Below are 281724 nucleotides of genomic sequence, written 5' to 3'. Positions count from 1 at the left end.
GTGCGGGTGAACAGAGAAAGAACCCTACCAAACAACTGACCTACAAAGCAACCAAAAAACAGACCAACAATCCACCTAAACCACACAATAAACCAAGAACCAAACCGATCCACCCAAGTCTACCCAACAAACCAATGAACTGACCCACCGACCAAAAACAATCGGCCAACCAACTCACCGGTCCATCAAACAGCTGATCAACAAACTAACTGACTGACTAACCAAAAAGAATTCAGTTTAGGATGGGATTTAAAAGGGAGTCCCCTTTCAATCCAATGAGGTGTGGTCTCTTTGTGAGGACCAAGTGGTCTCATTCAGCTGCATGGGGTGTCATGATCCGTCACTTCAGCCTGGGAGACTGCTGATTGTTGACCACATGGCCTGCAGTGAAGCACAAAGAGGGCGGCCCGCGATCACCCGACAGCTAATCAGGGATCACTCCGCTGGAAGGGAATCCGTTGGCTTTCGAGAGGTCCCTGTGAAGTGTCCATCAAAGGCTCAAGACACCTGCATTTTCCTAAAGGCAATACCCTGATTATGGTCACATTTGCAATTCAGCCATCATTTCAAAGACATCGATACACTAATTGGGAGCTGAGTGTCGTAGCGAGTGGTTAGCATATTAGCCTCACACGAGCTGGCGGTTCTGGTTTGGGAGTTTGGTCCCTTTCTTCACTGTAATGGCTGTAAACATTAACAACTGTTGAAGGCAGCCCTGAAGCAAAAACTAAACCATTCCTAAATTTAACCTCTCCAGGTTGGTTTAGAACTAATTAAATATGTTTCTATTTTAGCAACAACATCGACCGACAGCTGATGACTGTGCAGCGCCGTGGTGTGTGCGGGCTCATGAGGGAGACCTCTGCAAACACATTTGTAACCATTAGTTGAGTGTCGGGTTTCAGGTGCAGCCTTCGTCACAGTCGCTGCGAGGCTCTGCAACAGCCTCTCTGGGCGGGCCGAGAAGGGACGGTGTCCTCTGGAGCCCGGGCGTCCCACCGACTATGCATCACGGCAGGCACGGGAGTAACTTAAGCTGCCCCTCCGGCCTGCCCAGATGCTTTTAGAGGGATTTGGCTCAGCGAGAAAGCGTCTCTTCAAAAAGAGTCGTCGTCACATTAGAAAGTAATTAGCTGCGCCAGAGGCCGAGGATTCCCTGACCGGACTAATTTGGAGTCCCTTCGCAATCCGTCTTGGCGTGAGGCGGGTGGTCAGGCACAGGGGAGGGGGTTCCGTTTTTTTGGAGGGAAGGGGATTCCCAAGGAAGTGCAGGTGGACCAACCTGAGGAGGTCATCAGGAAAGGTTAGCAGGTAATCCATCTGAGGAGACATCATACACTCCGAGAAAATGGTATAGGTTAGCGTGAGTCAAATCACGTTTTCCTAATGACTTGCACTGAAATGCTTTTAATCTGTGACAGCATCATAAAAACAAGCGTAGGTTCTGTTTGTGCACAGCAGGCCCAGAGAAGCCATTTCAGCGCACGGCCACCTGCTCTCGCGTAGCCTGCAGGGCCTCACTTGCATCAAGCCTTGCTCTCGCTATTAGACTAACTAATCTGATTGGGAGAAAGATGGTGGTGGAGGTGGGAGAGGTTGCAGGGAGGTTTGGGAGGCAGGTGGTGGGGCGATGGGTAGGTTCAGTGTCTTACAAACAGCATGCTGCAGGGTGGGACTCGACACCGCCAGGCCTCCGTTCTGATCTAGTCTCTGATGGATTAAAAGCTGCAGTAGCCTTCAGCATGATGACGAGAGAACACGGGAGACTCCCCAAGGAATACAGAGAGGACACATTTACAAAGTAACAGTGTCCATTAAAACTGCCAGAACCAGAACCCCTAAAATCATCCATCCATTCATCCAGCCAGTCAGGATCACACAAGTATTCATGCTGCTTTGGCAACCGACTCAGACCCAGAAGGAAAAGGTGCACTTGTTCAAGCAGAAAGACCAGCAGGCCAATTGGCCAATTAGGAAGTGGCCCGTCATGTCAAACTCATTTGCAAAGGCGCAGCTTAACCCTCGGGGGCGGGAAGGTTTAGATCAAAGGGTGTCCCCCACGGGAGAGCCCACCGGGAGCGGGTCACTGAAGAAACGCTGATCCCTTTGGCTTTTGTGAAGGAATCTTCTAATTACAATAAATCCTCCACTGCGAGCTAAAGACATGATACAGTGGCCATACGATAGCCACTTCGCCCAAGGCCTCGTAGCTGCCCTACACAAGTCCGCCATATAAGACTGATAACGGCAAATGGCCGCCACCACGCTGGCTGCCTTTCATTTGCTGTGCAGGTCAGAACCTCCGCGAGGGATCTGAGCCTGACCAGCACCCGTGGGCTAAAGTAGCCTCTGGTGTCTAACTGGCTCTTTGACCTTGCCCCCACCTCCGACCTCCCAGATTAGTATCACTATCAGGGTTAGTGTTGGATTGAACTTTTCCATTCTCGATGCTCTTTTCTTTTTTCGTCTTGTTGTTCCTGCTTGGTTTACTCTCAATGGAACACTTGAAGCTCCACAAGTAGTTGATGAATGGCATGTATTTACTACCAATAAGAAATCTTTGTCCATTTAGCTATGGCGGCCATGTTGGATGAGAGGCAAAACAACGTAACAGAATACCATGAACAGTTATCGGTATAAATGTGTGATCCAGAAAGACTGGACCTTTTTATTTTTCCATGGCTAGCGTTAGCCCTTCCACATGCTTGAAACACATTTAAATTGTATCAAAATCTAACTACTGAAAATAAAAACTCTCCTTTGGAAATATTCCTTAGTGCTCGTTCTCACTCTTGCGAAAGCAACAACCAATTCATGTTTACTAACTTAGCATAGATGCTACGGTAATAATGACTGCTACTTTAACATAACGGAGCAGTAACACCTACAAACTGTCTTTTCAAACGTTCTCAAAGATACTGTGATGTACAGAATCAAGATTTGGCAACTTCTCAATGATCGCACAATAGCTGAATGCTACTGGTGAAAGCGTCTAATTGTTTAGCTGACACTTTAGCACCTGTGCGTGTGGTGAGAATGGCCGCGTTATGTCACTTAAGACTCATGAGATCATCGGAATGCCATCCCATTATGGTGACACGGTGAGCTCGTATGCGGGATTGAAAGGAAGTCATGAGCTCATTTGCTTTGACCCGCAAAGAACTAAAGCGAAAGAAAAGTAAAAGCAAAGAACGTACCCACGAATGATTATTTGAAGAAGGTTGTGAAATCTACACACGCATATGCTAGCATTGAGGGCGCTACTTTAACGTGAAGCCGCTCACTTAAAACCGGGTCGCCGCCGGGAGTTCTGACGACTGAGCGACAATGGCGGCTCCGTTTGTTTGCTATAGTACAGTATCAGTGGCACATGACCCACGCCCTAACAGCGCCATCTTGTTTAGAAGCCACGGCCATTGAAAGGGAATTACCAATAACACAGCTCTTAATAAAAGGCTTGTAATTGATACACAAGGCGGGCGGGGGATTGGGGGGGGTGAGGTTGTCATCTCGCTACAGTTTAATCTGGCCCGCAGCTACGAGCACAAGTAAGGCGACACTCAAAGATTCACTGCATTAGTTCTGCTTAGCTAACCGTGAATGCTAATTGCAGGAAGAACAAACTCCTTTTTCCTCTCCGCTACGCCTCCTTTCTCCGTCTTTTGGTAGAGGCACGGTCGAGCACAGGTTTGCTCTGAGCTAATATAACAAAGAGTGCTGTCTTGCGAGGGATACACCTCCAATGCAATCCTCCCCTGCTGAAAGGGGACCTCATATTGAACAAGGAAATTTTTTTTAACCTGGATACAAATAGTTGATTCTCTGGAGTGCTTGTTTACCCGTTGTAAAATAAAAATAAACACTCTACAACGTGGGTGTCAAACCCAAGGCCCGGGGGCTAGATACGGCCCTTCATGTCATTGTATGGGGCCCGCAAAGCATCAACTTTGTGTCAATACAAAAATTTAAAATTGTCTTCATTTTTAAAAAAATAGTTATGTTGCAATTAAATTTTGATTGCCATTCATCTATTTAAAAATCGGACATTTTTTTTACTATTTTGAAACTAGTTATTCATCAGTTTGTGGTGTCACCAATAATGTATATAAGTTCGAGTCCGCCCCAACATGTTTTAGATGTTTCTATACTCCAAGTCACCACTATGATGTGCACTCACTTCTGTTTCCACCAATTTAGACCCAATTTAGACGCCGTGTTGAGTTATTCAAAGGAGGCGACTCAATCGCCATTGTGTAAAGACTTCCTCTGCCATGCAGTGTTGATTCCAGTGAATCATTAGCAGTTCTCTCAAGTCACAAGTCTTATCAGTTACAAACAGGTACAAGTGGCCCAAGTGCTACCGATTGATCCGCGCTAAAGACTGTCCCCGACCCCCCCCCCCCCCCCCCCTCGCCCACTCATTCTCTCCCCTTCCTTCTAAGTGTGGAGGCCACCGTCTAGCCACACCGATACTCCAGGAGACGTCGCTCTCCGGATCGATCGGCCTTCCTCTGACTCGGTTCCTGCTAAACGACGGCAGTCTCGGCCCATTTGAGGGAGCCAACTAGTGCATTAATAATGTTGATAGCAAATTATTTACATGCTCAATAATGAGCCAATCGTGACGCCACGTTTACATGCGGCGGCTTCAAATCAAACGCGAGGGGCCCGGTGGGCGTCCCCTCCCACGTTCCTGTTTACATCACCCCGTCTCCTTGTTGAACCGCGGCTACTTCACGTCCAATTCGAATCGACAAGATTGCCGTATAATAAAGGACCCGCGGTCCTCGGCGAGCTCGAGATTTAGATTCGTATAACTCGGCGGCAGGGAGCAGAGGCGGCCAGGAGGAGCGTTTTCTCCGTGATTGCGGAGGGGGTTTAAGGTTACCGACTAATTTCGCGGTTGTTACCTGCCGAAAGTACCACATCCGGTTCCTCCCCCCTCTCCCTCACTGTTTTCCGACAGGGAACAGTACAAGCTGTTATACTGTAGTGATCATCAGCTCTTCCCCGACGAGTGATTACCAGTAATTACCCGTTTTTCGGGGGGGAGGGGTTCTCCTCCTCGCGCCGCCTCGCCCCCTTTCTCCCACCAGCTATTAGCCTAACTGGCTGTTGTGGAGCAAAGAGGAGGTGTGCTGAGAACAAGGCTGGCTTTTATGGACCAGCGCCACTCCATTTGGATATGATCAGGTCTCCCCCTCCTTTGCTTTTTGAAGTCGGCGTAAGCGCACCCTCTTATTTGCGAGATGCACCGCGTATTTACAGGGTCGCGCCGATGATCAAGAGGTCCTAAAGATAGCCTTCTCGCCGACGCTGTGTGCAAATAAAATGTAACGCTACGCCAAAGTCGGACATTTATTGACTTTGATGCGCAATTCCGATTACACCGATTGAGTGCGGCATTCACTGTAAACATTTTTTTTTCAACAAACATTTGACTATAGTTACATCATTCTGTGCTATTTAAAGGTTTTGAAGACATTGGTGACATTGCTATGGACCACTGGCAGTCGCAATTCTAAAAAAATCATTAATATATCAATAACATTAATAAAAGGAATATAATTTGATATACGTAATATATAATATTGATAGAACTGTTGTTTACATTAATGAGGTATTTTTAATCTCTGCATTTTCGCTGAATTGCAAAATCTGAAATATGGAGAAATTCAGATTTCACAAATTGAAGAGGCTCGATCTAAAGGATTTTGAGGCAAATACAAATTGCACCACTTGAGATTTAAAAAACAAAACGTCAATTGTGATGCTGGCAGTGCAAATCCGGCCGAGTGAGTTTTATACAGTCTGCGAGGCTCCAACGTCTAAAAGTGATACAGTTGGATATTTGTGTAATCCGCCAAGTGCTCGCTCAACGTGTCAGCAGAAGCAAACAAAGTCGACTAAAATCACCTTCATCACACCATTTATTAATATTATTATTATTAATGGTTATCGCCTGCGGCCGTCTGCGGCATTTACTACCACGCGGCGGGGACGAATGGAATGGGACAGCGCACGCACACGCGCTCGCACGAAGCCATCGCTCAGCGTGCGACATTGAGATTTTATTGATTGCGTCACTCGCCGATAATATGATGTGCGTCACAGCCGACAACGTTGCAAGAGAGGCGCCTAATGAAAGCGTTTAGGGGCGAGATGGATGTTGTTTTCTACTACATTAACCTTGCAAATGGCTGGCGGCCACACACACACACGCACGCAACTTCTTGATGTTTGACATTAAGCCAAAAATCCCTCAAACCATTAAAAATACTCACGCAGGAAAGCTGGAATATGAAATATGAAAATCTTCTTAGCGTCAAAACAGCGCTTGTGGCAAAACATGAGGTCATTTAAAAAGTGTCCGCCGCAGCCGCCCGCTGGTGCCGATGACGGATGAGGCCGGGAACGAGTGAGGGATCGGTAGCGAGAAGAGGGGGCGGTGGGGGGTTCTCTTGACGGAGTCAAACCCCTCCGAAATGAGTAATCTTACATAATAATATCCTCATGTGTCTTGATAAGAGCAAAGCCGGAACAAGCAGGCGGCCTACCAACGCCACAATGGATATTGAAGGCCCGCCTGCTCAAAATATCAACCGCTATTTCTTCTTTAACAAGGCAATTACCTCCCCGGCTAGTGGTTAGCACGTTTGCCCGGCAGTCGAGAGTTCCTGGGTTCGAACCTCAGCTCAGGTCTTGTCAACAAATCAACAACTTACATCTGCTGTCAAGTTTGGAACCTAATCTGCTCAAAATCCACAGTTAGCCCAAAAGCTAACAGACCCCGATCTCGGTGATCAGTCGCGGGTATAATCCGCTACTCGTCAATGTCAACCAGAATCGTCACCAAATCAGGGAAAATGTCACGTTGCAATAAACCTTCTCCAAGTCCATCATCTCTCTTGCAATTGTTTGAACCCAGAAGTAATTAAAGCTTAGAGGCCCGTTCGCAAGGTGTTTTACGGGTCCCCGGAGTTGCGGCTTTTGGTAAGAGAGGGCGCCATGGCGGCCATCCATCCCAAGTCAATGACCTGACAGAGCCCGCGCTTAATTATTGATAAGACAAAAAGAGCTGTGGCGTTGTCTGCTTGAAGAGATACTTAAGTGGGTTTTAATCAGACGGCAAGATGCTCGGCGTCTCGGTTCTTTGTGTGGATGTCACTCACTTCTTGGCTAAGCCTAATCAAAAGGCAGAGATAAATGTTGAGTGGAGAGGTCTCGCGACACCTGAAAGAAGTGAGCCCGGCTAGACTTTAAAGGAAGACGAAAGAAAAGGAAAACGGTGGCTCTTCTCTGGGCCTCGGCGCTAATGTAAGGGAGAGGGGGAGAGGAGGAGAGAGAGAGAGAGAGAGAGAGAGAGAGAGAGAGAGAGAGAGAGAGAGAGGAGGGAGGGGGGGGAGATGCAAAAGCAAAAAAAGGAAAGCGGGAGAACTGGTGCTAGAGAGGACAAAGAGCTCCTAGGTGTGCACTCGGCATTCGGTAATTGGCAAAAGAAGCTTCATTTCTTGCCGTGATTTCCTGTCTTTTTACCGTGGCTGACAATCCCGCCCGCGCTTTTAATAGGCCGGCGAGGGAGAGCCTATTCTTCGCCGGCCGCCCCCGCCCGCCCGACACCAACCTGTCCGTCTGCGCCCGCCCCTCCCGGCTCCTTGCCAAATGGGGGAAAGCATTAAGCATGTTCCCTTCACTCATTCTCTTTCTTTGAATACCTCAAAGTCCTTTAGCTTTAATCATTTCAGGATCAGACTCAGTCTAAATAAGCCAAGCCATTTTCTGCACTCAATTACTCCCTTAACAGCATCAAAAAGAGAAAGGATTCAGCTACAGAGAGGGTGAGAGGGAGAACATTGTGAAGCGTCTTCACACCGCCCCCAACCCAGCAAATGCTTTGAATGCTTCCAAAAGGATTCTTTTTCTAATGAAAAACCAGTAATAAGAGATGCTTGCGACTATAACAAAATGTTTACGGCCTGCCTGCCTGCCTGCCTGCCGCCGAGCTCTTCACTCTTGCCGCATAAATTGTTGAATAAAGAAGATAGGGAGGGAGGGAGGTAGGGGGGTTGATTCCACACTAATTCTGCTTTCATCAGCCAAGAAAAAGACATCACAAGGTGCTTCCCTACAAAAGGTATTTTAATAATACATTACTTTTGTCGTAACTACTCTTAACCTTTACATACAATGCATTCCAGATGAATAAAGCGGCCATTGCTCGGCGGCGGGATAATGAGACGGCCTTATTTACGGCCGCCTGCTTGCGATTTCGCACTCGTGTCGTCATATACCGTCTCCTTTTTTATCATTTAGATTTAAAAACAAAAAAAAATAATACAGAGCGGACTCATCTCTGCGTTAGTTTGAAGGTGCCCCAACATAAAAAAAATCACGCGACGGGCCAAAACGAGGACACGGCTCCATCCGCTGGCGCTTGAGGCTACTTCATAAAATATATGCAGGAAGTGCATCTAAATAGGCTTGCTCTTTTTTTTTTTTCTTTTTCTAAATAGCACTCAATCCATAAGCATGAGCTCCGGGCTTGATAAAAAGCTGGCCCCGTTTTTCCATATTTGCCCAAATTGGCCGCATTGTTCTAAACGGCCGCCAGTAGATACAAATCAAGTCTGAAATGCGGCAACACCAACAGAGGTCAATAAAGCACATCCACACTCATATAATGTGATTGATTTCCATCCGCAGCGCTGTCCGTCCGCGTTGGACCGCACGCTGGTGATTACACAAAAACTGCTGATGGTTAATCATAATGGCTCAGGGCGAGCACTTTATTTGGGCCTGCTCGCCTCCCCCTCCCCTCTTATGGTCAGCCGGGTCAACGTGACACGCATGATGGGAAGAGGGTTACCCTGGCACCCTGTCGTTTCTCGTATTATATCAGCGGAGTAACGTGTGCCCGGTTGTCTCTAGTCCTCGACGCAAATATAATATCAAAGCATGACATCATCGTCACTTTCCGATAAAAAGCACATTCACAACAAAATGCATCAAACCAGGATGTATAGTTCCAGAGTGGACAAAGAGAAGTGAATAATCATTCCAAAAAAAAAAAGGCCCGGGCATGGTGTCTGCCAAGCACCTTTTTAACAGCCGAGTCAAAGCGATAGCTGTGGTCTTTGCTAAAGATGATCATTTGCAGCACCGGAACAAAGCCGCCAGCTATCTGGGGTGTTAATTAAATCTACAAGCCTTTTATTAATACATTTAAATACCCACTTTATGCGCCCCGCGTTTCAGCACATATATTCCACCGTTGCCTTGTTATGCCTTTGAAAGACGAAAAAGCCAGGCCAAATGAGCTTTGGCTGAAAAGAAGCCGAGCGTTGACTCTTAATGGGCAACCTCGCTAATGGACAACGCTAATTAGCACCAGGCCGAACAAAGGCAACGGATCAATATGCCACGCAAGTGTGTCGCCGCTCGCTCAAAAGATGCCCCGGACGCCGTGGCGAAGTGGGAAGGTGGATAGCGAAAAAAGACGCGTTCAAATGTGGTAGCTAATGCTAGCTAACGAAGCTAGCTTTTTGCATTACTACTGTTCGGACAAATGTTTTGGGGGAGGTATAGAGTAGTTTCTAGTTCGTATTCCGAGCGATAAACGGAGGTTGACTGCTCACTGCACATTCTATTGGGCCGACCGAACCGAGTTGTTGTCCAAGTCTTATTAGATTGCAATCTGAGTTGGTAACTGCAAAGTGGGATGCTTGCTAGGTGTGGTAAGATAACTCCAGCCCAAAAAGACAAGCGGACATTGAAACTCAAACATCTGAACAGGTAACTAGACCCACCGCAGCATCTTTTTTTTTTTTAGGGGGAAATTTGGTAACAGCGCCGTAGCACACTTTTTTGGCCAATATCCTGCCCCCCCCCCTCCCCAGGGAGAGCCACTGATCTGCCGTCAACCGAACACTGTATCCAGTGTCAGGATAATTCCCGGCGGGATTGGTTTTCCCTCGTTACCTTGTATTTGGGGAGCTCTGTTCCTGCCCCCTTTCCTAATTCTCCCCGCCTTGACTTCCACCGGCCGGCGGACAACGGGTCCTTTGTCCCGCTCGCTGGAGGCCGGAAGAGGACCGGTGGAGATGAAGCCGAAAGTCCATCTCTTCGCCAGCTGTGTGCACCTGCCCAGATGAACACAGAAATGAAGGAGGTCACAACAAGAAATTTGATGGTAACAAGAATGCATTTACAGTCACGAGTGAGTAGGCGGAGCCAATACTAGCCGACTTTGAGCCAGAAGACAAGCCATCATCCACGTTCATGCCAATCAATCTACAACTTCAATGTACACACGAGCACAAACGGGAAAGCGCCTTCAAATCAAAAATTCAACTGTCGATACTCCATTTCTCTTCGTCACGAGAGCCTCGACGAAAGGTTTCTTATTTCCCTTCCATTGTCCTTACCGGACGACCCAAACAAGCAAATAAGGCCGGCGAGCGCATCGTTTCATTTCCATATAGATGAAAAGTGTGCCATGAAATAAACAAGTGTCCATTTGTACACAAAGCTTTTCACTCGGATGCTCGGCCGTCGTTGGACAAGCTCCCGCAAATTAACTGAACAAAACCATTGATAGGAGGATTGTAATCCTAAAAGGCCGCTAATAGATTTTGTCCAGTTCACCACACTTGAGACATAGAAGAGGTTAAAGCAACGTGGGAGCTCAGATGATAGCCAAGCCTCTTCAGTCTTATTCACACCAGATGTCATTTCATCTCACACATGCGTCTTTTCGAGCCTCCTGTCTTGCAGTCCACATAAAGCCCAGTCTGGAATTGGATGGACCGACTGGAAGGGTCCAGTGCGAACATTCCTTTGAATAGCTGAATGGTTTGTATTTTTCACTTCCTGGAAGATGTGAGGACAATGCGATTATTTGAACATACTCTCGAGTTGAAAGCAAAAATTTGCGAGAGATGACGTTTGCTACAACCTATTTTGGAAGCAATAAGGTTTTTTTTCTAAGGACGTTATAACACCGATTCCACTTCAACGTTTGATGCACAAAACTTTAATTGGGACGATGACCGCTAACTATAAACTCTTTGATTTGAAACCATCACCATATAGCACCAAATGCTGGCAAGGAGGACATATGCAATGTCAGATTTTTTTTAAATTTTTTTTTTACTTACATTAAGTATCAGTTGGGACCCTAGTAAATCGAAGACTTCCCAAGTACGATTAACTTCCTCGGAAGCGGACAGAGGAAGAGACACGCTGAAAGGCCTCTTTAATGTGAACGGTGAAGCCCCATCCAGAGTTCTTATCGAGACGATGATCAAGGTTTGTATTCTTTTGATGTGAACAAGCAAGACCTCTCAAGACCAGTTTCTGGGTCGCCACCCCACATACACGAACTTCTCTCATCCTGTGATGAAAAAGCGTGTGTGTGGTTTACACACACACATACACACACGGCTAAACAATATTTCACTCCCAGGTTCCTGGTCCCATTTGAAGAGATCACATCAGGACATGAAAGCATTCTATTTTTTTTTTCTTTCCCGTGTATCCGACCCACTCGTGTGCGCCTCAAGCATTGATCCTGTGATGGTGGTAAATGAGTTAGAGACAATCCAAGTCTTGGCCAAATGGAATAGTGAGCTGTTAATGCTGTTCGAGTGCTTGTAACAAAGCAGTGAAGAGGCTTAAAATGCTGAAATAAAAAAATATACTAAAAAAAAACTAGACCGTGTCTAAGACATGTTTGGAGATAAGCGCGGACGACACATGAGCAAGATGCTCACAAGAAACAAAAGGCAGCATCCATTACTGGGCAAAAAAAAGCAGCTACTTGTTGTATTGAACTACCGACATGACAATGTCTAATTAAAGCGTACAAAGCGCCACCGAAGCCGCCGTTGATTCAATTGGGAATTAATAACTATTTGAAAGCACCGTTCCAAAACAAGAGGCAATTAATCAGCATCATTTCTGCTGAAGAAAGTTACAATGAATGTATAATTGAGGAAGAACAGAGGGCTCCGAAGGAAATTGTTTGTTTGGACAATTAATAAACCACCCTGGCACTGAATTGTTTTGTGTTAGTGTGCGAGACGTTGATTAAAAAACGGCAATGAGATCCACCATACCGGACAGCATGTTACCATGTGGTTAGCACGTCTGTTAGCATGTCAATGTGTTAAGATTCTGGTTTTGAATCCCGATTTGTGCCTTTTCCGCTCACTCCGGGTTTCTCCCACATACCCAAAACATGCATGCTAGTTTCATTAAAGGCTAAATTGTTTTTTCCCTAACTTTAATATTATGATTTGACGGATGATTGAAACTAGCCCAAATCCAAATGTCACACTGTTCCCCAGACGCTTCTTACATATCTCAACACAGACTTGTTTACCAAGAAAGGATGCGCGCATTCAATAAAACCCATTGTGAACTATTGAGAAAAAGAAAAAAATACGTATTGGCATGAAAATCATTAAGCAGCTGTTGTACAACGCCAGAACATGGAGTAAATGTATTCGATATATTCTTGTTTTCTCGCGCTGTCATGGCTTCCATTGTTTGTAGTCCTGGACCACATCTGTGAGACGTGTTAGGAATCCCTACAGGTCATCCATCTCCACGTCCCCCAAAGAACTGAAGCCGAGCTAGCAGTGCAGCCACATACTTTTGGGTCATCTGCGTTCCTGACCCTGACTGAGACCTTGTGACCTCAGTCTGGGCCTCCACAGACACTTGCAGCCTTAACCTTTAGCCCTGGACAAGCTGTTGCGTCCAAAAGCATCTCTGAGGAAGGTCAGCTCCTTTCCTGAACCGATCGATACTCAGACGTGACCCTTTTGCAATAGAAAAGAAAAGGAATCTTTTTTTCAGTCTGTTGTAGCTGGGTTTGGTGTTCCACCACAGGTACGTCATCACAGCTAAGGGTCAGAAGCACTCACTGCAGCGGAGAGGCACGGTAGAGCCCCTAGCCTCTGAACCGCTAATTAAAATGGACAACTAGCACGAAACTGCATTAAAATAAAAAGCAACTCTCCTAAAGCCATTTAACTTTGCTGCTAATGTAACCGAGCGACCTCCAGGTCAATGATTGTCACTAATGCTCGAGCCAGTTCTGCTTTTAATTGTCGGGCTGTTCTTAGAATACATCTGGCACTCGGCATATCTTTGCTAAAACTTCCGCGGAAAAAGCTTTTTTTTTTTTTTTTTGAATGACTTCACCTGCCTTCCTTCCTGCGCCATGTTTGTCCGCATTGACAAAAGCTTCATTAGAGCGTCCCCGCCATCACTGTAATTGGGCCCCATTTATTTCAAAGCTACATTTAATGGTCATTTCTTTGTCGGCGGCGTGTGGCGGACTGAAGTAGATCACAATGCCTCTTTTCTTCGCGCCTCTATTTTCCTCATTTTTTTTCCCCCCCAGGCGCTCAATTATTAAATTACATTTCTTTCATCCGCCGTGTTTAATAAATTGCACTGGGCTTTTTAGTTAATGGCGGTGATGGGTGTCCTTGCCGCACGTGCTATTGAAATTGTGGACAGCACAGCTCTGTGCAAAAGTTTGAGTTTTTGTTGCCGTGATTACCTTTATTACAGCAGATTTTGACACGCTTGGAACTTAATTTTGGAAAGTGATCCCTATTTAGCACTGTGACATTCTGATTACAAATCTTTTTTTTTTTTCATTACGTGTGAATATGAATAACAATAAAAATAGCCTCGACTGTACTGTATAAAACAAAAGTGTAAAAAAGTCAACTGTTTTTATGAAATGCAATTAGCAGACATGCTTTTTGATGGCTGTGGCCTATCGGGAAGCTCATATTCGCCCACTGGAGGTTTTCAGTGACTATTTTCACGGCGTGAGAAAGATGCTAAACGTATTTGACTGAGGGCCATTTTGGTTTTATTGTTTTCATTTTGTTTCTAATTTCAGTGTGATATTGTTATGATTTTAAGTGTTGGAGAAAGTCAGGTATGCCACTGCTTTGGCGTAATACACAAAAGTGTTTAGCTTGATGTCAGCCTTAATGTTCAGTTTGAGTGTGTGTTTTCCGGGCGCAGTGGGGGGGGGGGGGGGGGGGTTCAGGAAAGCTAGCCTTTAATCCTTTTATTTCACACCCTGAAACATCAGAAGCCAACTCGGAGAGAAATGACTTTGTGTGCGATTTCTCAAGCTTCAGACGATGCCGGCTCTTCTCTCTTTTATGTTCGTAATTGAGGGTGATTATTTCAACTGGGAAAAGGAGAGCGGGTACTAGAGGCTGATTAAATCCCACGGACAGCGGCCCCAGACGGGCCCTCAAGACAAGGCGGCGTAATAACAACCCCTACTGAAAGAAAAAAAAAAAAAAAACGAGCGTCACCCAGCGCGGCGCATCCACTCACCTTATTTTGCCTGACACCAGGCCAGATGCAATTTAATGCATTTATTGTGCCGTTGGTCCTTTTATTGACAGCTGTAAACAGTTGTGATTAAACTGAAGCCGCTGTGCTCGCTGTTGAAAATAACTGTATCGACACAACAGGGAGATTCTATTCCATCTTTTGGTGACCACAACAGGGATTAGTGTCAGTCCTGCGATATTTCGATAAATAGCAGAAAAACAGAATGAAAATAGCTGCCAAAATGCATCAACTGCTCATTTTTCACGGCTTAAACAAGAGCGCTTGTGTTCTCGACTCCCGGCGCCCAGTGAAAAGGCTCGTGGGAACAAGTGACATGTTCTCATCGTGACTGCCTATCGAGTGCTAATTTGTTTAGCGTATCTCTTAGTAACCGTTCAGACACTGACTGCGCTGAATGTACACTGCGTGCCTCGACGGGTTTTCCGTACACTGAAACTAAATGAGTCACTTAGTTGTGAAACTCTTCTTAGTTTATTTTACGTAAGTCTGTATTATACTGCCCCTAGTGGCAATATTGGAACGAGCACACCATTAATGACTTTAGTCTTGTGCTCCTTTTTATATTGGTATGGCTCTTAAATTTGAACTTTATTCTTGTCAAAATATTAATGTTAATATGAGTTAACTCCAAAATAATTCATACTTAAAATATGCAACTTTTTCCGCCTTGGAAATATTTTCATTTTTGTAATATTTTTCCTGTTTTTGTCAATTTAATTGACTTTAATTAATTTAGTTTTGCAATGTAGCCTTAAGATCAAGTTCAAGTAAATCAACCACATAGCAAAAATAAACTGAAGAAATTTACTATTTAGAAAACAATGAAGCAGAAAAAAAAAAAATCCAATTTAGCTTTACCGGCATGCCACTTTCTGCTCTTTTTTTTTTGCTTGGTGAACATCATAAAAAAGTGTCCCAAAGTTATTCCAAGCTATTTATTTAGGATCTTGGAGTGAATTCCAAATGTGATCTGTATTGATGAGCGTCCCAGCTCCAACAGGCCGTGAGCGCCAATCGGCGGAGCCGTCAGCACTCCGGCCTGGGCTGACATCCATCACGGTTTTTAAAGCAGTGCGCCTATATGGAGCTTTGGAGGGAGCCTGCAACAGGAACATCCCCTGCAGAGAAGCAGCGCTGCTGAATGGGAAGTAAACAAGTCGCCCCGCTCCCCCCCACCCCCCACCTCACTGGCCAGAGGGCAGCACCAACAATAGCCCATCCATTACAAAGAAAAGAGGGTGGGAAACAAGGAGGGGGAAAAAGAAACAACAAACATTTATTTACTGCCGCTGTTGTCACTTTTTTTTCCCCAGCTATTTTTTTCATGATTTACGGTTGGCTTGGAGAAGCTTGAGCTGAATTGATTGGCTTCTTGGCCGAATTTAAGAGAGCGCCATCGGTCCTCAAACAAACCTGGATTACTTTCCCGGCCAGTTGGAAAATACAACAAAGGGAAACTTTCAATCGGAATATTTTTCTATTTTGGGTTGTTTGAATGATTTACCAGATTATTTTTTTTTTTGGGACATGTTTATTAAAAGCGCTCCAAAGCCAAACCATTCAAGTCAAATAAATTCACCTCCATCGAAACACAATATTTTAACAATTCGATTTGGATCGGTTAAATCGTTTGACTGATTCCGATCGGTTTGGGTTCCACTCCTAACATCCAGGGTTTTATCGGAATGCTCAAAGTAAAAAGAGAAGTCTAGCGGGGGGGAATGAAAAGAAGAGGTCCGCTTAGTGATTATTGCGAAGACAAAGACCTCGCTGTCTGCGTGCTGACAGCAACCTCTACATCAGGTGGCCCCCGTCCCTGCCTCCATCCATCGCCGCGCTCGCCATCCAATTCCAGCCAGACGAGGAAATTTTCTCTGGCGCGCCACCCACCCATCATCCATTTATCTGGCTATTCATCCCCCTCAACAATCGGGAATGAGAACACACAAAAACACAGCAAACGACGGCTCATTCCTTCCTTCCAAATTCAGCTTCCTCCGGAACCTTTTTAGTCAACCATCGCGATCTGCCGAAGATCGGCGGAGATGAAAATCCGAGTATTCTGAAAAAAGCCAGTTTCGGGTTACATCCGATTAATCGGCCATTTTGAGATAACCGGATGACTCACAATAGACGTTCGGAAGTGTGAATCAGCCAATTCATCGGTGAGCCGATTTTATCGGCAACTTCTATCCCTCACATCTAGAAATGGTAATCTAACAGCCACTCGCTAGAAAAATAAAAGTACAAAAAAAAAAGCTCTCTCTCCATTTCCCTGCTAAGAGTTGGAGGCCCTCGAGACGCAGACACCAAACAAAAAAGCTTGAGCTCGCACTTGTGACCCGGCGAGCTATTCGCCCTCGGGCGAGCCGACACAAAAGAGAACGGCGTAGGTGAGTCGGTGCATGCTTGGCCGCTGCTTTTTTTTCCAACACTTGCATTCTCTGTTTCTGTCGCCCTTTCGCTGTGCGCTGACATCAACCTTTGGCCCGCCGACAACCAAGTTGCGGTTTCAATTTACCCAGCGACTCAATAGGGTTTGCCTCGCCTTTGAAAAGGCACTTTGGTCATCAGTCAGATAAAGAAGTTGCGATTAATGAGGAGGCTTTTATATTTTAGGGGGTTTTGGATGGGCGGTGTCACTTTCTCCACTGAATGCCGCTCGCTGCAACAATACTGCCGTCCCGGGAGACTGCCGAGAACAGGTCGGCGTCTGAAATGAAATATTCAGTAGGACGGCAAAAGAAATACATACATACTGATAACTTTGATGAGTTTTAGAATTCCCCCAAAATTTTATGGGATTGTTTTAAGAGTGATTTTATTTTTCTCCCATATCCAATTTGTTTGAAAAATGAGATGATCGTAAAATTCAACTCAACTCAACTTTAGTGATGACATTTTCCTGAAGTATGTAAATGTTTGGATACAGGTCTAACCACTCAAAACAACACAAATTCTGTCTAATTCTGAGAAGCCACGCCCTAAATTGAATCTACATTTGGGAATTCCTGGACTATTTACGGCTAGGGTGAGGCGCTAATTTCTGCAATCATACAAGACGCCTTTACAGTAAATCCACTTCTTCCTTCCTAGCGTACTTTTGAGAAATTCACCAACAATAAAAAGAAAAAGGCCTGACATGCTTGCTTTCTATTGAATCGCCACATTTACAAAGTTATGAGTAACCCCCCCGACTTTAAAATAGCTCTGCCCTCAGCCCGACTTGACTAACAGGAAACCATTAAAGCAGCAGCAATTATCATTATTCCCATCCATCCGTGCGCTCCCCCCATTTTATTTTAATCTGTTTAAGTGCATTTTTTACTCAAGGTTCAAATCTGAATCCCTGCAAGGTCCAACGTGAGGATGGCTTTTCCTGCCTTGGTGGAGAGCCCAATTTACAGCTGATTTAATTTGGTCTTCGCAAACATTTCTAATGACATTAGGCCCAGTGCATATACTGACTGCCTCTCCCTCTTATTCCATTAGCTCCTAAATCAGGTTTAAAGAGCGTACTGATGCTGGATGCTATTATGGGTGATTATCAAAACAACAGACAATGGGGCAAAGTGTTTACTAACTGGTTTAGCCGTAATTCGGCGTAACCAGAACAGATGGGAACACCACCAATTACAAATCAATCTTTTCAATGATGAAAGACCTCACGGAGAGCACCGGGCACGGCTACCGTATGGATCGTGGCAGGAAGTGACACGGTTCATGATTGACTATTTCTAACCGGTGATGCACTAAAGTTGATAGAGATTTTTTTTTTTTAAAGGTGATGGCAAAAACATCGAGTTTGACACCTGTGCCTTCTTCTTACTCGAAATGAGTTGGACGTCGTTTGTATAAACGGTTGTGGAGAAAAGCGAAGAGTTCCCGCTTGATTAGCGAGATGACAACGAGGGCTTGAGTGCTCTCACGTCCGTGACAAGGACTAACGGCGGCCGTCCATCTGCATGCATGCTTACAGCTGTCTCCCGTCGCCATCCAGGTAATGATTGTGTTATCAACCCTCAACCCCTTTTTCAAATTATTATTAACTGCGCCGGGAGAGGCTGTCTCCGCTCACCTGTCACCGGGAAGGGCTTTGACACAGCGGGGCTATCAGTCATTGTCAAAGGCAAGGCAGGGCCAGATAAGAATGGAGAGGGTGAGCACCATGCTATACACGCATAATTGTCGTCAAACTGCAATGGGAAGAGAGGAGTCATGAAAGCGAGAACTATTCTGTGATTGTCCCATTTCTAACCCAAAAAAAATAAAAAATGCAGTGATAGCTTGTCTCACAATTTTAATTTGTCTCAAATCAATCTTACGCATTGTAATGAATTGAAATGTTAGTAATCCGTCCCGGCCTACAAATTATGTTGTTGTTTTTTTTGGTTTAATAAAGAAAGACTAACTTTGGCTTGTAACACAAAGTCAAAGAAATAGACCCACCGAATATTTAGTATTTATTTACTTACATTTTCTACAAAATTAGAACAGGATTTTTCTGCAAAATGCAACGTGTAATGTTTTGGGAGCTCAATTTTGTTTTGTCAAAGTCAATCAGCCGTTCGTTTAAAGAGGGTAAAAAAAAATAATAAAATCAATGCGTGCGTCTGGGGGTTAGATAAAGGTGAGCTGAACCACGGCAGGTTGGACAGCGAGACCCCGAGGCCTCTTCCCGCGCGCTGATAGATATGCTAATGTCTCCTATTCACTCGACTTCACTCCCTTTATTTGCTCCAATTAAAGCAAACGCCAGTGAAACTGTAATTAAGCCATGTCCGGGCAAAAGAGTGCCTGCTGTTTTTAATGAAGCCCCATCAATTCTGCCTTTATTCGCTAGCCCTCTCCCTATAACATCCACAGGCCTCAAATGAAAGCAAGTTAAAAGTGCAAGCTCCCATCCAGGTTGTTCTTTGTACTTTTTTTTTTTGCTCGAAGCCCACAACATTAGTTTTTGTTTGCATTCGATGTGCGTGTTAATGTGGCTTCATGGAGCAGCTGGTGTGTGGCCTAATGAGTCCAACTTAGGCTACATAAGAGCTCTACAAGTTTCCAAACAAAAGCAAAAAGCACACTTGGGCTTATTTGCGAGACAGGGATGACCTCGCCCAATCAATAACCCGCAATTAAATAAATGCTGAACGCAATTAGCCAGATTGAACCGCCGCCAAAGGCTAAATTGGCCTGATAGGGGAAGTTCAATGTGAGCGCAATTAAAGATAAAAGGTTCGCTCAGGCAGAAGGCCGCAGTCAAACTGTCTCCGCTTGGCTCAATCGGATTGCCGTAAACACTCCGGCTTCATTTTATATCCATATAGTTTCCGCCACAAACACATTGCCGTTACAATCTACTTGCATCGGGGCCGAGGCGTTTTCGATTATTTAACATATTTGAGGTGCGGCCACGCACGTTGATGTCACAGGTAAGCACGTGGAACATAAACCTCTGGAGACGGCTCAGAAAAACATTTTCAATAACAAGAACCCGAAAAGACCCTTCATTTACCTCATCCAGTTTTTTTTTTGCCTCCTTATAATGGATCTTCCGATAAATTAAATGCTTTTTAGCCCCCCCCCCCCCCCCATTAATCCATATGGGAAGAAGTGCGGTCAAGTTACAGTGAAGAGGAGCGAAGCTGGCAGGTTTTAGCCGCGCAATTAGGAGCCATTAGCCTCGGCTTTAATTAGAAGGCTGCAGCGTTGATATTTGAAGTGCCTGGTTCGCGCCGGTGTTGTGTTTCCCGGCAGCGGAGCTCGTCTCCATCCTGGAGGAACGGGCCCCGTCTGCTTGCTGGGGGATTATTTCATTTTTTTTCTGCCAATCGGGCCGAGTTTGACAAAATGGCCGAATGATGGAAGCGGAGAGGACAGCGTTGAATTTAACGAGGTGAAGGCCCGGCATTCAAATTGATCCGCTTGAGGTGGCACCTTTAATTGTTAGCCAACGGTAGACATGACATCTTAGCTGCTCAGATCCATCCCTTGGCCGCATTAGCTGACCGCACTGTTTCATGTTCGCACGCTGGAGGCAGACAGTCTGGGAGGAGGAGAGCAACAACACCATCGCCATCCCTCTTTCCATCCATCCATCCCCCCCCGCCCCAATCCTGACTCATCAACGCCGCTTCATACTCGCACACCGCAGCAGTGACAACGCGCAAGGTCACGGCTGGTCACATTAAGGCTGAAACGGTATGGACAAAAGTATTAGGACACATATGCAAGAAGGGAAAAGGGAGGAAGAAAAAAAAAAATCGGATCAGTAAATTGCGTTACGAGCTCAGTCACACAATAAGTGAATCTTGGACATTAGAATATCAAGAAAGGGATTACGGGTACACATTTCGGACCAATATTTGATAGCAGCTTTAGGTGAGCGTTGACTACTTCTAATATGCAAGCTCAGAAAGCTGCCAAGATAAGGAAGGCTCAAGCGACTCCGGTGGCACTTTGCCACGTTTTTATCTTTGCTAGCTGGCAGCGCTGCCGAGAGCAGAGCTCCTTCATGTCGCTGTCTGTTTACAGGGCAAGCAAATCAAAGATGCATCTCATTTCAGAGGCTGTAAAAGCGCGCCTGGGGACGCATCGGGTGTCTCCAATACACCCAATCCTCCCCGAGCAGCCTCTACTTACAATGCTTGTACGTATGCTCCCGAGCAACACTGCAAACATGTCTCAAAGCGGCTTTTTGGCTATTATCGTGCGTTGTGGCCCATCAAGGCACTTTTATGTTTTAATCGCCTTCTTTTGGTCATTTTATGTAAACGCCGATCACCCAAATAACGCTTTGATCGGATGTGACATCTTCGACTTTCCCCCGAAACAAAGATCAGTAGATCATATGCAGCTCTATGAATGCATGTCGTGCATGAAGGAAGGTGCCGGTGCTAGAAATCAATGGAGGTACTATTTTGTTTCTTGCGGTGTATTAGTTTCCTGAGCGGTCAGGAATAAAGCCTGTCTAATCGAAACATCAATTTATTATCTGAAAGTGCTTGTGCTGGAAAATCAAGAGGACATTTTTTGACTGGAAATTTCACAGCCTCACTTCCGCTGCGGCATTGCACCAAGCAGCTGTTGGCAAATATATGGGAGAAAATATATGTGGCGAATTTTCCAATTGGATATGATCAATGTCTGACATTTTGGCTTTTTTAATGAGTTTTAAAAAAAGGATTTTATAATACGGTCTTTTGCAAAAAGCTACTTTTTAGGTATTTATGTATTTTTATTTATTATTTTTTATTTTCTTTGCTTTTAAATGTCTTTAAAACTTTTTTGTTCAAATGTTGACCATGTACAAGAAATTTTAATAAATTCATTTTTATTGTTCGCTCAGTTTGCATGGCCACTATGTATTAAATACGAAACCCATCTCAAATGTTAGCAGCATTGTTGTATTGTGACTCCAATCCAAAATTGATGATCGGCCCGGATGATAGCAGCCATACATCTCCTGACATTTGACCCTCCTGCCCCCACATCCAGCCCCGCACTTTCCCATCTTGCTGGACACGAGCAGCATGTCGCGGGGCTCTTTAACGAACAGCCCGTCGGCTTCCATTTACAAATATTTTTTTGTAAATACAATATCGTGTTCTTAACACAGCCGCTCCCCCGGGCCGTGCAAAGAGCCCGGTGAGAGTACGCTCACATGTCACTCATCGAACCGCCGGCATCTGGAGGCTCAAGGTGGGGGGGCGCTAGGTGGACACCATCCTGGGGGATCCCCCTCCCCGCCCCCCTTCTGCCGCTCTCACAAAATAAAGTCCACAACATGCCGTCGTCTTCTTCCATCAAGTACACATCCCGGCCTCACACACGCGCCCCCCTCCCGTCCTGCTGATTAGCTCATAATGGACGACTGATGTCCCCGAGGACCTCCCGGGGGAGCCTTCCAACTCTGACCCCTATCTCCACCCGGCTGAAAACACACTAAATAATCTTTCATTTGACAGCAGCTTGAATGAAATTCAGTTTAGATCCGCATCATTCACCGCGGATAATAAATATTGATAAATGGGATCATTGTCCGGCTAGATATTTCCCCTTTCTCGCATTGTCGGAAAGGGTTAAATTACAGTTTACGGTATCGACTGTGTCTGAATACGTGGTCGAGAATCCCGCTAATTTGTAAAAAAAAAAAAGTGTCCAATTGGAAGCGAGTTCTGGCAAATTCAGCCAGGCCGATTAATTACCATATGCTTAAAACAAACAAAACAAGGGATCCAAAACATGAGGCTATTATATCAGCAAAATGGCTGCTTTTACACCGAACATTTACATGTAATTATCGTCTTATATAGTTGAGTGCGTTCGGTTAACAAGCGGCCGTCTTGCTAACGGGCCCACATGCCAGCGGGCGAGCGAGAAGCCCAGGAAAGCAGAGTGAATGAGTAATTAGAGCACAGTATTACTGTGTTAATGGAAGGGATGTTTAAAAAAAAAAAAAAAGACCCAAAGAGAAAGGGGGGTGGTCGGGGACAATACACGGATTGGTGGAAGAAGGCGCAGCTATAAAAAAAAAAAAAAACTAAAAAGGGGCACAAAAGAGAGCATCCCTCTTTTATAGTATTAATGGAAGGAGGCCGAGGTCCTCATTCAGCCTGACTTTAATGACAACAAATCTCAACATGAGCGAATTTAAGATCACTCACCTTGAAGAAACATTTTAGCAATTAAGTTGTAACATGTCGTGCCGACCACTCCAGACCGCTCAAACAAACCCACCAACCTCAAAATGCCTCATTTGGCGGAACAGTCTGGTAAGTTAAAAAAAAAATCACACGGAGGACATTCTGATTTTCAATTTGTACTCTTTACGACTAAAAGGGTGGAGTGAAATTTTTTCAAGGAGTACTAAGTAACAAGTGGGTATTTCTTTTGTCCCAAGATTTCTATTTATACGGGGAGTCCTCAGATGGTGCCGACCTGAGCTTTCAAGGTTACAAATGGGGCGCAATGAACTAGTTTAGGCAGGGCTGTAAGAATATGTGCTGATGCGGCACAACAAGCTAGTTTACCACCTTACCTGGTGTTTTTTTTTTTAATTATTATTTTATTATATATACATTATTATTAATATTATTATTATTTATTATGTATTATTTTTATTTAGATATTATTCTAATAAGTGTGTTGTTTTTAAGTTCAATTACAGTATGAATTGACTCCTGCGCTAGCGAACTGAACTCGTCTCTTTTAACCCATGAACAAGCATAATTTATTTTTTATTTCTTATAAAGACTCCATATTGTTAGCCGCGATTCCACGTTACGTTCCTAGCCCGCTGACGAAGCGCCCCCCCTTTCAGAGTGTTAAATGACCGCAAAAGGTTGACATCAGTCACTGGAGAGCGTTGATGACTAGCGCTGTGAAAAATGGGTTTTACATTCCATTCAGAAAACAAAAGTGTGTGTGCATGTTTTACTTATGTTACTGACACGGCCAACACTTTCCTTTGATGAGCTCATCCCGCCTAGGGCCGCGGGGAGGCAACTTTGTCACACTCAACTTGCGCTATCGCTTACTGAGCCGTCAGGGAGACGAATGTGCAGATTGCTCGAATTGTATGCAGAAGATGTCACATTTGGGGATGATTTGGGGAACAATGAGCAGGTTGTCCACGTGCCCATCCCCCTTCCAACCGCAACCAAAAAATTTTTTTTTTTTTGCCTTGCGGCACCACATGGTTACAATAGACGCTCACATGACATATTAAACCACAGCCTCTGTCAAGACTGTCACAACCACAGCACGAGCTAAACCGAAAATCCACAAGTCAAATCCTGTTATTGTTCGCCTACCTTAACCTTTGAGTCTAGATATGTTATAATTTATGTCAAGTAAAAAGGAATCTTGCTTAAAACATGAGGTCAATTTCCACACTAACGGTCCTCCGTGAGTTTTTCATGTGCTTCGGTGCTGCTGTTTTGGTTAGCGTAATTTTTTGAAGTTCACTCCTGAATGTGCTAAACATGGGTGACCACTTTGTCGTTAGCGACACCATTCAAGCCCGTTTTAATCGGTTAAGATCCGGAAAAAAATTGCCGATTTCTTTTTTTTTTTTTTTTACTCGGGAATGCATTACAACATAAAATTGTTAAAGGCAAATATTTTTTAAAAAAACTTTAGTTCAACATATACCAAAAGTATCGTAAAACAGACAACTGTTCCGCCTTGCTGTGTTCAAGGAATTATTTGAGCTAAGATAGCAAGTATGCTGCAAAGTGAGTCAACAATATCAGGTGCCTTTGTCCCGAGCGCTTTCTATGGAGTTCAATAAACACTTAGCCCATCTAAAGCTCACACGGGGACAATGGCTCCCTTCAGAACCTGACACCAGCTCTTTAACAATACAAATACTCTCTCTCCGCCCGAGACTAATTGATGTCATTTGCCTGTTGGTCAATCAGAGCTACACAGCCATAATGCTAACATAGACGGTGCACTTTCTGCTTCGGACGCTAATCCGAGCAACTGCAGTACAGATCAAATAAAAAGCTCAGTATTTGGAGGTTCGTCAACACAGCACCGATCGTTTGTGTTTTCTGGCCAACCGGGGTGTCATTTGAATTAGAACCGGGCTCCATAAAAGGCGAATGGCCGCCGCGTGCTCTGAGATACCGGCCGCTGGTCTGTGACCATATTGGTTATTGATATTCCACATCTGGAGAAAAGGCCCTAAAGAGCCACACTGAAACAAATATGTTTGCTCTTTTTTTCCTGCTCTTTGGCAGCAGGTGAAAGTGACGGCTGGGCTTTGACAACTTGGGTGCAGTGCCACCTACTGGTCTTTTGAATATGACATGACACAAGGCTGCCTGGAACTCAAAGTAGACACTTCATTAGGTACACATACACTTTGCTATAATGTGACTTGACTTTGCAGGTGTTCCTTAATTTAAAGTCAGTGAGCGGCGGCGCATGATGTCATCTTATCCTTTTCCTCCAGTCGGGCAACCTGCACAAAATGTACCACTTGTTCAAACACATAGAGGACACATTTCCCTTTCTCACCCACGTCACTGCGGCCTGATAGTGTTAATGGTACGTCTAACATCGAGGAGAGGGATGTGCATGTGCGTTCAAGAGATAGTTCTAACCACAAGACACATGGAAATTTAACACAAAAGCAGCACATTTAAAATGGTGCCTAAAATAACCCTAAAACAGCTCTAAAGGTATAATTTGGCGAAATATTGTGTACTTCTATTTCCATAACTCCAAATCTGCAGTATCCGGGAACGGATTCAATTTCTCCTTGTATTTAGCTAGGCAGTCCGCTTAACTCCTTTTCAAAAGATCCATGGCCCCCGTGTGTCCATTTAATGCCGTTCTTTGGCCATCCATAATCATATGACAAGCCGCGATCTAAGCTGAAGAGTTTCTTTGCGCACAAAAGCCCTGCACTAGATCACGACGGCGCACAATGAAATGGGACGTTAAGGCCATCAAGTGACATCATGCAGCAAGCCCCGGGGACAAATATAGATCATGTTTATCCTTAACAGATGATTCATTTGTGACATGGTAAAGAGATCTGCGCTGACTGCCTTCCGTCCAGATCATCTCCGTGGTGGATGCGGGGCGGGGTGGGGGGTGGGGGGTTCTAATGACCGCACCGTTTAGCGATGTTGTTTTACTTTCTCACATAGATGTTTAATGCATTGATTAGCGATTAAACAAATGAGCTGAGCAAAAGAGATTGTTCCTAAACTACCAAAATAGACGAGGGACAAAAAACAAAGAGGGTAATGCAATCTTTTTTTTCTTTTTTTTTCTCCCCCCTGCCTCGCCACCCTCCCCCTCGCCACAGGAACCCTTGGGATGCAGCACTCCAAGGTCTTTTCATTTGAGCACATTGCATTATGCCCCCGTATCTCTGCTCATTTTTCATCCACATTGCATTAAGTATTGATATTGATTTCTTGTAAATGGCGGCGAAATGGATGGCTCATACTTTTTTTGTGTGTTATTGTTCTGCGGCACTTGTAGGTAATTTATTACGGGCCGAGGGTCCGGCGAGGCCTTGCAGCACAGCGTCTCTACCTTTGGAGAACTAACGACGACACGTTACGCATCCAGGCGACCGCTCGTACGCTAGGAAAAAAACGCACATGAGAGTAAATACATCTCTAAATTTCGCACCACTATGTTACTAATGAAGCATTAAAATCATGGGGGGGAAAAAAACAAGCTGTTGTCTTCACTCTCAAACTGTATGTCAACAATCTGGGAAAATGTACGCCATTTTCTTTAGAATGTTTCTTAGGCATACACATGATACATTTGACTAAGGAACATATTTTGTGGCTGGAATATATCCAACTGATATGTCCGATCACAACGACGAGGCGCTCTAAAGCAGCCACGCAAAGCAAAGCTGGGGGCTGGCTATGAAATTGGACTTAAAATTTAAATAATTCCACTCTTCCACCTCTCTCTGTGCATTGTACGTGCACTCGTAGCCAACAACGAGGCGCTCAAAAGGAGCCATGCAGGCATAAAATGCATGTCAGCATGTTAGCATAGCTAGCTAGCTACTCAACTGCACAATGTAACTGCGCTGGAAAACAAAAATGCAAACAAAGGGGTACAAGTTCTCAGGTGGGTTACTGGTCCGCCTTTTAGCCTTAAGCCATGCCCCAAAAAAAAAGTATTTAGAAATTCACTCTCTAAGAAGCATTTCTTAATCTTAAGGTGGGAGCTCTATTTTTTAGGGAATACGAGTCTGTTTAGCGGTGTAGCAGCACTTGTGCTGAAATCCATTGGCAGTTTTGTGACAAAGCGCGGCCTTCTTGACAAACTGGAGTGGTTTACTTGCATTGTCATCCCGGCCAATTTCTTTTTCGCCGGCTGCCGCAAACCCCGGCACCCCATTTGCATTTCAATGGCCCGCCGCTCTGCCTCTATATTGCCTGATATTATGTCCGCCTTGTACGAGTTCAATGTCTGCATCTGCTGCTCCACTACTAAATGGGTGAAACATAGGAAATAAGGCTTGCGATGATGGCGCACGATGATGTAAACCGAGGCAAACAACATTATAGAGGCTACTATATGGCGTTCTTGCCATAAAAAAAATGTTTACAAGCATGTTGGGCTTTTAAATAAATGCTGCACATAGAACAAAATGATTGCACTGTATGATGATTTCCTCCCAGCTACCGATACGTTTTCACTCCACTCATTTGTGTATACATAAAGTGGAACAGTAAAATTCTACACGAACCCCTTCAGTTGCACAATTTGATAAGTGACACAATGTTATTATTGTTCACTAAAAGAATTGTTTTGGAGACAAAAACAACAGAGGAGAAAACATACAGACTCCACAAAGGAAGAGAGAGATTCAAACCGAGGACATCACTGCAAGTCAGACCTCCGAACCACTACACACCCGTGCTGTCCATATAAATCTGTTTCAATTGTTGATATGATGAAGAAAGAGAAACCGATACGTCCCGTTTACTGTCCGTGTCACCGCAACACCCACGCCGGACCGCAAGCGCTGCCTGGTGCCACGCTGTCGGACAGCACGAGTCACATGACCCCGCAGGAGAGCCCGACACAGATCCCTGCGGTATCCCAGAATGCCCTCCGTAGCCGCGGTAGCGCGTTCGCTCGCTCTTTCCTCGCAGGACAGGATATACGGCGTGTCACGGGGGCCACGGGCAGTTGCTGTTGAGAGTGGGGAGGATTTACTGGAAGTTCCGCGTTTGAAAAGATATAGAGCAGAAAATGTCCGATGAATTTCAAACATGGGATACGAGAGGAGGGCGGGTGGGCAAGCGAGGGCGGCCAACTTTTATACTCAAGCGTCACATTTGATTTTTAGAATGGACAAAGTAATTGTACAATCAATAATTTCATTCGAATAATATATATTTATTTATTCTTTATTTAATTGATAGGGAAAATGCACATTAATGAACAAACGTAAACATGCTGAATTATAGCTACAAAGGTAGCGATCAATACTTTTAGATTTTCTTTGCAAAGGATAAAGAATATATGCCCGCGAGAAACGGTAGTCTGTCTTCATGTGTTGCTCCAAAGTGTGTAACAAACGATGCATTTCATTAGCTCCTCTATGGCCTTTTGCATTGATTACTAGCATTGAGCTGAGCACACGTTCCTAAAACAAAGCTACAATTTGCGAACCACAAAATTCAAACTATTGAAAAAAGTACAAGTGAAATTAAAATGGGGGGGGGGGGGGAGATTCCGCAGCCTCCGCCTCCCCGCAGCCTCCCGCCCCTTTTGTTTTAACCTCTGCCAAATGCGGGCCCCTGTTGGAAAACAATTAATGGCGTGGCAAGCGGGCCGTCTAACAGCTGTGTTTGGGCCACTTGTTGTGCCTCCGGCACGGATAATTACGGTAATCCAAAAGCAGAGCAGTCACTCGGGGAGTTTAATAATGCACAAGTAGTTGCTATCTCTTTATAGATCATGTTACCGCAGCATTCGCCGAAGTGTAATTTAGATCAATCAAAAAATATGGCGGGGCTATCAAACGGGTGCCTTTGATAATAGTTGGCAGGTAGTAGTCACCCCCTGTCGTCCAAGCGTCGGATATAAAAGGCTCTGTGGAGGGGGCCCCGCTGCGCTAGGATGCGTAACCCAGGCAACAGATCCATGAAGCATTATGGGACTTGATTTAATTTGTCTAAATGGGAGCTGGAGTATCTTGATTCTCAGTTCGAATGTCCCTGTTAACCACCACTACAATGTAATGGGCTCCTCAACTTGCTGTGGCTGTGCCGTTTCCGCTCTGGCCTGTTTTCTCATATGTGTGTGTACAAGCATGTTGCAAACACGCCTGTGTGTGCGTAAGTGAGCGTGTGTTAAAAAGTTAGATCTACGTTTGAGATTCTATTTATATATATATCGAATATTATTTATAAACAGTAAGAGCTAGTTCTTAGTTTGCACTTGAAACGATCCTATGATGTCGTTTGTCTTCTCGTCTTCTATTTTGAAGCCATCTTGAAATTAACCGGAAGGTAAAAGCTTTATTCAGCATTATTTAACCTTTTGCATTCAAAGCTTTCGGGTCAGGCTTTGTTCCGAGGCCTGCTCGATTCGCTGTATTGTGTGGAGCGATGAGCTCAACCCATTTTGGGGACAATCTGAAGTCAGGCGCCGGGTATCATTTTCGGCCTCTGCGGGGGGACCCTCCTCGCCTCTGGCTTGTTTGAAACTATCCGAGTCGCTTCATCTCCGCCCTCTCGTCTCTCTCGGCTTTCAATCCACGGATCTTTGTTTTAAATGCCAATTCATCCCGTCTGTCCGCTCGAGCACGTTAAACATCCATTTCCTCACTGAGCACACATTACGATCGGATGGAAGGAATAAAATCTCTGGCGTTTATTGCAAAGCTCCTTCCTGCCTCTCTCTCTCTCTCGCGCTGACTCGCTTTCTTCCTCCCGGGCTGAGACGCCATCCACCGGCGGCCCGCATCCCGCCAACAACCGCCGCCGCTCTTAAGTACTTTTATACTTACTGCAAAACAGTAACGATTTCAAGGGCCTTTGAATTCGTCCAAGAGAGCCGGCGGCTTTATAAAACATGCATGAGGTGTTCAGTAAACAATGCCCAATGGTCTTATTCCTTTTAAATAAAACTATTTCCATGAGACAGAAGACAGACTTTAATATTGCCTTAAATATTAAAAGAGCGAAGTGAGCCTCATCAATTTTTCATTTATTGGGCCCGCGCGTGAAGAGTCATCAATCTCCAAAGAAATTACTGACATTTTCATTTCAAATAAAAAAGGGTACACTTTATCCAGCGGTAATAGGGATTGCCACTCTTACACTGGGAGCATTTAATGGCTTCTGGAGTGCTGAAAATTACTTTTTTGGGGGGGGTGGGGGGCAGGAGGGCTTAAAAAAGATTCTGCTTATAACCTTGTGGTGGAACTTGCCGGATCAAAAATGGATGCTAATGCAATAATGTGCATTGGAAATAGTTCCCAATGAGGACAAACAGAGTTGTTCGCGCCGTTGACGCGCCTCTCTTTTGATCTATTGCCGTAAATGTCCACATCATTACAACGTCGCCATTTTGCCTCAGGGGCGTCAAGCTTTGTAATTACTTCACAATAAACAAATGGTTTGGGGAACGCAGAGGGAGGGGGCGGAGCCGGGGGGGGGGGTCCTAAGGCCCGCGGGCGCCCAGAGAGGATTACCCGATAAGAACACCCACTTTTCACCTTCAAAAAAAAAAAAAGCCCGTCAAAGCCTTCGCGAGCGGGTGTCTTGCCGCGCGGAATCACCCCTCGATGAAATATTAATCGGCGAGCGGTGTTGATGTATCATGTTGTGTTGGAAGGAAAATAAGGCGGGATTTATAACTTGACAAGGTGGCTTCCTGTTCCTGGCTCATAACGGACGGCTATTTGTTTTTAATATCTGTACACAAGTCAGCCACTCAGGCCGCCGTCTAATTTGCATACGTAGATGGAGACGCCGCTGGCGGAATGGCGGACGCGGTGATGGAGGACGCTGATGAATGGACCTCTCTCCCCGCCGTGGCACCTTTGTAAATGTTTGATTAGTTTTGAATGGATTACCGTTAGATGATCGGGTTTGGGGCCCGGGCCTGGACCCAGACGCGGATTTGCCATTTGGACACAGTCCCTCACGGGTGTCCCGCGATGGGATGCCGAACCCCGTGCCATGTTTGCTGACTTGTCAAAATGTTTGGTAATGTCGTTGCTCACCGTCACGTTGGGATTTTATTTTGTAAATGGATATATAACGGAAATATAAACAAAGACAGTTATTAGTAATTCAAGATAGGCAACGGAAAAAGTTCGATCCACTCCTGGACTGCGGTACCATCAACACCTGGTCATGTGACCTGACTGTTGGGCAATATTGAATTTTGCAATGTGACTTTTACAAAATCGTTCTCCATATTTCTCCAGATTTAACGGGTAGCTATAAATTTTCCAAAGGCGGGGGGGCCTCCTATATCGCTTGCAAGACAATCAGACTGGTGACGACGCGGGTGATGAAACACGCGCCTCCTCTCGCCGTCTGCTCTTTTCTCCCCCTTCGTCTCTTTCTCCAACTTTATCTCTGGGCTCGCTGACGGATGTGGCGGAACTAGACGGGTGCAGTAAGCCATCACTTCCGAGGCCTATTACGCACGCTCGAAAGCTGAGGAGGCCACGCGTGGAGCGGTGGTGACACTGCCGCCGGCTTCCTCTCGGGTAAACGCTTGAATTTTAAAAAAGAAGGAAGAAAGAAAAAAAAGACGCCCACCCTGACGCCCCCGCTCCAATTTGTTAGCTTGGCAAATCCTTTGTCGCGTCTTGCCATTGCCGCCACCTCAATCTGTTTAGCTTCCTGTTGTGACCTTTCATACAGTCAAATATATTAGCACTCTCATTAAAGCAGCGCATTAAGCAAAAGACTTGTCGGCGGCTAAATGACAGGCAAAGGAACTGAAAGCTAATAGCTGTGGGCAGTTGGGGAAACTTAAGTCATGAATCAGGATGCTAATGCTCGAAGCCCGCAGCGCCGTGCCGTGCCGGCCGGCGTATGCGGCGCCAGCTCCATTGCAGCGACTCGACTTTGTCTCTCTCACCGTCGTGATTCCCTCAGCTTTTTCATTTTGCCTTTTTCGCCCCCACTCTTCTATAACTGCTACTTCATATTCACTACGGCCGCGCTGTTTATATTTTCTGTTCATATTGCGTGTTTACTCCGTCGCTGGTTTTGGTCCATCCACCGCCATTTTCCGTCCTTCCTTCGTTCCTTTCTTCCTTCTTCCCTCCCTCCCTCGCTCCTGGTCTCCAAAATCCTCATTGTTTTCAAGAGGGCAAAATAATAGACAAGCTTAAGAGAAAGCAAGCGAGTTACTAGCAGACGATCACGAGGGAGGACTAAAAGTTCATTACTTTGCCCCACTGATGAGAGAAAATGAGTGAGGAGGCAATAATAAAGCTTGAATTTTTCAATACTGTTAAAAATGGGGCTGTGACAGCCCAGCGCCGGCGCGAGGGAGGGACAGGCGGCGACAACGCGTGGTGAGCCACCGAATTAGCAATACCATACATCATAAAATCTAATTAAATCAAGGGGCAGAATCAAATTAGTTTTGCAGGACTCAAACCGCCCCGGCTCGATTAAATGAAGCGTAGAGGGAGGATTAAATAATTCACAGTGAGGGATTTCGCATTTATACAAAAATTGTGCACTTAATTGTCCGTGCTATATTACAGATTTGGCCTTATGTTAACAATGAGCCCACAGCACACTTTGTCGCGCGTGTTACAGGCCTACGTGGTCGACGAGGCTTACGACCGAATTAGCGTGCCCGAGAGCTGCCCGTTGCATTCCGACGAGCTGTAATAAGCGCGGTGCGAAGCGGGAGTGTCGCTTTGGATGGCCCCGAAATTGCGTTTGACCCGAGCAGGTGGGCTCGTCGCCAGAGCCGCGGGCTGCCCGTGGCGCCGAGATGAAGTTCTGTCATGAAAATGGAGCACTTTTGTTACAGCGACTATCTTCTCTTCATCCCGTCGCCGGCATCAAACCAGCACGACTTTATTATAGTCGCTGTCAATACGGTAAGAATAAAAGCACGCGGAGGGGTGCGACTACTACATTCCGCTTTTAACGAGAATATCGCAGATGCACATTGAGCCAATATTGAGTTTTAAAACTTGTCGGCGCGTGATTTGTGGCCTTGTCACTGCAAATATTTTTCAATGTCAGCGCCGCACGCCGAGGCTGTCACTCGAGCGGTGCGACGGGACGGGGGGAGGCGACGCGCAATGATCTGGCCCTTAATGGAGAACGGCGGCGACCGGCACGGAGGTGATGAAGCACTGTTTAGTTTGCGGCTGCCATATTTCTGCTCGGGGACGCTATTATCAAACACAGTGTTATTTTGTCAGATTTCAATCATGAGCTGGCCCATTTGTCACCCACTGACACGTTGTCTGGCAAGTCCAGCTGATGGTGAAATATGAGCGGTACCAACCCCCCCCCCCCCCACTCATGCAATAGACAAAACTGAGTTTACTTTAGAGGTAAAACACCATGGTCAAGACTTTCAGTATTTTTCAATCTGGCAAAACGGTTCTGGTTGTTCGGTTCTAACGAGTCCCGTCCAGGTAATTAGTGACAGCATTTCATTAAAGTAATCTTGTAATAGTCATTCTAGGACTCACTGTGTCTTTGTTTGACAGAAGTGATAATGTCATGTATCCTAATGGGAGGAGCCCCGGGGATCCCTAATTTCATTTCCTCCAATAAAAATATTGGAGGGGCTTCACAGACCAAGCCAAAAGTCCCAGGTCGAACATAAGAAATCCTGAATGAGCACCAGGAACAAGCCGGTAGAGGTCAAATTCAAAAGCTCGTTTTTATTTTTTTTATCTAAGCTATTGGCTAGTCCGGGATATTAGTCAGTTAAAAGTTTTACTACATCAACATGTTTTCCAATTTGTCCTTTACAGAGTTTGACTTGGCAAAGAAGAGCCAACTTCCACCTGCGCCGACGCAAACCCCGCCCGCATACATATAAGCCCACAGCATTAGCTTTGGCTGACACCATGGCCATTAGCCCTTCGTTTCTAGCGCCATGGTCGCCTTCCAAAAGAAGAATCATTTACATAATGTGTGTGTCCCCCCCCCCAAGCAAGCGGCACTCTATGTAGGTTTCCTGCTGGCAAATGTTTCAAACTGACCTCGGGGAAACGGTCCATCGGCAAAACGCTTTGCGGTTCCATCCATAATGGGCCTTTTACTTGTTTTTGTGTATATACGTGTGCGTCCGTGGAGCCAGACGGCTTTTACACGTATTAATATTAATACGCGCCCGAGCCTGCTCCCGCCCTGTGTCCGAGGGCGAGCATTATCATCTTTTTCTGACTGCCGGTGAACCTGGACGAGAAGTAAGATGATAACGCCGGGGTCAAACATCCCGGTTAATGTCGCTCGAACTAGCAGGAGCATCAAAAAAAAAAAAAAAAAAGGATGATCTTAAATATCATAAAAAGTTACACTGAATTTATTTTCAAATCCCTTCATACTGGTGTTATCTCGAATCGATGTCAACCACGATTCTTTCCCGTAGCTCCCAAGGGCGGTATTGACGATCATGTTAGTCGTGTCCCATAAATCTAATCAATCGATGGTATATTAAATGCAGAAGTCTGGCATGTTGCCTCTCAAGGGGCGAATCACAAGCACGTCTTTTTATTGTTTCCATGGAAATGCGTGTGTACAGTATATACGGAGAAGGCGGCGGCAGAGCGAGCGGACTTTGCTTCCTTTCATAGCGCAGACAGAAAACCAGGCCAAATACACAGAAAAACTGATGAATTTCACCGCAACAAAGCCGGCGTTGTAATTAAAGGCGAGATAAGGCCATTGAGGATGCCTGACGGAGCGCCAGGCAAATATCCTGATCAGCTTAAAATCAACCAAGTGGGACGGAATAACAAAAATCCAAATTGGCTGGTCTAGATCAGCGCGATTGGGGCTTTCAATATGACAAACAAATGACAAGAGAGGCGATATCGTAAGAGACGACACGGAGGGGGAATTCAAGCACAATCGCTTTCCAATGCGGCTTCCGATATTGCGGCCAATCCTGGCGCGATTCATATCCGATCACAAATAATGTTTATCGCCCTCATATCTCTCTGGCTAATGGAAAAGGCCTAGTGTTGGGGGCTTAAGGAGCACATTCATTTTTAATGAGCTCTGGGCAGCGGCCAGAATGAGATGAAGAGTCGGAGAGTTTTGGGGCCAGTGCAGTAAAAGGTCGATCCATTCATTCTAATGTGAGCAGGTTATGTGCAACTATAACTTGCTACCTTGTTTATTACTAGCGAGGCACGTTTTTACGATAGTGCTACTGTTTGAGAAAGAGCTGAAGATGTTTTCTTCTGCCAGGAAGTTTTAAAGACACTGAGCCACAGAGACCTCAAAGGAAAAACAGCGGATGGCAGTTTTTGAATACATCAATTACGGTGGTTCGATTTGAAATCTGTGGTTTCGTCGTAGAATTCCGTCAAGCATATGCTGAATTATTATCACTTGACCCGAGAAAATTCGACATGACCATCAAGCTCTTCCGCAGGAGAGGACGGCCATATATTTGCAATCTCATTCTGGGGGGAAAAATATGTTTCCTGCTTCGAGACGCATGATCGGTGTGCGCGACTGCACATCACGGCGAGATCACTCGCCGCCGCCCGCCCGCCCGCCCGCCCGGGATAAAATGTCGCTTAGGATAATGTGATCGCCCTTAAGGTACAAGCAGGTGACTGATATTCCCTGATTTATAATGTGGAAATTAAAGACGCACTCATTTTGTCATTTCATTCCACCTTCAATGGAACAATGTTCACTCTGAGCCAAATTGGCGAATAATGTTACTAATTCAGATGCAGATGTAAATTTCTATTCGGGGAGCGGCGGCGGTGGCGACGGCGCTGCCATGTGATGAACGAGTCCCGGATGGATCGTTGCCACTCCTATCTCCCCGTCTCGACAATTCCCTGGCAGTTGTGATAATAACCTGGGCAATAAAAGAAGGGAGAGGCACTCACTAGCCCGCTCCGCTCCTCATATCCCAAGTCATCGGATACTTCATCTAATAGTATTTCTGTCCTTTCCCCGTGTCACTCGCTCCGAAGACACATTACGGGTATCGGCCGCGTATTAAACAACCGGGTAATCACCGCTGCTTTGCGTGACGCAAAAAAAAGTCACGGCGATAAATCTGCTGTTAAAAACTTGATTGAATGCAGGGTAAATGCCAAGGTAATTAGAAGGCGCTGAGGGTTAAAAGCAACATTAAATCCTCCCGCTGAGTGCTGACATTCAAAGCAAAAGGAGGAAGTGATAGTGTGGCGGAGGAGCTGCTGAGACGGACGGGGCCCTTATTTGTAAATGTAGCCGCCCACCGAGCGGCCTCACGTTTATTTACGACAGCAAAGCATTTAAGGGATGACCTCCTTTTGACTGGTTTCATCCCGCACACTAATGGCTCCGTTAAAGACAAAATAGATCACAAAAACCGTCAGAGTGATACAAACGTCTCTTCCAAATGTCTACATGGAAGCTACAGAATGAAACATTGCTGATGGCTTTCCATGATGTCATGCTGGACGTTTTTCCGAAATAGAAAATAGTTGCAATTGCCAGATTATTTTTTTTTTACATTTGTGTGGAATCTCCAAATATTCACGTGGGTCACGGATGTTCTCGTCTTAAACGTCATTTCATCCCTACTGTGACAGCAAAGCCGAACCAGGGCAAGGAAAATAGTTCATCTTTTCCCTGCTGTATCAAAGTTGCACCTGTCAAATAACTAACTCCAGCGTGTCAAAGGTCATCCAGAGGAAGCCATTATTCAGAGAATTGGAGCAGGAGGTCCACTGTTGCATCTCTTCACCCGATATCAGCATCAAGCAGCCTCGTCAGGCAAAAATATGGCGACTCGGCACGAGGGATGTGGGAGGTCAGGTCATTGACTCGCTATTGAGCCCTTGCTTAAGAAACAGAAGGCTCGGGCCGTCGGCTCACCGAGTGGGATTTGAGGGTGCCGCGTCGTGTGCCTCCTCTTCACGTCCTATAATGATTTGCCAAGCATAACGACCGCGAGGGGTGAGGGGGGGGTGGACGATAGACCTCTTCTGGCCCCTGACTCACTCCCACTTCACATGAGAAATAATGTGAAAGAGACTTTCTCTCCTGCTTGTTCTCCCCTATTCTGGAAGACCCCCGCTCCCCACCCTCAGCACAGGCCAAGGCTCAGTGACAAAAAGCCAATAGAGTTAGCTGCCAAGGCTCGGCGCTGTGAGAGGGATAACCGGCGCAGAAGGTTAAAGCAACAATGCGCCCGGCCTCATTGAACGACTCCTTCTGTGTTGACGCTGAATGCGCGTGTGTGTCGGGGAAAAATCGGCGCGGCTGTAACGCGTCGAGGGCCGCGTTGGCCGCCACGCATTGGAAAAGAACACCTGTCCACTTTTGTATCCTACGGCTCGCCCCGAATAACGAGGGCTACATTCGATTTCAATCAAAGCTTCGTTACGACCGGGGGAGTCATTGTGTGGAATAAAAGAGCGGGCGATGTAAAGCGCTGAGGCTTTGCGGGAGGAACCGCTAATTATTTGCTTCTTTGCTTTTCGATCGCTGAATGAAACGTGGCCATTTGACACGGCGGAGAGGGAAAAAGCAAATATCGGGGTTCTGGGCTGAAACAATTTGGAGGCGAGTGCTTTTTTTTCCCCCCCGCAGAAGGCGCAATGAGAGGTGTGATATCCTCTCTGGGCAAAAAACCATAATGGAGCCTTGTTTGAAAATGACAGGTGTACGAATGAGGCCCTCTCTTTCGCTAAGTACGGCAAAGCGCGCTCGTTCACTCTGCTTTGTTTTCAGCCTAATAGTCCCATTTACAACACGTCGGGCAAATTAATGTGCGACAAACGCGGCGGTAACCGAGCCAACTAATTTTTGCTCATTCCACCTGAATTATTAATAGGTGAGAAATATACCATATGCTTGCCAGCGAACGGCATACATTCATTTGGGAAGGGAATCGCCGCTGTTTTTTCGCGGCTGAAAAGTACAAGTAGCTTAACTGCTCTTTTCAAATGGGCTGACTTATATGGAGGCCTTAATGATGTATAAATCAGCGGGCTGTAATTACGCTTCCAGCTGCTGCCTTGGGCCCCGCTTGAGACTATAGGCCCCTCTGCAGCAGCAGCAGCGCCGCCGCCGCCGTAGCATTCATCGGCCGAATCGCTCTTCATCAACCTCCGCCGCTTTACTCTCTTCACAACACATTATTATGACTTATTGAGATGGAGCGCCTCACACTCAAGTTTTCTTTTATTTCTTTTTTTGCATTGGCAGGCAAGCTAAAATATTGCCGTTAGTATCAGGGTGTTAAAAACAAAATAGACATAGTGTCGCTGGTCTTTGTAATGCTTGATGAGTCTATTTTAGAAGCAAGTCGGTGGGTGAGGGCTCAAGAAGGACCTGGTGGGCTTGGGGAAGAGATGGGGCGCCACCTAGTGGCCATGACTTCAGCATACATCCCCTCCCACTTTAGTTGTTGTTTTTTAACCACGCTTAACAAAAAAGGTTCATAAATTGTCTAACTGCAGTGAAATTTACATTTTATTCCAGACCAATTTGTGGCTCCGCTTTACTGTGGTTGGTTGAGTGGCTGTTAAAGATCTGCATTCGATTTTTTGTACGCCATTTACTCCAAAAGAGAAGGGGGGAAAAAATCCATAGTGTATTTTTGCTCATGTGACTGTCTCACTATCAAAAAAGAAACTGATTTGCATGGAAAAAGAGAATTTGTTTGAAAGTTTTACACACCCAAAAGAAGCTGGCTAATGATTGACGGACAATAATTGATTATCGGCTTGTTTTATCTTTATGTGTTCTTTATGCAAAGGAGTTCTGCAGAATGATGACATACTGCCTTGGGCCATTTAAAACTAGCATTCAAAAGAAAACGAAAATTGTGGGAACATTTTACACAAACTATCCATTGAACAAGTATTTTTTGGCCCCTTTGATTTTTTTTTTTTTATAAAAAGAATAATTTAGTCTTACAGGTTCAACTTATACTACATGAAATGAAGCTTCTTTTCCAACTTTAGGCTTTTCAATTCAAAAATCCCATTCTTCATTGCAATGTCAATTTGATTTTCATCAATTCAACCGAGCTTGCTTCACAGCGGCATTGCACTACGTTTACTCGTGCGCTAGCAATAAAAAGCTAACGGCTTCTCGTCCGCTTTATTGAAAGAACCATTCAAAACAAACGCTTACGTCATAGTGACAAATTCAGTGAAGACAGAGGCCCGATGATAAACGAGGGGCCGCCTTGATAGTGAACGCGCAACTGCGATTAATGAGCAAGCATCCCGATGTTAATTGTCACATCAAACAAACAGGTCCTAATTGGCAAAGGTTGTCGCTGGGTGCTAAGTGGACAGGGAGCGGGCACCGCCTCTCGATCGCTCTCTTTGTCCGCTTTTATCAGGGGGTCAAGCCCCCCACGTTAAGACCGCCACATTGGACTTTGTTCGCCTCACAGCATAATCAAACACACACCTGCTACTCGCCGCCGATGAATAGCAACTTGGATTTCATATCGCTGTCGTATGCCTCCTATTAGGCTTTTACAATGCCCGCGTAGATTATTTGGTCACATAAGGCGAGAGAGTATCGCACACGAGAGAGGCGAGCCGGCCGCCAAACGAATGTGTGAAATTGAGCGAACGACGCCTAGAGAACGAGAAAGTATAGTGCTTCAACGATACTGCTTAAATCACACGTACACAGGGCTAGCCGGAGGAAAACACGGCGATATGCTGCTCCATCTTGAAATGCTAATCTATGCTTAGCGTCATTATGCAGCGGTGTAATTTCACAAAAGCTTTCCCACAGTGGCGCACAAAAGACTCATTCAGCGCCAGCGCTCGTCTGTGTGGCGAAGAATTATGGAACGCAAATGAATTCATTCAGACGGGAGGGGATTTATTCGCTAATTATGAGCCTTCACAGTTTTAATGCCACTTAATGAGGCGCTTGCATAGTGCGATTCCTACTTGGCCTGACGAATGGAGGCAGGCGGTTTTTTTTTTAATGCCGTTGTTTTTGTTTTACTCTGTACAACATCTGTTTGCCGCTTTTTTTCTTTTTTTGACATTTAGAGGCGCTGCCTTCGGGAGACTGATTTGAGTGCAAGTCAAAATTTGAAATTTGATCGTGTTGTTGTATGGTTAAGTGTAGCTACCGGGTCGATATCTATTCTACTAAAAGTATCGATGCTCGGTATCGGTATAGCTCGTCCCACCTCGTTCACTTCGATGTTTGATACTGTTCATCGTCGGATTGTTGTGGAGAGATAATTAAGTTGCCAAAGTTTAATTGCTCAATCATCGCCTGTCCCCCACCCAAACTCCCCCCGTCATACTTTTAACATCCTATATTCATAATGGCTTACAATTACAACAAGGGCCCTTTAGCCAGGGGAGCCGTAGTAAAAAGCTGCCGGCGCAAATGAAAAGCTATGATCACTCCGCCCACAGTAGTTATTAGTTACAAATTACAGGTCAGTTGAGGGGCTGGCTGTGATATGCATTAAGATAAATAACGAGGCGAACCGCGGCAATTGCGGCAGCGGAATGAGTCGCATATGTTCATGTTGAATTCAACCTATGTGAGGAAAAATTCAAAATAACGATAAATAAATAAATAAATAAATAAATCATTTTTTAAAAATCCTACTAAATTATCTACAGTCCAGAACGCAGTCTTGCGCGGTGCATGCCGATTGTGTTGTTCATCAAACTATTCAACATATCCGCTGAGCTGCTTTCTTTACATTCCCCGGCCTGACTCGCTGGTCAACGTTTTTCTTTCAGCGGCGAAAATATGCTTAGCACACCCCCCCCCTAAAAAAATCCTAATGCCAGTATTACTATGCAGGCTGGAGTGAATCCCGCTTTATTATCCATCCAAGCTCCTTTTCGTGTCTTTCTGTCTGGTTGCCCAGTGAGGCTCGCTGGAATGCTGCGCCTCTTTGATCAAGTCTTCATTATCGGCGAGTCACTTGGCCGCCTGACGCCAAGCGCAAGGATGGCGCGTGGCCTCCGTGCGGCCTCCTTCAAACAATCAGGAGGCATTCCGTCATTCATCGGGAGCGTCCGCATCCGAGCGCAGTCGCCGGGGCAGCTTCCGACGGGCGGAATGCTCGGACTCTGTCAGTCACACCGCTTCGTGCCGGGGCGGCTATTTGCGATTCATTAAATGAGCGGCCGCCTAGCCGTATCAATTAGTTGATATGTTTGTTATTGTCAAGACTCTGTTTGAGAGCGCAAAGCTTTTCATCCCTCGGCTGCTTTCGAGTTGGCGATTGTAATGCGCTCGCTCGGTCTTGGCACGGTGCTGACGGCGCGCGACGGTTTACTTGCAACACTCTCAATAATTACGGATAGGCCGATATGTTTTTTTTTTAGGGCCAATTTTTTTTTTCTAGTGCAGAAGATAATATAATTTGAATAGTTTCCAAATAGATGGCTGAATTTATTAATTTATTTTTTTTAGTATCTGCGTCCATTAAATGAAGGTCACTTGAAGCAAACATGTACTACGAGCACCTCCAAAAAATGAGTCAATCATTTTATGAGAAATATTGTAGTGAGAGAAATCAAATAGCAACAGCAGTCCAACCAAATCCAGGGCACTTGCTGTTAATATTTTGACAAGGCGCAATAAAGTCAACCAGGAATTTGTTTAACTGCCGCCACCCTGGAGTCGGCGTCTGGCTAATGTATAAACACGTCCACTGTTGTTTCCAGCCTTGCACGCAAACTTGAGGCAAATGTCCCCTGTTGTTTGCCAACATGATTCCGCTTTTTTTTTTTTGCATATGTCGCGCGTGATGCACCAACTTAATTTCTACACAACTACAAAACCTCTGAATTAGAATGAATTACATTATATTCTATGTTTTACATTTTGCTGGACTAATATAACCTCCGTTACACTTTCCTGACACCCGCTTTGCTTTCTGATGGCACCCGTCCATTTTCCACACAGCTCATCCTCGCCATTCTCCTGTCAATGGCCAAAGCTTGCCACCATAATGTTAAAATAAGTGTAAAAGCATGAGCAATCTTGGCTTTCCGACAAGCCGAGAATGCCGCAATAGGAGGGGGGAAAAAATCAAAATTGTAATAATTGCATCAATTATCGTATCACAAGGCACAGCATTTGTTTTTTCCAAGTTACCCTAACCCGATAAATAGCGGCACTAGCCCTCCCCTTTTGTGCTCGCTAGCCATTAGCGCCAGTGATTGACTTGCCCGCTGTTTAGTAGTGACCCCGGGATTTTCGTGTGGTCGGGTGTATGTGTGTGTAGGGGGGGAGGGAGGTAGGGTCAGCAGACTAGTGAGGGAACGAGGGTGGGGCCGCAAAGGGGGATTGATTGGGGTCTCTGTTGTTGGCAAACGGCGCGCGAGGGTGTATTGGCGTGCAGACAATGGGGCCCGGGCAGCGCTGAAAGGCCTTTTCTGTGGATCCCTGTTAGCTGTCTATTATCTGCGGTCTCCGGGGGGCTGCTAAATAGAGGGCATGTGTTAGGCAGACATTTATCATGTAATTACAGCACTAGGATCCGTTTCTGATGGTGTGTGATGATTACTAATAATTATTGTGCATTTCACGCCTCCGAAGGAGCCAGATGGGGTCCCAGGACATCAATACAAAGAAAGGGAAGGGCCAGCCCAAATCAAAATAGGACAAGAGAGAAAAATGTGTAGAATTGGAAGGACTGATGAAGAGGAAAAGCAAGGCTGCTTTGCCTTGAACCATTTAGGAGCGCTCATTAGGTAAATGAATTGAACCATATGTGTCCAAATACTCATTTAGTCATGGAGTCAAGGAGGGGGAAAGAGTTTGGTGTGTGTGTGCGTGTGTGTGTGTGTGTGCGTGTCAAGTACACAATATACATTTTTACATACATCCATTTTTCATTATAGTACAGTACTTGGAATGCCACAAAATTGCTTTTCACTACAGCATTAATATTTTATAAACTATGCAAAATAAAAAATACAAATTTGTACTATATTATTATTTTTTACAATGTTATATGGAAAGACATATTATTGGAATTCAGACTAATATTGAAACAGTATTACGTGAGAACTTCACAACGGAATTTATTTTTGTAACGTTTGCATGAATTCATTTGTTGATATTTTTTAAATTAAGTAGATGAATCAAATAGAAGACAACTACTTATGAAACTATTTTAGCAATTGTATAAGATAGGTGACATATTTAAAAAATGTACTTGTTGGATTGTAATGGAAGTAAAATGACCACCATGTCCAGCAGGTTGAAAAAGGATCAATGTTGTATTTCTGCCCTCTGCTGGACTTGAGAAAAATCTCACTGCCTCAGAAAAGAAAGTACTGGATGCTTACGTAAGAGCAGATGCAGCCGTAATTTGCTCATCCAATCTCCACTTTCCAACGTGTGTAAACGCGTCTGGGAAGCGGCTCATATTAGCACGCCTTCGGTGAGGACGAGCAGACGAGCTCAAGCCGAAGCCGCCAAGCGGCAGGCAGCACAAAGGCCCTCTGAAGCCATGCGGGCGCAGAGTTGGGGGGTCAGTCGAGGAAGATGAGGACGGTCCTGTTTAATAGAAACAAATTGCTCTCCACTTCCCAGTGACACAGATAGCGGCTCATTTGTGCCTGCTGCTCTTTGTGGGGAACAACAGAAAGGAAATGTCCTCATCCTGGCCGGGGATAAAGTTCGGGGCTTTTTGTTACACGTCAGTTACCTTAGCCTCGCTGCCCCCCCCCCCCCACTCGAACAAGCACAGCGGTTAAGTAGTTCAGGTGCCTGCTACATTCTGTTAGATTAAAGGTCCGCGCTCCCGAGCTCGAGTTGAATTGCCTCAGCTGGAGACGGCGGCCGGAGCGGCGCGGTTGCAAGGCCGTGCAGCATGAATGGACACCTTGTGTGCGCTCACAGAGGCAAAACGCTTCGGTCGGTGGGGAGGGGGGGGGGGGGCTATAGTTGAGGGGAAATGAGAGGGAGGGTAGCCCTCACCCCTACTTACCCTCACGCTATCTCTTCAAGCGCCTTTCCACCTGCAAAGTGGAAAGCGGAAGGCTTGTTTGTGACAAGGGCAGGTGGGCAGATCTTAAAAGATCTGGAAACCCAAATATGCTTTGCCCCTGTGTAACATGCATGGGGGGGGGGGGACACAAAGCACACATGAGATGGGATGGGGGACGTGGGGGTGCTCTGTGTAACTTTGCGCCAATGTGCACCTGTGCTGCCCACTCACTTACACAGCGGCAGTCGGTGCAGAGAGCGAGCGGAGTGCAAAACAAAAAGTCATTGTCATCCGACACACCGGGCAGACTAAGGCTGAATGATTTTGCAAATGATCTAATTGCATTTTTTTCACTCAATATTGCGATTGAGATTTAATATGCAATCATTTTATTATTAGTCGTTTTTTAATGTTATTTATTTTATTTTTATTATTTTTTAAGGATTATTTTATAGTATTTTTTTAACAAACACAAGCAGTATGTTTTCTGTATTACAAGAAACCATACAGAAATTAAAAGAGAGTTCGTTTCGAGTCAGCGGCGATCCGTTCAGATCTCGATTTGAAAGCGGTCAAGCGGGGATACACAACACAGTTTGAACATGTCCCGACCTCCCCAAAGACCAGGGGAGGGGGTCAAGTACAAGAGTCAAAGGTCATGTCTGGCCCACAGGGTTGGATTCCAGGTAAGGAGGAAGCAACTTCTCAATGGCCCCCCCAATTTCAAGGAGGGGGGGGGTTGACCTTTAGCCAACTCAACAAAACATTCATCCCTGTTTATTTTCTTTGCTTTCATGTTCAAGCACTTGGCTTTGGCGATAATAGCAAGTGGCGGGATGGCAAACAAAAAAAAAAAACTTAACAGCATCCAAGACAAGGTAAAAAATGTGGCATCTTAATTTTGTGCGGTGCTCGGCACGGCTTAAAGAAAGCGATACTCCTGCGACTACTTGAGCGGATGATTGTGTTACCTTTACAATCGGGCTTCTCCTCCTTCCTGTTTTGTACTCGAGGAATGCCTGATAAAAGTATCCCCACCGCCACGGCGGTCTTCCACCTGCCCAGGCGAGGAAAGGGCCGCCGCCGTCCCCGGGTCAGAAGTGAAACGCGCTCCGCTGAGAATCTGAACAAAAGGTCACAAGTGGAGAGAAAAGTTAAAAAGATGCAAACGACTCGCCATGTCTCGGTTGTTGACGTTTGATGCTAGCTTGAAACAATAGCCGCCATTCATTCATTGGAGGCCGCGCTTGTCAGCGCGCTGCTACATATTTCTGTTCTTCCTTTAAATTGTGTTTCAGTCTGTCCAGGAGGGAAGGCAATTTATCTGTCATGGCCTCCAAAAGAGACCCCTCTCCCCCCACCTTTGAGAGTATTATACTGACAGCAGCGTTATTAGCCACGAGGGAAAGCGGCCGCCGCATGAATTTGCCCACTGTTCACCTCCGGGCCTTTGCCAAACCTCTTTTTACAATAGCGCCGATGCTTGGGAGATTTTCTTTTCAGTTATTAATTTGATAAATATATTAATTATGAGCCTGGGATGACAGTCCAATCAGATTGTCAGGCGCCCTGTCACGGGCCTCCAACCCCCACTTTGGTGATAAGTTCTCAGGTTTCCAGAGCTGTCATCCAGGGGGCTTTGAGTCTCTTATCAAGGCCGGGGCCCATTCCCGGGATAATTTCCTGTGTGTCATAATTAAATGGTGGCCCTCTGACGGTGAGTGCCTCGCAGTTAAAAGCTGGAATCTCTTGACATCTGTCCTGGTGGAGCCACGTGAGGCTCGGGCTCTTTTATGGCCGCTTGAAATGATTGCATTATTGCTCCATGTTTGGCCACATATATTTTCAGCAGTTCATTCGGGTTTTTTTTTATGCTTAGCATTTTCAGGCTCACTGATGGTTGAGCATTTTAAAAACAAAAATAAGCACTTTTTCAAATTATTTTTGTGTATAAAAAACAAGGGCACAAATTGGGAGGGGTCTGTCTCAATTCTTTTTTTCATTGTTGCTAAAATAGTCAAATTTGGACCATAGATGAAAACAAAAAAGTGTTGTCCAGTGTGTTAATTTTCAGTAAATTCAATGAACTGGGGTCTGGGTTCAAGCTGTGCTAACAGTTTTTTGTCCAAGAGTGCTAGGAAACCTTCCATGTCTATAATAGGGCCCTCAGCCAAACCCAGAAACAGGAAAAAAAAAAAAACCAAGAGCCTCTCTTTGCCATATCTGAGTAAAGCAAGTTAATTTCCACTCGTGTCAACAGCGCTGCGCAAACACTGTCGACCCATTGTGTGTCTTTCGTATCATCCTCCATTTTTCTGACCCCAAGAATGAAAAATATTCAGGTGTCTTTTGATGTGCCCGATCGAGTTGAAACGCTATTTGATCTTATTTCTGCTCTACCGGTGATTCGGCCTCACCTTGAGGAATGCTTGTTTGTTTGTAGAGGACACGCCGCACGTTCGGGACAACTGAAGCGAGGCCAAAGCGGAGAATTTCGTTGACAGCGGCTTCTATCTACCAATCTCCCTGTGGATATTGTTGCGCTACTGGCGGACAGACTGACGGACGCCGTCTGTCAGCAGCTTATCATTTCCAATTAAAGCCTTTCATCTAAACGTACAGTCAACTCCTTGGCAAAAAAAAAAGACCTGAACAACCCGTTATTAGTCGTTTTCAACAGGTGCCCATCTTTTCAACCTCAGGGCGGTAACAGGAGGGTCCGGACAATCGTTTCAAGTCTTAAGGTTCTTCAACTATCTCCATCCAAAAAAGTCACAATGTCAGTCGTCGACGGTGGTCACATTCTGTTTAGAGATACACTTTCAAAACTGTGTTGTTGTTTTTTTGCTGTCCACGAGAACACGTGTTCCTGCACAAGGGTCTTTTTGTCCGGGCTGTGTTTCGTCCAGAATGGCATCGTTCCGATGCCGTCACTGAGTCGCTTATGCGTGAGACACAAAGGAATGCGTTTCCTCTGCTGTTTATAGCTTGGCTTTGGAAAATATATTTGTAAGACCAGTCCCAGAACATTTCATTCCAGGCAAGTTTCAGAAAGTTGTTTTTGTTGTGTAGGAATTGAAGCCAAGTGCTTTGACCTCCAACAAACCAGTCTGCGCTTGTTGCAAAACGCTTACAAGCGTTGTTGCGCCCTCTTGTGGTGGCAGAAAGCACTACAAGAACACCTGCAGATGCTGTAACGGAGTCTTCTAGTCTTACAAAGAAGGTTTTAAGTGCAATTCAATTCACAATTCCCGTCGAAATGTAGCCACTTCCTGCTCTAAAAAAAAATGTTTAATCTGATTTTAATCGGAACATAATAGTTGATTTCTTCCGGGCTGCGGGAGCGTTTTCATAAGATACAGAGGTTGCACTTTGAAAATGCACAGGGTGTTATTGGACCACCTGAAGGACCGGTAAAGGAACACCTTCAGAAACACGAGGATAATCCCGCAGCTTTGAATGCTATGACAGATTTAGCTAAAGGCTTCATTTGATAAACGGGGAAAAGAAGTCAATTGGCCATGGAGCGTGAAGTGGCACACAAGGCTCCTTTTATATCGCCGTGCCGCTCGCTTCGTCTGACATATCTCGCATGGACTTTGAAGAAACACACACTTGTGACAATCACTGGAAGATTTGGTGTTTAAAGAAATTAAGATTTTTTTTTCACCTCTGAAAATGTTGAAAGCTTCCTCGTCCGGATCCCTTTCGGTTTCATGCCTCCAAGTAAAGGTCACCTGGACCGGGTGCTTGCCCTCCACTTGACTTCCTTCCGACACACTGCGGCGGTTCAAGCAGATTTTGTGCTGAGCCGGTCTGACTGTGTGTCGTCTATGCATGAACAAATCCATCCCCCCCCCCCCAAAATAGCTTAAAGGGGGCTAAACAAGTCTGAAAGACATAGAAGCATGCTTGTTTATTATCATTAACAGCTTTCCAATTTCGACATCATCAAAGGTCGCCATGTCTGTTTTGGACGGACGGCACTTGGTAGTAAGCAGATTAACTGTTACACCAAATAAACACACTGTTTTTTTTTGGTTTGTTTGTGATTCTTGACCTCGAGCCACAAGTTAACCACGCGGCCATTAGAGCTGCACTTTTTAACCTCGACATCTTTTGTACTCGGTTACTGCTTAGCGCAATATTGAATAGAATATTCATCTGCTGCTAAGATTCGTGACTATATTGATACACCTTCTGTGTATTTTAATGACCAAGATCGAATTCACAATGGTGGCTAATCCCCAGCCCATAGCCGGAGGCCGCACAAAGCAGCATAAGCTCCCCTGACGTTCCTGCTATCACCTGCCTATTTCATGCCGTCCCGTGCCGTCCCTTTGGCGCTTTTCTTCCATCCGCTAATCCTCTTTAAGGACATTAGCCACTAATATGTCCATTCAGGAGGTATAAAAGGCCCGGCTATCTTTTTACCGCCGTCGGCAGTACGCTCAACCACCCCATTAAAGGAGGAAGGCAAACGAGCGGGGATATGGTGGTTTTGACCCCAAATACCACGCGGATGAAGGGGTGAGTGAGACACGGAGGCCTTCGAAGAGGAGCGATGATGGATGGCTGGCCTCCAATTAAATAGTAAACTTCAGGTCATTTAGGAGGGCAGAGAAAAAAATATAGGAAAATGCAGAGAGTATTCTACCTTACTTATGTAAACAGACACTATGGTATTTTTCAACAGTTATTTAAAAATAAAAATAATAATCTAACAGAGAGTTGAGTTTTTTCCCCATAAATGAAAGAGGTCATAATTTGAAAAGAATAAAGTTGGAATATATGACAGCCAGTTTAAGGAGAATAAAGTCGTAATATTAAAACCTTGAAGACATGACTGACTAAATAGTACTGCCAGAATGTCTCCTGACTTTCACAAATCCGGCACATTAAATCAAGTCGAAGGCACGTTTAGTGAGTGCTCCCTGAGCAACAACGCTTACTTGTTTTTGCGGCCTGGAGGCAGGGCAGTTGTTCATTTCACTGCTCATGGCTGACCTGAACATCACTTGAATGGCACGTCGTCACTAACGTGTGCTGACAGCGCCGGCAGCGCAACACAGGCCACAGCTTCCAACTGCAGGGAGAGCAAAAAGATGGCTGAGCGCACCCTCTTGCGGTTACATCACAAAACACCACTGCAGCTTTTATTTTATTCTGTCCACTAGAGGGAGGCACCTGATCAAAAATAGTCAGCTACTGACTTCATTATTGCTTCCTCCGTGGTCAAGCAATAGCAGATGTTTAAAAAATGTCTTATTTCGATTCAACACAAAAATGATCAGTCTGTTTTCATAGAAAACTCCAGAAATAGTTCGTGGAAAGTGAAAGAAAATCAGAAGCATGTAGGATTTATTATTAATCTCCTATTATAGATTAAAAGACGGCCTGCGCTTACAATTCCTCAAACAAATTCATTGAGTAACGACATGTCAATTTATGAATTATGACATCGACAAACACACACGTGTGTGTGTGGATGCGACCCGGCAAGGCCCAAATAATAATGCGAGACGACAGCCAGTTGGGTCTGCGCCTCTGCGGCCACGCGTGTTTTTATCGAGCCACTGGCGTGAGTCATTCATGGCCGCTCGCTCAATGCCTTTCTTTTAGGTCCCGTACATGAGGACATTTCGCTGACTAACTTGTTCCTCTTTCCTCGGGGAGAAATTGCATTTTGGCCTTTTTAGAAACAGTTACTTGGGAAGCTACCATTGAAAATCTTCTTATTGGTGAACCATAATGAATCATCCTCATCTACTACAACTGGAGCACTTTTTATACAAACACATTGCATACACATTAATGTACATTTGGATAAACTTAAATGGAAACAACATTAAAGTACATTGTGGGACAAATGAGACATAATTGGACGTTTCAAGACCTATCACAAACATGGCTGTAAACAAGCCGCGGCATTAATTATCAAAGCAGAGTCAATACAAGATACGTAACTGAGTAAATTAAACAGTTTGAAATGTTCTCACCAGTGTGACGTTAGTTTGAGGCATTGCGACCAAAAAAAAAAGTCTTTTTTCGCTTCGTTCAACTCGATGCTAAAGTTAGCGACGGGCCACCTGTGGATTAACAAAATAAATGACGTCTATGTGACGTCATCGTCTGGAATAATTTGATTGGTCAGAAAAATCCGCATGGGAGAAATTACATCTCTGTGATGTCATTGTCAGAAATAATTTACTTTGTAAAAAAAAACAAAATCCGCATGGAAGAAATGACTGTGGTGGGCTTTATCCAATAAACTTATTTTCAAAGGAAATAATAAACCATAGTTTGAAACTGCTTTTAATATACTGAATTATAGTTTTAATTTCATAATAAGACAAAATAGATTAACCAAAGGTCTCCTCATAAATTAGGTAGCGCTTCAACAGTCTGTTCCTTCGCAGTGTAAGGGACATAGTCTTTTTTTTTTAAATCTCTCTGGAATTCATTAAGAATTTTCTCTTGGCAATTTGTCATGAGTGATAATGTATTGCTGAAGTATGTGACAACGCAGTTTTAATGAATAGACTGATTAGTTTTGTCCTGGCAAGCGGACAGTGTGAAATCTCTTTCAATTAAAAAAAAATATTTGAAATTAATCAGAGCCAAAAATGGATAGACTCGTTTTTCTCGCAGTTCGTTTGTGACAGTGTTAAATGAGACTACTCAGTATTCACTGAAGGATTCTGATTAAACAAGATGCTATACGGCTAACATAATGAGCATGTTCAACTCGGCTCACATGGACACACGGTTTTTGAAATCTCACAAATAATTGATGCATCCAGTATAACGTTTTTTTTTAATTTCATATTGCTGCAGCAGCATGGCAGCAAAGCACTTCAAAATGGAGAGGATCATAAAGTATCAACGCCATACATCCTGCATCTAGCAAAATCACAATTTCTATGTTGGATGTTGTTTTTTCTGGGGGCGAGGAAAAGACCACATGTGCAATGTGATTCCCCGTGATCCAAACTGCACAGTAGATCACAGCGAGGTTGGTCGCCATGGCCACACGTGCCCAGAAGTTGATGGCAAACGCCCACACCAGCGATTACAAAGGTTTGACGTCACACGCAAAACCTGACATGACACCCCCCCCCACCCCCGACCAAGCTTCGCGTACTGTAGTGCCAGTGCCAAAGGCGGTGCCACCAACGCAGTAGATGGAAACGTCCCCGATGAATTCAAAGTGACACATGAGACAACATTAATCAGGTCTATCGCACTGAGATGAAACTGTGGTTTGAGATCAAGTGTTGAGGCATTTTAACCCTTTACAGAGCTAGGAACCATATTTGGGAACTCGTTTTTTGGGGGGGGGGCTTAAATCCTCTGAGAGCCAGACTAAATTTACGAACTAAGATGCAGATTTTTTGGTAGATTTTTTGTGCTTTTTCTAACATTTCGTCATTGATAAATTCATTCATCAATGTTAATAAATAAATAAATAAATAAATAAATAAATAAATAAATAAATAAATAAATAAATAAGACCAAATTCCTCTCATGGTAAAATTCACAGCACTGTACAATAATTGCAAAAAGTTACTCGTTCAAAGCGTCAAAGGTTCGGAGATTTTGGTTTCACTGTACTTTTGGATTGTTTTGCTTTCTTCCTTTTTTTTCCCACGAAGGATTTGCAGAAAACATGAGCAAACCTTTCAGCGTTCTTCAATTACAACAATAACAAAGAAAGTGCCATAATGGTTAATTCACTCATGTTTGGTGTTGGGTTAAAGTACAGCTCGGCTGACGTTGTACATGACATCAGCACGCAGCTACGCAGTAGTGCGTCTGCTGCTATTTATTTCCCATGCCAAATCAAATGCGTCTATTTTTAAATACAGGGGGATGGATGCTCTGTTCTGTGATGCACTGACGGAAAAGACGCGCTCACTCGCTGGCAGAAAGAGATGCTTGGAGTACTTTTTTCTTTTCGAAGGATGCTTTATGCGTCGATGCAAATTTGCGCATGAGCCAGCGGGATCCAGTCAAAGCTTGGGAAGCCTCAACCAGCTCGTTCCTGGGAGTTCAGTGCGCACGATGTGAGTATTGTGCCGACGGCAGAGCGGAGCGAAGTTCGAGGAGGAGGCAGCACCATGCACGTCGCGGACGTGGCGTGCGCCGCGTTGTTGCTGGCGATCATCGCGGTGTCGCTGCTGTCCAACCTTCTGGTGCTGATCTGCTTTGTGCACAACGGGGAGATCCGCAAGCAAGCCCCTGCTCTCTTCATCCTCAACTTGACCTTCTGCAACCTGTTGCAGAGCGTCTCCAACATGCCCCTCACCTTGGCGGGGCTCCTCATGTCCAGCCAGCAGCAGCGCGGAGGAGGAAGTCTGTGCCAGACAGCGGGCTTTCTGGATACCTTCCTCACCACCAACTCCATGCTGACCATGGCGGCGCTCAGCATCGACCGATGGGTAGCGGTGGTCTTCCCCCTCAGCTACCACTCCAGGGTGCGACACCGGGACGCGGTGGCGGCGCTGGGCTACACCTGGGCGCACTCGCTGTGCTTCTCCACCGCCGCCTCCTGCTGCTCGTGGGTGGGCTACCATCAGCTGTACGCATCGTGCACCCTGCGCGGCGCCAGGGCCAAGGGGGGCGGCCTGCACTTTGTCGTCTTCACCATGGCCCTGCATGGGCTCAGCTTTCTGCTCGCCCTCGTGGCCATGTGCGTGACCTACTTGAAAGTGCTCCGAGTGGCCAGGTTCCACTGCAAGCGTATCGACATCATCACCATGCAGACCCTGCTGCTACTTGTCGATATCCATCCCAGGTTAAGAGACCGAAATAATTCTCCTTCCTTACCTACATTGCTTCATCACCTGATTTACTCTGCAGTGTTCGTCAGAAGTGCCTGGACGAGCAGAAGCAAAGGAGGCAGAGGTCCACCAAGAAGATCAGCACGTTTATCGGTACATTTGTGCTGTGCTTCACCCCGTACGTCATCACCAGGTGAGAAAAATCGATGTCACAACAAGTTAAGAGCTTGAGTGGTTGACATTCCCTTTAAGGCGCTTAATTCAAACTGACTTGAGACTGTGGAGCATAATCACTGGAATCACTGATCAGAATTGATAAGGACCGATTAAGCTCCGATAACGCCAATGGCTACTCACGGCCACCAGAATAGCGCTTTACTTGGATTCAAATTGAATTTACGAGGCTCTCCCTCTTGTGCTGATACTTGATCCCGTCATAGGGACAATAAGATTTCCCTCTCCCGCCCATCGATCCTCTCGGCACGCTTAATCCTCGCCGGGGTAGATGAAAGTCGGCTAGCAAATGAGTCAGCCTGGCAATCGCTAGCGTTCATTAGCACTTGGCCGCGTGCATTAACGCCGGCGACCTGTCACAAGCTGCTAGATTGGGTGGGATGGAAATAGCCGTCCGGCAGAATGGAGGAGCTTCGAGTAATTAAGAGGACAGATTGCCACTGGGCGGCTAATTTGAGTCTTTTGCGCTAATTAAACTCATCCAATAGTAGGAAATGTCAACTACAAGCCTTTCCTGTACTGATTTTCTTTATCCTCAGCATAGAACGACTAATATTAGTGCCGCACTGATGAGCTGAGAGAATTGAATATGTCTGTCTGTCTTATAACTGCCCCCAGGGGGCGTAAATGAGCAAACCAGAAAGTCACTACATGAGTTGAGTATTTTTTCACTCAAGTATTAAGCCACAACTGCCTGATACTTTTCCATCTGCTCTTCCCGTTTGACAATTTTCTCACTCTATTCGCGACAGATTGGTCGAGCTGTTCTCCCCGGAGCACGTCAATGCTCACTGGGGGGTGCTGTCCAAATGTCTGATGTACGGCAAAGCGGCCAGCGACCCCTTCGTCTACTCGCTGCTCCGCCACCAGTACAGAAAAACCTGCGGCCTCCTAGCTCGGAAGATCCTTGGCAGGAACCGGCGGGACTCCTCGTCGCCCGCGTTGAAGGCCAACGCCAGGAGGAACCAAGACGCCCAGCTCGCCGCCAGCGCTACCGGTGATCGCAGCCAAGCGGCCGGCAGCAAGCCATCTCTTGGCTAGTGAAGCAGAAAGCGTGATTGTATTTTCTGGAAATTTCTCGGTGGTTGCTTTTGAGGAAGCTATGGTGGCCATGAGTCACCCAACTGTGATTAAAAAACTCCATGGAAATCCAGGATTAGATGCGCTACGTGGATTTTGTCAAACGTGCTGTATTGTGCACATGACGCAAGTTAATTTCTGACGACGGAGCTGTCGGAAAATGCCTTGCGGAGAATGAACTCTCATTTCATCAAAACCTTTGGGAACCTTTTGCTATGTGTGGGAAGATCTCATGCAGGGTACAAGCATGTGAGTCATTTTAATGTTAGGTTAAACAGGGTACGGTGTGTAGCAAGGATCCATTCTACCTCGTGAGTCATGTGACAAATCGGAATGTGGACTCCCAAGCGTTTCCAATTATTTATTTTTTATCAAATTGCGTATGATGTTTGTGCGTTTACGTGTCAATAAAGTCTGTGCATTGCAAACTAAATGTGCCATAAATGCGTACGACACACAAAACTCGTTCGGTGGAAATAATTCAATCTTCAGTTATTTTTGTTCTTGGGTCAGGAAATGAAATCTTAAATAGCTTTTGTGTTGACCAGAACATTTTCACATGTACGCTTGTTGTGGTGGCAAATGTTCGCTGGAGCAAACTGCGTGAATAACACCTTGAATCTCCCACACTGATTACGAAAGAAAAGGTCTAATGAATAGTGGTCTCCACCCACTGCCTCTGCCACGGCTGCTGATGTGGCAGCGGGACAAAGACTTTTAATATAGCAGCAGTGTTTGCTTAAAAAGGGTCTTGATTGCAGAGTGCAAAAAAAGAAGAAAAACAATAGAGAGACTCTACACCTTCCCACTCATCATCATCATCCTCGATGAACTTCTGGCTTGAAGATGAAGTCATGCTGATCTTGCTGCTGCATTCTGGAAATAGTGAAGGTGCTTCATAGAAAATAGGACTTTTAGTTTCAAATGACTGCACTGTAGTATTTCCGATAAAGGAATGGCAGAATGTCTTGCAACTCGTGGGAATGTCGGAGTCATATGTCAAAGTACCCCCCTCCTCCCATTACAGCTCATAATAACAAGAATCACAACAGACTGTCTATTTCTGTAGCGGAATGCTCTGCTTGTTTTTGCTTCTGGCGCTTGATTTTTTTTTTCGAGAACTCCCTGCACGCGCTCAGATGAAAAGTGGCTCTCCCATAAATTTTGTTTTTAGAGGCTTCGGATTACAATAACTTAATTATCTTGAGCTTCACACCTCGTTCGACGCATTTTTGTCTTGCAGCCGGCAAAAGTGAGAATGGCGGCTTTAAATTTTCTTGTCTTATTATGACTTACATGAAGCGCATTTGAGGAGCAATTTATGAAGACATTTTGTGGAGTGTATTATGTAGCCTCACCCCTGCGGCACTAAGAAATGCTGCTGCTGCTGCTGTCATGCAATTAGCATGCTGGCTCACCAACCAGGCCTGATTGAACAGTTCACACAAGGCGCAGATTCACAACGATGCCCCCGCCCTCATTAATACAACATCGCATGCAGACCTCCCACTCACTCTGACATGTAATCAAAGGATGTGTTTTCCCCCCTTTGGCCTGGTGCAAGTAGTCTATAAAGCGAGCCTGTCTTCTCGCCACAAATCAAAACGTGTGACATGCTATACGACTTTATATCCACTTTTCCCATTACGTTTCCGTCAAAAGCGATGTGAGATAAAACGGTGTCAAGAAGGGGGGGGAGGCACCCTGACAGTTATCTGACACATAATTGAGACCAGAGAGGGTCGCATCATAACTGACAGAGAAAGGATTTTTTTTTTATATCAACAGGTGAGGAAGCGTCTTATCCTCCGTGGGCCACGCTACACTGAATTTCGGAAAAGCCGTGCTTAGTGGTGTAGTTTATGAGAATCTGTGGATTATTGGTTGTGGCCTTTTTTACCACAGGACTCAACTAAAGCCAGGTCACGATGAACAGCAGTCGGGAACCACATAAATAAATTCTTAATAAAGAGGCTTCAGGGGGTTTATTGCCACACAGTGTTGAAGTTTGCTGTCGAGCAAAAAAGAACTCCGATTTTCACATTATTAAACTCGGCTCTGCCTTATGGAAGCCCCCACTAGCTTGATGCTAACTAATAATGTAAAACACTATTAACAGGCTAGCAATTAGCATCTCTAGTCAGATGCCCCCACTACCTTAATGCTAACACGAAATGTGAAAACACAATTAACAAGCTACCAATTAGCATCTCTAGTCAGATGCCCCCACTAGCTTAATGCTAACACATAATGTAAAATGCCATTAACAGGCTAGCAATTAACATCTGTAGTCGCGGTGTTATAACCTTTCAAGCGACAAATATTGGAACAAGAAGTCGACCATTTTGACTTGAATCGAATTGAATTCCAAAAGGAGTCAACACAAAATTCCAAAGCTTTGTTTTTATGCCAGTGGGTGAAGGTGGAGCCTACATAACCTAAAATTTCGATCATTAAATAGATTCCCCACCATAAGACAGGTGAGGTTCAGGCTAAAAAAGTCGAGAGTATCAATGTTGTATTCAGTCAGTGACACCGAGCACGCGCGCAATGCAACAATACATCGTGAGCCGATTATCGGGGAGGGATTGGGAATCTATGGCGACACAACAGAGCCACTTGGATATTGTTTCAGTCGGTCAAGAGCTCTCAGCTTAGTGGGAATCCATCAGGATGTTTGATTGAAAGACACCTCAGTGCTGAATGAGAAGGTTAAAGCTACGATTGAGCTCGCGAGCTGCTTTCAAAAAGAAGAATTACTAATCACCAGGAGGGCTGCCCACTGGTCTGTTCAATGTCCTGCACATAAAAGATGTCAATAAGTACTTAAAGTAACTGGAAACGAGATGAGGAATTAGCAGGGAATGAACGAGACTAGATTTGAGTTTTGATGTGGAAGAAAGTTTAACCTTGACCAACAACAGATTTTACCAGGTTTCATAGATTTCTTTTCTAAATTAAAATCAACATGTGTTTAACTAATTCAGTATACAGCCTTACTCATCTATAAGAGGGTGTGCAAACTTGTGCAATCACATGATATCAGTTATTTGCCCTCTCAAGAATATTTTTTTCCAGTTGAGTGATGAATAAGTTTTGAAATTTTATCTTCTATTTTGTATACATCACAAAAGCTGACATCTGAGGTGGGGTGTGTACACATATTTTGTTTTGCTTTTTGTGTGAGGCCACATCTGGAAATAGAAACACGAAATAATGTCGGCGGTTCATGCGGGCAGAAGAAAAACAACATCATCATCATCACCTGCTGTGAAGCAGCCAGCCTCCTCTATTGGTCCACTGCTCACATTTCACACTCATTAAGCGGCAGATGATACAAGTGTGTGTGCGCACACACGTTCGTGTAGCAGATCATTTCAGCCAATCAGGTGCCTGCGAGCATAAAAACAGCCACTTCTAAGAACAACCAAGACGTTTTTCGAGTATATGAAATTGAGAAAAGTAATGAGAATACTCGCCTTATCATCACGAATGTTTCCTTGTGTTCTTTCACTGCTGTGTGGGGCACAAATGTTAATGCCCCCCCTGCAAAATCCGCCTAGCAACAAGCTGACAAACAAGTGTCCCTGCTCCTTAAAAGTTTTAAATCAGGTTTAGATGCCACAAGGTGGTGGTAAAGAGCTACTTTTCCATGGGTCAGGGCTACAGTCTTTCCGAAAATTAAATCAGGGGTCACCGAGGAACCAGGTAGGACCGCAAGAGTAGCCCTCAGTGATGGGACATTGTGATTTCTTCGGAAATTATTTGCAAAACTATCATTGATATTATGTATAAAACATTGCATATTTATAGTTATTTGTCATAACCCAGGAAGCAGCTCTCTGTTTCAAAACGATTGGTGAGCCCTGTTCTAAATGAAGCTGCTTCCCTCGGTCTCCTTGGCAACAGGAGGCCGCAAGATGGAGCGAAAGCAATTCTTTAGACAACAGCCCCAAAAAACCCGGCAGAATGGGGCCGAACTATTAAGTGGTGTAGCTCAAAGGGTCACCTTATCAGTTTGTCACAACGCTTGACAACCTTTGAGGAGGACATCTTGTCAATACCAGCCAGTGATGACGATTGCTTGTCAATGCTGATTTTCTTCCTTGGCTGATGACAAACTGGTAATTGTCACTTTAGAAGCCTTAATGGAGGAGACATTTAATTGAGGTCTAATTAAATTGACTCCTATGTGCAGTTTAAAAGCTATACGGACTCTTATCAACTTTTTCTACCGCATCACGAAGCACTCACACGTCCATCATTTTCAGCTCCTAAATGATCGTGGGCCAGTTGAGATAATTGAGGAGATTTCATCTCACCGGGTCGGACTCATATTCCCCGCTGCCCTCCATTCCGCCCTGTTAGATTTAATTGCGGTTAACGCATTAGTTCCACACTCACCGGACACATCATTAGGTACGCCTTCATTAATCTGACGCCATCTTGGAATTATTGGTTCAGGAATTCAGAAGTGTAACTGGAAACATTTACGTAAAGTGTGAGAGGCTGAGTGTTTTGGAGCTTCTATTGCTTGACATCACCACACACCGTAGTCGGGCTGAATTGTTTTTCCACAGTCATGTTTATAAAATGTTGTTTTTTTAAGGACAAAAGAAATAAATAAGACATTTAAATCAAACACACATCACCCAAGTGTCTTTTTCAAAAGTAGGAGGTCATGTGTTACTCCACAGGAAGTCCTGGTTGTCCAGCACACTGGCCAGCTTTGTGTTGAACGCTTGGTGGAATTCCCACAGGAGGTTCTGAGTGGACGGCAGCATGGGGCCCAGGCTCCTGTCGGCCGCACGTCGGGTATTGGACAGCGGCCGCTTGGTCAGTGCCGTCTCCGCTTGCTGGGACAAAGGACCTGACCACAACGGGGAAGGCGGTAAATATTAAAAAAAAAAACTTTTGTTGTCTTTCTAATTGATTATAATTGCCATTCCAGGATTACATACCTACATTCAGAAAGTTGAACACTTTCTCTAAGGTCCCTAGAAGGTTTGCCGCGTAGTCCTCCAGCCGCAGAACCAGAATCTGCTCTCTGTGGAACACCGTCAGCCAGTCCAGCAGGAAGACAATATATATGCCCAGATTCAGTCTTACCTGCGTGGAAGCAAAATGATGGCCTTGAAAGATTTCGGTTAAGTTATTAGTTTTCTAAATGGAAATAAAAAAGCTTGAACCTTCTGATGCACTGACAAGTAAAATCCGCTAGGAGGAGCCATCATTCAAAACTAACCACTGACATAAAGTTCACGCCATAACGAAAAGTGTGATTCTGCTGACCGGCATGGAGTTGGAGAGGCCGGTGCTGTAGACGCAGGATCGAAGCGAACTCTCCGACAGGCAGGACTGGAAGAGCTGCACAGACTCAACCACCTTCTGATGGAAGTCCTCCGCTGACTTGTTGGCCGTCTTGAAGTACAAGTAGTCTGAGTATAACCTGGGGATGGAGAGCAATGTTTTATTTATAAAGTTTTTATTTAGAAACATTTATCACCAAGCGGTGCTAGTTGGGGTTACCTCTCGGTGGGGTTTCGTAGCATGATGATGATTTTGGCATGGGGCTGCACCGTGTGGATAAAGTCCTGAGCCAGGAAGGGTGGCTCCGCCTCCTCCCTGTCGCCATGGAGATAGCTCCACGCTTGGTTGTCCCACATAGTGGATGCGCTGGCTTCACCTTGAAAGTCATTTCAAATGATTTTTTTTTTTTTAGCTGCGTTTCTTTCATTTTAATGTGGAGCCGTTGAAGCTTCATCTCGAGAATAAAGTCATTTTTATGAACTCTAAAGTTGGATGGTTTTGAGTCAGCCCGACGCATCCCAGTTGCGCGGAAAATTCTGTGAGTTGTTCCACTGTAACCGCGAAATATTCACAATTTGATATGATTCTGTTTCCATCTGCTTGCATGTGAGCCACTTGAGTGGGATAGAGTCAAACATGAACTTTGGGAGTAATCCGAGCATTGTGTGTGTACAAAGCCCATGGCGGCAGCCGCACCCGCACGTGTTCACCTGTTATGAGCTGCGCGAGGCGGTGTCGGTCTCTGGGGGAATTCCCGGCGCTTGATCCTTGGATGTTGTACGCAGCCAAATCGAACAGGTCCAGGTAATCTTCCACTGGGAAACTTTCCTGGAAGCCATCTTTGAAGCGGATGTAACCTGCAGAAACAAAACGTTTTGAAGTACAGGGTGTGAATACTTTTGCCACCTGTGGTGCCTCACCAAATCGTTTCCTCGTCCACCAGTGCGGCTCCTTCATGATGTTGAACTTGACGTCAGGATGCAGCAGCAGCCTGTGGAACAAGTCGGTGGTGCCGCACTTGGGCTGCCCGATGATGTAGAAGTACGGCAGACAGCGCAGGCGCGACAGCCCGCCGCCATTGTTGCTCCGCCGGAAAGCCGACGCCAGGCGGTCGCACACCATCTTGAAGTTCTTGGAGCGCACGGCGAACAGGTTTCCGTCGTACGGATCTCGACTCTTTTCCGCGGGAACGTCCTCGTACCAACACGGGCTTTTGATGCCTGGCAGGAAGTGACGGGGAATTGTGGAGAACAACTGTGGAGCAGATCGGTCAAACGTACGGGTTTTAAATTAGTCGGAAATGATCAGACATTGAAAAAATGCATAGATTATAAAAAAATACCATATTACAATTAGAATGTGCAAAATTATGTGATGTGAAACCTAAATTTAGACTTATACTCACATGAGAGTCCGTCCCGATGACGTCCTTCTCATTCGGAACCCTCCGAGGTGGGTATTCCAGTTTGGACCGGATCAACCTGGTCAACCGCTTCATGTCTATGGAAGTCCTTTTCAAGGAGAGGCCCACGGCCGAAGAAACCGCCACCGCGGCTGTGGTGTTGCTCGGCACGTCGGCGACTTTTAAACGATAGGGCGAGGGCGTGAGAAGAAGCCCTTTCTTGTCCCACGTCAGGACGTAGGAAGCCATGATGAGGAAGGTCAGAGTCAGACCAAGCAGGAAGACCACCGTTTGGACTTTAGAGAAGCTCCACAGGTTGAAAAGGTGCTGGTCCGACTGAGTAGTTCTGCCATGCTTGTACCACAACATGCTGAGATGAAGCAGGCATTTGGCGGGAGAAGCTCATCGATCCTTCACGGCGTTCTGCAAAGCAACGGATCATTGGAACATTTCTTCTCTTGGGTGTCAATGCGAAGCTTCCTAATTTTAGCGACGCGGCACGTGTGGGTGGTCGTTTTAACATAAAAGACGAGGTCAGAATAACAGTCACGCTGTAATTCAACACTGAAAACAAAACACCGATCCTCAAAGGGGGGCTTCTGCACGGCTTTATTTTTTTGAACCCGGTGAGGATCATGGTGGAGCTCATGAATGAACACCCTTGGCATATTGACACAGGTGGACAAGCAGCGCTGAGCGATGAAAAGTATTTAAGCAAAAATTACAACAGCGGACCGGCAACGGGGCGAAATGTACTTTTTCTTTGCAGCCGAGGAGTGTTGGAGCCCAGCCAGGAAAACATGACATCACTTAGCATGTTAGCAGTTAGGTACATTATTACGTATTGGCCAATCAGTTAAGAAAACAAGAGCCCCTCACAAACATTCTCTCACAGGGAAAGGGAAAAGGTGACCGCAAAGCTATCGCCAAAACTTATTCGGCAGCTCTTAATCATTTTTAATGCAGTTTGCAATCAAACAAGGTGATTTGACGCCAAGACAGTCAATCCCTATCTAGCATGGGGGGATTTTTTCCAGAACCACTCACAATAGGTGACAAAATATCGTTTTTAAAGCGTCTGTGGCATTGTTAGGCAAACCCAAAAGTTGCAAAGGCGTCAATTGCCTATCACATCAGAAAATGCCGTGAACTCAGAGGTTTCAGTCGGCGACAGCTGTGATGAGTGATGTCAGTTTTGGTCCGGGCTTGTTTAATAAAGTCGACGCCAGTCCTAACAGGCAGATTGTGTGAGAAAAAAAGGTCATGAAAAGTGCATGGGTTCCAATAAAACAGCTCAGAGTCCTTCAATAGCTGCTCAAGAAAATTTCATTTAAACATGACACAACAGCTAAAAGTTAGCTTCTTTTAGTTAGCCTTCTTGTCAGAGTGCCTGCAGCTGATTGCGAAAACAATTTCTATTCCTTGAGCTCATCGTGCTCTGTTTAGCGTCACGACTAAAACATGCTCTCTGCGTTTCTGTGACAATGCGCAGGTGCTTGACTCTCACGCAAAGGCATTATGTCTTCGTGTTTATAGCCGTGTAAATAAAGCGGGACCTCCTGCGAGTGTGACTTGGCTGCGGCCCAGTGGTGGGAAGAAAACCAAAGTTCTGCCCACATAAGGAAGTTAACACAATGTTTGTACAATCGGACCAAGTTGGAGCATTTTCAAACCCGTCCTTTAAAGTCAACAAGTTATTGATCGAAAAAGTGAGCGCCAAACGTACAAAGTCCATTTTTGGCAAATTCTGTCGACCCGGAATTGCCCCGGTGTCCTTTTTGTCATTGATGAACGACGTCCGCATCCCAGGAATCTGACCTCTTCTAATCTGTTCAAAAAACACGCTCAAAGAAAAACAAGACGGTAAAAAGTCGAAGCAATGTTAAACCGCTTGTATAAATATGACGTCTGTCTGGGGAAGCCCACCGTGCCATATGGATCACAGATGTGCTACCGTGTCTATTTGCACACGCGTGTAGGCGTGGATGTTTTACTTTAAAGCCAATGTGACATTAATAACAAGCAGAGAACAGCTGAAGATGGATCCCACTGTGCGCCATGTGAGGACGAGGCGGTGTAATTGCAGGTAAAAGAAGGTCGTTTGGGTTTATTACCGCTATTTTGGGAGATAAATGGAGCGTTAGTCTAAACCACTTTATTTGGAGAAAGTGGGGGGGGGGGCGTAAAATGTCTGGATTAATGTCTCAGGGCGAAAGAAAACTGCTACCCAGTGGTCTCCCCTGCTAAATAATGAAAATAAAATAATACATCCCGCTTCTCTGTATGGCCGCATATGGTTTTTCGGACTGAAACAGCAATAAAAGTCTCGGTGAAAATAAAAGCACAATTACTTACACATTAGCAGCAGCTCACCGGCCTCGCAGCTTCTGGCAACGAGTTTGTGGTATTTTTCTATGGGGGAAAAAAAAAAAATTAAGAAAAGTCCTTCTCAGATCTCATTCAAAACTTTACTTAACTGGGCAATATCATTTTATAGAACTGGCCCATGCGCAGATCAACAGAAGTTTTATTTTCCTTGTTACTAGGCAGATTTCACGGGGCACAAGGTCATCGTAACGTTTCACAATGCCGTTTCTTTCATTTTGGGTTTGAATTTGAAAGCGGTGGCTGCGCTTGAACCTGGCACATGCCCGTTCTTGGTTGTTGATTATGTGAACAAAAAATAACTGTCATCACTTTCTGACAGGAGTTGAAATCCAGGGTGCGAACATGGCATGTTGTAACTTGATTCTGCTCCCGTCGTCAACTTCTATTATGAGCTCTTCAAGACACAACCCCACGTCTGCAAATGGACTAAGCACCAGGCATTGCTCTAAAGTTGATGATATCGTGAAATATTTATTTTTGCAAGCCGGTCTCTAACAAAATGGAGTCTGTGCAGTCAGTGCGGACGGATCAAACTGATGGCATGCGGTTGAAAGAAAGTGGAAAGTTTTCATTTGTCATACTGTAATTTATGGACTGCCAATCAAAAAAAGGACACCAGATTGATCTTGAGTTAAAAACCATACACATTTGAAAAGCCACCACGTGGAACAGAAAGGCGAATTATTGGCCATCGGAAAAATGACTTGATGGAATGATGAATGCGGATGACAATGAAAGTGGCAATAGTTTGTTTGCTAACTTGTAAATCCCAAACGATGCACTCTCAAAAAAGACGGTCACACAGGGTGCCAGAACACACCCCCACATTCCCGATGCTACAACGAAAATTCTTCCTGCTCTGAAGTCCAAACAGTCAGACGGCGCTTGCTCATCCTCCTCATATTTGCAGCATTACCTCAAGATCTGAGGTTGCCAAAGGAAGCATGGTTTTCACATCTAGCAGTTGTTCCACTATATCAAGGTGACGGGGACGGGGGCTTAGTAGGACAACTTGAAGTCTTCCTGCCCATCAGACCAAATAAACCACAAAGCAGCATTCGTTCAGTTTGCGAGTGTGCAGCCGAAGAAGGAATCCGTCACTGCGACTCGTCCAACTAACGTGTCACGCTAGAATAAACAGGAAAAACAATCAGAAGCGCTAACTACCATCCGCGTAAATATGAATATTTATTATGTTATCGTTTCTTTGTAAACTGCACGTTTGCACTCTCCACTAGGACAACATATGACACGGTACAGCTGTTTAATGAGTTGAGGGTTGTCGTTGAGGATGATTACAACTCAACACACACTCATTAGAAGGGCTTCAGCCAACATTTAAGGGATTTCTAATCTCACAACTGGCGAGCAGTGTTAATCTCTGAGTGTTTTTTTTTTAACCCTTTAGTACAGTGGCTCCCCACTATTCGTGGGAACTAGCCCAGTAGTGAATAAATCCACAAAAAGCAGGAGTGATTATAATAGACTAAAAATGTCATCATTCCACTTTATTTTGCCAAGGTAATAGACTTGTAAATCTGTGCATATAAACGGCCTGGTATAGGAAAATAGGAATCAGATGACATTGGTAAAACAGCGCAATAGAGTTTGCAGGCAAATTTGTTTTACAAAAAAGGATTTTTTTTAATGAACACGGATGCAGCAGTGATATTAATGTGTATTCAAATGCACAATTCTTAAAATAGAAGTTTTGTTGGAATTATTTCCTTTGCAAATATTTCATTAATGATGAGGGTAGTTAAGATGAAGCATTTTGAACTCTGCCTAGTAACACAAGACATTATTGGCTTGAAAAACATTCTTCAAACTAGTTCTAACTAGTACTAGTTTCCATAGTCTACAGAAACAATTTCAGAAAAAATGTATTATTGTTATTTTTACAATATATAGACAATAATACTCTTTTAAAATACATTTAAAACAATTCTCACAGTTGAGTTGAGCGGTTCGTCGTCGTTTCATTTGCAGCTTGCTAGACATGATCAATCAATCAGACGATCCGTGGCCATGCTAATCCAAACGGGAGAAGAGCGGACGGACGGACGGCACAGGTGTCTTTCTGTCTGCGCGTTGGATAGAAATGAGCCCCGAGTGCGTGTTGAGCGCGGTCTGAGCTCATGATCGCTTTTGGCAGCACAAATGAGAGTTTCTGCTGCCTCCATCTGACTGCTGAAGAGAGGGGAGGCGCACCAACGAGTAGGTCTTGCAACATTTATCTACTCTGCCTCTACGGATGGCCGAAGGGGGATCGATTGGGTGCGGCCTGTCCTTACCCACAATCCACCGCGCGGCTCGAAGAATTGGCGGCAAGGTGACTTGTGTCACGTTACAAAATAACCGTACAACATCGATGTTATTTATTTTAAACAGATATTTTTATTTCATTTTGACCCCATTCACCGATGGATGAAAACGTTGTGGAACTTGGCTAAGTAATTGGCATCTTTGCAAACATGTTTAATAATCCGTGTGAATTGTAGTTTACTGTGCTACCGCTAGCTAAACCACAGCTAATTAGTCAACATTGATATTTTTTGTTTTGCTTTATTTTATAAGGTTACAGTCACTCTCAAATGGGTCCTTGTGCCAGTAAAAGACAATAGCAAGTAACCCCAAATAGGAAGACGCCCCTATCCTCCAACAAAAGTAAGGTAAGAGTAATGTTAAGGTTAAAGTTTAACCCAATAATTAACAATATTAGCACTCCATGTTTCCTATTTTATGTTGCTCTCTGAAGAAGAACGTGGTGAAACTTTGATAACCCTAAGTAAACGTGAAAACCACCTGCTTGTTGCGAAAGTGTTCCCGTAACTCATCTGATTTGAAGATTGACAAGTAGGATATTGTGCAATTGAGCCCTTAAGTAAAACTATTTCTTTGCTATTCGTCATCTCAGTTATAATGTTCTTTTAAACGTTTCTGCACTAGTTAGCGGCGATGACTCATTTTTGTAAGTGGGAGCAAAGTTTTACGTGTTGTCTGTTTGAAGATGTAGCAATGCAAGTTTCTACAAGATCCAGATAGACTGATTTAATTCACAAAAATGAGCAGAGGTGCTTCTTTCCTTCCTCTCTGTTGATTATTTCTTCCGCTGCAAATCTGTTGATCTTCACACCTTGTCAGGATGCTGACAGTCACTGATGTGTGGTTGACATAGAAAAATGCCAACCCACACAAGATTGAATTTGCGCAAATAAGCTCACACTGATGGGAAAATGTATGTCCTCATTTGTTTTCTTGCAGGGTTCAAGAGAAATAAATGACTGTTGCTTGTGACTATGTTGCAACCCTGCACTGCTTGTTTCCAATCCATCAAGTAAGATTTTTTTTCAACTGATATTTCTTTTCAAAGAAAGTTTGCCTTAAAAAAATCCAACGAAAAAACACTGAGCCTATTATTGCCTTTCTGTAAGGAGAAAAAAATGTTAGAAATGCTCCCTCGTGCTTGACACATATTACAGATGCTTTTTTTTTAACTGCCTCAATGTCCTTGAAGGCTCAGGAATTTTGATTCAAGCTGCACTAGACCTCCTCATCCCCTCCAGCAGCAGGAATCAAAACAATATTTAGATTAAGTCATTAGCAAAGAACAAGTCCAGTTTGTTCGGCAGTCGTTAACATGTGGAACAGGACGGCAGCTGTTCCTGTCTCTTTTCTGTTTGTCATCATACAGGCTGTCGAGTACGGCCGCTAACAGCTGCTCGCTGCAAAATGTAACGCCATGCTGCCATATTATTATTAATCTCCTTTTTCTATTCATAATGAAATCACCAGTGGCCATTCACCATTGAAAAATGAATATTGAAGCTAAAGGTTGTGAGTCGTAAAGTTTTTTTACAGGCATGCTAGCAGACTGTGGCGAAATCCCGAGTCGCCCTCGAAAGGAAAACAATCAATTTTTCCATTTGGTGATTGGCTTTCGAATGGGTTCGTCTTTTAGATTTTCCAGATGATGGGACAGCCCGCTCCAATTCTCAACAGTCGACGCATTGTCTCGTTCTCCTTTTTACGTCACTGATGTATGCCTTTTATGAATTTTCAAGCTCAAAAAATAATACCAAAGCGGTTTCATTTGACTGGCACAATATTCAGTGGCAAGTCAATAAAAAGATTCCCAATCGAGCAGATGCGGGTCTTTGACAGGCGGGCATGATTTAGTGTGACACCGGCAAGTACTTGGACTGCTTCCCAGCCAGCAAACGCTCAAGATAGTTTGGGGAATGACGCGTCTGAGTATGAATGATGCCTTGGTCGGATCTCCATTAAGCTTGTCCGCTCAATGATGCTCTGGCCTCGCAAATCTTTGGACTTTGGGCGCACACGCACGCACATACAGTGAGCGCATAATCACTGGCACAGGAAGCGAGAAGCTGATGAAAGCACATTTTCCGAAGGAAGGCTCTGTGGTTTGGGAAGAGCGTGTTATGCGACTTTGTCAAACGGGAAGGAGGGGGGGGAATCCAGATTCTCGTATCCTCTTGAACTTCAGGATGAACTTGCGTTGTGGTTTCTCTCCACGCTTTGGCAGGAAATTGTTTTGTCTGGTAGCCATCGTAGCGTGTGACATTCAAGTTAAATCCTTCTTTTAGAGTTTTGTATTTTATTTTTAATCCGTTGCAAATTCTCTACAGCATGTTTTTCAACCGATGCTTCTAATCACCCGCGATGCTAACAGAAGAGCGAAGATTCCCGTTAATTACAGTCTGCCGGAAGAGAGGTCAAACGCGTTCGCCACACACACGCGCACCCCCGCACGCACACACACTAAGAGACAGTGCTTTAATTAGAGGACATTATCTCGGAGTGAAGCGCTGGCAGGTTAATGAACTCTGCTGCCGCGAGTCTGATTGGGGAAGAAAAAGACGCAACTGTCTCTTGGCTATCGACTGCCATGAGAAAATAACCTCTCACTTTTAATTGGAATGTTTAAAGTCACCGGCAGGGGGAGCGTGTCACACTGCTGACGGTTTCCTAGGCAACCGGAGGCCAGGACCTTTACTAGCTGGTGATGAGTGGAACAACGGTGGATACCGATGTGATCTAATTGTATGATAAATTATTTATAATAGATGACGGAGATATTTTTTATGGAGTCATTAGCAATTTTGGTCACGGAATGATCGTTTGGAGGGGAAATGATGGGATGCAAACTAGGATAAAAATGAAACGAAAACAATGTCTATCCAGCAAAAGCGTGGAATTTCTCTTACAAGTCTTGCAATGGAAGTCACCGATGGTGTAGTTGTCCAAAATGGTAAGGGGGGGATTTTCAACCCACCTCTGATTAATTGATTGTTTGTGCAATCCCTTAAAATCATAGCCAGTGTAAAAACACAACACATAAAAAAGCAGATTGAGGTTGTCTTCCTTTTGGCAGCTGTGAGTAAGCGCCATCTAAAAAAGAGAAATGCATGTCAAACTCTCAGACTGTCAAAGTGATGTCCAGGGAAAATTGACTCCTGAATCTGACGCGTGCTCTCTTTCTGCAGGTAAAGACGGAGGCTGCTGACTTGGACCTAGAATGCCAATCAACGAGCCTCATTCGAAGATGTCTCATCAGGAAAAAATGAAGTGGAATGGGTGAGTTTGCTTTATAATTCTGCATTACTCAGTTTTGAGATTAATTTAAACTGTGATGCTCTCATATTCTCCATAAGCGTATTTGGGTTAAGTGGGAAAACATAACCTGACACATTACAGAGAGCACACCACTGTTAGAAATGGGTTTTGGATTAGATAGGTGCAAGGTTATAGTGACATCGTGTGGTGGGACAATGCAAGCACAAATTGGGAGCGATTCAATTCCGCAGCAGACACAAACCAACGTTTTGATTTTTATTATTGAAATAACACTGGGATTTTTTATATATATATAACGGATTAGCAATGTGAGGTGGTTGGTTGCAATATGCCACAGTTTGTGATACAAGATCTGTTGAATACAGTGTTTCAACAAACTCAAGGATAATTATTTGTCCCTTCTTTTAATTAAAAAAACAAACAAAAAAAATGTTCATGTTTAGGTGTTTTTTAAAAGTCTCCAGGCCAACATCAGACCATTTTGGTGCAATGTGACAAAAAAAATCTGACATTCGCCCCCTAACCCTAACCCCCCCCCCCCCCGAGTATTTTCAAATGTATTAATAAAGGTTATTTGACAATAATTGGTCGAAACCCAAAAGATAAAGATTTTTTTACTTTGATTCAAATGACACCAGTCGGCGAGATGGTTCTATCTGGCGCCAACGCAGAGTACTGCTTTAATTGGGTACAGCAGCGAAGGAGCAAGGCTGGTCACAGTCCCCGTGTTGAGCAACTTTTCAATCTGTACCAAGAATCGATGTCCCCTTTACGAAAAAACGCTTCTTGTCAAACGTTTGGCCGACCCAGTCAACAAATAATTGAAAGAAGAGTCCAGTCCTCCTCTCATAGGTGTGGATTAAAATAGGAGGGTTGCACAAATCCGCCAGGTAGGAATGGGTGCAGGAGCCCCCCAGTGGACGAAAGCGGAGCAGCAGCGGCGTGAAAGATGACGTTCCCGGAGCCCAAGTTGGCGAAGGATTGGTGGAAGCCAGCCTGGCCCGAGCCGCACGTGGCCTGGCCGGGACTGATGAGCGGGCCGGGGCCTGGCGGCATGGTGCTGTCTGCGCCTGGGTTCTGCTTTTTCCACTTGGTGCGCCTGTTCTGAAACCAGATCTTCACCTGTGTTTCCGTCAGACTCAAGGACAGCGCCAGGTTGAGCCTCTCGCACACCGACAGGTAGCGAGTGGCTCGGAACTTGTTCTCCAGCGCCACTAGCTGTTCGTAGGTGAAGGCGGTCCGGGCGCGCCGGGGCTTGGCGCTGTTCTGGTCTTGCCGCCGCCTCTTGCTATGTGTGGAAGGCACGTCCTGCAGGCCCACAGTCATCTGCTCCTCGGCTAGCCGGTGCTTGCTCTCCGCTGTGGCGGTAATCACGAGGGGGTTGTCAAGAACCGGGTGCTGATCGGACTGGTTATCTTCTGGTGAAGGAATGGAGAGGAAACATGAGCCCATTTGTTAAATCACTATATTTTTCCTGGTGATAAATCGCACTTTTTTGCGGTCATAGTTTGGCTCGTCCCGCAACTTGGACTTGAAGCTGGATTGTGTTCCGATCGGATTTGAGACTTTTGCTTCTGACTACAGAAAAGTATTTATTTTTGCTTCGGAAGAATCCTGGTCAGTCCGTGTCACTTAAAATGAATCTCCTCCATTTATTCATTTTTAACACATAAGGTCACTTGGGAATCAGCAGTGACAGTGCTGAATGGACAGCTCCAGCAGGCAAATCCGCCCACCCCCCTCCAACAAATGTCCATTCTTATTTATCATGTGCAAGTGGACCTCCAGAAGTAAACTCCTCCCAAAGTGTCGGTGCTGGTGGGACTTTGCCACTAATCCTTCGATAATTTATCAGCAGCAGATAGCGCCTCAAATGTCATGTTGCGGAAAGAAATCCCGCCTAAATCCAGCAACGGAGTTTCAGCCGTGACGTGCTAATGGATTTCATATTTGCCCGCGGGTCGATAAATGTCATCTATTTAAGAAGGGAGGGGCGGGCGGGGGGAGTTGGAATCGAGCGATTTTTGGGATCAGACATGGCTGGGGTGTGCGGGTTTGTACCTGCAAGGTGCTGCGAGGAGATATGCAGGATGCGGTAATGGGATATCGATCAAAGCGTCCTCAATGGGACGATTTAAACAATTATCTCAGGCCGCCCGCCCCAATGCCAATCACGCTGCCGGGGCTCTGGGAGACGAGCCTTTGTGGCTTCCTTGAAAGAGAACTAACCGTGGAAATTGGGGGAAGGTCACACAAAGATGGCTCTGATTTCATCTGGAAATAAACAGCTTTAACTTGATTCCACTCACTTGCTGATTAAAAATCGTTCTTTTCCAAACCTTGGCCTGAATTTTTATTTAGTATCATTAAATGCGTGCTTCCATTATTTAATTCACGTACTGGTTCTCTTGAACAGTCACAATGTCAATAAAAAAAATATACCAATATGATTGATCATTTTTTTTCCTTTGTGTATATCGTTACAGCAATGGTAAATCGGAAACGATAGATTGAATGTGACTCTTCTTGTTTTGTTTGTTGAATTTTTTTGTCGTCCGAAAACGTACAAATGTGACTTGGGTTGCTTTGTTATTACAATCGTGCTCTGTTTAAGTTATCCCCCAAAATTCAAAAACATCTTCGGCAGTGAACGTCACAATCACCTCAACTAACTAAACACAACTAACCTACTAAATGATTCAATGATTCCCAAGCATTCTGCCTGACAGATTATTGCACAACTTTCTATGCCGCACATTTTGCCTCAACTTAGTAAAGGTTAGCGGCTAGTTAGTGTTCATTCTCAAAACTCGAAAAGATCATTGTTCACATTTTTCTAATGTGTACTTTAATGTGTATTTTTTTTTTTTTTACAATATGAAACTTAAAGAATATTTCTAGAACATTTTTTAAAGTGTACTTTAATGTGTATTTTTTTTTTTAACAATATGAAACTTAAAGAATATTTCCAGGACCTTTTCCGTCATTTGTGCAATCCATCCTCCAAGAAAAATGCATCCATTGGCAAGATTTAGGTCATTTGTTGCAATGCAACACAATTATGTTTTGATATTTTCCCTTATTTACCTACCGTCTCCTTCCGCATCGCCGTGCGTCTCCAAGCTAGTCCTCTCCTCGGTCGCCACTCCAAACTTGCCGTGCTCGCTCGCCTTCTTGCTATTGAATTTGTTCGGGTCCAGGATGTCGATGATGGAGAAGGAGATCTTATTGTGAGTGGACGTCATGGTCACTCCGCAGTGCTTAGACTCCAGCATGCTCCGAAAAACAAAAACAGAGCCTTAAAAGTGTAGGAGGAAAAGAGCGATGCGTAATTACGCGCGTGTTGCCGGTCCTCTCATAGTCTTGATGCGTCTTGGGACCGGATCATCTGTCCCTCTCCCCTCGTCTGTTTGAGTCCTGCAGGAGGGGTGCGAGTGGGCTCTCCTTTAAAGCATCTGACCCCCACCGGCACCACAAACGTCACGCAAACACTATTAGTGTTTCACACGACCCCCTAATGGGCCCCGGGTATTGCTCGATAATCACCCATGTCATTAAATTCAATAATGCGCGAGCTGAAAGTAAATTGGCCACAGATGGCCCATAGATGGATCCGAGTCACCAAATTGGGAGTTGTTTTTGGATTTTATTATTTGGGGTGAGGGGATGGGGGTGGGGGGGAAGACCTTCACAACGGGGTTCTTTGCATTTTGACCCCCTGCAGGAAATCACATTGTTACATTGGACTGCAAAAACTTCCCCATCTTTCTCATTCCAACTTCAAACTAGTCACCTTTGGCCTGTGCAATTTATCAAAATTCAATGACAGTTATGATTATTAGTCCATGATTGCAAAATTGACATAATCATAAAAAAAAGATGAATACTATGCATTGATTTCCAATGCACGTTGTTTGTGTGCACAAGGAAATTAATTTATTTCATTTTAAAATCACAGGTTTTGTCATTATTGACGTTTCAATGGAATTTATCTGTCTTAATATTTTTCTTCACAATTCAACATTTTTGCGTTTTATACAAAAAACATCATTTGAATAATTGTGAATTCAATTACAATGTTCTTACAATAGCTATTCACATTAGGAAGTTAAACAACACTAATATGCATTTTTGACCAAGTGGAAAAATCCATGCAAAGCAAATTACAGGCACACAATGGTGGCCGCTGATTGTTTTCTCACCTTAGCTGATAGATATATATTCACAATCAATGGGCTCCCTGAGCCTCTGCCATTAGTATTCAATATAAAGTGACACGGGGGTTGTTTAAAACCCGGACGCCCGGTGACGGCTAAATGGTGGAACCGCCGCCGGATCGATATTCCCAGCAGGTGTCCGACTCAGATAAAAACAAACCGATGGTGAGCGAGAGCCCCGTTTCAGATAGCTGAGCCAATTACCGCAATGGCAAAGCTTTATTTAACTCGAACTCATAACCTCTAACCATCTTCCAGGATAGATTCCTCCTTAGACGTAATATTCTTGTTCCACCAGGTGATCCATGGCAAGGGATAAAAACGTATTATATATTTTTAAATGAATGTTTGTGACTTTTGTGGTTGTGCAGTGTTCAAACAATAGGATGCAAGTTATTTTATAATGGCAGATGCTTTCATTATTATTACAGGGATGTTTTTGGAAACTTTTTTTGATGTCCGTCAATCACGCCACAGTTTTTCTTCTCCCTTTTAAGACAAAGTAACCCGTTAGCCCGAGTTTCTGTCAAGACCAACCGTGTTGTTAACGTAACTTTAAGGTTGTCGTTTTTGATTTGATTATCGAGGATGAAAACTAATCAGAGTGGTTTGGTCCATGTAGTTTAGCGCATTATCATAGGATGAGAATTTGTAGAGTTTCCTGGAATGTAATCAAGCTAAGTGGTTTCTTTGAACTCATCCCACGTCTACATTAGCTTGTGAGGTCCAGATTGTGCTCTTTTCTTCTTTGGTGTTGACGCTCTCTTTCTTATTCTTCCTTCTGCTTCCTGTGTTCTGCATTGAGCTCCGGCCGGTCATAACCCGGCCGGACCGGTGAGCTCCGCTGCTGTTACATAGTCAAACATTTGTTAAGTCGCTCGTCGGCATTTGCATGTGTATGGCGCTCGCGCCGGCACCACTCCGTGCCCTCCATATGAATGGAGCCGACCGCACGCTGGAGGTTTACAACTTCCTACGAGAAAGCCCAATGGCCGGACATCTGTTTGCGCGTGTGAGCGGGACAAAGAAGGACATAAAGGCCCTCGGGGTTGTCTTCACGCCAAGCGGGAAGAACCCGTGCGTCCCGGCGTGCGACATCAGAGAGGGCGGAGCGGGCCCCATGTCGCACACGGCAGGGGAGCCGCGGAGACACACTTCCATCCGAGGCCCGTAAAGTCATCACATGGCGGGGAGGCTGCTAAACGTCACATCATTTGTCTAATGGTGGAGGAGGCATGATGAGCTGCACTTCTGTTTGCACACTGCAGCGTCCATTGTTTGGTGCTGTAAAGGGGTCCGAAGAAAAGGAACAGCAAGTGGGAGGGGGGGCTGTTTGACCCCCTGTGCCGGATTCCTCAAACTTTGCTTTCATGTTCCATGTTGGGGTCCGGGTTGTCTCGGCACCGCATTTTAATGTCCTGTTAAAAAAGTTGCTGGCTTGAGAACATTTGCGTTTTTAAAACTGCCTCCTGACTAATAACTTTGCTAAAGCCCCATGAGAACAATCCCTAAAAAATGGATGAATGAAAAAGATGGCTGTCCTAGTTTAAATCCGGTATATTTTTTCGATACTGTTGCTTGAAATCGTTCTGTTCAGCCACGTCTCCGGAGGCATACTTGCCGGGTTTCACGCCTCTCAGTGTCGTGCACGCGCAGGCGTGACTCTCAGAGACAACAAGGTCAGTGGCGTTGCCCGGTAATTGTCCTAACGGTTTGTGTACCTGTTGGGTGGAGGCGAGTAATGAGAGTTTTTCATTATGTGCGGGGACGGGTGAGTGCGCCTGGCAGATGCTGACAGGCAGCAGATGTGGAAAGTTGGGCGGTGATTTGTACAGAGGGTCAACTGCATCGCATGGCCGACCGATGGAGAGGGAGGCGGCCAGGCGGGGGGGTGTAAATTACGCTGAGGGACGCTGTCAGTCGTGCCTCGGCCCTGTCAGAACAAGGTAAAGGTCGGTTCACGCACCCACGTCATCGACGCTACCAACACTGTCGTGTGTGTGTGTTTGAGAAAATAATCAAGAGATTAATCCATTATTAAAAAAGTCATTTGACGGTCTGGCATTCCTCAGGGTTCCGCTTTAAGCCCCCTGCCGTTTTCACCATGTAAGTTGTCACGAAGAAATATTTCGCTCAGCATTTAGATGCTGTATCAAGGATAACTCGGAGCACTCTGTTTGGAATTCCTCCTTTCAATCAGCAAGACATCTTACCCGATCAGAGTTTTCTGATAAGCCGTGCAACCCAACAATGGCATCCTGTCGAATTCCCAGTAAGCTCCGCCTGATCCTCCTGGTTACAAACGGGGCACCCTGCGACCTTGCCCCTAACTCTCTTTGTGACCTCTTCATTCCACTTTATCAACTACTGCGAACCTCCAGAGCTGATTTGTTATCTATCATCCCCCCCACACACACACACACGCACCATTCCAATCTGCTCCATCTTTCGTTGTGGTGCCCGAAGTCATCATCTTGTGTCTTCCAGTGTGCTTGCGTGCTATCTTACATTGTAATGTAACTCCTTTTGTGTTGATTTGATGAACAAACTAAGCCTTCCCCCCCCCCCTTCACTTTTTCCTGCTCCGGCCTACTTGTCGGCATGGCTGGCATCCGCAGCGGTCGTACTGTCACTCAACGTAAGCATTGATTAGCCATTGTTCTGAGAAGGTCACATCATAATTCATTAACAGTAATTACACGCGCTGTGCCACCTGCACTCCTTCCCCTCGCCCGAGCGCTAAATTACGAGCCAAGCCGCGGCGCGCGGAAACAATGAAGATGTAAAGGCGCGAGAGCTATTAGTTACATTATTTAAATGGAGCCGTTTAAACCTGGGGAGCTGTCTTTATGAAGGGCAATTAGGCACTAACGGTAATTGATAATTCTTGCTAATTACAATTAGGAAATATAAATAGTGGCTGTAGTATTTGTCATCATTGCAGAGGAGCGGGGAGCCGGCCCGGCGTGGCGCGAGCCGGGAAGGTGTGTGATGGAAGGCGAAAGGATTAAGCTCCATTCATCTCCATCGAGTGCACCAACAGATTGTGTTTGTCCCTTTTCTATTTCTCTATTGACCGTTAGCGCTTTTTTTTTTCCCCTTCCACTCTCACTTTCTGTGCCCTTGCCAAATAGTGCACAAGGTTTTTTAAACTGCTCTCTGCCAAAATTGACAAACTGTTGAGCTGTTCTCATTGCAATTTTTACGTCATGAATTCCTCTTCAACGTGTCCTGGAATAATGTGCCAGGGTGTTTTTACCTTTCGTATAATATACGTAATTCTACAAATTTTCCCTGTTGCACACATACAGTACCTGCTGTGGGTCACAGCTCTCACCCAGATACTCACAGCCTGGCACACAGGCCCCGCCTCTTTTTGTTTGTTCAAACAAATACATTTACAATGCATTTTAAAACATTGAAATGTTTTCTGAAGTGTACAGTCAGTTTCATAAACAGGTTATTTATGTATTTACTTCATTACTTATTTGCAATGGTGATTCTGTCATCCGCTACTGGGTGTCATTTCAGATGAAATTTTGGGCTCTCACTTCTAAATAGATGCCTCCGTTGACCTTTGAACCCACCATCTTGCGGAGGAAAATACGGGCTGCTGTCGCGGTCGCCTCCGCAATGACCTTTCTTGCCATTCAGACTGTGGAAGTGGCGCAATGCAAAGCTAACAGCGTGCGATTGATCGCCGTTCCCCTCCAGCAGGCGTCCCCCGCCAACGACATCTACTTTGGAGGGTCTTCAAAGGGACAGCAGGCGGGCAGATTTGAATCCAAATAACGCTGCGGTCTTAGCTGAGTAAACGGAGGGGGGATGTTCTGACTGGACCGTCAACGTGTTGTCTCAGATGTTAGCCGTTTTACTGCTTCATTCATGAGGAAAATACTCTGGTGCTAAATATGCAACCCGCACAGAATCAGCTCTGTTTTTTTCCTTTAAATAAGAAATAATTAATCCACTAACTGCATCAGCACTTTGAGACTCCAATTGTTAAAAAAAAATTAAACAGTCGCTGGCAAATCACGCCTTTTGTCTAAATAGTGCTCATCAACTCACTTCTCCCTAGTTATTTGACACTAAGATGGCACCAAAGCACAACGTTTGTCTAAATGGAGCCCTGCAATGCACTTCTCCGTCATTCCTTGGCACCAAAGTGGCGATGCGATTATTTTGCCAGGCATAAAAACAATAAATCAGCAAGTTTTTAAAGGAAGTATCACATGATGTCATTAAAAATAAAATTGTTTTCTTTTATTTTGGGGTCTTTTTGTTTTCCAGGTTCACTTCCTGTCCCCTCCCATGGTGGTCTTCAAATGGGGCCCCTATCAAAAGCCCCCCCATGCACACTCCCTGTGGATGATCCCCCCCCCCCCCCCGCGCTCCCCCTTCAGCGGTGGCGGGTAATTGCTACAGTGAGATGTGGATCAGTGGAGCTGCCCTAATCAATAAAGTCTTCATCAGCTATTTCCCCAGATGATTCTTCCTCATTTCTGCCTTAATTGTTCTTTTTCATCCAACAAGCCCGGCACCGTTAGTGTGTGTGTTGGTTTGTATCTCGACGGACCAACAGCGAACGGTGGCCAAGCTGAAGGAACCCGACGAGAACTCTGCCGGAACAAAGTTTCACCTTCCTGGGGAGAAGTTTGATAACCAAAACCAGAACCATACAGAAATCAGGTAGCCATAAATCAGGTTCACACAACTGAGAAAAAGATAAAAATGCAATATTGTTAAAATTGTTTAAAAAAAGCTCTCTGATCAATAGTTTTATTATTTATGTTTGGGAAGAATTTACAAAATAAATGAGTTTCATTGAAAATAATTTGAAAATGTGCTAAAACTTCAAATTTCAAAAGCTCAAATCTTCAAGGTGCTCTAATTTTAAATTATTTCTTACAAATATTAACTATGTATTTAACTTATATTCAAATTGGATAAAATTTATTTTGTGTCATGCTTTACAGAACCTGACTTGACTCATTTCCATCAACACAGGTCAGTTCATCTTTATTACCATTTAAAAAAAAAAGTTGATTGAAAACAAGAAATTGAAAATGATATAAGCCTTACATTGAGTGTAATTAGATTGCTCCTAATATAGTGACCAATAAGTGTATATTCCAAATGTTTCCCCCTGTGACCTTCATCCCAGCAGAGAATCGGAAATGATTGCGGTATAATTGTGTTCCTTTAGCGCTTATTGCCCTTCTGTGCCAGTAAAACGGTATGGGAGCGCCTCTGTCCCCGGGGGGAGGGGTCGCCGTCTTTCACCGAACCATCGCCGCTCATGTGCAGAAGTCCAATCAAGCAGTCAGAAGAGAGATGTCTGGATGAAAGCTACTTTGCAGTGAGTGAAACCCTTTCGAGACACTCCATTAGGTACACTGCGCCATGTCATGCGAGCCAGTGGGTTAACTTGATTTGATTTTGGTCATAAAGTTAAATGCAGAAATAATTGGAGAAAAGAGTCATTCCAATTTGGACATTTCGTGGGCAGTCTATTATCTTTCTGATTCCTCAGTTGCAACACAAGCCCCAGATGGAAGATCCTATTCCGTTAAGACTCGGCGTGAAGCTCAAGAGAAGTCAATGCACATTAAGAATTCTTCACTTAAATACTCGAATAAGGCCTCCATCAATAATTCTGGCAAGATGAAAAGCGGCTCATCTGCCCGAGGGGCCGTTGCTCATTAGCGGCGCCTAATAAGAGATGACTGGACATTGCGGGCAATTAATAGCCTTTAACCTTATTGATTGTTGTTTAACTTTCTTACCGTGATTAAAAATATATAGTCACATTTTTACTTTCATTTCGATGTCTCGCAGACATTTCGGTGCGATTTTCGATCTCCTTTGTCAAAACATTTTGCTTATGGGAGCATATTTAAAATGCACGTTTGCACAATTGTCCAAAGTGTGTAATAGATAGATATACTTTATTACTCCCCTGGGGGTAATTAGGGAAATTAAGTCTTAAATCACTCACCAAAAAAAGGCCTAATTTGACCCATTCAAGTGCACAAAAGCATGAAGTCTGCCACAGCGGCGCTGATGAATATGCCCCTCTCGCTTTTGCCTCTTTGTGCGCCGCGATGATGATTTATCGAAGCTTTATGGTTGTTGACTCGCCGAGGCTTTATGGGCAAAATGAGATGTGAGTTGTCTTACAGCCGGGCCACTCGTCTCCTTCGGTAAGCGACAATAGATTGTGAGAGAGAAGCGGCGGGGGGGGGGGGGGGGGGGGGAGGAGGGGGTCCTTTATCGACACATCCCATTACTGAGGTCTTCACGTTTTACGGCCATTTCCATAAATTCTGGCCCCGGGGACAATCTCCTGGCCTGCGTGGGGCTGATGGGGAGATCATATTGGGGCTGTCGTTTGACGCTTCAGCACACACACGCACGCGCGCAGACACTCACGCGCCACCTGCACTCAGTGATGGAGGCCGTCCCTCCCGGTGTTGAATGAGTTTACAGATGATGAGAGTCTTAGTTCAGGTCAGTGTGTATTTACAGCTCAGTGACTCGGCTCCGTCGCTTTAGAAAGCAAACAGAGAGGCGAGGGTTAACCGATCAGACCTCTGGGAGCAATCACGCCGTGGGGGTGAGAGGGCTGGGGGAAGGGGGGGGGGGGGCACTATTGTCCTCCCATCAACACTGCACTATTAATCCATTACAAGCAAGCTTTAACTTACCGCTCAATTATGGGACAAACAACGAAATAAGGTTTAGAGAGAAGACGAGGTTTATTTCCATTTGTCAGACGGACGGACGGTCTGTCTCGCTCATAATGTAGACTATTTATCCAGCTCATTTTGCTTAATATGTCAAATATTTGAAACACTCCTAAGTATGTATTCCTGCAGGGCTGCAAAATGCAAGCATATTAGCAGGCATATTCTTATCTAAATAAATAAAATGAAAGATAAATGAAAGTCCTTATGTCTGTAAAGGCATGATTTATAGTAATCTCTTGCACTGGAGCTCACTTTTGTGTGTCTCTCCATTCATCAGAAGAGGGCGCTGTGCTCTTAAGATTTTGCGGATCATAGGACATCTGTACAAATTAACCAAAAATATATTTTTGTCATTTCCTGTGCTTTTCAGTAGTAATATATGACTTAGAAATAATTACAGGTTGAAGGCAGTGCATGGTCGTGTTCATATTTTTAGTTGTATCATTATTCATTTGTAAAAGTCTAAAAATATTTTATTCATTAAAAAAATCTAAAAGCCCTATCATATGATTTAGTAATTAAATATTATCCTTGGCATATGGTACATTTTTGTAGACTCGCTCTCCAACTTAAAAACAACTTGATGAAATAATGCCATCTGCTGGCTGGTTACAGTAGTGCAAGTTGTTTCGTCCCTCTCCCCAAATCATTTGTTGGAAGGGCGTGTGCGCGTGCCTCTGTGCGTGTGAAAGCTAATTAAGGAGGCCTGTTTGCAGTTGACATGTCAAACACAGACACGTGCACACACATGCACGCTTCTTTCACCTGTATTTGTGAAACATTAGTGGCATTATAATGCTGGCTCATTGCTTTGCAAACACTGCATGGTGCAGATGAGGAATTCAAATCACTTGTTTACGTAGTCTAATTTCGCTGCACATCAGAGGATCAGCAGCACCCCGATGAGGGCCTCCTGTTGAGGAGCATTATTGTTGGCCAGAGACAGGCCCAAGAGTTGTAAACGTTGCCTTGGTTGTCTTATCCAATGGAAGTGACAGTTGAGTATTTCAAAAAGTCACGTAAATGAAAAAAACAGAGTTAAGGAAACAAGGCGACACACATTTTGTACATACCATACCCGCCAGTGGTACTTGGCATGTCGAGCAGGTAGAAGAATGTTTTTTATAGTTTGTACTCTGTGGCCTTTCCCAATCTCAACAATCAATCCGCATCACTGTTGGATGATGTGTCAACGTTAGCGCGACATACAAAGGCATGCGTTGTCTTTGTTTGTTGTTTAGTTTTTTTTCCTCTCTCATTATCTTCATACTGCCTCAATTGCTCCATATTGTGCTTGGCGCCGGCCGAACTGGCTTTGCACAATCCCATCAGAGTTACGGCTCCCCTCCCACAAAACGTCTCAATGCCAAAGACGGAAGGTAGATGACTGCCACTTGTGTGTAGCCTGCACACATGCTTCTGTTGCATGTGTTTCGTGTTAGCGGCCTCTTTGCCAGCGCTCGACTCCCCTCGCTATTTTTTTTTTGTTTTTTCAACTTACACCCCGAGCTGCCTTCAAACGGTCTTATCTCGACTTTGAGGTGCCGTCCTATGTGTCGTTCTGTTCCCATAACATCGCTCGGACCCGTCCACGTCCCCCCCGCTCCTCCTTGGACCTTGACTCACGCTTAGCACCCTCCATAACTTGGGCCGGGGGGCCACCCAACGTGTGAAAGGCAGACACCCCGCCCCCACATCTACTTGCCATTGACCCTCAAAGACCACAACAGGAACCACATTCTTTCCTTTGTGGCCCGTCTTTTATCCTCGACTACCAGAAATAACCTGCGAGGGTAGAGACGCTCGCTTTAGTTCGGGGTTTGTCGCCACGTGCTGATGAAACACGACAAAAGTTTGTCAACTATCCACATGTCGCTCAGGGCAATTTAATGGTGATGCTTTGACTCCAAATTGTGCTACCAAGGAACCATGTTGAGGCTGAAGGAAGGAGCAGTCCATCCCTGTCTAAGACAAAAGTAGTTCTTTGCCGCCGTCCTATCCATGGGCAGTAGTTTTAAGAATACTTTTGACTATTTGTGTCAGCCAAGACAGGCCGCTCCATTGTGTTAAAAATAATTTCCACAGGCACATTCCGGCGCAACTTCACGTATAAAGTCAAACTTAGCGTCAAGTTTGTGCAACTGTCACTCGTGTTGACCCAGAGGCAACGGCAGCAGCAGCTTGCCAGACACAGTGAGACAGGATCTAACAGGACAAGACAGTACAAGGTGTGGTGTGTTTATCTTGTTCGTTAGGCTTCCTTCATTACACACGCACTTCCTGAAATGCCGATAACCTCTTTGGAATGGCCGTAAACATCGGGCCTATTCTTTGCAACGGAGGACGGCCCTAACATTGCTGAATGGCAAAAGCAGTCAGACGCAAAAATGGAAATTGAAAATCAAAAACTGTATTATTTTTGAATATGCAACTCAACAATGAAAAAGCATTTCCATAGCGGTGCCTAATGAAAAGGCTCAAGTGTGCGATCCCATTCGAGTGCCCAATGTATGCATGTTATTCACATTCGGACAAGCTCTTTTAAGCGATGCATAGTGAGCCTCTGATGCAAAACACGTGTCAAGGGTGAGGGGGAAACGTCCCTCCCTGGATTGCATAGAAAGAGTTATTTTATTTTATTTATTGCAGCTTCTCTCTTAAATGTTTCATTTTCTCATCAGGTGTGCTTCAGTTGGACAGCTTCAGTTGGACTCACACTCATCAAAAAGTCAAGTGGCGGTCTACTGGGGAAAAAAGAAGAAAAACATGCTTGCTCAGGACATCTGGAGTGGCTCCAGTCAAGGTAACAATGATAAGCTAACGAGGATTTCACAAAACACCACTGGAATGATTTCAACAGTGTCTTCCCTTGACAAAAGACAGTAATTATCCGTAAGATTCACAACGTTAACATTCATCAGTCGATGTTGAAAAGTAGCTCTCGTTTGGCGTTTGCCCAAGTCTTAATTACATGTTTGTTTTTTTACTACAAGGTTGTGGGAAAGCGACATCATGGCCACTGCTGCCCTTTACTTGACTCTCTTTCAAAATTGAGAACCAATCATCTTCGCTCTCATGTTTGTCAGTTACGGTCCATTTGACACACCCGGTCCTACACAAACAGGTATGGAGGAACACAATGTAATCATGAAAAGAAATCTTCTGAAAAATGATCTTCTCTCTTCAGCGTCCTCGCCTCCTGGAACCTGAGTATCAATCGGAGGATGATGTTGGGTAAATATTTTCATCCAGATAAATGGCACTTTGACACACAACTGTCTAAACACCCCAAAAAGTGAGCAGCGTGGCTTTTTAATTTGGCTTTTACCTCCACATGGCTGCACTTTAAAGTGCTGCAGACTTCTGGTGGGGGAGCAGACATGAGACACACATTTGAAAACACTTTGTGGGCTCTTTGTGGTGGCCACAAACACGACTTTGGCCTCCGTGTTATGCGCAGCCAGATAAAGTGGTCGAAAGAAGTTTTCTTTGTTAGCATGACGCCGTAATTGGATCATACCAAGAAAGACAAAAAATAAAATTTCGAAAATAATAATAATGAGGATGGATGATTGATCAAATTGGCTTTTTGGGGAAGTGCCAGACTTTCCCCTCGCAAAACTGTTTTTCAAAAGTTGAAATTTTCTTCTGTGAAACGACAAGTCAGGGCATTTTCGAGACAAATAAAAATGGGAAAATTCAATAAGGGCATTCTGATAAGTGGAGCCGAACTCCAAGCAAACTCGAGCCTCCTTTGATGGTCTCAAATTAGATTTTGTCAGCTATCGCAGATCATTTTTTTTTTTTTTTTAACACGTGAGGTTTTACACAAAGAGCAACCTTGTTGTTTTCATCAGAAAAGAAAGAAGAGCAAGTGAAACAAAAATCGAACGAGGTTTGCAAGAGTGACTAATGTCGAAAAATGGAGTGAAAGCTCGTTAAAATGGCGACACCCAATCAATCCCTGGCTGAGGTCCCGCACGCCGCGGCACGCCACTCCAGCCTTTAACGAGGCCTGTTGGCATGTGTGAATATTTGCCGTTGCCAACAAGAACTTTCTTTGTTTATCCGTTGACTCACGATTGGATCTCGCTGCCATCAGATGGCTCTCGCATGTGTGTATAAACACGTCGATGTTGCGCTGTCATTTTGGTGATTGCGCTCGACTTGCCTCAAATCCCCAAACCTTTTTCCCAAATCGTTTTCTTTTCCCTTTACAGGATGAATGAAGTCTAGCTTAGTTTATTTTTGTTAGCCCGTTTATGGCATTTTGCATCGCGTGTCATGTTAGCATCAAGCTCGCAGAACTTTAGTTAATGTGGTTCTGGGTAAATACACAAGACTTCATTCGATCTCTCCTTGGTTTATTTTTGCTGTAAACTTCAACTGGGAGTGGCAATAAATATCTTAGAGGGTTCCTTTTTCGAAAGAAGCCGTCACTATCTGCCAAATTCCTGATGAGGTCAACGCAAAGAATTGCTCAAAATTGGCAAAAAACTCGGGTCATTCAAATCTCAAGGCACTAAACAAATTCTACTGGAAATATTGGAAGCCACGAAACAAGCTCGGATTCCGGTAAATGTCGCAAATGAGATTGCCCTGGGATGTTTACACATCGTAACCTTTGGCTGTTCTCGTGACTTCAAGAAGGACTTTCGTGCGTGTGTTTTGTGTCCTCGTTTTGATTAAACGAACTGCTCTCTCACAGCTCAAGCCAAGATGCCAGCCCGCTTTGTCTGTTTATTTACACATAGAGTGGATAGAAATCACAACGGTCAAACGAAAAAAAACCAAAAAACTTTCATTCCACAGCTGAGTGTGTGAGGCGGGTGGTCCCCCGAGATGGAGCCCGCCATAATCGTCGGGGTGGAGCGGGCTGGCGAGCTGCGGGGCTTTCCAAAACGGCATTGCGCTCAATTTGAAAAAGCAGCGCCGACGACGGCGGAAGAATGCCTTTTGTGGCCGTCTCACGCTGATGTTGGCTGGAAAATATCCTGCAGCCGGCCTTGTAAATGTGCACAGTGTGTTGTTCAAGTCGTAACACCGCCGCATTCTTGCCTCCATCGCTCACTCCACTTGGCCCCGTTGAGTCGTTTCTCTTTTGCGTGTGGAAAGTATAGATTCGCAATTTCAGCTGTTTCTTCTGATGGACGAGCGTGTACAGTAAGACTCGCTCGGACCTTAAGGTCTTTGCTCGGGGGGGGGAGTGGCGGACGCGCGATAGCTTTATCAATGCTTTTCTAAGCCGGCTAATGGTCCTCCTTCCCGGCCAGATCAAACACGACTATCTCGACCTATCCTTGACTCGGAACCGCACCGACGCCTTTTTGTGCCCATTCACACGGATTCTAGATTAGTGCTTGGTGGGAACTCTTGAGGAGGAAGCTTCCGTCAAACATTTGAATGATCAAATGGTGATTAGCGTGTCCTTGAACTTATTTCCACTTCAAAATAGTTTTGTGCCTTGACTCTTCCTTTTCACCTCCTGAGCTTGGATAATGTCAGGAACAACACTCTCTCTTTTTTGGGGTTGTTTACTAAGCAAAATTCACAAGTAGATAAGGGACGGATTTAATGTGAACCCAGTTATCAGTTTCACGTCCACGGCTTATCTCGCCAGCGGTTTAATGTCGGCGCCGATAACGTCTTCTAGCGCTGCCCTCTCGTCTGCATGTTTACACATGTGTGACGGAGGCGGGCGCCTTTCCTGTGGACGCCCGTGCTCCAAACACTTGCCATCGCCGTACTCTGTGATTAGCCTCGCCTCCAATGTGGAATCCGCACGCGATGCAAATGTAGCGACTAAAAAAAAATCTACAGCGCAAGATCAAGATTTTACAAATGTTTTCAAAGATACCTGATTTAAGTTTCATTTGTGTGCACCATAACAGCGAAATGCTGATTCACCATGTTTGTTTTGAACAAACTTGTGCCATCTGAGACCAAATTGAAATCTCTCCCCAGGTGGCGGCCACGGCGTTGGGGGTCATTTCAGTCCATTCGAACATGAACAGGCAAGCGGGTCAAAGGTATCGGAGACAGCTGTCCGCCTCCATCTTCATCATGGCCGCCGTGCCCGTGAGTAATCTCTGATTTCACTCTGATTACATCTCCAGAGGCCTGACTCAGCCATCTTGGCTTTGGTCGCGCATACGTGGTCGCTGATCGTAAATACAATATGTGCATACGCTACATCACTGTAGTTCACGCTTTCATTTGCGTTCTGTTCCCTTTTGGCGTGTTTGTAACGGATCTCGTCGCCTGGTGAAAACGCACAAAACGTTATTTGTCCATACTCTGAATTGGTGTCCTAATTTGGGATCCTGGAAGGTTTCGCTCAAGTTATCTAATCACTGAACCCTTCCCGACTTCAGACAGTCGACTGTGAATGGATATTTCCTTTTCGTGCTCAGTTATTGTCTTGAGCGTACGACTTGAGTTTCCAGTATGCGGGGGGAGTCAGGCAACGCTAGTCGACCCAGATCTAACCAATGTGATGGATGGACTCGAACCAGAAACAACACGTCTATTTGAGTCGGGCATTGTATGTCACTGGGTGCCAGTATATGTGTGTGTGTGTTTCCTCTCAACACGTGTGCGCTACTAAAAAAACTCAGTTTCGTAACACACACACACACACACTGGGCTGCTGTCGACTGGGAAATGTTTGGAAGGCATGGCAACCCATTTCCAAAATGGAATAAAAGCTTGGCAGCAGATGGACTCGTCTGTGGGCCTGTGGCACTCCTTTTTCCTGTAATTGGAGAGCATTTTGTGGGCCTGGCAGGAGCGCTAGTCTCAGGGCCCTGCGCAAAAAAAAAGAAGCTAACATAAACACTGGATTTGAATGAGTAGCACAGCGCATCAACAGCAAACATGCTCGCCATCTGCTCCCGATGAAGCTGATTTACGACGCCCGGTTTTCGATCTGACAAGGAATATCTCGAGCACGTTAATGACACGTAGCGTTCGGGTGAAGTTTATCAACTGCCATAAACATCAACACTTCCCCTAACTGACAACCTTTGTCGGAAGGGGCGGGGGGAGCGTGCTCATTTGGAGCTTACGGCATGCAGACGATGTTAATTCATAGAAATTAAGAATGTGCTGGACCGCGTCTGCCTGACTCACAGTCGGGAGAAGCAATTGATTAATTACAATTACAAACTGCTCTCACAAGCACAATGAATTCATGTGCTTAACGGCATTGAATACAATTTGTTTCTTAACAAATCGAATAGTGAGTTTTTGTTGCTACCAAACGATGTTAAAGTGGGTTACAAGAAAACCAAGTCTTAACAATGCAAATCAACCCGTTCCATTTTGAACGTAATCCTTTTTCCACAGCGCTCGCCCTCGCGGCCGACTGAAGTCCATGTGATCGTTTTGACGCTTTTCCTCCATTGTTGTCATGCAAATGTCCCCTCATACTGCGTGGGCCCGAGGTTTCCCACTCTCGGGGCGGCTGGCACGGAACAAAAGCCGGCATTAGGGCACATTTAAAGGGATGTAAATCATATGGCGCCGGAGGGGAGGGAATGGCATTCACGGGAAGCCATGGTGACAAAGTGTCGGGTTGCACTCTGTCAACTTGGAGTGGGGAATAGTCAATCAGTGACATGCGACACTGCCGGCCACCTGTCCGTCGGCGCAAAGTGTCCAAGAGCGCATTAGCACCTACTACGTGCGTACACGGAGATCAGGAGGGACCGGCCAGCTGTCCTTCACTGCGACTGAGAAGCTCACAATGTTCCCCTTCGAAAAACATTTGAATCATCCATCCGAGCGTTTTATGTCACTCGCGTTTGTCCTCGACTCCACTGACTCCGTGAGATTTTTTCGAAAATGTCTCTTCCACTCATAAATAGTTGACTGTCGAAATCGAGTTTCCCCATCTCTCGTTTTAAATGATTGATGGAGTTTTCATTTGAAACGGAGGGATAAAAAAAATGGCCATTTTGGCCCTTCTGTATCACAGCGACCACAATTTGGAGGTGGAAAACTTTTGAAAATATGTGGAAGTTGTTGAAAAAGGCCACTTACTGTTTCCGTGTAAACGCTTGAAAACAGTCATCTGTGAAAATGAGAACCACGCGTGTGTACTTTGTAGCCAAAACAAAAAAGACGCACAATGGAGTATGTGATTTGTATTGTATTGTATTTGATTGTACTCAACTTGCCCCTTCTAATTCCCTAAATGATCCGACGAAGCTCATTATTGCGATGCCAGGCAGCAACCGCCAGACACAAAACCACGTCACCATTTTGACCTCGTTTTTTCTTTTTTTTTTTTTTGCTGACAAAGCGAAAAAAGCGTTTGCTTTGAAAACACAGACATTGTTTGCTGGCGTGTAATCAAGGCCGTCCGTCCGTCCAGACCGCCATTGATTTGTGTAACATAGCCTTTCCTGTCTGCGTTGGCTTGCTACAATGCTCCCTATTTATAGTCGTTTTGCCTCGGATATTAGCACGCTGGCTTGCTCATTTCCTGTCACAGAGGAAATGTGCGCGTGTGTGTGTGAGTGTTTGTGTCTGCGTGCACGCTTGCGTGCTCTACTGACTTTTAAGATGGTGACTGCACAGCCATTGATGGAAGTTGTGGAAAATCTTGGCATTTGTACAGCTGGTGTAGACTTTATATCCACTTAACAAAATTGACAGTAAAGGGGGATTTTTACTGTAGATTGCGTGTGAAAGATCTCGTCGCCGCTAATTATTTCCTCGTTAAGGTGACGACAGTATTTGTGAACAGATGTCGGAGTTCACCTTCCTCCGAGGCCCGTCGTCGAAGGAAAGGCCGCCGCTGCTCTGGGACTTCCTGTTTTGGGATATAAACACTGTTGTGCAGCCGGGGAGTTTTCCACCTCATGTCGGAAAAAACAATCTCCAAACTCCTTCGCTTTGTTCTTGCGGATTGAGACTTTTCAAAAACCTGAAGCGTTTTCCAATCATCCGATGTCACTCAATTTGTCAGCGTCACCTTCGCCCTTCTCGTGTTTCTTCTTCATTCCCGATAGGCAAAACACGGTCTCGTCCCTTTGATTCAGGCGAGGAAATGAAACGAGACAATCGTTGGCGAATGGAGATTTATTTCCACGTTCGAGAACCTCCCCTCCTCACGCTCTCACTCTTCATTACGTACAGTTCCGTTTTAAAAAAAAGAACGGAGAAATAGAAAAATAAACATTGATATCAGAACTAATCATTTAAGAGTTGAATTCAAATATACAATTTGCATACAAAGAAACTACAAAATGGGGACTGAGGAGGAAGGAAGTCCGTGGCTGTTTACATGGACGACCAGAACCGTCCAACTTCTCTGTGCTACCAATCGGATCCATAATAGGTCGGTTATCAAAATGTGAGCGTCCATGTAAACGCAGCCCGTGTCTTAAAGCTTATTGAGCCTACATTCAGCAAAGTCAGAGTTGCGTGTGTCGTTGCACACGTCATCGTCCCTGCGGCCATTTTGGAGTTTCAGGAAAAAGATGCTAAGCCAGAAAGCTCACCAGACGGGAAGACAGTGGTGGATCCATTTTTTCTTTTTTTTTTTTAAGACTACTAACCCCTCATTTTCACACTCCTGAGCAAAAACAAAGTTCCAAAATAGTCCAAATGTTCAAGACAAACGAGTCCTCCGCATCTTTTGTCCGTCTTTACCTTTCAACCGAGTCGAGACGTTCTTTAAGCCTTCCGCTCGTCGTCGGCCCGAAGATCCGCTTCAGTTCCTCTCAATCTGCTCGAGGTCCAGCTCTCCCCCGAGTTGGAAAATGTCCCTGGTTGAATCGCGGTCGCCCTCCCAGAGGGCGACTTGACCCCGGGGCGAGCCGGATCTCGAGCCCACGCTACACGCCGAATCGCTGTCTAGTTCCTCTTCGGACGAATCTTCGCCGTCCTTTGTCGCCTCCTGCCGCGGTTCCAGTCCCAGCTCGGAAACGGCGGTGAATTCTGATTGCCGTTGGCTCGACGGGGGCAGGCTGGATTGGCAATTATCGAAAAAGGAGAAGCCGGGGCAACTCAAGCTCTGGAAAGTCTGGAGTTGCTGGGGAAAAACAAAACATATTGGTACTTGAATATTTGTTTCCTGATTAGTTTTCACGGTTCTTTGCACTTCATTTTTCAAAATCGGCTTGTTACTTTTTCCAATTACTTGATGAATGACACCATGTACAAAGATGTAAATAGAACAAGTTGAGGCGTCGATTGATATCTTGGGGACTTAAAAATAAAAATAAAAAATATGTATCGTATAAAATATTATATTTGATCAAATATAATACTTTATAACTATTACATAACAAAATAAAAATAAAACACAGACTCTGGATTGTACTTAAGTACCGGAATTAAATCAGTACGGGTACCGGTTTCTCCAATGTCAAGGCAACTCGCTGGCAAGACTTTTCTTTCGTTTTTCATCACTTGACCTTTCTATTTATCTGTGTTTGTAATTTTATGAGGTTTCTTTGTAATTCCTCACCAACAAGGCAATACGTGACACAGATGAAGTTGTAACTTTATCAGAAAACAGTAGTGCTGAGCAACAAGAGGGTTAATGATCTGTAGAGCAGCAGATGTTTGGAAGCACACAGATGAATAGAAAGGAACTTTTTGTTTTTTTTCCCCACTTGGGGGACAGACAACTTCCCTGTTGCCATGCACCGGGAGTCTCTCGCTAGTTCACTCGCAAACAAAAGCGAATACTTCAGGTGATAACGAGAGGAGGGGGAGGCTTTGCCTTGGCTGTCTCCGGAATGGAGAAAGGGGGATTTCTACGCCCTTTCTATATTCCGGGCCCTTAGGATTACTTGACTACTAATTATCCCGGCAGAGGAGGGGGGTTTCTTTGTCACTATGTGCTTTCCATGAAAGCCACCGAGGACCGCTAGCGATTTGGGAGGGTCCGCTCCAAAGCAGGGTTACGTTTCGCTAGTGTGACGGGCTTTTCATAGCACCGCCATACGGAAAGGCGGCACTTAAGATTATTGCACACGTGGATGCAATCATGATGTCTCGTCTCACATGCTTAAGCCACGCTAGTCAATTTCAAGCTGTTAAACAAGCTTCTTACAAAAGCACATTTGTTCTGGGGAAAAAAACGTTTTGCGCTCGATTCTCAAATGGGCCACGGTCGTCTGTAGATTCAGCGAGTGTAAGTAAGAGTTAAATCTTTGGTCATTTATTCGATATTCTGCGTTCGTGTAAATGTGAGTAAGAACTGCCAGTCCTGGATCAAAAGTCACCAAAATGGGGTTAAGTTAGCTTACGTCACACAATGCTAAACATGGATTCATTGTGCTACTATCAAAGTGTGCTGCTAATACTGCCATAAAAAAGAAGTTATCAAGGCACGAAAACAAAAGGGCAAAGAAATCTCAATAGAGGCCAATTGAAAGCAGCTCAATGAATTTGTGTCTTGAAATGAGGTCAGCAAAAAAGCACAAGCAAGACTCTTGAGTGTAAAACAAAAAAGGAAAGAATCTTGCACTCATCCCAGCCAAGCCGTCGACACGGCATCAATCATTCATCCGCACTCTACCGAGGATGCCGTGCGGATAAGCGTTACACGCCATGGGTTGTTATTTAATGAGATAACGCCTGTGCGAGGCGAGTCGCGTCACGTCACCATCGCGTTCCCACGTTGCTGCTCAGCTATGCTCACCATGTCAGGAATGGAGAGCTGTGCCGGGGCAAGAGGGGGGCGTATTAATGGAGCAATGGGTTCCAGTATTTTGTTTAGAAAAGACAAAACCAAAATGATTTTGATAGCAAAATAATGAGCAGAGCTGACTCGTACTATTTTGTCAACATGGCGACCGACCGCCTTGTAGTTCAATCCAACACATACTTTGTGATGATAGACGATTTTCCACAGTCGGACGAAAAAACACAGCAGCCGGCCGGCCTAGGCGGAAGGAAAATTATTCAAGGAATTTGTTATGTGCAGTTGTCGTGCGTAAATACCTTTGGTGGAGCGATTGGCGATTAGCATGTCGGAATTGTCTGTCATTGACGCGCGGCAGGAAACTAAAGGCCACGTTACTGCGAGTTGCGCTGACGGCACACACTGGGGACTTGTTATGCCTCTGACCCTTCTCAACCTTGTTGCGCACACACGCACAAATATCCGCAAAGTTCGGCAACGACGAACCCTTTGACGTTGCGAGATATTTGCGAGACGACGACTATGCCACCCGCGCAAACTTTGAGCTCATAAGAAAGATTATGGCTGGTCACAGTCCCTTTTTCCAAATTCTTTTTCTCACACGGGCGTGTCTACAAAAGAAGAGATTTACATAACGCTTGGGAGAAGAAATGAATTTTAATGTAAGCAGAAAAAAGGGGTTTGCTGCAAGAATACGGTTTTGTTTTGTTCTGGTTTTGTTCTTATGAAAATGAATTCACAGTAGTAATGTCCTGAGAATATGTTAAAGCACATTTTTGCATTTTGATAAAAAAAAATTTCCTTTGCAGATTACCACTTTTTTTTTTTTTATAATTAGACTTTTTTTCTCAAAATATTTAGATTTTATTTTATTAGTTCTTTCCCGTGGTGTACTCTATTACACCTTTTTAAGCAAGTCATTTTTCATCAACGCCTATAAAGTCCATGACAGAGGTAGTAAAAACCAAATCTTAACAGATAGTGTGTTAGTAAAATGAGCGAGCGCCTTGTTAATCTACCAGTGGACGTCAACGGGACTCTTATGGCAGGGTTTGGCTGCTCGGTTCAGTCAAAGTCCAAATGTTGAGCTTCCTATTGACATTTAGACAAAAAGACAAGCCGAAACATTGACATCAGTTTTTCCTCAAACCTTTACTTGTAAAGTCCTCAAAATGTCCCAAATAACCATGTGTGTAAAAAAAAACAAAATAATCATTAACGTCAACGCGTCCGTACGTTGAAAGCACGGGCCTACTACGTGACGCAGGAGCATTCCTGCGAGCCGAGGTAACGTCAATGTGACGAGCGCGTGCGTGTCATGGCGGTTCTGCTAGTTCCCCGCCCGGCAGCTGGCATGATTTGAGGAAACACCGTGCGGCCAACTCTTGCTCGGTTAGTCCTGAGGGTGACACAAATCTTTAGGAAAAAGGAAAAGGGAGGGAGCTGGAATAAGATGATGCCCCTTTCTATTACGGACTACAGACGGAATTCCAGTAAGAAGGACAGTGGCGATGAAGAGCTTAAAGTCTGAAGAATTATTCACAATTTGCCGAAGTGCCGCTGTATCGCGCGCGTATCTCAAGTCTGCGCTCTCAAGTCAAAGCAAAAAAATGTACGATGGCTCATATGTCGAAATAGCCACTTGCAGACGTTGTTTAGCAATTAGCTTAATGGTATAGTGCGTCTTTGCTTCTCTTTTTATTTAGCCGCTGTGATAAAAGCCAGATTGGTGCATGGAATGACGAGGGCGGGAGTCGCAGTGAAAAAGCAAATGGACTTGGAGGGGGGCCCGACCTTTTAGGTTTACCCAACAGACTTGATGAAATGTTAACCTGAGCCCGGTCCTTTCGGAGCATGTGGCGTTAGGCGGCGGCATGACTGAACACGAGGCATGTTTCGTGAGTAAGCGCCACTCCCTCCCTTCGATACTTAACACAAGATTTCAGATGTTCGGGTTGTTGTGAACAGGCTGACTAAATTGTGTTTTTGCATGTTTCATAAACAGAAGCTAAAGTGTAGCCCCATGTTTGTTCCAGTTTTTCTGGATGTGGACCCCAGTAAAAAAAAGTTTGGACGTGTCTGATTTATTGTCTTGAGTGAAGCTAACATGTGCTTTTGGGGTGTGGGAATGTAAGCACGGGAAGAGCATGCAGATTTGAACCCTGACCCTGTCACCTAAACAATGTAGTGCAAATCCAACCCGCTGCGGGTATAGTTTCTCCACCAAACCTCGGCAAATGTTTTTCGTGTCGGCCTATCCCGGCTCACCTGAGTCATCTTTGCCAGGTCCAGAGAGGGCCTCTGCTCCTGGGCGTCCTCGGGTCTCCGCCGCTTCATCCCGATCTTTTTGTCGTTGAGCACGCAGGGCTGCGACCTGCTCCGAGACAGGCAGCCTTTCCCGTCGCCCCTCTGGCCGGACCGCCGTCCCATTTCCGGGGTGGAATCCGGCGAGCTGGCCTCCGAAGCTTCTTCCCTCTGGAGTTCGGGCAGGCTGATCTGCTCGTGGGAGAGGGAGAGAGGACGGAGCAGGGGGCCGCGGTAGGACTGCGGGTCTCGTGAGGAAGGAGTGGTGGGAGACACGGGGCAGGCAGTGAAGTGAGGGTGGGTCGGCAGTCGCTGGCTGAAGAAGGGCAGGTCTAAAGGTCCGTCAGTGGGGATGGTGGCGTGAGAAGGAAAACTGAAGCTGGAGCTTCGCTGCATGGCTGAGCAGTGAGCGGCGGAGAACCCCCCGCCGGCGCGGACGCTCCCCCCGCTGTAGCACCTTCGCTTCTCCACTGACGTCCACACTCGGGAGCCCTGAGGCCTCCACGATGAGCGAAAGCCGCCGAATTCATCCGACAAGGACAGAGAGCGGCACTGGCGCTTGCTGGGGGGCGCCGTGGGCGCTTGGCCCGTGGCGACAGTGGTGTAGTGCAAAGCGGCGGGGGCGGAGGGGCGGTCTATGGTCAAGGCGGTGTCACCCAGGCTAAGATCTCCGATCAGGCTGGTGATGGCAGCGCCAGGTTCATTGGGCCAGGGGCGGGCACCCGGCTCGGGCACAGCATCCCACAGGCTCTCCAGACTGGGACCTGAGTGAAAGCTTCGTCCTGGGTTCAGCCATCTGTCTGCCTCTGCAAAAATAGCAAACGCCAACTCTCAGCCAAGAAAAAACATATCTAACATTGACTTAACCCACTGTGGGATTCAAGTTTACTTCTGTTGATTGCAAGCTAGCTAACAATGGCCCAACAGCGCCCCTGTTGGTGACAGCCAAGTACTGCATTCTATTTTGCCTTCATAAATTCCTGTGGCCTCATACACAAAGTTTACAAGATTGAGAACCACTGGTCTTCAGTGGCGAGATGTCTCTTCTTTCCCTAACTCTGTCCATTTTGGATCATGTTCTCCAACATTGTAAATGCTTCCTTTTGGGCGATCCATTTAAACACGGCTGCGACCTGGCAGGAATGTCATGAAAACAACTCAACAAAAGAGACGACTTCAAAAGTGGCTCGTGACGCCTGAACTGAGGAGACTCCTTTAAATGTCAACACCGGCCAAGAAGAAGTAGACGAGCATTTTTATTGAAGGAAGTGTATTGTTGTAAACCTCCCGTGAAAGCATGTAATGTGCGTTGTAACGTGGAGCAGGTGCACGCTGATCACGAGACGTTGCCTTGAAGAGAGGAAGTGAAAGCCAAATACAGCGGGGCCTCAAAGATTTAACATATCGCTCAAAACGATATTTCTCACAGGAAATAATGCAAAAGTGGTTTAAGACAACCAAATGTTAGACATTCAATGAGCTTTTTTAAAGGCCACTTCACTAAAGATGAGCAATACTGTATTTGACATTTTTAAGAAATTTTAGAACCATTAAGAATTTTAAAGAAGAATTTTTTAATAATAGTAACAAAAAATAAAAATGTATTACTAGTTTCTTTTTAAGGATGATCAAGTCCAAAGATCCAACGACATCCCATAAGTAATATTTTATCTTTTAACTATTGTCTACTTTAACTCTGATGACACTCCATGCAGTCCAAGACACCCATTAACTGTCATAAAAGTGTAACAAGTTAACCATTGTTTATATTTCATATATTCACTTTCAATTATAAGCGCGAGAGCAAAGGTTCTTGACACATCTCATTTAAAAAAAAAAAAAAAATCTTAATTGTCATACAAGCGATGTTAACTGCTGCAATCTTTGAATGAGAGTACATTTTTTGGACTTGAAGAGTAAAAAAAAAAAAAAAAATGGAGAACTTACCAGCAGTTCCACAAGAGAAGAGGGTCGTCCCTCTGCTCATGGTGTGGCGCTCACGCTGAAAAGAAACCCAAAAGATTCAGCAAAGTGAAAGTATGCAAAAGCATAACCGTTTATTTCATCCCTCTGTGTATACAGTACGACATCTTGAAGAAGCACAGTCTGAAGTCAAGTGTGTCTCATCGGAAAGGATGCAAAAAGTATAGCATTGCCGTCCAAACCATTGGCCTCTGCTACACGTCTCACTCAGAGTTATAAACGCTGTGGAAATTCTATACCGTACCGTAAAATCAATGTGACTCGGCCATAAAATCGTGACACGCCAATGATAATAAAACTTCCATTTTCTATTGCGCTTGTTCTTATTTGGTTTCACGAGTGAGCTGGAGCCTATACCAGCTGAGCTGACTTGCAGCAGCTGCGGTACATCCTGGATTGGTCATCGTCCGATAATCTAAAAGTTTGAGTGATGTACGTAAATGTGACCTGCAACTAGCTGAGGTCAAATATAGTGGAAAAATGGATGAATGGCTATTTGACTAAAATCGTGCAAAATATTGATTCAACCTACAAAAGCGACATTATTCATGATGATCAACAAAGGTGTGTGGGGGATACACTAAGGTCATTGTTTAGTTTACATATAGAATAATGGCTGACACATCGCTCAACGGGCTGTCATTATGTAAATAAATGCATGTTTAATCAAAGGAAAATGCCGAGTGTGAAACGATCCATCACTTAAGATCCTGTGAATATTTTGCTGTTATTAACTAAGTCCAGTACTGAAGTTGAGCTTGTGGCGTGCGTAGAGGAAGGTTTGCCTGCACACGCCTGCCTTGTGATCACTCGCTTGCAACAGGGTGGTGGCTTCTTTTGCACACGAGGGACAAAAGAGAAAATGCAACGGAAAATTACAGTGACTCACACTGAGGTTATCACTACCACAACAACAAACAAAAAAACAAATTAAAAAAAAAAAAGTGTAGAAAACGGCTTCCTAATGGAGGTTTGGGTTTAAAAGTCGTCTCTTACCGGCCGTCGTTCGCTGCTCTTGGGCCTTACATCATTGACACCCTTCTTCTTTTCCAGGCTTTTGGAGAAGATGATCACCATGGTAACGCAGCACTCACAAGCCTCATTGGGCAGAGGAGCATGAGGAAGAGGTCACGGGTAGCCATCTTGGGTGAAAGGTCCGGGGACGGGCAGTCTGTCTGTCGGTCAGCTGGCAGCTCCCATCTAAGCCAAAGAGCTGGTAGGAGCCCCCCCCCCCGGCACTTGAGACACTCTCTGTGAGAACAGAATTTCACAAAAGACAAATGCTGACAGTTCTTTTATGATTGTTTGACGTCTGTACAGTGGCTTGGACGGTGTTATGCTATCACTACGCGGGTGTTCTGTACTGCGAGAAAAACAACCCACAACCATGATGGCCCGGGAGATAATGGACAACACAAAGCGGGTATGAGCAACATTTTTCAATCCATGTCTTGACACCAATGTCGCACATATTTTACCGGTTCGGCTGATGAGAAAGACCACCCGGTAGGCTCGATTTATGACGAACTTTTGCTCCAACAACTGAACTAACAGAATGACACAAACATAGTTCTAAAGTCGGAATTACAGTAAATATTGGTATGTAAAACTATTCTAGGCTATAATTATAAAACCCTTGAAGGCGAATAAGAGTGTTGTTCCACTCCAGTCCTGTAGATGGAAGCAGCTAATAAAGTTAAAACAACTGGGTATAGACTAACAGGCCAAACACAATTTCAATCTCTATTTTACTTGCCAGAGATTGGTTTCCTAATGCATACAAATAAACAAACAATCGCATTGACTCTTTGGCAAAAACAATAAAAGTTAGCATGTGACTAATGCAGCTAAATAAAGCGCTCCGTGCTGTCGGCTATTTGACTAGCAATGTTTCTTTGCATGACAGGCTGGGTAGTTTTATGCAATTTTAAGTAGGTACTTTTTCTTTCTTTTTTTTATTTTAAGGGAACGGGCCCGATTGCATGTCTGGTCGAGCAGTAAAACAGAGCGTACAGTATGTTATATGGACAGGTGACAAAGTCAAGGAAAAGACAACATGTGTTTAACTAGGTGGCTGGCATGGGTTCTTCTGGTCCCCCTGGAGGTCTCCTAGTGCAGCTATGAACATTATTCTTCCGACATCATGGGATGTTTTCGCCATGCCTGCAGCCACAAGTGCCTCATCTTTTGCCACAACACGCATCCAGATTTTTCCGTTCATTAAAAAAAACTTTATTTAGCAACCAAATGAGTACTTTCTCAAGCTAAAAGCTAACGTAAACACAAAGTGCTTCCTCAGCCAAAAACATGTGGCGAAACAAACATGGCGGAATCATTCGGTTAATCCCGGGTGAAGGCGGCACGGCTGAAGATGCGGTCGAAGGAGGTTTATATGGGAGTGTGGTTGTTTTATGCGCAAATTGCGGCTGCATGCAGACGGTAGTGGCTGGATAAGAGGTTAACCCCCTAAGAGGTCCTCGTGACATTTGGCTTATTTGAGGTATTTTCTACTCATCTGGGCTGGGTTGATTTTTAAGGTAAATCTTTATGTATACCTATGATCCCCCAAGTGAATGTAAAGCTAGGTTGTCAGGAATAGCTGCGGTGACTTAGGACCAGGGATTCCCTCCCTCATTCGCTGACCGCCAAACATCCAATTAGAGAGCAGGCTTCTTGGCAGCACCCCCAATCAACTGCTTTTCGGGAAGCGGCACACAGAGGGCTGATGGCTTTTGCAGGCCCGCCTGTGTAACATGTGCTTACATGTTAGTAGGTGGAGGTCGCCGCACTTTTATATAACACGCCTTTGCGCGATTGGATATTCCGCACGCAAATTTCATACCAGCGTGCGTTACTTTCCATGTCATCTCTCTCAACCCCGTGACTACACTCAAGATGTTTTAGTTTGGCGAGGGCTAAACCAACTGCCGGCATATGACTCCCATTAGCTGCATTTATCCAGCAAAGTCAGTGGAGCACAGCCGGGCCTCTCGCAGGAATAGAGGGCCCGTGTTAGCCTTCTTGTTTGGAGTAAAGAACGGGAATGTTCTTGTTGATCGGTGTGCGATTACTTAGGTTGATTAGGACTGACATTGAGTAATGGGCAAGGTTTTAGTTTGAGCGAGGGAGTCGGGGAGCGTGGCGTTTACGTGCAGGAGTTTTTTTTCCTATTGTGCGACTGGACATGCCATGCGTGTCTTTAAGCTAACTTTGTGTGTGTAGTGACTGGCAAGCGGGGGGGTCATGGGAGAGGGCAGAGTACGAACCAGAAGCCCCGAGCCATGCTTACTTAATGAAGCGGCTCAGCATGATGGAGAAACCAGAGCCCAACGGTGAAAGAAGTGTCGCGGGCCCAGACTCGGGTGTCGACAGATCATATCAGCTCTCAATGAAACGCTTCTCTCCCGATTACACTGAAGCCTCACTCTCTCGTCTAATGTGAAATATTAGTACTGAATCAAAAATCAGATATCCGCCAAAACATTCTTCTTTGTCAGTCTCATGTGACGTAGACAGCTGCCATCTACAGGACTGGAGTGGAACATTCTCAACCGCAACTGCGGGAATAACATCGTAGTACTCAGCCTCCTACAGCTACGCGAGGAAAGAGGCATCGAAACCACCATTTGGCTTTGGTTTTGGGCCTTGGCAGGAGGTTAACAAATGCTCTCATTTGATCCGTCGTGTTGCGAAGAAATACGGTTGGCAGACAAGCGAAGCCACAAGCGCAATATTCAAAAGTCGGTTTTCTAAGTAACCCAACCGCACGTTACAAAAGATATAAACAAGAGCTGTTGTAAGCATTCACACTGACCCAATAAGCTGTTTGTTCATGTCCGTCTCGTCTAAGTTTATAACTCGGGTTACCTAATAAATCGAATTACGTTTGATTTCTTGTCTGGCTTTGCAAAAGGATGTCAGAGCCGCTCGCCGTTACATCACATTAGATTAGCGCTAAACCGACGGGAAGCTTCATCACTAAATGGGAACAAATCTACCGCTACATCGTTCCAGATTCAATTTGGCCTCTTCAAATCGAGCCGTAATTCCAGTCAGATTTGCCAACGCCGGCCGGGCAAGAGTGCAGACGGGCGGCTCTTGGCTCATAATAGCCAGTGACCACCGGGGAGGGCACTGGAAAGGGCAGCTGCAATAATGTGGCTCCTTGCCTGAGCTGCGACTTGTGCAGGCGGATGAATAGACACGGATTTGGGGCGACGAGGGCGACCTACTGCTGCATACTTGTGCAGAGAGCGTCTGGTGTCGAGACTTTGATCGGTGGCTGGAGCCAGTGAGAAAAAAAACAAATACACCAGTATAGACTAATCAAGGACTTTAGAGCTTTCAAATGCAAAATTGAACTCAACCAACATTTTCAGCAAAAATATGACAATTGACTGCGCAATGTACTCGAACGCTATCGTAACGTGCTCCAGAACGTACTAGATGCTCACCGGAATGTGAGCTAGACAGTTACTGGAATGTGAGACATGCGTTAAGACACTTACTGCCCATAAAAGCATGTTTATGCGTTTCTTCTGTCTAAATTCTGACAGAGAATCCAATGGCAACACACTGTTGGCTGTTGTCATGGAATCAAAATATGAGCATCAAAAAGGGAAAGTTTTGGGCACAAGTGGGTCTGTTTGGATCCATTATTTTCGTTCCAAGTCGGCGGGGTGGACCATCCATTCAGAGTGAACTCAGAGCCACCCCACTCGCCAGTACGGGTCATAAAGATGGTTCCTCAAGAGGTCAAGACATACCACCAAAGCCTTGGACCATCACCCCTAGTATCCACGCGGGGGGAACACTGGCCCCGGAACACTCACTCCATCTTCATAAGCGGTCAAACAATGAAGCCTGGATCATTTTTACTTGTCAGTTGATCAATGGCGTGCTTAAGAATCAACCTTTTAATAGTCCCCGTGCACTTCTCAATGCGGAGCGAGTACAAAGAGAGCAAAAATGGGAACGCTTTCCCGTGCAGAGAAAGGATGTGGTTTTCCTTTGTGGTAGGAGCATTCGGAAGACGGTATGTACTATACTAAAAAAATTCAAAAATAAGTCTCATCCTCCAAGGTGCATTTCTGTCACCATGGCAACCAAAGGCAAAACAGCACAACAATGAAAACGCAACATTTCTTGCATGCAACCAGAACAGTTCGCCAAGTGGCAAGTTAGCTGCAAACACAACACAAGGCCCTCTATGCGGTGCGTAATGTATTTGGGGGGTCGTGACCTCTGTCTCTTATTCAAACTGAAGCCTGACGTGCTTGACGGGCGTGAGATCAGGTGTTTCACTTTGAGTGCGAGAAGGTACGAGGGGCCCCCGACCGCGGTGACCCCCACATGCCTGGACTCTCCGTCAAACCAGGTAGCCGCTCGCTAATTGGCCCAGCCCCCTCCTGCCTGTGGTTTCCGTCATTACCCGACAGGGTCTGTTCAGTTGCGTAAACACTAGCTGGAGCCCCTAAATACATCAGGGGGTACGTTTTACACACTAGCCGGCGCCCGCTGTAAAAGCTATCTTTGGAAAAAAAAAATCAAAATATCACAGTTGGTTACATAATCTGACGCGTATGTTACGGTTATGTTAAGCGAAACGTGTTTGGGGAAGAAAAACCCCATGAGCGACATTCCACCGCCCCATTCATTCATTTGCGAGGGGGCTCGGCCAAGGACCTTCTGACTGCACGCCATCGTGAGAAGAACAAGCCAGATGTGCTTAAGAAAAAAAAATTGTCTTCGAAGCTAGTTTCACTTACCAACGTGTCGGTCTATCATGAGTAAACCCACAAAAAAGGTGTCAAGAACCCATCTTCGGAAAGATACAGGAAGTTGGCCATTTTGTTATGAAGTTGCCGTATTTGGGTCGTTTTGGGCATTTCATAAGGGACATTCCGATTTTTGTCTATTTGTCAAAAAGTCCCAAGAAGCCATTCTCGAAAAGTCACAGGAAGTTGGTTATTTTGTTTTGACCTCAATTTGGTTGTGTTGGTGGTAGTTAAAAAGAAACACGTTCTTAAATGTATTCATTTTGTAAACACTGTGCTTTGTCGATCTCTGATTTAATCTGCTTTTGTTTGGTGCGCTCAGCAGTTGCAATTGTTTGCAAAACACCTGCAGGTGTATGGAAAACCTGCCATCATGCAAACCCCAACCAAACCGTGGCAAGCCACATGTCCCCACCGCGCCGTCATTCAAAGCAGGATCATCAAGTTTGAACTCTTTCTCTCAAGTCAGATCTTGCGTCAGGGCAGATTGTCACATATTAAATGCTGGCTTTGTATGAGGGGAAAGTTTTTTTGGGCTAAGTGTGTAGAAGCAGCGCACAAAACAAATTGCATAACCGGTAAAGGAGAACAGGTTCTAAATGTACACTGTGTGTAATTAAACTGAGTGCCTCACAATAGAGGCTTTAATTTGGAGCGGCTGCTCAAACCAGCGCCAGTGTTGAATACACAAACACACAATTCCGCCTTGTGATGGCTGATGAGTAAATTAGGACAATCAACAGAAACCACGCACTTATCATAACACATTAGCTAACCTCGACTTGTTTTATGAACACGCCTTATCGCTACTTACACAACAATAGTAACGACAGGCAGTTGTAAAATGAAAAAAAAAAAAACTGTAATTGCTGCAGAGTGCATGCCAGGCCACTAGTTGGCGATGGAGCCACCAACTGTCGAAATTTCCGTGATGGACAATGTAGGCAGTGGTAAAACTAAAATAAAAATGGCTGTATATGCTGCAGTGTGCATGTCAGGCCACTAGTTGGCGATGGAGCCACCGACTGTCAAAATTTCCGTGATGGACAATGTAGGCAGTGGTAAAACTAAAATAAAAATGGCTGTAGCTGCTGCAGTGTGCATGTCAGGCCACTAGTTGGCGATGGAGCCACGGACTGTCAAAATTTCCCTGGCGTGGGAGTGAAAATTTTCAGATATTTTTTATTAATGTGGACAAATCTGAGTTGAAACATGTTTTATTTTTATGTCAACGAGCGGACAAAATATCAGTGGAACATCTTTCAGAGTATTTTTAGGGCCGGGGGGCTTTTCTGGCTGTACTTAAGAATGCCTCTTTTCTTCTCTGTTTTTAGGCTGGCAAATCTATCATGTTAACGAGGAGGGCATATCCACACCCCTAGTGCAACAAACACAAGAAGAAGAGCCAGGAGGGTGGTGTTTGTTCCCAGCGTCCCCGCAGCCACATAGGTTCGAGTTTCACTGTTTGTAGTTATGACTGCGGGTCACGCAGGAAGAAGAACGCTTCTGAAATGGAGAGTAGCGTGAGGACAAATAGACGCAAGGCACCGAGAACAAACTCTTCTCTGGTCGCTTTCGCCTCAAGCCAGCGCAGGCATGAAAGAGTGTCAGTGTGAGGGGAACAGAGAGCTAGATGACACGCTTGCTGCGAAAAACAGGAATATAGCCAGACTCAGACTCACGTTATGTGTGTGTGTGCGTGTGTGTGTATTGAGTGAATTGTACACGGAATGTGTCAGGGCCTCGCTCGGCATGCAGCTGCAACCCCGACAGACAAACTTGAGTGAGAACCTGCGCCCTTGGTACTTTGTGCTGCTTCCTTTTTTGCACTCAAAGTGAAACCACTGCATTTGAATGGCCCTTGAAAGTCATAGAACAAAAAGACAGCTCAAGCTCGCTACAATTTTTCCTTGATGTCAAGGCCAGCTATCAATCTTGACAATGATCAAATTATGTAACAATTATTTGGATTTTTGCAAAGATCCTATAAGCTAAAGGGCAAGAAGTCTAACGGCAGAACGACTAATTCGTAAACACAGTCCAGCTCGGGATTTGGTTAGCGGATGTGAAGGCTATTTCCATTTTAAGTGTCATAAAATAGATTCCTGTTCCTCTACAAGATAAAAATGGCTTTTGCTTTGATGCATTGTTGTTCCTTTTAGTCTAACCAAATGTGACCCAAACCACAACCGTCAAACCAAGAACAGCTGGATTTTATTTATGAGTTAATCCGAGTCACTGTAAATAGCAGCAGGTTGTGTGCTGGCGGTTTCTTTTCTACAGGTTAAAGGTCACATTCATGGTCAAACTCATTTGAAATCATTTATCTTATTGTTTACTGAATAAACCCATAGGGGTGTGTAGACTTCTTATAGCCACTCTACATACCAAACACATTTTTTGTTGAACTGATCTGAAGGACTAACGTTTTTTTCCCCCCCTCTGTGTTTATTTTAGTGTGTTCATCGACAATAATGTACCAGTGATGGCAAAAGAGACGCCACGGGAATTTGAAATAATGAAAGCCTGTCCGTCACTTACAGGTGAGAACTCATAGCATATCACATGGCACATAATAAAAAAATGTAAAGCATAAAATGTTTTTGTTCAATGTTTCAAGCTTAAAAATGCATTTTCAAAAATCACAAAGCATCCGTAGGAACCCCGCATTCAAAACGCTTGCACAAAAATGCTTGCAACATCCGTTTGCAAAGTGAAATGATACAAGGAATTAGGAAATACAAACAGGAGCTGTATATTATTGTGAAAACTGGCAAAAATGCTTTCTCAGCGCTGCTGCTAAACATCCCTAAACAACGTACGGGAGTTTTCCACAAAGCCAACCGTTATAATCTCCTGTGACAAGATGATGATTACATCTTTCACTGGCGTCAGCTTTTTTTTTTTTTTTTTTGAAAGAGTGTAACTGCTCCACATCCAGGTATTTCCCATTAGGGTGCCCCGGTGCTAAACCAGTTTCTTTATTGACCGTGTCCACATGGATCAAACAAACCACCATGCCACATGAACACATATGGGCAAAACAGGGCCACTTCCGAGGCGACGCGAGCAACGGAAATGCTCCAGTCATCAGTTTAAGGTCATTATCAACGTGCTTGCAAAATGTCTCACAGTGAGACAAACGCCTCAACTGCACGACAATCCCAATTCCATGACAATTTTGAATTTTCTTGTATTTATGTGCGGTAGTACCTTGACTTGCAAGTTTTTTTTTTTTTTTAAACACACGTGATCGTTTTAACTTAAAACCTTGCCCGTACAGTTAATGAAGGTTTTATGACATACGGCTCTTATTTACCAGTTGTTAATCAGTACTTTGATTCTTCTTTTGTTTTTAAACAAGTCATAATTTTGATTTGGACCTCAGGCCTTTGTGACCATCCTCACACTGACTTCACAAAGTGCTTTGAAATAAACAATGCGGCAAATTGTTTTTCTAGCGCTTAATTGCACACGTCCACACAAAAGAAAATCTCCTTGCTGGAGTAGAAACGACTCATCCTTGTCACAGAATGAAGCCAACGTGTGTGTTTGTGTGTGCACATTTTTGCACTCAAGTAAGACAACTTTGGCATACCGGTAGCCTCGGACAACTTCACGTTGTAAGTTGCTACTGAGGCAAACCTGCACTGGTTGACCCCTGCACGCTACTAGTGAAGCACTCGAGCTTAACTCTTATAATTGTCGAATGTCGCATAGTCAGACAACCTTTGCATCCTAGTTGACTTATTCACAGGAATTTACTAAATAACTAGAAGCATGTTGTTGCTACTACCCGTAAGGTTTCATTGTGTGCTTGTACTTTAGGGCAAAGGGTGTACTAGTAGAGGAAAAAGATTAGACAGTTGTTCAACTAGTGCATTATGTATACTAGTACACTGAATTGCCTTACTAGTGAGAACAAAGAGTGTATTAGTACATGGATCTCAGGTTGCATAACATTTTAGTCCTAGTTGTACCATCCTCAAGGTTACTATTTTGTGATACATTCCTGCTTGTTGGGCCTTAGTAGTGTTATTGCTACAGCACAGTAGTTAACTAGGTTTGTGTGCGTGCGTGTGTGACGCACATAAAGCTTAGCTTGATTGTGACCACACACAAATGCAATGCAGACTTTACACATGCAGCAACAGGTTGTTCATGCATGCACCCACGCACGCGCGTAACTGTAATTACAGTTCATTCATGGACCTAACATAAACGCTTTGCTTAGGAATAACTGCTGTATCAATAGACACACAACTTTGCACCAACGATGTTGTCACTCCTAACAAATGACGAAATCCTGCAAGAGGACCCACTCGCACGCACACAAGATGAGATGTCATGACTACCTGGCCAGCAGAGGTTCGTCTTCTCCCCGAGTTAGGACATCTTTCTTGGGGGAGGGGGGGATAGAAGAGAGGGGGAGGAAACTAGAAAAAGTTCCAAGGCAGTCAGCCTGTCTTGTTAAAAGACCGGAGAGACTGCGAGCAGCTGAGAGGTTGGAGCTGCTTTTTGCTCTCAGCTGGGCGACTGCAATGAATGTCCGGAAAGGGAGAGGACTGAGGAAGAGTCGTGGCCGGTTAGAATACGAAATGAGTTGGAAACACAAAACAAACACCTTGTATTATCTGTTCGGTAGAATAAACTAAACTCGAACACAAACTATGTATTTCTGTAAAGCAAGGATTTAAAATTAGTGTGACCTAAAATTAGTCACCCCCGCCGAGTTGGTACGCTCCAGTGTGGTCCTCCCTCAGGCATTTACAATACCACTGTGCTACTTTTGCCACTCCACGACAGGCAGATTTTCCCAAAAGTTTACTTTTGCAAGTTTATTTTCCTGTGGTTGAATGTAATGGTAAAATTCCCTTAACATATTACTTTCAACTTAGGGAGACTTTAAAAATTTAGTAGCAGTTATTTATTATTGTTTTTGGTTCATGCATCTGTACAATTATTTATTTTCTATTCAAATAAACTGCCTCAGTAATCTTTTTTTTTTCCCTGCAATTAGGTTGCAAGTAACCAGGCAGCTTCTGTGTACTGGTAAATACGGATTGAAATTGTACATAAGTCATTCATATTTTCTCCCAAAAAATATATATATATATCCAAAATATATATAACAGCAATGGTGGGGGAAAAGCTTTGCTTTTCGTGAAGGAGATATTTGCAAAGGTGCTTTCATGTATAGGCATCAGCTTTTTACATTAAACCCCTCTTGCTACTTTCAATGCAACTCTACCCAACTTCTGTCTTCCGTGTAGAATATAAATAACACAATCAAGAGAAAATAAGCCACTGACAGGCACTAATGCATCCCGAGGGTAAAGCTATTAAAATGGATTGAGAGGGAAAAGAGAGCTGAAAGCGCACAACAACGCTTGCATCTGATGCTGATCTTTTTGATCATGTTCAAAAGTTTTCACATGGAACCTCTTAGCGTTGATGAGCACTTGGGCCAGTGAGCAAATGCTGGTTTGGAATCAGGAGAAGATTCTCTTGTCATATGGCATTAGGAGCCTTCGGTTTGTCCAAGTAGCTAGCCCACTTGCAACACACGCCCTGGCTTTGACTGTTCAATTTCACATCTTTTGGAATTTGTGGGGGTTGTGAAGCCAAACCGTGATTAGCCTACAACCGACCTGGAGGACAAAATGTGTTTCCTGTTGCAATAAGCTCAATGGAAAAATGGCATCATTTTTGCATAAGCCTCTTCAGGACACCGTTTTTAATTTAAGTTAAAGTTAAATTTTATTACAGGAACTGAAACTGTTATCGATTTTTGTTTTTGTTTGGGCCTTTATTTACATGTGTGCTGCTCAAAATAACGTCATGATTTTGTTCAGTGCAGTATATGAAAGTTTTCATAGAGTGAAAGAAAATAAATAATTTCATCTAATAACAACTGTAACTTACATGCCGGGCCAATAGGTGGCGATATCGCTTTTGGCCTGGATTACCACACCTAAAGTTTTATTTATTCAGTTTTACGAGGTAAGTCAATAGAGAACACTTTAAAAAATCTTTTTTTATATATATTCGAATTAAAGTATACCTTTTCTAACCAGTGTGCTTGAGCCCAAAACAAAACAACTAACATCTTGAACTAACTGTTTTACTATAACACACCCCTTGTCTAGTTCTGAGGTTTAGACACCATTGGCTAACTGCAACCATCTGCTCAGTCCAAAATGAAGAAGGTCTCGAGCTAATGAGCTAATCGAGGCTCCAAAGAGTTGTGACACAGAGCTGCTGACATAATGAATAAACAAGAGGCCACAAGGCTCGGCTGTCACGCTGCTCATAAATAACTGCCCCGCTCTGGACTCCTGATCGGAAGCCAGGCCAGTAAACTGATGGGAGACAGCCTAACCCAAACCCACACATACAAGTTCTATAAGAAAACCTGATTTGCGATTTTTTTTTTACAAGGTACTCAATATCATGCACATAAAGAGCTTTATGATATTCACAGAAACCTTCCCGTGAAAACGGAAAAGGTAATCTCAAACTCAATCCAATCGTCATTCTACTCGTTTTTTTCTTTTGTGTTCAGTTTCCGATCACAGATTATGATTTAGCGCTGCCAATATCATATTATACTGTCACTCTCACGCATCCAGCCATAAATATTACACGTCTGTTTGGCAGTGCACACAAGCGTACAAGTCAGCACTTTTTGGCACTGGCTTAAAAACGATACTTTTATTCCGCTCGTCATGTGAGCCTACGAGCTTGCAGACTTGCTGCATGAATACTAAGCTTTCATGTGTTCCTCTCAAGTGTCGTACTGCAAATATTTATCTTTTTTTTTCTTTCGGAAACTTCTTTGAGGGTGTTTGATAAAGTTGGGTCAGATGCAACAAACTCTGAAAAAAAAATAAGGTGAAAATTGTCTTTCCATACATCATGACAAACAAAGTCACTTTATTAAAAAAAAATATATAAATAAAAAGAGAGAGACACAAACACCCATACAAAACCCTGTTGGTTGCATCAGTACACTCGCTTGAATATCAAGGCAGTCACGCTGTTTCCCTTTTTGCCTCCAAACCGGAACGTGGGCGTCGGCAACTCCTGTACAAATTGAAATCCTACGAGACACCAAAAAGAGAAAAATGTTATTCATAAAGCATCGACAAGCGCGCAAGCTTCAGACTAACATGCTGAAGTAGTCGGGCGTGTCAAATATGACAGACGACTCCTTTGCAACTCCGCTGACAAAAAGTTGACAGCCAACTGGCCACTTGCCAAAAAACAAACTTCAGACAGTTGTTGCCTGGAGCTTAACAGTCCCACTAGAGAGACTCGCGTGTTGACTGATGGGGGGTTAATACATAAAAAGGGCCTGAATGTAAATATGTCTCAATGCCAAAAGCATTTTTGTGTGAAGGTTTGCCGTATATGTTTTACTTTAACATACAACACACACCTTCTTTGAATCTCTCAAGCAGCTGTTCTTTTGTCCAGTTACAGGACGTAATCGAAAAGAGTCCTCGGTCCTTCAGGGAGGCTTTTAAAGCTTGCACGTAGAGTCTTTTCACCTCGCCGGTATCGTCAGGATTCAGGCTGATGGCGTCAAACGTCCCTTTGTCGATACACACGTCGTAAACCTCGAGTTCTCCTCGACAGAAGTCCACCTCCTTAAAAGAAACCATTAGACAAAAAAAAAAAAAGCACATCAAAATAATAATTCTATGAAAAACGTTTACGCTAAAAAATACTTGTGGTAACTGAACAAATAATATTTTTAGTTTTACAAAATTAAATGCATGCATGTGCCGTAATACTCTTATTATTAGATGACGACAAAAAGTTTTAACGATACGAGAAAATGTGCGTTGTTGATTTCTTTCTCTGCCTCGCGCTCCATCCCGCTAATGTCAATATTGACTTCAAAGGTGGTCTTTCTGTCCAAGGAACGGACACACAGTCATGTGCCATGTGAATATATATCCAAGGCTGTTGCATACACACACAGACAAGGCCAATGGGGCGGCCATTACGGAGCAGATGTGCTGCTTTCATTTCCTTGCGGTTAGGAGGTGGTCAAATGTGAATGGTGGGCAAACCTCCATCACTTTCAGGGCCATTTTCAAGTAAGCCACATGTAAACACTGCAAGGGTTTTCCTCTAACCCACCCAGGACCAAACGTAAATTCACTGTGGAAACTGGGATGGACTACAAATTTGTTCATAATTCCTCATTTTCTATAGCTGCCCGACTTGCTTTTGATTGGTTGCACTGTTCGTAAGATTTCGTACATATGGTAAAGATCTAGAACCCACCTTAACATTGACATGTGTCAAGCCCTCTGCCTGAAGAACACTTTTTGCCAGTTCCACAGAAGCTGGGGAATAATCAATTCCAGTTAAATTCTCGTATCCCTGTTTAGCCTTGTGACAAAAAAAGAAATTACATTTGTCATAAATTCTCATTTCACAATAAAAATTCTTGTTACTTTGTACTGGTCCCATATCAGAGATGAAAACTCCAAGAGATAATCGATTTATATTCATAATAAACTGTATATTTCCCTTACCATCTCAACTAAAAAGGCTCCGTTTCCTGTGCCGATGTCCAGAATGGCAGAATCTTTTGCAATATTAGCATTGTCCATCCATTTTAGCACACGGTTCATGCTTTCCTCACCAAACCTTTAAAGGAAAATCACGATTACAATTATAACATTCTGATGGTATATTTTGAAGTTTGGTCTCCTATCACTCAATTATGAAACTCTTCGTCGGTATTCTACTGCCCCCTGGTGGCCAAAAGCGAGCACAATCTCAATGGATAGGAAAGCATTAAATCATAATGCAATTTAACAGTTTAATTACGCTTGATTATGACATCACTTTGGTCTTTTTAAGTACAATAATGTACAGTGATATATCGCTTTTTTAAAATAAATAAAGTAGTTTTAATAACTGTAGGTAAAATGAAAAATTATTACCATATCTCCCCAACGTCCCCAATGTCTTGGAATGTTTCCAGTTCTTTTTGGTATGCATTTTCCCAACTGCAGAAACAAAATTGACGCTCTTATAATTTAAATTTTTAAAATTCTAAGCACCTCCAAATATAGATTAGATCATGATTTTAAAAAATAACAAAAACGTTAAAAACAATAACGACGATGATGATGATAATAATAGTAACAACGATAAACATAATAACGATAACCATAATAATGATGATGAAAATAATTGCACAGTTTGGTCTTAACGCTAGCTTAGCTGTTACTACCAGTGGTTGCAGAAGTGAGAAATAGTTACTCACAACCACATTACGAATGTTTTATCACGCCACTATATGCTCAAAAGGCTTACTATTCCTTCGTTCCCAACTGTGAAGTTTCAAAATCATTATCCGAGTCTCTGTCCTCTTCTGAGTCGGAACCATGAGTGCTTCTTACGGCGGCTTCCATGCTTGCAAAACGGCGAGCGAAGACGACTACAACTCCCAGGAGGCATTGCGCCTCTCGCAGCGCCTTCTCAACCACAGGGGGCAGTAGGGGGATTGATAGGGATGTTTCCATCATGGCGGCATCCATTTCAGGTTATACTTTTAGTTCTGTGTGTTACCACAGCGCCAATAGCAACTCGGATCATGTGAGTAAGCCGTGTCGGATTGCCAAAAGCGAGGGGTAGCGTTGTCTTGCCAGCGTTGTCCATCAGCGACATTAGTTAGCGTTATTTGCTCACTGTCATGATCTGTTGCTGCCTGGGCTAGCTAGTTATGGTGTCGTCTATTTACCGGTCAATGTGCTCATTATAGCTTGTATAGTTGTACATGTAATTTGTGTATTTATCTATTTGATTGCCACTGACTGGGCTATTGGCTAATCATATTTCTAAATCACGGTTGCTCATTTGTGTTATTTTATTATCGGAAGTGTTGGGTAGGGAAATGGTTAAGTTCCAGGAAATACTCAGCTGTTAGCTCCCCTGGTGGCTAGCAAGCGTGATAGTTGAGTTTGTCGTTCATTCTTAAATGCTTCATCTAAATGGTCAGCAATGGAAATGTGATTAAACACGTGGAATTAAAGGGTAGCCTCTGTTTGAATTCACCTCGTTTCCGCCTGTCAATCAACTAGATTCCCGTTAACGTCACTGTTGGTGACGTCTTCAACTCTACTTAATAATTGTGTGCATGTTTTTCACAAGGTTAATCTTTTAAACATTATATTTCCTCTGCTCTATAGTGCGGAAACTAATCCCTGTGCAATGGATATCAGGAAGTCCTTACATTAGTTTGATCTGATAATATTCAGCTTTTCTTGCTATTGTTTGGGGTTTTTTTGTACAGGAGGGCTTCCTATTAGGAGAAGTAAGGCAAGAGGAGACCATCAGCATCAGTGACACGCACATAAGCAGCGCAGAGCTCATCCAGGTTGTAGGTAAGAACTATCTGTCTGTCTATTTATCTAATTTATCAGATTTGGTTGTAATGTAAATGAAGACATCTCTCTTTTCCCCCCCATCAGAAATCCATAACCATGAACCCTGTGCACGGTTGTTTAGGTAAGCTTTGTAAGAATTTATTTTTTTTTGTCCTCGTTGCACTTTATTCTCAATGTATGACTTGAATCTCCGTAGTGCACATGCAAGTGCCTCTCAGTTCAAAAAGTGAAGCTCGTATTGAGTAAGTTGGTTAAACAAATGAAAAAATACTTTTCAAAAGGCCTGCTCGTCCCTCATTAGGTTCATGACGGTGTTTTAATGGCTGTCGTCATAATGTTAAAAATGTTGAAGGAGACAGTCAATTTCTTTGTCCTTTCAATTTTCAGATCTCAATGTAAATAGGTTGAGCCATCGCTTGGGGCCTTCATAACCATTTTAGGACAGTAGATGGCTCCATCTCGCAATATTTCACTGCAGCAAGTGACCTCTCTTTGTTCCCCTCTCTCCAGCTTTTATGACTATGCCGGCAAAATCAACGAAGAACATCTCGGCAGTATTCTCAAAGATAGGCGAAAAGTGAGCGATGACGTTGTGCCTGTTTTGTCCGTTTCCTCATACCCACTGTCGACCGAAGATCTCAAGCACGCAGCCAACTAAATGTCTTTTATTTTACTCACTCCCTCACCCAGCACGTGATTGGCTGGTATCGGTTTCGGCGGAACACACAGCAGCAGATGTCTTTCAGAGAGCAGGTGGTCCACAAGCAACTGACGCGGCTGCTCGGCGTTCCCGACCTGGTCTTCCTCCTGTTCGGCTTCATTTCCACGGCCAACAGCTCCACGCACGCGCTGGAGTACGTGCTCTTCCGACCCAACCGCAGGTAGTGATGGACACGCTTACGGTCATGCCTCCTTTTAATTGATGACGTCATTAACATGGGAACTGTAGTGGACTGTTCCTCTGAGAGTCCACTGAGCACGAATCATTCCAAGAATATTCGAGCGTGGCGATGTTGTGGGGGTGCTAAGTGGTCGTCTGCGCTCAGCAGGTACAACCAGAGGATCACCCTCACCATCCCCAACCTGGGCAACACCAGCCAGCAGGAGTACAAAGTCTCCTCGGTGCCCAATACCTCGCTCAACTACGCCAAGGTCATCAAAGAACACGGGTAGGTAATATTTGCATGCCGCTTCCATGTTCAACAATTTTTTTCATCTGCGCACATGCCAACACTGGGTTTTTACAAGTTGACACGGAGCCTCTCTGATAAAGTCCCACAACGACAGCGTGAGTTGCCCAGAGGGACATTACAAACCAATCGATTGGGCGCAGTTAATATCCATCCTGCCGGCTGTGCGGTTTATAAAGCAGGGCGAGGCGCAGTAGGCCCGCTGTGAACTGACCGTGACTAATAGACGGCGGAAGTTGCCCAAATGTGACGACGGCACCGTCGAGCTCAACTGCTCTCGGTGAATTCCTAACAAGGCAAATTTGCATCTGCTGTGATCATGCAAATGTCTACCGCAACTCACTTCACCGCAGGGCTGAATTCTTCGACAAAGACGGCGTGATGAAGGATATTCGAACCATCTATCAAGTGCACAGTGCGCTGCAAGATAAAGTGCAGGTGAGCAGACTCCCCAAGTGCATCAAATGAACTTTTTATCATGTTGCCTCATTTGATTCCTTCTCCCGTCTCAAGGCTGTGTGCGGGGAGGTCGATCAAAGCGAACGCGTAAAGGAGAAACTTCAAGACGATGTGAACAAGCTGAAAGAACAAATTGCACTCAGGAAACGCAAGACGGCCGAGGAGGAGAGGAGTAAGTCTCTGTGGATTTCTTTGGGAAATATTAGTTACTGCCTGGCGGGAAGCAGCCACTGTGAGATCGTAAACCGTCTGAAAGGTCCTCTCCAAAAACAACAGTCGGCTCACGCATCGTTTAAAGTGGCCGACATCCTGACCACGCACAAAAAGCCCTTCACCGGTGACAGATTCATTTAGGAGATATGACCACAGGGGAGAGTCATTATTCCGGCTTGCACCGTAGAAATAAGGCAGGTCGGCATAAGTGCGTGACTCAGCCTTTTCTGACATTAAATGCAATCAAATGTGAGTAGAGAAGCGGAGTGAGCGATGGTTGGCACACCTTGCACTGTAATACAAAAGCAAGTGGCTGTGTATTTTGTACTCCACAGAGCTCCGTGAAATGCAGACTCCAAACGCCATTCCAGAGGAGAACATGGAACCTTCCCAGACGTCCCTTCCATCCAGGATATCTTTCCACGCACCCTCGGCGCCCGAGCGGCCCAGCATCTCCCCTAACCCGCCGTCTTATGCCGACCTCCTGTCCCAGGTTGACTCTCTGCTCTCGTCCTCTTCCCCGGCCTCCACCAGCGCCGCTCTACTTCCCCGTCCCCAAGCCGTGGGATCGCCGGGCCACCCCACTCCGGGCCCGCTGGCCGCCGCCTCCAATCCTGTCAGCGCGCCTAGCTCGCCGTACCTCGGCAACGGCGACGGGTCAAGCTCGGACTCGTTAGACAGGCAAGCGGCGGGGCAGGAGTTCGACGACGACGAGGACAGTAGCGAGTACGAGAACCTGGTGAGCGAAGCCTCCCACCTGACGGTGACCCCCAGCAGCCTTTTAGCTCGAAGTCGGCTGTCTGCCCTTGGCCCCGACGGGGATGCCCGTGGCTCGCAGACCACATAGAAACGCGGCGCCGGCCGGGTGTGTGGGGGACACTGACGCACCTTCTCAAGCAATCATGAAAAAAAAAAAAGTGCCAGTCCTGAAAGTGAACGGCATGTGCAGCTGGCATCCCGCTATAATGTCTCGTTCTGTTGTCGTCTTCTCTCCATTTTAAGAGGAAACCTCGTCAGCTCACTGGAAGGGGGCTCTTTTTGTTCCCTGTGATTTTTTGTTTTGTTTTTTAATCTTTATTTTTTTTATTTTATGGGCACTGTCTAGGTACTTCATTTGGGACGTCTGGTGTTTAACAAGAGAATGGTGTTAATTCTGCCAACCAGCGTGTCCATAAAAAGGCAGGTCCTGGTTCCCACTCTTTTTTTTAAATCCCCCTCTCCCCCCCCCCATTACACTAACACACTCTCGTGTCACTTTTGCACTATTTATTGCCTTCTTTTAACAACAACCTCTCAAAGAAAACAAAAGGGAGATGATTAATCAGCCTTGACACTTTTGTTTTGCTTTTTCATGCACAATTGTCATTTTTGATTTGGGGTTTAGTAAGTAAATGACAAATAGATCCGCCACTTACGGCTGCTTTATATATAAATATATATTTTCTTTTGGGGGTGAGATTTATTAGACGAGAATGTCAACAGAAAACACTGAAATTGTATGGCGCTTTGCTGCACTTAACATAATGTACCATTTTCTTTGTGCTCTACCAATGAGGTCCTGTCTTGCCACTCGTGTGACCACTGCTCAGCTTTTAGCTTTTCTAAGTTAGATGGGGCTTAACACAATGTACTGTAGCTTTACTAACCCGACGCTTAAGAGGTTCCTTTCGACTGCTGCAACACACAGTTACCGCTGAACTCCATTTTCAAATCAACAACTTTCTCACCGTCGACTTATATAATCACTTGAAGCTCACTTTCTCGCTCACTTGTTCTCTATTAAACTCCTTCATGGAAGGCTCAGTAACCATTTGTAGTTTGTGAGTTTTAACTGCGGTGATCACAACAGCTTACCATATGTCAGACTTCCATCTTTGGTGGTGTTCTTCCTTCTTGGCTGACAATAACCACCGAAGAATCGTACTAGTGTGGTACTGTCGCGACTTGTGACTTTGCAGTCTTTGTTGTTGGAAACAGGAATCCTAACCACAAAGCCACATGAAACCTGCTCGGTAATTGTCAGAGACATCAAATCAAAGTCATTGGCATATTTTTAGGACACTAAAGAACCTGCCGGGTGTTGAATGCGGGCACCAGCAGGTTGTACTCGATTGGGAACTGACGCATTGCCTGGAGATTCAGCTTTTTTGTCCACCTCTTGCTTTTGTCTGTTTTATTGCATCACTGATCAGGAACTGGCACAATTTAAATGTGACTTCATAATGGCGATGACATTTGTTGTATGCTTTTGCCTGGAGAACTGGAGCATATGATGAGGAACTAAATCAAGTATTGAATGTACGTCGAGTAGACAAGGGAGGGGAACGTTGTAGCATTTAGTTGACATTAGAGCAGGAGTTTGATAATCATGCTCTACAAAGACCTTCTGAGGATTGCTGGGCGTTGTAACGCCTACGGTGGAACCTCTCAAGTTACACAACACATGCTGGATGACTTCCAAGTTGTTCTGACTTTACTATTTCTTTTAGCATCACAAAAAAATAATCCTTTAAGATTTCAGTTTAGTTGCTCACTGAGCTGAAGTTTTGAAATGTGATGTTATCTATGGTCACTCCAATTTGTTAGCCTAATAGCGTCAGTGGTCCAAGTCATTTTGAAGCATTTTCTGAAAACACCGTGTCCAGTTACCTTGATTTAATCTGACAAAAGGAAAAAAAATTCATAGCATGACAATTGATATCTTTTGAGACAATAAAGTGACTTGAGCAATTTTGCTACTACGCTAACAAAATTGTACCACTTTATGAACTGTTCGACTGTGGAGGTTCCACGGTATTGACTATCCTTGCATAACCTCATCTTGATTTAAAAAAAAAAAAAGAAAAGACAGCAGGGCTCAGGTTTAGTGTTTTATTTTTTTTGAAGATGTAATTCTATACAAATAGACACTCGTGTACTCATAACTATAGGGGGTAATACGTACCCTTCCGATGTTGAATGGGACACCGTCAGACCTCCCTGAAGCACAATGCCGAGGGACTCTTTAGACTTTTAGCTGGTTTTGTGTACTTGAAAGAAAACAAAAAGGCATGGCTGAAGGAGCACGGCGTGGTCTTATCTTTGGGGGTTAATAAAGAGACGTGTGTATGTCAGATGGCTTGTTTGTTTTTTCTAATATTTCTTCATCAAATTTGTGGAGATTGTACTTATTTTTGCACCTAAATTTCTGAGCTAAATGCATGGTTTGCTCACTGGTTTGAGTTTTAGGTTTTATGTTTACTACCATGTTAAATCAAATGTGATCATTATTGAGAGAAATTGCTGTCCTCACGTCAAGAGTAACATAAGTCCCTTGACTAACCCAAGTAGGGGGTTAATGTATGTATGATGATGGTTAGATTTGCGCAATACGCAAATGCATCACAAAAACATGCAAAAAGTGTTCATATTGTGTGTGCAGATGGCTGCTCGACTCGTGCCACTTGTGCTTTTGTGTGTTGCATCAATATACGCATCCCGTTGATAATCATAATATTGGAAAAAATATTCCATCTCAGTCCAGTGTTGCGCGTCGGGCTGACATTGAAGTGGCCATACATTACTGCAGGCTTCTTGCAGTATTTTCACGATGACATCATCCCTTTGGAGTCGACACCACGTGGTTAACTGCCATTCCTGCAACAACAAAATATACACACACAATTTACCAAGCCTCCGATCAAATAAAGAAAAGAAAATAAATGTCATTTGCTGTTGAATAAACTAGTCCATCGATGGGGGGGTTGGAGAGGGGGGCTGCTGCAGTTATTCCGGATGACATTGAAGTGTACTGTTTTGCTCTTTAACATGAACAATGACGTACGTCAATTGTGATTGGACGATACAAGAGGATGCGCGGAAATCGACCAATCACAAGACGCGGCATATTCAGGTAGTAAATCCTCGGTCCTGCCTCCCAACTGTAACACTGTCCAGGGAAGGCTTCCATACTTCTCTCGTTAGTGTGTTTTTAGCCCTTGCCTCGCTCGCTTCCTCTCCCCCTCCGTGCCGCCATTAAAAGCCCTTCCGCTCGACGAAAAGAGGGTTAAAGATGATTTGAAGAGTCCAAGGCGGACAACCGAGGAGGGACGGGGCTCGAGAGAGTGGGTGGAGGCTCTCGCCCTGTGGTTTATATGGACCTCCGCCATCCAACCAAGTCAATATGCGGCTAGTGTCGGCTACGTAAGAGAAGCCCGAGTGGCTTCGGCTGGGAGTGGGCTCTCCACGGCCAACGAAACGAGGTAAGGGGCTTCTCGTTGAGAACGGCTTCCACTTTCGAAGCGCAACAAGACCATAATCCATTCGTGTTAGCAGCGCTCGGGCGGTTAGCTTGCTCTGTAATTACTTATCTGTCAGGCTGTTAAATCTCGTCGAGTTTGTAACGCAAGGTCGCAAACCTCGCGATAGTTCCATCGTTAGGGAAAGTTATTGACACGCTGGCTGACGCCAAAACGCGTTTCGTACCTGGATTTGAGCACGAAACGATTAGCGCGTCACCTATGAACCTGGTCAAAAAGAACGTCGTACCTTTGGAAAAAGGTGGGGCGTGTCAGGTTGTTGCTGTGGGATATTAGGAAACCCATAACAAACAAACAAGGCGCCCGTGGTGCGTTTTGTTGCGCTCATGTGATGAATTTCTCACCGTGTAAACAAAAGTCTCAGTCCGAATGTAAGCAATGCGCATGCGCTGTGGATCACCCCCCTTTTTTTATTTGTCTTTAATAGGCTTTGCACTGAATTCAGTTTCAAAGCGTGGGTTAAATTTCGAGACGGTCACACGTCTTCCCCGCTGGGTGTCTGCTTTCATTCGACCCCCTGTCTCTTGTTACCGGCCTCCTCTATGGTACTGTAGGCCACTCTGGCCCCCTGTCTATAAAGTAACTTTTACTGTATGTGTTTATGCTCGGTGTTGGGTTTCCATTCCAGATTGTTACTGAGCATTGCTGTATTGTGGGGCGTCAAATACCTCCACGGCAAAAGCAACTGCACTGTGTGCTAGTAAGCCCAGTCAGTCAGTGTGCGCCAGGCACCCTTTTGATATTGTGCAGATGTGCATTAGTAGAGATTAACGTGCGATATTGGTACTCTGGAGCAGATTATAGACTATCCCCCTCTGAAAATCGTATTCTGAGTGGCATAATACAGATATCAGTACAGACAATACAACATCTTACCATTTCGACGAGATCTTATGTAGTACACTTATGCTAAAGTCAATAATATATTAAAGTGACACAATGTGCAAGGATTGTTTTAAACATCTTGATATTCGACACATCTGTGAAAGGAAATTAAAATAAAGTTAAAGTACTCAATGTTGGCTCATGGAGTCCTTCATTTACCCAGCGTCCTCAGTGCCAGCGTTTAGCGTTGTGGCCGTTTACTGAAAGTGGCCCCTCGCGCTGACCTAATGCCCCCTCCCGTCTGTGCTCTGACCCTGAAACTACTCACCCCCTTGATTAACATGTGATCATCTGGTTGACATAGATTATCCCCACTGCAAATTGTACACTCAATGTCGCCATGATGAAAGCGCCATTAACAGTACAGCGAATTTTCAGTAGTAGAAGGACAGTTAAAGAAAAACAGAACAATAAATAAAAACGACTTGCCTTATGAATAGATGGGCGAGTACGGATACATCAGTCTTGTTCCACAATTTTTTGGGGGCATTGTGTAAAATGAAATTTTATACATCGAGTACGAGAGGTATCGGTTACGGGTATCGGTCTGGAAAAAAAGCTGTATCTAACGTCCCTTGCAAAATGCTCCATGTGAAAAACATTCCACGTGTCTTGGGTTGCAGTGCGCCGTTTCCTTCGGAGTGGATCCGCCGAGCTGAGAACCCCACCGAAAGGCAGCGAGCCTCCTCGGCGAGGGCGCGACGATGACCGAGCTGGTCGCCAAGTGGGCCTGTGAATACTGCACCTACGAGAACTGGCAGTCGGCCATCAAGTGCACCATGTGCCGCGCGCAGCGGCCCAGCGCAGGCGCCATCATCACTGAGGAGCCCTTCAAGAGCGTCCCACCGCTGGACCCCGTCGGCCTCAGCAACAGCCCCACCCAGGGGAGCTCCTCTTTGCTCATTTGTCCCGACTCCAGCGCACGGCCACGCGTCCGTGCGCCTGACGCCCCAGAGACCAGTTCCAAGTGGTCCTGTCACATGTGTACCTACCTGAACTGGCCTCGCGCCATCCGCTGCACTCAGTGCCTGTGTCACAGGCAGCACGCCGGTCATCAAGGACAGCCACGGAGTCCGACCGAGTCGCCCCAGACCTCAGGCTCCGGGTGCCGCCCGGCGCCCTCCTCCACTGCCACGGACCCCTGCGAGGAATACAATGACCGCAATCGGCTCAACACACACGCGCAGCACTGGACCTGCGCCGCCTGCACTTACGAGAACTGGTCAAAGGCGCCCAAGTGTGTCGTGTGCGACCACCCGCGGCCCGGACGCGGCCCGCTAGCCGAACCCATCGAACTGGCGTCCGAGCCCGAACGGCAGCAGCCGTCCTCCAAGTTTATCGACGCCGATATAGGAAACTGGCGGGGCTGCAGCACGGGGAGCCAGGGCGGACAGGGAGTCGGCGGCGGCGTGGTGGGTTTGGGCGGGGGCTGCAGCAGCAGCCAGAGGAGGTCGCCGCCATCCTCCAAACGCGAGTCGGAGGTGAACATGGACTTTCAGAGGATCGAGGTGGCGTCGGGGGCCGGGGTCGGCAGTCAGGAGGAGCTGCAGGTGGATTTCAAAAAGCTCAAGCAGATCAAGAACCGAATGAGGAGGACGGATTGGCTGTTCCTCAACGCCTGTGTCGGTGAGTTTCAAGCAGATCCAGAGTGACCGCAGCACACTAAGGAAAAATAATTTTCAGAGGGCAACAACAAGTACAACTATGATAGCCAAGTCCGAATAAGTCGTATGCGTCACTACATTAGCGTAGTTTGCCTTTGTTTGGTCAAAAAGTCAAATAAATGACGACAAATGCCATCTATTTATTCTACGCAGAGCGGTTGTTCCAAACAGGTTTACGTAGCTCAGTCCACATTTGCTCATTTGTCTTTTTGGTAGGCTGATAGACTGCTGCGCTTTCAGCGAGTATCCGGCCACCCACACTGCAGACTGGCCGGTGAAGAGAGAGTGGGAGGATGAGGGTTTTCAGGAAAATTTGTTTTTGTGTTAGTTTTTTTTCTCCTTTCTCTGTCACGCTACTTGTACGGTTCGAACGGCAGAAGTGATGGACGCTTTCAGGCCGAGGGGACGTCAACTCGCAAAGAGGTCACAGCCCGATTGTGCTGGAGACAATCCGGCACATGAGTTTGTCCTCTGTTGCTAGGGAGGTTAAGCGTGACACACCGCGGCACTGCGTGTGCGCGCGCACAGCAGGCTTCCTTCCACGGGGACCTGTCGTTTTAAAAATAGAGTGACAAGTGGAGCCGCGGTCAGAAGTATAAACGTCTTGAGCAACACTCGTGACGTTCAGCCTGCATTATCGAGCACCTGACAGTGACCAGCCATCATTCGGCGCATGACAAATTCTCGGTGTTGAGAGCACCGATGTCACATTGCCAGACCGTTGCGTGTCCTGAGGCGAGCACCGCGCTGCGCCTCTTGGCTTACAGGATCCGCGAGTGTCCACGCCGATCTGCTGTTTTTGCGATCCTCGCTCGTCACCTTTGGGCCGCCTTTTTTCCCCCTCCCGCTTGTCAGCTCACGGCTCCACACGGCGGTCCTGCCGCCCACTCCGAGAAACGCTCGTGTGCGGCCCAACCTTGTTTTGCGTTGACATGAGAGCAAAAGAAGCTCCGTGCAGTGTTGACAGTATACTCAATAGGATGCTACACTTGTTGTATGGAGCGTCCGTCATTTAAATTCTCAGCGCTTTGTAATGTCTTTCCACACAGGCGTGGTGGAGGGCGACCTGGCGGCCGTAGAGGCCTACAAGACGTCGGGCGGCGACATCGCCAGGCAGCTGTCGTCCGACGAGGTGCACCTGCTCAACCGTCCGTCGGCGTTCGACGTAGGCTTCACGCTGGTGCACCTCGCCATCCGCTTCCAGAGGCAGGACATGCTGGCCGTGCTGCTCACCGAGGTCAGTGGAGAAGCCTTTCTGAATGTTTGCGGCCGAGGCGCGCGCAGCAGCAGCAGCTTGGTATCTGATGTTGCCGTTATCCCGGATTATGCGCCGGCGCGCACCTCCCCTCGCTCACTGGCCCAATTTGCTGTCAGAGCGGGTCAGCCAGAAATTGCTGAGTGAGACGTGGGAGTGTGCCTGCAAAAATATTTGACTTCACTTCCATTGGCAACACAACAGCCAAATGCTGCTTCACCGTGTTTTATTATTATTTTTTAACTCTGGGCTCTGGTCTGCACAGCTTTTGTCTAAAATGCTTTTCTCTTCTCAGGTGTCCCAACAGGCGGCCAAGTGCATCCCGGCGATGGTGTGTCCCGAGCTGACGGAGCAGATCCGCCGCGAGGTGGCCGCCTCCCTCCACCAACGCAAGGGGGACTTCACCTGCTACTTCCTCACGGACCTGGTCACCTTCACCTTGCCAGCAGGTCGGTCACCTTTAATTCGCTGTCTGGAGTGTTGCTCTTGTTCAACATACAAGCTAAGCTGTAAAAAAAAACCAAACAAAAAATGCCAGTGTCTGGTTTAGGATTGCTCATCAATGTGCGGCATAATAGCGACCTTGGCACGTGGCCACGAGCAAAGACTCGCTCTGTTTGGCCCGCACACAGCCGATGCATTCATTTGTCTTTTCGGGGAAGAATTGGCTACTGTGTTGACAAGAGCCCCACGAGCATAGACAGAAAGCCAGCGGTTATTGTGGACGCAACAAAAACAAGCTAGCCGGTCTGAGCAGAAGCATTTCGGTCATCTTGTGCTCATTAAAAACCGCTCGAATAGAATAGAATAGAATAGAAAGCTTTCATTGCTGTTTTAAGGTAGGGCAACTATATTTATAAACAAGTATGAATCTACTAGAATCTTTATTTGAATTACTTGTATATATATATTCTTTTTTAAAACCATATGTTTTGGCTGTATTTGTTGCAGATATTGAGGATTTACCCCCAGCCGTTCAGGAAAAGCTTTTTGACGAGGTTTTGGACCGAGATGTGCAAAAAGGTAAAATGTTGCACACTTCTTATTACACCAGTGAGTGCGTGTACAAATTGCTGTTTGAGGGAGTTCAAGCCGATCTAAGTTGACGGTGATCCACTTGCTGTCCAAACTCATCCTCTAACGGGAAGCACGCCAAGTATTTGCATTCGCACTTGCTCCCTGCCAAAATTGGTCTCTGTCTCCTTGATTGCCCGTCTTTTCTCGAGTCCAAACACAGCCAAAGAGTTTTGTTAATCTCTCAAGGCTTTTTACCTTCTACCAGACGTGCACGCAACCACACCGCTAACAGGCAGAACTTCACTTCACATGTGTCGTCACGAGGATCACATAACAAGCAACCTTAGCCAGAAAATTTGGCCAGAAAAGACCGCTATGCTTTCTTTTTTTTCTTTTTCTTTTAGATTAACAGATTAAGATTTCAATCTGATCACGTGGCCTGGTAAACTGCACGCCAACTTTCTGCACCCACCCCAACCGTTAAAGTTGCTCTGATGCACCAAATGCGGCTTCCTATTGGGTCACTGCTTCAGCGACACACTGAGGAGGTCCGCCATTAAATAGATTAAGCTCGCTGTGCTTCAAAGACAGCACGTCCACACAAGGGGCTTGTTGTCCTCCCACCAGCTCACGTGTTCCCTCTTGTATCAGCTCATAGCTAGCTGGTGTCAAATTTGGAACTGGATTCTTGTTTTCCTTTTTTTTTTTTCTTCTTTAAAAGGATACAATAAAATAGCCTTATACGGTTAAGACCGCAACGATTCTGGCCAAGAGGATTTTGATCGAATCCAATTTACAAATGTGCAAACAAAACAAATATTACGCATAAACACAAAACGTATAGAACAATACTAAAGGAATCATGCAGAAACACAAGGTCTTTTTTTTGGTGTGTTGGCAAATCAATAATCTTATCAATTGCTTGTCCCCCCCCGCCCAGAGCTGGAGGAGGAGTCTCCCATCATCAACTGGTCGTTGGAGCTCGGGACCCGGCTGGACAGCCGTCTGTACGCCTTGTGGAATCGCACGGCCGGCGACTGCCTGCTGGACTCGGTACTGCAGGCCACTTGGGGCATCTACGACAAGGACTCGGTCCTGCGCAAGACGCTCCACGACAGCCTGCACGACTGCTCACACTGGTGAGGCGCTAAGTAAAAACCACACAAAATGTACCGAGGTGCGCTTCAAGCATTTTGAGTCATCCAAAACAGTTTACGTTAAGACCCAATTGGGTGTAAGCCGGCCATCAAAGTAAACTCGAGGTGTGTTTGTTTATTGTCCAAGGTTCTACACGCGTTGGAAGGAGTGGGAGTCGTGGTATTCGCAAAGCTTCGGCCTGCACTTTTCTCTGCGGGAGGAACAATGGCAGGAGGACTGGGCCTTCATCTTGTCACTGGCCAGTCAGGTACGCAAAGCCGCCCAGAACCGTCACGTCCGGTCCTGCAATGGGCAGAAGTCTGAGTCTCGGCGTCATCTTCCCTCACCAGCCCGGATCCAGCTTGGAGCAGACTCACATTTTCGTTCTTGCACACATACTTCGGAGGCCCATCATCGTCTACGGAGTGAAGTACTACAAAAGTTTCCGTGGGGAAACGCTAGGGTTCACTCGCTTTCAAGGTAGGCGCCGGTGTTACACGGGCATTGATGTATACATATATATTTTTTTTAAATTGCAAAGCATTCTTAAAAGAAAAATGGTTGACCACGGGCTCCCTTTGTGAGTCCCTCATAGCTGACATAGCAGACATAGCTGCTGTGCACTCTTCTCCACAAGTAAGCCTTTCAGCTATTTCAGCGACTGTAAACATAAAAGGCGTCTGTAGGGAAATGGATGACACACACACACACACACACACGCGAATGTCTTATCGTTTTTTTTTTTTTTTGCAAGGCAATGATGAAACAGCATTTGTTGATTGTTTATAGCGAAAGCGACTGAGCAGATGAAGCCAGTGAAAGCTCCCATGCAATTGCGTTGCTAAGGTGCGACTACGGTGAGTTAGTCAGACAGACAAAAGTATTGGGACCCATACAGGAAGTGAAGAAAAGGCTTCCTGCGGGATTTTGTGTGTGATCATATAAAATAGGAGATAATAAGAGAACAAGTGTAAGAAGATGTCGCAGAATTCTTTCATGTTGAGAATTGGATAACGTCAAATTCAGATCAGAGTCGCTCGAGAGGCTTCTTTCTGCGCGAGCCGCTGATGCCGTGTTTGACGCGTGTGCGTTGCCAGGCGTGTACTTGCCCCTGCTGTGGGAGCAGAGCTTCTGCTGGAAGAGCCCCATCGCGCTGGGCTACACGCGCGGCCACTTCTCCGCCCTGGTGGCCATGGAGAACGACGGCTTCGACAATCGCGGCGCCGGCGCCAACCTCAACACAGACGACGACGTCAACGTCACCTTCCTGCCGCTCGTCGACAGCGACCGCAAGCTGCTGCACATCCACTTCCTCTCGGCGCAAGAAGTAAGTTGTTTGCCGGCGAATACATGGTTCTCATTTTTCTTCCATTTTGACACGGCCGCATGCTTTTTTTTTTGTCAGATGGGCAACGAGGAGCAGCAGGAGAAGCTGCTGCGCTCGTGGCTGGACTGCTGCGTGACGGAAGGCGGCGTGCTGGTGGCCCTGCAGAAGAGCTCACGCCGACGCAACCACCCGCTCGTCACGCAGATGGTGGAGAAGTGGCTGGACGGCTATCGGCAGATACGGGCCTGCGCCGCGCTGTCAGACGGCGAGGAGGAGGAGGAGGACGAGGACGAGTGAGTCCTCGCTGACCGCTCGAGACTTTGGGACAAACTGACCCGCGCGGAAAATGAAAAGGTTTACAAATTCCAAACCACCTTTTGTTTCTCCAATGTGACGCCACAAGTGGAATTCCCACATGTAAATGCAGGAGTGGGAAGCCCTTTGAAGCATTCAGTCCACGTCCTTCGGCTTCTTCTCTCTAGTAAGAAGACCCACATCTTACTAGTTTCTGGCACTGCTCATCGCCACCTTTGGGTTTGACCTTCACATTTTTCTTACTAGTAGCACTTTTGGGCCGGCCCAAAGCCACTTGAGCATTTATTTGTTGTCCAACTTAAGGTCCTTGTACTAAGTACGCGTTTTGCTCCAACTAATGTTTTATCCACTACTAGTGCCACTTTTGGTCTAGGGGGTTTGGATGTGAAAGTATACGCCTTAGTTTATAGCTGCAGTTCATATAAAATACAACTCAGTTCAAGGTCCTTGTATGGCTATCCGCTTTGTCATCACTAGTGAGAATTCAATACACTAGCAGAATTCTTTTCGGGTTCAATTGTGCGCCAGCCGGTAGGCCAAAAGGTGCTACTGGCTGTACTCACGGACCTTATTCTGGATATGGAATGAACGCTCAAAGGGTTTTCCATAATTATGCATGTGGTTGTTGAAAAGAAAACGACTTCTATTCGAACATGAACTCTACCAGCATTTATGTGTTCAGTACCAAAAGTAAGCACATTATTTCCTATTTGGGTTTTGAGAAATATGCGGGGGGGGAAAAATGGACAAAGCCATTGTTGTGTTTAGAAGTTCTAATGAAGCACTGCACATTTGTGACAACATTTCTATATGAATATGATCGCTTGAATGTGGTCAAGGATGCTCTTGGGAAAAAAAAAAGGGGAGGAAGATGTTCCCTTTAATAAGTGGACTCACACTATAGAAGTTTGCTTTTGTTTTTAGTCAACATATTTATTATGATTGTATATGGAAGCTCATAATCTGTATATTTTTCAGCTTTTTGGGGGCTTGATGAAGAAGCGACATTTCGATTTTACCGGTGGTTTAAATTTTTCGGTAGTACCTCAAGGGGACGTCTACAACCTGGTGCTTGTTTTTCTTATTTTTCATTGCGTGTCCCATCACGTCAGCTTTTAGCGTACCCAGGTCACCTTCACGCACCTCGTTTGTGTGGTCAAGCGTCTCATCGTCATGGCAACGACATCAAAACCAAAGCAGATGGGGAATTCACTTCTATGTTTTTGTTTCTCGATTTGAGTGTCCACAGCTCATGTGTTGTTTGCTATTGATGCAATAGCAGGTGGTCACCTTACATACCTGCAAAAGTGTAACACAAACAAGTGAGCAAAAAATCAACAACCAGAGAAATAAACACATTTTTCAATGTTTCAAGTTATTTCTGATTGGACAGGATGTGTTGTACCCTCTAGTGGAAAGGGGCAGGTACATTAACTGAAGTGGATGTTGGTCTATTATAAAACATATATATATGTAAATGAATTTGACTTTGTATAGTAAAGCTGTTTTTAATGACCATGTAAGACTTGTCTTATAAAAAATTGACCATGACATTTAAGGAAATAATGACCATGCAAAGCATAGGTGTCAAACTGCAGTCTTTGGGGCCGCATTCCAACATGTTTTCCAATATTCCCTCGTTAAGTGCACCTGCGTGAAAAGTTTTAGCTCCTGCGGAATGTGAAAGAGGCTAAAACTTTTCACGCAGGTGCGCTTAACGAGGGTCACTTGGAAAACATATTGGAACGCGGCCCCGAGGACTAGAGCTTGACACCTGTGACCTTTGACCATGATATTTCCCTAATAAAGTGGCCTGTTATTAAGTCAGTGCTTCTCAAATAGTGGGGCGCGCCCCCCAAGGGCCCTTGGGGGCGTGGTGCTATTCCTGGGGGGGCGCGTGTAACCCTGGGGAACAGGCTTTTTTTTTGGCAGTACCAGAATAAAGTGTAATTGCGCGTTTACTACAGCAGAGGGCAGTGGCGCTCTCATTGTTACTTCTGTCACGTTTGCGACAGTGCAACATTTTACGACTTACAAGACAAGTTAGGATAGTCACGGTGGGGAGGGGGGGCGCGAATAGTTTTCTTCTTGCTAGGGGGGGGCGTAACAGAAAATAATTGAGAAGCACTGATTTAAATAAAGGTTAACCTAAAAAAAAAAAAAAAAAGTGAACCCTGAACTTTGAACCCGCGGTGACCCCGCGGTGACCCCGTGGTGACCCCGTGGTGACCCCGTGGTGACCCCTGGGTGACCTTTGAACCCCGAACTTTCAACTCTAGTTAAAAATCGAAAATGTGCACATGACCCCGTGAACTTTGAACCGACCTTTGACCCCTGGGTGAACTTTGAACCGTAAACTTTGACCTTTGACCCCTAGCTAATTACGTTTTTTTTTTTTTTTAAACCGGCATAGCAGAACGATCCATGGTCTTCAGATGCCGCGCTGTCGCCATCTCCTGGTCAGTTAGTGAAATGCTTTTGCTGATGTTTTTTTTTCTCTCAATTAAAACAAATCAATTAGCCAGTTGGTTTTCTTTATTTAATATCTATTATCAGACAAAACCAAATTGTGAATCAGTCACCTAGGCTATAGCAGAACAAACAATCCATGGTCTTCAGATGCCACGCTGTCGCCATCTCCTGGTCAGCTAGTGAAATGCTTTTGCTGTTTTTTTTCCCTCTCAATTAAAACAAATCAATCAGCCAGTTGGTTTTCTATATTTAATATCTGATATCAGACAAAACCAAATTGTGAATCAGTCACCTAGGCTATAGCAGAACAAACAATCCATGGTCTTCAGATGCCACACTGTCGCCATCTCCTGGTCAGCTAGTGAAATGCTTTTGCTGTTTTCTTTTCCTCTCAATTAAAACAAATCAATCAGCCAGTTGGTTTTCTTTATTTAATCTCTGATATCAGACAAACCCAAATTGTGAATCAGTCACCTAGGCCAGTGCTTCTCAAATAGTGGGGCGCGCCCCCCTATTCCTGGGGGGGCGCGTGTGACCCTGGGGAACAGGCTTTTTTTTTGGCAGTACTAGAATAAAGTGTAATTGCGCGTTTACTACAGCAGGGGGCAGTGGCGCTCTCATTGTTACTTCTGTCACGTTTGCGACAGTGCAACATTTTACGACTTACAAGACAAGTTAGGATAGTCACGGTGGGGAGGGGGGGCGCGAATAGTTTTCTTCTTGCTGGGGGGGGCGTAACAGAAAATAATTGAGAAGCACTGTATTAAGTACACTTGAAAATGGCGGTGTACCTAATGGAGTGTCCGTGTGAGCCCCTCGTTAAGTGCGTTAAGTTTTAGCTCCTTCGGTACGTGAAATGAGCTAAAACTTTTCACGCAGGTGCGCTTAACGAGGTAACTTGGAAAACATATTGGAACGCGGCCCCCGAGTACTGGACTTCGACACCCCTGAATTGTATGGTAAGGATTCAAAGTCTTATCATCAATCAAGACAGCATGTATTTATTTGTGGTTTCCAGCTGCACTTATATTATACTGTATGTTCACCTTGTACAAGAACAAAACACAGTCACCCCAAAAAAAAATAAAAAAAAATTAAACAAAAAAAGAACTAGAAGGAGCAGTCACATGACTTAAGAACATTTAACAACCAAACTGCACATCAACTGAATTTGACAGAGAAAAGGAGAAGAAAAAAGAAATAACCCAGTTTGCTGTCTATTAAGATATGGCTTGAATTTAATAGTTGCTCTTGTTTTGTCCTACTTTTCTAGCTCACAATGATGCAAATATAATTTACTGAATGGATCAAATGTTTTTTGATTGCTAACAAGGACAACTCCTGCTAAAAAACACATGTAACACTTGCGGAAACAGAACAACACTTGCAACACAACACTGAAAGAAGGGATTAAAAAAACAGCTGGAATGAAGGAAAGGAGCAAAAAAATGGGAATTCCATCCTCCAAGTCCAGGAGGGCTCATGTGTCACATCTGTGTCACATCACATGTCTCATCTGTGCATCCTCCGTCGAGGGTAAGGACCGAGGAAGGTAGGGGGGGGGGGCATCGGTGCCTTCCGAGCAGGGGCGGCGCTTGGTCACGGCTCGCTCATGTGCTCTCTGGTGGGGTCGCCATGTTTGGAGGGTTGGTTGGGGGAGGTGGTCTGTGACGCGTGGGTCCCCGGGGGCAAGGTGTGAGCCACGGGCAGGCCGCCAGGCAGCAGCCCCTCCAGGGGCCGGGGGATCCCGCCGGGGGCCACGCCGCCCACCACACCCGGTGGGAACCTATAGATGCAGAAATACTTTTAGCGCATGCACAAAAAGTTTTTTTTCTTGTCCATGCAAGGTCCTTGGTGGCAAAGATGTCTCGACAGTCAAGCATAATCACTACACTTGTTCAAAAGCTTTCTTAAGATTTTGCATCGCTCATTAAAGTTCTGTGTCTGTATTTTGTATGACAAAGATCAAGGTTGGGTGCTACATAGGACTACACACTTGAACATAAACCTCTAGAATTTTGGGGAAGGTACTTTCGGGGTGGGGGTCATACAGTATGGAAGCTGGAGAGGGACAACGCAGTCCAGGTGAATGTAACACACACATTGGGGAGTTTAGTTGGTGTGCGTCACCACGACTGATTTACCTGCTTTGATATTTAGGAATATAATTTGTCCTGCACACCCCCCGTTGCTATGGCGTGTACCATGGTTTGGTTCACTCGGCTGTGTGTGAGAGAAGCAGTTCAGTCCCGATCGAGCCAAACGTTACCATACGCACGCTGGAACCTCCAAAGTCCAGCACCGTGACTTCTCAAAATACCTTTTTTTTTTTTTCTTTTTAATAAATTGGTACAAATGAAATCAGCTGTGATGCCTGACTTGGCCTGAATGCTTGTTTGTCTATACGTGTGCCTTTTTTTGGGGTGCTCCACTTTGGAGGTTCCGCTGTATTTGGGCCTTGACTTGTCAAAGCTTCCCGCCAGCACGTGCTACCATCCTCCCACCTGTAGGCGGCGCCGTTGATCTCCGGGTGAGGCTGGGGCTGCTCCATCACTCCCCAGGGCGCCGAGGTGATGAAGAACTCTTTGTTGACACAATTCCGCAGGCTGTCGGGGATGCGACCTAAATGGAGGACACACCCAATCAAGTCAAGAAAGGACTGTGTTGACTTGTGCAACTTGTGGATTAGGGTTAGTACCCGTGATGGCTCGGCGGATTTCCGTGGCGGCGGCCTCGCGCATCTCCAGCGACGCCTGCTCACTGTACCAGGCGGTGTGCGGCGTGCAGATCAAGTTGGGGGCGTCCTTAAGGGGACCTTGAGAAAAGCTGAAAAGAGGAACATCGAGAAAAAAGACAAAGTCAAAATGGTCAAGAAGAAATCTTAAGAACGTGAAGGATGCCAGTTTCACTTTGTCAAGATTGCAGAACAAACAAATGAACCTGTGTATCACATATTTCTCCTGAAAAGAATGTGCCTTAGCTCAGCAAAGATTCGGACCTAAAGGGTTCCGACTCGTGGACATCCAAGGCGGCTCCGCGTATTCGGCCTTCCTTGAGGGCCTGCGCCAAGGCCTTTTCGTCCACCAGGCCTCCTCGCGCCGCGTTCACCAGGAACGCGCCCTGACGCATCTGCACCCCACAGAAATGTTATTTATTTAGTTCATTTTGAATTCATAATGAATTAAGCCAGAAGCGAAGTGATTTTGTCGTGCCTGCTTGATGGTGAAGTCGTTGATGAGGTGGTGGTTGTGCTCGTTGAGGTTGCAGTGCAGAGAGACGCAGTCGCTTTGGTAGAGGAGGTCCTGCAGCGTGTAGACGCGCTGCACCCCCAGCGAGCGCTCCAGGCCGTCCTGCAGGTACGGGTCGTAGAAGATCACGTTGAAGCCGAACGCCTTGGCCCGCATCGACACCGCTTGGCCCGCGCGACCTGAAAGGGGGTGCACTTCAAAATGTTACAAGGCTGATTGGAAAGGCTTTTCTCAATCATGCCGTCCTTCTTGATCCTGTTTATCTAAAATAGGTTTCCAAAAGAGAACGGATTGAATATGCTTGGCTTCCTTGTTGCACCCACCGAATCCGATCAGGCCGAGCGTCTCTCCTCGGATCCTGGCCGCCCCCGAGGCCACCTCTCGGATTTGCTCCACGCTCTGGACCCGCGTGCCCTCCCGGAGAGCCTGGTAGAGCCAAGTGTTCCTCCTGTACAGGTTGAGAATGTGACAGAGCGTCGAGTCGGCCGTCTCCTCCACCGCCGCCGAGGGAATGTTGCACACGGCGATACCTGCGGAAGGAACGAGAAAAAAAACAATGCTACTTTCAAGCCACAAGAGAAGAAGAAGAATGCCTATATTGTTATTGTACAACGAAATTAGGATTTGGATCATCTCACCGAGCTCTCCGGCCGCCTTGATGTCGATGTTGTCGTAGCCGCTGCCAATGCGGATGATGATCCGTAGGGCCTTGAACTTCTCCAGGTCCTCCCGGGTCAGCGTGATGGTGTGGTACATCATGGCTCCCACCGCCTCGCTCAGGACCTGACCGTCGTCGGTAGGCGACATGAAATGTATTTTATATTTCATACAGAACACCTCTTTGAAGCATGTGGAAATATATACTTGCCATCATCTAAATGCAAATGTCTTGTTGTGTGTGCATTTAAAGAAGGGGAAAGTGCCAAATCGGCTGTTTATCACATTAAAGTCGAGGTGGCGTAACGAGCGCTTATAAAAATAACGGGCTTAAATTCATAAAACTAACCGCTAACGGAATTAACTTTGCTGCGGCGGATTAGCATCGCACCAGGAATTTCCTTATAACGTTTTTTTCTTTTTTTGTAATTTACTGGTTGCCAGAGGGGAGCCAGACACTGCTAAAGCCAAGGTTAATACAGCTTGTCTTGTGCTTTAATTCTCTTTCAGAATCAAACAATCGTAAGACCAAAACATTTGTGTTTGCTAAATGTGGTATTGTTTGTTAAACAAATATATTGTTTGTTTCAAAATACACAAGAGGACCTTATTTGACATTAAATTGCACTTGCAAATATTGAGGGGGAGGGAAACAATGATGGCTGAAAAAAATATATTTTTGTACCTTTTCGTGTATTTCCTGCGTGGATTGAGCGTCGCAGAAGGCCACGGTGGCCAGGTCCTTGAGGATGGGCATCTCCACCGTGCAGTCGCGCCCATCCAGCAGCGCCACCAGGGGGCGTGGGTGCATGGGCCCGTTCATGATTTGCGGCCGGATACCTGCGGAGACGTAGCGCTTGAATTATTCATGACACAATGCGGAGGAAGAGGAGAGGGAAATGATAACAGGAAGTGTTTCCCTGCTCGGACTCGTATGACACACACAACAGTTACTGTATCGACTGTGTTACCCGGCAACAGGCCCTTTTCATGCCCTGGGGTCAGCGCCTCAATAATCCACTCAGGTCAGCTCGTATCTATCACCCAAAATGAAGAAATATGGAAAAAATATAGAGAAAGAAGGTGTTGGGTGTTCACGCATTATTGCCTGGTTCCCGTTGCTGGTTGTCATGGCGATTGGGCAGAATAATGACAAACATTTGATTCAGTGCTTCTTCGCTAACGGAGGGAATTTTCGTCCTCATTTTTTGCACGTGTGAAAGTGATCTTATCGCGGCGGATTTTAAGACTCTAAAAGTCAAAAGTTTGAATTCTCAATCAGAAGAAAGTGCACGCAAACTTTTGACTGCGATATGCCTTGAAAGAATCTCAAAGCGTTAGGGATGGGCGAGAACCGATACCAGCTACCGATACTGAAAGCAAAACAGTATTGAGTAAATCCTCGTTGCATCATGTAGTTGTGCAGAATTAGTGTGTTAATTCAGTTCATTTTTGCCCCCCCCCTAAAAAAAAAAAAACTATCTTTGTCCTCGTTTTCCCTCCCACGGAAGCTTTCCTGTCATCACTCCTCCGTGTTGAATGACATTTTTACGGCAGCCTTGTGACTCACTTTACAACTGTGGCGATAAAGAGAGGATTTTTCTCCCTTTTTTTTCTTTTCTTTGAACTACACCGTTTTTACGTGACAATCGTTAACAATATGACTGCGTTGCACTTCTAATAAAAGCGGTAGTATTTCATCGATGTGCCTGAGCGGGATATCATGATGAGAAGTAGATGAAAAGAAAGAATATGAAATGAAATATAAATGACAAACGACCTCGAATCACAGCTTTGTTTGCATTATTCTTCACTGGAGCTGCCGCGCACACACACACACACGAGAACCTTTAAGAAGTAATTGTCGATTATCGGTGGCTGAAAGATTTCTCTCCAACGTAACAAGACTGTAAAAGCAGGTGGATATCTGGAGATAATTAACTCCTTAACAACGCTCTTATTAGCTTGGATCGCAGATTATTCCTGCTAAGGAGCTCGTTGGCTAAGCAGAGAGCAAACGACCATCGAAGAAAAGAATTGCACGCATAAACAACGTTGGAATGCGTAAAGCTCTTGGCGGAGAATGCTGCTCAAACGTGAATTCAAAACACAACGCACAATGTTCAAGTGAAGGAATAGAATTTCGCCCTAAACAAAGAAAATAAAGGACATTCCACAAATAAACACGCTAAAATATTCCGAATAGTTGCGGGGGGAAGGAATTCCATGCATATATTAAGTGTTTTTTTTTTTTTTGCTGCATTGATATTTGCCTCACTTGTTTTATTGCGTAAGGTGACGACTGGACCGGTTCTTGGATGTTGTAATGACAAGCTAAGCGCAAAATATCTTCGACCGCCTGCAAAGTGTCAAATCTGCTCGCAGCTGGATGCTTTTAAAAGGTGTGGGAGGACCTCTACAAAAGTAAATCAGCGCGCGTCCGTTTGTATTTTTAGAGCTCTCCGACGATGACGCCCATCAATGTCAACCATTTGAGCGCACGATGCCGCTTCCCGATGGTTTATTAAATGTATATCTGCTTCCAGAGCCAAACGGCGAGGAAAACAAAACCAGAGCTCCGACTGACTCTCCGCCCCAAATGGTATCGTTTGGCTTTTAAGTAAACATTGAAAAGCACATGTAACAACGTGACTCAAGATGGTTTACATTAGGCAGCGGGATATTTAAGGCAGCTAATCTTTTGGATAGAATTACAAAGTGCTCGCGCCAACCCCACCGTTAATGTACCAAAAGTGTTTTATCCAACAGCCAGCCAGTCAGTCGACAAGTGAAGCGCAAAGCCCTCCGTTGAAACAAGGCGAAGGTAAATAATGCTTTATCTGACAGCAGGTCGCCCTCTTCACTGGAGGTCTGCGGGGATTTCATGTGCTGCCACCGCAAGCCTTGATAGCGTCCTTCGCCCAACACTAATCACAAACTGAATGATACTCTAGGAGCTATGAAAAGTTTTTTTTTTTTTTTGCCAGAGCTGGTAAGCCAGACTTTTAAACCACAAATGGATTGCAGATGTTTTAATCGAAAAAGAAAACCGGGGGACGGGGGGTTTGAATTCTAATGAGACCGAGAAGAGGGTTGGTGTAGAAGAAGAGAACAACAAGATATATTTGTCCTCCGTGTACCATCATGCACAATAGTTTGATTTGGTGCTTTTTTTTTTCCATGCCAACCCACACCACAATTTGTCCTCTTCCCATGCCACACATTTGCCTTTTGATAAATATAGCCAGAAATATAAGGCATTTCCAGTTATGTGGTAGCTTGAACACTAGGGAGCACTGTGTACATACTACAGTATATAAGAGCCAAAGAAGAAGGCTAAATCTAGTGGATTCCAGATTACGTTTGAGTTTTAACTCCAAAATAAAGTGAGAAAGGAAAACCAAGTCTGCTTTTTGTTACACGTTTCAATTGGGTACAGATGTGCTCGCGAGTTGTAAATGTCAAGTGACAACGCGACATTATTTATGATTGCTAGCTACAATGTAAGAGACAAACCACTGTGCGCCAGTGATGTCATCCTTTTTTTTTTTTTTTTTTTTACAAAATGACCAGTAGCTGTATCTATACTTCATTGAATACAGGACCTACGAGGCTTCAAACAACTTGTTTTCTTCCTGGAAGGAGCAGACATATGCAAAGTAGGAAGATATCCACCTTTGTAGCACTTCGAAAACAATTAAGCGATCAGTCTTTGCTATTTCACGCTGGATCAATGGGTATATTGATCTCCGATGTGAAATCCTTGCTTAGATTGACTGCCACACTTGGAGAGGCAGCAGAGTCACATGACGTGACTATTGTACAGTTACACAATAGACAATGTTATCGTCAATCTCGGGTAATGGACCTCCGAGCCAGATCACCTACAGAGGAGTGACTCACTTCGGGGACTCATGAATGTCCCGCTGTAATTTTCTACTCAACGGGAAAGTCACTTCCACTCGCGGAGGTTCGGGCTTCCCATCGCCGAGCGGAGCGGGGAAGGTACTGAGACGCCCCCGCGCCGGGCCCCTCCGTTAGTGGAACAATAAAAGTACAAAAACAAAAGGAAGTGAGGAAGATTTTCCACCCAGCGCGATGATGTCAAGGCCACGGCGGCGGTCGGCGGGTTCACAGCGAGCGTTCGCAGGAAAAACTTTAGCGCGCTTGACCTCGAGCCAGGAGCGGCTCAATGGGCTCAGGACCAACAGCTGGTTCGGGTTACCTAGCAATTCCCAAGCCGGGGGCCTCGGCGATGGAGAATGAGAGCAAGCGAGAGTAGAGCAGGGGGAGCTCGAGGTGGGGCGGGCGGGCAGGGGGGATTTGGGCCTGGAACACAGTTGGGGTTCTTTGTGGCAAGTGCAGTGATATTAACGTCTTCCCAAACAAGGAGGGAAACAATGTAACCCCAACAAGAAGCTTTGAGGACATGGACTAGCAGAAGGATGCAGCTAAGGAGCAAAGAAATACAAGGAGGGGGGGTTGGAGGGGGTACAGTTGCTGGAGAGATGCTGCTTTTGCATCTTTGAGCAAGTAGCATGCTAACAAATGCTCAAACGCTAATACAAGTCATAATAGAACAATTTATCTGTACCACAAACAAACAATGATGATACATTCCTATTGTTTTAAGTGATCCTCCACAAATAAGACATTAGTCTGCTAGCCTAAAAGAAACCAGATGGGCAAACAGACACAGACGGATAAGAGCCTCCAAGGTTTTGGTTTTTGTTGTTTCACTTTTTATGCCTTTGGAAGCTTTCTAAAACATGACAGTATCTCGTAGCAATTAGCATTGTCATGTGACACAATTTAGCATTGGAGATTCTATCGTAGGGCTTCCCTAACACATAATCGGCGCTGACTAGAGGCCACAATGCAAAACAGTCACTTTTGTGCATACATGCGAGCTACAATAGGGGGGCCTGTGTTCCTGGCACTGTCTACTTTCTGGAGTGGCTTTTACGATCCCTTGGCATCGGGCGAAAAAGAGGAGGAGGAGGAGGAGAGGGGCTGCAATCTTTTTGTTGGCAGACTTGCCTCCACTGAGTTAAACCCCCCCCCCCCCCCCAACTGAACCCTCCCTTTGCCCCAGCTGGACCCTATCAGCGCCCCATCTACACCAGCAGCCTATCTCGTCTTCAACTATGTGGACATGCACAAAGACCATGTTTGTCCTCCCGCTGCCCTCCTTCTGCTGCTGCTTTCTTCCAAACTAATACAAGACGCACAGTGGTGGAAAACAAGGGAGGGGGGGGGGGCGGCAAACTGGGGAGGCGATATCAGTAACAAACGGGAATGGAAACAAACACTATCGCTGGTGAAGCCGGCCGAGTGATACAAAACCATCTGTCAGTGTAGATGAGATGCATGCATGGAGCACGGCGAATGCAAGAAAGCAACACGCACATTTGGCACCCCTTGACAAATGTCTAAACATAAATTCATGGACAAACAATTTTAAGATCTTTGAGGTGATGTGACAACAAATAAGAACTTGTAGGAAGTGTTAAAAAAAAAAAAAAGGCACAAAATAAATAGTTGGCCCATAAATGCCTTTTTAAACTTAAAAATGTGTTTCTATGTGAAGTAGGACCTTCGCGGGGAGTCCGGCTAAAATAATTTACACACACAAAAAAGAAAGCCACTAATTCTGCTGTTTTTGCAAAAGCGAGCGAGTGCTAGGCTGACGTTCAACACACTTTTCCGCCAGGCTGACGCTGGCTAACACACACGTGCCCGCGCACTGACACATGCGCACGCACACAATTTGTCTGTGGCCAGCACATGATGACACATGACAACCTTTACAATCAGCATCAGCGTTGCGTCCTGCCCTCCATCCCTCCCTCCCTCGCTCCCTCCCTCCCTCGTTGCGTCTGTGCAGCACTCGCATGACACACTTCATTGCAAATACATTAAGGAGCCTCATTAAACACAAACGCCTCCTTCATTGGCGCGACTCCATTTGGAATGTTTTTTTTTAATACATATACCCGGCCGCGCACAGACGCACGCACACACACACACACACACACACGAGGCGTGCTCCTTGCCTGGGAAATGCTGTCGCCACATTCTTCCAATCAGGAGCTGCACATGGTCCACAAAATGTGTTGGAGAGGTTAAAAAAAAAAAAAAAAAAAGGGGGGGGTTCTCTCACGTCCTCCTCCTCCTCCTCCCTCTCCCAGGCTCCCACAGCTTGTTTCCAAATGCGTCCTCCTTGGTCACCTCACCCCCTGAAGCTCCATGTCTTTTATTTCCTCGAGGACAGGAAGGGATGGAGAATGGATGGTGGGGGGGGGAGGGGGGGTAAGAAAAAGAATAGCGGCGCTCCTTTTAATCTCCACTGAAAGGGAACCCCCCCACCAAAAAAAATGGATTTCTATTTGTCTGGAGCCAGCAGCGGCGAGCGCTTCTCCGCGCGCTCCTCTTCTTCTTCTTCTTCTTCCTCCTGCTCCAGATGACTTGCACCTCCCTCTAGTCCCCCCACCCACCCACCATCCTTTTGGAGGCGGCAGGTTTTTGGTCTTTTCACTCAGACGTCAGGCAGCCTTTTGTTGCCAGCCACAGAGAGTGAGAGAGGGAAGGAGAGGGGAACGGGTGGGGGGAGAGCACGGAATGGAAAAGACCAAAAAAAAAAAAAAAGGCAGAGAGGGGAGGAAGAAAAATGCTTAAGGAGGACCAGTCGCACGAAGCGAGTGTCGCCTTCCCTTGTTCTCTCTTTTTCTTCTTTTTTTTTTAATCCTTTTTTTTTTTTTTTTTAAATAGTGGTGATGTGGCCTTCAGGGTCCTTTTAAGAGTGCCAGACTCTTTTGTACACACATTCTCAAGCTGTTCGCTGTGATATGGCTCGCATTTTCTTTCTTACAATGTCATTCAACTGGGAATTAAAGCTTCAAGTCCACCTTTAGAAGGTTATTGTGTTAAAAATATACATTATTTCCACCACGGCAGGGTCTAAACATGAGGTTTAGCTAACATTAACGACAATGGAAAATTGCGCCAATCACTGGTTGTCATGTGCATGGCCAAACAACAGGCGGCGCTATAAACCCTTATTCCGAATGTTATTCTCGTCAAACCAAAAGCATGACTTATCTTTTCTCCAACTAAGAGGCCGAGTGTGCTTGCTTCAAACTAGCTATTTTTGTCTCCCAGCTGATGTTTACTATGAAACAAGAAAATGAAACATTGTATATTTAAACACCAAATTGTTCAGCAAATTATTTCCTTTCATTTAATGAGTCTGCTAGTTTAATCCTAACATCTCATGCAAAACACCTTAAATAGGCTGACACAAATTAGCCTCGACATTATTGTAATTATAAATCTGCTTTTTACTCTTAATTACACGGTAGTGCTCATATTGCTGCGCATCACTAAATTCAGAACAAAAAACTAAAAACCATCTCTTAAAATCTGCAATCGAGCGGCGGTGCCAACGACGATAACTAAATCGTACCGGCATATCTCAAGAGATTATTTCTGGAAATCTGAACGAATCAGTTGTGCAACATTTCACTAGCGACAACAACTAACGACGGTTCTTGGGGTCCAGCCCGTCGGCACTCTGGATCCCCGGTGACAATCAAGGTCACATCAATACATGTCGTCCCTCGCCTACATCGTTGGCAAAGACAGACACGCACGCAGGAGCAGGTACAGCGCACGACGACAAACACCTTTAAATCCTTCGGTCTTAAAGACTTCATGAAAGATTACCGGGAGACACATTAGCGCGGTTACGACCGCGACGACGCGGCTGTGATTGACATCTTAATTGGATTGATCTAATGAAGGTTAATAAGTTAGACCTCCAGGTTATAACTCTCAAGTCATTCAGAAAAGGGGAGTGGATACAACCGCAAAGTAGATGTTGTATATTGTCTGCTGTTTGACAGCGATCGTTATTAATTCAGGTTACTACTACTTTGATCGTTTTGTTTTAGATTGTTGGATGGTTTGTTTACATAAACATCAGTTGTAATTATGCAGCGGTGCACAGCTCCGCTACGAAACCCAAAATATTAGAAACACCTCGTCATTGGTTACAACACGCAAGCAAGGTCCAAAGCGTAGTTAAAATAAAAACAAGACCTCATTCACAAGAGAACAGCGGACGGAGAGAAAGGTCAACTGAATAATCCCACGCTTGAAAATCCGTCATCCCATCTGCCCCCACCGACGAAGGCCTAAAGTACAAACACCGTTCTGTGCAAAGGGACGAGAAGATGTGAACGGCGGTGAGAAAGAAGGAACGAAAGAGAACTCACACAGCTGCAAGGGGATGACAGATGTTCAAGTTTTGCAGGGAGGGGTCGATGTCAACACATAAATTCTGATTCTCTTATTCATTCCTTGTCAGCGTGACACCATCACTAGTTTTTCAATTTGCTGTGTCCATTTTTGTGCTCCTTTTAGCCGGACTCGTCCCTAAAACAAAACCCCAGTGATGAATAAAAAGTGCTTAGTTGTTTGCATGGGGACATATTTCTTTCATTACCCCTTCCTGCAATAATCGGATGATGAACAAAGATGGGATCAGGTTTTCTTTCCTAAAAGTAGAACAAGAAGTGGAACGATGCACGGATGCAATCCTGCATGGGCGCACTTGATCCTTTCATTAGGGAAAGAGGAAACGATAGTCGCTGATATCAAGAGGAACAGCTGGCAGGACCTCCGTGCCACTTGCCAGCATACACACACAAACATCAGTCGACGTGCAGAGAGCCAAAGGGGAGGAGTAACAATACTCCCAAAGTTCCACCCCACAAAAAAAATAAAAACTGAAATCATACTGTGGGAATAAATAAAGTTTGTTGTGGCCTGTATTTTATTTAGCAAAAATTTGTATTCAAGTTGAAAAATAAAAATCCTCAAATATTTTTAAATATAAATATATTATATAAATAGGTCAAATATTTATCCCAGAACAAATGGGCACAATCCAAAATTCAATTGCAAAAACCAAATTCAGGCCAAGGTTTAGACAAATGTCTCCTTTCCTGTGAAGCGAGTCCAAGGTTGATTGACAGCTGTCAATGCTTCCTTTCCACCCCCCTGCCTGCAAGCATCAATCATCAGTCAGTAGCAGGACAATATCTCTCCCCGCCCCCGCCCCCGCCCCCACCCCTCGTTGCCTAATCCCTCACTCAGTGCAACAACTGCCCGCAGCTTTGACCTGCTCGGCCGGTTAATACATAATCTGCCAAAACTAATACGCGCAGACCCTTCCCCCTACCTCGTCACGCTACGGGAAATCACGGCTAGCGTGTCACGCAGAGCGGCACCGACCTGCGTTGGCATTGGATGGCAGAGCCGGACGGCAACCGGCGCACCTCGGCGGGGTGGAAGTAAAGAAGTGGAAATCCTGCTCTGCCAAATATGGCCGTGTGGGGGAGGGGAAGCAAGTGCTGGTTAGTCATATGGAGGCGGGGTCTTGCTCAAGGGCATTTCACGCAGCATCAGATACTGCCTAGCTTGTCAAAGTTATATAGACCGCGATGCTGTTTTGCGTTTGACGACGAGTGAAGAGGTTAATATTGCGTAATATTGCGCGAATGTCACCGGCGTTTGATTGAAAAGAGAGGCCCGGAGGGGGTCTCGTAATACCCTCGCTCTCTTTCACTTCATCATCACAAAGACAATAAAATCAGCTTAATTAAGAAATCTTTTGCAGTGCCTCAGTGTCAACATCATGGCTGTGTGCAGACTCTGACAGAATGACAGTATTTGTGGATTAGTGCGAGAGTGGAAAGGCAGAATGTAAAAGGATTAAACCTCCCCTCTGTCTTGTCACTATGGCGTGCGGAGAGACAACGACACGTCGGCCATCAGCGCTGTAATTTGATTTTATCAGCGCAGCCATGCCGCGAGACCAAGTCGTTATCATTCACCACTAAAATATACTCGGATGCTACCACCCAAAATGAGCAAAGGGGAAATGAAAAGTCTGCTCTTATTTGTATATTGGATGCATGTCAGTGTGCAGCAAGTTGGGCTAGTGTAGGTAGGTTGTTTAGCGCATAGCCTAAAAGTCTTTCCGGGCAACAGTCTCATTATCATAATGGGATAAGACATGCATGTTTACAACAGCATGAGTTGGGGGTGGGGGGGTGAGACCTCTCTGCATTTAACAGTGATACGACATCTGCCATTGTGCAATGTACTCATTGCCGGAGCCGATTACACAGTATGGTTGCCTAAAAGCAGCCCCGTGCTGCTGTTTGCTTCAGTTATTGACAGTGTTACACACTAATGAGAGTGAAATGAGAAATAAATCCTCGCTCGGAGACTGTGGCGAACGATTGTGGACCGTAACAAATGCAAATTAACAAAGCAATGCCTCAAAGTCCCAATGAATTAAAGATATCGGCCAACATGCCGGGCTGCACGCAGGAATGAAGTGGAATTGCGAAAACCAGGCAGGACGAAGGGATGAATAACAGCTGAAGATGGAATATAGTAGAAGACTATTTACTTGTGTCTGGAGATGCCATAGTGGACACGATGACTGGTGGACCGGTGCGGCGACTTAGCTTCTGGTTAGCAACCATAGCCCCTTGTCCTTGATTGGGGCCTCCTACAGGAACCAGGGCATTGTCTCCTGCTGGTCCTCCAGCCTTACGTACCAGCTGGGGATTCGGGTAAGGGCTATGCATGGGTGACATGGGCAACAAGCTCCGGTCCCTCTTCATGAGCTCCATAGGTACCGTGTAATTGGTAGAGTATGCCTTGGGTACCTGCTGTTGCGGTTGAGGTAAAGCTGGCATGGAGACTGGCATCTGCTGGGGCATACCTGGCATGGGGTGGATGGAACCAGGTATAGCAGGCATGGAGCCACTCATCTGTTGCGACATGATCTGCATACCCTGAACGGGCAACCCTTGCATGGAATATGCAGACATCGGTCTTGACTGAACGGGCAACAAAGCACCGACATACGGGCCCGGGGTACGAGGCGATTGACCTGGGTAACCTCCGGAGGCTTCCAGGAGCTGCTGAGAAGGCGCACTACTGGGCCTTCTGCCTATTACCTCTCCCATCCTTGGCGAGATGGTCTGCATGGCCCCAGGTGTCTGCGAGGGGATCAGGTGAGGGTCGACATTCAAAGCCTGCGGAGGATGGAAAGCTTGGTGCTGCTGCTGGTGATAGACGTCCGAGCGATGGCTAAAACTATTAGAACGACCCCGCATGGGCGTCTGGGGCTGAGAGGGAGGCGGTGGCGCTTCAGTGGGCCGCTTGTAGTTGTGGACCACTCGAGAAAGTACCCGTGCCTGGCCGAGGTTGGGCGCCACTGTGCGTACGTCGTTGTCCTCCATGACAGTCAGCATGCTAGTGGAGTCAAACCCCTGCTGGATGAGCGAGGAGATGGTGCTCTCAGAGATGCCCTCATTTCGCAATAAGGCAAGAAACTCGGGATCCACCGTCCTCTTCGGATCCACGGGTAAAGGTGTCTGCGGGACCGTAGGCAGAGGGGCGGGAAGGGCAACGGGAGGTTGAGGGGCTGGAGTTGGCATTGCCTGGACAGGGGCGGGTGCAACCGGGACAACTGTGGCGGTCTGTAATGGGCCGGGGGAAGCAGGAGGAAGCGGAGCCGCCACAGGAAGTTTCGGTTCGGGGATGATGTTAGGAGGCGGCAAAGACTGTTGCAGGTGCAGCTGCTCCTGCTGAAGCTGCTGCTGCTGATGGAGTTGTTGCTGCTGTAACTGCTGCTGCTGTATTTGTTGTTGCTGCAGTTGTTGGTGTTGCAGTTGTTGCTGTTGTAGCTGCTGCTGCTGCAGTTGCTGCTGCTGCAGTTGCTGCTGCTGCAATTGTTGCTGCTGCAGTTGTTGCTGCTGCAGTTGTTGCTGCTGGATTGAATAGGCCGAGGCTGTCTCCTGCCTCATTATCCCACCTTGACTGGAAGGATCCACCACTAGACAAGTCGCACCCTGCTGCTGCTGCTGCTGCGGATCCAACGGGCGACTATCGGTATAGCCAGATTGACTGGCCAGAGGCGGGGGCTCATTTGCATACCGAGGAGAGGCGTGTTCCACGCTGTAATGACCAGGAGACGTATCCCGAGAGGGTCTGCGCTGACTGTCGGGCATCATCTTAGTAACACCAGATTCCCTGTAAGTTGGAGTAGTCGGAGGGGGAGGTAAATTTGACTGGGGGGCTTGAGGTCCCCCTCTTGCGCTCTGAGGTTGATCCCACCCAACACGAGCCATGGGCGCCAGGCCAAAATGAGAACCCGACCTGCTGAGCGGATGAGGTGACGGAGGCTGGTGCTCAGGCCGGTAAAAGGCTTCAGGTGCACGAGGAGTCATGGCCGGATCGTGAGGGTAGTAATCTTGATGTGGAATGGATCCTCTGTGAGCCATAGTTGCTCGTTCGTAGTGGTTTAGGTCTGGCACTGAGCTCTTCCTCAGACCCCCTGGGTAAACGGGTCCGTAGTCTTGATAGGAATACGGATCACGCTTCAAATCCAGGTCAGGGGGACGCACCCCTGCGGGAGTTTCGTACCACCCTCCTCCCCCCTCTCCGTATGACAGAGAGCTACGTCGGCCAGCTACTCTTGCCTGCTGCTCGTAGACACTCTCAGCCCTGTCCCACTGACCCTCATTCCCCCCTAAAGTGTCCCAACTGTGGGAGCGACCGAGACTTAACTGTTTGTTGGTGACAAGCATTTGAGAAAAATGCAGAAAAACAGAAGACGTACCGCACAAAAGCAAAGTATTCCGCTTGTGTCGGTTCTTGTCTCGTTAAGGTCTTCGTGGGCAGTAGCAGCAAAAGACGTCACGGAATGAGGTAGTTAAGGAACCAGCAGGAAACGTTGTGCGGTTTGACCTGATATCCGGTTGTAATACTGTATGTCCGTGCTATCAGGTGAGCTCCCTCTCCAGCTGATAGTCCTTGAATAATTTATCTCCGGTTATGCTGCCTTGGAAAGAGGACACCGCACGTGAACACACTACAAACCACACAAACACTGTACACACCTACGCAAGTCTACGCTGAGACCGGATACATGATTGAGCCACCAAATGTCGATTAAAAAAACAAATGAAAAGGAGGGGATGGGTTGGGTTAGATGTAGGGACGGGCTTGTACTAATCCAATAGGATTTATCTCTCCCTTCTTTGGTACATTTTACTCGCCCCGCCGATTGCTACCAGGGATTACAACCAAATAAAGCCTGTTTAATTCCACTCGGCAGTGACGTCACGTGCACCACAACCGGCTGTCCACGACGACGGCGACTGATTGGGTCAATGATCCGGAGCCCACCCGCCTCCGAGAGCCCTCACCCACCTCTGAAGTTTCACCTACCTGTCGCTAGTAATGCGTCGCCAACAGGTTTTAGCCGTCCGTTTTCCCGACAGAGGCGGGGCGCTGACTCGCGGCGTTATTGAAACAAATACGATTCCCTCTACTAAGTCCAGTGTGCTGTCAGTAAATGTAAAATCCACTCTGATTGGACACTAATCCTTCGGGCCTCATGCTAGCTGCAGAGCCTCCGCGCAACTGGTCCGCAATCAACCTGGGTGCCTCTGTAGCTCGTGTTCGCTGCCCTACTAAGAGTTATTTAGGGCTTCCCTATGCATAAGATATGGGTTAAAAGGTCGCATCAAATTGACAAAAGGTTTGCATTAATGCATATCCTGTGAGTATTACTGATCATTTAAAGACGTCACGGGATACATTTGCATACTTTAAATCCTCGAAATTGTATGTTTTCCACTTAGAGTACCTCTATAATCAATACAAAAACACAGGAAGCGCAGTGAATGGGGGCGGGGTGCTTTTGTGGTATACCCGCGTCAATAACCTATTTTTTTCTACCTATGTAAAAAAATAATCTTACACTTATTTTATTGAGCAGACTAGGTTGTGTTGAATGTTCATGAACTCTTTTTAATAATATGGTCAGATTCTGAAAAGTTTGCTTTTAGTAAAAACAATGTTTTCAATATCTCTATTAATCTAGCTGTGGCCGAAGCCTCCGCCTTGTCGAAAAGGAATACAAATGACCTGCTGCCTCAAAATGAATACAATGCCGCAGGAGAAATAAATACAAGTGTCTTCGATGCTGTCACGAAACAAAAGCATGCTCTGAATGTCAAACGCTCATTTGACTTATGCGGCAGTGAGGGGCAGGAGTCACCAAATGGAAATGGAATTACAGTTGCGCTGTTGACAGTGGGGAATAACGCTGTCAGCTAGAGTGTAATACACACTTTGAAAACATTAAGTGCCCGCCTGCCCCGCATGCGAATCCTGATTCAGTAATTGTCTTTGAAAAATTCTCAATAGAGGCTACGGAACGGGTGATTGACGCTAGCGGTGACAAGCAGACACTTGAATAGAGCAGCAATATTCAATGAGACATTTCAAACATGATAAAAGCGAATGTAAAAGAAATACACTTGTTTAATCAAGTGGGATGACTGTACCTCCTGTTGTGCCTTTAAGGGGCGTGGCCTACTGAATGATGTCAGGGCGTCGAGTCCAATCGTGTATGATTGCGGTGTATGGACAAAAGATTTTTTTTATTTTAAAATGGAAGGATGACATTTTCTACCACCATTTTGTACTTTTTAATTTGATTCTAAAAATGCATTTGATCCCTTTTAAAACATCTTGTAGACGCCTGCACTCTCAGTAAATGACCACCAACCACAACCCGTGTGAGGATATACATTAATTGCGCCCTCTGCTGGTGGCTGACCCCTAAACGTGAACTCCACTATACTTTCTAGTATGACATAGAAAGGGCAACATAACCCAAAATAATATGAATGACCATACACCCATGCCAGCAGCATCAAATCCGCATTCCTCTGTATATTTTCCTTGAAGTCAGCTTTTCTACCCATAATCCATCTCCCCCGGGGGCGTGGGCGGCATCTGGCTCGACCCACGGAGGCAACAGGTTCATGTAATACCAAGGAGGTTATTTTGGAGAAGTTAAGAAGATTTGTGCAGGAACCTAAGCGCACACAAATTCGCAGCACAGTTGTGACACAACATTGTGTCTGTTTTCTAAGATCCTCCCTGCAGCTCCACAAAGCTTATGAAAACGGGAGGATTTGGGGTGGGGGGTTTGTTTGGTCAGGAGCCTGGAAAAAGCCCAGAGAGAACGGGGGGGGGGGGTATAATGGTATCAGAACCAGATCTCACTCTGGTGATTTCATAGCAGACATGGATGCCAATATGTGAGGAAGGATGGGGGAAAATACCCCCATGCATAAAATTTGGATATCGCTTGTCCTCATTAGTAGTATTTTGGTTTGGTTCAATTCCGAGTCTTTAATGAAGCGTCCACGCCAACGTAGCCTTTCATTACGCCAGATTACAATTTGTTTTCCATGACTATATTGGCTTGTCATATGATTGATTACAGCGCATTACAAAGTCTAATCGCTCGTGTTGAACTTGCCAATTAACACATGTTGGAATCACCATGACAAACTCTTTGCGCTCCACTGTTGTAAATATAAACAACGCCGACCAGTGCCTCAGCTCTGGACAAATGCTATGGTGGGCATTGGCGCTGGTGCCAAAATGCATGCTGGGAAAGCAGATGGAGCGGACATAAGGAGGGAGGAGGGACGTGATGCCCACGACAGGTGTTTGCCATGTTTCCCTTCCGACTCTTCCTGGCATTTCATCAAAGGCACAACAGACAGAGTACTTGTATGACACTTGGACTGTAATACTTAATTAATTGCGTATGTTTTTAATATATACTGCCGGGAGATGATTACCGGAGCGACAAAGTTATCATCCAAATGCAAAAATAGGTGCCGTGACCCGAAAAAATTTAGAATTGAATCCAAATTTGAAATAAGGCTGTATCATAGGATGTACTGTAGAACGGCAAATATTCAAAGATGGGGAAACAAAAATTGGAACTTGGTCTTACCCTCACAAATTTTGTCGAGTCGCTGGCGTTTCACTTTATGTTTGTCTGTCAGAGCCATGCTTTCAAAGTCTCTTCCTCTTCTCCACTGTCACATCCAAAGTTGCCCAATCCTCAGTCTGTTGGCTTATTGACGTTCTGAGTGTGAAAATTAAAAAAAGTAAAATAAAAATACAAGTCAACAAAAGCCAGCTACTGTATTGCAGAGTGACTGTTCTGCCTTTTGTCAGAAAAAATATATATATATTTGTTTGTGTATCCAAAGGACGAGTGGTATCGGTGGCTTGGTATCAGTACCAATTGAAGAGTTGAGTACGAGGAAAACGAAAAGGGGGGGGGGGGGAGTGGGCGGGAGTAAACGAGGCCTTTTCTTGATCATTTACGTTCAATGAGTGATGCGCCTCTAAAGAGCAATCTTCTAATTGGTTCCTGCTGAGGTAATGGCGGATGCAGAGGAAAGAAAGCACGCAAGTACACAAACAAAGGGGGAATGTGGGTCAGTTAGTCAGCACATAGGATGTGGTTGCATCAGCAGAATCAAGACATGTACAAGAGTGGAAGAGGAAGGGAGTGAAAAACAGCAGGGTGAGGAGAGTGTCGTTCATCTTCCTCCTACGTGTTTTTCTCCACCAGTCATTTCCTGAAGGCTGTGCTCTCTCTGGCTGGCTACGTCGCGATCGTGACATCTTTCACCGCTATTATAATTGGGATGTTTAGTGGTGAGGCACAGCCAAGCAATATGGTGGGGGATAGTAACGGAATTTTCACGTGGCCAATTGCTGAGACGTGATGGGACGCCGGCGGCACAGCAGAACCGGAGTCGCTAGTTTCTCCCGTCAGCTTCCTGCCCAAAAAGTGAACGTTCACAATGGCGTTAGGAATAGTGCAAATGAAATTGTTGCGGTTGAACTCTATTAATAAATCTTCTTTTTTGACAGATTGGGAAGAATTAGAGTATTATGTTACCTATGTGTAGCTGTTAATTCATTGTTAGGAGCAAAAGCACTCCCGAACTTGATGCTAATTTACCATAAGCATGTCAATGGGATTTGACATTGACTTTAGCATTAGCCAGTTTTTAAAAAAGAAAAATGTCAACGGGATTTTAATTGACGTTGGCGATGTTTTTAAAAAAAGAAGCATACATTTATTTTTTTATGTCTTTGCATATTTATTGAAAGATCCGATTTGCAAAATTATTTTTGTTGTCTTTAGTATTACAAGTACATTGCGTAATCAATAACGGCGTAGTGAAAGACTCCAAACTACGAAAAATAAGCTGCCTAAAGCATTTTGCGTGTGATTATGTGCAGAATCGGTCAGGTTCTTTCTGACGGAAGAGACGATAAATGAGTTTGCTGGTTGTTTTTGGTCCTCACAACAATGCTGAGCTCACACAGGCGACTGATATATATATATATATATAGCGTCATGTGCTATTGATTGGCGTCAAACTCTGGCCAGGGTGTTGACAGTGGGCAGTTCATCATACGTGTCAGGGAGGTTACCCTCGTCAACATGTTGCAAAAGAATAGTGCAGCAGTAGCAGCACAAAACGACTGCTTCAAAGATGATGATTTATGCCCCAAAAAGTGCAATGTGGCACAAAAAGAGGAGGCAGCCAAACGAGGGTGCTTTTATTTTTCTCGCCGCTCATTAAACAAGCGAGTCGGGGGGCTACCAAGGGGCCCGTAAAGCCGTCGTTCAAACGGCTGATTTATACCTTCCTCCTTCTGCTTCTTCATGCGCCGCTCACTATCGCCAACTGACAGTCTCCGAATTGCGACATCAAAAAAAAAAAAGGATCCTTCAAACTTTCTAGCCTTCTCTTCACATCAACTCGAAGCGAACGGAGACTGCGGCACATTTAACTGCTGACTCGGGCTAATGCGCATTTTACAATAATGCGTAAGTCACAGACAAAACGCATAATGGCGACATTATCGCACGCTGCAGACAAACTCATCGAGGCCAGCGGCCCTCCTTCTCCCCCGTACAGCTCTTTACTTATAATGAACTCCGGCAAAGTCCAGCCATTAAAATCTCAACCGGAGTAATTGGCAATTTACTTTCTCCACGGCGTCATTTAATAACACCGACAGCAAAAGCCTCACGACGCAGCGCTATTTATTGGGATTAAATAAAAGCTAGTGTGAACATTGCAATATTTTCAAACTTCACGAGGCAGAGGTGGTGTGGGACTTGAAAGCGCGGCTACACTTGCATGGTTTGGCAATACGGGATGACCCAGTTAACATATGGAATTCGGATGAGGCGGCCCAGGTTTTCCTGGATTGTCATGGGTCTGCTGAGAGGGGGCAGGAAATAAATAAATGAAATAAATAAATAAAATGTTGGGTGCAAATGAAACCTTTTAGTTTGCTAGTTGGACTACCCCACCAAAAAAAAAAAAAATCTGCAAGTAGATGAGTATGCGGGAATCCACTGACTAGCGATCGAAAACCCAAATTATCACAACAGCATGAGGAATAAAAAAAAAACAGTTAATCTCCCGCTAACGCCTAATTAGACGTGTTTAAAGTTACCCTCGGAATAATTCCAAGCACATTAGTTTGTCCCATTTCTTGTGCGGCGAGGGTCGCGAGCGTCAATTCAAATAGTTGAACTTAATGATCTTTTCTTCCGAATTAGCGCATGAGCACCTGATGCATATGCAACAATTATAAAAGCTATTTTGCGGCAAATTAAAAGGTCACAATTAGAGGGGCTGGCGTTCATGTTGAATGACTATCGGTTCACTAGTTGACATGTCTGGAGGGCCTAAAACATGATAGAGGAACTTAATTAACACTCAGACAGCAATTTGTGTTTCCCAAGGGGGGGAAAAAAAAAGAAAGAACCTGCTTTAGTTTCACTGTCAGAGAACGGCAACATAATAAAATTCGATTCACCTGGCAGTTAATTCGTGTTCATGGGGAAACATTTTGACACGTTCAATGCTGCACTTTTAACTTCTAACTCAAAAAGTGTAAGGTATCATTTCACTTGTATCTAGGCTCAAAAAGGAAGATTAGTTTGAGCAAAGAAGTGAGTGTCTATCAGACATGCAACCCTGTCCAAGGCCGCGGGTGTATATTCACCAGAGACTAAACAAAAGAAGCATCCAAATACCGCTAGACTACCTCTCAGACACCTGGAAGCAAGACATAGACACGATACAGAGGAAAAAAACTAAATAGACAAGGGCAAAGACAGCTTAACTACAATTGAGAGAAAAATATGGCTGAGAGAGAGCTTAGCGGCGGCGAAGAGAAAGGTCACGGTTGAGACGTGAGCAATGGAGAAAAGCGGAGGAAAATAAATGTGTTCTGGGACCTCTTTGAAACGTTCCAGTAGTTCACACCTCGCCTTGGGCTTAGAGGACCTGAAAAGTTCAAGTTTATCATCATTTCACCTTGCAGTAAAAACACTTTCTTAGTCCCCCCCCCCCCCTCTGGACATTCTTAAAACGTGAGATGTAAGAAAATGAGGCAGGAGCATTTTTGGCGCTGCCCAAACGAAAAGATGAATTGAATCGGTAGCAGCAGCATTAGCATCACATAAGTGTGTTTCTCTCGTTCCAGTTATAAAGGGCAGTGGGAGGTCGACCGTTTGACCACCTGCAAACAAAAAGCAACCTAGCCTAGCATAATAATGTGGCATTCTAAAAATACTTGGGTCAAAAATAAAAATGGGCCAACCACATCTTGGGTCACCACTGCTCTTTGACAATCGGACAGTAATCCTATTAATGCACTACTAAAACAAATCCTATTAAGATAATTAAATTAATATTGCCGATGAATTCGCTCTAAAGCAAAGAGCACGAATCACAACTTAAGGCTTCAGAACTGTATTTTTGTTCTCCCCGGTCAAAAGTGAGCGGAAGGCTTCTCTCGGGATATCGTCGAACATTAACCCACCCGAATCCTTTTCGCTCAGGATCAGGGATCAAACATCTTCAAACGTCTGCAGAAATCAAACGCGTCTTTGTGCGAACACGCTGACGATCTGAAAACACCGACCGCCCCGCTGTGATGGTAATGACAATCACAAGAATGTAGCCTAGCGCTAACAAGCGTAGCCGGAACAGCCATAGCTAAGGCGATAAAACATCGGCAGGAAAAAAAGAAATGATCAGGCAGTCGCCCACTTTGTTAACAACAATGAGAAGATAATCGGGGCTGTTTAATATCACGCTCACTCTTGATGATGAGAGATGGAAAATGCGTGCGTTTCGACGTGTACTGCAAGATGATGACTCCCGCAATGTCATTTCAATCAAGCCAGGACTTAACAGTGTAGTTCAGGCGTCAAACACCTCCATGGACATCTGCCAGCTTTCCTTGTTGGGTGCGTGCCAATATTTATGTCACGCAAAGAGGTCCTTAGATAGCAAAAAAATAAAGAAAGAAGACAGGCATGGAAGCAGATTGAAGCTGACTGTCAGGATGAACTGGTGGCATTTAAAAAGCAAACTTGCAGAGTTGAATTTGAAGAACCTCTTCATGCCGACCTCATTTTCTCGTTTAATAAATTTCGAGGACCTTATCAGATGTTGGGCCTTGAAATGCTATTTTGTGTTTATTCATTTGGTCAGAAAGTCAAAGGGAATTCAAAGAAGGAATGAAATATTCTTATGATGCCCTCCACCATGTCTAAAAGCCCGTTTCTATCAGCAATATTGGGCAGAGTGAGTGAATGCCTGAGTGATGGTCGCGCAACACAAAGGCAAACGGAGGCCGGCCGGGTTTTCCTTCAGCATCTACACCTTTCAGATTACAGCTTGGCTTAGCGTCAGCATACGTCGGCGTGACACGAGTACACGTCGGCCGTGCTGAACTAGACGCTCAAGCCGAGACATTGTGAGCCTTCCTCCTCTTCCTCCACCTCTCTCCTGAGAGGCTCAGACAGGAGAGAGTGGGCAGGAAAGAAGGAAGGAACACAACACATAATAACAAGGGAGTGAGTCCAACAATATGCATGCAAATGCTTTACAAATTATATCCCCCCAAAAAAATGAAACCCGATTATTTTTGTACAGTGACGCCATAAAAAAAAAAGTGTGCTGTCATCTTCTACAACATTCATCGTATTAGTCATTTCTCTCAGCACGTCCTCCGCTCGGAAACATTCATCCACGGCGACATTATGACCTGTCAGCAGAACGTTTTCCCTCACAATGATCACAATGGCCGCCCCCTCCGCCCACCCCAGGTGGTGCGTTCCCTCGTTTCCATCCCGTCCACGGTCGGCCTCAATGTTAATGTTAATGCAAGCCATTAGCAGCACTTTGGTGGGAAATGGCTCGTCGTTAACGAGGAGCGCGCGGGAGGTTATTAAGTGGTTTGAGCAAACTCCAACTGTCATAAATCCCAGGAAGAGTAAATATCCACACCCGATCACCAGCGGTCATAGCGAGTTAATAATGTGCAGAAATGCTCATTTACGACTCCGCTACTAGTTGCCGTTGGACCGATAATGATAAAAAATTGCGGGCGTTTATGGAGGCAATTACGCTACAGTGATTCTAAATGAAAACCGATAAGTGCCCGTGTCTCGCAGCCTGTAAATGCAAATTCTTGGAAAGGGCTCTCGCGGGGACATCGAAAATGACACAGTTATTGCTTCCATGTAATGCCGCGTTCGGAAAAAAAGTGAAAAGCAGGGCAGGAAGTTTGTTGACCTTTAACGGGTTGGTGGCGTACTGGCATTGCGATGTACCTCAAATTTGCTAATTAACATCCTGAAGGCGGGGCCAAATTTCCACTCACTTCTGATCAAAGTCAAGAAGGTCAAATAATTGGACGCCTATTAAATATGATCCTAATCAATTATCCTGCAATCGGGGGATTGTTGGGGCTGATATTTACACAACAATCTGCTCAGAAAACTGTCCATGAGCTAACAGTTAGCCTAGCTATGAATTTTTCACTACGCATTTAATTATGGGGAGAGCTACAGCTGTCGACAAAATGGCTTCACTTAGCCAGGATGAATATTTCCCCTTGAACAATTCGGATAATACCCGCCGGCAGAGTGTGCCGGCCGGCCACACAGACGAGGAGATCACAGCATCCGGCGTCTTTTATCACTGAGGAGAATCAAACACCTGCAGTCGGCCACATCCACTCTGCCAAAACTTCACAGCCAGGAAAATGGAGGGGGACCGAAAAAAAAAAAAAACAGCCGCTGAGCATTTGTCGGGCGCGCCGAATCCATTCAACACACAGAAATGTTTGAAGTGTCTCAAATGTGAAGATAGTGCGGCGGCTGAGGGAGGTGTAAAAGTGTTCGCAGCAGAGACGAACGACAAAGCGGATTGAAATCCTCTTCTAACCGCTAAAGCATTGAAAATGTCGTTAAAAGATCCGTGTCACTCGGAACAGGCTTAACTGGATGAATGGCTTCAGTAGTTGCTGTATTACAAATGAAAGGCAAGGCTCATTTGGATCGGCACCAAGAACCTGCATTGTCCTTTAAAGTTGAACAATTTGCATCCATGCTATTTTTAATGGACCTACCTTCCACAAACTGTTCTGACAAAGTTGGACACAGAGAATCTCAAAATTGATGGGGGGGGGGGGGGGGGGGGGAGTACGGGGGTAAAGCTCACCGCCCGATTGATTAATTAATCAAGAGGCCTTTCACAGTACCGTTGTACATAAAGAACTCTTTGATTTTGCATTTCTCCCTCGGCGGTTTCCTTTCCGGTGATACATCAAGAGGCCTGACAGGAGCTGGCCCATCTATTGTGGAGTCACATGTGATGTGTTTACAGTTTTTATATCGGAACACAAGCGGACCGCAGGGGACGCGGGAGGAAGTTCAACTCCCGGCGGAGTCGAGCGATCGGCGCCGCGAGCCGGACTGGCGAAAGCTGAGAAAATCTCTGTGAAAACGGTATTTTAACTTTATTATTGTAGGTAACTCAATGTGCTCCACATAAATGACATATAAAGCAATTATGACAAGAGTTAAAAGCAAAGTAGCCATGATAATAATCCATGATTTTTTTTTTTTTGTGAAACTTTAAAAGCCTCTGTCAACTTTTTGACTTTCTCATGTGAACGTACATGCAAAATTCCAGCCACCTTGTGACAATACCCAGAAGGGAAGAGAGCAGATGTCCTTTGCCAAGAGCACATCTGCATGCAGCCTCAATCTCCACCCCTTGAGTGTCCAGACAATAGCCCAGCCGCCCTCCCCACTCCTCCTCCCTCCTCCACTTGAATTTTTCTTCCACTGCAACCCTCCAAATGCAGCCATTAAAAAAAAAAAGAATGCAGAGTTGGCCATTCATAAACACGGATTATCCTCTAAAGAGTTTCATGTGCAGGTGCTCTTCTGCATGATTTAATTTCACGACGATAACTGTGGGAACGTTCATTTCCAGCTAACTTTTTACTTTCGAGCGTGCTTGTGATAACATTCCGTGTCACACAGTCGCGAGGAAGTGAACGCAACGCGGAGTAGTTGGGAATATCTTCGTGTATTTTAAAAACTCCTTTCAAAACACCGTCCGTCGCACACGTACACATATTAGCATGTTTGTTGGCTCGAATCTTGAGCTCTCACAACTAAATTCTTACCTCTTGGTGGATGGTGAGTGACAGTGAAAGCGTCGTATCCGGAAGCAGCATTGCAGGCTACACGCGTTTCAAATCGCTTCGGATTTGGATCATAATCCGCCTTTTGACGAATGTCAACGGCAACTTAATCCCGAGTCCCACCGGTGCTGGCGGCGCTTCAAGGCAGACTGGAATATGTCCCGTTGTTTACTTCAATGACGAGTAAACAATATTCTATACGCTCTTCTTCTTCTTCTTCTTCTGTCCCTCCTGCCAGGATTGAGAGGCGCGTATCACTTTTTTTTCCGCCTCCTCCTCCTTCCTCCTCCTTCTATGTCGCTTTGTGAATGAGGCGGAGCCATTCGCTCAATAGTAAAACACACAAGCCTCGTGTACTGTACACAAAACAGTTTTGTCTTCTTTAATAAGAGCCCTGCAAACATACTTCTTCGTATAAAATGTTGGTAATAAAAGAAAAAATATTTTTAACTCCACTGATAACCATTTTTGGTGATCTTAAATCTCAATAGTTAGCGTTACTCGTTCTGAAGGCCCGGGGAAGATTAGAATGACATGGCAACAAATAGAAACTGAAATCTGATTGGACTAAAATTTCGACCATCCACATTACGTATCGGAGCGGATATAAACAAATCTAGACTGTACATGGAACTTAGAGATCTGATGGAGTTTAGGCTAGACTGAGCAGAGAAGGCCCTACTGGTTGTGTCACAAAAGAAATTACACTCGAATAAAGTAAAGACCTGTGACAAAACACTCGACGGAATCATTAAAAATGTCCAACATCCAATCTTAACCATAACACTGCGTATTCAGTTTACGAAAGGTACAACTCCATCCATTTTGAGTCAACCTGGCAAAATGACACTGTAATATAATTTGACTTGGCAAGCTTGCTTTTACTAGTCTGTAGCGAATTATTAAAACAACGCACATCTTTAGCTGGTTGTCATTACTCTGACTGTGTGAGCACACAAGGAAAGGTAGATGAGCTATGTGCAAACATATCAGGCATATCTGCAGCGAGCGCCGTTAATTCTCCTCCCCTCACACTTGCTCCTGGCGCAAATGCGAGCGTTTGACCTTTTTAAAATGCAACGCCACTCTTGGACTTCAGAGTGTAAGATCATGATGCGTGCTGCTAAATCTGAAGGACTTCAATGCACACTGGCAGTGAGCTGCATGCTGGCTAATGCTGCACCTTGCTTTTTTTTGGGGGGGGTGGTCGTGCTTTTAAGCTTATGATGTAAGCTGACATTTTCTCTATTGCAGGTGTCGAGGTAAACTAAGAGACTGAAAGCAAATTAATGGAATCGAAGAAGTTCGTATTTACGAGCCGATTTCCGTCATCTATGCAAGACACGTGCATCCATCCCTCTTCACACTCTCAGGTGGCATTGCTGATGGAGTGCATCTTGTATGGTCTTTGTTTACATGTTGTCCACCACTTACATGTTAATCAACATGCAGCACGCTACATTGGGACGTTCGAAACAAAAACACAATTGAGCTAGCCACGTCGTTCAGTGCCGATTTCGATTCTTCGGTGGCACGTCGATGAGATTTTCCGGCAACGACGAATGAGAAACAGTCAAGATGTTGAGTGGGAGGTTATCTTTTCGGTCGGGTATCACATTCTTAGACTTGGAATATCATCGGAAGAAGGTCACAATGAACCTTGCGTCGAAAAACTGAGCCTGGAAGTTATTTAAGTTGATTAAGAAAAGACATTGAAAGACATCCTCGGAAAAAACAATCGGATCGTAAACCGTGATCGCAATGGTGAAAAAAATCGGATTGCTTTTCAAGAATGTTCAGTCCGACTAAGAAACAGTTTTTAACGCACGCTTGATAGACTCAGCCTCTCTTTCCTTTCTTGTCGCTGATAATGCAACTGGCAAATCAAGCTCTTGCTATTTTTTCCCCCCTCCTCCTCAAACAGGTGCAAGATCTCTCCGCTCGCTCAACACATCAAAAGCACACACACGCACACACACACACAACCTGCGAATAAATCACAGCCAACGCTAAGAATGAAGAGCGCAAGAGTGCATGTTGATTTAAAGCCTCGTCTCGTTTCATATTCATGAGGTGCAAAGCTTTGGTGCTCCCCGTGCTTGTTTACCACCTCGTACTGCCTGCTGTCCTTGGGAGCAGGTTTGATATTACACCGAGCAAACGTGTTGACATAAGCTTGCCATTTTGCCTCCCGACATGATGCACGCGCTGACGTACATCATGGAATGTGCTCTCCTATTACGCCTCCCTTGTTAGGTATTAAAAACCCTCCCTTGTGATGTTTGTGGCTTCCGTCGAGGTGTTGACAATAGTTTGACTTATGTGGCTGAGGCTGTGAGATTGGCAAAAGTACTCACAGGGTTAGATTTAGCATGAGGCAAACACAGGAAATTGCCCAGGGCCTCCGCATGTCTCGTAAAGATGGACTAATAAAGTTTTATACACTTGGAGCGACGAAAAGGTTGAACTAACTTGGACGTGCGGTGGAAATGGCGTCAAGGGTAACACAAGTGACATGTTTCATTACGGAGATAAAAAATAAAACTTGTATTAAAAGCAGTTTTATGTTTTCTTAACTTTAGTGTTGAGGTGAGTTATTTATGTAATTATTGAGGAGTATTTCAAGGAGAATTTGACCTGGTAAGATTTAAAAACAAAACATCTGTAGCTAGCTAACATCTCATTTTAAACTAAACCTACTCATATCTGATACAACTATAACTAAAATAATTATTTTTGCATTAATTTGAGATATTTCATTTTGGTTCGATTTTTTGGGGTCAATTTTGAGGCTCTTCGAATGATGATTAGTTTTACTTTATTTTCTTTGTCTTTACTGTATTGCATTTTTACGAAACCTGTAGCTGTAACAAAGTGCTTGACGTAACATGATGCAAAATAATACAACACATAAAACATCGAAAATAACACAACCGGGATAACTATCGGTTAAAAGTTGTGCGAGTTTAGAATACAAACGTTTCGAGTTCAACGAATTAAGACGATGTGAGCGCAACCTCTGCAACTGTGAAATTGTAGCTCATTAATCCTTGAAAGTCTCTCCCCAATGAAGAATTAAGAAGCAGCAGCTGCTCTGAAAGCACTACAGGGAAAACATCAGCTTTTGAGGTGGGGGAGAGCTGGGCCTCCCATAAGTGCCTTTCTCCCATTCACTCCCACGCGTCCCCCGCTCTGGAAATAGATTTGTTCATCTCACTTATGTTCTCATTTGTATTGATGAAGAAAGAGCTCGCTGGCTTTCTGGGTTTCTCTTATCCCACAAAGCCAATTAGTCACTTAGCAGGTCTATCTGGGCGAGCTGACATTGCGCTACTGCCCTCTGCTGGTGAGCGTTTGAACCGCTTTGGAATGGCCATAGCGCTAAACTCTATCCAACCATTGTCTGAAACGCTTATCATGAAATGTTCCATCAAATTGTGTGAAACCACACATACATGTATTTTAGACTTGTTTTTGCTTTATTAACGGTTGTCCAATCAGGAGCTCTCATGTGTTGCTATGTTGATTTAATCTGCCCAAGGCCTTCCCAATCAATTGTGCTGGATAATGTAATTTAAACTAGATTAGTATTAGTATTTATCAACCAAGCAATTCACCCCGAGGGGGTTAATCGGCCGACGTTAGCAGTTTTCCATCCACTGATTGTCAAAATGTGTTCCAGCCAACTTGAGCTTGCAAAACCCTTCTGCAGCTATCTGCACACATGAATAAGACATGTACATTTATTGAATAATCAGCATCCCCAAACGTAGATAAATATTACCTCAAAACTAGTGTAGTAGCCTGTGTAGCTAGCGTGCAGCCCACCACCGTGGTTTACAGCGGTCTGGAGCCCGCATTGAGATTGGCGAATCCCAGCACTTCCAGGCTGTCGTAGTCGTCGTAAGCGTCTTGTCCAAACCACATGAAGTCTCCTCCGTCCACAGACGACTCCGCGCACTTGGTCTGGTGGTCGCGCGTAAAGCGCCGGCTCCTGGTGGCTTCCACGATGGGTTGCTCTGCAAAATCCGCCCCGTAGACCGAATTTCTCTCCATGGTGAGCGGGACCCCGTGGTGGCACATGCAGAAGTGAGATTTGTGGTGACTGACTCCCTCGTCGCATTTTTTACGGCCTGCGCCCTGGGCCCGTGAGAAAAGACTTGAATGAAGATGATTTCAAGGAAGTACGCGAGATAGGTAGGTTGGTACTCACATCATCAAAGACAATGATACTGTCCTTGACGGATCGCTTGTTGTCATGATTGGAACTTGGATATGCCATTGATTTCTGTCAAACAGGAAGACACAAAAAATGAGAACATTTTAAAGGAGCTGCTGTGGCCCACCGCTGACGTCAAGATGCTCACGCTTGTTATCTCCTCTATCTAACAGGATCTGAAGGAACGCGTTTCGATAGTTCTCGACACCGATACGTACGTCTGTTCTCGTCTTGGTAAAGCGTTCGAACTTAAAAGCTTGCGGTAATTGTGCGTGAATCTGAGTCAGCATCCTCCCGGTGCTCGTGGACACCTCACGATTCCTCCCCTCGAAGGGCTGGGCATCTGGATGAGGAAACTGAAGAGGAAATTACAGCATGCTACAACATCAGATATACTTGAACATCTTCAGGGCTCAATTAAACAAAAAATGGTTTCAATATATTACAGATTTTCATTTTCATGAGTGCAAGTAAGTCATATAAGCATGAAAATTGCCTTACCCATTTGCCGTCATTACCCATTGATTCGGATGAATAACGCTTGCCACCTTTTACCATGCTGACACAGTTTGAAGGAGTAGTTTGGTAGCAAAATGGCGCATGGACGCACACACTGCTTGACTTAATAGGTCGTGAAAACACTGCTGGTGACTATGGCAACAGTGCATTTGACAACCAATGAGATATGAGCTGTTAGTTGGCCACTCAAATGAAGAACTGCAATACAAAAGAGGGGGGGGGACTATAATCACTCGTTTTTCTTTCAATTAAGGATGTAAAGTGATAAGAAATTTAACTGAGATTGGACTTAACAGTGACAACACTAATAAAAGGAACATTAAATTAGCAAATCAGTGACTTTATTCCCACAATTATCAAAACAGTTATTATTTTAGCTTAGTGATTTATTAGCAAATATGACTTATTCTAAAAATGTTTAAAAGGTTGTTTTCTTTACAGATACATTCCAACCAAGGGATTGATAACATGAACGGTTATTTTCGCAGTCACTTTAACCGCGCTAAAATTTGACGTTATAGAAAAGCATTACCTGAAAAAAGGTCATTAGTGTTAAAGTAACACTGAAAACACGGTTGCAAAAATAAAGTGTGACATCATAAGTGTGTAATAAGGTGACACAAGGGACTTTGATGAGGTCCAACATCATCGCGCCCAAAGTCATCGATTAATAATACCTGTTAGAAATTATTCGTCTGACTTGAACTTCTTGATTAATATTTAACAATCGATTACAATCTTTTGAATCGACATTTTGCCATCGGTTTTAAGAGTTGCTTGTGACAGGCTCACTGGCTTTCTTCCCATTCTTGTACAGGTGCCTTCTCAAACGCTTGGCCACACGTTGCCACCTGGAAAAGATCGTCCAATGAGTCTGGGAAACGGGCCGGTGTTGGATTTGCACGTACCTCTCCTGTGCGTCGTTGTATTTATTCAGCCTGTCCGCCTCTTGCTTCTTCTCCTCCATCCACCGCCGCAGAAGATTCTCCTTCTCGTTCCAAGCCTGCGACAGCGCCTCCTTCAGGCCGCTTTGCTCCGTGTGCAGGGTGGCCAGTTCTTTTGTTTGTTGCTCGATGGTGTACTCATGTTGGTAGAGGGTTGTCTTCAGGGTGTTGCTTGTCTTAGCCAGAGTGAGAGCCTCTTGGCGGTGGTGGGACACACTGAATTGGAACGAGAACGATTTGGTGCGGAGATAAAAAAAAAAAGGGAAAAGAAAATTACATGTGGAGTACCACAGGGATCTGGTTCGGGACCACATTTTTTTTTTCCCAAACTTAAAAGTTTAGACCTGGTATGTAGGAAGTTGAAAGGTTACAGGCAGCAAGTAGAAGGTTGTACACTAGCAAACTAGCAAAGGTTGCATGCTATCAAAATCAAAAACCACAACACGACCAATTGCACAACAACAAACTCAACAGCATCTTACCGTGACTGCCAGTGCTGCAGCTCAGTATCTTTCAGATGCAGGACGGTGGTCAAATCGGAGACAGTCTGAGACAACTGAAGACACACAAAGACATGAGGAGACCATAAATATGCTCCAGATGTTCAGTTCAAACTCTGTTCTTACCTTATCAGCAAGATGCTCACTTTCTCTGAGGCCAAGTTGAAGTAATCTGACATTTTCCCCACCTTGTGAGCTGTACAAAGTCGATGTTGAAATTTTATTGGTCAAGTGTTATCAATTTGGGAAAAGAATGGCAAAATAACTGCTGACATTTCTAACCTTGTTGACTGGACGTCCTCCAAGAACTGCTGGCGAATTTCAAAGCGTTCTTCCAATTGAGACACTAAAACAAAGGTCAAGTCAAGGGCAGTTTATGCAAAGAATATTTTGAATACAAAAATAGGCTTACAACTTCTATACACGCCCTCGTATGGATGTTTCTCGTTTTGATTTCTACGTTGCAGTTGAGCACGCACAACTTCCAGCTCGCCATGACAGTACACACAAACAAGTACTTTGGCTGTCCTGACACACCAAATCGAGTTGTTTTCTTTATCGTCCATGCACGATTGTGAGAAGGTCGAACACAACAGCTGATTGTTAAAACGTTGCCGTCAGCTGATGAATGCCCCGCCCACAGCTGGCACCGTGATCTCCTTCAGCCAATCAGCAGCTGAGTGAAATAATAGTCTCGAAATTAAGGATAAAATATCTCAAAAGCGTTATAAGATACAACGCGGTGTTTTTTTTTTTTGTTAATGATATAATCTAATTTAATTATCTTTTGATATAATTTAATTAATAATTGGGCCTTTTTCGGAAACAAATAAAAATCGAAAAATATGTAATTGAATAAAAGCAACAAAACTCGATGGGATAAAAAAATATGACACTGCATATTTTTTAAAAGAAAATGAAAATATATAGCACAAAACGACCAATATCTCAGGAGTTCTTTCCAGTTCTTTCCAAGCGGAAATGAGAATATTCTCAACCATTCTCGAACGAGACCCAAACAAGCACTTCCGGGTTCACGTTCTCGAGTTTAACAAATATTTATCTTTAAAGCAGTATAAAATGAAATAGCATCATATAATATATTATTTAATGTATTTCTAAATATTTTCATTTAATCTGAAGCATAATTATTTCGGTAAACGAGTTTGTTTTTAGAAAGCGGAAGTCGCGTGACGTCATGAGACGAGACTCCAGCTCAGGGTGACGAGAGTCAGTCCAGTAGTTCGAGATGTGTTCGCTGCACGAAGTTTGACAGCATGAAACAAAATTATTTCCTTCGCCGTTTACCAGAATCCTGTGATGCAACGTGTCCTGTCTTGAGTGGCTATGGAGGGGCTTAGCACGCTAAGCTAGAAAACACCAACTTTTGCTGATCGAAGTGCTTTGACAGCTTCACAGAAAAAGCTTGTCTAGATTTTCTTTTTGGGACTGTCCACTATGAGCTCGTCAGATGAGTACAGAGAATCTGGGGATCATTCCCCGGAAGAAAGCATCATCTCCACGGTGGACAACAACAAGCATGTAAGTAGAAAGATCTGCTATGTTTCTCTCACTCTCTTCAGTTGTTCACTACTTTTCAGAATGATGGGATACTTATTTGATTTGGCTTCATTTAACACGCACCCACTTGTTAAGGACTCGGCTATATGCACGGGAAACAACAGCAGCAGCAGCAGCAGCGAAATCAAGAGCCGTGCTGTGGTCAAGTACTGCGCCGCCCCGCCTCCCAGCACGTATGCCCTGCTGCAGGAGAAGACCGACCTCAAGCTACCCCCCGCCAACTGGCTGCGAGAGAACCCTCAGCTGGGCACTGCTGGCACCACCGTGTTGGGCTCCAGCGGCAAGGCCAAGCTGTTTTCAAGGTAGCAAATCATTTGTGGTGGCCTAGAGAAACCTGGGTGATGTTCTTTCCAGTTGAGATGATCAGAAGTGTCTCTACTAGATGGCAGTAGATGCATAATTAAGATGTCTACCCACATCCTGTGACACATTTAATCAAAAATGTTTTTTCCTGGGTCAGTTTTGGAATGGCGTATGACTTTATCGACTGCATCGGGGACGATGTGGACGTCGTATCAGATTCAGAGGTTTGTAGAAACAGACCGCATCTTCTCATACGTCCCTAAACATCCCGTTAATGCCAACCGTCCACCCTGACAGAACATCAAGAAGCTGTTGAAGATCCCCTACAGTAAGTCACACGTCAGCATGGCCGTCCACCGTGTGGGTCGCACCCTCCTTTTGGACGAGCTGGACATCCAAGAGCTCTTCATGAGATCCTCACAGGTACTGATTTGTTTTGATTAAATATCAAATGAATGGCATGAAAGAAAATAGCCTGAGAAGAAATTCGACTTTGTAGACAGGAGATTGGACGTGGTTGAAAGACTTTTACCAGCGGCTTATGGATCAAAAGTGGCAGAGAAAAAAGAAGAGCAAAGAGCATTGGTATCAGAAAGCCATCCTGTCAAAGTTCCTCTATTACAGGCGAGTTCTCTTCAACTTACTCAAGCAATAAAGATGAACTTACCAGTTCATTAAACGTCTACGTTCCTTGCAGTATTAATGGCGACGGCGCCGCCGAACCGGTCGCGGACAACTTGAACGACGACGAAGAGTGCGGGGCGCGGGAGTTTGGCTCGTCGTGGCCCACAGCCTTCACCGGTTCTGATGCGGAAGAGACGGCTGCTTGTAAACAGGTAGTTCAGCGTTGATAATTAGACATGACAACAAAGTCAATCACATTTCGGGTTTTTTTATGGTTTCGTTTTAGGAACACGTCCCCATGGACAGCAAATTCGCTCTAGGCCAGGTGACGTCGGCGGCGGCGGCGCAAGATCAGAACCTCCCAGCGCTGTTTAACGAAGGGGAAAACAGTCAGGCAAGTTGGTGCGGTCAAAGCGGGCGTGATTTCACTTGACGGTTTTTGTTCTTCACAGGGTTTAAGGAACGACTTTGTGCGAAACATCATGTGGACCTTTGAGGACATTCACATGCTGGTTGGCTCCAACATGCCCATTTTTGGAGGGGGCCGCTATCCGGCTGTCAGCCTCAAACTTAGGTTGGAATGTGGTTGCCGGACTTTGACAAAAACGTATCATGTCCTAAGATGTTTTTATTTTTCAGGGACAACAATAAACCCATCAATATCCTGACGGGCATCGACTATTGGCTGGACAATCTGATGTGTAACGTTCCCGAATTAGTCATGTGCTTTCACGTCAACGGCATCGTTCAGGTAAAATATCCCAAATTGTTTCTCTTTGACGGCTCGGCTATTTATTTATTTTTTACGTTTTGATCCACGTGTTACAGAAATACGAGATGATCAAAACAGAGGACATCCCCCATCTGGAGGACTCGACTTTTTCCACCAGGGTGGTGAAAGACATCGCTCAGAACATTCTTTCTTTCCTCAAGTCCAACTGCACCAAAGAGGGCCACACCTATTGGCTTTTCAAAGGTAGCAGAGGAGAGAATTCGCATCAAAATGCGCGGTTATACTTTTAACGACCCCCCCCCCCTTCCCGAACGTATCATTAGCTAGCGGGAGTGACATCGTCAAGCTTTACGATCTTACGACGCTGTGCGAAGAGGCCGAAGAAGAGAAGAGCCACAATCCCTTCACGCTTCCCGTGGCTGTGCTGCTTTACAAGTAAGGAAACGTCTTCATTGGTTCCAAAAAGACGAGGGGGGGGGGGGGGGGGTACATCCCTAAATGCTTTGCTTTGTACTTCAGAGTGGCTTGCAACCTGATGCTCAACGCCCGAGAAAACAGAAAGCACTACGGCACAATCCGAACTCTGCTTTTAAACTGCGTCAAACTTCTGGACCAAGACAGACATCCTCAAGTAAGCTTTCCATCCATCACTGAGATACTTTTCTTTGAATTTCACATAAGCAACCATTTCAGTAAAAAATTTGGAGCAAAGCCGTCCCGATCTCACCTTCTCCGCCCACAGATCATCGCCTCGGCCCACTACATGCTGTCAGAGCTTTTCCAGCTGGACGAGCCTCAAGAGGAGGACGAGGACGGGGGCGAGTCTTTCCGGGCCTGCGGCTCAGAGGACAGCTACAGTAACGATGACCGCGAAGAGGACGACGAGGACCTGGGGGATGACAGCGATGACAGTAGCGAGGAGAGGAACAGCCCGGCGCAGGCCGACAGCAAAGCCGTGGCTGTCATCCGATCTGTTGGAGAGCTGTCTGTCCCGGAGAAATACAAATCCACTCAGCTCATCCGAGTCGGTTTTTATTGTATTTTGTATTCTCACTACCGTTCTATTCATTCTTTTTTTGGTCTCTGCAGCCAGGTTGCACTTTCCCCATCTCGCACGACAAAGAGGAGCGATGCAGACATGTCCTCAACTATGTATTGAAGGCGAGTCTGTGGGATATTTACGAGACATCTAATGCTAAATCCCCCCCCCCTGACAATATTTGAGCAAATATCTTGTTTTCATTGAAATACCACCCAGGGCCTGAAGGCAGTCGATAGCAGCATCAAGACGGAGAGCGACCTCCCAGCCGTGGACCCCAACACACCCATCCCTCTCAAGTACGAAGATGGAAACGCCGCTCGAAGCCGCTCCGTCGAGAAAGGCATCTCTCCTCTCCTGGAAAGAGGTCAGCATCTCATTTGGCGTTAAAGCCGCAACTTTGGCTTCTCAACCTGACCTGCCCTGTTTCAGTGGCGCCGTCGCTGGCGGAGCAAAAGCTTCCGACGCGCTCGGGCATGATTCCCGGCCTGTGGCAGCACCAGATGAAGCTGCAGCTCTTCCTCAAAGCCTCCAAGGCGTACTACGTGCTGTCGGACGCCGCCACCAACCTGCTGAAATACGGCCGCGCTCTGCGCTACATTAAGCTAGCTCTGCAAAGCTACGGTACGCTAGCTAATCCAACTTCAGAAAAAGGAATCATCACCGTTTAGCCACAATTTCTCCATCCTGTGTTGCGTGCAGATGCCTACTGCTCCATCGGTGGCGCGCTCCACCCGCAAGTGCTGCTCTTCCACAGCCACTGCCTCTCGCTATGCGGGGACATCCAGCTCATGTTGGCCCAGAATTCCAACAACAGAGCCGCGTACCAGGAGGAGTACAGCTACCAGACCAAAGAGGACCAGGAGATCTTACACAGCCTGAATAGAGAGAGCAGCTGCCAAGGTCAGCCACACACTCACAATGGTCGCGATGGAGGCCAATAGTGGTCCTCACAATTCCTCTTCGGACCTCTTCAGCGTTCAACATGGCAAGCGATCTGGCCACGGACCCAGAGTACCAGCTGTTTGTAAGCGGCAAGTGCTACGAGGCCGCCTACGAGTTGCTTCTCTCGCACGCCTTGAAGGAGGAGGCCCAGGAGCAGCTGGCTCAGGTGCTCAAGCGGCTGGGGAACATCCGCAACGAGATGGGCGTCTACTACATGAACCAAGCGGCGGCCTTGCAGAGCGAGCAAGGTGAGACCGGCGTTAAAACCCGAAGCGACGACGTCGCCGTCTCTAATCGGCGGTCGTTCTTAATTTGGCAGTCAAGACCTCGGTGTCGGCCGCCGAGCAGGAGCTGTGGAAAAAGAGCTTTGCCTTCTTTGAGAAGGGCATGGAGGACTTTGAGGCCATTGGGGACAGCACCAACAAGGCGCTGCTGCTGTGCAACACGGGCAAGTTGATGAGGATCTGCGCCCAGGCCCACTCGGGCATCTCCACGGATGACAGCAGAGGGGAGTTCTCCCCCGAAGAGGCGCTCTACTACCACAAGGTGGCGCTCAAGTTCTCTTTTTGTTCCCTCAGAATCATTTCAAGCGGCTTTGATTTCAATTTGTTTCTATGGTTCTGTTTTTTGACATTGACCAGGCCATAGACTACTACCTGCGTGCCATGAGGTCGTTGTCATGCCGACAGAACCACGAACCGGTTTGGGACAGCGTCAACTGGGAGCTGTCCACCACATATTTCACGCTGGCCACGCTTCTGCAGGACTATGCGCCGCTTTCCAGGAGGGCTCCGGAACAGGTTTTCATCTTGCTTGTTCGTTTTTCATTCCAAATCGACAACTAGATCATCTCAATGAGTCTTTTGTTTTTCTTAGATTGAGGGGGAGGTGACCGAGGCCATGATGAAATCACTCAAGTACTGCGACCTGCACACAGAGTCTGCCCGCCAGCCGCTGTACCAGTACAGGGCGGCCACCATCCACCACCGACTCGCCTCCATGTACCACAGCTGCTTTCGCAATCAGGTGGGCAAAAATATGGGCCTTAACTTCAACTCCACTTCAAAGTTAACGTGCGTAAACGTGCATTTAGGTGGGGGATGAGCGCTTGAGGAAGCACCACCGGAGCCTGGCGGAGCTCCACTACAGCAAGGCCGTCAATTTGTTCCTCAGCCTCAAAGACGCGCCGTGCGAGTTGCTGCGAGCACTACTGGAGAGGGTGGCTTTTGCCGAGTTCACCATGGCAGGTGCGCTCCCAAGCCATCTACGGCTTTCCTACAGGACCGAGGGAATTTAGATTCCTCACAGCTAATTTTGCGTCTCTCCGCAGCTCTGAACAGCAGCGCGGCCAAGCAGAAGAGCCTGAATACTGCTCTGGAGATCATGGTGGAGACTCGCTGTGCCTTCCAGATCATTCACAAAGAACTGCTTGAGGAGCAGACCGAGGTGCGTGGCAGACCCACTGGGTTGCCATCTTGTGACGTCATGAATTCATCTTGTTTGATATGGCCACAAGGTGGCGTCACTGTGCCAACACACTCACCTCTCCTTTGCTTTCTGTGATGTGCAGGCAAGCAACACAGCTCTTCCCGGCTGCTCTGGGGACGGACTGAACATCCAGGAAGTGGCCAAGCTGAGCGCTCTGTTCGAGTCGCGCTTCTCCGACCTGCTCCTGCAACTCATCAAGTGCATGACTAAAACCAAACGCAAACCCAGGTGAGCACCCCGGTCCAAAAAAAAAAAAAAAAAAAGGGCTTTTACGCCACAGCAGAGAGGCTGAGAATTTGTTGCTGTGCAGCAAAAAAGACGAAGAGCTGCTGCAAAGCTACAAGAACGTTTACTCCAAGCTGCTGCGCTGCGACAAGAACACGCCGCTGCTCGACCGCGTCGGCCTCTACGCCGAACTACTGCAGCAGCTCACACCGAACGCCGACGACGCAGATATGTTATCATGACCACACTTTAGAAGGTATTAGTAAATATTGGACTGAAAGGTTACCTGCACCTTTTTTCAAGATAGGTTTGAAGTTTCTACATTTAAAAAGATTTTCAGCTTTCAGGTAAAACTCAGATCAGATCAAACACGTTTCCAGGAGGTCAGCTCAAAATAATGCAAAAAATGACATGGCTGGATCTCTTATTTCCTGTCAAAAAAGAACATGAGTGCATTTGAATGATATGAGCCATTTGAGCCATAAGACAAGCATTTGCCTTTCTGCAAAACCCAATGAGGGTGTGACATTGCAGGCATCCCGCATTCAGGTACGTACGTGCATGACGTCCGCATGTTGTAAAAAATACTTTTCGGAAAAAAGATTGGCGACATCGCCTAATGGGGTTTGTTTGTATAGAATCTGCTGCTAAGTTTTGTAAAAGAGGCTTTGGAGGCCTTGGTTGCTTAATCAATAACAACTTTGCTTATTCTTGATATCCAGACCTCACATTGATGCTTTGATTGATTTTTTTTTTTTCTCAATGTTGCTTTCTCAAAACCAAAACAGTGCAATTGTGTAGAAATGTGTTAATATTGGGAATGTTTGCTGTGACATGGAAATAAACATTTTAGAACATGTTTATGCACTCTTTGTTAACACCCTCTACCACCACCAGTGACCATCCAGCAACTATGAAAGCTTACTTACAGGTTGTAGCTGTGATGTGTAATAACTTGTCTTCTCCACAAGGCGGCAGTATGGGACAAGGGCTTGTGAGATTTGGAAGAATAATGCTACTCCACACACACTGACAACAGAAGTCACACATACATCCAATGACTTTTAATGGCTTTTGTTGCCTTTATGCAAATAAACAACAGACACATTTAGGATGTACAAACGCCCATAAGGCAAAGTTGAACATGAATTGAGCACACTGTGACTTTTTCTACTCACACGCATCACTGAACACTGATGGAAAAAGCAAAACGGAGTTCAAGGAGGAAACATCCAAAAGGCTGTGGAGACAAAAAGAACATTCTGCCTGACACAGAAAATACAGATGACATCATCACTTGGCAGTAAACTCCACAATAATTGGTGCCATTATGTATCCGTTACTTTGTGACAACAGCATCACGTGGAAAAAAAAAATTCAAATGTCTTAATTCATTTTTCATCCAATTGGTCAATAAATTCTCATGCTTTTTTTTTCTTTCCCCAAAGGCGAATAAACTCATCTGGTTCTTCCCCTTTTGTCTTTGCATCTGAGATTATAAAACACACATTTTGCTTCCTAAATGTATAAAACACCTCTGACATAGACGTTCAATCTTCCTAGTGGGGAAGAGTGCGCACAAATAAAATAATAAATAGTCCATAGGTACCTGAGCGAGGACAAGATAGAGCACCGTTAAGTGGGAGAGCACCACCGACCATCATGTGATGTCTTTTTTTCTTTTTCGCCTCCAAATGTCCAAAAAGCGTCACTCACAACCAGTCCACTGGGCGTCCACTGTAAGCGTAACGTAACCAGTCCAACGGAGCCCTGGTAATGAATTAGTGCAAATAAAAGAGACTCCCTCCACCTGGGGGGACTTGCTCAGCATTTTTTGGGGCTCTTTGGTGGTCTGTAGGGCAACACTGGTGCAGGTCTGAAACCAACATCACATTTTTATTAGTCCTACATATAAGTGCAACCACCGAGCTCATTATAAACGCCAACTAGGCGTCGAACGATAAAGTCCGGACCGACCTGCTCGGTAACGGGATGGTGGGTGGTGGTTTGGGTACGGTGGGGATGGGGATGGGCAGCGGTCCTCTTCCAGAATTGTGAAGGCCCAACGCGGAGGTTCCGTGACCCAAGCGAGCGCTTCGGCTCAGTGGGTCGGCGGGAAGCGGCTTCTGAGGAGGACTCGGCTTGTCAAAGTCCTGCGGACGACCGAGCAGTTTGGTTTGTTAGCTTTTTGGCAACGGATATTTGGAACACAAACGGTGCAGCAACACATCGACACACAGTAGAACAATGCTCGCGGGCATATATGACTAACATTACTGCAGCTCACAGGCTAATGGCACTTTCAATGGTGGACAATAATGTGGGATAATAAAAAAAGACAATAAAGTAGGCAGTATTTTTTTTCTTTCTCTGGCTTCAGCGTTGATGCAATACGTGGTTTTAACACTGACAGAGCGTTCTGGCAAGGCAACGAGTGTTCTGCACAAAGACGTGATTGGCCTTCAAAGGAGCCTTTCCCAATCACAAATATTAGCAGTGACAGGGCGGAGTCACGTCTCACAATAAGCAGCTAAACACATTTTCCTTCGAGGGTTGCAGCTTGGCTCGCCCTCGCCGCCCTTTTTATTGAATCTCTCATCCGAGGTGTGACACATCATCTCTCCGCTTGATTAGAAGCCGACCAATCTGCTACCTGCGGCGTGTTTTGACAGGCGTCCTTTTTAGGAGGCAGACGGCCACCTTTCAGATGGCTTAAATGCGCATTAAGTCCACGCGCCTCGATGCATCTTGGGAAATTATCGAGAGGTTTTGCATCATCACAGCGCTCACGATACAAATGTCTTATAAATGAAACACGCAAAGCGAATTAGGATTTGGAGCAACGACTCAAGCAGACAGAGCGATTTATTCTCTCCATTGCCTTTCCATATTGCTGAATCGGCAAGTCTGCCAAGGCCAGGGAGGGGGAGCAAGGTGGTAATCAGGAGGCGGGTCTGTTGTTTTGTTGGGCAAGGAATCAGAATGCAGAGCAGAATGGGGCACTTTCCTATGCTCTTAAAATTGATTGATGGGAGGGAGTATTGGAGCCCAGTGAGGTCATTTAGGGCTGACAGACTTGTTATGATGGGTTGATGTAAAATGGTAAAAATGACGATTAAGAAAAGTATTTGGTAGAACTGTGGTTTCGCTCTAAACGGGCTCTCATTTCACTCATCCCCAAATGCACAGTTAAGACATCACTTCCTGTTTTTTGCACCTAAATTGGACATTCTTTTTCTCAGGGGATCCTTGGCCAATTTGCCCAAAATCGAAATGTATTCAAATATGCGTTTTAAATGCATTATAAACGGTATGCTAAAAAAAAAAAAAAAAAGGATATTTTTGTAGGCATACCTGCTGGCCCAGTCGGTAGGACACGGGCCGGCGGGGCAGACTGAGGAAAGGCGGCACGGCGGGCGGCGGCAAAGCATCGGCACGACGGTCGGCTGTTGGCAGCCTGTGACGGGCTGGCAGAGGAGGCAGGGTGGGCTGGCCCACGCTGAGCGACACGGGCATGGGCTGGCTGATGTGCAGCGGCTGATAAAGCGGCAGGCGCCGCAGGCTGTGCGAGTGGAACTTGTGAGGCGGGAGAAGAGGCTCGGCACTCAGGAGGGACGGCTGGGCGGAAAAACACGACATCGGTTTGTGATTGACACAGAGATCATTGTTCTTGCTATAAATACAAAGCAGATGATCAATTGCTGCTGAGACCACACTACGGTCATCGAAACTCTTTCACATCCAACTACACGCTCTCAATAGGTATTCCCCAGGGCTCTATCCCGGGGCCCCTGCTTGTTATTATCAACAACCCTCCACCTCACTTTTTGCAAATTCGGAATCCAATTTAATGCCTTCACGGATGACTTCAAGCCAGACACACCCTGCTAACCAAACATCTCTTTTCCATCTTCCTCCCTCACCTCACGCTTGTCCTCAACAACTCAATGATCCCCGATGACATCATGAAGTCGAGTACATACGAATCCACTCGTGTGAACGAGTGCATGTCGTAAAAGTTTATAACATTCGAGGTGATGTTCAAGAAGTCGATGCTCTGCTCCAACACGCCCCCAACCAAACCTCACTCACACAAATGCTTGTATCAAATCCCAGAGCGGTCGGTAACAAACTCCGAGTGTCCTTATTAAAATGCGTTTTCATTGGCTGCTGCCAACATTTATCACCTCCGCCGGCTCGCCATTAAAGGAGCTTTTGGGAGCTCATAACGGAATGCGTCTGTCAACCTCATTCATATTTCTATTTAGGAGAGTCCGAATCGATGACACGCTTCTGCGTCAGCTCGTCAACAAAGTTTCCATTCGGACTCACCTTGTAAATGCCGGCGCCCAGTCCACAGGGCTTGGGAGGAGCTTTGCGTTGCGGTACTGGTCTGCACGTGAACTGGGTCCTGGCTGGACTGGTGGGCCGCTTGGCCTCGATGGATCTGTAAAAGGTCATGAAAAGGTCAGATAGATCACCTCCATATTTTATGTGCTGAGAGTCTGTCATGGAAAATAAATCCGTTTTACATTTAGAACAACAGTAGGTAATAATTGTGTGCTGCTTTTGAAATTTCTTGCACAATTGAGGCAGGTATACTTGTTTTTTCTAAGAAAACAGAGCACAGACAGTGTCTTAAGTGTGTTTTTGTGGTCTTACCTGAGCTTCTCCAAAGTGCTCTTCCTGTGGGTGAAGAGCAGTCGCAGCAGGGTCTTCCTCTTGAGGAAGACGAGGCCGCTGGCCAGCAACAGCCCGCTGGCGGCCACCAGCACGCTCACGATGACCAGCACGCTGTCGGCTGACGCCACATGCAACAAAGCGCACATCAATTCACACGCGTCTACGGCCACACCGGGGGGACATGAGCGGAGAGCGTTGAAAGCGAGTCATCGTTTCACCGTGAGTCATAATCTTCAGAAAAGCAGAGTGGCCAATTGGGAGTTGTGTTATGCCAAGAAATTCAAAGCGTAACCGCGAGGAAAAAGATGTTAAACATAACAGCTGTGTCTGAGCAATGGAATCTACCTGCCAGTCTGGTCGGGCCGCTGTCGATGCTTCCGCCGAAGCCGGCGCCCTCGCAGAATGGCGGCGCCCAGTGTGCTTCGCAGTGACAGTTCTTCTTGTTGTTGCACACCTGCAAGGGATAGAATACACTTTTAGATATTTGGATTTTTAACTGATATTTAATACTATGGTAACACTCCATTACAAACAACTTGTGCTACCACTCTGGCTAACGCCTGCTAATGCTAGCTTAATATTGCTGGCGCTGCTATTTTGTTGAAGGATGCCAAAATTGCCATGGGAGATTATTTTGTGTCATGTCATGTTCCTCCAGAGCCAATCGAAGCTCGGCTCCTCCTATAGCCGATGTCAAGTAAGCTCGAACAAGAAAGGGAGTGCTGCAGAATGTAGACGCATGCAGTGTCTATTGTATCATTGTTTTTTTTTTTATTTGACATTTTACTTTTTACCATGTGTAAGAACCAGCGTACAAAGTCGTGGAAATATTAGCCACCAAGGTAGGATGGCTAAGGGCTCATTCTTTCACTCAACAGAGATGGACAGCTTTTAAAATCAGTTTAGGCTCTGACAAACTTTGCCAAGAAGACCAAAAAAAAAGGAGGCTATAACGTGGGACATAATGTCAACAACACGCTTTTAATTTGCCAAATTACTACATTGATTAAACGGGAGACTTGCTCGGGAGTCAATTAGCGTGTAAGACAGGCTGCAGCCCCATTAAATATTGAGCCGGCGGCTAATTCGCACTCACCCCACGTCCGTTGCACTTTCCCGAGCACTCGTGCACGCCGAAGACGCTGATGTTCTGACACTGGCGATTAAGACACACCTGCCAAGAGGAGAAAAAAAAAGTTTCGGTTAATTATTAGTATTATTTGTTGCATTTTATGAGAACTCACCCTCCCGTCTCCGCATTTAGTGCCAGCCAGAACCAGACCCGGGTCGGGCATGTCGTCCCCGAGGTAAACGTGCGTCCCTCGACACAGGATGCGACCGCCGTCCTGGAGCGGGATGTTAGTTTCGATGGAAACGGCGTTGGTGCCGATCACTGGCCGGTTGGCGCCGCCCTGGCACTGGATTTTACCGCACTTTGCATCCCTGGATATGACGACAAAAACACAAAGAGATATAGATGTAAAAATAACTTGAGCATGAGGTTTGAAGCTGCAGAAACCCACCTAGCATCACATTTAGCAAAGGAGCCTTTGGAATCCTTCCCGCAGTTCCCGTAAGGATCCCCCGCCGAGTTGACTCGCTCAAAGCAGATCCCCGGCGCTGGCTTGGCTCCTGCGCACGAGACGGACAGGTTCAAACGTAAGACACAAAGAGGGTTGTTCAAAAGCCAAGGTACATAAAAAAAAAAAATAGAACAACAATCGACCTGGACCCCACAGGGTGATGCACTGCTGCTCGTGGGTCTGGCAGATGCCGTTGTAGCAGTAACCCTCCACGGCGTGGCAGGCGTGGCCATCGTGAAGGTAAACGTTGGCCGGGCAGTGGGAGGCGACGCCCGTGCAGAACTCCGGGAGGTCGCAGGAGTTCCCGGAATCGCGACACATGGTGCCTGGAGGTTTGAGCTGGAAAAAAAGATAATAATAAAACATTAATCAAATTTTCTTAAGTGTTTTTTTAATGAACCCTCAATCGATAAAAATGATTTTATCTTTTGTCAATGTCAAGCTAATGAGTGGAAGTGTCACCTGGCAGTTGTCACAGCATTGTCCGTGGGCGCACACGGCGTCTCCTTTCAGCGTGCACGTTGTGGCGTTGCAGCACGGATTCAAACATTCCTTTGGGGACAAAGCAGGAAGTCAACGAGATGAAAAATAAACAGAGACAATATCAGAAGTCATACTTGCTCTCATTTCACAGGATTTTCTGATATGGTGGCAACCAAGATACATTTCCGAGTGGATATCAAAAGTCTACACGCCCCTGTTTAAATGTCAGGGTTTCCGCCATTCTGCCTGAATATTGCTTAATGTGAAACTGATACATACATATAAAAAAAAAAAGTTGGGACCAACCGCTGCGTTAATCGGAACGTGAACCTGATCTCCACTCATGCCAAGAGCAAAGCTGGCGTTGTTTCAGGGTTTGATCTGTTAGAACTACATCAAGGTCTCATATGTTTTACATTTGGGACTTGTGGAGGGAGCCCTTGTTGGATTTTGGACAAAACCTAAATTGGGAGTGCAGACCTCTCTCTCTGGAGATCTTCAAGTGTGATGTGACATAAACTGACTCGGCCTACGGTGGACAGAACATTTTGAGGCAAAGATTCTCCACGGTGACAACCTCCCTCCAAAAAGAAGCCAAAAGACCCCGGGGCGATTTTTATCTTTTATTAGATGCCAAAACACATCAGCTTTATTTCTCCGAGTAAGTCACGCATCGCGCCATCACGCAAAAGAATTTAACTCGCTTTCGTGGTCTCGGTGCAGATGTTTGGTGGGTCTCGGAGGTAACGCAGAGAAGCGTCGCGGGCCGACAGCTGAAAGGAGAGGGACTGTTTATCTCTCGGCCCTGACAGAAGCCTTTTTGTTTACAGAGGACACAAAAGGCGCCTTTCATCTCCTCGTATGAGCGTGCTTGCACATCAAACAGGCAGCGACATTATGCACAAATGACACCGCAAACTTAAGTCGACAATTCGTCCCATAGCAAATAGAGCAGCACTTTGCCTTTATATTTCCGCACATCAAACCAATTCAAAATGCCGTGCGTCTGTTGTGGACCACCTCAGAAATTCATCTACCATAATGATTAATGTAAAAAAAAAAAAAAAAAACATCCTACAAAAGAGGTTCTATCATCAAATTGAATCATTGGAAGTGCTTCTACTATTCCGATTACCCAAAGAAAGAATCTGAATGGACACAACATTTTGTGAGTGAATAATGCATGAATGAAAATGACGAGCAGTCGTGTGTCTTTGGTATAGAAGATTGAAATTACAATTGTTCAGCCTCGAGGGAGGTCCGTACTCTATGGGGTGCCGATCCATTTGGTTAAAAAAAATAAAATAAATGCAGCGGTGATCAATCATCAACTGAAGTCCGTGTCTTACAGCTTGTGCCCGAGTCGCCTTTTACGACACGGGCGGCTGCGATTCTGCGCCAACAAGGTGCCCCGCATTGCGTACGAGTGCACGTGATGGATTCGCGCATCGGCGCTTGCTCTTGTGATGGCGGCAAAAAACGGGGAAAGTTTGTTTCGGCCTGGACCCGATCAAACTTTCCCTTTTTGTCACACCACTGGAGAGCGACTTGATGAATGGTCCTGTGACTGGGGAATGACACCAGCACGATAGCCTGTCACACCGGTGACTGAGCATCGGACAAGGTGGCGTGGAAGGAAAAATTCTTGGAAAGCACAACTGGCGTGGCTAGCTGTTCTTTTAGTTGTTTTTTTAAAAATACATTTATAGCGATTCACAATAACTGTCAAAGTGAGGCGAAACTGCAAAGTTGATGTTAAAACAACGTCTATGCTAATTTCTGTTAGCCAATTAACAGCATTTTGCATTACATGTTAGCATGATGCTAATGGACTTTCATTAGAAGTGATTGGCTTCCTTCTTTGACTTAATTTTGGTTTTATTTTAATTTCATTATGCAGTGCGTTACTTATTTTCTATTCGTAAATACGATAACATCCAGGCCAAGTTCCATTATCATATGATAGCATGAAGCTAACAGACTTTTGATGGGTGAAATTATATGACTGGATTCAATATTTTGGTGTTTGTTGTACCCTTGCTGTTTGTTGCTGCTCCATGTTTGTATAAGTAATATATTTTTGAAAGATTTATAATTAGCGTAACATCCATGTTCATTTCCATTCGCCATTTTACGACATTGAATGTTACGATGTTTGATTCTCTTGTTTATGTCAGTTTTGCTGACTTTTCATATTCCCCGAGGAAATGGTATTGTTTCTTTACCTCGGGCTCCCCGCAGTCACACTCCTCCCCTTCCTCCACGTAGCCGTTGCCGCACTTCTGGCCGCCGTAGAGCACCTTGACCTCGGGCATGTTGTCCAAACACATGCCCACGCCTTTCTCCAGACTGGCAGCGAGGTCCTTCTTGCTGCACGTGCTGAACACCGTGGGGAACGGATACCTAGTGGGGGTAGAATCGAGTCAAGGTTGATGACAGTAAGGACATGCAGACCAACGATGATGCAAAATTCAGTATGCTGTTGACATTTGGAAATGAATGGAGAAGATTTCCAGTGCTTATGAATTCAAAACAGTCCATTAAAATTCGCAGGAAGCAATTTCGCTGTACACAGTGTTTGCTTATTATTAATACCATTTATTATTTGTATAGGACACGGAGCCCTGTTTCTGTTTATTTGTGCTCAGGACGTGTCGAATATAAAAATATTGTCTTGGTGTCAATCTCAGTGGCAAGATTCATTCTATTCATCCATAGCATGATATATATATATTTTTTTTTCAATGAATACAGCACTGGAATAGACAATTTTTAAAACCGTCTCCCAAGATGTAGTCTATTTGGAGCGGCTCCATGTCGAACGTGTTTATTATGACAGCTGAGGCCAGCGGCTAAAGAAAACGAGCCAAGCAGAAAGTGTCGACTTCCTTGGATAATATTGGCTTGAAGCCCCGCGGCGTCTGCAGGTGTATCGTTTGCCCGAGCGGAACTAATTTGGCTGAGCACAACAATTAGGCGCCTTTTAATTAGCCAGTCCCTTTTTCAGTCACTGTGAAAATAAAACCAGGCTGAAGATAATGTCTTTTTCTTTATAAGTCCAAAACAATCCATCGAGACACTGAAATTTCTCTAAACTTCTACATCTTGCTGATAAACGTACGACTAGACAAAGACGTGAGGGAAATGTTGAAAGGGAGGTGAAATAAAAGCACCCTGTCACCTGATTGACAGCTTCAGGCTTGAGACGGATGAGAGGGGAAAGTGCTTTTTGCCGCTGACTGCGCTGCCGAGTGACAAATATTTAGTCCCGGCTAACAAGAGGAGACATGTCTGACCTTTTAGCAAATGTTAGGCTACGACAGCACTGGGAGGTTTTGCTGATTAAAAGAAAGGACACGTTGTGCAAACACCGGGATGTCTTCGGGGAATTTTATCCATCATGCTTAATCTCAATGTGACACAATTTGATTTCTTTTTTTTTTTTTTTTTGCACAGTTGGACATTAGTAATGCTGCTCTTGAAGTTGAATAAATGTCTGCCTGTCATCGCGTTGACGAATTTCATCATCAAGGCCTGTCGTGAAGATCCACTGGTTTCTTTCCACCGATACTAAGCACCGATACTACTAAGTACTTTTGATACAGAAAAAGTTTAAAGACTATATATATGCCAATACAGATTTTTTCCTTGTGTGAATTAACTTTCTACTCTTCTAATTTGTAGTTCCCGATTGTAAAACAGAAAATACAAAGTATAGGCAGGCGTAGAAGAAGAAATAGAAGATGCTCGGCTAACAGTTAGCTCACCTGGTAACTCCATTTGTTCTATTATTTGCTCCTATCTGGTCTGATTTGTCAATTATGAATCCAAGCCTCGTTTCCCCGTTTGACTCGTCGGCTCAGTGTGCCGAGGAGTAAAAGCACCTCTCGGAACCTGCGTGCCGCCTTCATCCTGATTTCAGCCGGCAGTGCCACCGATAATCACATCATTTGGATGCAAGACCATCCCCTCTCCCCCGTGAGCAAGTTTAAAGTGGGAGAATCTCTCCAAAATAAAGACAAAAAAGAAGCCCAGTACAAATTGTGGGATCGGAACCAGCCTGCAATATTTAGTGTATGACCTCATCATCACAGATGAACTCTTTGGAAACAAAAATGGAGAGCGCTATGGCTTCTTTGAATAATTCATCAGCACTCTGACTCATGCTGCCGTGTTTAGATCATCTCATCATTCCTCGCGAATGCCCGCCGTGACTCCACTTGTCCCGATGAGGAAGAAGACATAAGTCAGAAACGTCACTACGACTTATTTGTCTGTCTCCTCAAAAGGTACTTTAAGTTCATTCGTGGCGGTTATTGTTCATTGGCGGGTTCATTTAGTATTTTCTGGCATTTTTAAATGATGTGCCTGCAAGGCTGAATTAAGAGTGCATGGCTTGTGTTTGATGACAACTCAAAGGTTGAGAAAAAACAAAGAAATAATTTGTTGCCATCATAATACCGCTAGTAGATTTTGATTTTTTTTTTTGACAGATTTTAAATTATGCACAAATTTCTGCATGAATTGCGTGTCAAATGGGGGACATGAAAAGCTGACAAACAAAAATTTAAACCCCCCAAAAAATATCGGACACACTACAAAAAACAAAGTCCCACTATATTATCCACTATGGTTGCTTCAATTTGTTTCAAAGAGCGGGTGGAATATTGGAGTCCGGTTCGTTTTGCCGGTGTCGTGGCATGCCGCCAGGGCAGAACTTCCAAGGCGGGAGTGAAAATCTCTTGTTGCACTCTGGACTGCCTTATCAGCTTTGCTGTTTGCTAACATGAGAGGCCATCGCTCGCGGCCGCATTGTTATCTCGATGACCCAGGCGATGTGGGCAGAATAGCAAAGCAGCTGCTTCAGTCTCGTGTGTGCGCGCGTGTGTGTGTGTGTGTGTGTGTGGGGGCGCTTGTGGCTGCCTTGCGATAAGAGCGATTACAGCATGTAGTGAATCTGCAGCATCATTTACGAATGAAAATGAGCTAGTCTGACGTCATTCATCTTTTTAAATAAGACATTCTAAGCTGTTTATCAGGAAATATAGCACAGATTATAAAGCCATTTTTCTTGTCAAGCAATTTTCGTGGCTGACGAGTGACCGAAACAATTTGGGCTGAGCCATTCAAGCAGGGAAAAAGATGTCTCACCCCGTGGATGGCGTCATGATGCAGCCGCCGCGGTCCACCGTCATCCTGCAGCCGCAGCCGCGTTCCGGCGTGTCGTGATTCATGCCGAAATTGTGACCCAGCTCGTGAGCTAAGGTCACGGCCGCGCCCAGCGGGTTCTCCGAGTGATCCTGTGACAAGGGTCGAAATAAATGAATTATATATATAATGAATGTAGCGTCAATTGAAAAAGATAATGTGGTTGCTAAAGTGTGCACACCCTCATCTGTAATTTCAATGCAGTAAAATTGACCTAATAATTTTAGTTTTCCTCTCTTGTGACTGGCTAGGACGGCCTTTTAATCATCGCGGCAGCCATCTGCCACGAGTAAAGTAACGGGGACGAAAAACATCTGGAGAAGGCTCTGGCCCGAGAAGACACATCTATTAACGGAGAGGGCAGGTCCATCTGGGTCTATGCCTGATGGCATGGAACAGATAACCACTTGGCGATCAGGCACGGCCGGACAGCCGGGACCGCGCTGGCAGCTCATTTTTACACGGGGGCTGGCCGAGAAAATACGTCGTGATCGGAACGAGATCTGGCACCGAACATTTATCATAAAAATGTAAATGCATTTTTTTTTTTTTGGGTGGCGGTGGTGGATGAAAACACCTCATCACAAATTGAACGACCGGGCGAACGGCAAGGTCGTTCCACCTGCCGGCCTTCTATGGAATAATATTTCTTACAGCGTGCTGTCAGGATGTGCACGAATGCGCTCACGGCGAAGAGTCAACACCTCTTCGGATGAATGCAACGCGAAACGGAGAGGGAGGAGGAGCGAAGGCTCACCATGACGATGCCGCCGGACTGCTCGACCGTGCACATGCTCATGATGGGCGCCATGCCGATGGTGGTGCCTTGGAAGTAGACCCCGCTGCAAAAAAGTCATCAGTTATTTAGAAAGGGAGAAATTGTGTCCGAAAAATAAACGTTTGGAGGCACCAGGCCAACTCACCTTATGAGCTGAGCATTGTCGTGAGCTTTCTGGGGCAGCAGCTTGACTTTGCGCCAGTCGAGGAACTCGTGAAGGGTGGCGAAGGGATCCTGTGTGACGGGACACTTGTCGTGGTCGCTCCACACCTCCAGACCCACCAAGGCTACGCGGATGTTCAGCGCTCGGTAGAACTGAATGAAAGAAGAAGAAGCTTTTAATGAAATGTTCGGCATCGGCTCATATTCGTGTTGCGTCTGTGCAGTTTGTACCTTGTCCACATAATTGGCAATTTCTGCAAGTCTCTGTTTCACCTTCTCCACGTCACCACCTTGTTTATGAAACTAGACAAAGAAGCAGAACAATATTAGAGGTCGAACTGACGTGCAATGCAGTTAAAAACATTGCTCCCTCCTGCCTGTTTTTGTGAGAAGACTTTTTGTACGAGTCGTTGGCGTGAACGTGTGAGAAAATTTGCCTCCGCTCATCCAGCAGAGTATTTTGCGAGGTCAGATGTCATCTGTGTGGCTAACTCTCTCTCTTCTGGTTCTAGTCCCGATTGTTGACAGGCTCGAGGTCAGAGCTCGATATTCCTTTGGGCTTGCTGATATTAGCACAAGCAGGAGGAAAGCCAGCGTAGATCTTTTTCCTGTCTGCTCACTCGGCTGGGGAGTCATTTCCTGTCAAGCCGCTGGCACCAAAGCACACAGCTTGTTGCACACTGACCTATATCTGCAGCTCCGCTCTTCATACTATATCACCCCCTCCTCCCCCCGCAATACACACACACCTCCCGTTTTCCTGCTCTCTTCATTGTGGGAAAGATGAATGGAAGCTTTACCTCTCGGTTGTCCGCAACGATGATCAGCTCCACGTATTTGGTGGTCTTCTGCGCATCCCTTTTGTGCTGAGGTTATAAAAAAAAACAAGAAAAAAAAGTGTGAATTTTAAAATTCTATATGACAACATTCTATTGTGGCATGCATGATACCGAGAGTTGTGATTGACGGAAAAGACAGAATCTAAATTGCGAATTTAATTAAGCTTATTATACTTGTTTACTTAACTGAGGCATGGACAAAATGTTCTTGTAAGGGCTTCGCTGGCATGTGATTGCAACATAGGTGGCGGTTTGTAAATCTTTGCAATCACATGGCCATATGGCAGCCGCACCTGCTCAGTGCACACCTTTGGGGGGGGCGGCTGCAATTTTGGACTCGGATGACAAAGCCGCAGGTAAGAACACTTTCCAGGCACGTTTCCAAAAGCCAGTTTGTCTGCAACAACCATTTTGTCATCTCACCCTCTCACGGAAGGCCCGGAAAGGGCTTTGAAGGTCGTTGTCCGGGGTGACGGAGGATATGTTGTCGCCATGACCGCAGTCGCCCGAGGTCAGGCGCAGCTGTTCTGCTCGATAGATGAAGTGGACGTCCGGGCTTTTGCCGGACCCCGGTTCGATGACCAACGACTTGTTTTCAAGTGCGATGAAGCCCCTGCAAAGATAAGGAGTGGGAAGTGAAATAAAGCAGCACTAAATTCTTTTTAATGGCTTCGTTCATGTGAAAAGGGCTTGTTGTGTCCACTGTGGGAAAAGCTTATTAAAAGCAACAAACCAAGAATATCTGGCTATTGATTTCCCTTTTACCCAGAGTATACATAAAACTCTTTTCGGGTACGCGACATCTCATCTTAGTACAAAATATTAACGATCTTCTGGCCAAGCGCGTTTAATTAAGCGAGACCGAGACGAATATTTTGCATTTGCTGTAAATCTGGCATATTTCAACTGCGGTTCATCATCAGCGCCATTAAAAAGGCTAATTAGAGCATCATTGAGGACAAACAATGAGCTGTGACGTTCAGTCCCTCCTTCCTACAATTGATGACGCTTGAAAGTGTCAGAAGGAAAAATGTTTACAGGTCTGCTTTGTTGCCGAGCGCACTTTGTGTAACACATTAAAATGATCTACATGGAGGAGCCCTGGAGCTTTAAAACTGAAATTTCTCCATGATGACTTTCAAAGCGTTTCCAAAAACGACTTCAGCAGTGACGATCAGCCAAGTTGTGGGTGCTTGCGATGCAAAAGTCGAGTTTCTTACCGGAGGCCCGAGCAGACGCTGAGGGTGACGTCAGAGTTGCGATGCGCCTGCACTTCCCCGTGATAGTAGCAATTCTTCATCTGTCAAAATAAAATAAAAACAATACATGTGTACAATACAGGCGTGCCTTGACTTTGGATGAACTGGACGACTTGTAATGTGGAGCAGAAGGAAGGTGCGTTGAGTTGCATGGTAAGGTTATGCTGATCATTATCATCATCGCCCAGCACAGCTGGTGGAGCAGCAGCTCGGGTAGCTTTCGAGACCCAGATGCTGATGCAATGGCGTTTAATTATACTCCACGTAAAAATAGAACCGTTAGCTCACAGCTATGTGTGACCTACATTGGCAAATACAAATCAAAAAAATTTAAGCAATTAAAAAATGACACCAAATCAACGATGGAGTGCTGACTGTTAAAAATTCATTTCACCTGCTTGTCGTGATTTATTTATTTATTTTTAAATTGAATTTGACAGAATGCAGGTCTTAAATGTTAAAACATAGCAGCATCCTTGGCAGATGGCAAGCTAGGAATGGTTCAGCTGTTAAAAGGGGATTCCATAATAAAACCCTGATGGCAACATTGGCAGGAAATCATTCAAAAATATAAATAAAATGGGGAAAAAACAGAGCTTATCAACAAGTAGGCCACTGGGATGAATGAGTGCTCCGCTACGGCCGCACGCTCCCACGCATCCGGTCACGTTCCGAACCTCGTTTCAAATCGAAATGTGGCACCGTGTACACGCAACGTCGTGTTTGTCGCCTTGGCGACGTACCGTGGAGTTGCGTGCACCGGTGACGACGCGTTCGCCGTTCCGGTAGTGCGTCTCCGTGTAATGGCTGGCGAAGAGACCCCTGCAAAAAGTACAGGGTGGGATTAGAAATGTGGAGAACAACATTCTAAGATGTTCAAGAGAAGATTCAAAGGGGATTTGGGGGTGGATTCTCTCATGCGAATGTCTTCCATGATTAGAACAGCACAAATCTCTGTAGAGGTAATTATTTCGTGTGTGTATGTTTGACTCCGTGAGGAGCCCCACCCTGCGCGTGGGCCAACTTGTGCAGCTGCATCACGTGGATGTCAGGCGGGATGATCTCAGGGTGTTTATGTGCGCACATGATGTAGCGCTCAAATATTTTGATTTCCCAAGGCGGCTTACGTTATAAAAAGCCATTTGTCCAAAGTTGCCGTGTCAAAACGCATGAAAGAAAATAAACGTCTGAAATCATAAAAATATGTGACGTTTGTGCAGCGATCATGTGACGGGGGATTTCCACAGCGTTTGTCTGAAATGACAATTGGAGCCAAGGCCGTCCTATTTTGCTGTCACCAAAACAGCTTGTTGCAAGGACGCAGCCAAAAGTTACTTTTTTTTTTTCTCTCAAACTAACTCTAGTGGAATTCATGCACGATAAACACCCTCTCATTTATGTCTCGTTGAAATTAGCTCTTTTGGATGGGGCGGCCAATTTAATCCGCTAATCTGTTCAAATCGGACTCTGCTTCGAAAATACGACCCCGCCTCTTAAAGGCAATACAATCATTTGTATCAGGTGTCCTTTGCATCATGTAACACGGCCATATTCCCTGCCACGAGGGGAGGATGTACGTTGCACTCCCGATTGGATTAGCGGCACGTGCGCGGTAATTCCGAGCAAAAGCTCCCGTGTTGGCGAGATGTTTGGCAAAGCCATCTTTGATCCGAGTGGCATGACCATACATCGTGTATTAAAACCGGCGCTTTTGATCTTCTGGAAGCAGCCTGTAATCAACTAGTTGGCAAAAGTTGATGTTTATCCGAATGCTTTTTTCGACAGGGCGGCACGTGTGTATGCGCTTAGCAATTCCGCTACACAGTACTACGACTGGTACCGCTGCTCTGTGACTATCTTGACTTTTTTTCGTCCTCACTTTTGTCTTTGCAACTCCCGTAATCGTTCGAGTCGGCGCGCATCGATTGGGCCCGGCCGCTGTGAATCTCCAGACAGGGCGGTCTAATTAAGGATGCACTAATGGCCGCGTAGGGTTAATTGTGATGAATGAGACGCTCGTAATAGCCGAAGAAACAAACACTGATCTCCTGTTCAAGTCACGCGCCATCGATCAAAATAAACTCCGGCACCTCATAAACGTATATTCCGCTTGATATATATCCATACGAATGTCATTAGTCCACAGGAAAATGGCCGTTTGAAGTAAAAGGTGGCACTATAATTCGCAATCATGAGGCCCATTTGGCTCGAGAGAAGCCGGCGAAAGGCGAAATAACAACAATGACGAATTGCCAACTGGTGTTTGGCCTTAAAACGATTTGAGCCCATGAATTGGCCGGAGTTTTCCAGAAAGTATATTTTCTCAATGACCAAGGTTCATATGAGGAAAAGGGGGAAAAAACTGACTACAATCTTGTCGGCTTATCAACATTTCCAGAAGCATCATGTCAATGTCACCCATAGCAAAAATGTGATTCTATTGCTGACCTTTCAACTTGCTATCTCTCTCAAATATATTCCTTTTCTCCCGTTCCTTGGCTGTAATTGCTTAGCGGTCCGAGTATATGTCCAATATTGTGCTCTGCAACTGCCGAGCGGAGATTTATGGACTATCAGAGTGCTGGGGATCATGCTGACATGGATGCGGAAGAAAACTCATTATCGAGACATACAAAATGAAAAAAAAAATCACCAGAGATTTGACTCACTTGATTTGGTAGGACTGTCAAAAGACTTTCTGACATATTTTGTACTTGATGACTTGATTTTCACTCTCTACGCATCAAAACAAAAGATACAAAGGATGATTAGCGACTACTGCGTTTTTGTGAGAGCTTAGAAAAATACATTCGAGAATTCTCTCTTGTAGTCAGAAAAAACAAAACTATAGCTATTTGTATGTAGCTATCAGCTAATTTAGCATTATTGTAACTCCGATCAAAATGTTAGCAAAGCTATGGTTGTTCTGATAGCATAAGTCGCGCTAATGCTAGTTATCTTTTGGTTTAAAAAAAAATACCTATTTGCTTTATTCTTCGCTACATTTTTACTGTTTACCTTTTAAGTACATGAGGTGCTTTTAAGCACAGGGTGTGAGTACTTTTACCACCTTTTCCGCAGCCTCATTTACATATTGTACATGCGAATCCATGCAATAATTCAGGGCCGCGCAAAGCCCCTCCAGCGTGAAACCATTGGCAAGAAGCGTGGCTCCTCGTCCACGTTTCCTTTGAAGACGAACTCCTAACTGCTGTGGTTTTTCGTTTCATCACCCACCACTCAAATGCTTTTCTATATAGTAGTTGCTCGAGGCCCCATATGGAAGAAGACTACTATTACGACTTCTTCTGCCCATAGTACACACAGAGGTGAACTCGACATGGCTAATTCCATTTCCACATGCGTTCCAAATTGATTCACATCCAGCTCACTGTCTCCTCACTTTCTACCGCTGTACAAAGAAGAGGCGGATGAGAAGAGCAAAATCCTCAGGACTGCAGTGCATGACTTTTCTTCTCTCTTCATTTGTGCCTTTCGCTTACAGTCACATGCGAGTTGATCATTTTAACCAGCTACTGAACCAGTACAAAACAAACGGTCAACCTCATTCCAGCCATCGAGCGACCGTTGTGCCATTAGCAAATTTGCACATCTCCAATCAATCGACCCTGTTTGACATTCGAAAGCAGATCAATAAGACGCGTAGTAGGCTAAAAATCGGCCTGATAGAAATTGTCACGCAAACACGCCAGCTGGCGGCGTGAGCTCATTTACATAATGACCGCCACAAGAAAAACAGCAGGTTCACTTTGAGGGACGAACTAGCAGATATATATTCAGATGTTGTTCCAGACTAGCAATGGCACATCATATTAAAATGCAAAAGATGTGAAGTATGAGCGATGTTTCTATTTTATATTCACGGTACACATTTACTCCAAGGCCAGCGAGAATGGCACGCGAGTAAAATGAAAAGCTAAAGAAAAGGAGGGTGGAAATAAAATGGCTATGACTCATGGTCCAGTGACAGTATCATTTGGAGGCGAGTTTTGTGCCCAAGAAAACAAAGGATTTAGGGTGGGAATACCAAATGCAAGGCCAGTATTGACTTCACGGATGCTGCAGCTGAATGGCCACAATTGAGCTGTACAGTGAAAGGCATAAAAAAAAAAAAAAAAAAAAAAAAAAAAAAGGAGTTATAGCTAAACACGAGAGAGTCCATAAAAAAGCGGATGCTCGTAGCGAGGGTGGGATGATGGATGAACGCAACCGATGACAAAGTTGCCGACTGTACAACCTTAAATTGCTAAATTTAAGGCGGTGTGTCAAATTCTGGCACACGTGACAGTCCAAGTTGTTCATCTATCTATTTTCTACAAACAATGTGGCGGTGAAGATTGTAAGAGAGTAAGAGTCTACTGGTGCGGTGGTGTACAAACTACGGCAGAGGGGACCATTTGCGGCCTGCCATTTATTTTTCAGCGGCCCTCTGCACACACAAAAAATGACATTTGACAGCCAGTATGATTAATAAATTGGTTCATATACTGTAGAGATGTTTGGTAGAATTTTGTGAAGTTATCATAGTGAAAGGTCAAAAGGCCGCAAGTCAAAGTATTTAATAAGTTAATAAAAAAAAGTAGATTAATAAAGATCAAAAGGCCGCAAGTCAAAGTATTTAATAAGTTAATAAAAAAAGTAGATTAATAAAGTCTCATCAGAGAAGCCGTCAGGTTGTATTCTGTCTCTTATTATGTACTTTTTTTCTTCAAATGAAATTGTATTTCTCATTAGTTTCCGAGTGCTCGTCATGTCTCATCTACGAAGGGGTTAAAGTTTTCCCCATAACACATTCCGAGCACCATTGCACCGTGCAGCCATTATTATTAAAGCTCAATTAGTTTTTTATTATGACTATTAGCAAGCGCTTATACTCTTTCATTTCTTTCGTAACGCACACGTATTAGTATCGCTACAAGCGCAAACAAGTTTATGTGTCTAATAAAAGTCCACTTGGGTTTGGACGCCGGCTAAATCCAGTGAAGTCATGTACGTTACAAAGCTTTTTTTTTTTTTTTTCCTTTTCTTTCAACAGAGGTGTTCTGCAACCGAGTCGAACAAAACCGAGCCGTTAGTCGCCCGCCAGCGTTAAAGTGTGGTGCGGGAATAAACGTATTTTCTCCTGCACAAAAGCTATGATGTCATATTCCCGAGTCGACCTTAAAAGGGAATAGCTCTGAGAACGCCATCACCTAAAAGCGGCAAACTTTGTACTTGAATCCAAATCATCCATCATCATCATCCATGCGTGGAGCTAAATTAGCCGCAAGCAATGCTATCTTCCACTTGTAGCGCCGAGGTTGTTTGTTATGGGAATTACAGCTTGGTGGCCGCATTACCATTTATGGCGATCATAACACACCATTTCTTCCCTTTTTCAAAAAAATATAACTTGCGTCATTAATCCCCGGTCTTAACACTTTCATGGACGTCGCGCGGAGTCTCGGATAAGATAATAGCCTACAATCTGTCGCTCGTTCGCCTCATTAATTGGCAAAGATGACGGCGATGGAAACTTTGCCTGCTGCTGATGTATCATTTTGACACCAGGGTACGGGTGAACGATCTGTCTCCGATGCTAATGCGCCGGAACACAAGCCGTAATGGCTGCCGGCTTAGGAGGAGGCAACGTCAATTATGAGATGAGCCGCAGGTAAAATGTCTTTATGACATTAAAATCGCAAATGTCTGGAATTTTAGAGGGAAATCTAGCAGGATAATGTCCTAGCGTGCGCAGGCCATGTTGCTGACTGGCACTGCATTGGCAGATTCAACACATTGGTGGATTAGTGTTGCTAGTTTGCTCCTTGGACGTGCCCACGCGGCCCCCCCGCTAGCGCCGCCAGTGGTGTCAATTATACGAGTTGTACAAGTCTCATCAAGCGATATTTCTTATTTCTCATGGGAACCACCACAAATGTGCTACGTGGAGATATAAAAAATAAATAAAAGTTGAGAGCGTGAAGCACAGAAAGTAATCTGTACGTTAAGACATTTGGGTTTATTAAAAGTCTTACATCATCTTTTTTTGTGAGAGTACTTGGGGGGGGCGGGCTGAGTACAAGATGGTTGCCTGGCATCTCTCAAGACAGATAGCACATTAATGCTGCCACACACTCACTTACGGCACACACGTGCATTTTATTATCTTGAGAAATCATTGTCTGCAAGAAATAAAAAAGGTAATATAATCCCTCATGTGCCGGGCCGGGTAGGATGAGTTCCCGTCTCATGCCGATAAATGACGCCGGAGGATGATGATATGCGCCATCAACATCGGAAGGCCCGCACTCATCCGGCTCCAAAACACCGCGACGGCTAATGGATTTTCTTCGTTCTTTGAATCTCAAGACGTGCACTGACGCCTTTTTGAAGGACGTTCAAGCAAGGCTGCGTTCCCATTTGCAGGTTCTTACCGGCCGTGATGTGAAAATCACACGACGCCGTTTATGTTCCTGCTATTAAACCGGCCTAACTCAATACGGCGGAACGTCAAAGGGCGAACAAAATTGGTCATGCCGGGCAACGGAACGGATCGTGACCTAATGTGCGAGAGAAAATATGGTTCAGAATTGTGCCAGAAAATGAGTTGATTTCCTTAACGTCAAAGGAACTGCGCGCACCTGGCAAACCCACTTCCACCGACCGAGCCCGTATTCTTCCCGTGACCCGCGGCGACCGCGCCGTCAGCTGTGAGTCATCCGTCAGCAGCCCGAGGCTCTCGTGCTCGCTGCCATTCCCATCCGCTCGGCTCGCCGCCGGGCCAGATGTGTCCTGTGATATCGCTTCGGCGGTGCGGCCCGCTCAGAGCAGGTGGTCCTTAACCTCGGCCCGCCCGTCTTAAATGACATTCAGAGAAATTCTTTTTAAGTCTAGTCTTGATGCAGGGTTGGTGGTGTCTGGATTTTTTTTTCCCCCCTCGTTGCCGGGCTACAAAACAAAACCGACTCGCCCAGCTGATGCATATTATATGAATATTTTTGTAACAATATATTTTATTTATCCAAAATGTCGTGTATTTAGCCTGCATTTGATCCTTACGATAATAATTAATAATCTCGTGGGGTCAAAAATAATCCCAAAGTATTCAATCAAATGAATTAATATGTACATTTAGATTTTCGATTGATAATCGTTTATAAAAAATTGTGCAAATCCTCTGAAGCCTTCCCAAATTGACGCGAGATGCTAAATGGCCAAGCTAAGCTAACATCTAATGTAATTCAGACAACTTTAAAGATCCAAACATTGATGACATCCTCATCGAAAGCATTCGGAAGGTACATCTCGTTCCTCCGCTTGAAACGTTAGCTTCAAAAGGCGCGCTGCCATTATGGGCCCACTCTATCCAACTCGGTCCACTTTTTCTGCTTTTAAGACAATGCGCTGTACATTTACAGCTACTCGGACCAGCCTCGTGGAGAAAAACCTTGTTTTGCATTGACAACATTTCCTTTCATTCTTCTGCCACAGGAAAGAAAAGAGGAAAGGCCCCCGTTTGAAGCGCATGGCAACGACATCATTATGTTGCTGACAGAAATCCCCATAGCAACATCCCTCGGCCTGTTTTCAAAGGGAAAGAAGATGCACGCCGAATGAAAACACTCGGCTGACAATGGCAACATCTCCCGGTGTGTGCCGGGGAATCCGTTATCTCCAGTCGGCAGTGAGTTCATTCATTAAAAGAAAAATAAAAAAAGTCGAAAGATGAAGATAAGCTGTGTGTAAATTGGTCTCTTTTCCCAACTGAACAATAAACTTGTTCTTTCCGCACGATTCTTTCTTTTGCTAGTTTGACACTCGCTAACAATTGTCGTTTCCCGTCTTCCTCCGTGCCGAGTTGTTGTCTTTTCCGGTCGGCTTGTCTATCTATAGCCAGGTTTTCCCCCCCTCCTTATCTCTCCGCGCTGCTTCCCAGATTCAGCCAAGCGCTCGCCAGGCAACCTCACAAAGCCACCGTGCTGGAAATGTTGCGGACCTTGATGGCTTCTAGCTTGGTGCCAACTCACGAGTGTTGTTCCAAATCTCCATTGACTTTGCTGCGAGCGCCAAGTCATTTTTTTGTTTGCCCGTCATAAGCTCGGGTTGAGCGAGATGCAAAAGTCTGCTTGATGATTCAAAACACAACTTAAAGCTAATTGCAACCTCTAGTTGTGTTTTTCCTCATTTATGGTACAATTGGCACACGTACTAGTTGAAAATAAAATCTTTTTCAAGGGACACAAATTGACAGTTTAGTGGCCACGTCATTAGAAAGTAAGAGCAAAATCATCTCCTGACATTTTTTAAATGATAAAAAAAAACAGAATCATGACCAGATGTGCGACATAACAAATCGCTTTTGTCATCAGATGATCCAAATTACAAGTGTGAACACTAAACGGATCAAATATGATCCCACCACTCCCTTGGTCTAAAAACCCCTGGCAGAAAAAAGGCATGAGTCAGCAATGGCATCATGCTTTTGAGACTGTAACCCTCCCCGACATGAAACCTGGCCTTTGCACACTCTTGACTCCCCCCCGCCTTGGTGTTTATGTGTGCATCATCATATTTATGAACTCCACACGATCCCCCGCCCCTAGCTTCACAGTCCACCGTTATTCTCGGCAGTCCGGAGGGGACTGATGAGAACAGAGAGAGGCAAAGCAGACGGGGAGAGACAGAGAGAGAGCGAGCGAGAGAACAAGCTCGTCCTCAAGAGTTTCTCCTCCGCCACCTTCTTCATCGCCTTTCATCTCTTTTTTGGCCCCTCAGAGAAAGCGAACTTTGAAAAGGCCAAAGTCGCGAGGGGATATATTATTTTCTCCATCATACTACCTCCCTCCCGCCCTTTAGGAGTTCTCCTCCATTCTTGCATGGAGAGAGGAGCTCATTCTTCTGTTTGTGATTAAAAATGTATGCGTGGTCTTATCCGTGATGACCACGAGCAATCGCATGAAAACTCACTCGTTTTTCTCCAGCAGCAGAACTAGCTGTTGGCCTTCGGCGCGTACCAGCAGCCGGAGCGATGCCGGATAAACCTGGAAGGAGAGGGGGAGAAGAGAAAAAGGGGGATGAACGGCGGTGAAGGTGGCAAGCTGATCTCAGCCATCCTGCCTCGCAAAGCAAAGCAGGATGCGAAGAGGCACAATGGAGACGGCGGAAAAGGAAGACAGCTTCCGTATCATCCGCTTCCCATGAGAATTTCAAGGCTGGAGATTGAGGGAAAGATCATCCTTAGGCCAAATGATGACAATAAAGCAATTTTGAGGGCGTTGGGGGATTTTCTTAAAAATAATCATTTGCATATTTCCAGTGAGCAGATTCATCACAACCAATTTGACAGCTTTGCTAGATTTGAAATGTTTTTGTTCAACGAGCTGAATGACTCAACAGCGCCAAAGCTGGCCGCATGCAGGTAGTGCACCCCGACCGAGATAAGACAATCATGAGCTGGCTAATTGAAAAAAGGCTCACCTTCACCTCTCTTAAAATGCATCCGCAGTGGTTCAGCCTATCTGATGTAATTAAAAACCCGACGCCTAATCAACCGCGCCGGGCTTTAAGTGACGTCTCCTAGCTCGCTCTGCTTTTCCAAAGTGCTTGATAAGTGCGAGTAATTAAAAACCCCACCTTGCCTTCTCTGACTGATTTTGTGAGGAACACCAAGTAGGAACGCATAGTTCCCCCGGGACGGGGAAAATGTCAAAGCAGTCGTCAACACCGACGCTAGAGAAGCATCTTTATTTAAGCTCTGTTTGATTTTTGCAGAGATCTGCGAGGGGCTGCTTGACAGCACACATGGAAAGCATTTTTGTTGCTCGCGGTCACGACTCAGCAAAGACAGTGTGTGAGGCAATATCGATTCTTCTTTATTAACCCAGAAGAATATAAAACAAAACAAAAAAGGACAAAAACAATGGGTGATGGTGGGCTGCCATCAAAATTGAGTGATTACTCCCAACTGCTTTGCTGTCAACTTGAAGCACACTAAATGGACGCACATGTATTTAGAAAACAAATATCCCGACACGATGCTAGCATTTGAACATGTGTTGGATTTCTGTGGCTCAGCAGCAGGACTCAAACAAATGCTGCGGTTTGAGGGCAGATTAAAAAAAAATAGAAAATCTGCAAACACTCTGTTCTGGTGTATTCTTGGCAGCGGTAAAAAAAATTAGAAAGGAAAATTGTTTTCATCTTCCACACATGATAAATACCAACTTCCATATGTTACATTGTGTTTTTGTAAACTATAGATCCTTTTTATAATTTTCTTGGCCTTGCGAGTACATACCCCCGGTTCCAATCGGCTGAGGGGTCCGCTGTCCCGGCCCGTAAGCAGCAGAGGTACGGTGGTCTCGTGACGTTCTGCTGGACTCGGCCGTTCGTCCCCGGCACTTCCTGTTAAACACAAAGTTAAACCAAAGATGTTTCAAATATGACAAAATCCCACGCGGGACAAGTAGTCCTCCAAAAAATGAACTTGTTGGACCTTTGCGGTCTTATTAAATGAGATTCAAAAATAAGTGTGCAATGTTACCCAACTCTTGTATTGGATCTCATCAGACGGCGCGCGGGTGAATCTCATGAAGTGGCTTACGAGTGTATATTGGAAAGCGGGAGTTATCACAAATTGGGCCACTCGAGTCACGGGGAAGCGGCGTAACCCAACAATCGTCTCTCAAACACATCGACCGTTCCTGTACATCACTTATGCTATGAAAAAGATTTGCTTTGAGGAACCAGCACACATTATGGAAACTTGGAGGCCCTTAAATGAGTTTCCTTCAAATTTCTATTAATGAGGTCACATGGGCTAATTGTGAACATAGCCAGCGTGTGATGAAACATTAAGACAAATCAGTAAATGCGGGGAATGTTTTTTTTTTTCCTCCGCTGTCTTCTGGCTCTCCTCCTACACACGGGAGGAGACGCAGCGAGGGTGAGGAAGGAGGTGAAAGGGAGGTGGTGGGATGTTCAAGGTTCTGCAACAAAAACATGGCCCGTTTTGACGCTCCCTCGGGACGCATGCGTAAAGCGTCTGGCCAACATGATGCAAGGAGGGGGGCACTCACAGTTTAGTGGTAGACACAAATAAGACCATGAAGTAGTACCGTCATTTCATTTTGCCCGTGAACAAAACAAATCCTCGAACTGACAAACGCTTGCTTAGAAAGGAAGGTCACTTTTAGTCATTGTGAACAACAATCAATTGAAGAAAAAAAAAAAAGTTAGACCAAGGCTAATGAGCAGCTAAAGATTCTACTACCAATAATGGCGCTTTCCAATTGCAACCAATTACAGATTTCTGAGGAAAAGAAAATCGAGTTAGAAAGACGACGCATGACCTCCAAACAAATTCTTGACTGCGCGAAAATCTTCAGTTGAATCAAGACTAATAAAGGTCTTGGTACCTCCGCCAAGGCAAAACATTTCCTTTCGCTTACTTTTCAGCTGTCAGCGCCGTCTGTTTTTATTTCCCGGGTGACAACACATCAATAGGTGCTAATCCCCCCCCCCCCCCCAATTCACACTAGCACCACTCCTTCTCTCAAGCGCAGCAAACAGGAATAACCTTTAAGATGGAACGGCTCATCGTCATTGGAGCTTTTATTCAGTATCGTCTCGAGGGAGCGACCGGTCGAGGAGTCAATTCCAGTCTTGTCTCACACAGATTTTATCCTGATGGGAATTTAGGAGGGGGATTTAGGGATTAGCTGGAATTTATTACACATGTTGGGTCACCTCCCAGTCAGTGGTGAGGGGTTGACAACCTCCCAATGTGATGTTTCTTCTTTTTTTTGTTGTTGCTTTTACTTCTTCTTAAAAACAAGAGAATGCATTACAAGATTTTGCTCCTTAAAAAGCACAAACATAAATCCAGTTGTAGCTGCTTCCAACTCAAATACTGAAGCGATGGAATAAAAACTAGAATAATGAAAAGGTGAAATAATACAGATGATAATCAATGAAAAAACAAAAATATTACATTTTGCAGATGAACCACAATGTATTGAGGGAACAAATTAATGTGAATCTGGTGTTGTGAAAATGTCATTAGCTTCACTGGAGGCTAGCTAGCTAACTAACCAACAGGTCACAAGTGGTGAACTACCTGACAAGCAAATTTGCCAACTAAACTATCTAACAAATTAGCTACGATGAACGACAAGTGCCAAATACAGCTAACTAATTCAACGTTATTATTATTATATTATAATTGATCTACGGCGATCACGTGATTTAGCGCCCCCCTTTGTTTTGTGTCATTCAACCTTGGCTCGTGAATAAAACATCTTGCGTCTTTACCTGTAAATTCAATCTGTTCTTTTCTCAGACATTGCCCGTGAAGTCGTAGCCTTCGGGTGGAAGGTTCTTCCATACTTGATAAGGATTGCTAAGTGTCTTTAGCACCAGATTGAGGAAGTGTAACAACACAGCCATCAATCAAACACCGCAGGGGAGAAGGCTACATTGTCTGCTTTCATACTCATGTCATGGAAACTCGCTCGCATCCTTCCAGACGGATTAGCCTCAATTGACGTATCTACGGCGTGCTTGCCCGAGGCCAAAGAGGAAGACGCCGATGGCCGCGATGATGCCTCACAGGAGAAGACAACAAATCAATGCCAGCCAGCCTGTCCTCAAAATGTCAAGTGACAAGCTACCCGCCGGGCTCTCAAAGACAAAGCGCGGCGAGGTCATTTCCTAAATGGCTTTAGCAGACGCTGCTTGTTTTAACCCGGATGGCTGCGATTCATCAGCGGGATGCTCGACTTCCAAAAAGATGGGCTGCGAGAAGGAGAGAGAGAGAGAGGATGTCTCGCTCTGGCTTTGTTTGGACGCGCTAATCTCGCTAATGAATGCCGTCTGACGTCGCTGCCGGGACCGGACCAGATCTACAAATCTAATCCAGGTCATTTGCTGGCCTGGCTAATTATTTATTGAGCTTTCTTGGCTCCAAATGAGATTAGAATCCTCCCCCTGACAAGCGGTTGACACGGACCGAAAGATTCATCATCGTGGAAAACACACGAAATTGTTTGCACTGTCGTTTTTAAATCACTGCTGTCAAAGTTTGTTACTGATAAAACTTGATTTAAACACTCGCAAATGTTTTTCTCTCCCTTTTTAATGAGTTCAACAGCCTAGTAACAAATGTTGGATGACTTTTTAATTCCACAAAGACTGCACAATATTTTTTTCTTATCTTGATTTAATCACTACGGACAGTTTCATGGACGATACATTACGGCGCAAAAGTCTTAGGTCATTGTTGGATTTTGTTGTTTCAGCGTTGCTGTAATGATCAAACATAACTTGGATGTCAGACGGCAGAGCGCAGACCTCCGCCAAGGCCTTCCTGCTGACAAAAATGGAACAAAAAGTCATTTTTGTGCCTGTTTTTTATTTGCCTGGTTCATGGGTGTTACCATCATAGAAAATCTGAATGGTTTTTCCACTTTGACCCAAATGAAGACGAGCGTGATGCACAACGGACGGACATTTTCTAAGCTAACTCAACTTCTCAACTCTGTCCAGGCAGGTATCCCAATGCGATGCAGGCCCTGATGTTTTCTTGACTGCATTTTAGGCGTTCTGCCATGTTTGGGCTACTGAACTACTAAACTGCACTCGGCCTGGATTTGGGCACGAATCAGTCAGTCAGCGTGTGGCAGCTGCCCAACGTTGGCTCTGCTTGCAAATCTGACTCGGCCGTCTGGCAACTATTTGGACGCAGACCGCTAAGTTCCTGCCTCGGCTTGTAAACACACTTTTTAAGGTTGAGCTATACTGTCAAATAAGGTCAAAAAGTGAGTGCTATTTTCGACTCTTCACTGCCCTCACAGATTCCACATTGGATCTCATTAGTTCCTAATGTTGTGGCTTAGGTGGAAATTGGAAGACAGCCACGACAAACAATCCACAGAGGCGGCGGCGGAGTTGCTATCCCGCTGCTATCAAAGAGATGCCTCGTGCTGCCCTACTTCACACTATTTTTACGACTCGTTGCGCTCACACTAGGATCAACTCCTCCTGTGAGTCGAAGTTTTAACGACTCCGCTGAGATGATGCGAGCGCTAAACATCTGGATAGCATTCTTGATGATCTTGGGATGCAAAATAAATGCATTTAAATCCAAATCAATGATCGATATGGGGCTAAAGGCCAACAAAAAAAAACAGCCAAAATATTGCCTTGAATTACAAAACTGAATTGAAATAAAACCTTCACAATAGCAGTACTTTGGCAAATAGTGAAAAAAAGAAAAAGAAAGTCCTCAAGCTGTCACATGAAACTTCCAGCTGAAGTTTTCTGTCAAACTAAACACAAGACAAAGATGTTCAACTAAAACAACCACATACAGGCCTTTAGTTTGATAGCTTGAAGCTGATGCTAACACAATGTAAAAAGCAACTGATAGTCAAAAACATCATATTCTTTATCCTCTGCAAGGAGCTGAGATGTCTACACTACACAAAAATGGTTTTAGTTCAATTTAACGATACTGTGTGGTTTTATACAGTAACAGAACATTATAATAGAGTACTATTTTGTTCGTTAAAACATTTAAAAATAATTGAGGGAGTTTTAAACAGATTACTGACATTTCCATTTCAGTGGAAAAATATTGAGATACAGGTGATTTGAGTTGAGCATTATGGCAGTTCATCATTATCTCAATAAACTATTCATATTTTGTGTCATTTTATTTGGTGGTTTTCCATGAGACTTCACAAATCTTACTTTCACGTGAAACAATAGGCATATAAGTATCCCCTTTATTTTATAGCAACCTTTTCAAGATTTCATCAATTATTGATGAGGGAGAAAAAGTGTTTTAAACAAAGAATCAATCAATGGCATGTAAATAAAAAGCTCTAACGGGTATGCTGCTTTCACTTACCCCCCAGAGTGTTGTAAATCGTAGTGTCAGCATTCGCGATTACCGAGGTCAGGCACCAGATGACAGCCGAGACGACAAAGCCAGAGTTCTTCCTCCACCGCCAGATTCTCATGGTGGAAAAAGGACGGACACTCTCGGAGCCGACACAAAAGCGGGACTGGCGGTACCGTTTCAGGGCAAAAATAGAAAGTGGGCAAGTAAAAGCTTCTGGAACCAGCCAGACTCCCAAAACGCGAAGCTGTCACCGAGAAGCGGAGGGAAAAGTTTGCTTGACTCCACCGCGCCAATGACACCCTCGAGTCTGCCGGTGGGGAAACATGTGTTAGCTTAGTGTTTCCGTGTGGGAGTTTTGCTCGAGCGCTGAGGACATGACAGCTGGAACAGAGCAAACAAAGAACGAAGGCGAAGATGTCGCAGAGGAGAGGAGAGGAGCGAAAAGTGATTCGCCGCCCGCCGCCAGCCCTCAAACAGCAAGCGGCAGACGACGTCGAGCCATGTGCGTTGAGGACCCCGCATGGTCCTAGCGCCGGTTACATCACACCGCAATTGACTTCAAAAAAATAAACTATGACATCCAATTAAAAACAAATTCATTAATCATAGTGTTAAAACCATCGACAACCTCAAATTGAAAAGGTAGTTATATTGGCAATGAGAATATAACAATACAAAAAGGAAAATAGACAATAGAATGTCCGACAATTGCCAAGGATAAAATATAAAAATGTAATCAAAACTAAAAAGCAAATAGAATTCAAACAAAACAATAATAGCATTGATTAAATAATTATCAAAATAATAAATGAACTGCCAACACTAAATACAAATTATTCCAGCAAAATTATTCAACAAAAAGGGAGCAGAGACAGACACCACTTTATAACGGAACGTCTGATAGGGTGAGAAGCTCGGTCATCCGGGAGAGACTTGGAGTAGAGTCGCTACTCCTCCACGTTGAGAAGAGCCAGTTGAGGTGGCTCGGGCATCTCATCAGGATGCCTCCTGGACGTCTCCCTCGGGAGATGTTCCGGGCATGTCCCACCGGTAGGAGACCCCGGACGCGGACCATGTCTCTCAGCTGGCCTGGGAACGCCTTGGGATCCCCCGGGATGAGCTGGATGAAGTGGCTGGGGAGAGGGAAGTCTGGGAGTCCCTCCTAAAGCTGCTGCCCCCGCGACCCGACCCCGGATAAGCGGAAGAAGATGAATGGGTGGATGGACATCTGATCATCTATTACACCTATGGATTAGGATTAACACATTGCAGTAAATTATCCAATTCGATCCATAAAGACACAAATGTGCACACGGGTCCTATATTAGCTCACAAATTCTCGCTGCATGGCTTGAAACGACTTTAACACGACAACTTACTTGGCATGTGGGAAATAGCTGACTTTAATGGAGGGTGGCTGTGGGGATGCATCAGCATGCTCCGGCGTCGGAGAGGACAGATGTGGAGATGATAAGATTCGGGCGAAACGAGCAAACACTTTGCAATCAGCCGCTCGGCGTGATTGTAATGGTCGGCGTGCGATGAGCCGCCCTTATCTGGCACTTGGGGCCGTTTGAGTCATCTGGGGAGCCAGTCAACAGGACCCAGTAGACAGCATCCACATGATGATGTCCATGATGATGAGGACGCCGCAGCCTGGCAGGCCTTCTCCTCGAGTACGTTGGCGTGTCAGTTTGTGCTCATTATCTGGAAGCGAGCGACATGGCATCATTCCTCCAACGCGTTGCCCCCTCGCTGTCGTAACAGCTGCCAAGGCGCGCGGAGCGCCCGTGGTCGTAATCAATCGCAAAACCGGTACCCCCTTATTATGACACACTCTCAACTCGTCCTATTTGGATGAAGACGACACAAAAATAACGTCAACTCCTATGATGGCGGATCGGTGTTTACCAACTAGTCTCAAACCCAATGCGCTGCCATCTACTGGGATCAGCTGGTCATTACAGCGGTTTAAAAACCAAAACACAATGGAACAGCATATCTTTGAATTATTTATGTGGATTGCATTCAGCATTGCATCGCTCCACAGTAAAGATGGACAATAGAAGTGGAATGTGCATGTGTCCCAATATTTATGAACCAGACTGCACAAAAAAGACAAATCTCCCACGTCTCACTGTTAAGTTTTCCGTCATCCGATATTTGATCTCTGTTGGGGCCTGCGACACGTGTCAATGTTATTCCTCCCCAGGCTGTCGGTCTTCTTATCGCGCTAAAGGTGGTCTCCTCTCTCGTGTTCCAATGTCACCTCCCGCTACGCCGCCCCGGTGACAAAAGGTCCCTTTCAGCCAACGCTGGCGGTCTCCTGAGTTCGATTAGCTTTGGAATTCCAGAGTTGCGACTGGGAGGTTCCAGAAGGGAGGCCCTCGAGGGGTCAAGACAAACGCAAGACTCTTCCCTCCACCGCCGAGCGTCGCATTCGATTAACATTTACTTTAGCAATGACACCGTCAAGGAGCTTTTTTTTTTTTTCTGCGAGAGCTCCATTTTTCCGCAAAGTCAATATAACGTCCTTGGAATATTTTATTTGGTGGTAAAACTCACAATATAAAATATGAATGCAATTTAAATCACACTGCATTTATGGATGAATACGCTGTTGGATTTCTGTATTGTAGCTATATTTTATTTATGAGTTTAAGATATTATTTGACCTTTATGTAATATTTAATTAATGTATAAATCTATAAAGAGAAAAAAATTAAATAGTTCTAATTACTGCACAGGCATTTGATCACCAAAAATCCTTAAAGGAAAAACAGATGTAACATAAACAAAAAAGTCAAATAACAATATTTAGAACTAGAGCACTTGCTTTTCGTCGATTAAAAAAAGAATACAAAAAAATAACTTAGCGATACATAATTTTTCTTGGACCCGATGTAAATTGGTTTTTGGCAATTTTCTTTGAATAATCTCATTTAGTGTCTCGGCATGAACTGACAAACTTTGTTCGCTCAGACACAATTAATACTGAAGGCACGGATGAAATAGGAAATAAGTATTTGTCATTCTGTGTGGCTCCTTCATCTTTGCAGAATGTGGTCCAGAAGTCTCTGCCAAAGAAGAAAAGCAACATTACTGATACAGTTCCTCCCCCATCAAAAAAACAATATCATCGATGAAGACCATCATAATCTCCTTTGAGGAGCACCTTGGCATCATACCAGCTAAATTGCTTTTTCGTTCAATCGGTGTGTGTGCGTGAGGCTCAGGTAGCTGCAATCACTTTAGTTTGCCATCCGACTGTTCCGCCGGACAGCTGCCAGCTCATTTTTTTAAAATATCTCCTCCTGAGCTCCCCAAAGCCAACTTTATCAACCAAGTGCCAATCTCGCTGTAGTTCAGGCCAGGTAATAAGTTATTTGAGAGATGGCGAGTGCAGCTGATGGCTGGGTGAAACACAAAACATGTCCGCCGGGACTGACGGTTTCGCTCTTGAATGCTGCTGGGGGGGAAAAAAATAGAACATACTCCCAGAAGAGTTTACCACTGCTAATAATGAGGTAGAAAAACAATAGTTTTACCTTGAACAATACAAAAAACACAGATAAGACTAAGAGGGACATTTTAGCATTAAAAATATCGTTAACAATTACAAAAACATAAATGATGCTGTTGTTCATTTAGGATAGTTATGACAAACCTTACAGTGGCTACACAAGTGTCATTTCCAAAATAAATCTTGTGTTTTATCAATTTTCGCACATGTGTGAGTTAATGTCATGTAAATGTATTTATTTATATGGGATAGTGTTCATGAAACGACATTAAGTGAATTCTGAATGGTCAAAGGTCATTGAAATCGTGGAAGCGGTAATACACGACTTTAGCAGTCAAACAGCGCCCTCTGCTGTATGGCAATATAGAATACTATTTGCACCTTGACTTTTTCTTTTCTTTTATTTGCACCTTGACTTTTTCTTTTCTTTATTCAGCTACATCCGTAAGAGTGTTGTATTTTAAGATTTGTAATGTTCTGACAAGGACTCAAAGTCCAGCTCTTATTTGTGACTAGCAATAATGAACGTCACATTAGGACAATTTGTAGAAATAACATTCATATTTAAAGAGCACCCCAACCAAACATTGTGTTTCTAACAACCGCAAATGAGTGCTGGGCATTTTTAAAATGTATATAATAAAAGCAACCTTTCGAATATTATTTGGTTATTACTGTTTTCATGATAATTTGGATTAATTGCATTCTGACTGTTTGGATTTATGTTGCAAGAGCTGGCCATTAGATTGGAACTATAAATGACTAATAAAGCTACACAATGAAATCAATTGAATTTATGAATATTAACATTTATGAATATTTTATTAAATACATTACGTAGAGCTATAAAATACAAGGAAAATAAATAATAATAACACACACACACTACTGTTCCGGCGTCCTTGGGGCCGTGAAATGAGCTTCATAAATCTAAATTATGATCCTTTATGGAATTATTATCAAATATTATTTCCATCCAACAGTGTTCACCTTTTTAAAGAGTTCTACTCGCAGTCTGTTGGCTTGGAACACTGTTCTCTTCTCTTCCTCCTGCTTTTTCTTTTCCACCTCTGGCAGCTTGTTGTACAACCTGCACACACACCAACACACACGTACATGCACACACACACACAATTAGGGACTAGAGCAACACGGGCAGTTATCTGGCAAGCAGGTCTCATGCACAAGACTCTCTTTTCATTCCTTTAGATGCCGCTGGCAACGTGTTAGCAGATCCTGGCAGTCAGATAGTGTCACCTTTGAAAAAGTTACAAAGGCTTGCCACCATCTGATTGGAAGGGATTGGAGTTGGGATGGGGGGGTCATGTTGCAGATAAAAAAGGAGCAGATAAGGCACACGGAGGGCCGTTCATATCTCATGTCAAGATGTCCACACATTCAACACTGTGAGCAAGATGCCAACAATAATAAGATAAACACTACCGCGGGATATCTCTACGTCAAAATATGTTTTAAATTGTACAAGTCGCATTTTGCAGTTGTGTATAGCTACCAAAAGATGGCAGCAAAACATGACTTTCCTATTAGACAGGGCTTATTAGTTTTGTATTTGTCTAAAGTTGGACTATACGAAGCGTGCGTGATGTCATGTGAGACTTCATTGTGTCATTCAACTAACAAAATAGCTTATTGGGAAAAGGGATTCAGAATATAAATCCGTTGGTGGCTATTTACGTGTTGTTTGCTTTTGGGAATCAAACTCACCTTCTGGATCGCTGTTGCATTTCTTTAATTGATATCGACCTCCTGCTTGGCTTGAAAAGGTTATCTAGGACACACGAATAAAGAGAGTGGTGAATTGCAAATAATAATAAATATAGAAAAAAAACATAATCCAATATGAAAGTTGGACTTTATGTCACTTTGTGTCTTCTAAAAATAATTTATTGAGGGCATAGTGAATAAAATGTAATAATATTATATATATAAAAATGTTTTTGATTTATTATTAAATCCATATGTATTATATTTTTAAAGGCACTGAAGCCAGCAATGTGAGAACATAATGAAACTAAAACCTGCCAAAAAAAGAATGAAAATAGCTTGAAACCTGTACCTAATAAAATGTTCAGTAAGTATGTATTATTGGCCCATATTGGTATAAAGCTGCAACGCTGCATACCTGCCAGCAGAGGGCAAAATTGGCCAAAAGCCAGTTGACTAAGCCTGTCCTCATAATAAACGACCACTATAAGTACTCATTGAGATGTGAAGTCGAATTGAACTAGTCCACATATTTAACTGTAATAAATTCCCCTCCATTGGGTCCTAACGGCTTTCTTATAGCGTTTTCAGAAGAGGTCCCAACCCTTAAAGCGTGTAACAAGTGTAAAAAAAAAAAAGGTGTAATAAAAGCACAAATGAATGCAGGCCTGGGCGTCCCGGGTCAGCGCTCACCGCTAAGCGGATCCGGCGTGGTGCACTTCCTCTTTCGCACGTCTCCGTCTCGTACCAGGCCGGCACAGGTGGTGCACCTCCTCCTTCTCACGTCTTCGTCTCGTATCAGGTCGGCGCTGGTCTTCCCCCTCCTCTTCCTCTGCTCCATCATCCTCACTCGACCCTGAGATTGGCTGATGAAGTCTGGCCTGTAGAGCTCCAGAGCCTCCTGGGAACGGGAGGGGGGGGGGGGGGGGACATCCAGAGTGAGCTGCTTGCTTATTGGTGGGAAGAAGTTCAGCAGGTCTCTGACACTAATCCTACAGGAAGATGGAGTTGGAAAAAAAGGGGAATCGCAGCTGGGTTCAACCTGCTCGGAACATAATCTATTCCTTAACCTTGATAAATCCTCTCCGCGGCCTTGTAATAGGGAGGAAATGTTAACGTTGTGCTCTGCTTTAGCGGGGATGAGAGCATCGGCAGGGAATGGCAATCCTCAAGGAAACCTCCCGAGACTCAGAAGAACGTCCAAGGATGATGATGAAAGCGATTAGAAAATGAGAAAGCTAAATACAGTCCCGAATTGTTAGAGAATAATAATGACAATTATTATTATTTATCATTTATTTATTATTATGTAATTATTATTCTTTATTATACTTTATTATTCTACTTTTTATTTTATTTTAATTATCATTAAATGGTTTGGAGACGTTATTGAACTTAAAATTGTTTGTAGTTAATTGCCAGTCAAAATGATTTAGCTTGCCCATGTTGACAGCTCCCAAGATGGCGGCGGCACATCCTACTTTGAGACTGAGCGACTTGGGCCAGGCTTCTGGAGTGTTTGTCTTCAAGAAGAACTGACAATAATCCATCTCGACACCTTTTGCCGTCTTCGCCGGATGTTCTTGTGATTCTTCTCTCCTGTCTTGAGTTGCTGACAGAAAAAGAAAAAAGAAATTTCGTGAAAACTAATGATGGTGAGATGACGTCAGAACACGAGCGCTCGCAATAAATGCTTTTGAGCACCATCGTAGCTTTTTGTTCCATATAAACCAGAAGAAGAAGATGAAGACGCCTCGAAATGACCACCAACAGCGGCTCATAAAGTGAAAAAGAGCCGTCGGCAACACGAGCGTGGCCGATGCATAATGCAGAAGATGACGATGCATCTATCCTGCTTCTGTTATCTCTCTCCGTCCTGCTTTTATGGAACATCTCCATTGAATTCACATCCAAGAACGAGACGTCCAAAACGCCCGCCTTGTTTTTCTGAGTGCTTTTTCGCCTCTGACATCCTCACAAAGTCCTGCCTCAGAATACGGACGGATGGATTTGGCAAGTGTCAAGGCGGGAGAAGAGCGGCTATAAATAATGACACAGATGATGCCTTGGTGCCTTCATCTGTGGACATCTCATGTCACAAGAAAATCGGGATATTTTCTTTCAATCTTTCAGTCACGGAGAGAAGAAGGAAGAGTGAGGTTAACATTTTTAGCCCTTGTCCTAAGTTACACATTAAATGAGACTCACATGTCGCTGCTCCACGCCGTCCCAAACTCTTGCCTCCATCATGCTGCTCGCCGACCAACACGGCCTCCCCGACGCCTCCGGAACTTTCCGGTGAGCAGATCCGAACGAACACGGAAGACTTATACAGAACGTTTTGTCCTGCTCCCCTCTTGTCCGGTGCCACCAGGGAAACTGAAAATAGCTTGTCCAGAAAGACAACAGAGCTGGTCCACCTTGGCGGCACTTCTCGGCGAACGCAGGTCCGGTAGGAGGACGCCGGGGACGTAGGAATGATTGAGCCATCTATCACCACGCACAGTCCGCTATCCCCCTTTGCAATCTGAGCCGTCCTGTTCTTCGCAGCGCTCAGCGCCAATCCATCAGCTGCTGAGTGGGCTTGTCTGCCCTTATTAGGCCTCATGATTGCAGATTCCCATTGGCACCCATCCTGTCGGCCGTTGCAGACTCTCATGACCTGAGTGATTCCAGCTCTGGAGGAGTCGGTAGTGGACTGGATTGCACTATAGCTCCAGCAGAACCCTTCCAGGACCTTCACTTTGGATTAATAAAGCGTTTCGAATTATTACGGCTTCGATGTCGATCGGATTTTGAATGAGTCTAATAACGGCGGAAGAATTTTGGGCAATTCTGGCAGGAATTGACTTGAATGCTGTAGATCTGAAAAAAAAAAAAAAAAAGTTCAATGCCATGAAAAGTAAAAACAATAAATTGCGTGTCACCCTTTGAAGCAAATTTATTACAATTATCTCCGAGTCATCACTTACTGTTGCTGTAGACGTAGTCTTCTTGGAAGACAGGGCAGAGATCATTTAAGTTTCTTTTCCTCTTTGAAGTCTTTTTTTTTCCTCTTTGAAATCATTGGTTGTCGTGTCACATCAAATCGAAAAAAGACAGAAGGAGGGGGGGAAAAAAAAACAGTAACTTAATTGATAAACACATCACATCATTTAAGAAGCAGCCTTTACACTCGCTTGTTGATCCTCTCTCCGTTGCCGTGACAACATGGTTTGAAATAAACATAAGTATTAATATGACAGCTGCGAGAAAAATAAGCACGCTCAACTTCCTCCAGCTGTGACAAGTCGAGCCTCAGACTCGGCATTTGATTTATTTCAGCGAGAGCTGCTTTTTTGACAACCCGCGGATGCTTTCCTTTTCCTTCTGTGCTTGAAGCTGCCTCATATTCTTCCTCTTTTGAACGTAAAACGTGTTTATTTATTTTGCTCTGATTTCTGCTGGCTCTCCAATAACGGTGACACGTGTTATTATAACACTGAATCTATTTTTTGGAATGTATCCTGAAGAGGGATGTGTAAATACTCTTATTAATTCATACAAACATAGTTGCTCCATCAGAGCACAGACACGGAACACGAAACTTGCTAACTTTTCCATTACACATAAGGCACAGCTCATTAACGTCATGACACATAGCTACAAAACGTTCAGGTGACAAATGTCTGCCTTATGAGGATATGTTTTTCCTTCTTCTCCCCTCATTTTTATATTTTCCGGAGGCAGCTATTCCGTCATAACTACAGTAAAGCTCCTGAAGTCCAAGAAAACAGGCTGACCTCCCCTCTCATGATCTCCGTCCCCGATTGGTTGTTTTTTCTCAGACACGGTGGTTCCGTAAAAATCAAATTCAAGGTCCAAGTTTCAGCCAGACCGATTTGACTACTGACAGTTTCAACAAATACGTCAAAAATATTTACTAAACTTCTCCTTTAATTGCAGCCTTATAACTTTGAATCCCAATGCTACGAAGTACTGTACAAGCGCTGCGTCTTACGGTACAGTACCTCCAGGGGGTTCGTGTAGTCGAGAAAACAGCCTTCAATAACTTTCCAGGTCACGTGACCTCACGGGTAATGATGCAGCGAGATGTTTACTTCACTGATGTGAGCTGTCGATAGTCTCCGAGATGTAGAAAGCCCGACTCGCATCTTCGATTCCTGCTGGGAGTAAACAACACGAGAGAACGCGGCGGGCCTCCAGAGTGAAAACAATCACGCTCACCAGTTCATCGCATGTGAAAATAGCACTTCATTATCACATTCTCCACTTCATGCTTTTATCCCATCCCGCAGCTATGATCCATCCTTCCTTCTGGCAAGCAGACTCGAGGCGAGATCAGCTCGACTGGGAGTGCGCGGTGACGCTCCGCCATGTGTTTCCTTGCCCTGCACATTCCTGATTTGTCCCTAACACTGAACAATGGCCCACGGGAACTTAAGGCCCGATTGTAGCCATTGGAATCACTCGTCAGACGACATCTAGCTCTTTTAAAACTGTTAAAAAAAAAAGACATCAGCTCATTTTTTTGGAGATGCGAAGCACGTAGCGTGAAATGCGAACCGCTGAGACATGCCGCGGAGAATCTTAAAACACCTTGGCGTAAATTTGAGCTCAAGCTAATTTTTCTATCGATACTTGGAGAGTTAAGAGTTGCTGAAAGGCAGCAGCAGGATATGAGGCTCATGTAGCACAGCAAGTGAGTGACTCTCAGGTTGCCGGGCTGGTAAAAGAGCTTCGTATTGCACGCTTGAATATTGATGAATTGCCTTGAGTCAAAGTTACAAACAGTAACTGAATGAAAAGAATAAAACACTTTTTCTTGCTTCATTTTAGCGGACTGTTCTGCTCTTTTTGTTCCCCCACAATGGAAATCAATGAAAAATCTTACAATTAGCTTTATTGTTTGAAGGCGACTTTGTAGCCTCTCCATAGCAGTATTGTGCTTGCCGCACCACTTGACAAACCATCCACAGATGGATTGATGATCCCGGGCCAACAAATAATCGTCGGTGGGGGGGGGAAAGAAAAAGGGAATGGACCCAATGTTGCGGCTGGCTTTCCTTCTGGCAAACTATCGATTAGGGCTATTGTGTCAAGTCGCCACTGGAACGATCATTAGCACGATAGATAGCGTTAGTGTTATGCTACACTGCATTGGAAGTCCTCCAAAAATATGTCAGGAATGTTGCAACAACAGCAGACACTCTCGGCGAAATATAAAATAAGTAGTGGTTATTGTTGCCATGGTGCTTGTTTACTCAGTTCCAGAGAGTGTCTGCAACTACAAGGTTTGGACAGACAGACAGAAGCCACGATGGTACAGAGTTAATCAAATTAGTAGCGGATGATCTTGTGGGACAGGAGGGGCCCGCCAAATAAAAATCAGCGTGACATGACGAACACGCCTTGAGGACCACCGTGGCCCCGTGCGCGCAATAAACCATTACATCGCCGAGCGGCCGCGGCGCAATGTTGATGGAGCGAGAGTCGGAGTGATAGCGAGACTCAGCCAGCCTGACACCCCAATGCCCCCGGTGTGATCGATGGCTACTTGGTGGCAGCTCTGTCTTTACTGTATGCGCCTCTTTGATTGAGCACCTGTTTGTTATGCATTTGCTGACCCCTCCTATTTATTCCTGCTCGATGGCATTTTCATATGAAACCAATTAGTGAGGCGCCAACCACTTAAATAGGATACATGATAGGCACAGTGAACCGCCATTTATCACAGGGGCAAATCTAGAGAGATCATTTTGGATGTTTTAAAATTGGTGGATTCATCAAAACACAATGTAAACAAAATTGAACGCAAAAATTCCAAGCATAAAAATGAATTGAAAAAGTAGTAGCACTAAGACAGTCTTTTTTGCTTAGTGAAAAGAAATAACAAACCCTAACCAAATAAATAGCAGGGGCCCCGAGATTGAACCCTGTGGAACACCATACAGCAACGGGGCAGAGTGGGAGGGACTCAGAGCATCCAAGGGTAAAACAAAAAAGTTCTGTCTGCCAAATTGGATCGAAACCACTCTCGAGCGCTACCACTAATGCCCACCTGATGCTGCAAACAAACCAAACAGAATACCGCAGATGTGCTAATGGACTCTTTCTGATGCTTTTACAATAGAAATGCATGCTAACAAGCGATGCAGAATCCGCACGGTCGCTCTTATCTAAAAGCGTTGCCAACCCTGACACTTCCCTGGCTCAGCGGATGAGACGGGCGAGAACGCGACGCTCCTGGCAGCAGGTTCAATATGACGGCCATCTGCAGCCCACATGTCAGAAGAGAGCAACGGCCAACGTTAGCGAATGACAGTTCTGGCCAGCTACCTGAAATCGATGTGAGACAGGCGGATTAAACAAATGCTCAAACAAAAATATAACAAAAGTAGCTCATTACCTGTTCGAGTGTCTCATTACATGAAGCAGGTGTCCGCATTGTTTTGCACAATGTCCCTAAAACTGCTCACATCAAAACGGACGCACTCATTTCATCTCAAGGTTACTCTCGGAAGGAATCCGATCTGGCCTACGTCTCATTTGCTGTGGAATTATAGACGGCGTACAGACAATGTGCCTCCTTCCGCCACTTGTGCGGGCCAAATGATAATTTACTGGCTGCTGTCACACGCGGCTCCATTGAATTCATCCTTCCGCTGAACCGGGCAGGCAAAGCCGACGGTCCTTTAGAAAGACATTTACGCAAGCGCGCGTGTATGACATGACAGTCATCTCCGAAATGGGTGCAACGACAAGTTGGAGCAGATGTTGTCTGCTGAAGAAAGTTGAATAATTTGACATCTCGGAATGGTCTACTTTCAAATTCCTCAGGAATTATTGTAGTATAGAGAAATGAATGAGCAGCAAATCGCTAGTTCTGTCTAAATCCGGGATTTTTAACTGGTTTTGTCCAAGGTAAATAACAAATCAATTTTATTTTGAACAATGTTACAATTATTTTCCATTTCCAATTTTGTGGCAAAACACTACTTTTGTCGAAATGAAGCTCTGGTGTTTGATGATGACTCATCTTGAGATTTCTGTAGACAATAAAAACATTTTTTTTCAGGTAGTTGGCAGGTTGTGATCTAAGGAGCTGATATTTAGTGAAGTTATTTAAAATGCAAATACAAAATTCCTACTCAGCCACTCATCATTGGGTACTTTTGGCTCCGAGGCCTGCAGCCAATATGTGTGTGTGTGAAAGGATATATTTATTTTTGTGTGTGTGTGTGCGAAGTCAAGCTGACAGAGACAGCCGGCGACAAGCGCGATCGGCGCCGTTCGTCAACCAAAGGGTTTAGTCTTTGTTTTTGTCCCTGGGTTGACACGCACCATATGTCTGTCACGTGACCTGGCACGGAAAAGATGGCGTACTCGTCGTATTTGCTGTCAGCGCCTCGCGTCCACTCCGTCGACGGCTCCCCTGTCACGTTTTGTTACGCCGCTCGTCGTTCATCGCGGGTCACACGGGAAGATGCCGTGAAGCGCTACAAAAGTCCCTTTCCCCCGCTCTCGTGTGTGAGCTTGATAAAATACACGATGAATAATTCAACGAGATTATTAGTGTTCGATGAATGTTTGCTTGCCCGCGAGCGTTAAATGAGTTTCTGTTTAAAAGCTTTACATTATTGATTGAGAACACAAGCGGGAGACATGGATGTGGCGTATTTGATCAATCTAAAACATGAAGGCGGCTAACCTGGAAGATCGAAAGTGTTTTTGTTATTATTTCATTATTCATTACATTTGGGCCTTGATTTTCAAACCAAAACAAATTGCGCTTAAAAGCCTCTTGAGGTGCCTAATAAAATATTTATTCATTTATTTTTCCTGAATCATTACCTCGACATGATTTGACACCGTGCATCTATTAGGCAACCGATGCTAAGGACACATTCGCTAACCAAAACAGGAGTAATGGCCGGTCAAAATTCCTTCAGTAAGCCTTAGTAATAAGTATTCTTGGCAGAGGATAAAGAATATATATATATACGCGAGTGTTGTTTTATTTGTCTGTGTGTTTTATCATTCATAACCTTTTCAATTATAAAACATAAACAGATGAATTCGACACATTAGGCTCAAGAATAAGACGACTCTTGCTCTCTGCTTTGTTAATTCTTACTTTACCACCAGCGTTGCTTTTAAATGAGTTTTTCTATTTTTTCATCGCTGATGGATTAAACATTCGCCCCACGACATGCAGGTCATGCAGCATGGCTGATGAAGTTACTGATTGCGCCCTACATAAAAAGCCCCCACCCCCCCACACACACTGAAATCCAGCAGCAGGTCATTTTGTTCTTATTATCCTCCAGATGAGCCTTCTCCAACATTATCTAGCCCGTGTGTGTGCAGTGAGTAATCTGCTATATTTGATGGAGTCCTGCAAAGTAGGCAAGCCTCTTCATGAGGTGATAATGAGTGGAGCTATCCTCGTGCATGCAAATGGCTAACTTTGTGTCTCCCGTGTTTCCTCCGTCTTTGAAATCCACATCCGGCTACTCAATTTGTCACATTCTCGCAGAAACGGTGACGCTTAACTGGAGTGGAACATCTTGGAATTGGAATTTGATCACAATGTGATGGATGAAGTTACACAAGACTTCAGTGAAAGGGGGGAGGGGGGGGGTTGTAGTTTTATATCGGCTACTAGCAAGATATGAGTACTGATTTCATTCATGACTTATTCGTAATGGAGTGTCGCTATAAAAGGAAATGATGCATTTTTTGGGGAATATACACAATCGATTAAAAATCAAAAGGAGGTGATGAACTTACTTGTCGAGTGGAAATGTGACAAACTGGTCACATTTTGAAGATCTTGGTCTTGTCTGGGTCTGGACAGATTTAGGATTTCATTTGAAGCAGAATTGCTAAATTGGAAATCATACTGGTATTGGTTTGAGGAAAAAAGCGGTATTGAACATCCGTATGATTATTATGAAACAATACCCCAAAAGAATCTCTCGGTTCGTTGGTATATTGTCTCAGCTGAAGAAAAAAAAAAAAATCAAATCTAACCACACAAAGCACAGAAAAACTAATAATGTGGAAAGAAAATACAAACAGCCAAAAGTTGTTGGCTTTACAACTGGCTTCACGTTTATAAAATTAGCAATAATTGTCTCAAATGAGAAAATTTTCCAACTGTGACAGCTCAATTTGGCTAGACAGAAAATGAGATTTTCTATTTGTTTACAAGCGAGGAAGAGACAGCAAGCGTGAGGAGCTAAACATGGTGAATGATGAACTGTGGAATAAATAGATTAAGAGAGCGCCGCAGGAATGGAATGACATGAGAAAAAAGAAAGTCAGAGTGAACACAAGCGGCGCTAAAATAAGAGAGGAGAAAATCTGCTGAGCCTCAATAATAATGACCGAGATGGGAACGCCGCGTGGGTGGGGGCGGAGGGGAGGATGAGGAGAGATGCACACGATGCGGTCACTCAGTTTGATGAGCTGGGACCCCCCAACCTCCACGCTCCTCGCTTGACGGAGGCGTGTTTTTTTCTTTTTTTCTTTTCCGGTGACTGATAATCACATGAAAAGACGGATAGAAGAGGACTTGAGAGTGGTCCTTCCAAGCCCCGGTCATGCTCTGCAGTTCTGCAACACTAAAAAAGCCACGAGAAAGGTTGACAGCTGAGGTAATACCGTTGAAAGACATTTCATTCAGCAGAAATATAGATTGCTACTCCGACTGCAAGTTGACGAATTACATCAAGTTGGAGAAAAAAAAAATGACATGACTTAATTCAAAGCAAATACAGTGAACGGATTTTTTCAAGGCGGGGCTTATTTCTTTGGTGCTTCATTTAGACAAAAGTAGAAAATTGAAGCCATCTTTTAGCATATTATATTGAAGTGACGTCATTCAGCTTCATTCAGACAAAAGTAGAGCTTTGCCACCAACTTGCAGTATTTGTTGAAGTGAGTTGAGGAGCTTCATTTAGACAAGCCTTTCTCAGTGCTGCCCCTGGAGGATAAAAGTGGCATTACAATCCAATCCAACCCGATGCTGACATCTTCATCCGTTCAGAAAAGTGCAGCTGCGTGGTAACAAGAGACAATCTTCACAACAAGAAGACCTTTCAAAAAGAAGCCTTTACTTTCCAGTGGGACTTCCAAAGCATCACATCATCCCAAAAAATACAAATATGTATATATGTGTTGCTAAAAATGTGAGCTCATCCAGAAAATACCATTTAAAAAAAAAATGAGGAGAGACTTGCTTTTTTTTTCTGCCAAAATGTCATTAATTTTGCTATAAATATGTAGATTATAATCCAAAGTATAGGCTGCGGCTGTATTTTCTGCATTTTATTTTTTTATTTACGGCCGATTCAGTCGTACGTGTACGACTCTTTTTTTTTTTTTTTATAACTTAATAACCTCAACTCTACCTGACTTCATCTGAGCCATAAAACGAACAAAATTCAAGCACCTTTCTGCATCATGTCGCCGCACAGTCTAGCCCGCAGAAGATACTTTACGGTGGCAGTAAACACAGCCAGTGGGCAAAATATTCATACATTCTGAACTCTGCCTAACATCCATTAAGGGAGGATAAAAAAACATGATGGCTAAGGCGACGCCGCTCTGTTGTTTGTTTGCACACAGCGCTGAATTAAAAAAACAAGTTACAGAGGATGGAAAAAGAGGCGGGCGGGAAGTACAGCGCCAGACTTCAAGTCTTTGTCATGTGTTTTGCGTAAATAGTCAATTGTTGTGCTTTGTCCATTTGACACCTTCACCAATAAAAGGCCCTTCACGTGGCGGCGCCTCTGGTTGCCAAGCAGTATGCTGAAAAAGAGTACAGGAGAAAAAAAAAAGATTTTCAAAATAGAAATTAGCCTCCCTGTTTGTTTTTATCTATCTGTAAAACTGTTTGGGGTTTTGGAATTGAACATCTGAAATAAATGAATATTTCTGTCGTACACGTGAACATGCAAGTTGATGAATTTGTTGGCAATTTTCTTTTTTTGTGGCGTGACCAGACCTGGAGTGGCCCATCTGGACCGCTGTCCGAGGATGCAGAACCACAGATCGCTTAATTCATTCGTGTTGTCTACATTTTTTAAAGATCGTGATTGGAACCTGAGCATCTATGATGTCATATTCAGTCGACAGCAAGTGACAAAATGGCCGCCCTCTGAGATGGATAAAAATTGTTGGATATCGCTGCGTAATCCATATTCCCCAAAATGCAAAACTATTGATACAAACTCATAAAGGCCAATTGAAACAAATTTCTAGCTGTACTTTTGTGCAAAAAAATGTCTTCCAAGGCTCACCTAGATTTGCAGGTGTTCATCCGTCCTCTCCAGCTAACATGCCAGAAAAAGGTTTGGCAGAGTTTGAAATATATATTTATTTGTTTTGTTGTTTGTTTTGTTTTCTCCCCGCTGACTTGACGTGCAGTCTCAGCTCAGAACCCCCCCCCCAAAAAAACCAACGGCTCTCTAACGTCCTGTTATCCATCCTGTTGGCTTGATTCCTCCCCCGGAATATTCTTTCATCCATTTTGAGCCGAGCATGGGGTATTAGTGCGCCCAATAAAAGGCTCTTCCCAAAGCATTCATGTTCCACTCAAAGGAACCACAGTTTCCAGCGGGCGTGCTTCTTAGAGTCCGACTTGGATTTGCGTTTGGGAGTGGATGTGAAGACTTCGTTGGAGTAAGGCAGGGCGGGACATAGTTGGCTGCCCTGGGGGCAAAGTCTCTTCATCAGCGGCTGCAGCTTGTCCTCCTGCAGCTTGAAGTCCAATTCCACACTGCAACAAAATCGAGGAACAAATGACAAGAAGGAAATTTGAACTTAACGTTGAAGCCGCTCAGTTGTTGCTAGGCAGAATTCAAAAGTCAGTAAGGTATGTTGGCTTTCCTCATGTGATCCTGTCTGGTCATTGAGTGTCCTTTTGTGAACTCTCTGGGCAATTAAATGTGCTTGGACCTGGAAGAAGTGTGCATCTTAATTCCAAGTAAAGGCAAGCAGGCGGAGGCCAAGCAGGCCGTGATTAACTACCCCGTTTCCAGCGCGGAATAAATCCATCATTAGCCCACGTTTTCCGTATTGCTATTGATTTGCTGGGGTGTGTTAATGTATTCATTCCAGGGCTTTGCACTATAGTCCCAGGAATGTGAAATAAATAAATATGAATCCCGGGCAATTTGCCCGCTAACAAGACAGCCTTACCTGGCAAGAAAAAAAAGAAGACCACGCTGTTTTAGGGGTTTGAGCGGTCATTTGTTTACAACGTTTAGCACGATATTTAAAAGGCTAACTGGATTAAAGTAGACGCGGCCAAACGAGACGACATCTGATGCGTCAAGGTCGACCTTGTTGGCAGGCACATGCACGCTGGGGCTTTACCCCGGGCTTGATGGGGAGCACAATTAGGCTGCTGACAGATACGCAACAATCACAGCGGCAAAATGAATCCCGAAGACTGTCCTCAGCCCGGCGATAAGTGTCAGTTAAGAACGGAAGACTAATAGAATCATTATGGATCGGTTGGAAGTACTTTGAGACTTCTTACGGCTCGAGTTTACGATAAACCCGACGATCGTCAAAGGAGGTTGTTCCATTTAGCTTAGCGTGTTAGCTAGCTACAAGAGCTAAAACAAGGCTGTGAATACATTAACAACAAAAATGACTGGAGATACCACGATATGGCGCCAAAGCATTCCATGAAGCACCTCAACTCACATCAACATAGATAGTTCCAAAGCTATAATTTGATATTAGGCAGGACTTTGATCCACGCTGTGTTTTGGATGTAGCCTGCGACCCCGACCAGGACAATCCCATTTATTTTTTTTCCATTTAACTGATTATGTCGTTCCTCCCTAATTGACGGCAGAGGTTCCAAAACAACAACTGAGGCATCACTCTCTTTCTATCCAACGTCTTTTGCCATCACAGTGTGACGAGGCGCTACATCAGTATGGAGCCCCACTAAATAGCCCCGGTAATTATTAAGCGATTAGTTACTTGGCTGATCACGGCAGTTACAGGATACCGTGGACAAATGCCCGGGTAGAGATCATCGTTTACTGCTGCTGGTTTGGAAACGCAGGAGGTTGAGCAAACATCAACACAAAGTTAAGCCCCTTCATACACACACATGAGCTTTTCTAGGACACTCCAAAAGGGAAATTAATCATTTGTTTAGCTAGGCGGCGTATTGTTTGTATTGCGCTAAACACTGTTTTGTTTTTAAACAAAATATGTCTTTTCTCCTCCTTCGGTGACATTCATCGTAAAGTCATCTCTCCACCGCTGATTTCCTCTTTGGTCACTTGAAAGTCCTTCACTTGACAACGAGGCTGGATGTTATTTGCTCTCATGAGAAGTTTAAAGTGAATTAAAAAAAAGAAAAGGAAAATTCCCCACAGGTTATGTAAATGTTGTGGAGAAAGGCTGCCTTTGTCATGTAAATGGCGAGCCGACGGCGTCTATTACATGCTCTGTGCTTCACAAACACACGGGAAAAAGCCAATCTCATTAATGAGGACAAAACAGGATGCACAAATCTTAACAATTGTTCACCAGAAGAGGCTCTCGGCGCGGGACACCGCAACTAATGAGCGCCTCACCCTCAACGCACGCCGCCGCCACTGCATTTCATTTCATTTGACTGTTCTTCAAACTTATTGTCTGTTCCCAATTGAAAAGCCGACACTGTGTACATTTAGCGAAGGCTTCAATTTAACAGCACGATAGCAGAAAATGCCTGTGATGATGTTATCAAGCATGTTGTGGTCGGTCGCTCGAAAAGTGACAACGCGGTCGTAAAATTTGCTGTAGTTTAAGTTTAAGATGGAAAAAAAAATATGATCCCTGTTTTATTCTATAAACTAGAGACAACATAATTCCCAAATTCCAAGTACTGCCTGAATGAAAAAAAAACTGGTGTGTGTTTAGTCCCTTGATTTATAGCCATGAGCGCAACAAGCTAACTAGCTAAAGCCAAATAGTTTTAACCGTTTCACTTTCACACGACAAATTGGTTATATAAGTCAAGTTCCATCCAGACGGGCATCTTATAAATCCGGTGCACCTTACGTTCTGAAAAATAATGTACTCTGGAATTATTCTTGTCCAATCAAACTGAATCCGCTGTTAATCAGCGTTCTAATATCCATCGAGCAAAGTCAATATTAAGAAAATTGGGTGTTCAAAGTGTCCATAACTCAAATTTTCTATGAAATTGCCAAGCAGCAAAAATTCAATACTCCTTTCCTTCGTTGTATTAATAGAGGCAGCGGGCAAATAACCAAAGTGTCTCAATATCAGGCAAGGAAAGTGAAAAATGTGTCCGCAATGACCTTTTCTTTCATTTCTCTCTCACTTCCATGTCAAAATTACAGCACGGGCTTATTTCCCTTATTCATCATCAGCATGTTGAGCCTTTCTCCCTTGGTTTTGTTTTTCCAAATACGCACCCCCATTCGTTGCGGTGATTTATGATCGTCGGCGACATTGGGGCGGTGGAGGTGATGGGGCGCGGGGGCGGCTGTCAGCCAGGCGAGGGCTGAGGTCTGGATAAGACCCAGTGACTCTGATTGAGCACCTTAGCACAGCAGCTGCCGCATTCCCGATTTTATCGGACATACACTCGAGGAGTTGTAGTGCTCTGAAATTAAAGGGATACATCTCCAGGGGATTCCAATCTGCGCTATGGCTGCAACATGTCGTTCTTGCTTGTCCGGCTTTGAGTAATAATTGATTTTTTTTTCCCCCCTGACCGCTGTTTGCTATTTTAAATGTACGTCAGTCACGCCGTGTTCTCTTCACCGGCCGCCGCCCGGTCAGCGGATTACCTCGTGAGTTTGTTCTACAAGGAGATCTTGTGTAATATGAGGTTGCCTTTAAAACTGAACCAGTGTAGCATTTAATCCAGTCATTTTCCAAAGACTTCGAAATAGAGAGAACCAACAGAAGGAACAGACTGATCTTTCCGCTCCACGTTCTGGACAGTCCATGTTCGTGCTCTTTTGAGCTAATCTTGTGTCACAAAGACCCGTAATAGAAATAAACACGTTTCATACAGTCGTAAGGGCCAAGAGTAAAAAAAGACTGACGAGATTACCACGTGACTCCAGACTTTCAGTTTATAGTCTGAGGTATTCTAACAGGAGCTTCTTGTACTCCGGCGCCAGACAGAGAAAATGGAGAGACGACAATTCACGCTTTAGGAACAGGAGTCGATCAGGCCCCGTGTAGCAACCACAACACTATCAGCGTCATTCTGTCATCTGACAATTTCATACGTGGCAACTTGCTTTCAACACAACAAGGTGGGAGAAGTAAGTGCGGGGTTGTCAAACTTCACACCTCTCTTCTGCCTTTCTGACATCTCACGTGCAAGCTGCTCTCACACCGCATTCCTCGTCAAAGTCAGAACGACTTGGATTGCGCTTTTTTAGCATCCGGGATGTTTGTTGAATCAAGGGAAGAGATAAAGAGCGACCCTTTACTTCTAACGGGGCTCAGTCGGCCTTGAAAGGTTTGTGCTGAAGAGCGCTAAAGGAGGTTGCAAAGTGTCTCATCATGTTTTGGCAAGGATGGAGAGTGTGGCGGGCAGATGGCCCGACTTGCTAGCTCTGTTCAATGACTCTTAAAAAAAACGGTAGGAGCAGCTGAAATAGACAACTTTTAATGATACACCACGCCGCATATGAAAAGATGATCTCCCGCTTGATTAGCATTTGGCTAATTCAGCGCATCTTCATTGTGCTTTTATCACCGCCAGGCATCTTGCGGTTTAGTGGCAGTCGGCGCCATTCGTCCGCTTGGTCAATTAAGTCGCTTCGGAGTTTGCACTCTTCGAATCTCCTCATTAGAACTCTTACCCGGCGCTCACAGTAAAAGCATGTGACAGCGGCGCAGTCCAACACCCAAAAGGCTCATATGCACTTTTATGGAACAGTATCGCTGAGTCAAATGGATTCACACAAGCCACCGTCGCACTTACAGTTAAATATAAGTGAATTCGACTTAACAAATGCAGTGTTGCATGCACAGTATTTAATTCAACAACTCATGAAATCATAATAGATCATAAATATAATATGAATAATAATGATCATTATTATTATATTTGAATATTTGTTCTATTTTTATTCCTTATTGTTTGTTATTATCACTAGATATTTATTATATTTAGAATATTTAATTTATAATATAAATATAATAAATTATCATAAAATTACTGCATGACATTATCTCTATCACTTTTTACAATCGCCGCCCTAGTTTATTTTTGCTCGTCACTGTCGGCGAAGTCTAGCGGTACATTTAAAAGAGCCGTTTCTTCGCTTATCTGAATCGGTCATACTGACGGTGGTTTTGAATATCTTGATAACCTTTGCAAATGATCAGGTCTCGTCTCATTACATTTGTAAAATGTCATAGTATAACCCCAACAATAAATGCATTCATGCCTGGCTGTCCGTGTTAATTAAATCCATGAGTCGACAGTACGGCAAAGGCTTTCTCGCATTATGAATTTTGTCATCCTCCCAAATGTGATGTGAAATACTAAATATTCATCTCTGTATTTGAGCTGTGATCTTTTTTTCTCTTTTGTGTTCCAAATAAACCCCAATCTAGGTCAGCGAGAAACGCTGCATTTTTCGACTAGGAGAGAGAAAGCAGGAAACAAAAAATCACTCTTAATTCCTGTATCTTTGTTCTCAATTAAAATATCGATTCAAATGTACGTTATGTGTCCACTCATGTAGAACAGGGCCCAAATAGCGAGAAATGTTTGCATTTTACATGAAAACAACAAACAAAAACATGCTCGGGACCTCCCTTCCCACAGATTTTGCAAAAAAAAAAAAAAAAAACTCTGACGTACACACACAACATAGCATCACTGCAACTGATTTTGTGTGCAGGTGCAAAAGATTCAGTGAAAATTTGCCATTTAAACAGTATTTGTATAGTTTATAATAAACACTTTCTAATCAGAATGTAAATGGAAGAAAAAAGTCTGGTGAGCATCTAGGAATGAAAGGTTTATCTACCATTGAGGGGTCCCTCAAGGGTCAATCCTTGGCCCCCATTTGTTTAGCCCGCATAATGCTAAGCTCAGGTCATATTCTTCAAAATGTCGGTTATCATGGCTATGCAAATATTTCTGTTTGGATCCAGATTTTGCCGGCTCTGTAAAGGTTGCGAAACGATGCACAATACAACACTGGAATGGCACCTTAAAGTCATTTTCCTTCTAATCCCGACATCACGGTACGATGACATTACTGTCGCTAACCGAACATTGCATTTACAATCCCCAGTCTCTTGTTTCTATTTCAGTTAAATATTGATTGTCCTCAAAGCCTTTTTGTGTCTCTGCTGTAACGTTTGCTGGGAGCAACGCTGGCGTACTGAACGGAATCATCAGCGTGCAAAAACAAAACTAAATGCAGAATTAATGACGCGCATCTGCAGTGTCGCTACCCACCTGTAAATGATGCATGCGCTGTTTCGACAAGTGTCACAGTTCGCCGTGTCTTGTCCTGTTCGGTAGGTGAGCCTAAAAAACAAAGTAAAAGAACGTTAATAGCTGAAGGCTATCGGCCGCCGGCCAAATCTGTTCAGATAATCCGAGTTGTTTATTCCCCGAGGGGGGTGGTGGGTTGGGGGGTTCCCGCAGTCTGCTCAGATTTCCTTAATCAACTTGCAGATTTTACATACCGTATTTTCCGGACTATAAGGCGCACCGGACTATAAGGCGCACTATTAATGCATCAAGTCAGATTTTTAATCCAAATCAAATCATTCTCCATTTTATCTTTTTTATTTCAACTTCAGACGTAACAAATTACTTCATAATCACAAAATAATGATCCATAGTCTTTTTGATTCATAGTCTTCAGCGGGCCACTTATGATTGATTTCATGACACAATGCTTCGGGCCAGTTTCAATTTAGGAATTTGGTCCATATATAAGGTGCATCGGACTATAAGGCGCACTGTCAGCTTTTGAGAAAATTTTAGGTTTTTAGGTGCGCCTTATAGTCCGGAAAATACGGTAATCAAATTAACTGTCGTACTCGGTGCCATTGTTTGATAATGTTTGGCCTTTCCATCCCCCTGGTAGACGTTTCCATTCGGCACATTGCTGTGCACCACATTTTTTAAAAGTTTGCCGTTATTCAACGCAATTTGCCGTAGATGCGAGACAATCAGCGTGATAAATTCCGGCTCCTCTGTAGGCCAAGATCACCCCAGGGACCATTTAGAGTCGCGTGTGAGCGCCGCAAGAACAGCCAACGTTACAATTCTCCTGGCAGTTGTACTGGGCTGCATTAAGCCACCTGAAACATGAGGGGATGTTTCGTCCCCTCGCCCCCTCCCACACCCAAAAGTCACAGGGGAGTGGGGGGGGGTCGTGTCTCATGCGTACGTGTAATTGCCCACTGTCACGGTAGTCCCTCGGCCCTGACAGATGAACCTCGACGAGAGGTGACCTCGACGGAGGAGGGGGAGGGGGGTGAGCGCAGCTGCCGCTCAAGGTCACGGGGGTCATCGAAAAAGGTGACGATAACTCACCGAGGGAGAACAACTCTTGAAGTACGCACATAAGCTACTTTGTTATCTACCGTGTGATAATTGAAGATTCGCTCAGATGATCAAAGCTCGTGAACCCAACTTTATAATTACCGCATGCAAATATCACATTTCTACTGCAGGGGTGAGCGTACACACGGCGGCATGGCGCGAGGCTTCTATTAAATCCGACTGGTGTGACAGAGCGAGAGAAAAGGGGAGAGAAAGAGAAGTTTCTCCTCTGGAAGTCATTCTCTAAACTGACTGCTGGCGCATTTCCAAAGTTGTGTTGTTTGCTCACGTCAGCTGTCCTGGGAGATGTCCTGCCCTCTCGTCCGCTTCACTGTCCGCGCACGCCGCCGCGCACTACAATGAGCATTGCATAGCAATGTGCCGAAAGGATGGCGCTAAGCGCTAATGCATATTTTGGATTCCGTGGTGTGCAGTCAGGGCCTTCCTGGCCTTTTCTGCTAGGCCAAACACTTGTGTCGTTTGTGGTTTCTTTGGTTTTTTTTTGAAGGTCCAATCAGATGTCAGGTTCATTGTGTTGCCATGCAGACGTTTTGGACGATTTTCCACTTATAAGATGGAAATCTAGCCTTTTGTTTTCAAAACGTTTTCTGAAAAAGCGCTTTTTGAAAACAAATAAATAAACCTTTTATACATTTCTCCAACACAACTGCCATAAATGCTTTGAAGTCCCGCCAAAATATATATATATATCCCCGGCCGGTGTAATTAATGCGGCAAAGCTTTTTGTTGCAATTCCTAAGATTGCATCGCTTGAATTCGTCAAACTTGCTTTCATAATGTAACATTTGGGGAAAAGAGAATCATTAGTTCTGCTCTCTTCAGGCAGGATAACGCTTTCAAGTCTTGCCTCTAATTCAACATTCAAGATTCTTTATTGGCCATGTTTAAGCGTGCCAAACAAGGAATTCAAAGGTTACGTTCTCACGTGCCGAGTTTCACCTGCATGCTAGCCGGGGACTGATTCTAACCCTTCACGACGTCTCAAGGATAGAAGGAATAAGAATATAGCGTGTCTGAGTGTTTTTCTTTTTTTTTTTTTTTCAAGGTAAAGTTGGAGTGCGGCAGCGGAACAGCTCAAGTGTGTGGAGATGCCAGCACGGTGGTCCGAGGCTGCACTAATTGGAGCCATTCGAAACAAAAGAACACGGACATGCTTGGACACCGAATATGATCAAATATTTTTAACTTTCAAATAATTAACTTCGCTCCTGTGGAAACACCTTGGCAGATAACGCGAGGGCGTTAATGCAAAAAAGGAATAAAACCCGTAAATTGCCAATATCAATCCTGTCGCTGAAGGAAATGGAACAGGGAGGGACTCGGCGGGGGTCCATAACCAAAACACACTGTAGGTGTTTGCGCAGCGCCTGTTCCAGGAATTCCTTCGCCTGTTTCGCTGGTGTTTTGTATGACCGGCACGGCTACGGATTGGCAGTCAAAGTAGGAGCACAGCTAAGATGAGTAAACGTGGTGTGGCAGGACCAATTCTCATTTGATAATGGCAAATTCACACATGGAGGGGGGGGGGGGGGGGATTGAAACATATCCCTAGGTCGTTTTGACCCTGTCGAATATAAAAGTAGTGCTTTACCGCCATTTTCCAGCAACTGGATGGCAACCAAGGAGCTTTGTTAAAGTGACACGATAGTCTGAAAAATACGCCAAGTGACGCCACTCACCCCTCCCGCTGTGCTTCACCTTTCTCCAACTCTTGAATAACGCCAAGCAGGACCTTGATGGTCTCCTGGCTGGAGTTGATGAGAGTCTCCATGGCCTGCAGCTGTGCTTTGATATCCTTGTCGTCAGATAAGGGGATGATCAGCCGGCCGCCGCCCACGCCTCCGGTATTTCCCGGTGGGAAGCCCTCGCCCGTCCCCGGCGTCCGCTGCAGCTTGGAAGACGCCGACGCGTGCCTCGCCCGACACGGTCCTTGCGACTGCGCCGAACATTTGGCGCTGTGAGGCAGCGTCTGCGACTGCTGCTCGCTTAACTGCGGCCCCTTCTTTCTTTTACAAGCCTTGGAGGGGCTTCCTAAAGACTCCACTTGGGTCAAAGAATTCCAAGCCACCGGGCCCCGGCCCATTACAAATTCAGAGGTAGCCAGCTGACGCTTGGCGTCCGTTTCTTCTCGGGGTAATCCTTTGTGTTTGGTCCTCGCCCCGCAATCCTGATGATCCGGTTCACTTTTGGGGTTGCTCAGGCGGGACTCTTGCGAGAAATGCGAGTCTGTACACGAGGGTCCGTCCACACAGTTGGCGTCGCAAATCAAATCCTCCGTCTCGCTGCTGTCGTCGGTGTGATGGAGCAAAGCTTTGGTCTGACCCACCATCTTCTCCTGGCACTTTGAAGACACCCCGATGGGTTGCCCGTCCTCTCCAACGGCTTTTATATCGCTCAGGAAGCCGTTGTTTTGTCCCCGGTAATCTTCCACTAAAGCCGCGTGTTTAAACGTATGTCCCTTTTTCCTCTCGAAGGGAAACGTTTTGTAGCGTTTGGTTAAGTCCGGCGATGTCTGCACGCCGGTGCTCCTGGTCACGTTGGGGATGGATCGTCTGGCCGGCATGGTCATGTATTGTCGGTGTGTCACTTTACAGGAAATGGATCTGGTGTGTTTACCACGAAAGTCATTCTGCGCTTCGCAGATATCCTTAAATCGAACCTGCAGGGCCTTGTTTTTCTTCTTCACCTGCTGAGCGTCGAGGCCCGCGTCGGAATCGGAGTCATCGGAGTCTGACGCAAGCATGCATTTGCTGTCCTCTTTGCTCACCATATTTCCTACGAGCGGGAAGACGTCAAATGTGAGTATATTTCAGGATTATGGCGCGGTAAAATATTTTGATTCGGTACCACGGAAGGGAAGCAGTGGCCGGGCATGAAAATAACAGCGGGCAGGTGCAATAACACACAGCCGGAAATAATGGGGGGGGTAGAAAATCGGACAGGTGGAAGCACAAGGAATGTAAGTGCATGCAAAAGGATTTTATAGCAATTAGTAATAAATGTCAAAAAGAAAAAAAATGAGCTAGATGTTTCCAAAATGGAGGCTGTGCTGCAATAAAAGCTCAGCTCGGTTCAAATGGACCAGTGACGCCTATCGCCGTCAATGGTAGTGAATGAGTTGATTTTTTAGAGAACCTCTCTGAATGTGAATTAGCATAATGGATGGTTTAAAGAAACGTGTCACTTGGGAGATCCGAGGTCGTTTGTATGTTCAAAGTATGTTGCGTGTCCTAGAATAAAGAGACCTCACTCTGGTTCACTAAAGATTTTGAGCCAGCTATTCAACGTGTTTTCTCTGTGGAGCCAATCCTCAACTCTTCACTAAAAAAACTCACCTATCCAGATTTTTAAAAGCTAAATAGTATCAATTTTTGCTAATCAAAATGTTCAACTATAAGAAATATTCTCCATCTATCGTCGACTCGACGATCAATCTTTAGATCTAATTCGTCAACAAAGACCGATACCAGAGATTCAAAATCTACTTCAGCAATCAGGTTATAAAATACCAGTTTCTAACATCAATCTGCTAATTTAATGGCAAATCATTTATAAATCTGACTCTGTCGTTACCTCAGCAGCCATAAACCTCCGCGCATGTCACCGGTGCATTACCGCTATCAACAAGGCCGAGTGAATATTACACAGCGCAATCTATGACTATTCCATTTTTTTTTTATTAGCCGCTGAACAATTTTACAAATGGAATAGGTGTTTTGTGCCGACTCCGTGTTTTTTCTTACCAGAATCCCCCCCACTAAACTGTGAGCGTGAAATCCACCATTGACGATTGTTAACGTTCACGTGGTCCCTGTGTGCTTTGCTGCAAAATACTTTTATTGCTCTCCACTAGACCTACATGGGATGTTTTTTCTCCCCACACATATACTGATAAAACACAAGCCCTCATATTTCTGTTTAGTGAGCATTTAGGGGTCGGTTAGTATCGGGTGGAGTCTTCTTATGCGCACATTAACATTTGTCCACGAAGTATATCGGACCGCCGAGTGTGTTAGGGAAACGCTCCGACTAATGCGTTTTTGTGACAATTTGAGTTGATGTTATTTATTTCATATCGGCGGATGCTCTCCGCCATACCGTCTCTGTATTATCCACCATTTTATGGTCACGTTTTTTTATCTGTGTTATGCATTGCTGCATTTTTTGCTAATGCAGCTCACACAATGTTCTTTTTTTTTCCACTCGCATGCACTCAGGATTAGATAATAGCTACAGGGAATGTGTGTATGAGCAAATTATTTTTATAGCAAACATTTCAGGTCCTCCACCAGTGTCCACCTGTCGGTTGCGGAGTTCCCCAGGGCGACATTGCTGTCATCATGCAATCATGCAGTCTCAGCAGTATTGAGTAAAAAATGATCGACCGCCGCGGCGAATATAAAGCGCACACTCGACTATCACAAATCTGTCTGGTCTGACCTTAAACTTGAAAAGGCTACGGAGCACACCCTGATCCTTTTTAATGCAGTTTGAGTAAATAATTTCACGCCTGACTCGAAAGTAAACAAGAAAGCGCTATCTGCAAATAGAATCGGAATCTGTTTGTATGTCGATTTATTTTCGTTATACAAACATGTTTGGAGTTTTTGTCGTCGTTCCCCTTTCAAAATAATCTACTTGTGTTTTGGTGTTTACATGTAATGAACCTGAAAATGTTTTGATCAAATTGACCTTTGCGTTGTTTGTTTGCGGTCGTTGCACATGCCGAGTTAAGACTATGAATTGATGAATGAAATGAAGGTGTTGTCAAAAGCAGCTCGTTGAAAAGACACCACGAGCTGAACAAAGTGGTCGGAAGAATTTATTGCCGAGTAATTTGCCAGAAGCTACTTTGAGAATAATCAAGTTGAATCATTGGCCGACGAGGCAAATTTGTTAATGAGTTTGGTTTGGTGGCGACGTTTGTACTCGACCGTTAAAACATTTATCGGACAACAAACGGGGCTTTTGTTGGTTTGTTGGTTTACGTTTTTGGCTGGTGTAGACAAGCATGGCGTGACGGGAGGCACTGGTTAGCTAGCTTCCAAGCTAACAGTCTTAACAAGCTAACAAACTGGATTCCATAATGTACATTCGGGGATGACTGGTTAGCTAGCTTGCAAGCTAACAGGCTTAACAACCTGGATTTCAAAATATACATTCAGGGATGACTTCACCATTCAGGTGGCAGCATAACAGCTAAATGCTGCGTCACCATGTTTGCTTGGAACTCCACAAAATGAGCTCAGAGCCCAACTGGGATTATAATCCACCAGCATTTTTTTTTAATATAATCAGTGTGAAGAACAATTAAGCGATTTATGGACCAGTAACAGAATTTCAAAATCTATCCTACAGCTGACTGGCAGCCAGTGTAAAGAAGAAGATCCGATTATCTTTTACACACTAACAGAAGGCTAACGGCTTCAAATAAAAAAAAAAAGTCGAACAAAGACATTTATGTCCCTGCTGTGCAAATGCAGATTGAACAGCTAAAAATTCTGCTGTTGATGTTTGTCCGAGGTTATCCGAAGTGTATTTGTGCCCCGTTGTCAAAATAAGAGCATTTTCATCTTAAATGCGAGTCCTCGGGACCGGCGCCACGTCTTTCACCTTGCGGACCGTCTGCTGCGACCTAACCTGAATTCAAACGGCGGAGAAGGTGGAATATATTTAGAGACAAGCGTGCTTCATCTTGCAAATTACCGCACTGGATTCCATGCGGGATGAGGAGAATACCGCAGCGCTACTTGCTACATCCTCATTATGCACAAACAATAAATTTGCTCGTGTCGTCAATTTACACAACGTCGTTTTGAGAACAGGAGCTGCTGGATTTGGATTTGTTCAAAAGCATTTCCTGTAATGCTCTTTGATTTCACAATCGTGTGTTAGAAGCAATTATGGACATATCGGATTGTTGAACTGACTGCATGAGCTTGATTCTATTCTTTTATTACCGAAAAATAAAAAAATGCCAATCTCACACTACTTAAGAAGGTAATCACGTTTGCAAAATGTTCGCTGCCAGCGCAGAAAATGCTCTCATGTAGCCATGAAATCATGCAAAGCAGCCAAGTGGTAATCACACCAAAAAAAAAATCTTCCTAACTTGCTTAAGTGATGGATTTATCCTGCACGCTTGGACGAGGATCTCCCTTCTCCTCCTCTTCCACATCTTGCTCCTCCTTCTCCCTGGGCTAGTTCAATCTCTCCTAATGACCCGAGGTCCTTCCCTGATTTGGCCCCGGCTAACCGAGGGATTATGAATAATGCATCGACTCTAAAATTGCAAAAGTAATCCTCTGAAATCTCCTTATGCGCGCTGGCAGAGAGCGTTGTCGCTTCCGATCGGCCCTCGCTCCTTCGTGCTAAAACGTAGCAGGGTTAAAAATAAAAACACCTTGGGCTATGGCGCAGTGATTGATTTATTATGACCGCCATGTTGTATCAACTCTCTAAAAGGAATGCCAATGGGGTATGTTCCTATTTTCTATGCAATGGGACTTGCAAAACTTGCTGAGTCACCATTTAAGTCAGTCAGGCGGCTTAGCTCGTATCGCCTTACGTTCCCGTCGGCCGATATGGATATTTACGTGGGATAAACCCCCCCTTGGTCGAGCCTCATCTCATTATAGCTTAAGTAATGCTATTACAACATCTCACCCGAGACTTGGGACCTGCAACTGCGTCATCACGGGATACGCCATAGGTGTGCTGTACTGTATTTATTATCTCGCAGGTGGCGCTCAACAATGACCCCCCCCCCGCCCCTCGCACCGGCTTTTAGTCAACTTGTGCATTGTGCGCTCATTGTGCATGCAGAGGCTATTCTCGCATACATTTCAGAGTGTGACATTGCACCAACTACGTTTTCACAAGTGCTCTGTAAAGGACAAGTGCCGACATTCCGGAAGGTTGCGAACGCCTTGTGTGGTTCCGCAGACAGATTTGGGCTTACACGAGGAAAATTTATAAGATTGTCTATATAATCTTTTTTTTGTAGGGTAATGTGTTGAGCAGAATTTCTAAAGCTTTACAGAGCCAGAGCAGAAAAGTATGGATGATGTCATCTCATTGAGCTAACCGAGCTAGCTCATTGATCTAGCCTCAAAAATCGTCACGCACTGTAAGAGCATAAAAAGCGAGCAATGATTTTTTTTTTTACTGTCACGTGTGGAATTTCCTACACTTAAAAAAAAAATCGGTTCAGAAAAAAACTGCTTGTGCGCACTGGAGGCAGCAAAAGAAAGTGCCAGTCACAGATAATCACCATTTTCATTTTGCTAGGCCTTGATAGAACTTTCACCTATTGATCGGTGGTATTGATCAGCTCTTTGTGAACAAAGGACTTTGATATTTATTTGAGGAGAAGGAATGGGTGAAGATGTTGACTCCTACGTTAGCTTCTCGCGCGAGCTGTTGACTGGCTAGCTGCCACATGCCTTGTGATCAAAAGATAGTGTTTTATGTTACTGATTTATATTTGAGAGTTAAAAATATGTTCATCGGGATTTATTACACCTCATCATTTGTCGTTAACATAAAGCGCGTGTTTAAAGAGTGTTTTATTGTTTCCAATGCATTCATTTGAAAATGCTTATGCTTGAATGACACTTAATCATGTTAAAATGTTCGAACATTGCTTTGACAGTAAATCGAGGTTTTATCACGTTGAAATGTGTCGTGAATTATTCCAAATAAAATTTCATTAGGAAATGTACCCTTGAAAAGTCAAACGGCGTCACACAACTGATTGTGTTCGAATGTGAAAAGTTTGTTACAGACGATTTATCAACTCCTTTGGCTACAGCCAGTTTTTGGAACCGACGGGATCCTTTCCGAGATTAAAGTCAGGCGGGGTGAGTTGGAGAGAAACATTTGGGGATTAAACCCAATTTTGTGGATGTCTTTTAATGTTTGAAGTGTCTTTCACACCCACACAGTGCATCACCCTGATGAATCCGTCGACTACGAAGGGGTTGGGCAACGAGCACGCAACCTGATGATGGAGTGCGATGCGTATCTGGATTTATGTAACAAGTGAAAAAGAAACTGCTGAGCTCGGCAAGAACATTTGGCACCTTGAAGCTTCGCCCTCGGTGATTCCCATCATTCCAGGTAAGCTATGACGCGGTGAGAGCAGAGACGGGTGAGGAGTACAAAAAAAAAAGTGCGGCTTTGCAGTCGCCTTGAGCTTCCCGGATTACGCCTGATCAGTCGTAATATTCCTGAAAGCGGCACGCTTATGTCCGCCATATAAACGTGTCACGAAGCTCGTAAAAAGAAGGGCAGGCATTCCAATAGTCAGTTATTAGACACTGCTAATGAACCCTCATCCATGTTTTCTGCCCTCGCACAGGCACCAATTCAATGTTGCATGCGTGTGAAGGGAAAGGACGTTTGCACTGATTCCGGATGCTCCCCCCCCCCCTCCCCGAAAAGCATCTTATGCATGCAGGCAAAATTCACATGCAAGACTCAAGAGGCAGTATTTGATAATAATTCATGCTTAGTTATGACAACCGCATAACTTCTCCCGAGGCACCCGCTCTGACGTACGTATGTGCAAGTGGAGGGGGATTTATAACTCTTACCTTGAGACACAGATCAGAGGTGCAAAGGACAAGCGAGCGCCTCTCCCCCGTGTACCAAGTGTCCATCCGTGCCTTCATCGGGTGCCGCGCTTGTGTCCAGCCTGAGAGGCAGCCGGTGCAGTGACAGCTGGAATAGTTGTGGCACATCCGGCACAAATGTTACAAGAGCTCGTAAAGCAGGCGAGGAATAACATTTGTGAGATCTCTTTGACGTTCTCCGTCACACATCTTGCAAGTGACACTCACCGGTTACAGGCACTCACAGCGGAGATCTCCATCTCGCGGCAGCGCCGCTGCTGCTGCTGCTGGTGCTGCTGCTGCTGCTGCAATCCCTGTGCATTCATGATTGAGTGTAAGTGTGTATGTGCAAGGGAGGAGAGGGTGGGCTGGCGGGTGAGGGGGAGTAGGATTGGAGGGGGACGGCGCAAAAGCTGCCAGGGAGAGTCCAGTTTGCGGTCCGCATCGCTGGTGAAGACCCCCTTTAACTTGCCCTCCACAGTCTGGATATTTTGACACGGAGATGTTATGTAATCCGAACGGAGCTTTAGAAGGCGGCGGCGAGGGGTGGGGAGGGGATTGGAGAGGGTTTGGGGTGAGGTGGGGGTTGGGGGGGTGTTCTGAAAAATGATAATGCATTGTGCTTTTAATTGGATGTCTCCCGCTCACCCACTTCTACGCCACCTCCGCCCGTCCATACGTCTGACACTTTGTTTATGAAAGCTATTGAAGGGGGCTGAATCGAGCCGGGGTGCCGGGGGTGGTAAAAGGAAAGGGGGGGTCACAAAAGAGGAAGAGATCCAGCGCAGTGGCAGTCTTAATGAGAGTCAGAGACGAGTGGGAGAATAAAATAACGTGAGAAAGTAATAGAGACAGTGAGTCGAGGCGAGAGAGAAATGTACTTGTGCTCCGGTAGCTGGCTGATATCGATTCGGCGGCCACCTGATATTTATTAGGCGGGCTCTAAATTCATTCCCTCCTTCTGTGATCTAATGACGTATACGAGCCTGCCAATAAAGCCAACGGATAAACTCATTAGAGTATTTGTCCGCATCAACTATAAATATGTAACATGCAAGCAGCGAGGCTGGATGATGATCCAGAGACATTTTCAAGTGATGGATTTGGACCCGCTGGTTCTGTGACATCACAAAGTTGCATCATTATTACCTGGCCTTAATGCCAACAAGAATTTTCATCCTGGAGGTCAGGCGGTGGTAGCATTGGTCATTGCAGTGATCTGCTGACTGTTGTCTTATTGATTTACTTGTCCGTCCACCACGCTGCCCGGCATGTTCTTAAACCTAGCGACAAGCTTCTGGGGCCAAGACGCCGCATGCATGCTGATCGCCACCCTGCGGCAAGCCTCTATTTTCTTCGTGTCTCTAAATCCATCCATTTTTGTGACGGGCTGTGCATTTGGTGGCTTGTTCTTAAGTGTCATATTTAGAAGGAAAATGTATTTTCGCTTTAAATAACACGACAATATGTGACGGTTATAATAAGAAATGGGTGTTTGCGCCGTTGTGGGGGTGAACGCAGACGACATCATTCCAAGTTAATCGAGATAAAAGAATAAAACTTCAGAAAAATAAGTCTTTGCATTTAGGTTCTGAATATAGGTCAGCAGAAGAAGGCCTTGCTGGTTCTGACACAACCATTCAGACTGTCACTGGGTGGAAGGAAGTCAGGCGTGTCAGCGACTGCCTCGAAATCTGGCTGTGCGTAATGAGTAGTATAGCCGGGTAGCGCTTCCCACCCTCCACCGGTTCCTTAATTCCCTTTCTTCCACTATTCTGATTGACTTGCCACAGGCTGTAATACATGAAAACGCTTCCTCATATTAATGCAGTGCTTCTCAATTATTTTCTGTTACGCCCCCCCCTAGCAAGAAGAAAACTAATCGCGCCCCCCCTCCCCACCGTGACTATCCTAACTTGTCTTGTAAGTCGTAAAATGTTGCACTGTCGCAAACGTGACAGAAGTAACAATGAGAGCGCCACTGCCCCCTGCTGTAGTAAACGCGCAATTACACTTTATTCTAGTACTGCCAAAAAAAAAGCCTGTTCCCCAGGGTCACACGCGCCCCCCCAGGAATAGCACCGCGCCCCCCAAGGGGGGCGCGCCCCACTATTTGAGAAGCACTGTATTAATGCAAGGAAAGAAAAAAAAAAAAGACCCCCCCTGATGACTGTCAGTTTAACAGTTCATTATGGGAAGGGAGCAGCGGAGCCTCGGGGCCGTTGCACACGCGGAGACTTTCGAGCATTTCAATGAAGATGTTCCATAACAGATCGGAGGAGAGTCGCCAAAGTTCCGACACGAGCGCTATTCTATTTCTGAGATCATCTCGAGCTCCCGCAGGGGAATGCCTCAGTCTCAAAGGTGAGCTGGTTGTGTAGTCAAATAAATCTCCCACATTCACATCTCATCCCTAGGTGGAAAAGAAATGCTTATATTAGCATTTGAAAAAAGCCAAGCAGGCGTGCATACATATTTTTATCTAAACTGTTTGTCAGTGTTTTTCTACTGTACGCCGCCAACTCCGGGGATCGTGACATGAGTGATCACTAGAAATAGCAAACTTGCATAAACAAGATTTTTTTTTTTCTTTTCAAACTTGCCTCACATATCTAAAACTCGGTGGATTATGCTGAAAGATAGCATGAAGACTGGCGTACAAATGATCAATACGCTTACCGTTTTTTTCCGTGTATAGTGCGCCCCCATGTATAATACGCACCCCAGATTTTAGGACAATAAATTCGTTAAATTTTGCGCACTATACACGGAAAAAAACGGTAGATGACAACGTCATGCATGCCATGCTCAATCAACAGCACGCCGAGCTTGTCAAAAAAAGACGTCCTCGTCATTAGTCGAGAGAGATTTAAATTTGTCGGTGTTGACGTACTGTCTGATGTTTCTATATTTGTGGTTTGCTTAGACGAGTTGCAAAGATTCACTCCAGATTTAGATTGCGGAGATGTCAATCAAACATTTTTTAGAGGGCTTCTCCTCATTAAAATTGAAAGTGAGTCACCCATCTCTGGTGCGAGCCTTAAAATAGCCGTCCAACAATTTAAAGCACACTGTAAATGTATTTTACGCAATTTGTTTTTGGATTTTATGCAATTTGAAAAAAGAAAAATTCCAAACAGACAAATTTGCAATGTATTAAATATTTATTTATTATTGTATTTATTTATTTAATTTTATTTATTTATGAAATATTGTGTCCAGATGATCATTCCTCCACGAGATAATATTCAATTAAATTCCCCTTTCTACAGGTTAAATCAAGTGTTAATCCAATAAAATCTGCCCTATTAGACTCTTGGGGCAGTTTTACCCCAGTGAGAAACTATTAAAATCAGTGTAATCCATCACTATTAATGGCCGTGGAAAATTGGCTGTTAAAACAAATGCTAATTTGTCAAGACGTTATAAAGCACTGCTAATTAAACACGGAACAAATAATCAAGTAATAGAACTTGTTACATCATTTCCTTTTTAGCTATTTCGTTTGCTAACCACACGATGCGATGCTAAATCATTTGTCTGGTAATCTCAGGGTGACAAAAACCTGCCAAAATCACCGGAAACTGTCAATTGAACGCCGACGTGTTTCTTGTGTAAACCGTGTTTCGATAATCATGTTTATTTATGCGCCGCGTAGCCGGTCCCTCACGAGGCCGCGTTCAAACTCGGCTAATCTGACGCTGGGCGGATTCTCCTTGGATCAACACAAGTGAATGACAGCAAATGTACAAGCACAATCTTTCATGTTTAATACAGTTTGGAATCAATTTGAGGAAAGTGCGAGTGGTTACGGTAGCCTCAGAGGGTGCTCACAGAGAAAATGATGGAACTATTAGCATACAAGCTGTCAAAGAGTAGCCTCGGCGCTCGTATTTTTTTATTATCTTTAGATATGGCAAAGCCTGCTGCTTGTTTTAATACTCAAGGAGGAAGCCATTCAAATTTGGGCAGTTTGACAAAGTGCAAATTTTTCCCAGTGTTTAATTGGAAAACAAAAAGCTGCTAGCTAGTCCGGAAGGTTGTTGATAAAGACACAAAGTTACCTTGAGGGCGCTAAACAGTAAAAGAATGAACATTAAGGCGAACGAAGCTCATTTGGGTCTGTTGACAAGTACAAATACAGAAACGGCTTCGAGAAAAGAAGAAAATTATATTTGCCGACCGAATCCTCAGACGAATTGTGTGCTTCTGTACCTAAATAACTTTAATGAATTCCAACAATGCTCTTTAGGTACAAAACAAAACGAGGTGAACTCGAAACTTTTTTAATACACTTTCAGGACTTTTTCTGAAATGTAAGGTAAAAATAATATTTGAACAAGCCAGCCGTAGAATTGGATCATTATTTAACCAGCAAAAGCAGACCGGTAACTTAATCGAGTCGTTTGATTCACACATTGACTCTTGCTTTGATTCTCTGTAACGATTGCAATTTTTGTAATCATTACGGCGTAAACACAATCCGAGAGCACGGCCTACACTAGTTGAAACTTTTTTTTTATATCTTTAGAGGATCATCGCTGAGCCCAGTTAAGCCTCATACGTTTGTTTCCTTTCAAACACAACATCGTGCCGAGCGTTTGTTTGGATTTCAGCTCGTGGGATGAATCGTAATGAGCGTCCGCTGAGTTTGCTTATCAAAACAAAGATGTTCCACCAAAGCAGGCAGTGTCATTAATCTATCAAGACTTCTTAGAGTTAGAGAAGGTGGGTGTAATAATAGAAATGTCTGTTTCTTGACTAATACGAGAAGTCTTCTTCCCGTGACTCATTACAAGTGTGCATGCGAGGATTTGCCGTGTCTGCTCAAGCGAATAAAACCACTGTTACTCATCCACTTTCCCGTCCGGGTTCAGATTTCAGTGAAGCAGACGAATGACTCGCTGGGATTTTAGGCGGGAAAGCCATGATGCGGCATCTTTTCGGATTGAAGAAGCAAAGAGACGCCGCCGCGGCGTCCACAAGCTTGTCAGCTACAGTTGGAGTTGACGTAAATGTGGAATGGAAAGAACGTGTCACTCAAACCAGAGTTAGCGGGGGACATGACATCTGAGTTTTGAGAATCTTGTCTGCTGTGATTTCAAATACGGAAAAAAAAAACCATGCTGTGAAAGATATTTCTGCAATGCCCTCTGAAATATGCTTGGACCCTGCCTCCTTCCTCCAGGTCAGATAACTTTTAAATATTTTCCACTTTTTTTTTTGCCAATTTCCATCCTTCACCTTTAGAAAAGACATTCTGAATTTTTATCAGTATTTTTTGGAAGAATTTTTTGAATTTGTAAAAATACATACAGACCCACTGAGAAATCCTTGGCCTCCGAAACTTTATGCGTCGGAAACTAATTCATTGGCGTCTCCCATGAATGGCGGCGAATTGTATTGACGACTTCAAAAGCGCCGGGCAAATAGTGTGTCTGAATTCATGCACCCCTTGAGATGAAGATGCAGCTTGGCATCGCTGAGGGAGGCTGCCAGATCTGTCGGCGGCCATTGTGGAAGTGCTTACTCATGCGTGGGCTTTACGATCGCACACACACAGATAAGCGCACACACACTAGATGTGTTCTTAAAACATTCAGCGCTGCTCTCTGCGTAGACTGGACAGACACACACACACACACACTGCTGTTTCTGAAGAGAAGCCCCATTGACTGCTTGATAGAATCTCCCTCTTTGAGGTATGTTTGTCACAGCGGAGGCCCTCGCGATTGGTTTGTCTCACACACAAACACAAAGGGCACAGAACTTTATGCATTGTTTACTCATTGTCACAAAACATCAGAGTATTCGCAATTAAGGAAGCTTTGTACGTGTATCATTCTCGCCATCTATTGATGGGTTATTTATTAAAACTTTCGACGTCATTGATTTCACAAGGTATGATTTCGTTCCAAGATATTTTACAAGCGCTGCACACCCCGAGGCAACCGCAGTTGTTGACAGTTAAATACCTTTCCCGAGATGAGCAGGTGATCATTGCGCATGCAAATGAAGATGGATTGCTGCCGACCAGGAATACTCTTACTTGGAAGACGAGGGTCGAGGGGAACGTGGTTGCTAAGGAACAATGACGAGATTGTGTAAAGTGGTAGCTCACACTATCGTAAAACCACTCCTTAGACATATGCAAAAAAAAAAAAGGTCTTTAAGCTTCTTTTTATCTCAAAGCACAATTTGCAGATGAAAGGTTAAGAATACATTTATAATTTTTCAGACAAAAAGGGGTAACATGGCAACAGTATGACGCTAAAAATGAATAGGTACTCAGTTAAAAATATTGTACTCTCTAACAGACATTGCTACTTTATAAAATGTTTGATACTGATTGAAATGCTCAACATTCTCTTAAAAATATATACGTACACACAATATTTATAAAACCTAACTTTATTTTGAAAATGTTCACATCCTGTTTTACTTTGAAGTGCCACCCACAAACAGGAAAATATGACGTCTAGTCGTGACGTCTCTACTTGTGATGACGTAGAGGAAAAGTATCTAAAATCTTAGTAAGCGTGTCGTAACGGTAAGTTAAAACCCTCAAACGTGTTTTTACCAACATTCTTACTACTATAAATTTGACGCTAATCTACCTCCATATTCATGTGAGTACTGCAGTGTATGAATTTAAGCAAACCATTCGGCATCCATGATGGCTCGCACCTGTTGCGGCTAAATAGTATTTGTTTATTAAGTGAACTGACTTTTATTAGCAGTTTGGCTAACGCGGCTTTGTTTTGAACCAGCATGGCTTGTAGATTTGAGGAAGATTAAACTGAAGAGAAGCTCAACATCAGTTTACCTGCGTTCACCCTGCTTCTTCCCTATGCTCTGGGAAGCAGAAGCCGCCGCCATTTCGGCTTTACCGCCGCCATTTTGACTTCACCTCAATCACGAGACGTAAGTAAATAAAAACAAAGGGGGGAATCATAATTTACAGCTGATGATTGTTCTTTATTCTTGCCTTCCTTTTTGATGGTTACTTTGACGTTTTAATTCTGTAGAAAATACCCATGCTAATAATTTCAAATGTCAACGTGTAGTAATTATGCTTACCATGATTTTATAAATATTTGGAATAAAATAGTGTGTTAGGGTGCTTATTTGTTAAAGTGGACACACACCTAAAGCCTGGCGTTTTGAGCGAATACAATAACATCTAGCTGGTTGTTGGAGCCCAATAAACTTACCGCACTATTTCAAATGATGTTTCCCTGTCAGTTTGATGCCGTTCATCTTCTTTTATATCTTTTATGTCGGTCACACTTTGGTGATATCGCTCTTCACGGTTGCTGCTTCACTTGCTTAAAAAAAAAAGTCCCTGAACTTAGAAAGAAGAGTTTCTTCTTTTCTACCTCTTTACTGCAGTGTCAGTAAAGAGCTGCCTTCTATTTAGTCTGTCATTACCTTTTGTCTGCGCCCTACTAATTGTTCCTATCAGACATGTATATCATGCAAGATGGCCGCTTCATCTTGTAAAACGACTGAGGCACAACGTAGAAGCAGTGGTGCTTTGTTAAAACCCCCTTCACTAGTAGTTAAAACAATTTGTGTGTTGGAACAGGCTCTCGAGTCTAATTGACTTGTTTGAAATTTATAGGGGGGGAAAAAATCCAGGATTTTTTACAGTCCAACTTTTTGTTTTCATTGTGATTATGTTACGGCTTCCTGTGCTTTTATTGTATGTCCTTGAATAAGCAACAACAAAAGCACATTAATGTGTCATTGGGTCAAAGGAATTTATGACACAAAAGCTGCAGGCAATACCAAACCCACAATTTTTTCTTTCTCTTTTATATCATCTATTTAGCTCGCTATCTATCTAGCTAGCTATTCCCTTCTCCCAATAAGACAGAGGTAGACAAACATCAAACATTGAGATATATGACTGCATAAAAATATGATCAATAAAAAACGAAAAGGGCGACCGACACCTATTGCTCAGTTCTAATTGCATCCCGACGCAACTCCGGTTCCGGATGTTTGCTTTTTTTTCCTTTTTTAAAATGAGTCTATGGTGATCTGTAAGCCGGAAATTGCATTAGACTGTCGGCCGCCCCCTGACACTTGGTGGCAGGTCACTTTCTCCTCTCCCCCAACTCCTGGCACTCCAAACACTTAAGCTATTAACCTTATTTTACTCTGGACAACCTGGATGGATTACGCTCTTTCTTATAATGGCTTTCTCTTCGTCCTTTGTATTTTTTTTTTTTTTAACTTATGGGCTGTTTAGCCTTTCCTTTAATGGTCAACATAGAACAGTAGACGGACTTCAAAAATCCCCTTGAGCCATTTCTTTGGAGACCGGTATCTAGGGAAGCAGCCAAATGGTTTCATTTGAGAGTAATTCAGTCAAAGCTAGCTGATGAGGACGCTTGCAGTAAATTGGCATTTTAGCTTAAAAAGAAAAAGTCATTTTCATTGTAAGGACGACTCAAACAGTTTATCTCCTTCCATCCCGTCAGACAGAATATCTGACTGCAAAAGTAAAAGTATTTAGCTTTCACCAAATCTTGACACTAATTTGATAAATGCTCCTGAAAAGAATTGATGGTTTTGGTATTGTTTTTTAATGTAATAAAAGTGCTGGGGAAAAAAATCAATCAATAGGGATGCTAGAAAAATGACCCGAGCAGTTAGACATTGATGGATGTGCGCATGCCAAATTGCTCGCCTTTTAATTGATATCCAGGTCCAGCAATTCAAGTAGCAAATCACTCTTTGAAGATTGTTGTGTCCTGCCCGTCGGCATTAATAACAAAATCTATTCATGTGGTCTTGATTTAAATAGCTTTTGCATATATTTAAGCATTGATAAAGCTGCGAGAGAAATTCAATTGTTTTTTTGTTCAGTCACTCTTTATTTCCATGCCTTCTTTTAATTGTTTTGAGCAGGAAGGCTCAGAGGCAAACGTGTGAATTTCACACCAAAAGTGGGGAAAAGGAGACACTTACTGTTCTTCAAAGTGTGGCGAGCCTATTTCGGAAAAGCATCAAGTGTAAATGAAAACAGATGCAGATTTAGTTTGAAGGTAAGCGTTGGCCGGGTGGATTGCTTTTTGGATGACATTGAAGGCCCGGCCGGGTGCTGTTGGTCCGTCCAAAGCTTTTATTTTCCAAAATGTTATTATAGATCCAAAAAATAATCAGCTGTCAAGCACATCTGCCTCTGTGGAAAGTGTAGAAAAATGACCAGCTGCTCAGTTGAATTATGGTGAATTCCAAAAACCTTCACGCTCATCTCAATGTTCCATCTAGAGTGACTTAATATTTCAGTATTGATAAACATTACCGTGATCTGCTACCTTGAGCAAAGTCGACCAACTTGCAAAATGTTAACCGGCTTAAATCACCACTTTCCCTTTGGAACCTCAGGCGTGAGTACAACAAATGAAATCATAAAAAAGAAAAATGGAAAAAATGTTTTCCGTAAAATATTAATCGATACAGACACTTTGAAGTGAGACTGCCGCTTCTGAAAAAGAAAAAAAAATAAATCATTATTTCAACCCTGTCCGGGTTCGAGTTGGTGCTCCGTTTGAGATTACAGTGCGGCGGAATGCTTTAGGTGGTCTGCCAGCTAATACTGAAATGTGAAGTCAATAACTAAACTAAAATAACTCAAGATGCATAAATTGGAAAATTCCGCTGCTCTTCGTAACCACTTAAATTGGTTGTGTTGGAAATCTCAGAATTGTTGGTGTCTTCCACTGCGACGCAATAATTACAACGAACCGGATTGGATGTAAACATCTGCTTCTATTACCACGTTGAATCTCTAAGTTGTTACATCATATGATGAAATGCAAGGCAGCGCTGCGTATTAAACGGTTAGCGAGTGGAATAAGTCAGCGCTCGGGTCGATGCGCAGAATAGCCTCGAGGGAAATGTGCAGCGCTACAGCGCTCTGCGGCTAATAGTCGGCCATTATTAAAAACTCGGCCCAAGCGAGTCTCTGCTGAAATATCATAACGCCGTATTTGATCTCGTGTGCTGGCCGTGGCAAATTTCTGGCTTTTTACCTCATTTTACTTGAATCATTTATTATTTTCCTTTCCTAGCCGTCACGGGAATCGCAATTGATATTTACCTTTTACGTTCAACAGCCATAGATGTATTCAAATGATTTTTTTTCTTGGCATCGCCTATGTCTCAACGGGAAGTATTCCCAGGCCGGCTGGTCATAATTAATGGTAATTTTGTTTGTAAATGCATATCCAGAACTTGGCACTGTCTTCATGTTTTGTTCCCGCACCTTATAGGGATTAATATGCATGGAGAAAATGTTCTCATGAGACTCGAGTCGAAAATTGTACTTCTAGTGAAGAACTTGTGGTCTATTGTCACTTTTCTAATACCTGCATTACTTCTGTATTGATCTTTGATGTATTTGTACACACTGGCCTGCATTTTAACTCTACAAATTGCTCAGTTCCTGCTTTTGCCAGCTTTATGTGAATTCAGCAAATTAGGCGACGTGTCAATCAAACACGAGCAAAGGGCCAACCAGCATCTGTTTCTCGATAACGAATTGTGGCGGTCATCGCGAAAAGCATATGGACGAAGAGAGACAAACGAGGAAAAGTAAAGCCTTTCCGAGGTGAACTCTGCTCCCAAAAGTGCTACTTGGCTACGTTCTACTTCCACTGTAAATTGCACATTTCCTTGTTTTGCCCTCTATATTACTAGAATAGTCGCGGCAACCTTTCTGACAATGATGCATAGTCTCTGAAATGGAAGACAAAAGATAATAATTCACAATTTACCTTGAGTTTTGTCTGTAAAGGCCGTTTTGAAGGAGTCCTCTGATACGTTGCAACTGTTTATACGGCAGCTCTGTGCTTTGTGCAATACTAATTCTGCTCGCCCGCGACAATCATGTATCCTGATTTCACATGCCGCCTGCGACCCCAACGGTGTTTACCTCACCTAGCAATTGCAGCACCGAGCCCAGCCATCTTCACTCTGAATCCTGATGCTTTTATGGGGGAGGGAGGGGGCTGAGTGGAGGGGGGGGAGACGGTATGTCCGCACATTTTGGTGCATTACTGTCCACTGATTCAAAATGATCCTTGCAGCTCGTGAACGACTGGGTGTGAATACTAATTGGGAGGGGTGGGGGGTGTATACTTGTGGATGCGGCTTCTTTATTACTTATTTACTTTTGCAAACATGTCCATTATTGCCTACCTCCTGTCCTTTTTCTGAACCCGGCGCTCCTGCATTCCGCAAAATACTTTGCAAAGTCTGCAATTATGAAGCTATGAATTCATTCTTGTACATTTCATTTGGCATAGTTTCATGTTTGGGTTTATCTTTTGTGGACCAACGTGACCGTTAAATAAAACAGTAGGTTTGGTGTTAGGATAGTATTGGAAATCATAAACATCTCAACAGTCGTTGTGTATCATCCCTGCTACTGATCAAATGGCTGGATGTGTTGGCAGAATATAAACAAATGGATTTTTATTCGATGTGAGCTATTGAAACAATAAAATGATTTCACCTAAAGATGATCTTTTCATAGGAATACAAAAGAAGGGCATATGATGCCGCAAAAGTGACACCCTGAAGAAACAGGCTACTTGTAATAGATCCCTGGTGGATGCCATAAAACTGTTATTGGTTTTTTTTTGCGATCAATCACAAGATCCATACAAAATCGTTTTCTCACAAGAGTACCAGGACAAATATAATAACTCTCATATCAGTCACGCTAGTGCTGACTGGGGGAAAAAAAAGACACCTTTGAGTTCCAGTCGTTATTGGGGAAGCTTTATCTTTCTTGAAGTGCAGCATAAATGTTTCACAACATATGTATATGAAAAGTGGGCATCCCCTCTAATGTCCTGCTATAAAAGCAAAAGGAACACAAAGCCAGAGAAATAGAAAGACGTTTCGCGCCATGTGATTACATCCTCAGCCAACGCGGAATAGCAAACGATTTTCCTGCCATTACCCGACATTTTGCTCGGGGGCTTCAGGCATTGACTGTTTGTTCACAGAAAAAGCTCTTCTTTGATTTTGCAGTGTGCATCACAATTCAGCTGAAGAGCTCACCGTGGAGCAGCAAGTGCTTTTTCATCCCGGGATCTGCAACTCTTATTCCTCTCTCTGCGGACCCAGTTAGAAGCGTATCTACGGCTGTGATCGCTTTACCTGTCAACGGCTCAATAAAGCCCCACCTGCTGTATCTTGGCGCCGCATCTAAATGACCGCGGTTGGTCTCGTCGTGCGTCAGTTAGTCCTCGTGATTTCTCTCGCCCTCGCTCACTCCCCTACCGACATATCTGGAAGGGCTTGATGTCGCTCAGAGGAACAGGTTGCAAGGAATTAGTTTCATGTCGTGCTTTCTTCAGAGGACATTCCCTTGAGCCTCTGAGGGAGACATCGTTCCGAGCGACTCTGACACTCAACAGCATTTAGCGTTTCATGTGAAATTAAGAATACATTGGTATTAAAAAGAAAACGGCATGGGCCATTATGATCATTTTGAGAAAAGTGATGAATGGGTGGGTGCTAGTAGACGCAAGTCTTTTCTATTTTCCCATTGATTTTTTTAAAATTATTATTTTATTTTATTTTATTTTAATAGTTCTGTTTCTTTTTTACTCATTTCAGGTCAGTATCTCTCAGCAAACACTGACCTATTGTGTCTACCAAGGGTCTTCAAATGGGTAAGTTTCCTTGCGTCTTAGTTTCATTAGACTTTGGTTAACATGTAATTGTTTTGAAAATGGGTAGACATGTTCAGTCTTAAGGCTTTTTGGATTTGTTGTTTTTCCTCTCATTGACATCCCGACCAATACTTAATTTGCCATTTTCCGCTTACTAAGATGTGGTTCACTTCAACCCTGCAAGGTCTCTCAGTATCACCGCTTGCTCTAAAATACCACCTTAAAATATTTCGGTAGAACCGTCCTTTGTTCTTATTATACTCTCGCTCCTCACAAGGACAACCTCATCCATGCTCAGAATGAGCGAGCTCATTTCTTTATGGTGGATTCCATTTTAATTAATGATAACGGAACAAAGCCACCCTCTAGCTTCCTTGTGTTGTTCGACTGTCTGGCCAAGGCATTGTCATCCAAGTACGACTCGCCATCCGAGTAACAGCGCGCTGATCAATAAAGCATATATAGAGGCTGACGGAGGAAGGAAGGGGGAGGCACTTCCACTGCGGTGCTTATATGTTTTGGAAAATATCCGCTGAGGGGTGTGCATCAATCCTTTTAACAGCAACGCGATTAACCATCTTTAGCATTCAGGAAGTACACTCCCACTTCTATGTTTTGCTCCCATTCCATTCAATTACTTTTTATTGGAATTCTGCTGCATTCAGATTGACATCCAAAGGACTTATATTGCAACTTCACCATTATTATTGATTGGGCCATTGAGTTGGTATTTTTGTCCTTTGCCCGCCAACAAAGATGGATTTTATTCCAGAAATATAGAAGTACAATCAAATTAAAGGAGGTGAACCAGAGAGATGGAATAGAAAAAAAAGGTAAGTCGTAAAAATATTATGCATAAAAATATTACATGTTGAATAATGCCAGTTATAGTAAGTGTTAGTGACTCACTTGCTTGATAATAATGCCTGTAGCATTTGAGATTTCAGATCATTTTTAAAAAGTGGCCTCAATTACATACTCGCTTTTAGTCGAAATTAAACCAAAGTTAAAATGACTGTATTTAAAGAAATGCGTGTAATTACGGTTGTAGTGAATTTAGTGTGCCCCCCCAAGGATTATTTCCACCCCTGGTGCAATTACTCTTCTATTTTGCTTTGTTTGGTTCAGTGTGAACACGATCATCTGAGCCCTCAGGCAAAACACGCACCAGGGCCAGAATACTGATCAACAATGCTCGACTCAGTCAACGGATGGTGGCAGCATGTCTGCTGCAGTCCTCTGATTGGTCAGCCAAAACGAAACAAAAACCACATTTCCCCTCACAAAATAAGCTTGTCGCCGCTTTGTAATAAACAGCCACGTGCCAAAAAGAGAGAACACAAAATGCTGGCTATCCTCCACCGTTCGCTTTTGTTTACTTTGCCACGTTCCTCTTCAGCTGTCGCCATCTGGCCAACATGGTGGAAACGCCAACCAGATCAAGGTTTACCACCACAAGCTCAACACTCGCCACAAATGATCCTTTACTGTTTGGTGTTGAGAACCTGAGATGTTTTGTGTTTTTTTTTTCCCTCCTTCGACTTCAAACAAAATAGTTGGAAGCGCCTCTCCGCCGTCGTACAGGAGGCTAAAACCCACTCAGTGTCTGAGGAGAGCTACTGATAATTCCCTGTAGTCTCTTCACCACAGGCAGCGTTACGCATTGTCATTTTTTAACTTCACAAAATGTTCATAATAGCCACTTAAAGGATGACTCTCTCTGCCAGGGACGGCACGTTCAAAGATAAAACTAGCGTAAAGCCCGTGAATGGGGAAAAAAAAGCCTTTATTTGCCCAAGCCGATAAGTGACAGCGGCATCGCACCGAGGTATTAAAAAGGGAATTTCTCTTTTCTCCCGAGAGACCGTCGTCTTGCCCGGAAATCCCTGTTATGCTGATGAGGGTTTATAATGCAATAGCTCATATAATGGGGCTGATCCTCGGTGACTTATCCAAAAATCCCAAACTCATCTTCTTTTATTGTTGGCCACTTTGTCCCCCGCGGCTGCGCGCGGGGTGTCACGTTATGTGCGGCAAACTTTTAATTAAGACAATATCAATAAAGAATTGGTATTATACCGACAATTTGTCCTTTTTTTGGTCTTTCAACCCATATCTCTGTCTCTGGCCGTGTTAAAAAAAAAAAAAAAAAAAAAAGGATTGTACTGATACTTTGACGTGCGATGATATGCTGACATGCATGTTTTTGTAATTAGACTTTGACCGTCATTCATTAGCATGAGATGATTTGGATTCCATCTCATTAGTCTGTAATTTCATGAACTAATAATTTTTGCGTTTATATCTGCCTAATCCAATTACATTGTTCTTTGCATGACCAGTGATTTAAAATTTTCACCGTGGCATATCCCTGACTCAACTTTTTCAAATTAGACCACACACATGACTTAATGGTGATTCAGCAGCTACACTATGGGTGGGATAATTACACAACCTCCATAATATTAATCCTATTTGGCTTGAGCACTTTATTTAAAGCAAAGGCACTTGGATGATGGGGACCTCTTCTTGAGGTTAAACGAGTCTGAACCCGTAAAGTGCAAAAAATACTTTTTTCATATTTAGTTTTATAGTTGACGATGAGGTGATAAGCCAACTTTGATTGATCTATTAAACAATTAATGATTAATCAATATTACTGAAGTATTTCATTTAACTTTTTCTTTGTATATCAACTGCAATTTTTGGAACACCTAGCAGTAACATTCAATCAAAAAGAAGCTTTATTATTCTTGCCTCAGTTCTTGTATTGGGCCTGTTCATATCTCGAACGTGTGCCTAGTAAACTTTATATTGCTGGCTGCCACGCGATGAAATGTTGCAAAACAATGCAGATTTTTTTTTTTTTTAACTACAGTAGCCGCTCCGCCACAAAGCGTCACTCGATGCTTCACTGAGCCCGACTAGTTATTTAGCGGTCGCTCTATATTGATTCCCGTCGAGCTGCAGTCGATCGGTACCACGACTTCATCATGTCATAGGTTTTGTGTTTAAGACCTCAGCAGCCATCAAAAAGTAATATATGGAGTCATCTACTGTATGCAATATGGTGCGCAAACAAAGTCCATTCAATTTATTTTTGCGGGCCAGTAGTTGCAACTTGTTGCCCAAGGGGCCGCCAATCCAATTCCCCCAACTGGCAAAGGAATGCGAGTGAGTAGAGCGATCAAACTTTGGTTTGTGAACCTTGTTTTACAGATTTTACACAGAGGTGCCCTTGAGCAAAGCATTCAAGCACACGATAGATTATTTTTTTCGTACGTGTTGTGCCGTGTTCCCAACCGTTTCAATGCACCCCATCGACTTCAAACGTTCACTTTCGAATTCGCAGACTAAAATAAGCAGACTGCTGTAATTGCTTCCCAAGTGTACATTTTTGACAACTTTTGAGATGTTTATGATCATTTGTATTGTAATTTGCATTCATACTCAATTTTAAAATGGCCAAATGTACACTTTCCGTAACCCCTCCGCTGTCAACAATCCCGAAAAAGGAACTGAACTGAACATTAGAACTTTATATGAAAATCAAACTGAGAGACCCTGAACGTTCCCCGGTGAACTATTCACAAATTTCACTGGCGGTTTTACGTGTAACAACTGAGCCCTTTTAAGAATCATTGAATACTACAAAATGTGGAGGGAAAGACTCACTGGGGAAGATATAGATTTAAATTTAAACACCAGACTCTCTTAATACATCTGGTCTCTGGGCTATTATGAAGGGAAGATCTTTTTTTTTTTGCCTGGTATTGTCAGTTGAAGCAAAAGGTCAGTTTCAAACATAGTCGTCTTCAACCCGAGCTCTTCCCACTGGGGAAATGATATGCTTCGTGTGATGAAAATGTTTGTGAGTAAATAAATGGCAAAAGGTCACAACCTCCTCCACTCCAGCCCTGCAATTAGAACACCTCCTGAACTCGCAAGTCTCCTGAGAAGCAGTAACTCTGTGCCTCTAAATCCTCGCCCACCAGTCGTCCTTCCAGACAACACTTACAACGCCATTTTCATGCAGCTTGGTGGCTGACTGGACTGACACTTACATATCATGCACTCCGATTCTGTTTCGACCAAAAGTCTCAGCCGGGTCAATCGGTACATCCACCTATGAGTCACCCGAGCTTACCCTCTGCTGTTATTCCGTCCACACATTTCAAAACAAAACTTCCCCAGCATACTCCTAATGGCCCTACAGATAATGATGTCATGAAACATAGAAAGCAAACGCTTTACAAAAACCACAGCCGAGGTTATGACGCTCACTTGTTATGTTCTGTCAGCTCATTCGATGCGGGTGAAAGGCTGTGAGAATCAGTACGCCAGCGCTGTAATAATACTTGCGTATATGTGCGGCATAAATAAACGAGGGACTTTCCCGAAACAATATTACAGCTCTAAAACAAATTCCACACTGTGCCCATTTAAAAGGTAATATTGGCTTTTATTTAAAAGACGCTGAGCATGTTGCTACATGTTTCACCGACTCCCCCAACCCAATTTTTCGGAACTGAAACAATAAGCCCTGAAGGCAGATTGAGTAATGATGCAGCAGAAAAAGATTTCCAAGCAGACCGACTCGTGTTTATATAGTCACAGTTGATCACAACAGGGAGTAAAGCATTTCCAGATAGGACGAAGCAAAAAAGAAATCTGCATTTGTCGTATTCAAGTCCAAGCTAACTGGCTTCCAAATGTTTAACTCTTAAAATAAATCAGTTATGTATTAAGATGATGTCAGAGAGCCTCCGATCTCTTTCCGCAATTGATGAATTCAAACGCGGGAATGGGCGCAAAAGAGTATTTCATCGGCTTGATTAAAACTCAATAGACAGATCGAGCCGCTCGCTGCCGCTTGGTCTTTGCATATTCATCCTCTTTCCACATTGAGAAAATAATTACGCATCGATTATCCACCACCGAGGGCCAATCGTTGCCGTGAGAGAGAGCGGAGAAAAATCTGCAGACCCTGAAAGACACGGGGAAACGTCCGAGACATTTTGAAGATGGTCATTATTATTTTATGGGCAATATCCAGAGAGGATTAATTATCATGCTCTCATTTCAATTGGCTTTTTTTTTTTAAAATATATATATATAAAATCTAAATGATGTAGCAGAAGTTTGGATAATTATGTGCCCAAACTCTAATTTGCCTTTAAAATGACCTGTTGCTTATTATTTTTTTCCTCCACCTTGTCCTACTTTGCAGTCATGTGTTTGCGCAAGAGTGGAACTGTAAAAGTTTTTGACTGGCAAATAAGTTTTGACAAATGTTCCGATGTACTTGCAAAGACATACTCGCAGAAACATACTTAGAGGCTAAATACTACACAGGTAGCGTTTGTATTTTTAAATTTTAAAATAACATCTATGCATTTTGTTTAGTCTGAAACAAACTTACATTATAGTTTTTAAAATATTTGTTGGTCTGATTTTTTCTTCAGTTTAAATACTTTCTCCTTTTGTACCCCAAAATTAATGGTCGTTTGTATAATCCCGATTTCAACTAATACCAAGATAATCGTGATGCTTTTTTTTTTCTTCTAAAATCGAGGCAGTTGTTTTATTGTGTAAGAATGCCAACCATGTGGAAACATGGCAGGCCACTTGTTTGGTCTCCTCTTTAAGGCTGACAAGAATTGCAGCAGAGCTTGACAACGCTTGACAGTGGCCTTAGTAGTGCTCGTGGCAGACCTCTGTGCATATTGCATCGTTTTTCACTCGGATAAACTGCTCTTTTATATCACCGCGCTAGACAGCTTGGCAGATTTAAACATCGGGACCTTGCAGCACAGTTAAAAAAAAAAAAAAAGCCAAAACTATTGTTAAATGTTTCCGCAGAATCCATTGGAATCGAAAATGAATCGGCGACATGTAGTGGAAATAAAGTGTGAAAACAATCTTGAAGTTTTAATAAGCCTCACTAAGGATTTCACCATCTGTTGGATGACATGAGTGACACGTAGCCACGTGGGGAATCGAACTTTAGACACCGGTCACACTCGAGGCATTAGCAATTAAAAATGTGTTTATAGTTGTATTTAGAGGCGGCGGCAGTGAGCCGCGGAGCTTTAATCAGACTTGGGCAGAGATAGACTTCAAACCGTGCGGGTGAACGATGATAGCCGCAGCAGCTTTTTACTATTAACTTTATGACCTCTGTCGAGCCAAGCTGAATGATTAAAAAGCTTAATAGGAAGCATAAAACAATTCCAAGTTGGAGTCTTTCAAAGAAATCTTCAGCACTGGATACTTTCAAGAGCAGGAGACCTTTGACCTCCGTCCCAACATTTTTTGCGATTTAAAGGACTGTCAACATGTCAACCAAACTTTCAGGGATGATGGTTGTCGTTAAAAAAAAAAAAACTACACTTTTATTGATTTTTAAAGGACATAGCACAAGTAGATCTGGTCCAAGTTCCGGTCACTAAGTAAATATCTCGTCAGTTGCCATTTTCAACTGTTCTCCTTCCAATCATCCCATTTGCCCGGCCGAGCAAGAGCCCGGCTGATTGCCGGGTCTAGATGGTCAAAGGTCATCGCTCTTCTTGTTTACTGTTTTTTTCCTTCCATTGTGTTCTGTCTGCACCCTCGTGAGTATTACTTCCATCTGTCTCATTGGGTTCTTCCCCCCGTCCTTGTCAGCACTTTTCCATCAATCCGCCCACCTCTTTTGGAAATCGGACGACGTCGCTTTCCAGTCTCTGCTCAATCGTCGTATTGTTGTAATCGCAATTCCGGCCAAACCAAATATTTTGAAATGTAGCCTCAGTTGATATCGTCGAGACACACTTCGACCTGTTTTCACCTTATGCCGTTACTATTTGAGTATTTCTGTTTTCATCCATGATTGTTTTGCCACTGCTCTTTGTCTCGTCACTCTGTGGGATTTTTCAGGCACGCCCATTTCTTTTATTACTTTTGCTCTTTCCCACAGTTTCGCCCTCCAGATGAATCTCGGCTTTCTTTTCGAAGCCCCTTTGGGCAGTGTGATTCCAATCGTCCTCTCACCTGAGCTTTGACTGTAATAACGGAATTTGACGAGAATTTAGGTGGGAACCGTGTGGAAAGTCACCTTGGGCATGGTCATGGTTCAATTGATCATGAGGAATTTGGTGGAAATGATTGTTGATTTGTTGTCCTGAAGCAAACGAGGCAACGTGGAGTGCACTACTTTTGCCGTCGATTCGATTTAGACTCGTTTTGTGGTTTGAAGAAAGAACGACATGATGTTACCAATTGGAAGTTGAGTTCCTTATTGCTTAAAATGACTCCAATTCATCTTCCCACAAGTCTGTCACTGCGCCAGGTCGCAAGAGGCAGGATGGGTCTGGGTCAAACCCTGCATTTGCAGACTGTCCTCCATCTTGTTTACCTACTTAAACCTTAGAGCTTTGCTCTTTGGATCCATTTTGGACAGTGGCTGCACACGTCGGTCATGATTTATAGATGAAGTGCTGACACGGCGGGTCACGACACATTTCTTTCAGCTCTGGATTTTTTGGACAAGCCGGTCTTGTTATAAATGGACTATAACATTAAAATTTGTGCGCATGATAAAACGCTAAACAGTTCTGCTACTTTCCTCGTTACCCAAGATGTGATCCAATTGGAACGCAGCACAACATGGCCAATAATTTGCATGACACGCAAACCTACTCCTGCCATATATAATTTATGTTTATTTAGCAGGCACTTCAAATAATGCTGCACATAAAAAAAAAAAGAGAGCTGCATGGGTCACAGTTCAAACTCTTTCATCCGCAGCCAGATAACAGCAGATCGAGTTACCTGCCATCGGCGCGCCATCAAACGTTTGTCTTTTACCACGCGAATCCCGCATTCAAATCAACATCAAACCCTTCAGCACTTCCGCCGCCAGCTTTTGTTCAAGCTCGTCCGGCCGATCGCGGGCAGGCCGAAGGGTAAACACGTGGCCGCCGCTGCGAGGCTTACATCCGCTCGAACCGCACATGTAATGGGATTCGGCCGTTCACCGACAAGCCGACTGATGGATGAGGCGATTACGTCCCTTTTTCGCTTCACTCGCGGACAGTTCCCGCTTCCTAATTGGCAAGCGAGCAGATAACAAGAAAGCTCCCCTGCCCCGCCCGCTCTACCTTTCCACTTAGCAGTCATTTTGACTAATCTTGTTTTATCCCCACGTTGACGGCCACAGGCTGGAAATAACTTGCACGGGCGGCGTCGTAGTTTATTGGGGACAGATGTTTCTTCCCCTGCTGATATGACAACAGATCTTTCTCCACTTCCCAGATCTTCCCAGTTTAGACTCGTTCATGCTCTTTTTTTTTAAGAAATGGAAGTCTGTTTTCTACTGTATGTGTGAATCAGGAACATTTGTCTTTTGACGAATTTGAGCTGCGGAAACTCCGACAATGATGCGGCAGAAGCTGATTGACCACCTGACCTCACATCACGCGGCGCGGCCGACAACATTCTTTTTGGAACATCAGTCAAAAGATGAATCCTTTTCTCCGACCGACTCAAAATTGAATTCCTCCCTTTTGTTGCGGGCGGGGAAAGAAAAAGTGAGCTCGCATTTCATCAAGGCCTTTTCAATGTGTTTGAAATTGTACTTGTCAGCTGCCTCATACAACAGAACGATATGTATCTGTACTTGGGTGGCGGGAAAAAGCGAGATAGGGGCTGGTTGTTGATAGGAAAAAAAATGAATGATACGGGATTATGTCTGGCCCTAGATAGCTCAAACATTTCGGATTGGATATCTTTCCGAATCAATGGAGTTCTTGCTCCAACATTGGAAATAACTTTTAAGCGCTGAGGAGGAAACTTGACTGAACTGAAGCCAAAATGTACACGATGCATTCTTGTCACGATGCATCATTGTCCCCTCAGGGGAAAAGAACCATACGATCATAGACAGAAGCTAGATATCAACACCTATCCGATCAAAGTCGATGCTTAAAAACACTTACGCGGGAAACTGGCACCTCTTCAATAAACAATTTCCATAAGTTGAGAAACAAGGACAGCTGTTCTAAGAAACCGGGTGTGTAGTCTGCAGAGGATGGTGCCTCCTCACATTATGATGTCACAATGTGAGGACCCGGTCGCTTTATTGGATTGGGCGGGGCTTGTGTTTAGAGAAGGAAAAAATGAGCAGATAAGCTCCAAGATGGCTGACTGGAGGGAAACCACTTTTTTTGCTGTTTTGTTGAATAATTTGAATTTCATCTTGGCTAAATGCATGATGTGGAAACTTTAAAAAGGAAAGGATCATTTTAAGTGAGACAGTCAGAGAGGTGTTTACCGACCGAGTTCCATCTTGATTCCGCATTGCTTCCTACTTGAAGCGTTTTCTCCCTTATCCTCATGTTGCTACAGTAACTTGGCATGACAACAATTGTCATGTGAAAATAGCCCCCATTGTGTTGGATCCCTTTCAGGTTTTACAGCTCATTAATTATCACATTGCATGGAAGTGAGGCTTCCGTGAGCGAGCTGATCATTTTTTTAAACGCGACACCATTAACACGTGACGTCAAAATTGGCACAGCACGTGTATGCAGCGCGTCGCTCAAATATGCAAAATATGCGCACATGGAAGGACAGTTCACTTCTCGGTCTGACGAGAAAAAAAAGCTGTCACTCTTAAGAGGACATGCCAATCGGAAAGGTCAGCACTGTCCGTCGCCAACAAATGGGGCCGCTAATGGTTTTCCGCTGCCAGGCGTCAGCAGACACAAAAGAACAGACGCCTGTTTGAATCTTGATGACCCCCCCCCCCCCCTCCCTCCTACAAGTGAAATCGTTAACGTACATCCGGCTCAATTAAGCGACGAGATAGAAATGATTGCCCGCCGTAAGAGACGGCAAGAAACTCGCACCGTGTTCTGACGACATCGCAGGAAAATAGGCCATTGTAAATACCGCTGCCCAACAACTGACATTTATTACGCCGGAGTGAGCGCTCGGGAGCTGTTTGCAGAGTCCCACCTCAAGGTCGCGTGTGTTGCGCCGACTGAGGAGGATTAGGGCACCTAATGGACAGCGCTCGACTTTAATGAAGAGAGTCGATGAGATGGCAGGTCGACAGATGAGCCGCTCCCGTGCCACCGGCGCCACATGGAGAGTTTCAAATGAGCAAGCCAGGCTGGTTTTAACAGTGGCTCTGTGTTGTTTTTAGAGAACATGCACATTTTAAGATTGCTTTGCTCCGCCAGGTCAATTACGAACGTTTTTTTTTTTTTTAAATCAGTGTCACACAAAATTATCTGTGATTAATTTTTGCTGTTGACCAGTGTAATCGGTCCACTTTCATGACTCCAGAAATTGGACATGTACCCTTGAGAAGGTGAAATTAGCATCATTTGAACAATTTTAAATTTAATAACTTATCCAGAAGATTCATCCATCATCATGAACAATTGAGTAACCGATTAGCTGTCGATTAATTCTTAATCGTTTCACCTCTAGTCAATTTGTGCCGTTTTGTACACCTCTTGCCTAACATAAAAAAAAAAAGTTCAACTGCTCTAAGTTTTTGACTATACCAAAACAATTTGGTCCGTCCAATGCTTTTCTGCTTCTTTTTTTGTCACAGCGTGTCTTTCCCTCCAGTGGACAAAGCAAAGCCCACACAGACACGCTTAGTTGATTTTGGTGTGGAAGAAGCCCATCAATCACCATGCCAGCCAGGTCCTCTCTCTTGTCCAACGTAGGTGATGAAAATTCCCAAAGGCGCACTTCCAACATCATGAAGTCCCCTCCAAAGTTGTCACAGCAGCAAAAGGGGGTGACCAACTGCACTTCTGCTTCCATTTTCACTCGCTGCAGGTGTAATGGGCCAGGTGTCCCTGTTTCGCTTGTGAATAACAACCTGTAAATGCATTTCAAGCACACTCTGCTTCCTGATTACACATCTCAGAAAAATAAATCACTTAAGACTTTTTTTGTATTCAGCAGAGCAAGCCCCGGCCGGGATCATGAATTGGTTTGTGACCGAGGCCCAATGATACTCAATCATTTTCTTATCTGGGCTTTCTGTCCGAGTCCAGCTAAAAAGGATGACCCAGTGAAAGAGGAGAAATGAAGGACGGTGGCGCCTTCTCACACTGCCGCTTTATTCTGGCCCAAATCCCCTCCTGATACCCACTCTGTGAAGGTTAATGGGGGATGAAGCATTTTGTCATAAAGCTCGCAGCAGCCTCTCTTCTCATGGCCTGGCCTGAGAGGCAGCGGGCGGGAACACAACGAGCAAATTTATGCCGCCGCCGCCGCCTACAGCCACCAGTGAACAACTTGTCACGCTGGCCTATTTGAGGACAATACAGCCGCCGGCGCCAAGCCGCTGCAGGTACAAGGACACTAGGCGCGGCGTCGCTCACGCCTCGATTTGCTCCGACGCCCTGATATGCAAGACCTTCACCAAAGGAATCATTTTTATATCGAACCAAAAAAAAAGTGCTTAAGGTCACAATGTGGGCGAGGAAAGTAGGGGAGCATATTTCTACTTGGCTACATGATGAAATTGTTGGACCTTTTTGAATAACGCTCTGCACTGTGATTTTTGTGGGGAAAAAAAGAAGAAAATGGATGTTATTATAAGGTTGCTCATCTCTGTCCTGGCCTCTCAGTACAAAAGAATCTGCTTCGCTACAGTGAGCTGAAGAATGAAATGGGTGAGTTGTTTTTAAACTTTTATTATTAGAAACCACTGACTTAATTGTGAGTTGTGCTTACGATAGAGTTCTTTTCTTATGGATGAATTTGCGCCAAAGTGAAAATGTGCTGTTCTGGTAATATATAGTATATAAAGCAATTGCATAAGAAATAGAAACATTTTGAAATGGACATAGTTTACTTTGGATGTTGGTATTAGTATATTTTGTGTTGATGTTTGACGATTACCACTAGTAGGGGGGAAAAGAATGGCCGCTAATGGTATTTGGGCTCCCTCTGGTGGTAGGTAAAGAGTAATATTTTTTTCTTCCTTTTGCAGTATTTAATAACGACGTTATGGAGGTTTTTAATGTAATTTGTGGTAGTCGGAGGACCGAATAAAATGTGGTACAATAGTCACTACAATACATCTTTATTTCTATAGCGCATTACTTTTATGCAGTACCGTATAGATTTGAAGACATAAAGGTTTATCAAATGAATGTCCTTTGATAACTAAGGCTAAATTCAATCACATAGATTATTGGTCATTATTGTATCCACTAATTATCCACTAGTTATCTATTATTAAGAGTAACACTGCCCTCTAGTGGCAACGACCATGTACTGCAGAACATGGCTTTAATGTACATGGGACTCAATCAGGATTACGTAATCCATTTATAATATGCTCAGTAAGCAGCTTTTTTTTTCGACATTCCTACATCTACATGTGTGTGAGAATCAATGGAATCGATTATGTAATTTATTTGAACAACCCTTAAAGGCGAGACAAGTTAACAGGGTTTTTCAGTGTTTGTCTGGAGACACTCAAATTTTATGGGGGCATTTATGCGCGTAAATAGTTTGTTGGGCCACTTGATCGTAACTTTTTGCCACCACTTTATTGGCTCCCATCAAAGATAGCATCACCTCATTGACTCGGTGCTCACTTCCGTGAGAGGTCAGCAAAAAAAATAAAAACAGCGGTAGTTCCCGCTGAATGATTTGTTTCCGTGTCACAGGAAAATCAATAGAAGACACGAAAGATTGTAGAGGAAGATTTCCGAGTCAATATTTCCTAAGCAATAAATACCATGTATTTAATCTTGATGCTCTTCCACAGTTTCCCGGGGCAACATCAAATGTGTAACAAGGTCTGCACGTTGACAACAGGTGAGCTTTTATGCTTTAGTTCTCATGTTTTCCCACTAGAGCTCACAAATTTGACTGTATCCGTCAGTGTACCATGATTGATACATGCAAATGTACATTTTTAAAACATAATTTCAAAGAATTTATTGCGGCCGAATCGTCTTATTGATGAAAACAAATGTATACAGCGATAGTGAGTTTGTGGAATATAAATTAGGCAGCAAAATAGTCGCTTTTATCGTCCCAGGGGGCGGCCATTTTGCCAATCAGTGTCGATTGAAAATGACATCACAGTTACTCAGGTAACAACCAATCACGGCTCACCCATTATGACATCACAAAGCCGCGATTGTTACCTGAGTTTTGAGCAACTTGTTTTATGTAAAATTCAACTATAACTTATTTTGTTGTTGTAATTATCATGGCAGTGTTGTGAGGCAAACCTATTGTAGCTTCAAAAAAAAAAAACACGTAAAAGAAAAACACTTTAACGCAAATATTGCAAAGATATGGGACTGTCGTGCGCCAGTCAATGCATCCTCTTGCAGCCGGATGGTGGTCTATGAAGATGGATGTGGGGGGGTGCGGGGAGGAGGGGGCTCTTCTGGCTCCACACAGGCTGCCATAACGCGGCTAAGCTCATCCAGCAGGAGCATCCTAACACTCAGATTTGACGCTAAAATAAACCGTTGCACGTTTTGACCACATTTTTTCTTCGTCTTGCCCTTTCCTCTCTCCTTCATCTCCAAAGCCGCATCCCGCGGGTGCACACGGAACCAGAAGCACCATCATCCTCTCCAGCCGACTGAGGCGAGGTCATGTTGCACGGTAAGATGCGGAGAACGCGATCACTGCTAAACAAGCGAGCCCGTGATTACTATTTTTTTTTCTTTTGCGTGCTCGTGTCCTCGCTCGCTCCACGTTGCACCTCCGAGTCGAATTCCTATGGCGTCAAGGTGGGCATCGCGGCAGCTGTTGTGATCCACGCTGCCATTCCTTCAGATGTAGGCGTAAAAGGAAATGGGTTTGTGGAGCAAAGCCAAGCGATCGCCAACGATGTTGTAAATAAGCTAAATCAATATCATATGAGGGGGGCGTATGCTGTGTATGTGCAGGACGCGCACCGGTCTAGACGAGTGTGGGGGGGGGGGGGGGGGTGGCGTTACCCATAGTACAGCGTGCACGAGCGAGGCCTGCACGCTTCATTCATAACAATGGGGTAGAGGTGCCTGAATAAGATGATTTGAGGATTGAAGATGTCTTTACTTAACTGGACACCAGATTAGGTACGCCTTAATATTCATTCTGAGAAGAAAACATGCGCACTTTGCATTTACACATGCTTAGTTTGGATTGACATGCACATTGGCGTTTTGTCTTTTAAAAAGGTCGACGTTTTAGTAAAGCTCTTTCTTGGGATCACAAATGCATACAGTCTCAGTGGTGGCTGTCATAACTGTGGCCTGATGGGAGGATGATTATTCATGAGTTAAACATTTTCCATAACCTCATTCACAACAAGCGATGTAATCTTCATTTCCTGTCGCCTGATTAGACGGCCTACATTAGGAATTGAGTCAGAGCGCACATCTCGACCCTCCACGCATGGCCCACTTCCTGGCAGTCCTTGGGAATATCGGTGAGCTAATGTTAGACGCACGACAACGTATTATGAAGATTCATTTCTTTTATTATGACATAATGCTGTTGTCATGGGGTGGACAGGAAATGATGCTGATGATGTCAAAACACGTCCTTGTCGACGTGGCTCATCAGGTCTAGGTCATCTCACAGTACAATAATAAGAGTGGTGAACAATGTTAACCACAAAGGACACTTCATTAGGTACACCTGTACACTATCATGTGAGCCAGTAAGAGAGTTTTGATTTACATCTCTTATTGATGCTCATTAGTTTGCATTGTTGTATCCAACATTTTAGCAGGCTCACAATTGTTTTGGAAAATCTGATGGTTCGTTTTAGCGCCACCTAGGGGACGAGACTGGAACAGTCTTACCGCAAACTTGACAAGATTACATAATTATTTTTCAACCAAGCGAATCGGGCAAAAAGGGGTCACATACTCACCACACCAGAAGATTCAATTATGCCTGTTATGATTTTTTTTTTTTATTACTTCATTCTGCAAGATTGTGGGGGAAAAAGCGCTACTTTTGTTCTACCGAAGCTCCTCAACTCACTTCAGCAGACCACAAGATGGCGACAAAGTAATCATTTTGGTGCTTGAAGTGTCATTGAACCACTTAGTTGGAAACAAATGATTATTCCATCACAACGGCGGGCCCTCTGCCGTTTTCTCCGCCTGTTTTCGCCATGAATTAATGATTGAATCGGCAAGCGCGACACCATCAAACTTTAATGAGCTGCGTGTTCGGCCTCTTAGTCAGTGGGCCGAGCCGCACGGGGAGGAAGTGCGCGCGTGCGCCCCCGCCTGCCACACGTGCACGCCACCCTTTAATGCGGGCGAGTGTGCGGGCCTGGAAAGAGACCCAGACATAAAGATGGCTTCATGCAAGCCTCCCACAGGACTTTTTGGGGAAGTGAAAGATGAATAACTTAGAGCTTATGCATTTTTTATCGCCATTATCATTGGGCTCAGGCGCTTCGTCGTAAATGATAACACACACATTTCACATTTCCGGCGCGGTAAGCTTAGCACGAACCTTCAAATTCTATTATACGGTCACATATGCTTTATTATTCACAGTCATCCTAAATATCTTGCGCTCTTTTAAATAACAGCCAAAAGTCAGAGATCAACACGCCTTTTGTGCTCGCTTCATTTTTTGATTGACAGATTGTCTAAAAGGATTTGTGTTTGCGGGCCGGGGCAAAGTTCATGTGAGCTTTGCGGCCGGAACATGATTGCGTTGTGACCTTTGTGAGTGGCTGACTAGTTCTCCATGTATAATACATGCCCAAGGAGGAACGTAATGTATTGCAGCTGCTTGGCTAACCTGACTCATACAAACACGCTTTTAAAAGAACCTTCCACCAATTTTTATGGCAACTTCCTGTTCACTCTGTAAAAGCACAAATGAGCTTTTTTTTTTTTTCTATTGGTTTTGGAGTGGTGGTAAAGAAAAATATTGGACCTCCATCTTCCATTACCTGTTCCCAAATTTATGGAACAAAAGGTGGTAGTGTGCTCGTGTGGCTATTTTCTCACACCGATGCAAAGTCGTAAAACACGTTGGCAGTCAAATCTTTCTTTAATTTATTTACTTTTTGGAGGGGAGCAGTTACATGAATACCGCACACAGTGAATTTGATTTGTTTGGATATATATGTACGTACATGTATGTTATTTTTGCTGGCACCTAATAAGCCTTTATGACCACTATTAAGATACTTTTTCAATATTTACAATTCTAATAAGATGACAATATACTTATTTGATCATCAACTTGTTTTGACCAATGCGATTGAACATTTCTGCTTCATTTTCCAGGTTCCCAAAGTTCTGACCCATCTTAATACCGTGCCCGTCACTCCTTCTGCAACCCAAAGCTGAAAAGATGTGAGCGATGTTGCAATAAACCTTGGGGGAAAGAAGAAGAAGAAAAAAAAAAAGTTGGAACGCTTTGCTGCTATGGACACACGGCTCCACTGATACTGAGACCGACCCAGCTTTTTTTGGACATGTAAGTAAACGGAAACATTTGAATAATTGACAAGTGCAGCAGCAGATGATGCAGACACGAGCACAGAGTTGGTTGTAGTGATGTCGGGTGAAGTTTATTTTCTTGTGGTGAAGCTTCAAAATTCCTTTTTTTTTTTTCTTCCCAACCACGGATGTCTTTCTTTATGTGTGAGCCAACAAGCAAGGCATTGATCCTTTCACACACACCCCTTCCTGCCGACACACTTCGCTGGCATGTACGTTCTCCCGCTCCATCTTTAGTTTTTTTTTTAACACATCTTTGTTCTTTATCGCCTTGACGGAACGAGAAGAAGAATCTCTTTATGAAGAGGCAGCCACTCGTTTGTGAGAGGGTATTGATCGATGCACAATGTGTGGCTGCAGTATTGCTTGACTCTAATTAAATTCCGAGAGGTGGTTTTGACACGGAACGTTGAGTGCCCATTTGTTTTTTGGTAATTGGCTAACTAATCCTCAAAGCAACGCTATGTTAATTGTTTATACACGCACACATTGTTGTTGTTGTTTTTTTAAACAAAGTAAATGACATTCAAATGTTCCCCACAAACAAAAGCTGCGAGAAATGGCTTATTTTTGCCGATTTCTCTTGGGTGTTAAATTGAACAAACACCCATACAAATCTAAAATTCACATTTTTATTGTTGCAGGTGTTAAGAGAAAGAAAAGTTTTATTCACTATACAATATACAGTATATAAAAAAATAATTGGCTGATAATCCGTTATTGGAATTTTACTCTGCCGGATATCATAAAAATAAGTTAAAAAATATATATTATATAAAATATTCCACTTAGTGAACTCCCATTGACCCTTTGACTCAACATCTTGCATCATAGATCTTGAAAAAATGACTTTGTCCATTTTGAAATAATGTTATATTTACTAAATTGATTTTAAAAAGGCACAATTATTGTTTCAATGTGTAGTCAAACAATGCAATCAATTATATGCCAAAAAACAGGTCGACTGGCTTTATAACTTATTTAATCATTTTATCGTCATAATCTCAAATTGAATACACATTTGCCTCGACTACCTAATTTGCATGTCCCGTAATTGTCCCTTATTCACCAATTTAATCTATTATTTAACGACCCGAGAGGATTAACTTCTTACAAACAACTCCGTTTGATACATTGTAGCCGTACGCCGCCGCACTAATAAACAAATTGTCAAATTAATGCACAAAACGGTCCTACTGGTTCCTTATTAGATTTCCTTGCGGTAAATGTCATTAAAGCGACAAACTAACATCACACGGCCACCGAAAGAGGAATTAAACTGTTTGCCATGTCGGCCGATTACAACCTGGCCGTGAATTGTTTTACTGCGCCGGTAACACGCATTTAATATGCCCTTAATGGCTTCTTAATGAAAGGGCATAACATCGGATCCAGATTGTGTTATTCATAAGTCGAGCAGGGTTGACACACTATCTGGCTCCAGGTGTGATTAGATGCAATTTCACATCAAGTACTTCCTCCTAAGTAGTCTATAAAACCTTGCAGGCTCATTGCGTCTTTTAGCTCCGGTAATCAGGATTTGCGTTTGGATTTATTTCGCTTAACCTTTCCGTGAAGCAACACATTAGCGGCGTCAAAATTCTGGCACGCTTGTTTTTCTGTTTCTAATTTGCACATTTTGTGAAGCGACTGCAGTTTTTTTTTTTTTTTTTTTTTCCAGCGCCTTTGTGGTAGGTGTAAGCATGTTATTACTAGAGCAGGCGGGTTTAAAAAAATAAATAAAAGAAATAATTTGAAGTGGATTACTTGCCATGTGTGCAGGATTAACATAAATAGCAAGAAATGGAATAAAAAGACAAATTAGGGCCCTAAAATAAGTATAAATAAACAGATCATATATAATTGATGCGATTTTTTTTTCATCCTCGCATTACGATTTACTTTGAGGTAGTGAATACATACAATGTAAAAAAAAAAAGTTGTAATGAGGGCACAACATGCTTAAGGTTCAACTCGCTTATCGCAGGATGACAGCCAACACCTTAAATGTAAATCCCAAGCCTGATTAAAGTTCCCTGACATTGATTTCAATCAATATTTAACTTTATTCATGATATTTAAATTCCACGGCATACATTAGAATAATGAGTCGCTTGTATCAGCATGTGTCTTATGTGTAAATGACATCATTATGTATTTTTTTTCACCCCCTCTTTCTATCCTATAGCTCCATTATTTATAAGAGCTCTTTAAATGAGGTGCAGAGGTCAGCATGGAGTCAATTTCATCATGCTTTATTTTAAATATTAAGACTCTTTGCACGGGCGTTTGCATAAATATATACAGCAAATGATTTTTTTTATCTTTTTTTTTCCAATAATGAGCTTTGGGCTTCTTTTCCGAGAAGTGTCTGTTGTCTTCAGCAGTACAATAAAGGCAAAGCTCCTCTCAAGAATTAGCCCGGAGCTCTGAGCAGCTTGCCCTTGGTTGGTTGTTGCGTCATGCTCGGATGGGACGCTTTTCCCTCCTTTAAATCGTTTTATGCCAAGCTGGTACCGGAGCTGGAAATAATTGCATTAGTTCTCACTGATGGCCAGCCTGATGAGAATTTTTCCACTTTCAAGCAACAGGATGTAATTATTGTAGCTGTAGAATAAAAGCTACACGCTCATTTAATTGGCGGAAAGACTCAAAACTCGGAGAATAGACTTTTTTGCGTCTTTTCAGATCCTAACCCCCAAAAATCCATCTTGCTTGAGATCAATCGCTAACTGAATAAGCTACAAAAACAAATTTATTTTGCTGTCAATGATAAAAAAAAAAAAAACTGAGGATATAACCGTTCACATCAAAGTCTGCGCTCGCCGACCCCCGACTGGCCAAAAGGCGAAACGCAAACAACTGTGCTTGCATCATCTTCCCAAACTCGATTTCCAAACTTTAAGAGCGGCCAGAAGTGATGCAATATTTAAAAGGAAGAATTTGACTTGTAAACTAAAGCGTTACAACGCGAGATGTTCAATTCCGCTTTGCATTCCTGCCTATAGGCTGCCCAGCTAATGCCCACGACAGACGACGTGCAGGTGACCCGCATGTACGCAGATACGTGCCGGGTCACCAAGTGGCCCTCGCGGGCCCGTTCCGGTTCAAATAGCGACGCTGCCGGTTTATTAGCGCTAAGGGTGGAATCCGCCCTTGCCCCGACACGTGGCCTTGAGCTGTGGGACACATCTGTAAGCGTGTGTGCATGTCAGATGAGAACATGTGCACAATGGGTGGGGTGGGGGTGCGGTGTTTCGTATTCATCGTGCAGGGTGGGGGATTTTTACCGATCGAATCCGTCAACTCAATCATCACAAGTGATTCAAACACAGCAAAAAGACTCACTTCTTCTCATGTAAACACAAATGGTAAATATCAAAAGTCGACACACCCCTGTTCAAATGGCAGGATCTTTATGGGAACAAGAAGGTTGGGCATTTGCCATTTCAAACGCATCATAATTGCCTCCATCTTGTCATGACAAGAACTTGGCATTCAATGAGGGGTGTGTAGACTTTTCATTTCCACTGCGCTTACAGCTCTTTCGACAACATAATGTATGTCAGCGTCCACTCTTCTCTGCATCAGTGCCTCCTAAGACTGGAAGTCTGTCCTCGTTTGTCGTCCGATAACACTTTGACATGCGGCTGACTTTGCTGTAAGGGGCCCGGAAGTGCGTTTATGCGAAAGCCCCTCAGGCTTCTGCTCAAACATCACAAATTAGGCCCCTGGATGACCCACAAGAAGCAAATTGGCACAATGAGTGATTTCATCCTTCTCTAACAAGAACGGAGGTCTTATAACCCAGGATGAATTTAGATGCCGAGATGTTGCTTCAAAGCCATTTAGGTAGATTGAGCCCCAATTTATTCGACAGCTCTGCTCAGTCGGAGTCAGAATAAACGACAATGTGAAGTGTCGACATTTGGGCGATAATAAGACACAAAAGCGGAAAGTGTCGTCGGATTCAAATCACGTGTTTTTGTCAAAGATCCTGGCGTGTCACGTCCCCTTTAAGAAAGCCCCGAATAAATAAAGCGGCGCTAAGGGCTCCCGGCGTCGAAGGAGAAAAAGGACAAGTGAGAATGGAGCTTGTGAACAAGTGATGTCAGGCAAGCAGCGGGGAAAGGAGGGTGGCAGGCAGGAATAAATAGGACTCGGCCCCTGAGAGAAAAACACCATCTGGTCAAGATTATAACCTAGATTCTCTACATATGTGCCTTTTAACACTCCTTCGCTGTCCTCAAGTTATATCACTAGCCTGAATAAAGAATACAGCATGTGCATGCTTGCTGGACAACAGCAGTGTTTATTGAAAACAAAAAAGTAATATTACTTCTCTTAAACAATTTGTTCTTGCTACTTTAATTTTGACGTTTTATTACATAATGAAAAATAAAAGTGCTTCCAGCCTACATGCTTGACTTGTGTTGCATATTGAGTCAACGCCCTCCGGTGGACACACTGTGGTATTGCAGGGCCTGTTTATTTTGGACTCTCGTTTCTTCCTCAGAGACGATGGTGTTGTTTCTGATCGGGATCTCTGCAGCCATCAACATCTCAACTCATGGCAACCAAACGGCAGGTAAAGACTGAATGTTGATGTGACTTGACATGGCAGCACTTTTTGAACAAAAAATATTTTGTTTTGTCCTCTGCCCAGGGAGCCCCACCCACCAGGGTGCTCACGTGCTGCCCTCCACACTGATTTTATCTCTTGTTCTCATCTTTATCATCCTGCTGACCATCTACTGCCTCAGGTGGGGTCATGTGAATTTGCAACTCATCCACACAAAGCAAATGCTGAACCTCAATTTAAATTCATTTTTCCATTACATTTTTGATTAAATGAACACAGATTTGTTTTTTTGTTTTTACTTAAAAACCATAGAAATGAATGAATGAATACACTTCACATAGAGTATTAAATTTTATGTTACATTTCTTTTTTATTTTTAAGGTTCAAGAACCACAGGAAAGCTCTGGTTACCTCTGTGGATAAAAAGCTTCCAAATGGCTTCCTGGAGGAACAAGGTACTCAAAATAATCACCACCCCATCAAAATGTATTTTCTTTTTTATTATCGAGATTTGATTCATGCATTTACATTCTTTATGCCATCGGAACAATTCCCCGCGTGTAGTCCGAGCTAACCGGAAAGTTTGTGGAGGCCTCTCAGCTTTCTTAGCTCGTCGGGAGTCTTATAAACTTTCATTTTAAGTGGGGGGGAAAAAAATATATATATAAATAAACGGAAAGAACACATTTTGAGCCCAGGCAGTTTCGGGCGGTCCGAAGCGGCGCTCTGTTTACGAGTCGGAGAAATCATATCTGTCATGAATCGGCAGAAGTGGGAAATCTTAATGGCCGCCCGGCTTGTTATTGTTGTTGCAGGTGCAACGCCGGCGCGTAATGGCGCCTCGTGGGAATCGTTAGCCTTCTGACCGACATATATTCCTTTTGAATCACAGGAGAGCAAAGAGTGGTCCTCCTCCCCAGATCCCCCTCGCCCTCCAAGAGGTACTTTGCCATCCCGCTGGACGCGCTGGAGGAGGAATACCGCGTGCGCTCGGCCGACGACGGCAAGCTCTTCCGAGAGGAGTTCAACGTGGGTTTATCGTTGCAAACGCTCCGGCCGCTAACCTTTTGTCCTCTCGGCCATTGCCCAAATACTGAAAATAGCACTCAAAACTTACGAGTGGCCAGCGTTATTCCGTTTTTTTTGTGTCCCGCTCTTATGAGGTTTTCTCGTTATAGTCTCTGCCGTGTTACTACCACCACGGGTCCTTTGAGGAGGCCAGCAAGGAGCACAACAGAGACAAAAACAGATACCCCAACATTTTACCATGTGAGTGTGCCCCCTTCCCCCCCAACCCCAAGACAAGACTGACTTGCTTGAAATGTGAGGTATTTCCTCTCTCTCGCTTGCAGATGACCATTCGAGGGTGGTCCTGAGCAGTCACAACGGCCACTTGTGCTCAGACTACATCAACGCATCTTACATAGACGTGAGTCCTAATTGCCTGATAGTTTTAAAATGGTATGTTGAGGCTACAAGTAAGCGTCTGCTCTTTTGTGCAGGGGTTTAGGCAAAAGAAGAAATTCATTGCTGCTCAAGGTAAATAAGTGTATTTATTCACTCTAATGGCCACTGAAATGCATTGGTAAAAAATTAATAACAGTTAAATGCTTCTAAATTGTGCCTGAGAAAAAAAAGTCATACATTTGGGGGTGGAAATGTGGGGGAAAAAATCTGTGAACAAGATCCCTATCGATTTCAAATGATCATTGTATTAGCCAGCTAAAAGGTAAAAGTTTGCATTGGTTGGTATGGGATCTTTGTCTCCCTCTAGTGGTCACACAACGTCAACAATACAAAACCTTGTTGCTTGAGAAAGCCACAGTCGTTTTTAGTCAAACCTATCTCACATTTTCTAGTCCAGTTTTTAATTATATTCATTAATATTCAATGGATTTTTTTTCTTTATTCCAAATATGCTTCAGGTCCCAAGTTGGAGACAGTAGCCGACTTCTGGCGGATGATTTGGGAGCAGAAGACGGCAACTATCGTGATGCTGACCAATCTAAAAGAAAGGAAAGAGGTTGGTTTGCACTCCACCCTAAAACCAAACCACAAACTCTCCAGTATACAGCAGCGCCACACAAAGGCAAACCCATGCGTTCTTTCTTTCCATGACCCAAAGTCACCCTCTTGTCATTTATTTGACCCCGTCCCTCAGACGCCAATCTCATCACATTGTCACCCCGATTGATGACTTTTGCATGAGCCGAGCCTCAAAGGGCTGATCAGTGGGGAGCTCAGCAGCCGGTTTGATACGGCAGAAGGAGAAGAAGCGTCGGCGATCAATGATGCAATAATTGTTGATAGGACCCCGAGAGGCTTCATGATAATTAGTCTGAAAGGCTTGCTAATGAGTTGAAGCTTTGCTCACGCACTTCGTATTGACTGACAGGGACGCGCAAAGTCAAGTGCCTTGGAATCCCTGCTCAGACTGAACAAAAAATATAAGCGGCACAGTTATTAGTTGCAAAGGCAAAATTGTTTTGTTTATAGTTTTGCTAAAATATTCATACAAACCTATTATTTTATGTAGACGTCATGTATGTTGAGTTTTTTTTTTGTGTGTGGATTGCAACGGAACCATCTTCTTAATATCTGCGTTATCAGGACAAATGCTTCCAGTATTGGCCCGAAAAAGGCTGCTGGATGTACGGCAACATCAGGGTGGCCGCGGAGGACGTCACCGTTCTGGTGGACTACACCGTTCGCAGATTCTGCATTCAGTATGTAAGTCAATCCTATATATATATCCACAAATCATTTCTTTTCATTAAACCCCTGACCAAAAAAAAACTGTTGCTTTATTAAAAATGTGCCATGTATGGATTTCCAGAGCGCACCAGTAAAATTTAATTACACTGCAGCAGGCATTCCTGGCAATATTTTTAAGGGAGCATTGTCTCTAATTAGGCACACAGTAAAATTGTTTAATATTTGAGCCGACTGTAGTTATCAAATGACATTAAGAATACATCATTTTAATGGCAATCTCTTATTAAAAATTAAGCGTCTAATAAAGCTGCATGGAGAAGACGTAAAAAGTAATGCTCCCTGAAGGAGCTTTCAAACAGTTTAGTACGCCATAATAGGATAGAAAATAGAATAAATAAGGCAAAACTGCGGCTGAAAAACAATCTGGGATATTAAAAGGGCCTTGTATGCAAGATTAAAAAAATCATTAGGATATACTGATGTGGTTAATGTACTCGCGGAATCAATATGCGCCGTGTCGTCGAGTGGCTTTGCCGCAGAGTCTGCTGGCTTTTCTCTCGCCTCCGTGCGCTTCAACTTTGAGATGTTAAGCCAAAAGCAAATGACAATAAAATGAAATATTGCCATCACACTAGGAAGACTGCAATTCTGTACTTTCACCCAAGTCATCTGACTTGGCCGGTTTTGTGTGTGCGTGCGTGCTCACAATGAGCATTACTCACGCGCCGACATTAACTGTGCCCGTCTGTTCTTCACAGCAGGGCAGTGATGGGCCCCGGGCCCCGTGCCTGGTCACTCAGCTCCATTTTACCAGCTGGCCAGACTTCGGGGTGCCGTTCTCGCCCATCGGCATGCTGAAATTCCTCAAGAAGGTCAAGGCTGTCAACCCGTCCTACGCCGGACCCATTGTGGTGCACTGCAGGTAACAAGAACACAATTAGGACTTTTTTTTTCTTTTTTTTTTTCGCCCTCCCTTGCGTCATCTGTTTTTGCAAGTTATTATAGAGTGGCAGATTGTTGCAATTATGAACACTATTTTACAGAAGTGAGCATTGCTGTCTTCTGGGGATAATATCGGTTGAATTATACGGTAACGAGGCCATTTCTCCCGCCTGGTTTGTGCGGACGTGCACTTTTTGTTTGACGGGTGCTGCAACAGGTGCTCGCTGTTGTTTTTCAGCGCCCGGGGCTCCCGCACCTTTCTGGCGGAATGACCCTTGTAAATCTTTTGCCGGGATGTGTTTCTATACATGCACCAATAATATACTTTAAATGGACAAAAAAAAAGTTGGGCATCTGGAATTTATACCTTTTACAGGAAATGGAGGAACATAGGGCGATTGTTGGCAGCTTTAACAGCTGGGAAGAGATTTCAGGGACACCTTTCACCCCTTTTTGTGCCATGCAAAGCAAAACATGAGATTACTCTATGACTTTATCCGTTCACTACTTTTGCATCATGCTGTATTTTTTCGAACTATTGTTTTAGAAAGTGCAACATGGGGGACAGATGTTAAAAGTATTTTTTTATTTATTCTTATTTCATTTATTTTTTGTTTATTTGCTTAACGGTTCTTCCTTGGCACACGCACAACATCTTTGACTTTTTAAAACATTCCTCTTTTCTTGGCCAAAATATATTGAAGAAATGAAAACAGTGAAAAATCCATTGGTGACCCAAGACCTTTGTACAGTATTTTTTTTGAAAAGTGATGTTCTTTCCACCCGTCTTACAAGTTGTCTGACAAGTGTTGTCTTCTTGTGTGTATGTGTGTGTGTGTAGCGCGGGGGTGGGGAGGACGGGCACCTTCATTGTCATTGACAGCATGATCGACATGATGCACACGGAGCAGAGGGTGGACGTCTTCGGCTTTGTGAGCAGAATACGAGAGCAGCGCTGTCAACTCATCCAAACCGATGTAAGCTCTGACCCCTGCTGACCCACCGCGCCTGCCGACTGACAGTTGTTGTTGCTGTGCGAGGCAAACAAACAATAAAAAACACACAGCAAAACAAACTGTCAGTAATACTTGAAGAGGAAGCGCAAGGAAAAAAAAAAAAGAAACTTTCCATCTCTGGTTCTGACTCCCTTTGTTGCCGCTCCACAGATGCAGTACTCCTTCATCTACCAGGCCTTGTTGGAGTACTACCTATACGGAGACACGGAGCTGGACGTGTGCTCTCTTGAGGGACATCTGCACAGGCTTCACAACGCCAGGGCCCCCCATGACAGACTGGGCCTGGAGGAGGAGTTCCGGGTACGCTCAGAGAGACAGCCAAGCGTTTCAGTAATGAATCGTCCCGACATGGCGGTATTTTGCCCGAGATCTGGCCCAGGGTGGCGCTCTGAGCGGCGGCGACATTAATAACAACGCTTTATAAGGTGCCTCCATCTGCCGTGCTGAATTAACGGCAGCTCGGCGGGAACTTTTCATGTTTTACTCATAGCAGTCTCCTCTCCACTGATTAGAACTTTGCTGTTGCTGTTGTTTACTTGAAGCAGTAAATATTTTAGCACTTTTGAAATACACTCTGGGGTCACAACATTAGGTACGCCTGAGCACTCATCCAAAAAGATGAACAGTATTTAAACTCTTGATGGATTGGCATACATGCAACTGCAGATAAAATACAATAGACAGATAAAAGGAAAAAAAACAAAGCAGCCTTCCTAACCGCAGTTTACTCTCCCCGCCATCAGAAGCTGACCAACGTGCGCATAATGAAGGAGAACATGAGAACGGGGAACCTCCCAGCCAACATGAAGAAGAACCGCGTGCTTCAGATCATCCCATGTAAGGCATACTTTGATTCTTCCCTCCTCTGCATTTCCATAATACATCACATCCCGGTCGCATCAAAGTGACACGATCCCGTACGACCGACATGTCACCCTAACCTGAACATGTGTTAAAATGGACAAAAGGTTCAACACTTTTATTGTGCTTATATTACATGCAGTCACTTGTTGCTAAGCAGAATTGTTTGCCGTACACATGCTAATTAAAAAATACCCACTCTCTTAAAGACTAGCTTCACAAATGGGCATTTTTCATTGAATCTTTGCTCTGTATTCTGAGCGTTCTTTTGCTTTTTTCGACCCAAGTGACACTTCCCTCTTCTTTCCCACTTTTATTGGCTTGAAAAAGTTCTCCTTTTTCTTCCCTGGCACAGATGATTTCAACCGAGTCATACTTTCAGTGAAACGAGGGCAGGAGTTCACCGACTACATCAATGCCTCCTTTATTGACGTAAGAACCCCCCCGCCGCCTCCTCTATAGATTTTCCCATAGAAGTATAAATAAAAAGCTCATCGTCTCCTTCTGAAACGATGCAAAACATCTTTCCTGGAGTGTTGCGCTGTGCCCTCCAGGGCTACAGGCAGAAGGACTATTTCATCGCAACCCAGGCCCCCCTGTCTCACACGGCGGAGGACTTCTGGAGGATGGTGTGGGAGTGGAGGTGCCACTCGATCGTTATGCTGACTGAACTTAAGGAGAGGGAGCAGGTGCAGCACGCCGCACGCTCGCAACACGTTTGCCCAGGTTGAAAAGTACCTAGTGAAGGAAACCTTTGCCGACAGGAAAAGTGTTTCCAGTATTGGCCATCAGAGGGCAGTGTGACATTTGGAGACTACACGGTGGAGCTGAGCGGAGACTCGCAGGGCGAAATGTTCACTCTCAAAGACTTGGTCCTCACTTGCAGACCGGTGCGTAGCGCAAACCTGGTTTGATGTCGGGAAAAAAAATGAATACCTCTCTGATAATATAATCTAACATTATCTATTGTCTCTTAACAAGTTAAGGCAGATTGTTTTCATTTCTGCAATGATCCACATTTTACTATACGGACGGGAAAATAAAAATAATTTGAATTAAAGAATAACATTGCACTATTCAGGTGCTAACCATTAGCATCTATGAGATTTTATTGATGCAAGTGATCTCTGAGCACAAACAATGCAGCAAGTGTATTGTGCTCTTTTGTATGTACTGTAAGCATGACTTTGGAAATAACGACTCCGCCATGTCCCGCCAGGAGAACCGGTCCCAACACGTCCGACATTTCCACTTCCACGGATGGCCCGAGATTGGAATACCGGCGGAGGGCCGAGGGATGATTGACATCATCGCCTCGGTGCAGAGGCAGCAGCAGCAGTCTGGAAACCGTCCCATCGTGGTGCACTGCAGGTGAGGCTCTTGCGTCTTCCCGCCTCGGCTGCTTATAAGCTGTTTTTGAGCTAAGTGGTGGGTGAGATTGGAAAGTGTTTTTGCATTTAAACGCTACATTTTCTCTTTCTAGAACATCACTTACAAGAAAGTCCCCTCGTTGCCCCAGCGGAGCCGCCGTTCTTATGCCTAAACCATTTATGTGATCCTTTATAAAGACTTCTCAGTGGATGCTTTGATCAGAACCTAGCTTCAGGTGAAGTGATTCTAAAGCGGCGACGGCCCGGTGGGATCGATCCAATCCGCCCGTTCGCAGTCAATTAAAACCTCTCAAAGTGAAATATCCTCCGACTCCCCCACTATGATTAATCTGATAAGATGAACTAACGACAGGAAATGGTGTCATCACTCCGCTCTTTGCCTTCATCACCGCTTGTCTAAGAGGAGCTTTTTAAAGCCCCCCCATGGCCTCCCGGGAGCGGGACTAACCCTCACCGATCCCCCGGCGTCTCGCCGCACTCGTCCAAATTGCACATCATTCCGGCGCTCGCTCCCTCGCCGTCCCGTCATCACGAGTAAACATCGGCTCAGTCAAACACTCAGCTTCCACGCTGATTAGTGTTAGCGTTCGGATTAGTCTCTCCTTAAGTGGAGGGGGGAGGGTGGGGGTATTAGCACCATTAGCCCACGCGGAGGTCACCTTTCCTCTCGCCGACCCGTTGCATTCAAATGGATGAAAGGCATACATGGGGGTGTGCTCACTTTTGTTGCCAGCTCCATCAACGCTAATGCCCGTGATGACTATAACTTACATCTGCATCCCCAAGTGTAACGCGGTTCCCCGTCTTTCAGTGCCGGCGCGGGCCGGACGGGGACTTTCATCGCCCTCAGCAACATTCTGGAGCGCGTGAAGGCGGAAGGCCTGCTGGACGTCTTCCAGACCGTCAAGAGTTTACGCACGCAGCGGCCGCATATGGTGCAGACCGTGGTAATGTTTGCAAAAGAGACACCAAAACAACCCGATGCTAACACATGGCGTCTTAACGTTTTGCGTTGCCTTTGTTTTTCAGGAGCAGTACGACTTCTGCTACCGAGTGGTGCAGGATTTTGTTGACATCTTCTCAGACTACGCCAACTTTAAATAACCTGCTCCTTCTACCGTTTGCTTAACTTATGCAATTGACTTTTCTTTGGGGGGGGGTATTGAATGTACATTTTCTAAAGTTTTACATTTTGTATCCTATTGTAATATGGAAAAACATGTCATTTTTGCGGGAGCCTTTTAGTCTTTTATTTTATCTGAAAATGTTCGCTCAGTATGTTATAATAAGTAGAGTAACGTGATGTTAATACAATGGTGCCTTGAGATAGTGGCGACCCCGCATGTGAGAGAATATGCTACCTTAATGCTAATGTAGTAGAATGGCAAAAGCCGTAGACAGGCTAGCTCGTGTTCACACTTTATGAAACTATTTGAACACAGACAATGCAGCAACACGTACGCATATATTCTTTATCCTCTGCGAGAAACTACAAGGGCAGTTTGTTTGTCTCTATTGCAAGATCGTATTTTAATGCCTCCTTGTGGCTAGATGCGTTCAGCAGAAAGATTCACAAGTAAAGAATCATGATGTACCACCTTTTAATTATATCTTTTTTTTTTTTTATGAACTGCAATATTTTTAACGCTATTTCGCTTCCTAACGGTGTTTTAAGTTACAGCATGGTCACGTAACAAAATTCAACTCGGATCTCAAGGCACCTCTGTATACAGAATATTTGAATATTGAAGAGAATTCCTATTCCTATTAGGTGAGATGTAGCTTTATTCGTCGGTATTGACTTCCTACCTAAAATGCGTTGCGATGGAAATGCTTTGTCAACTCCTTCTGCTTTACTCTTTATTGAACCGCAATGCCTTTTCTTTAAACGCGTACGTAGATTTGCAGCAAATACGTTCAAATGTGTTTGTAGGTCTCATCCGGGACCTTCTTTCTAATCCCCAACAATGTATCGTGCATTCAACTCTGTCGCTAAAAGTCGGTCTCAAATGAATAAGTTAGCGTCGGCTGTCTGTTGTGGTTTGATTCGACGTGGCCAACTGTCTTTTCTTGCCCGTGGCCATGTTACTTAGTGCTCGGGTGCCTGACGCTGCAAAATGCCATTAACCCATATTGAAAATAACGTCTAATCACTCCCAGAAAAAACATGTCATTCAAACATGTTTTTTCTCCTCCGGCTGCCAAGTATCATATTCCGCTTTTTTTCACTTGAACACACTTGCCATTTCCCCGACATGCATGTTTGATTAGAGGCGCCGAAAACACACTTCTAATCGTGAAATATTTGTCACCGAGTGACACGGTGTTTAGTTTTTAACGACGACCGGATGACGTGTTGAACTTTCTCTGCTTTTAAATCGGCAGTTTTAATAGTTAAGCAAGCATGTAGTATGGATGATCTTTTCGGTGAATAGTTTAGCGACTATTATGACGGATGCGCTTGATATCGGACAAACAAGGGTTTTGCTCTTTGTACTATCGCATTTCTAGGCAAGTCATTTTGTGTCTTGTGCTCGCCACTAAGCTTTAAGTTCTATATTTCGCCGTCTACATAATTGTAATAGTTTGGAGGCCTTGTAAGCTGCTACATTAAGAGAAAGTGGTTTCCATGTAACTTTATGCCTTTTTAGAGTCTCTTGTACGGAAGTTGATTCTAATAAATAATACATGTGAGAGAAATGTCTACGCTGTTTGTCTTGCTCCCAACAGGTGCACACGAATATATTGCAGGTCTCCTGCCGCTCCAATCCTCATGGCGACGGTGGCCTTTTTCGAGCACTTAGGCACCTCCATTAGCACCATTAGCATGTGAATGTGTCACACCTGCGGAGAAGGGATTATAATCCTGGTGCCTATAAAAAAAAAAGTTCGGTCTTGTTGCAGCACATGCTAACGAGGCTAATCGAAAGGTGAGTGGCTCGGGTGGGCTCTGTATCGCGATCTTTTCCGCTGATGTGATGTGGGTGATTGTTTTCGTGCAGAAAGCCACGATGGAGGTCGGTCGCAAAGCGGTGGCGCACGTGTTGCTGATGGCCTTGTTGCTCCAGGCGGCCTCGGCCCAGCACTGGTCGTACGGATGGCTGCCGGGCGGCAAGAGAAGCGTGGGCGAGCTGGAGGCCACCATCAGGGTCAGTTGAGTCGCACACTTCAATTTTGAATGATTTGTGTATTCTTGTTTTAGTGTGGAATTGTTAATATTGTTATTTTACCTTAGAGTGCATTCTATTTATTTTTTTTATACAATTTTCAAACATTTTATGTTTTAGTTTCAATTTATTTACTATTTTATTTTTAGGGTCATTGCATCTTTTGTGGGGGATTATTTTCACATTTTTTACATCTATTTTTGTTGTGATTACATTTTATTATTTAAATCCCTATGTATTTTGGTTTTCTGTTTGATTTTTGGTTTTCCAGATGTGTATTTTATTTTTTGAACTCTGGTTATATTTTAATTTTTTTTTTTTTTATTATTTGACTTTGACTGTTTCACTTTTTTATTTTTAAATACACTTCTTGTGTTCATACTGAGCTTTCACCCTTGCCACTTGTGTTGCACTTACTTTGTAGATGATGGGTACAGGGGGCGTGGTGTCTCTTCCCGAAGAGGCGAGTGCCCAAACCCATGAGAGACGTCGACCATACAATGTAGTAAGTGTTTATTATACATAATTGATGGCGGATGTCTCCCTCAATTGTGCAATATTAATGTACACCGCAGCAGAGTTGCGCCGCTCGGCTCCTCGAGCAGCTGCCACAGTATACAAAATGCTCAATTACCTTGTTTTTTTAAATGTCATTTTTCCTTGTCTCTTTTTTGGGCCGTCGTTAAATATATGAGTAGCCCCCCCACCCCCACCGCCGCCTCTCTTACATTGACTTAGGCTTTTGCAAATATGCTCTGTTGAAGTGCTTACGACAAATTAAATGAAATATTAAAGAGGTCTCGTTCCAATCTCTGCAGATGGATGATGATGATTCCCATCATTTTGAGCGAAAGAAAAGATTCTCTTATAAATGAAAAGAGGGGGGGGAAAAGACAATTTACATGATTATCTACAGCAGTGATGGATACCTCCCCCAAGGGCAACACATTTATTGGACCAGTGTCATTGATAGGCATGTCTGTGGCAGTCAAACTGAAATTGTGAAATTGGAATAAACTCTTTTTGAAGCCTCATCAACTTATTTATTCAATTTAAACTGCCAAAGCGAGGCCCGGCTGTCATGTGTTCATTGGGAATGTGTAATAAAAGGAGAGGCGGGGGACAAAAAGCAACCCAACCTTTGACACCCCTTAAGTGGACAAAATTGCCTTTTTTTTTTTTTTTTGTCAAGCAGCCGCGACCGACAAGCATGACGGAGCCGTGACGGCGGCGATGCTGGCGTGACAGCAGCTGCTGATTAAGACAATTTATCACAAATCAGTGACATCACTCGACGCGTTACACTTGGCCACATTCCATTGTCATTGACACCATCTGAGCGTCGTGCCAAAGTTAAAACACGGGAATCTGGAGCGCTTTACTTTTTGGGGGGAATTTAGTACGTTTTTACATGCAAAATTAATTGTATATAGTAGAAAAGGAACATATTTGGGGGATAATAGTTAAAAATAACTTGCATAACAAACACACCGCAGAATAATCAAGCAAAAAGTCCTTGGGTACGTAAAATTACAAAAAGTACTACGGCAATAGGCTAGTTTTCAAAAAGGTATCTGAATCGCAAGTTAGCATTCGAACTGCCTGCTACTTTTTCTACCACCACGTTCATGATAACAAAAAAACACACCCCAATTTTTCCCTCCAAATCCATCGTTGAACTATTGGTCGACCTCTTTTTAGATACCGAACGTAACTCGCCCGAATCCCCCCTTTCCCTCGTTGAGCAAATTGCTGGGCTTCATTACAAAAACGTGGAATTTCCCTTTCGGGAGAGGAAGCGTATCAGCAGGGGGGCATACGTTTAAGCGAGAGAACTGATTCGGCAGCAAAACCCCCACAGACGGCGCCCCCGCGCTAATCGCCCGGTGCACGAGGGGGCCGCCATTCTTTGTCGTAAGGCGCACCGATGAACTGGCGACGCTACTGGGAAAAGTCCACGTTATGGAGGGAAAAGAAGAAGCCGGAGGAATTAAGATACATTCCATTCCAGAACAATGCGCTTTGCTCTTGCCTTATGTTGTCGACCCGCTTTTAATATTCATGCTGGTTAATTTGCATAGAAACTTCTTTGACAAAGTTACAGCAGGAAATCATGTCCGGGGCTTTTACACTCAAGTTCACAATGAGACTTTGTTGAAAAGGTAAATTTAAAAAAAAAAAAAAGATTTTTCAATTTGCCACACGTAGCAGAGGTTAATTCCTGTTTACAGATAAGACCGACATTCTTTTCAAGGTTCTGTTTAATTGCACGTAGCGACAGGATGCAAACAAAAAACCTGCCGCTATCTGTGTTGCCAAATTTGATTTAACCTCACTTTCTCCTTCGCACGGACCCCCCTAGTGGATATTCACTTTGTTTACCTCAAATTAAACTTCATATTGTTTACAGCCTGGCGGTCCCTGAACATTTTACAGCGTTTTAGGCCGGCATTTTCATTATTTATTTTTTCTAATGATTGTAGGGTTGGGATTCATTTGAATGTTCCCCCTCATCTGCATGAAAATTATATAATTAACTTTTGATTAACCAGCTCAGTTGAGTTGCCCACCCCAGCCACCCAAAGCACACGGGTGAATACTACCCAGCGCATTTTAATGACTGTTTTCCAATTGAGCGCGCGACCTTTTTCATCAAAGAGCCACAACTGGGGCCAAAAAACGGCGGCGGGGAATAATCGCGGCGAAGACAATGGCGGGCTCCCGTGTCATCCTTAAATATAACAACAAAGCACGAGGTGGCTGCAAGCCAAACGCGCCGGGCTCGCCCCCATTGTTCGCCCGCGCCGAGGTCACGTCCATTGGCGGACGGCAATGGAAAAGGGACGAGGAAACGGAGAATGGCCCATTGTTGCGTGTCCTTGCTCACAGGGAATTCCATTTACGAAGGGCGAGGTGTTCATTTTTTCATTTGAGTGCTGTTTGACACATTTAAAGTTGACATTGGGGGATTCTTTAGAATTATTCTAGTCGAACTTTTTTCTCATGAACATTTTTACTGCAAGCTTTTTATTCCAATTTAAATGTATACATGTTTTGACGCTAATTGGGCCAACACGTTCGGCAATTAGTTTGAGGCAATTTTGCTATTCGCGGTGGGAAAAGCAAAAATATGCGTAGATTTAATGACTATTAACAAAAGCACTAAATATATTTATATTCATAAATAAACCTACAATGACAAAAACACAGGTTGCTCCCCTTAAAAAGTAAACTAAGAAGGCATTTATTTTTCTTATTTTGCTGCCTTTGGATACATTTGCTCCATCCAAGGCCACATTAGCCCAGCTGTCAATCAACACAGCATCCTCTCATCTGCATAACTTTCCAACAGGTCATATCGCAAAGTTTTCTTGAAGCGCGGTGCGTAATAAAGTCAATTTCCAGGTGCTTGTTGTGGCTCCCGTTACGGACGGAATGATAATTTTCCCCCGGAGGGGTCGCGCCCGCCGCACATCAATGGCGGCCGAGTATGGGTCTTACCACATTCCCTCAGGCTACGCACCTCGTCGAAGGCAAAGTCATCTTCAGAGAACGTCTAAAATGTCGGGGAGGTCTTGAAGAGACTTGGGAAGGTGCTACTGTACGTCTTGGAGCTTATTGTCTGTGGGGAAATTTTAATTACATATTTAAACCAAAAAAAAAAACTCTTGAGCTACTACTTTGTCAAGTCCACTTTCTCCTTTCTGCTACCACTTGGCTCCACATGGTGTCACTCTTGAGCTTTTCATGCCAAGTGGCTGCCTCTCATCCATTCCATCACTTGCAGCAAACATGATGCCCCCCCACCCCACACACACACCATCACCAACCCCTCCCAAATCTCCCAAAGACTTCCATCAATCACATAAAGAGTCGTATCGCCGCTACTAGAAAGTATTCGGTACATTTTGGTGATCACAAAAAGCATCATCAAGTATTTGAGTGAAGTTTTTCACCATGTACCGTAGGCCTCGCTGCTTCTGCTGGCAGGGAAGCTTCCTGTTGTGCGCGGCTTTGATCGAGAAAGAACAACGTTAAAGCGGCGGGAAAAGGAGGAGGTGTTAAATATGAATGAATACAGCTGTGTTTTGCTGGATACGGCTCCAAAGTTATGCGAGTCAAGCTCGCTAAAGGGCCCGGAAGTGTGTTTGTGTTGTGGAAATAGGCTCTTCTTCTTGCTTCTCATTCTTGTCGTCAGACACGGGCTTTGTTAGCAAAGAGACGGGAGTCGTCCGCTTCACGGAAGACTGACACGATTTCATTCTTTTTGGTCTTGGGAACCGATGCAAAGTATCTACAGCATGTCTTATTTTTCGAGGCGATAGAAGTCAACGTTCTCCAGCTTCCCATTGGTGGCCGTGTAGGATTTTTGATAGCGACGGTTTGCTTCGACTCTAGGGAGCCGGGACTCATTTTTTAAATTCATATTGTGGCGTAAAGCTCCCATAGGGATGACGGGAAAATCAGAAAATCTGGCAATTCTAGTCTCGTTAAAAAAATAACGATTACTCAAGGAATCAGTGGTTGAAAATGATGCAACTAATGAGAAGCCGCCATTTTTTCCTCACAAGCAACACACAAGTGCGGGCGTCAAATGAACAAGCCGCTTCTTCAATAAACAAAACCAATAAAAAAGATCATAAAAGGAGAAATATTAAGATGAAGGTTCCTTCACAGCGCTACTGTCTTATTAAGAATCATTTAAAGACTCTCTCCGGTCATTTCGGAGCATGCACGCCGGCTTTGATTCGCAGCTAGCGCCGAGCCTGTGAACATTATTGGCCTCGCTAATGGGCGGCTTGGCCCGACGCGAGGGTCCGCCTCTGCTGGGAGGGCGGGCTCAGATCCTGTCAGAGAGGGGTCGCGGCTAGCCAACTGTAATCTTCAGGGTCCTCAACTCCCGCTGACCTCCATCTAACGGCAGACCCTCCCACCCCACGATGCGGCCCGCCCGCGCCACTGCCGCCTTTGGCTCACCCCTTTCTCCGTCACATTTGAGGCTCGTCCGGCCGGTCGCGGCGTGGTAGCGCGCCTTGCCCCCACGCTAATGGCAATTAGCAGCGAGGAAAAGGCCCCATCCGCGTTTTGCGAACGGCGAGCGGCATGCAATTAGCCGCAATAACGATAATGCATTGTTGGGGGAACAAAGAGGCTAAAACAGACTGGCGGTGCGACGGGGAGCGGGGTGCTAATGGTAGGGGAGCGGCACATTTGAACAGAGAGGAGACCGAATCAGAAAGATGATCAAATAGACAAAGAATTACAGTTTTTTTTCCGCCCCCTCTAATTACCCAACGCTTTCATGTGACAACCGACGGAGGCTGTTTTGAATTCAAGACAAGTCCGGTCAGTGGTCTTTAGGCCTCACACTGAGGTGAGCGCTTTTATTTCCTCAAAGTAGAAGAAAAAGTACGCATGGAGGTGATCATGCGGAGTAAGCGCCAACTTTTATTCCACATCTTGATCAGACACAAATGTTTGACTTTATGACTGTATTTAACTGGAATGTCTCACTGGATGTCTTGCTAGCCTGCAGACTTCCGTCAAGGATTTTGGATTAGAAAGTTGTGCAAACACACAAAGGGGTCGAGGGAATGTCAAATAAAATTCACTTAAAGGGTCTTGGGCATTTTAGGTCAATCTTTTGCCGTGAGTATGAGGCTACGAACTGCGTGCATACAACTTAGCTAGCAAGCTGTTCCATGAAGGATGTGAGCAGATTAGCCTATCCTATCCTATCCTATCCTATCCTATCCTATCCTATCCTATCCTATCCTATCCTGTCCTATCCTATCCTGTCCTATCCTGTCCTATCCTGTCCTATCCTGTCCTATCCTGTCCTATCCTGTCCTGTCCTGTCCTATCCTGTCCTGTCCTGTCCTGTCCTATCCTGTCCTGTCCTGTCCTGGTCCTGGTCCTGGTCCTGGTCCTGGTCCTGGTCCTGGTCCTATTTTCTACTCGTCTCATTCCTTCTTCAGAGAGAGTAGCACAATCTTCCCAGTCCACAGAAAGACACAATCCAACACGTGGCTCAATACAACTGTCCTGTCCCATTCAGTTGTATTTTCTGTTTCTTCTGCACAGGATGCAGCATTGCCTTCCAATTCCCTTTTTTGGTCAAAGCCATTGCCTAGCTCACGACTCTTCTTGCTATTCATGTAATGAAACACTTTGACAAATCTTTCCTTTTTCGGCTAAGGGATTTTTATGACTGTAATAAAATACTACTTCTGTCATAGGCCGTCATATTCTTTGCTTCGTGTCCTTTCCTCACAGGGTGTCCCGTTGCCTTCACAGTCTTAATGCGGATAAAATCCAACTATGTGATCTTATTGTTGTCTCACGTTGCCATTATGCTGTTTTGTGTTCTTTGTCTTCTCTGTTCGTCGCCTTTGATACCGTGTTCTGTTGCATTTTCAATAAATATCCATCTCGGAAAAGCTGTTCCGACATCTAAAGGGATACAGATCCACCAGACTAATCCTTCTAACGGTATGTGTCCTATTTAGTGTTTTACTGTGTCAACATGACTGCTGTGCAAAAGGCCATTAAAACAACAAAGCTTGTGGTGGCCTATGAAAATGAATTGTGTAATATGCTGCTTACAAACACAATCAAGACATTTTCACGCCGGACTTGTTAGTCTGTGCTGTCTGCGGAGCATTCTGGTGTCAAGAAACTAGGATCAAAATCAACCTCATTACTCTGATGGTAGTATAAAAATGATGTGCTTCATTCTG

General features: G+C 44.6%; 16 protein-coding genes and 4 long non-coding RNA genes across 39 annotated transcripts; 9 read left to right on the top strand and 11 right to left on the bottom strand.

The window, feature by feature from the left end:
- Positions 1 to 52141: 52141 nt before the first annotated feature.
- LOC133158367 (G-protein coupled receptor 26-like) lies at positions 52142 to 54479 on the top strand. Its single transcript, XM_061285561.1, has 3 exons — positions 52142 to 52837; positions 52903 to 53016; positions 53810 to 54479. Exons 1-3 carry the CDS (start codon positions 52161 to 52163, stop codon positions 54096 to 54098), a joined length of 1080 nt encoding a protein of 359 aa, XP_061141545.1. The 5' UTR covers positions 52142 to 52160; the 3' UTR covers positions 54099 to 54479.
- Positions 54480 to 58703: 4224 nt separating this feature from the next.
- LOC133157866 (carbohydrate sulfotransferase 15-like) lies at positions 58704 to 65331 on the bottom strand. Of its 6 annotated transcripts, none has more exons than XM_061284477.1 (10): positions 65190 to 65331; positions 63205 to 63261; positions 62576 to 62693; positions 60853 to 61272; positions 60368 to 60701; positions 60158 to 60304; positions 59667 to 59823; positions 59430 to 59586; positions 59099 to 59246; positions 58704 to 59007 (listed from the first exon to the last, which is right to left on the bottom strand). In XM_061284477.1, exons 4-10 carry the CDS (start codon positions 61216 to 61218, stop codon positions 58817 to 58819), a joined length of 1500 nt encoding a protein of 499 aa, XP_061140461.1. In that variant the 5' UTR covers positions 61219 to 61272; positions 62576 to 62693; positions 63205 to 63261; positions 65190 to 65331; the 3' UTR covers positions 58704 to 58816. The 6 variants fall into 6 exon arrangements, with proteins under 6 accessions (XP_061140461.1, XP_061140460.1, XP_061140459.1 ...); XM_061284476.1 differs by having other exon boundaries at positions 62576 to 62677; XM_061284475.1 differs by lacking the exon at positions 62576 to 62693.
- Positions 65332 to 65429: 98 nt separating this feature from the next.
- Positions 65430 to 86901, top strand: LOC133157869 (uncharacterized). Of its 2 annotated transcripts, none has more exons than XR_009715095.1 (11): positions 65430 to 65569; positions 65815 to 65909; positions 66502 to 66574; positions 68748 to 68838; positions 77346 to 77744; positions 78032 to 78062; positions 78262 to 78414; positions 82486 to 82607; positions 82798 to 82928; positions 82992 to 83038; positions 85769 to 86901. It is a non-coding gene; the product is annotated as an uncharacterized LOC133157869 (long non-coding RNA). The 2 variants fall into 2 exon arrangements; XR_009715094.1 differs by having other exon boundaries at positions 65466 to 65690; positions 85769 to 86900.
- nkx1.2la (NK1 transcription factor related 2-like,a) lies at positions 69685 to 72113 on the bottom strand. Its single transcript, XM_061285924.1, has 2 exons — positions 71930 to 72113; positions 69685 to 70256 (listed from the first exon to the last, which is right to left on the bottom strand). The coding sequence occupies exons 1-2, from the start codon at positions 72111 to 72113 to the stop codon at positions 69685 to 69687; spliced, it is 756 nt and encodes a 251-aa protein (XP_061141908.1).
- Positions 86902 to 88876: 1975 nt separating the features above from the next.
- LOC133157868 (protein FAM53B-like) lies at positions 88877 to 106047 on the bottom strand. The gene is made up of 5 exons (XM_061284481.1): positions 105889 to 106047; positions 96753 to 97007; positions 95721 to 95775; positions 93738 to 94579; positions 88877 to 89846 (listed from the first exon to the last, which is right to left on the bottom strand). Exons 2-5 carry the CDS (start codon positions 96831 to 96833, stop codon positions 89526 to 89528), a joined length of 1299 nt encoding a protein of 432 aa, XP_061140465.1. The 5' UTR covers positions 96834 to 97007; positions 105889 to 106047; the 3' UTR covers positions 88877 to 89525.
- Positions 97076 to 104423, top strand: LOC133157870 (uncharacterized). Its single transcript, XR_009715096.1, has 3 exons — positions 97076 to 97179; positions 102868 to 102982; positions 103991 to 104423. It is a non-coding gene; the product is annotated as an uncharacterized LOC133157870 (long non-coding RNA).
- Positions 106048 to 108434: 2387 nt separating the features above from the next.
- eef1akmt2 (EEF1A lysine methyltransferase 2) lies at positions 108435 to 111114 on the bottom strand. The gene is made up of 6 exons (XM_061284723.1): positions 110876 to 111114; positions 110500 to 110565; positions 110086 to 110200; positions 109832 to 109939; positions 108975 to 109185; positions 108435 to 108636 (listed from the first exon to the last, which is right to left on the bottom strand). The coding sequence occupies exons 1-6, from the start codon at positions 111097 to 111099 to the stop codon at positions 108539 to 108541; spliced, it is 822 nt and encodes a 273-aa protein (XP_061140707.1). The 5' UTR covers positions 111100 to 111114; the 3' UTR covers positions 108435 to 108538.
- abraxas2 (abraxas 2, BRISC complex subunit) lies at positions 111036 to 116923 on the top strand. Of its 4 annotated transcripts, none has more exons than XM_061284719.1 (10): positions 111036 to 111157; positions 111855 to 111945; positions 112033 to 112069; positions 112459 to 112525; positions 112639 to 112829; positions 112998 to 113117; positions 113492 to 113576; positions 113652 to 113769; positions 114146 to 114549; positions 114916 to 116923. In XM_061284719.1, the coding sequence occupies exons 1-10, from the start codon at positions 111086 to 111088 to the stop codon at positions 115129 to 115131; spliced, it is 1401 nt and encodes a 466-aa protein (XP_061140703.1). In that variant the 5' UTR covers positions 111036 to 111085; the 3' UTR covers positions 115132 to 116923. The 4 variants fall into 4 exon arrangements, with proteins under 4 accessions (XP_061140703.1, XP_061140702.1, XP_061140705.1 ...); XM_061284718.1 differs by having other exon boundaries at positions 112995 to 113117; XM_061284721.1 differs by having other exon boundaries at positions 114146 to 115040.
- LOC133157992 (uncharacterized) lies at positions 116668 to 118479 on the bottom strand. Its single transcript, XR_009715113.1, has 2 exons — positions 118338 to 118479; positions 116668 to 117446 (listed from the first exon to the last, which is right to left on the bottom strand). It is a non-coding gene; the product is annotated as an uncharacterized LOC133157992 (long non-coding RNA).
- zranb1b (zinc finger, RAN-binding domain containing 1b) lies at positions 117705 to 127078 on the top strand. Its single transcript, XM_061284717.1, has 10 exons — positions 117705 to 118051; positions 119617 to 120619; positions 121707 to 121894; positions 122208 to 122361; positions 122864 to 122935; positions 123870 to 124068; positions 124214 to 124334; positions 124417 to 124546; positions 125164 to 125393; positions 125472 to 127078. The coding sequence occupies exons 2-10, from the start codon at positions 119698 to 119700 to the stop codon at positions 125688 to 125690; spliced, it is 2235 nt and encodes a 744-aa protein (XP_061140701.1). The 5' UTR covers positions 117705 to 118051; positions 119617 to 119697; the 3' UTR covers positions 125691 to 127078.
- Positions 127079 to 129155: 2077 nt separating this feature from the next.
- LOC133158116 (C-terminal-binding protein 2-like) lies at positions 129156 to 155868 on the bottom strand. Of its 7 annotated transcripts, XM_061285036.1 has the most exons (12): positions 155588 to 155868; positions 154024 to 154137; positions 151332 to 151380; positions 147999 to 148133; positions 132771 to 132925; positions 132067 to 132211; positions 131752 to 131958; positions 131393 to 131607; positions 131179 to 131309; positions 130879 to 131006; positions 130685 to 130802; positions 129156 to 129966 (listed from the first exon to the last, which is right to left on the bottom strand). In XM_061285036.1, the coding sequence occupies exons 4-12, from the start codon at positions 148054 to 148056 to the stop codon at positions 129780 to 129782; spliced, it is 1344 nt and encodes a 447-aa protein (XP_061141020.1). In that variant the 5' UTR covers positions 148057 to 148133; positions 151332 to 151380; positions 154024 to 154137; positions 155588 to 155868; the 3' UTR covers positions 129156 to 129779. The 7 variants fall into 7 exon arrangements, with proteins under 7 accessions (XP_061141020.1, XP_061141018.1, XP_061141019.1 ...); XM_061285041.1 differs by lacking the exons at positions 151332 to 151380; positions 154024 to 154137 and adding an exon at positions 130325 to 130403 and having other exon boundaries at positions 129827 to 129966; positions 155588 to 155865; XM_061285034.1 differs by lacking the exons at positions 151332 to 151380; positions 154024 to 154137 and having other exon boundaries at positions 155588 to 155866.
- Positions 141615 to 147985, bottom strand: LOC133158115 (histone-lysine N-methyltransferase 2D-like). Its single transcript, XM_061285033.1, has one exon. The coding sequence runs from the start codon at positions 144757 to 144759 to the stop codon at positions 142561 to 142563; it is 2199 nt and encodes a 732-aa protein (XP_061141017.1). The 5' UTR covers positions 144760 to 147985; the 3' UTR covers positions 141615 to 142560.
- Positions 155869 to 155881: 13 nt separating the features above from the next.
- si:ch1073-143l10.2 (uncharacterized protein LOC565165 homolog) lies at positions 155882 to 162418 on the bottom strand. Of its 2 annotated transcripts, XR_009715144.1 has the most exons (10): positions 162200 to 162418; positions 162070 to 162133; positions 161914 to 161983; positions 161770 to 161843; positions 161252 to 161503; positions 160326 to 161194; positions 160043 to 160180; positions 159819 to 159893; positions 159390 to 159745; positions 155882 to 159321 (listed from the first exon to the last, which is right to left on the bottom strand). XR_009715144.1 is itself a non-coding variant. In XM_061285042.1 (6 exons), the coding sequence occupies exons 1-6, from the start codon at positions 162351 to 162353 to the stop codon at positions 161110 to 161112; spliced, it is 699 nt and encodes a 232-aa protein (XP_061141026.1). In that variant the 5' UTR covers positions 162354 to 162418; the 3' UTR covers positions 160668 to 161109. The 2 variants fall into 2 exon arrangements, 1 of the variants encoding a protein (XP_061141026.1); XM_061285042.1 differs by lacking the exons at positions 155882 to 159321; positions 159390 to 159745; positions 159819 to 159893; positions 160043 to 160180 and having other exon boundaries at positions 160668 to 161194.
- Positions 162419 to 162978: 560 nt separating this feature from the next.
- Positions 162979 to 169584, top strand: edrf1 (erythroid differentiation regulatory factor 1). Its single transcript, XM_061285141.1, has 25 exons — positions 162979 to 163329; positions 163444 to 163670; positions 163829 to 163895; positions 163969 to 164094; positions 164171 to 164295; positions 164369 to 164507; positions 164582 to 164689; positions 164748 to 164869; positions 164935 to 165046; positions 165124 to 165271; positions 165352 to 165463; positions 165548 to 165659; positions 165771 to 166052; positions 166118 to 166189; positions 166287 to 166434; positions 166500 to 166691; positions 166770 to 166970; positions 167045 to 167260; positions 167332 to 167558; positions 167654 to 167812; positions 167889 to 168038; positions 168106 to 168259; positions 168343 to 168458; positions 168583 to 168728; positions 168811 to 169584. Exons 1-25 carry the CDS (start codon positions 163246 to 163248, stop codon positions 168965 to 168967), a joined length of 3702 nt encoding a protein of 1233 aa, XP_061141125.1. The 5' UTR covers positions 162979 to 163245; the 3' UTR covers positions 168968 to 169584.
- A 190-nt stretch (positions 169585 to 169774) lies between these two features.
- Positions 169775 to 199083, bottom strand: adam12b (ADAM metallopeptidase domain 12b). 2 transcript variants are annotated; one of them, XM_061285143.1, is made up of 23 exons: positions 198635 to 199083; positions 194021 to 194127; positions 192691 to 192764; positions 184464 to 184542; positions 183682 to 183761; positions 182885 to 183074; positions 182423 to 182488; positions 181854 to 181925; positions 181606 to 181775; positions 181440 to 181524; positions 180626 to 180774; positions 177700 to 177877; positions 175454 to 175543; positions 175135 to 175330; positions 174932 to 175040; positions 174653 to 174851; positions 174505 to 174582; positions 173754 to 173862; positions 173388 to 173526; positions 173058 to 173172; positions 172080 to 172343; positions 170703 to 170878; positions 169775 to 170601 (listed from the first exon to the last, which is right to left on the bottom strand). In XM_061285143.1, exons 1-23 carry the CDS (start codon positions 198744 to 198746, stop codon positions 170550 to 170552), a joined length of 2889 nt encoding a protein of 962 aa, XP_061141127.1. In that variant the 5' UTR covers positions 198747 to 199083; the 3' UTR covers positions 169775 to 170549. The 2 variants fall into 2 exon arrangements, with proteins under 2 accessions (XP_061141127.1, XP_061141128.1); XM_061285144.1 differs by lacking the exons at positions 184464 to 184542; positions 198635 to 199083 and having other exon boundaries at positions 194021 to 194057.
- A 2158-nt stretch (positions 199084 to 201241) lies between these two features.
- Positions 201242 to 208257, bottom strand: LOC133158237 (uncharacterized). Of its 3 annotated transcripts, none has more exons than XM_061285279.1 (9): positions 208104 to 208257; positions 207887 to 208042; positions 206849 to 206931; positions 206085 to 206741; positions 205358 to 205488; positions 204570 to 204777; positions 203877 to 203940; positions 203142 to 203241; positions 201242 to 201705 (listed from the first exon to the last, which is right to left on the bottom strand). In XM_061285279.1, exons 4-9 carry the CDS (start codon positions 206533 to 206535, stop codon positions 201676 to 201678), a joined length of 984 nt encoding a protein of 327 aa, XP_061141263.1. In that variant the 5' UTR covers positions 206536 to 206741; positions 206849 to 206931; positions 207887 to 208042; positions 208104 to 208257; the 3' UTR covers positions 201242 to 201675. The 3 variants fall into 3 exon arrangements, with proteins under 3 accessions (XP_061141263.1, XP_061141262.1, XP_061141261.1); XM_061285278.1 differs by having other exon boundaries at positions 207887 to 208039; XM_061285277.1 differs by having other exon boundaries at positions 207887 to 208257.
- Positions 208258 to 215424: 7167 nt separating this feature from the next.
- Positions 215425 to 225256, bottom strand: insyn2ab (inhibitory synaptic factor 2Ab). Its single transcript, XM_061286025.1, has 3 exons — positions 224166 to 225256; positions 221365 to 221436; positions 215425 to 215664 (listed from the first exon to the last, which is right to left on the bottom strand). The coding sequence occupies exons 1-3, from the start codon at positions 225254 to 225256 to the stop codon at positions 215481 to 215483; spliced, it is 1347 nt and encodes a 448-aa protein (XP_061142009.1). The 3' UTR covers positions 215425 to 215480.
- A 12620-nt stretch (positions 225257 to 237876) lies between these two features.
- Positions 237877 to 254678, top strand: LOC133157930 (uncharacterized). Its single transcript, XR_009715104.1, has 3 exons — positions 237877 to 238025; positions 243747 to 243802; positions 254409 to 254678. It is a non-coding gene; the product is annotated as an uncharacterized LOC133157930 (long non-coding RNA).
- Positions 254679 to 257240: 2562 nt separating this feature from the next.
- LOC133158683 (receptor-type tyrosine-protein phosphatase epsilon-like) lies at positions 257241 to 274504 on the top strand. Its single transcript, XM_061286033.1, has 21 exons — positions 257241 to 257449; positions 260095 to 260287; positions 264827 to 264898; positions 264977 to 265073; positions 265274 to 265347; positions 265785 to 265921; positions 266071 to 266161; positions 266245 to 266321; positions 266395 to 266431; positions 266818 to 266915; positions 267503 to 267622; positions 268366 to 268529; positions 269391 to 269526; positions 269716 to 269865; positions 270309 to 270402; positions 270782 to 270858; positions 270981 to 271115; positions 271191 to 271316; positions 271646 to 271797; positions 272629 to 272764; positions 272847 to 274504. Exons 3-21 carry the CDS (start codon positions 264832 to 264834, stop codon positions 272919 to 272921), a joined length of 2043 nt encoding a protein of 680 aa, XP_061142017.1. The 5' UTR covers positions 257241 to 257449; positions 260095 to 260287; positions 264827 to 264831; the 3' UTR covers positions 272922 to 274504.
- Positions 274505 to 274828: 324 nt separating this feature from the next.
- On the top strand, positions 274829 to 275859 carry gnrh3 (gonadotropin-releasing hormone 3). The gene is made up of 3 exons (XM_061285377.1): positions 274829 to 274966; positions 275409 to 275489; positions 275803 to 275859. The coding sequence occupies exons 1-3, from the start codon at positions 274829 to 274831 to the stop codon at positions 275857 to 275859; spliced, it is 276 nt and encodes a 91-aa protein (XP_061141361.1).
- The last annotated feature ends 5865 nt before the right edge of the window (positions 275860 to 281724 follow it).

Source organism: Syngnathus typhle, linkage group LG8 (genome assembly GCF_033458585.1).
Source record: "Syngnathus typhle isolate RoL2023-S1 ecotype Sweden linkage group LG8, RoL_Styp_1.0, whole genome shotgun sequence".
NCBI classification, from domain to species: Eukaryota; Metazoa; Chordata; class Actinopteri; order Syngnathiformes; family Syngnathidae; genus Syngnathus; species Syngnathus typhle.
This window is presented reverse-complemented; position numbering and strand designations above follow the sequence as displayed.

Bases quoted from the DNA above. Each gene is read 5' to 3' on its own strand.
- LOC133158367 (XM_061285561.1), top strand. From the start codon at position 52,161: ATGCACGTCGCGGACGTGGCGTGCGCCGCGTTGTTGCTGGCGATCATC. The intron at 52,838-52,902 runs GTTAAGAGACCG...TTTACTCTGCAG, and splicing joins CTTGTCGATATCCATCCCAG to TGTTCGTCAGAAGTGCCTGG. The intron at 53,017-53,809 runs GTGAGAAAAATC...TATTCGCGACAG, and splicing joins ACCCCGTACGTCATCACCAG to ATTGGTCGAGCTGTTCTCCC.
- LOC133157866 (XM_061284477.1), bottom strand. From the start codon at position 61,218: ATGTTGTGGTACAAGCATGGCAGAACTACTCAGTCGGACCAGCACCTT. The intron at 60,702-60,852 runs GTGAGTATAAGT...TCTGCTCCACAG, and splicing joins TCATCGGGACGGACTCTCAT to TTGTTCTCCACAATTCCCCG. The intron at 59,247-59,429 runs GTCAGCAGAATC...GCTTCCACGCAG, and splicing joins GCCTCTCCAACTCCATGCCG to GTAAGACTGAATCTGGGCAT.
- nkx1.2la (XM_061285924.1), bottom strand. From the start codon at position 72,113: ATGCTGGAGTCTAAGCACTGCGGAGTGACCATGACGTCCACTCACAAT. The intron at 70,257-71,929 runs GTAGGTAAATAA...TTCCTTCACCAG, and splicing joins CGGCGATGCGGAAGGAGACG to AAGATAACCAGTCCGATCAG.
- LOC133157868 (XM_061284481.1), bottom strand. From the start codon at position 96,833: ATGGTGATCATCTTCTCCAAAAGCCTGGAAAAGAAGAAGGGTGTCAAT. The intron at 94,580-95,720 runs GTAAGTTCTCCA...CTATTTTTGCAG, and splicing joins CTTCTCTTGTGGAACTGCTG to AGGCAGACAGATGGCTGAAC. The intron at 89,847-93,737 runs GTGAGCCGGGAT...GTTTTTCCCCAG, and splicing joins ACCTGGCAAAGATGACTCAG to CAACTCCAGACTTTCCAGAG.
- abraxas2 (XM_061284718.1), top strand. From the start codon at position 111,086: ATGGCGGCATCCATTTCAGGTTATACTTTTAGTTCTGTGTGTTACCAC. The intron at 112,070-112,458 runs GTAAGCTTTGTA...CCCTCTCTCCAG, and splicing joins CCCTGTGCACGGTTGTTTAG to CTTTTATGACTATGCCGGCA. The intron at 112,526-112,638 runs GTGAGCGATGAC...TCCCTCACCCAG, and splicing joins TTCTCAAAGATAGGCGAAAA to CACGTGATTGGCTGGTATCG.
- eef1akmt2 (XM_061284723.1), bottom strand. From the start codon at position 111,099: ATGGATGCCGCCATGATGGAAACATCCCTATCAATCCCCCTACTGCCC. The intron at 110,566-110,875 runs GTAAGCCTTTTG...TTGTTTCTGCAG, and splicing joins CAGTTGGGAACGAAGGAATA to TTGGGAAAATGCATACCAAA. The intron at 109,940-110,085 runs GTAAGGGAAATA...TTTTGTCACAAG, and splicing joins GAGCCTTTTTAGTTGAGATG to GCTAAACAGGGATACGAGAA.
- zranb1b (XM_061284717.1), top strand. From the start codon at position 119,698: ATGACCGAGCTGGTCGCCAAGTGGGCCTGTGAATACTGCACCTACGAG. The intron at 124,335-124,416 runs GTACGCAAAGCC...TTCCCTCACCAG, and splicing joins TCTTGTCACTGGCCAGTCAG to CCCGGATCCAGCTTGGAGCA. The intron at 125,394-125,471 runs GTAAGTTGTTTG...TTTTTTTGTCAG, and splicing joins ACTTCCTCTCGGCGCAAGAA to ATGGGCAACGAGGAGCAGCA.
- LOC133158115 (XM_061285033.1), bottom strand. From the start codon at position 144,759: ATGCTTGTCACCAACAAACAGTTAAGTCTCGGTCGCTCCCACAGTTGG.
- LOC133158116 (XM_061285036.1), bottom strand. From the start codon at position 148,056: ATGGCTCTGACAGACAAACATAAAGTGAAACGCCAGCGACTCGACAAA. The intron at 132,212-132,770 runs GTACAAAAATAT...GACGACGGTCAG, and splicing joins CGCAGGAAATACACGAAAAG to GTCCTGAGCGAGGCGGTGGG. The intron at 130,803-130,878 runs GTACTAACCCTA...TCCTCCATTTAG, and splicing joins AATCCGCCGAGCCATCACGG to GTCGCATCCCCGACAGCCTG.
- si:ch1073-143l10.2 (XM_061285042.1), bottom strand. From the start codon at position 162,353: ATGGACGATAAAGAAAACAACTCGATTTGGTGTGTCAGGACAGCCAAA. The intron at 161,984-162,069 runs GTTAGAAATGTC...GACTTTGTACAG, and splicing joins GAGGACGTCCAGTCAACAAG to CTCACAAGGTGGGGAAAATG. The intron at 161,195-161,251 runs GTACGTGCAAAT...GATCTTTTCCAG, and splicing joins TACAACGACGCACAGGAGAG to GTGGCAACGTGTGGCCAAGC.
- edrf1 (XM_061285141.1), top strand. From the start codon at position 163,246: ATGAGCTCGTCAGATGAGTACAGAGAATCTGGGGATCATTCCCCGGAA. The intron at 163,896-163,968 runs GTTTGTAGAAAC...CCACCCTGACAG, and splicing joins ACGTCGTATCAGATTCAGAG to AACATCAAGAAGCTGTTGAA. The intron at 166,435-166,499 runs GTCAGCATCTCA...GCCCTGTTTCAG, and splicing joins CTCTCCTCTCCTGGAAAGAG to TGGCGCCGTCGCTGGCGGAG.
- adam12b (XM_061285143.1), bottom strand. From the start codon at position 198,746: ATGAGAATCTGGCGGTGGAGGAAGAACTCTGGCTTTGTCGTCTCGGCT. The intron at 181,776-181,853 runs GTACAAACTGCA...TCTTTCATTCAG, and splicing joins TTGCCAATTATGTGGACAAG to TTCTACCGAGCGCTGAACAT. The intron at 175,544-177,699 runs GTAAAGAAACAA...TTGTCCCCAAAG, and splicing joins GTGACTGCGGGGAGCCCGAG to GAATGTTTGAATCCGTGCTG.
- LOC133158237 (XM_061285277.1), bottom strand. From the start codon at position 206,535: ATGAGAGTCTGCAACGGCCGACAGGATGGGTGCCAATGGGAATCTGCA. The intron at 204,778-205,357 runs GTAGGATGTGCC...TCCCGTTCCCAG, and splicing joins CCAAGTCGCTCAGTCTCAAA to GAGGCTCTGGAGCTCTACAG. The intron at 203,242-203,876 runs GTGAGTTTGATT...GTGTGTGTGCAG, and splicing joins ATGCAACAGCGATCCAGAAG to GTTGTACAACAAGCTGCCAG.
- insyn2ab (XM_061286025.1), bottom strand. From the start codon at position 225,256: ATGGTGAGCAAAGAGGACAGCAAATGCATGCTTGCGTCAGACTCCGAT. The intron at 221,437-224,165 runs GTGAGTGGCGTC...TTTGTTTTTTAG, and splicing joins GGTGAAGCACAGCGGGAGGG to GCTCACCTACCGAACAGGAC. The intron at 215,665-221,364 runs GTGGGTAGCGAC...ATTTTGTTGCAG, and splicing joins AGCGCATGCATCATTTACAG to TGTGGAATTGGACTTCAAGC.
- LOC133158683 (XM_061286033.1), top strand. From the start codon at position 264,832: ATGGTGTTGTTTCTGATCGGGATCTCTGCAGCCATCAACATCTCAACT. The intron at 264,899-264,976 runs GTAAAGACTGAA...TCCTCTGCCCAG, and splicing joins TCATGGCAACCAAACGGCAG to GGAGCCCCACCCACCAGGGT. The intron at 265,348-265,784 runs GTACTCAAAATA...TTTGAATCACAG, and splicing joins TGGCTTCCTGGAGGAACAAG to GAGAGCAAAGAGTGGTCCTC.
- gnrh3 (XM_061285377.1), top strand. From the start codon at position 274,829: ATGGAGGTCGGTCGCAAAGCGGTGGCGCACGTGTTGCTGATGGCCTTG. The intron at 274,967-275,408 runs GTCAGTTGAGTC...CTTACTTTGTAG, and splicing joins AGCTGGAGGCCACCATCAGG to ATGATGGGTACAGGGGGCGT. The intron at 275,490-275,802 runs GTAAGTGTTTAT...CAATCTCTGCAG, and splicing joins GACGTCGACCATACAATGTA to ATGGATGATGATGATTCCCA.